The sequence below is a fragment of the Phyllostomus discolor genome, chromosome 8, assembly GCF_004126475.2.
Source record: "Phyllostomus discolor isolate MPI-MPIP mPhyDis1 chromosome 8, mPhyDis1.pri.v3, whole genome shotgun sequence".
In the NCBI taxonomy this organism is placed as follows: Eukaryota; Metazoa; Chordata; class Mammalia; order Chiroptera; family Phyllostomidae; genus Phyllostomus; species Phyllostomus discolor.
Genome location: NC_040910.2, coordinates 109,098,400 through 109,342,217, shown reverse-complemented (window position 1 = coordinate 109,342,217; position 243,818 = coordinate 109,098,400). Strand labels below are relative to the sequence as shown.

The 243,818-nt window shown below is 51.3% G+C and overlaps 9 protein-coding genes, 2 long non-coding RNA genes and 2 other non-coding genes across 22 annotated transcripts; 5 read left to right on the top strand and 8 right to left on the bottom strand.

Annotated features, from left to right (window-relative positions):
- Positions 1 to 3,332: 3,332 nt before the first annotated feature.
- Positions 3,333 to 65,677, bottom strand: RFFL (ring finger and FYVE like domain containing E3 ubiquitin protein ligase). Of its 6 annotated transcripts, none has more exons than XM_028520413.2 (7): positions 65,458 to 65,677; positions 19,117 to 19,304; positions 12,407 to 12,832; positions 8,920 to 9,003; positions 7,815 to 8,025; positions 6,501 to 6,524; positions 3,333 to 4,140 (listed from the first exon to the last, which is right to left on the bottom strand). In XM_028520413.2, exons 2-7 carry the CDS (start codon positions 19,294 to 19,296, stop codon positions 3,959 to 3,961), a joined length of 1,107 nt encoding a protein of 368 aa, XP_028376214.1. In that variant the 5' UTR covers positions 19,297 to 19,304; positions 65,458 to 65,677; the 3' UTR covers positions 3,333 to 3,958. The 6 variants fall into 6 exon arrangements, with proteins under 6 accessions (XP_028376214.1, XP_035889965.1, XP_035889961.1 ...); XM_036034072.1 differs by having other exon boundaries at positions 19,117 to 19,172; XM_036034068.1 differs by lacking the exon at positions 65,458 to 65,677 and adding an exon at positions 44,778 to 44,922.
- Positions 65,678 to 68,274: 2,597 nt separating this feature from the next.
- RAD51D (RAD51 paralog D) lies at positions 68,275 to 85,689 on the bottom strand. The gene is made up of 10 exons (XM_028520799.2): positions 85,440 to 85,689; positions 85,058 to 85,119; positions 84,733 to 84,851; positions 77,715 to 77,796; positions 77,336 to 77,470; positions 76,551 to 76,646; positions 73,332 to 73,422; positions 73,150 to 73,220; positions 71,704 to 71,868; positions 68,275 to 71,271 (listed from the first exon to the last, which is right to left on the bottom strand). Exons 1-10 carry the CDS (start codon positions 85,519 to 85,521, stop codon positions 71,206 to 71,208), a joined length of 969 nt encoding a protein of 322 aa, XP_028376600.1. The 5' UTR covers positions 85,522 to 85,689; the 3' UTR covers positions 68,275 to 71,205.
- Positions 85,690 to 87,014: 1,325 nt separating this feature from the next.
- Positions 87,015 to 93,257, top strand: FNDC8 (fibronectin type III domain containing 8). The gene is made up of 4 exons (XM_028519168.2): positions 87,015 to 87,451; positions 90,124 to 90,490; positions 92,073 to 92,303; positions 92,871 to 93,257. The coding sequence occupies exons 1-4, from the start codon at positions 87,252 to 87,254 to the stop codon at positions 93,021 to 93,023; spliced, it is 951 nt and encodes a 316-aa protein (XP_028374969.1). The 5' UTR covers positions 87,015 to 87,251; the 3' UTR covers positions 93,024 to 93,257.
- Positions 93,258 to 94,630: 1,373 nt separating this feature from the next.
- Positions 94,631 to 104,532, bottom strand: NLE1 (notchless homolog 1). Of its 3 annotated transcripts, none has more exons than XM_028519912.2 (13): positions 104,493 to 104,532; positions 104,212 to 104,355; positions 103,072 to 103,289; positions 102,255 to 102,334; positions 101,199 to 101,275; positions 100,959 to 101,056; positions 100,425 to 100,617; positions 99,816 to 99,951; positions 99,600 to 99,646; positions 98,140 to 98,342; positions 95,788 to 95,947; positions 95,630 to 95,700; positions 94,631 to 94,997 (listed from the first exon to the last, which is right to left on the bottom strand). In XM_028519912.2, exons 1-13 carry the CDS (start codon positions 104,508 to 104,510, stop codon positions 94,985 to 94,987), a joined length of 1,458 nt encoding a protein of 485 aa, XP_028375713.1. In that variant the 5' UTR covers positions 104,511 to 104,532; the 3' UTR covers positions 94,631 to 94,984. The 3 variants fall into 3 exon arrangements, with proteins under 3 accessions (XP_028375713.1, XP_035889960.1, XP_035889958.1); XM_036034067.1 differs by having other exon boundaries at positions 103,155 to 103,289; XM_036034065.1 differs by having other exon boundaries at positions 104,487 to 104,512.
- Positions 98,872 to 99,007, bottom strand: LOC114504407. Its single transcript, XR_003685180.1, has one exon. It is a non-coding gene; the product is annotated as a small nucleolar RNA SNORA42/SNORA80 family (small nucleolar RNA).
- A 3,346-nt stretch (positions 104,533 to 107,878) lies between the features above and the next one.
- On the top strand, positions 107,879 to 134,697 carry UNC45B (unc-45 myosin chaperone B). 2 transcript variants are annotated; one of them, XM_036034064.1, is made up of 20 exons: positions 107,879 to 108,033; positions 108,623 to 108,796; positions 109,362 to 109,398; positions 110,505 to 110,680; positions 111,962 to 112,051; positions 113,894 to 114,061; positions 114,571 to 114,739; positions 118,153 to 118,323; positions 120,939 to 121,110; positions 122,000 to 122,300; positions 123,413 to 123,507; positions 123,644 to 123,785; positions 124,731 to 124,871; positions 126,718 to 126,845; positions 127,647 to 127,713; positions 128,542 to 128,655; positions 129,072 to 129,187; positions 130,050 to 130,167; positions 132,476 to 132,631; positions 133,779 to 134,697. In XM_036034064.1, exons 2-20 carry the CDS (start codon positions 108,623 to 108,625, stop codon positions 134,037 to 134,039), a joined length of 2,796 nt encoding a protein of 931 aa, XP_035889957.1. In that variant the 5' UTR covers positions 107,879 to 108,033; the 3' UTR covers positions 134,040 to 134,697. The 2 variants fall into 2 exon arrangements, with proteins under 2 accessions (XP_035889957.1, XP_028376187.1); XM_028520386.2 differs by lacking the exon at positions 107,879 to 108,033 and adding an exon at positions 108,182 to 108,269.
- A 12,243-nt stretch (positions 134,698 to 146,940) lies between these two features.
- LOC114503985 (schlafen family member 5) lies at positions 146,941 to 161,933 on the top strand. 2 transcript variants are annotated; one of them, XR_004904951.1, is made up of 6 exons: positions 146,941 to 147,097; positions 153,243 to 154,288; positions 155,489 to 155,614; positions 158,156 to 158,876; positions 159,042 to 160,141; positions 160,172 to 161,933. XR_004904951.1 is itself a non-coding variant. In XM_036034063.1 (5 exons), exons 2-5 carry the CDS (start codon positions 153,283 to 153,285, stop codon positions 159,853 to 159,855), a joined length of 2,667 nt encoding a protein of 888 aa, XP_035889956.1. In that variant the 5' UTR covers positions 146,941 to 147,097; positions 153,243 to 153,282; the 3' UTR covers positions 159,856 to 161,933. The 2 variants fall into 2 exon arrangements, 1 of the variants encoding a protein (XP_035889956.1); XM_036034063.1 differs by having other exon boundaries at positions 159,042 to 161,933.
- Positions 161,934 to 173,724: 11,791 nt separating this feature from the next.
- Positions 173,725 to 206,015, bottom strand: LOC114504243. The gene is made up of 10 exons (XM_028521992.2): positions 204,524 to 206,015; positions 203,314 to 203,442; positions 200,755 to 201,478; positions 199,706 to 200,507; positions 194,105 to 194,273; positions 179,352 to 180,428; positions 178,135 to 178,263; positions 175,565 to 176,288; positions 174,453 to 175,311; positions 173,725 to 173,899 (listed from the first exon to the last, which is right to left on the bottom strand). The coding sequence occupies exons 1-9, from the start codon at positions 205,611 to 205,613 to the stop codon at positions 174,504 to 174,506; spliced, it is 5,652 nt and encodes a 1,883-aa protein (XP_028377793.2). The 5' UTR covers positions 205,614 to 206,015; the 3' UTR covers positions 173,725 to 173,899; positions 174,453 to 174,503.
- LOC118502241 lies at positions 186,314 to 188,647 on the bottom strand. The gene is made up of 3 exons (XR_004904950.1): positions 188,239 to 188,647; positions 187,148 to 187,296; positions 186,314 to 186,685 (listed from the first exon to the last, which is right to left on the bottom strand). It is a non-coding gene; the product is annotated as an uncharacterized LOC118502241 (long non-coding RNA).
- A 12,794-nt stretch (positions 206,016 to 218,809) lies between the features above and the next one.
- LOC114504228 (protein SLFN14-like) lies at positions 218,810 to 227,545 on the bottom strand. Its single transcript, XM_028521963.2, has 4 exons — positions 226,471 to 227,545; positions 224,617 to 224,745; positions 222,998 to 223,718; positions 218,810 to 220,465 (listed from the first exon to the last, which is right to left on the bottom strand). The coding sequence occupies exons 1-4, from the start codon at positions 227,528 to 227,530 to the stop codon at positions 219,631 to 219,633; spliced, it is 2,745 nt and encodes a 914-aa protein (XP_028377764.1). The 5' UTR covers positions 227,531 to 227,545; the 3' UTR covers positions 218,810 to 219,630.
- Positions 227,546 to 235,473: 7,928 nt separating this feature from the next.
- LOC118502240 lies at positions 235,474 to 238,020 on the top strand. The gene is made up of 2 exons (XR_004904949.1): positions 235,474 to 235,889; positions 237,480 to 238,020. It is a non-coding gene; the product is annotated as an uncharacterized LOC118502240 (long non-coding RNA).
- Positions 237,263 to 237,357, top strand: LOC114504395. Its single transcript, XR_003685170.1, has one exon. It is a non-coding gene; the product is annotated as a Z30 small nucleolar RNA (small nucleolar RNA).
- Positions 238,021 to 238,347: 327 nt separating the features above from the next.
- On the bottom strand, positions 238,348 to 242,623 carry PEX12 (peroxisomal biogenesis factor 12). The gene is made up of 3 exons (XM_028520255.2): positions 241,235 to 242,623; positions 240,387 to 240,940; positions 238,348 to 239,576 (listed from the first exon to the last, which is right to left on the bottom strand). The coding sequence occupies exons 1-3, from the start codon at positions 241,358 to 241,360 to the stop codon at positions 239,177 to 239,179; spliced, it is 1,080 nt and encodes a 359-aa protein (XP_028376056.1). The 5' UTR covers positions 241,361 to 242,623; the 3' UTR covers positions 238,348 to 239,176.
- Positions 242,624 to 243,818: the final 1,195 nt, after the last annotated feature.

The window sequence follows — 243,818 nt, the reverse complement described above, 5'->3', positions numbered from 1 at the left end:
AGTTCTGTTTCCCTAACGCACTGGCAGGCTGGGGGTCAGGTGAAGGTGACTTGGGGTCTGGGCCTCTAGGACCCAGGACCACTGCCTCCCGCCAGCCCTCCCCTGGCGTGCTCGACCCAGGCAGTCGGCTCCACCCGGAGGCTGCTCCCGGTGAACTGGAGGCCAGCTTCAGCCTGCCTGACCTGGGCTTCCACCTGCAGGCTCCAATGTGTGGGGGGGAAGGGGGGCGGGGGAGGTGCAGGGGGAGGAGCTGCCCCGTGCCTAGCTCAGAACACTGGGTGGTTCTGAATGGGCACCGTTCAGTCTGGCTCCAGTATGAGAACAATACACCTTTTCTATCCCGTCGTCAACGGAGACGAGAGCTGCCCCACTGAGCACTGACCTACATAAGGTTCCTCCCTTTCTCCAGCCTCCCCAGGGCATGCAACCGGACAGAGCAGCAGGACACGGCTCCCTCTCGATGCTCTGCCAAAGGACACCGATGCTGTCCCCCCCACCCCACATCCCCTCACAGGGCACGCCCACTCCAGGAGCAGCATCCCAGCACGGGGCGCCCTTTGCCCGGTGGCGCCTCCCACCCCCCCGTTCAAGGTGTTCTGCCTGCTCCCTTCCAGTCTCTGCCTTGAGATTTTCCTGGCTGCTGAGATGGTGCCACCGGCACTACGGTACCCCTCGGTGCACTTCCACCGAGCTCGAGCTTTCATTACGCCGTTGCTCGGCGGCAGACAGAGGTCGTGCTGGGTGCTTGGCGGGTCTGCGGTCCAGAACGGGAAGGACAAAGGCTGGGGCCCGGCCTCGAGCCTGCACGCCCTTCGGACGAGTCTCTCCCCGCAGCCAGAGGGCACACCTGCACGCACTCCAGCTCTCCCAACGGCTGCTCCCGGGGCCCCTCCCCGGGCACTCCACGGGAGGTGCTCGCGGGCTGTGCCCACACAGCAGTCGGCCACGGGCTGGGCTGGCCTCTGAGCCCCACTCTGGCCACTGCAGCTGTACCCAAAGCCACCGCTCCTCTCTCAGGGCCACTGGCTCCCCTCCGGCTCCCCTGCACGCCCATCCTGGAGGCCCGCCCCTCACCGAATCACCCCCAGTGTCCGAACTCCATGCTCCCTCCTACGCGGTCTCCCAGTGAGCCCTCCCACCCGGCTCCCACCCTCACCCAGGCTGCCCCTGGCCTCTCCCGCACACCGGCGGGACCCTAAACGGGCCTCAGCACTCAGCTCCCGCCTCCTCCTGTTGGACACGGCCGTCCCGACTGGAGCCCCACCGGACACGGCCCGAGCGTCCCCCAAAACAACAACATCTCTCCAGAGCACAGCTGCGCGCACACGCCTGGGGCCAGCAGGCGGCGGGACGGCTCCTGTCGGTCTTGACCGCCAAGGCCTCCAGCAGCCTCGCGCTGCACCAGACGGGCGTCTGCACAGAAACTTTATTACAAAATTATAAAGCAGGGCTGTGTGACCAAAAAATACACATCTGGGTTTGTTTCAACACCCACGTCTGAGAATCCGTATAAGCCACTTGTAGTAACACATTCACATCCAAAAAATTTCAGTGGATTTGTACAATATAGATGGAGCCCTAATGCCTGTACAGCTCGTTCTCACTAGTTTGGGCCCACGTAGCCCAACGTCGTGAACCAGTCCGCTCTCCAGCCTTGTTAAAAAAAGGTCTCAGCTGAGGTTTCTGAACAGTCACAGCAAAAGCCAAGGAATACTTGGAGGAATTAGATGCTTCCATGATAATAAAGGCAGGGTCCATGAGGGGCAGGAAGGAGCATTCACGGATAAAAATCAAGTTTTCTACCTAGGCCAGATAGTAACCGAAATGCGATCTTGGAATTTCCAACTTCTTTTTTGGTGTAAAGAAGATACAAAAAAAAAAAAAAAAAAAAAAAAACCCCACAAAAAAACAAAACAAAACAAAACAAAAAACCATGGTTGCTAGACAGCTTTTTTCTTCAATGAAAACCTTCACCAAGAGGTTGGAGGACCTAAAGGCAAGTTCTTTCCCCAACAGGAGTAAACGCTGTTGGCTCTAAGTCCTACCGAGGTTGCTCAGCAGCCATCAGGGTGTGGCTTCTGACTCAGGTCTGTGAGGGACACAGGGGAGCAGGGAGCGCCAAAGCCTCCGCAGAGAAAGTGAATCTAAAGTGGGAAGAGAGCCGGCTTCCGCCCCGACGTTATGGCTGGGCCTTGCCCAGGTGCACACGCACAGGCCTGTTTCCCGGGGGGACCGTGGGGCAGCTGGACCCCCGCTAACCTGGGGGACCCTGTCCACTACGGTGTTTACTGCCCAGCAGGAAAATGTCTTCACGGGGAATCGAGAATCTCCCCGTTCCTACAAACGACTCAGATCCTCCAGGACTGGGCATGGATGGTGTCGAGGGAAGCGGCCCGGCGTTCGGCTGACAACTACCTACCTGATGGAGCTCGGTTCCCCGAAGGGAGACCCGGACCTGGTGCTGGAGGGAAAGGCACGAACACGTCTGTACACACGTCTGTACACACGTCCTCTCGGAGGCTTCCCCACTGCCTCCCAGAGTCATGACGGTCCTCCTGGCTGCACGGGTCGGGGGTGGGGGTCCTGCCAAGGCCGCCTGGTGTGTAGGGCCTGCCTAGTTCGCCCACGGGTATCGGCAGCGCGCACGGCTCCCCGACGGCACGCACGCTTGTGCCTGGTGCCGCAGCAAACTGTCCTCTAGCCCCCGGCTCTCCCGCTGGTGCGAAGGTCCGAACAGGGCTCCGGAACACGCCCTGCTCACGGCCCGGTCCTCCCTGAAGAGCCCGGAGGGTGCGCCCTCCTTGCCGAGCCCCAAATCAGCAGGCCGGGAGAGAGGAGGAGGAGGAATCCCCGCCAACCAGGGGGATTGAGACTTCCAGCCGCCTGCTCACGGGCTGGAACCACCTCCTCATTCACCGCCTCCTGACCCGTCTTAGGTACAGTGTGTCCCTCACACGTCTGGTCTCCGGGAACTCGGGAGTCTGGCTGGAGAAGAGCTGGGTTCTTTGCCTAATTCCTAGGCCCTGAGGGAGACCGTGTCCAAACCCCCACGGGAAAGAGAGGGACTGCACCCCCGGGGGAAAGTGTTTGAGAACTCCTATCTGTCGGGGACGTCAAAGTGACGCAGAGAGCCATCGCTTCCGCCCAGCGCTTCTCCTCTTCCCGGGAACCGGAACCGAGGACGCTCTAAGGCAGGCCCCCGAGGACACGCAGAGAGGGCCCACACAGCGCCTCTCACACGCGGACACGGGGCTTCCCAGCCGCCGGGAGCCGGAGGCTTCGCTGCCTCCCGAGGTCGGGTCAGGAGACGGACAGCCTCTCACCCCAGCGCGGAAGGAAGCAACTTTAATGCCTCTGGAAGCATCTGTGTCTCATTCCTCACCAGAGATAGCTCGGATGGTCCAAACTCTGTCCTAAGGATCGCCACGGGTCTGGCAAGCTAACACCTTTTTGGTCTGAGGAAACAAACGGGTTTTAGGCAATGCAGCAAGAAACTTTAGCGAAGGCCGGTTAACGCACAGAAAGCCCGTGAAACCAGAAATAAATCCAGATGAGCTGGGGAGGAAGAGAACCATGTGTACCGAGACTTCTGATGGGTGAAACACGGGCAGGCAGCTCGGGGGGCTGGGTGGGGTACGGGAGGGAGGGAGGTGTGATCCGAGTTCTGGAAAGTCCTCTCTCCTCATCGGTTACCGCCGTCACCCGAGGTCAGAGAAGCAGGGACTCGCCCAAGCGGCCCGTGCCAGTCCGCCCCGCCTCGGGCCCCGCCAGCCACGGGCTGCGCCTCCGCGGCAAGGCAGGCGTGCCCAGAGGCGCCACAGCATCTCTGCTCGACCCGGTCTCGGGAACACGGCAGACACTCCCGCCGGCCTGCCCCCTGCAGGCCGGCCGGCCGGCCCTGAGCCCGGACGCCGCACGCCGAGTCCCCGTAAGGCACTGAAGAAGCCGGCCGGAGCCCTCAGGACCGGAAGACGTGCACGGCGCGCACCACGTACTGCCGGCAGATGGGGCACTCGCTCATGCGCTTGCCGCACTTGGTGCAGGTGACCATGTGGCCGCACTCCAGCAGGACGCAGTCGATGGGCGAGTCCATGCAGATGCGGCACAGGTTCTCCTCCAGGCCGGGCGGCGCCGCTCCCCCTGCGCACACACACGGGGGGCAGAAGGGGCAGAGTAAGGGCGTGGGGTGGGAGAGCGCCGGGACACGCAGCCCCCCCTCCTCCCCCCGCGCCCCGCGACCCCCCCCCCCCCCCCCCCCCCCCCCGAACCAGCTCCAGGTGCTGCTTTAACCTGCGCCTCTACAGGTCGGGTTACGGACCTGAAGGGTCAAGTGCCTGTAGAACAAACACAGCCCAGAGTACCAGAGCTAAACAAGGGGAAGTCTTCATGCAAAGCTTAAAAGGAGTAATTTTCAGACAATTGATGCTGTAATGTGTTGAGTGAGCGGCACTGAGGGACTCATTATCCCTGGAGGCAGAACACACTGAGAAGATAACAAATGGGTCAGAGAAGGTGAGGTATCAAGGGAACCGCAACGAGTGACTACGGGCTGCCAGGCTCACCTGTGAACCTGACCCCGATTTAACAAGGCCCCGGATCGGGGGCCTCCGCGGCTTCCTCAGAAATGTCCCGGTGGGAGAGCCCACCAGACCCTGTGAGCTCCCTCTTCTGTGCTGACCCCCAAAAAACTGTACCTGTGGCCCACTCCTGCTCACCACACTGGGGGGCACTTTCTGAGTTTGCCTTCTTATCCCCCCACTATACTAGGAGTTCTTTAATTCCACAGACCCATGCCACTTCTACAATGACATACGTGGCGTCCGCTACGTGCCCCGAGGTGAGAGATTCACCGTGGAGCCCCCGGAACACCGGCCATGTGGGGGCTGCTCTCTGACCGTCCAGTGAGCGGGCACCCCACGGGCACGGCGGCAGCTCGCAGACACCCGGCAGGGTCCTCAGAGCCCCCCGTGTTTGCACTCACCAAATCCTCACAAGAACTATGTGTGAATCACCTACTCTCACTACCCATTTTACAGATGAGGCGACCGAGGCCAAAGAGTTGCCTACGGCACACGGCCGCCCCATAGAGAGGCCGGGAGGCGAACCCAGGCAGGGGCTCCCTGGGGACTGCCCGGACGGCGTTTACCGCTCCGAGCACGGAGTTCCTACGGACGGCTCGCCGCCTGGCCGGCGTCCGAGTTCGGCTGCACAAACGGAAACACCTTCGTGTCCAAAAACCCAGCCCCCTGAGCCGGCACGTGCTCAGTGGAAGCCCGAACCAGGTGGCCAGCCGGGGGCCTGGACTGTACCGGCCCCCACGGCCGCCCCACAGGGGAGCTCCCTGCACTCCGCGGCACTTCCTCTTCCTGCGTCCTGGACTCGGGACCATTCGAACGTCGGGAAACACTGCGGGTGGGCCGGCTGCGAAAGGCCCCGAGACCTACTCACCCCCGGAGGGGCTGCCGGCCCCAACCGGGGGGTTCAGGGAGGGCTGGACTATACAAATACCCTGAGTGGGCAGGAATAACGGACAGGACTTCATTAATGATTACTTCTCGCAGGAACAGTCGTCGACTCAGGGGCCGGCATCTCCCGGGGAATGAGAAAAAGGAAGGGTGACACCGAGGGGATCGGTGCGAGCTCGGCACCACGGCGAGGGAGCGGACAGAGAACTCCGGGGGGCTTGGGGGGAGGAGTGAAGACAACTCGACTCCCGATCATCTGTCGGCCAGAAGATTCCATCCCATTCTGAGCAAAAAGGCCAGTTTACTACGTGACAAATTTGGAGTCTTCTCAGAGCTGTGAAATGCTGTGCGGGCCCCTGCACCCCTCTGAAAAGGTTCCCTTTGAGGACGAGCTTGTAACCACGGAGCCTTGACTGAGGCTTTCCCGGAGGTCGGGCCCAGCACCTGGGAACGCGGCCCAGACCCGGCCAGAGTCCTGCAGTGCTTTCTGGGCGTCCCCAAAGGCTCGGCGGTCTTCAACACACAGGGGCAGGCAGCGTGGCAGCTGAGGGGGCTATGCACCTTGCACCTAGAGAGCACCGTGTGGGACACCTGTCCCCATCTGTCCCCAGAGCGGCTCCAGCCAAGGCCCGGCCTTGTACCGACAAGGCCCCCCGCTTCCGGTTGGTACCAGGAGCCCGGAAGGCGCGCACAGCCCGGACTGAAGTGGAAACTGCAGGGGAAGGAGCGCCTGGCACCGGGAGCACGGAAAGGAACCCACAGGCTGGCTCCTGAGCCCGGGTGGCCCGGGGAAGTGAGTGCCCCTCAGTCTGGCCCCGGTGTGCCGCCCCTTCCCTCCCTTCGCAGGCCGGGACGGCGAGACTTTCTAAAGATGCCGAGAGGCCCCGCTCCTCCGGGAATCCCCCCGCTCCCTCTGTGCCGATGCTGATTGACACGCCCCGAAGTCTCAGCCTCTCAGCAGGAACTGGGGCTGAAGGGGGGAGGGACAGAAAGGCCGGGCGCCTAAGCCCCTTCCCAGCAGAGACAACCACGTACCGTTCTGGTCTTCGGCCCCGCACACTGCAAAGGAAGGAGAGAAGAGACGTCTGAATCCGCGAGCAGAGACCCCGGCCACCCCGACTCCGTCGCCAGCCTCCAGCTGTCTCCCTGCTGGGCCCCGGATGGCCGAGCGGCCAGACAAACACCCGCCCTCCTCACTCCCCACCCCCATGCTGCGAACCCACAGAAAGCCCCTGCTGGGGGGTCTGGGGGTGTTGTAGAAAAGGGATCCCACTGGTTTGGACGGCCGAAGCTGCCAAGCGGGAAGGACACCGCGCCCAGCACCCTCGGGCTAGCGCGCCGGCGGAGAAAGAAGGAACAGCGTTCCCGCAGCCGGGGCGTCCGGACGCAGCTCCCGGGTGGGGCGTCTCCTATTCCCCGTGCACCCACAACGCCGGGGACACTGGGGACAACCCCAAAGGGAGAAGTGAGTCTGAGCAGGTGACCGGTCAGAGGTCCCCTATGTGATGAACCTGAGCGGGGAGGGCAGAGCCTGACGCCTGCCGTCAGCACTGGAGGGATCTAAGAGTTGGTCTGCGGGAAGGAAATCAGCCGGGGAGGGGAGAGTGGGGAAGGGAGGGGAAGGGAGGGGAAGGGAGGGGAAGGGAGGGGAAGGGAGGGAAAGGGTGGGGAAGGGTGGGGAAGGGAGGGGAAAGAAGGGGGAGGGAGGGTGAGGGCTCTAAGGGAAATCGTTTCAGGGAACTTGGAGTTCCAAACAGCTAAATGCCCTTCTCTCCTGCAGGGCTCCCCGCCTTCACTAGCGTAGCATCGACCACGGACCAGTTGCAGGGGACACAGCTGACAGTGTTCCTTCCCGGACTCATCTGACCGCGGGCCCAGGTCCCTGGCCGGGCACCACGTGAAAGCGACACCACGGAGGGGGCTGTAGGGAGGGAACGGCGGAGAGGCCCAGGCGCCGGCCCGACAGACGCTCTCCTCACACGGAGCGTGCGAAGGCTCGCTCCCTCACCGCCCCCCCCCCCGACTGTCTAAGCAGTCCTGTCGGGGGCCGTGGCGCCCCGGGCCGTGGCACGGTGGAGGTGACGCACAGTGGGCAAGGCCACGGACTCAGACCCGGAGCCCCTCGGCTCTGGGCTCTGTAACAGAAGGGACGTGAATTGTGCCTACTGCATGGGCCGCTCTGAGGACCCAACAGACGCATGCGCCGCCAAGCCCGGCCCTGGCCCTTGACTCTGAGTGACGCCGTGACCGGGAGGCGCGGAGGCCACAAGGGAGAACGCCACCATCCCTTGGAAGACGCCATCCCGCTGTGGAGCGGTTCCGTGCGGCTGCCCCTCGACGGCCCCTCACCCAGGTGCTGGAGGTCTCTCTGGTCCTTGTACAGCCGCGTCACCCTCTCCATCAGCTCCCACTTCTCACAGCAGCCCTTGTAGTTGACGAAGTTGCGAGCCAGGATCTCCTTCAGCTGCCGCACAGTCAGGCCCTCGATGTCCTCCAGGTCGGTCAGGTCAGACAGAGACGCCCTCCGGCCCGGGACGGAGCTGTCCTCTGAGTCCATGGACTGGGAAGGCAAAGACGAGACCAGGGGTTCAGCCCGGAACCCCCCACGCTCGCTCTCCGAGGACCCCAAAGCGCTCAGCACCCCGTACGTCTGGGGACTGGCCTCGAGGGCAGGGCCAGAGGCGGGGGGTCCCTGGCATGGTGCTCGGCACTGCGAACGGACCCCAGTCTCTTCCCAGCCCGGGTCCTGCGCTCGGGCAGGCACAGCCGGCCACCAGCCCAGCAGCGGTGCAAGGGAAGGAGCGCCCGCTGGAGCCGGATGCCCCCGATCCTGACTCCCAGCTGCTCCGCGGATTAAGGCTCAAGAATGCCAGGCTGGCCCCGCCCCTCTCCAAGCCGTCTGCCCCTCCAAGGAGGAGAGGCAGCAGCCCCGGCACACGGGGCCCCGAGAAGGCTCACGGGGCAGCATGAGGACCCGCAAGCTGCTGCCGGCCTCCCTCTCCCCGGGGCGGAGCTCTGCTTTCCCACAAAGGGGGGGACTTCCGGGCAAGCCCCCCTCTGCAGGCAACGTTGACCACACTGGACTGGCCCCGCCATGACTGAGCCCCAAACCCTCCACCTTTCCTCCCCGACAATGGCTGCCGAGCGCGAGCAGCAGCAGAACTGTGAGACCCGCATGGCGGCACCAGGCGCCTGCGCTCGGGCTGCTCTCAGCAGGTCTAGAGACGGGGCACTACGGGCCACGAGGCGCCCTGGTTGGCACTGGGACCTCCCAACTCCGCACTGATGCACTAACAGCTTCGAAGGAGCTCTAACGCTGAACTCCACCCGGAGGGTCCTCACAGACTGGGCCCCTCTCTCTCTCTCTCCAGAGTCCGTTGGGAGGTTCCTAACAGAAGCCCAAGAACACCAGTGAAAGGGTCAAGGCAAAGGCACAGACCCGAAGAGGCCCCACCTGGGTCTCGTCCTCAGCAGGTGCTCCGGCTGCGCTCTCCGGGTAGACGGGCTCTCCTGGGTCCTGAGACACGTGGCCATTGGCCTGCAGGAAGAGAAAGCGCCATCACGCCCGGAAACGTCCCGGCGATCTGCACAGCGCTGGCCTCTTCCGGGCACGCGCCGCGTCCCCGGTGGACTCCCACGCCCCCCAGCAAGCTGGAGTCGGGCGCAACAGCGGGGCAGAGGCCGGCTCTCCGACACTGACTATCGGGCAGAGGAGCAGGCGGCAGGGGCAGATCTCAGCTCCGCAGCAAGGGTGCATCGGCGCTGCCGCCCTCGGGTGGATCAGCTTGCTCTCATCCGTTCACTCAGTCAGCCCGAACACCCCACAGGACAGGGAGGTCACAGCCCACAGGACAGGGAAGTCACGTGTCCACGGCAGGAGACTCCTCTCCGTCACTGAATTTCCCCCCTGACACTCACCCCAAGCTGCCCTTCCTACAACTTCCGCCCACCGTCCTCCGTCCCGCCCCTTGGACCAACGCCCACTATTTTCCTCCCAACTGCTCGCAGCACGCCCTCCCTGCCTCCACGCCGCACCGGCCCGGCTGAAACGGCGTTGCCAGTCCGTCACTGCCCCATCCCCTCTCTCGGGCCTGTCACTGCTGTCGTCCCAGAGATGTGACCAGCCCAGCACTCTTAGTAAGAGCCGTCTTAAAACCTGGCCCGAAATTTATTTCAGAGCATCTAAGGGTCTACTAGCCTCAGACGACATAAGACAAATAAATAAATGCCTGTGCTCTTTCTGCTTAGAATTCTACCTCCTCAAAAGGTTCCTCCCAGGCACGTACTCCTGCAGGTTTTGCCAAAGAGCACTCAGAACTAGGAGTCTCCTAAACTAGATCCCCTCCACCCACTACTCCTTCAGGGCCAAGGGCCTCCTGTGAGCGCGGGGCAGGGAGCCAGCTGAGCTCACAAGCCTTTGCCAGGAGCATCTGGACGCACCCGTGAAGGGACAGCCTAGGAGACCAGTCGCCCACCAGCCCAGCCCCTGCTCCCAGATGAGGGTGTATATATGGTGCTCATTGAGGAGAGGCAAGCGGCTCCAGTGTGAATGAAACACAGAAACAGCCACCACCCAGAAATGCCAAGAGAGACCAAGATCACACACATGCGGCACAACAGGCACCGGGAGGCACCCAAAATAATGTCTTCAGAAACACCTCCAGGTTCCCCTTAGCCTTATGCAGGTGTGGTGCGGACCGGGAGTCTCAGAGACCTTTCAGGGCCCAACCTGCTGCTTCCAGACAGACGGCTTCCGTACGTCCTTTCTTTCTTAGAAAGAGAAACTGGATCTCATGCAACACAGCATGTTGCCTGGGCCCACCGGCTAAATCAGATTCTACAACTAGAGTCTGCCCACAGTTTTGCTTATTCCGCACAGACCCCCTCCCCCGGCAGCCAGGGCACCGCAGGTGGAGCACAGAGCCCTGGCAGAGCGGGCCCTGCGAGAAGACTCGCATTCTGGGGGCGGCTCGCCCGGGGATCTGGCAGGTGGCCTTGCACGAGCTACTGAATTAACTCCCCCCCATTAACTCTGTCTTTCTGGCCTGCAACACGTAGACCTCACGAGAACAGGGAACGCCAGGGGACGTGAAGGCCCTCTGAGAGCATCGGTGGTCAGAGACGGACCCGACCGGATCCAGTGGGGCTGTGTCCTGCAGGTGCGATCTGAACGCTTCTGGCCCACGACAGGAAGCTTAAAACCTGCTCCTTTCATGGAAACCCACCTGGAGGTTCTTCAGGGAAAAGCACCTTCCTCAAGTTAGCCTCCTAGGTCCCCACCAACAGAGAGGAGCGCCCAACCAAGCAGAGGGAGGAGGTCCCAGCAGGAGGAGGAGGAGGAACCTGTCCGGCAGACAGAGGCGGAGCTCAGGACAGGGTGGCGCTCCGGTGGGGCGAAGGCATGCTCGCGCCCGCACGGGAGGACGCGAGTTTCCTGCAGGAGCGGTGGGCTGCCACACTGGCCCGAGGCCCCGGGGCCCACTAGAGCCCATCGGGGGCCCAGTCCTGGCGAAGGAGTCGACACCGACAAGGGGCAGCTACCGTTCACGTCCATGGGCACTGCCGTGCCCGGCGTGAGCGCTGCGCCAGCCCCAGGTGGCTCGGAGCTCCTCAGGCCTGACGTCACACCTGCCACCCTCCCCACATCCTGGCGAGGACGAGAGTGGCCTGGGCTCCCGAACTCCGCTTCATCAGTGAGGGCTCGCGGTTCCCCCGGGGTGACCAGGAGCCAGTGACGAAGCGAACGTGGAACCTGGGTGCACCTTCCGGGTCCTCGGCCCCCACCGAGGCGCTTCCGTACGCACGTCTACAGGACCCCATCGCCCCTCACGCCCCCCGGCCCCACTCCCACCCCTCGACGGGTGTGCGTGTCTACCCGCCCCCGGGGCTTTCTGAGGGCGGGGCTGTGGCTCCCTCACCCGGCCCTTCCCGTGCCTGGGGCACAGTCCGGTCAGTGCGCTGCTCACGGCTGACCCCTCCAGGCCCCACTGGGACGGCCACAGGCAGCTGACTGTGCAGCGCTGGGCCAACCACTGCCCTGCCCGGGGACTGGCGGGGGGGGGGAGCAGTGTCCGTCCCTGTCCTGGTCACTGTGCTTCCCCACTAGCCCTTCCCGCTGCCTGTTGCTTTTCGCCCTACGTGCCTGGGGGTGTTTACTAGGGAACCGAGTTCTCACGCAGCTGAGACAGACCACAAGGAAGGGGAGCGAGCGAAAGGGCGATGTGAACAGAACTGAATCTGGAGAGTTCACTGAGTTTTCTCTACATATTTCTGGGCCCTGACTGGTGTGACTCAGTTGGGCGTCATCCAGCAGCACAGAAGGTCGCTGGTTCGATTCCCGGTCAGGACACAAGCCTGGGTTGCGGGTTCAGTTCAGGTCGGGCCACTTGCGAGAGACAACCCATCGATGTTTCTCTTTCTCTCTTTCTCCCTCCCTTCCCCTCTCTCCAGAAATAAATAAAATCTTTTAAAAAGATATTTCTGGAACAATGAAATTAAATTTTAAATGCCTGACCGGGATCTGTATGCAGCAAACACAAACAGAGCCGGAGCCGGTGGCCCAGTTACTGGAGCATTGTCCCGGGCACCAGAGAAGAGGGGGTGGGTTCAAACCCCAGTCGGGGCACACGCAGGAGGCAACTGATCCATGTTTCTCTCTCACATCGAGGTCTCTCTCCTTCCCCCGGCCCCTGTCTCCCCATTCCTCTCTCTCTCTCTCTAAAATCAGTAAACATGTCCCGAGGTGAGGATTTTAAAAAGCACACAAAAAAACCCCTGGCACCATGCACTGTCATCTCTGAAACGCTCCCAGACCCCAGGGTGACGTCGGGGAAATAACCGCTTGTGCACAAGCGTAAGACACCGATGCCTGCAACCCACGCCCACAGCGCAGGCTCGGGGAACGAGCCCGCAACCTGGCAGAGACCGCGCGGGGGCCGTACCTGCCGATTCTCCAGAGCCGGGGCTGCGGGAGTGGACGCGGTCTGCATGGGTGGAGAAGGGGAGCCAGCCGAGGTGGCTGAGGTAGTTGGTGCGGTGCTGGAGCAGGGCTGCTGGCCCAGGAAGGCCTGCTGCTCGGGGGAGCCCGAGGGGGGGAAGGCGGGGGCGCGAGTCCTGCCCTCCTGGGGGGCCGCGGGCTGCTGGCCCAGCACCAGGAACACGAGCTCCTCCTTCTCCCGGCACGTCTCCGTCGAGATGTCATGGAGGTCCAGGTAGTCCCTCAGGTCCTTCACCTTCATCTTCATGAGCTCCTCCCGCTGGAAGGCCGTGGCTTGGAACCGCTGGCACAGAAGGCAGAGGCGGGGCCCGTTCCCCACTTGGCTCGAACAGGTAGCGCAGAAGTTCTTCTTGCAGTCCAGGCAGGTCTGCTGCGTGGGGCGAGAGGCAGAGGAAGCACGTGAGACCGCGAGAACACACCGGAGCCAGCCCGCAGACTGCACTCAGAGGGGTGGGCCCTCTGGGGGTCCCTGCTCGGGACACGCCACTTCTCGTCCCACGGGAGGCTGCGTTTCTTCCACCGGCAGAGAAATGGAGGCCATGAACTAAGACTCCCAGGCTTAGAATAAAAAGTCCCCACGTGCCCTGGCTGGCATAGCTCAGTGGATTGAGCGTGGGCTGCGAACCAGGCATCGCAGGTTCGATTCCCAGTCAGGGCACATGCCTGGGTTGCAGGCCACGGCCCCCAACAACCACACATTGATGTTTCTCTCTCTCTCTCCCCCCCTTCCCTCTCTAAAAATAAATAAGTAAAAATCTTTAAAAAAAAAAGTCCCCATGTTTTTATTGTCTCCCTCCTCCATTTCTTGTGTTGTCACCTTGGGGTGTACCCTTAGCCTCCGGTTTCCTCATCTGTACAACGGGGCTGGTAACAGTGTCCACCCTCGCAGGGTTGTCATGAAGGGGAGAGACAGTGCATTCGGCACGTCTGACACAGGAACCCCTCCCCCCCACAGCGAGTGTAAGGGTTCTGGTCCCTGTGGCTGGCAAACGCGAGCTAGTGGGAGAGGCAGGACCCCCGTCCGGGACTGTGGCTCCGCCCTGCGCTGCTGCCGTGAGAAGGCAAACGTGCAGAGGCTGTGGGGGCGGCTGCTGTTAGTGTTAACTAAATTTACCGAGGGGCCGCTGTGGGCTAGAGCGATACCTAGCTTGTCATTTTCTTTTTAAGATTTTATGTATTTGTTTTTAGAGAGAGGAGAAGGGAGGGAGAAAGAGAAAGAAACATCAATGTATAAGAGAAACATGGACCAACTGCCTCTTGCATGCCCCCAGCCGGGGACCTGGCCCACCACCCAGGCACGTGCCCTGACTGGGAATTGAACCAGCGACCTTTCCATTTGCAGGCCAGTGATAGGTCCACTGAGCCACACCACCCAGGGCCTAGCTCGTCATTTAACTCTCGAAGCAACCCGCAACACAGGTACTCACGGGCCTCCCCGCCCCACAGACAAAGCCGCGGAGGCCCAGAGTCCCGAGCACCATGCTCCGGAGTGGGCTGTGAGCAGCAGAGCTGGGACCCACCCTCGGGGTCTGCCTGAGCAGTTCCACGCCCACAAGCATGCTCCTTCCCCCGGGGCATGCTGCCTGACTCGGTCCCGAGCAAGCTGGCAGCGGTGTCCTGAGTAAGAGCCTGGCGCTCCGTCTCCACACACCCAACCTGGTGCCCCGTCCACAGGCTGGTGCCCGCCCCCCACCCCGACCCCAGGAAGGCCCACTCGGAGGGCTGGGGATTCAGGGGTGCGGAAGAGCACATCCAGGGAGAACATTCAGAGAGCTGCAGCAGGCCCCCGAGCATGGCGTCGGGAGCTCCCGTTTGTGGAAGCGCTGAGAGTGTCTCAGAGGGGAGGCACGGGGGCCCAGCCGGCGGCTGGCACCGCCAGGCCCCGGCAACACCCACTTCTGCAGATGACACAGCACATGATGCCGTTTGTCTTCCAAAGACTTTTATTTACTTTTAGGGAGAGGGGAAAGGAGGGAGGAAGAGAGGGAGAGAAACATCGATGTGAGAGAGAAGCTTCTATCGGCTGCCTCTCACACGCCCCCAACTGGGGACACCGGGCCCACAACCCCAGCACGTGCCCTGGCCTGGAGCGAACTGGCAGCCGCCGCCGCCCCACCCACCGAGCCACACGGGTCAGGGCACGACACGCGACGTCTTGCTCAACTCACAGGAAGCAGCCCTCAGCCTCCCGCCGCACGGGCTGAGCGAGCACAGTGACGCCCGGCTGCGCCGGCTGCAGCCAGGGCAGGTCACACTCCCACAGGAGAGGTAACGCCTGGCTGGGGGCACACCGGGATGACCCTGGAGGGCGCGCTCACTAACCGTCTAAAGAGACAGAAAACCCCTCCTCCTACGGTGACTTAGGTGCTGACCTAAACAGCTTTGCTCCCTTGTTTCTGAGCACAGAAGCTGCTCAAGCCAAGGAGACTGCGGGCGAGACTCGGGCCCTGGTGCGGGGCGGAGCGCAAGTCTGCGTTGCCGCGCTGGTTGTGCTCGGTTCCGCCCAAGTGTCACGCACTCACACGGGAAAGGGGCGCGGGCACGGTGCCCCCACCGGACCCCGACGCCGAGCACTCGGAGAGCACCGCGGAGGACGCACACCCAGCCCCTCGCTCCGCACAGCTGCGACCACACAGTGGAACGCTCGGGGCTGCCTCCCAAGCGCACACGGCTGCACCGCGCCGCCACGGGCCTGGGGCCGAGTGCCACTCACCCACTCAGGTAGGAGACGGGTGTTCGGGGCCTGGGGGCTCATTCATACCTGAAGCCTTTCTGTTGGAGAATAAAATCGTTTAGGGGGATTGCTAGTGACATGAGGAGGCACCAGCGTCACGGCAGCGCTGTGGGCCCTGACAGGGACCGACCATCACTTAGCCAGTGTGGTTTGACAAGGCCTCGGCGGGCACAATTAAAAGCCTCTGAGTCGCTCCGTCAGCCGGAGCTCAACAACGCCCTGCTCTTCCTTCCGGCGTGTGTGGTTTGCTGGGTGCAAGACCGGAATGCAGAGACGGCACCCCAGCTCCCACGCCCCCCGCCCCCCGGCAGGGGCTCTGAAGTCAGCCTGCACCTGAACCGCATCTCAAGGAGAAAGGCAGGGCCCGAGGCTCAGCCCCAGCCTGTAGAGGCAGGAGAGAACAAAGGAAACGGAGGACCGCTGCCGACAGCCAGCAAACGTGGGCAGAATGTGCAGAGGAGCCCTGCGCGCACAGACTAGCAATCGGTGCAGACCGGCTGAGCAACAAGCCGGCGTGGACGGCGAGTCAGCGGCCGGCCCGCCTGCAAATGCCGGGAGCGCACACGCGCCCGGCATCACAACAGCTGGCAGCGGCAGCTCTCTCCTCACCTGCCCTTCTCCTGCTCCCAGCCCCTCCCCACCCACACCCCCGGCACAGGTGAGGCCCACTTCCTCACCCTCCGTGCCATCGGCATCCCTTCCTGCAGCCCCCCACGGGGACAGGGGCAGCCAGAGCAGTGACACCGTCAGGATTGCCGTATTCTGCCGTGTATAAGGTGCACTCTTTTGCCCAAATTTTTGAGGGAAAACTAAGGATGCCCATTGCACGTGGGTGTAATGACCACACACCGTGGGGATGATGATGATGGGCATAAAAACCCCGTGTAGAGTGTGCACAGAAACACGGGTGCACGTTATACGCGGCAAGCCCCGGCTGGCCATATCCTAGCTGAGGGAACTTGTGCAAAACAGACAGCCTCCCACAGCCTCGGGGTCCTCACCTGCAAGGGCAGGTGTCAGTCGGTGTGAGGACCACTGGAGGCATCACGTGAGATCACGTCCTCAAAACCTCAGCACAAGCCGGTAGGCTCGCACACGGGTGACACGGTCACCTTTCATTCTCTGTCCCCTCTGTCTCATCTCTGAGCTTCCGCCGGTCCCTAAGAACTGACCCCCGTCTTTCCACTCCAAGACAGGAATTACCTCTTCCGTGCCTCCACACACAAACTCCTCCTCTACTCCTCCTCCTCCAGCTGGTCCCGCTCAGGAGGCCGGACGCCAACCCCCTACACAACAGTCGGGGCTGCTGCTGAGCCACAGGCAGGCGGGCGCCACCCACACGGGGGCTTGCGGCACAAACAGCCTGCCACCTCCCTGTGAGACGGGAAGCTCATGGAGGGCAGGGAACGCGTCTCCCTCACGTCCTCTCCTTGCTCACGTCCGTTCTCCTCCGGAGAGAAACGGGCTCCTGCGAAAGGTCAAGACCTCACTAGGTCCACCCGTTCCCCCACGTTCCCAACACACTCCAGGCGCCTGGCTCACCAGCCCTGTCCTCCCTGCTCCCCCTCCATTTCCGCCCCCACAGAGTGTAACTGACATATTTTAAATGTCACTTACACCTGGTGGGGGGGGGGGCGGGGGTCCACAACCACCTGCGGACACTGGGAAACTGTAGGTAAGTTCCAGGGGCGTCAGCAGCTGCCCATGGATTTACAACTGTGCAGGCGGGGTCCGCTGTGTGTCCACCTCCATCAGCGACGTGGAGGCCACTACCGACCCAAGGGGCTGAAAGCAGCTGCCTCTGACGGCAGCAAAATGAGAGAGGGGGTCCCTCCTGTTGTAACAAACGTTGCTGAACAACCTGACTCTGTGAGCCATATACTTACACAACTGTATTAAGTTTTCAAATTGTACAGTAACAACCAGGAGGTTAAACACAGGAGATTAAAAAAGTAAGGTTCATGCCCTGGCTGGCGTAGCTCAGTGGACTGAACGCAGGCTGCGAACCAAAGCTTCGCAGGTTCGGTGCCCAGTCAGGGTACATGCCTGGGTTGCAGGCCATGACCCCCAGCAACCACACACTGATGTTTCTCTGTCTCTCTTTCTCCCTCCCTTCCCTCTCTAAAAAATAAAATCTTTAAAAAAAGTAAGGTTCCAGTTAGCCCATCCCAGATTCACGCTGCCCGTTTAAACAAGGTGCTCCTTGTTCACGCTGCTGCTCCTTCCTGCCAACGACTTCGCGGCTGCTCCTCCCAGCAGCTGTTCCTGACGTTTGTCTGACCGCGAAAACAGCAAGTTCCCTGGCCACCCGACAGAGTCCTCGCGCGCCTGAGGAGTCCCTGAAACGACTACCGCAGATAAAGGGAACAACTTCTTCATCTGTGAAATGGGAACGCATGAGAGTACAGACGTCACAGGCTGTTGTAGGGACTGAACGCAGGTAAGGCATTTGAAAGGCCACACGCAGAGCGAGGCAGGTGCCGCGTTCCCGGAAGCCCCCTCCCATGCCGCCTCGGACCCTCACTCCCCCGACCGTCTCCGTCACCGAGAAGGCGGAGGCCGTGTGGCACCGAATCCCTGCTGTTCTCCACGTCGGTCCTCATGTACCGACTGCAGACTGAACTTGTCAGCCTCCCTGTGAAGGGAGGGGCACCTCTGCCCTCCAAGCGGCTGTCCCCCGCCCCCGCCCGCCCACAGCAGCCTCGCTGGCCGAGTCCTCCCAGGGCCTGGGGCGGCCGAGCAAATCCCACCCGAGCTCTGCCACGTGCCCACCTCCCCTGCACAGCAGTGCAGTGCAGGCAAAACACGGCCTACGGGGCACGGTGCCCGCCCTCCGTCCCCTTCCAGATGGAAAGGGCGGGCGGCGGCCGACACTCCCAGCCGCAGAAGCTCTGACGTGGGGAACGTCCTGCAGGAGAGGGCCTGGGAGGCAGAGGCCTGGGTCTGAACCCCGGCTCTGCCATTTGGTAGCCCCATGCCCCGGAGGGGCTGCCGGAGGACAGGAGCCAGAGCAAGTGTTTCAGCGCCTCTCGTGCTGTCTGTCAGGAACTTGGCACCTACCGTTTCCTTTTAACTATCACACTCCAAGCCTTCGTTTCCCATAAGATGGGAGAGCAGGAACTCTAAAACCCGCATCCCAGGGTTATTGTGAGGAGCCAAATCTAAACGGCTTACAACAGTCCCTGGCCTATAGCAGATGGTGTAAAATGATTTTTTTTTTTCCTCCCAAATTTCCCACCATCACCACTGTAACGCCACAGGCCGGGCCGCGGACCGCTCCTCCTCCAGGAGAGCACAGGAGGCAGGGGTTCCTCTCCGGGTCACGGTGCCTGGCCGGAGAGCTCGCTGCCTCTGGGAGCTGACTGGGGGGGGACACCCTCCAGCAGCACCCCGCCAGGAAGCTGCCTTCCTGCCCACTAATCGGGGAAGCATGGCCCCCACAGTGCGTGAGCTCCAGTCTGCGGTGCTAGGGTCCTCACGGACCCGAGACGTCCTTGACGCCACCGCTGCCGACAAACGAACCAGGTAATCAATCCCCAGTCGGCCCTCCTGGCTGCAGCGGGCGCAGTCAGTACCACAGAGTGCTGCCCCGGCCCCCCTGCAGCTCGCCTCCTTTCCCATTCTCACCGCGCCGTGAGAGGGGCCCGGCTACCACACCCCGCTTCACAAGTGGGAAGGCCAATGTCAAGAAGAAAGGCTCTGTCACATGGCCAGGAAGTGGCAAAGCCGATGTCTAAACTCAGGTCTAGCCGGCCCCAAACCTGTGCCGAGATGCTCTGACTTCGTGTGGTCAGTCCTTCCTCCACTGCTGCTGGGAAAGGGACGGCCCGGGTTACAGGCGTTGCCGAAGCAGCGGCAGGGCAGGGGGCAGAACAGGAAGGCGAGGGAGGGGCCCGAGGGCCTGCGCTTGCAACACTTACCTTCCTGGCCATGTTTGCGAAGTGGGCCCCACAGGCCTTGCAGCTGGGTTCTGCGCCTGTTGGAGAAGGGAAGGAGCTGTACCCGGGGTTGGAATAGGCCTGCGCCCGGGCCCCCTGGGGCGGCGGGGCCTCCTCAGGCTGTCCGTCCAGGCAGAACCAGTTGCAGCAGGTTGCCCACATGATAAAATCTGGTGAAAGGGAGGAGAGGAAGAAGGGTCAGAGCGAAGACATACCTCTACTGCGCGCCCACTCCTGAGGGCACAGGTGCGCGGGGACACGCAAACCCCTCCCGCCTCCCCCGTTGGGGTGGGGACGTCCAGGTGGGGACGTCCAGGTGGGGACTTGCTGGGCCGCAGCCTTCCCGCCACGTCCTCCACCACCACGGCCGCCTCTGCACACAGGAGGGGGCTGCCGGCGCGCCTCGGCCAGGATGCCCCGGGCTGCCGAGTGGGCGCCCTGCCTTTGAGAGGCTGCTCATCCCTGTCTGGGTTCGATCTGAGGTCTAACTTCAAATACAACCTTTCGCAAGGGGCCTAACCTCCACTTCATTCAGGAACAGGACCTGGTCCCTAGAGCTCAGACACGGAACTGGATCACGTGCACGCATGCACGCACACACACACATGCATGCACACACACACACTGTGTCATTCCACACCCACTCCGACCACACGACATGGTATTCTTATTTCCTGTTCACAGGTGAGGCAATCCTGGCTCAAAGCAAGTCCAGGTCACACAGCTCATACGATACAAAAAAACTGAGATCTGGAAAAAAACTCAGGTCTTCTGAGTCTACACCTAACGCTCTTTCCCCTACACCATGCTGCTGGCCATGCCCCAGCCCGGTGTCCCGCCCACCAGCCAACAGAGCCAGCTGCCCCTGCGTTTGCACCGGCAGCCCCCCGTGACCCCAGTCACAGCGCCTCCAACAGCTGGCCGCGCCGGCGCGCTCACCTGCTGCTTCCCACCACTGACCCGCGAAATCCCCGAGGGCAGCGACCACATCGCACTCACGCCTGCCCCTTACCTAGCGGTGTCCTGCACAGAGCAGATGCCCAACAGGTAACATTCAGCGTCCTTGCTGAATCGGTGCCTCTGTGAGTTTATTACAAAGTTTGGGATCATTGTTCCCATTTTACACACCAAATACAAGTACCGGGGACAAGGGGACTGATGACTTTTTTTTTTTTTAAGATTTTATTTATTTATTTTTAGAGAGGGAAGGGAGAGAGAAAGAGAGAGAAACATCAATGTGCAGTTGCTGGGGGCCGTGGCCTGCAACCCAGGCATGTACCCTGGCTGGGAATCGAATCTGCGATGCCTGGTTTGCAGCCCGGACTTTTTATTTTAAAGATTTTATTTATGAGCCCTGGCTGGCATAGCTCAGTGGACTGAGCGCGGGCTGTGAACCAAAGTGTCGCGGGTTCGATTCCCAGTCAGGGTACATGCCTGGGTTGCAGGCCATGACCCCCAGCAACCGCACATTGATGTTTCTCTCTCTCTCTCCCTCCCTTTTTTTAAAAAAAGATGTTATTTATTTATTTTTAGAGACAGGGAAGGGAAGGAGAGAAACATCAATGTGTGGTTGCCTCTTGCACGCCCCCTACGGGGGACCTGGCCCGCAACCCAGGCATGTGCCCTGACTGGGAGTCGAACCAAGGACCCTTTGGTTTGCAGCCAGGGCTTAATCCACTGAGCTACACCAGCCAGAGCTGACTTTTTAAAATCACAAAACAAAGAGGAGCTAATCTTTCAAGTGTCAGAATAACCTAAAGATCGCAAGACAGCCCACCAAAATGCCAAACACTGCTGTGATAAAGGAGGAGTGTGCTTTTTCAGCACACCGAGGCGGTCAGTGTGGGCACTCTGAGCCTGAACTTTCTGTTCACAGAGATAACAAATGGAACACTCAGTGTTTATTACTCTATAATCAGGTCACACAAAAGAAGGATACTTTCTGCTCTGCCTCCTGACTTGTTGAAAGTGCCTTTGTTAAATCGCAGTTCAAAGACGTGATAAGCTTGAAGAAATGAAGAAGCCAACAGTTTCAACCTTGACCATTTTATAAATGAAAAAAAAAAAAAAAGAGGTCTAGCACAGAGAGGAACTTTCTGGCTCACACAGGTATAACCTAGGGATCCAACTACTCTAGGGCCTTTTTCGCTTCCCAGCACTGCCTCCGTGCACCTGTGACACAACCCATTCGCTTCTGTAGGCAGGTCCAATTAACACCTGCCTCCCCCCGCCCCCGCCCCTGTGCCTGTGACCCCTGGAGAACAGGGAACATGACAGTCATACAGTACCCAGCAGGCAGGTGGCGCAATAAGGACTAGTGAATGAATGAATCACATACAATGTTTAAATCTTAACTAAGCACACATCTGTTCCATTTCCTGCACAAAAACATTTCTTGTTCTGGCTGGTGTGGCTCAGTGGATTAAGTGCCAGCCTGCAAACTGAAAGGTTGCTAGTTCGATTCCCAGTCAGGGCACATGCCTGGGCTGTGGGCCAGGTTCCAGGTTGGGGGCGTGTGAGGGGCAACTGATCAATGTATTGCACAGCAGTATTTCTCTCCCTCTCTTTCTCCTTCACTTCCCCTCTCTCTAAAAATAAATAAAATCTTTTAAAAAATTGCTGACTATCTCTTGACTGAAGACTCTGAGTTTCCAGAAGACAGGGGTATAACCTGCCTTACTTGCGATCAGCAGTTCGCATGCAATGACGAAGGGAAGAGCAGTCAGCTATTAAACGAGTTCTCTCTTGGTGAGAGCAGGGTGACAACAGTGGAGCACGGCCCGCTGAAGGAGCGGTTGGTTCTGCAGTTCTTGAAAGCATCTGCCGACACGAGCATCTGGAACGGTGTGTGACAATACAACGACCACAGGGTCTGGGTAAAACAGCTCCCAGGCCCTGTTTTACTACCTACTGGTCACATTACCCACGTCTACTAAGTACGTAACCTTTCCGCACTTCATCCTCCTCCATGGACCTTCCCTGGCTGTGAGGCAGTGAAGAAACACTAGTTGTTGCTGCCGGCATGATGCCATTACCCTCAGTGCAGTTTCTCTGGGAGTGCACAGGCAAAAAGCAAAACTAGGCATTTCACCACAATTACCATTTGGCTTTCTGCGTTTGTCCCAAGATCCCTGCCAGAATTAGCAGTCTGTGTCGACGAACCGAAGAGGTGGGAGGAAAGGAGGAAGAAAACAGTCTTGGATAAACCCTGGGGTCTCTGGCGTACACCACAAAACAGACCATGGAATCAGTAAGCGGGATGATGCCCCCAGGAGCAGGTGTGTGTGTGTGTGTGTGTGCGCACACGCGCGTGTGTGTGAAGGCGGGGCACGGGCTAAGATGCCCAGCTGAGTTCAGTGCCTGCGGGAGGTGCTGACCGTGCACACGGCACACGGGGGTTTGGTCTCAGCTGGAGACGAAGGCTGGGGAATCTGCTCGGCCTTCTGCAAGTGGGTAAACGCAGAGTGGGGCAGAAGACTGACAGTCGGGTCAGAGGAGAGGCGGGTCCGGGAGACCCCTCGGGAAGACCTGACCTACAGGGCAAGCACAGGAACGCAAACAAGCAGAACATAAAGAAAGATGCTCAAGCCCTGGCTGGCGTAGCTCAGTGGATTGAGCTTGGGCTGCGAACCAAAGTGTCGCAGGTTCGATTCCCAGTCAGGGCACATGCCTGGGTTGCAGGCCATGGCCCCCAGCAACCGCACATTGATGTTTCTCTCTCTCTCTCTTTCTCCCTCCCTTCCCTCTCTAAAAATAAAAAAATTAAATCTTTAAAAAAAAAAACTTCAAAAAAAAAAGAAAAAGATAAAGAAAGATGCTCAGAGGTGGGAAGAGCTGAAAGAGGGTTAGGAGTTTCAGGGAATTATCCACGCTATCCCATGACCCAGAGAGAACACAATACAAAATGGAAAACGCCCCATGGATCGATCTAGTTTTAGGAAAACGTGGGTATGTTCTTTACTTTAGGAAAATAACCATAAGGTGGAAAGTGAGTGAAAAGGGAGGATTTGCCAAGACTCTAAGGATAAAAAGTGTTCCTTCAAGAAACTTGAATGTGAATGGGAGAGAGAAGGCGGGCATAGAAGAGGATCTAGGTCACTAAACTGGAGAATGGGGACGTATTTAAGACTGCGGGGGGAGAGCCCCAAAGACTGAGAGATTGCAGAGGAAGGAAGCCGGCAGTAAAGAACGGAGCGAGGGCCAGGAGTAGGACGACGCAAAGCGACCCAGCAATCAGAATGAGTCCGGGCGGACCACCCCTGGGCGGCAGAAAGGTCCTCCCTCTCACCGGACGGTGGGACGGGGGTGAAGACGACAGATACAACCGCAGACGAGCTTACAGCGTCTGCAGAGAAACGTGAAGGAAGGAAATACAAAGGAAAGGGGGAGGCGTCTAACCACAAGAGAAGAACAAACTTCTCTACACGCTGCCATTGTTTCCGAAGAGGCACGGCCTTTGCCATAACGGGGAGCCCCTCCTGGTGAGGCACAAACGGCAGGAAGACCCTGGGACACTGGCCGGCTGTCTGTCGTTTCAATTCCTGTGCTCGACGCGCACTCGGAGAGCACTGGCCATGCACCGGGCACCAGGGAGACCGAAAGCGGACCTGACGGGGTCCTGGTGCCCAGGGGGCTGTGGCCCAGTGAGGCGCTGCACTGCAGGCCGTCCCCACACGAAAGCAGGGGGTCAAGACGACGTGTCCTCCCAGGCATTGCTTCCAGCCTCTCAGCTGTGTTTCTCAGGGAGCCTGCCCGCCCCCCGCCCCCCAGGGGGAGCTCTGAAGGAAGAGCCCTCGGCCCGTCCCTTCAAGGAGCTGGCTGTTCCAGCCAGGACTGGGCTCTGGGAGAGGACCTGGGTGTGCCCCTCTGCAGAGAGTGTAGGACTCACTCTGCCAAGGTGTGTCCTACTCCACAGGCCCCGTGCTCGGGGGAAGGACACTCGCATCCTGGGGACGCGTGTGCGCGGGGAAGGGGCCACTCTGGAAAGGGCCAGGCGGAAACATGCCCGCTGCCGAAATCCCTCACACCTGCTCACGCTGCACGGTAACCACAGTCCACAGACTCTGCAAGGACATTTAAATACCAAAAGGAAGCATTTCCTAATGTGGTTAGTTAAAAGTACGCTCTGGCCAAACTGGAATGCCCTGGCCCACATCATCACTGTATCGGTGGTTTTCAGGGAGTGAGAGGCACGCATTTGCCACCCTGACATCGCTACACCAACTTCCCACTTTCCTCTCGGGAGCATTTTCACGAGGCAGACTCACGTGCCCGGCATCAGACAGGTCGCCTGCAGGAAGGACAGCGGAACCAGCAGGAAGGCACGACAAATGCTCCCCGTGGTGACAGCTGTGAAAAACCCCCCTCTCTGACCCACGCATTCCCTTCTGCTCTTGGGAGAACACGGTCACATCTTCACGGAGGGCTTGAAGTTCCTTCTCAAGTCCCCTCGCCCTCTTCAGAAAAGAGGGGCTGGAGACTTAACCCTCGAACTCGGTCTCTGCTCTCCTACCAAGTGTGTTTGGACACGGGGGAGGGGGGGGGGGGGCCTCTCCCCCGCTCTGCCTCCAGGGAAGGAGGAGGAGACAGGCGGGGCTGGGTGAGCAGCAGAACTCGCTGCTCCCCGGGGAAGAACCCTGCGCGACGAGGCCAGAGTGGCTGGCTGGCACCTGGGATTTCGTCAGCTTGGCAGGTACGCTGGCGTTCCCTGGGAGACGGCGCGCTGCCGGGCAGGAAAGCGGCGGTGTTAAGGGCCAGGTGAGCCGAGGGACCTGCGCCAGGCAGGGCGGGTGTGGCCCGAGTCGGAGGCAAGAGGGGAGGTAACGTGACTGCTTCCCTTGTCCGCCTGACCACGCCAAACAATTTTACGTGGACCCGTAGCTGTCGGGGGCTTCCCCGAGGAGGAGGGGAGTCTGGCCCGTGGCGCAGAGGGGTCGGAATGTCAGCGTCCTACTAAACTGAGGGCCGGTGTGCACTGCCCCTCCAAAACCGCCTTGCCGACCCCCAGAACTGACAGCAGTAGCATCAAGCCCCCAGGGTCCCCATCCAACCGGCTGTGAGTCTGACTGCCTGGCCTGCATGCCATGGTCCCTCTGCAGGGGCAGGCCCCACGCGGCGCAGAGACGGCAGCGTCTCGGAATTAACACACTGATGGTGACTCCACTGCATAAAAATCCTCTCAAAATACCCCATGAAGGTGCCTCCAGCCCTCCAAGAGGTACCTTCCTGACATGGCGCTCCAGAAAGCGGCTCGACAGCCAGCCTTACAGAATCATCCCCGGCCCAGCGAGACGCTCACCGCTGCATTCCCGGAATTATCAGAAGCATCTGCGCTGCGAGAGCATAGAGAACAGTATCCCAGGCGATGGATCATGAACGCAGCACGGGCTTTGCTTCGTCTCGTATATTATCCCTAAAGAGCAATTCAAGTGCAACTGCAATGGCTTGGGAAAGAAACGCTGCGAAAAGCCTGTCGGCGTGGCCCAGCCAGGCCTCTGAAATAACGGGTACGTAGTGACACATCTGGACAGGGAGAGGAGAAGGTGGCCATTCGTGGAAAGAAGGCTTGTCTGTCTGCCAGGCGCTGAGCTGGGTACTACCTGGTGTCATGTGATCCATGTGATCCTCACGGCAATTCTGCCCCCTCCCCTGAGGGCAGGAACCTCAAGTGCCCCGAGGTTTTTACCCGCACCACGCACACTGCGGCCCCCACGGCAGACACACAGGTACGTCTCGGAACGCACCTACGGAGGCGAAGGGACATTCGGTGTTTTCCCAGCACGGCCGACGCAGCTAGTCATCTCTGCTCAGGGCTCAGAGCATGGCCTCGGGATTTACAGTGACATAAAGTGACTGTGAAGAAGTCCTTTACCAAAAACAAAGGGTAGCCAACCTTGGGCAGGCGACTTTAGCTTTTTAAGTCTGTTTCCTCCTCACGTGCATGAGAGAGACAATGCCTCCAGGCTGGAAGGTAACTCTAGGGATGAGCAGGAACATATATAAAGCGCCCAACCTTCAGTTAAGTGCTCCATAAACGGCGCACTAACATAAATCACCGTGGAACTGTAAGTCAGGACTCTAACCCGGCACCAGCCTGGAGAGACGTTCCACAGTGACGACCGGCCAGGAGGCCCAGTGCCCGTCTCTCCCTGTCCACCCAGAGCTTGAGGAGGTCCCTGCCTGCAAGGGCCTGGGCTGGGCAGGGGCTCTGGCCAGCTGGCCACGTCACCCACACAGTCAAGAGTCACCGTGATTCTGAGAACCCACCTGAATTTTACAATCATCCCTCAACTGGGAAGGCTGCTTCCTTTTAAAAATAAGTCAGTCTGAAAAGAAACCTGAACTCCCTTGAAACGGCTGACTTCAAACCAGAATCTCAGAATTAGTGCTGGGGATTTTCCAGGGAGCCCGCCTGAGGTGTCCCCCTCGGGCGGGGAAGGGTCACGGCGCCAGCGACAACACGGTGAGCATGGAGCAGGACAAACATTTGTGAGTGAGCGACCCACAGAGTAAACTGCACGACAGGCTGGCCTCCCCTGCTGGGGGTGGGGTGGTAGAGCATGTTCCCTGTGATACTGAGACTATTTCGGAGCTGCTTATTTGAGAATAAAGAATATGCAGAACAAGCCCTGGCTGGCATAGCTCAGTGGATTGAGCTCGGGCTGGGAACCAAAGTGTCCCAGGTTCGATTCCCAGCCAGGGTACATGCCTGGGTTGCAGGCCATAACCCCCAGCAACTGCACATTGATGTTTCTCTCTCTCTCTCTCTCTCCCTCTCTCTTTCTCTCTCTCTCCCTCCCTAAAAATAAATAAATAAATAATCCTAAAAAAAAAAAAACTTGAATAAAAAAAAAAAAGAATGCAGAACACCTAGTCACAGTGGAGACGAGCGTGAGGTGGAACTTCGGAACCCAAGGCCCAGATGTGATTGATCCCCAGCCCCGCTGAAGGGGCAGGCGGGCTGGACACCTGCCCGGGACGTTTCACCAGGCTGGGGCGCAGCAGGGGGAGACGCGCCCAAAGGCTCGGAACCCTCCCAGGCAGTCCTCTGGGTGTGCGTGATGGATAATGCGTGTTTCCTAGGTAAGAATTTCATTGTAGAGCGAAGTTTTTTAAAAACAGAACAGTAAAAAAAAAAAAAAGATTCCCCGATAAATGTTTTACTCTGGTTTCAGACTTGGTCAGGCCTGAACTTAAACCCTGGCTCTACCCAGAGCAACTGGGTGCGCCGGGGACGCCTGCCTCTCCAGGCGTCTGTGGAACCGAAGGGGCACACGCACGCTTCGCAGGCTGAGACCGAGTGCGAGTCTGTCCGGAAGGTGTCCCGCTGTGTCATATGAAAATCAGAGACATGTACTGAAGATACAAGAAGCACCATGCACAGGACAGTGACCCCTCAGTCCTCTGCAGAGCAGGCACCTTGGGACCTCACGCAGTTCTCCCAGTCGCCATCAGCTGTCCTGTTGTGTTTTCCTGCATCTCATCAATGGTCTGAAATCTCTGCTCTTTCAAAGGTGATTTCGGTTTCAGGAAAAGCCAGATGTTTTGGGGCGCCAAGTCTGGGCTGTTAGCAGGCTGAGTCACCTGAATGATTTGTTGTTTTGCCAAAAAACTCTGCACAAGATGTGGTGCATGAGCGGGCACACTGTCGTGATGAAGCTGCCAGTCACCAGTTGCCCATGGCTGCGGCCTTCTGAATCATCCCGATAGTTCCCGTGGAGGAATATTCAAGCTTAACGCAAAATCTGGTGCAGATTCATTGCTGTGCTCACTCAGTCATTTTGAATGCAACAGCCACACAGTACACATGCTCACTCAGTGGTGCCTACCGCCCCCACTGACTAGTACAGTGTAGTCATCATTGTTCACGCATGTGCATTCCAGTCCGCTCTCCTTGGCTGCCAGGTTACATCAATGTCATGCAAACCATTCTCGTTATGTTAACAATGGCTGGACTATTTCCGAACAGACCTCGCAGGTACTAAGTGTAAAGAGAGAATACACCTTTACTGGCCGAGGTACACGGCAGGTCCTAGGCACGTTCGTTACCAGGCTGTCGGTCCTACAGAAAGAGGACTGTAGGCAGGTGTTATCACAAGGGACTAGTGTTAAACACCCGCCCCTCTCCCAACCAGCTTCCAGGGCCTCTGCTCACACTGACTGGCAAAGATGTCAAAGACGCCAGGTCTCAGGCTCCGCCTCCTCTCTCCACTTCCCAGGTGATACTTTCATAAAAGGGATCAAAGCTTTAGAAGCTTTAGGGGAGAGAGAGGATCTCCGAGCTGTCATTCCAGGTGGCACACAAGAGGAAAAGTGGGGGGGCTACTCATACCACGGGGTCCTGAAGTCCCTTCTCAGGTGATCCTAGAAATGTATACTTTTTAAGGAAAAGCACACTACAAAACACCTAACACGTGCCTAGTGAGTTGTTATGCTTGCATTTGTTGCCTCATTTAATACAACAATCCTGCAGACGTCAGAATTTAAACACTTGTTTCGTAAATGAAGAGGGCTGGGTACCTGGACCAGGGCCACACAGCTAGAGAGCGGACGGATGTTAAATCCCAGTTCCTTAACTAGTTTGTAGTCCTACAGAAAGACGGGGTCTTCTTTCACCATCCGTGCCCCCTGCCCTGAGTGCTGGGAATCCAAAAGCCCGTGCAGTGAGGGAGTGAGGCTGAGGGACTGACTGCAGGAGAGGCCACAGAGATCATACAGAGTGGCCGGCAGGGAGGAAAGGTTTAGCACCAGCTTCCACTCCCTCCCAGAGACACCAAAAAGGGTTACCTACCCACCCACCAGGCCAGCCCTTGAACACCTGAGGACCCTGTAAAAGGTGCGCCAGACAGGAAAACCGCCCCTGGGGACCCAACATTTTAATGTGTACATCCTCTAAGTCATCGGCGCTTCCTACTTACTACAACCTCAGGGCGCTCCTGCTCTAGATAGACCCCACATTGCTAAAAATAAAGCCCTTAATCAACACTTAAGATATGTTTCAGTTTCTATTCTGGCCTAGCTTTGTTCCGGCAGAGTAGGGGGTTGTGGTTTTTTTTTTAAATGTCTTATTTATTTTTAGAGAGAGGGGAAGGGAGGGAGAAACAGAGGGAGAGAAATATCAATGTGAGAGAGAAACCTTGATCAGTTGCCCCTTCGTACACGCCCCGCTCAGCACCAAACCAGCAACCCCGGCAGGTGCCCTGGCCGGGAATCAAACCGGCGACGACCTTTTGGTTCGCCACAACTGAGCCACACCAGTCAAGGCTGAGTAGGGGGGGGGTTTGACTTAACCGTGTCAGCTACAACTAATGCTCTATTACCCTCCTTTTAATAAAATTTCCACTGGTAAGTATTACACAATAACGAAAGCAAATCCTGAGAGCTCAGGACCTCCCTCTCCCTGCTCCCTTCGATTCCTTCGGCCCCTCCAACACCGAGCTCACTTTGCCTTGAGGACCCTCCCCCGCAAGCTGCTTTCTCGGCCCTCACCACTGGCCCCACCCGCACTCTGCACGCTGCACCCACGTCCCCAGGGAAACCTCTCGCCCTGTCCGTGCATCTAGTGCACCGCCCAAAAACTTGAATTCACTCGTCTGATTGTCTGTGTAGCAACACTGTCAGCCAAACCCTCTCCCAGCTGCTGCGGGTTCCCAGAGGACCGAGCACGGGCAAGGTCTCCGTGTCGCACGGTGACTGCATTCTGGGCAGCCGAGCATCCCAGCAGCGCCGCCTTTAACGACTGCCTGACCGTGGCTGGGCTGCAGCCCGTGCGACAGGAAACAAGAGTGAGCCTACCCCCCCCCCCCCAGTGCTGGTCCCAGCCTTAGTGCCAGGCACCTGTGGTCAGCAGGTACTTGCTGAAGCATAACTAATGGTAACAGCATCAGAGTTTTCCTTTTTTTTTTTTTTTTTTTGCGGGGGGGGGGGGGCAGTGGAGGGCAACAAATTCATGATTGATAAACGGCAATCATGATTCCAGGATGATGAGCAAATTAAGGGGTTCAAACCCATACAACCACATAAATACCTGTGAGGAAAAACCTAAATAGTGGTGCCTACCTCATCCATGCTGAAGAGAACTTTTCACTGTCTGCTGAGGTTACTTAGAAGCAAGAACAGTAAGAGACTGTCTTCTAAAAGTAACAGAAAAACATTAAAGCTGACGGTCAGTACAGCATTAGAAAACCAGGACGGGTGAACCTCAAAGATGAGCGAGACCGTCGCCCCCACCCTTTCCTGCAGAAATGCCGCCTGGCCCCCCTTCCCTACGTCGGAACGCTTCTGGAGCCCTCGGTGCCCGCACGGGGCTGGGCCTGGAGAGGCGCGTGACGAGAACGGCAAAGAACACAGACAAAGCTGCACAGAAAACAAATGGGGAAGTAGAGGAACAGAGAGGAGAAATCGGAGAGACAGACCTCAACCACTACACCCGGGTCTCAGCAGAGCTCCGCCCGTTGCTGCTGACACGTGGCACACGCTGACACACACTGACACACACTGACACACACAGCACACGCCGACACACTGAGCACAAGCAAGGCAGAAGGAGAAACGCAACCAAAGGGCATGTAGACCAGAACAGCAGAGGGTCCTGGGGTGGGAAGCATTGAAAACCACCCGGGGAATAAGGGGGAATAAGGGGGAATAAGGGGAGAGGGCGAGATCGCTGCCACTAGTAATAAACGAGCTCCTTCCCCGAAGTGGTAACTGTTGTGCACAAGAACCACAAGTTACCAACGTTCTTGGAAACTCCCTGGTTTCAACTGGCCTCTGACAAGTACCTGCAGAGGGACCGCAGCACCTGCTGGGAGGCTCGGGGAGAAAAGCAACGGTAACCAGTGCAGCTGCGCCAAAACACCGCCCTTGCCCTCGGGGTCCGCCCAGTTGAATGGCTGCTTCTTAGCATCGAGCTCAGGAGAGACCACAGACGGAACTCTGCAGCAGGAAAACCCACACACTTCACTTCAGCACAGGCACCACACCCCAAAGGGCGAGTCCATCAGGGAAGAAAACAGTTCAGAGTCAGATCTCCCAGCAATGCTGAAAAAAGAATCAACGGACCTGCAGGTCTGTTTAATTACCCAGGATCCTTCTTCCATCCAAAGTAGTGACAAAGCCCATCAGGAATAAAAACACTGACCCCGCCACTGCCCCTGCCCTCTCTGGTGTGGGACACGGACCTCACCCAAGCAGCTTTCCTGGACCTTCTAGCTGAAGCAGCTGCTTTCCTCCCAAGATACCACAGCAGGGAGTGAGGAACGGGCAAGCAGGACAGAAAACGTTCACAACGCCAGGGCCCCAGTGAGAGGATTTCTGGCACCCCTGAGCCCCGGGAAAAGGCAGCCCTCAAGACAGGCATTCTGTCTAGGGTGGAAATGAGGCAGTTTAACTTCCCAAAGCAGGACTGCAAAAAGTTACTGTAGCCGATCACACTAGGATGTAGGAAACGAACAAAGACTCTAGAATCTGGTGGTATCTGAAGCCTCGCACATAACAGATGCTCAATAAAAGCTGGCCAAGAATAATTTCAAGAAAATCTTTAAGGTTCTTGAAAGCGACAAAATGTATCTGCTCTATCCCCTATGCACCTTTTTGTCAGACAGGCTGACGGATACATTCAATCACACTCGATCCAGTTTTCCACCGATGTTCCAACACCCGAGCGACTCCAGGCCCCGCCCACCAGCTCTCCCTTTGCTGATCTCCAAAGAGCTCTCAGGCGGTGAGAGTGCTTTGCCCTCCCTTCAGCCCTCGGCTGCCACATTTCTTCCCAATTCCACCCCACTGCTAAGGAGGTTTGTCCCTTTTCCCACAGTCCAGCCAGTTTAAACGTGCCCCCCCGCCCCCCGCCAGCGCCTCAGCCCCTCTTGTCCAAATTCAGAGAACTGAACAAACACGCCTCCCCCTGCCCGGGCTGCCGTCACTGCCGGCACCGAACTGAGGTCAGGTGGCACTTGGTAGCGAGTCCCGGGTACATTCAGCCTACCCACCCCCTTCCTCCCACTGACCTTTGGCTTGGTTTGGTGTCAGCCTGAAACTTACGCTGACTTCCTAAAATGTCTTCCGCTCCTGCCACCACGCGTGAGGGCCAGTACCCATCCCAAGAAGCAGAGATGGAGATTCCTCGTGTGCCTGGTTACCACAAAGAAAGACGCCATGTTCTCACCGCAGTCTCTCCTTGTGAGCACACGTGCTTGATTAACATGGCCTTCGGGTTTTACTCTTTGCCTGTATATCCCACAACAAAGTGCAAACTGGCTCATCTTTTCTACCCCCGTTTCCTGAGAAAAAAAGATACTTGTTTAAAAAAAAAAAAAAAACGAAAGACACCTGTGCTGATACCAGGAAGTAATGCTCTTCTCTTCAACGCTGAGATTTGCAACCACTAGATTTGTTCACCCGTCTGCTCCTGGAACATCAGGGTCGAGGGCCGGCATCCTTTGCGACACGGCAGAGACTCAAGGTGCACGCCACACAGGACCCAGACCTTTACCCGCCCCAGATGCAGAGCTTGCGGTTCGAGACCAGCAGAAAGGACCTGTTCTGAAATGACTCGAGCAGTCAGAACTGCCCACAAACACCCCACGGTTACTCCCACTCCCCACAGATGAGCTAGTTATTCCGCAGCCAACCCAGCCCAACGAACAGAATAAAGCACATTTCTCAGGCGCAAACAATGGGGAATGGGTGGGCTTCAGACGACAAGGGCTCCTTCCTAAGACTGTTTCCCAGCTGCAAGGCCCACAGGCTAACTACTTGTTTAATCTCTCCTTCAACAACCTGCCTCGCCCAGGGGTGAAACAGTTCCGCAGTGAGCAGTCGATCCAGCCTTCAACCCTCGAGGGAATTCCCAACGCCAAGACTAAAACTGGGATGATTTGTAAACCACCTAGCGCTCAGGAACTCGGGAAACGCTCCAAAGATGTGCTAGAAATCTGGGAATCCAACCAAAGGACCCCGTAATTTAAAAGGCTGGTGAATTCTAGGCTAAGATCTTCTATTGTTATTTTTAAAAATAGCCAAGCACAGCCTGGATCCTACAGCTACCGAAAGTAACCAGGTCGGCAGTGAATTCAGTGGCTTCACTTTATAAAACATATGGGCACGGGCACAGTGGAAGCTAAGAAAAACCACCACGCGTCAGGAAGAAGGGAAGACGCATCCCTAGAGAAATGTGTGTGCCCGGACGTAGGCAAGGGCAGACAGGGCTAGTTGCCTCAGCGCCTTTTCAAACCAGAAACTGAGACTTCTCCAGCCACCCTCGAATATTCGGAGTCTTTTTAACCACAGCGGGTTCTGAAACACAGGCACACAAGTTACACTAACAGGCGCATCCTGTTTGCACTTGACTTCCTGCTCTGGGCTGTCTCTTGACACCGCTGCTCCCCAGCCACAAGCAGGTAGGTCGCCTTTCCTGCCTGCCCAGAACTGGTTCACTGGACAGTGTTTCAAGGACAGTAAAGCACACTGTTCTCCGAGCCAGGTAGGAGGGTCACCTAAAAAGCACCGAAAACCAGTCCCGGGGCCCGAAGACAGCTAGCTTCTGGATTTCCCACGCTTCATACCGACATCTGACCTAGAGCAAACAATCAAAACACAAGAAGTGCTGAGATAAGAAAACTAAGCCTGAAAAACAACTTAGAACGTGAGGGCTGGGAAAAAGAGCAAGAAAAATCAAGATATGTTTTTATTATTGAACGTTGGCCTCTTTTCGAATGTAGCAAGAACGGACTTCTGTCGGCCAGTCCCCACTGAGCAGAAGCCCGGAAGGGGGCCACCCAGGAGGACTGTGACGGTTGGAAAGGCTCCTCTGAAGAGCCCTGTCCCCAGTCGCGCCTGCTACCGGCCTGGGTCCACTTTTCAGCGCGGTGAGAGCCTCCGGGCTCAGACACCTGACGCCCCCACTCCCAGGGAGGCTCCCACTGCTTTCGAAAAGCTAATGGTTCTCCCCGAGTCGCATTGGGCCTTGGGATTAAAAGCTACGCAACAAATATCCCCTTTCTTATGGATTTGTCATTTAGCCTCTCTGGGTCTGTTTTCCCAGCTGGAAAATAGGAGGCTTGGACCACACCCATCTCTAATGTTTCTCCCAGCTGCAGGAAAAATCCAGGGATTCGACGCTGACAGCAGAAGCTTCCGTGGCCTCTTGCGCTATGTCTGCGGTCAAACGGGACGCCCCTAACGTGCCACAGCGCGGACACGTGCCCTGACCTGCTACCTCCCAGGTACCCGGGGACGTGTTCCCTTTCCCCTGGAACTCGGACCAGAAAGTTTCCCACTTGCAACCAGTGGATCAGGAAACCGTAAGGACCGCTGTTGACACACATGGTCTTTTCATTAGGATCTTAATGCAGTCACGCTGGTCACATGACTCCCGGAGAGGAGAGAGCCCACAAAAGGATGGAGAGAATCTGACCGGCAAGCATGCGGCTCTCCCACACAGTGGCCGCTGACGAGGCAAGGTAAAATCTGGGCAGGAAAAGGGGGCAGCGGTGACGACAAGCGCCGTGAGCCGGTGCAGCGGCGAGCTCAGCAAGTTTAGAAGAGGAGGAAGACAAGCAAGGAAGGGGGAAGAGATCTAAAGCAACGCGCAGGAAATCAAACCTGAAATGTTGCTCACCCACGCCTTCACCCAGCAGGTATCCAATGCCCAGTTTGTGCAGGCGCTGAACTAGACACAAGAGGAAGTACAGAGGTCAACCAGACAGACCCGCACAACGAGGCAGGGGTCCGGCGTGAGAGATAAAGGCACGCGCACAGACAGCCAAGATGCACGGCAGAAGGTACGCTGAGCCATCAAGAAGGCATAAAAGGCTCCTGTGCTACGAGACCCGGAGGAGAACGCGATCACTCCCAGCGAGGGGATCAGTCACGGCAGCCTCGTAGAAAGGATGACATTCAAAGTCAAAAACACACCAGGACCACGGACACCACAGCAGGAAGTCAAGGACATGAAGGTACGACAGACGAGTAACTGGATTTGACTCCGACACGAGAGGGCACAGAAGGAGGGGTGGTGACGGCACCACCCAGTGACCCGGAGGGCCAAGGTTGCACGGAGTGACTGGACTGCAGCCAGACGGACTATTTCAAAACCAGACTCAGGAGCTGGATTTAAATTCCACGGAAAAGCAGGTGGGGAACGGGTCACGGGTGACAAGTTAGGAGCTGCAGAAATCTCATCATTTAATCCATGAAGTTAAGATAATGAAGTCGCCACAAAAACAATGTGTGCAGACACGTCACGCCCCTCTAAGGAGATACACTGTCCTCCAAACCAGAAGTGAGGAGGGAGGAAGGCAGATGGGCTGGCGTGATGGCGTTAACACGCGGGGGCGGGCACAGACAGCGCCCCTCTTGATCACTAAGCCTTTCATTACCAAACCCTAAGCGTGCCATTCTGTGGCATAACACCATCACACTCAAGCACACCATATGGCATGCTAGGTGAAATGTCCAAATTCAAACTGTAACTGACTACACCCATATGACTACCCCACCGACCACACTCAAGCAGGCGTTATTTCTGCTGGACCCCGGATTTAACCAGAGAATGTGGTCAACGGCAAAGAAAACTGGAAGGAAAAGAAAACAGGAGGAGGAGGATACAGACGAGGCCATTTTCACTCTGGAGTTGCCCCAGGCAGAGAAATACCGGGGCCAGGCAGGTGACACGCCCCCTTCTCTGCAGGGGGGGGGGGGGGGGAGGTAAGGCTCCTCCCATGAGGCTGGAGCGGGATCCGCATGCAGGGGCAGTTGGGGGTGTGCAGGCTCAGCGTCCGAGGGATGGGGTTCCCACCCGAGCTCTTACCAGCTTGGAGACAACCTTGGTTTCCTCATTTGTAAATTAAGGGTAATTGTGCCTACTTTTCAGGAGGCCCACTGGGAGAATTAAATGTCCTACTATGTGCAAGGCACTTTGTACAGGACCTGGCCATACAGTAAGCAATCAATAACCTTAGCTTTCTCTGTAACTGTATCCTTCCCCACGAACCATGCTATCATATTACTCCACGCTCACCAGGCAAGCTTGATATCCTTGCATTGCATTTCTGAGATCTCTTGCTCTTGGAAAAACAATATCCTGGCAAAATCCAGAATCCTATTAACAGCAAAGGAATCCTTCACTCTAAAATAAATTGACACTCCTTTCTGAGCACGAGTCACTCGAGTCTAATAGAATCCTGTCTCCAAAAGACTTATCATTTTCAGGTGCGAAACAAAATACGTTTTGTGGCCTGAGAACCAGACTTAAAGCATAGTGACCCAAATCCCCAGGGTCCTCCTGAGGAGCTGGGGGGCACACGCCAGCCCGCCCCACGTAGTGCCACCCTCGGTCTACAACACGCGGACACGGGTAACACTGCTCAGCCTTCCACCTCTCAGACCTTCAATCGTGCGCTCGGAGGAAGCACTTCCTCTCCTCCTCCTCTAGCCTTTCTGGAGGTCAGAGACCCCGCCTTCGCCCTGGCTGGTGAAGCTCAGTGGATTGAACACGGGCTGAGAACCAAGGGTCTCCAGTTCGATTCCCAGTCAGGACACATGCCTGGGTTGTGGGCCAGGTCCCCAGTGAGGGCCCACGTGAGAAACAACCACACACTGATGTTTCTCTCTCTCTCTTTCTCCCTCCCTTCCTGTATAAAAACAAACAAAATCTTTAAAAAAAAATCCCATCTTATTCATCTTTGCATTCTCTCCTCCATCTCCCAATATACCTCGAATCAAAGAGAACCACCATAAATTTACTGTAAGAATGTATTTAAAACAAATTTTCTTACAAACACAACCCATTGCCATCCTGTGCCCTATGGCCCTTTTCTGGTTTATTTAACTTGGCCTGTGTTTCCTCCCCGCCCTCCCCGCTCCCTCCCCCTGCCCCACCCCCATCCCTCCCCCTGCCCTCCCTGCCCCACCTCTCCACACCTGAGCTGCCAGGTGTTACAGAAGAGTCAGAAGACTTCACTTACTGGGTTCCCAACAGACTCACACACGGAGACTGAGCCATCACTGGGCTTAGAAATCTTTACTCATTCACCTGTAGTTGATGTCCCCACATCAACGCTCCAAAGAGCACTGTCGCCATGCAGGGTCTGGGGACAGGAGACCGGAGTAGGCACTCGGGCTTCCTGTGTGACCGCAGTCACGGAGCTACAGTGACCTGACTCCACTCTCCAAAAACGGCAACTATTACTGTTTTCTGCTTTGTCTAAGTGACCTTGCGACCCTGTCCCCTCTTCCACTTCTTTGTCAGATAACCAGAAACCTTCTCACCTACTTTAATGCCAAAACAATCAAGCTCCATCCCTTTATTCTGAGGCAACCAGCTAGGGCAGAATCCAGCATTTCTGACCATCAGTTTAAATTTTGAAAAATTAGCCCTGGCTGGTGTGGCTCCGTGGACTGAGCGCTGGCCTGCAAGCCAAAAGGTTGCAGGGTTCAATTCCCAGACAGGGCACACGCCTGGGTTGCGGGCCATGCAAGAGGCAACCAATCAATGTTTCTCTCCATCTCTTTCTCCTTCCCTTCTCCTCTCTAAAAAATAAATGCTTTTAAAAAATACACTGTGTTCTATCTAAAACATAACACTAAAAAGAAATTTCAAAGTGTAAAAATACATAAAAAGTTCTACAACCTCCTTCCCACACTCCGAAGGAAGGCCTCGCCTGCCCCCAGAGTGTGGAAGTTCGTCCTGGCGGTCACTGCGCCCCCGGGCAGACTGTTCGAAGACTAAGGTAAACTGAGCGCACTCGGGGCAGCTCCGGGCACGGCGACTGGCACAGGGCAGGTGCCACGTCAACACTGGTTTGGGAAAACCTGCCCTCACACATACTTCTCTGTGCGCCTCCACACGGACCACCTCTCTGCCCCACCTGCCTGTCCCTTCTCTGTGCCCCTCCGCACAGACCACCTGCCTGTCCCTTTAACTCCCGACTTCCCTAGCAGAGAAGCGGGTACTCTGCTTCACTGTCACATCACACACTTGTTCACTCACTCCACTCCACGCCACCGAAAGCCCTTTCTCCAAGGTCACCTATCACAGGCTGATGGCCAAATGCATGGCTTTTTCCTAAGTCCTTAACCTTCCTGACCTCCCGCAAACACCAGTGACCCACCCACGCTCTTCCTCCAGTCCTCCCCACGGGCTCCTCCTTCCCCTCGGCTCCCACTGGGAGAGCAGCAGCCAGCCGTCCTACCTGCCCTTCCCTGGTTGCTCCTTTGCCCCCAGCATCTCCCAGGGCTCGGTACTAACCATCTCCCTTTCCTTCTCTGGTGAATTCCATTGGCTCTGTGTTTTGAGCATATCCTGAACTACCCCATTCTCTCTATGCCCACTGCCAAGCCCTGCCTACATGTCACTTTCTTCCTCAAGAACTGGGGTGAACACGTCCCTAGTGGTCCCCTCTTTGACAGTCTATACACAGTAGTCAGGGTCAACTTTTACTTAAATATATACATGTCCTCGGGTGGTAAAAATCAGGACAGCTGGAAGAGAATAAACAAGAATAAAAATATTTTTAAATACATACTCTGCTTGTCACCCCGCTCCGTTGGAGCCATCAGTGGTCTCCCACCATGCTTTTTTCTGGAGCCAGACCCCCCACATGGCCTGCAGAGGCCCCCTGTGTTGCGGGCCCCGCCTACCTTCCTCCCCCGACCCCACACAGCGCCCCCTCTGGCTGCACCTCACTCAGAGCCCTGGGAGGTCTCCTTTCAGTTCCTCGGAGAACACTAAGGGACCGACTGCCCCAGGCCTACAGGGGGCGGTTCTTTTCCTCCCAGGAACCTTCTCCTCGGCTCTTTCCTTTCCACGAAGCCAGTTCCCTGTCGGTCAGACCTCAGCTCACCCTCCCCACAATGCATTTCTGCCTGGCACGCGATGGCAGCTCAAATAAGTACCTGCGGAACGAACAGATTCCACAGCCTTCCTTCCGACAACCCCAGATCCACACACATCTGGGACCAATCTCGCCCTTCCACTTCAGCGCCTCGTTCCCAAAGGCCTGCTACAGATCCTGACCCCGAACCCAGCGTGCCAAGCGCACTCAAAACAGCTATTCATCCCTTCCCGAACCAGTTCCTCCAATCTCGTGAAATCGTACGAGCAATGGAATCCACGCAGTCTGCCTCAGGACTGTGATTTTCCCATTCATTTGCCCCACCTGCCCAAAATTCTTCAATCACCCTTCACAACGGACTCAACTATGGCTTCAATCACGCAGGCACGCAATCAACCGCTTATTCACTCAACAAATACTCCCTGAGCACCTCGTACGAGGCAGGTCCTACATTAGATCCTGGAAAGCTGAGCAGACATACTTTGTCTATTACACATCAGTCAAATAGCCATACAAATATTTAATCATAAACTAGAAAGTGCTATGAAGGAAAAAGTGCTAGAAACCATGAGAAAAAAGGTAAGTGAAGCAAGCAATGAGACCCCCGCACCAGGCCGCCTGGAGCGCAGGGCGTGCCGGGCAGGGGCTCAGCCAAGCCCCAGGAGGAGGGAGGAGGAGACGGCAGGCCTATCTTAGAGTACCCGCCGTCCCGCCCCGAATATTATCCCTGTCTCGTTTCCTTCCCCCACCCCTACTGTCACGGTGCTGACAGCCACCTGAGAGAAAGGGCACAGGTCTCTTGTGTGCCGACGCCCTCAGGGACCCCAGATTCACCTGTATGGTACCTAAGGAGTCCGTGCTTATAAAAGCTTCCAGGTGACCCTGACATGCGACCAAGTTCATAAATCACATGCTCAAACTATCTACCCAACTAACATGTATTGACTATTCTCATTACAAATCTCCCGGGTCAGTGTGGTAAACGGTTTCCAAAATCGTGGACAACGATCCCAGCCACATGGCACGCCCTCCTGCAGTGTGACTCTGGCACTGGGCTCCTGCCCGTGTCCCCTTCCACCGGATATGGGCCACGCTCGTGACTCGCTATGACCGAAATCCTGGGGCACAGAGATGATGGGGGACTCTCAGGCCTGGGCCTTAAGAGGCCCCCCAGCTCCCACTGTGGGCCCCCGGAAGCCAACCCCCAGGGAAAAGGAGCCCGGTCTACACTGGTGAGTGGTGAGAGGCCGAGAGAGAAATGGACCTCGTGGAGGAGAACCAAGACGCCCCGGCCAGCCGCCAGCACTGAGGCCCCAGCCGTCTGGGCGGCGCCGTGGGGAGCCCTCCGGTCTCATCACTGTCACGCGGGGCACACCAACACGCTGCTCTTCCCTGCATCACCCACGGAGTGACGGGCAATGAGACAGTTGTCATCTGAGGCCACCAAGAGTTTCAGGGTGATTTGTGACTCAGTGATAGATAAGCCGAACGGAAACTCAACACTTTCAGCAGCCGTTCAAATGCTTCTCGAATTTGAAGATCAGGCTCTTCCTCATATTCATTAAAATTACTCCTCCTTCCATTTAAACCCGTTTCCTTTTAAGTCTTTGAAGTACATGAAGAACAATTAATCAGAATCCCCCTGGCAGAAACCGTTCTTGTACTTGAAGATGGTAATCAATCCATCATCCCTTAGCTTTTCCTTCCTCCAGGCTAAAAATCTTCCCTTTGTAAAAAAACGTATGATGACTTATTTTTTTTTTAACTTTTAATCCTCTTTATCCTCTCTGAAGTATGTGGGGACCAAAACTGGATACCAGCATCTAACAGAGGTTATTTCCTAGCCCTTACGGTTCATCTTTCTACAATCAAACCCCACGCCGTCCCAAACATAGCATCTTAGCACCCCCCCAACATGTGAATTACCCTACAAACGTAAGCACTTATTGGAACTACTTTTCTGCTGTCGACACTCAACTTCCTCCATTCTGTGATGACTCCCTTCACTCATCACCTTGGCCTGACACTCCGCCTTTGCACTAGGTTTTAACAGAGTCTACACATCTGAGGCACAAAGGAAAAGCTAGAGAGGTTGGAGTAGGCGCACTAATCTCAGTCAAGGTCTCTTAACGCCGTCGAGGCCCTTCCACAGGTCAGGCAGGCCCTGGGAACCCCCTCCTTCCCCTCCGACATGAAGGGGCCTGGTGAAAGGCAAGGTCTTCAGCACTTACTTGCACACTGAGCAAAGGCACCTTTGCCGGGCAAGTCAATAAGGTCTATTTAACTGCAGGAGACAAACCAACTGCTTAACGCAACGTGAAAGCACATTTTCTCTCTGAGTCTTACCTGAATATAGGTTTCCATGTCAGAAGTAGCTTCATAACCACCAGTAAAATAGGGATAATAAAGCCTACCCAACAAAGGGTACTGCAGGTACTTGTATCAAGTAAAATGACACAAGGGAATAATTTTGTACAGTATTGATGCTATAAAAATGTTAGGTGACACTGTGGAATCCAGTTTGAGCAAGGCCCATAAATCTTCAAACTAACTTTGAATGGTTACCTGACGGTTTCAGACACACACATGGATTAGGCACCATGGGCTCAAGTTCATCAAACAGGAACCAAAAACATGCCATCTCATAAAAGAGCTTATACACGTCCCAATGCTGCTAAGAGCGATAAAGACATCTGAACTAGTGGTTTGACCTTGGAGACCCACGTCAGCCACTGCCTGGTGGAACCAGGTCAGGACCAGGCACAGTCACGGAACTCAGCAGGCTAGTGGAAGGGACACACCGTGCTGAGGAAATCTAAACGAGAAAGAATGAGCCCTGGCCGGGAAAGCTCTGTTGGTCAGAGTGTCTTCCCCGCTGCGCTAAGGTTACGGGTTCGATCCTCAGTCAGGGCGCATACAAGAACCAACCAGTGAATGCCCAAGTGAGTGGAACAACAAATCAAGTCTCTCTCTCTCTCTCTCTCTCTCCTGCTCGAAAATCAACCAATAAGTAGATAAAGAAATACAAGGAGAGAAGAACCCTACGTGAGAAAGGCAGAAGAGGTGTGGCGTATGGACTGAGGCTCGTGGTGGGAGAAGGGGAGGCCGCGAGCACGAGCCGGAGCCGGGAAGGACACCGTCGAATCAGGAACCAGGAACCAGGAAATGAGGAGGTCTGTGAGGTCAGAGAGGGAGAACCGGCCTGGGAAAGGGAGAAGCAGATAAGACAGGTAACAGTAACAGAGATAAGATAGGTAGAGGATGGGGCCCGACTGGGAAGGACTTGACCTAGGGAAGCTCAGCAGGAAATAAGGAACCAACGGGCACTCTGAAAAGCCCAGAATAAAAAGATTAGATTTGGCCTTGGGAAGATAACTGGCAACTGTATGCAGACGGAGCTGAGATAAGGACTGAACTAGAAGTTAGAAACTCCAGCCCCCAGAGGCAAAGGCTTTAGCGTGGGGTAAAGCCTTCAGGGTGTGAGACCGGAGGGAACGGGGCTGCCCCTGACCTTCGAGGAGCACAACGTGGGCCCTAAGAGCAGCCGCACTCGAAAGTTTAAGCCGTGGGGCTCATTAAACAAAACGTCTAGTTTTTGACCTCCGGTGAACTTCAGCAATAACAGTGGGAATTAAGAAAGGACACATCAAACAGTACTCCAGCAGAGTAGTAATCAACAGGGTTTAGCGACGATAGATTTGGCACATTTGGAGGATGTGAAGTCTACAAAGAGTAAACAGGGAGATTTGGTGGATATAATGAACCGAGTTCAAACGCACAGCAACAGACGCAGATGACGGGTACCAGGCAGGGCAGGTATGAGCTGTTCTGCGTGCGTGGAGCCGAAGGGCCTTTGAACACACTGGAAGGTTTGTCGAGCTAGACAAAGTCTGTCAAGGCTTCTGAAGCAGGAAATAAGGATCTGGCCCTGGACAGGTGGCTCAGTTGGTTGGAGCATCGTCCCATATACCAAAAAGTCGTGGGTTCAGTCCCCTGTCGGAGCACATACCTAGTGGCAGGTTCGATCCCCAGTCTGGGCAGGTATGGGAGGCAACCAACGTTTCTCTAGCTCTCTCCCCGCTTCCTCTCTCTCTCTAGTCAATAAACATGTCCTCAGGTGAGGAGGGAGGGAGGGAGGATGGATGGATCTGAAATTTGGGACAAACAGCTGGGCTGGTAAAAAAAAAAAATCCTGAAGACAGTTGAATTTATGGGTGTATTAGAAATCCTTAGAGGAAGGGGCTGGGGAAGAATGAAAACATACTCAAGGCAAAATCTTGTATCGTCAACAGTTACAGGATAATCCAAAGAGAGTAACAGGAGAGCACGCTGGAAACTCAGAAAGGACAAGGAGGCCTCACAGCCCAATGGAGAGAGTTGCCTGGGGAAGAAAAGAACGGTTCAGCAGTGCTAAGTGCTCGGCAGAGATGGAGTAATAAAATAAAGGCTGAAGCCAGGGCAGCGGGTTAGGTGGTCGGGAGCTCACTGGGGAGCTTCAGGAGAACATGAGTAACAGGGTAACAGGGGCGGAAGCCCAAGTGAAGGGTTGTGGAGAGGAGCAGAGTTGTGGGAGTACAGACTCTTCCTCGTTCTATCCTCATTGCGAACCTGCTATGTGCCAAGCACCCCGGATATAATGCTGATAAAAGATTCTGATGTTCAATACACCCATGATCAGAGCAAACCCAGGGTGCGCCCGGGAACCAGCCAGCCCGTCCCGGCGAATCAAGGAGACGCCCAGGCTCAGGCCCGCTCACTAGGGTGGGGCTGGGGCAGGGTGGTTCGGAGAGGGCCTGTCTGTGCAAGGGCCCGAGGCAAAAGAGAGCATGGATACTTGGGGCAACTGCAAGGGGCAGAAGCAAACTTGGGTGGGGGCAGTTACCTAGTGTCGAGGCCGAAGACTTACTAAAAAGTTTGGAGGCGAGGCGGAGGGAGAGAGGGCAGGAGCCTCAACAGAACCAGGGACCAGGGCAGGTTCTTCAGAACACCGCGGACAGGAATTCGGGAACTCACCAGTGAACGGTGAGTGTTCTCTGAAACCCAACACTCACGATAATTAGGCAGATAAGCAAGTATGTTTGCCTCTCTCTTCCTTTATTTAACGCTCGCTCCGTTTCAGCCAGGCCGGCAGCTCAGTGGGTTAGAGCGCCATCCTGATATGCCAAGGTCTGCTCCGCGGTCAGGGCGCACACAAGAACCGGCCAATGAATGAATGCACAACAAGTGGGGCAGCAAACTGATGTTTCTCTCTCTCTCTCTCTCTCTCTCTCTCTCAAATTAATAAATTATTTTTTTTAAAAAACACTAGTTTGCCTAAAGTATTTCTCACAAGACAAAAAAGAACAGAAGACAAGAGCAAAGATAGATAAAGCTGTAAATTGGTTTGACTTCTCTAATGTATAAATAATAAATGGTCTAATTAGGTCTATAACCGTATCCAGAGGCCAAATGAATGAAACTTTCCCAGCCCTGGCTGGTGTAGCTCAGTGGATTGAGTGTGGGCTGCGAACCAAAGCATTGCAGGTTCAATTCCCAGTCAGGGTACATGCCTGGGTTGCAGGCCACGGCTCCCAGCAACCGCACATTGATGTTTCTCTCTCTCTTTCTCCCTCCCTTCCCTCTCTAAAAAATAAGTATATAAAATCTTAAATAAAAAAAAAAAAACTTTCCCCACTTAAGCCCCAAAGAGCTGAAGGATTAACTTGGAGATAGCCAAAGATAGGGCAGTGACTCACTTCTTCGTACTAAGAATTTTCCACTGCAGCTCAAGTCTCACGAATAAAACTAAGAGAAAGAATCTGGGGTTACCTGATTTTTGCCTGTTTCAAAACATTGCCAGGGCAGAAAGCAAGCTGCCTCCAGTTCCAGCCGCTGAAGTCCTTGGAGCAGCATTCGGATGAGATCATCTCAGGAACCAACAGCAGCGGCTTTCAGGCAAAGTGAATGGTGCCGCCTGGGGACGTATCTTTGGTAAGCAGGGTTGCAACAGAGCAGGCGGTTTACCCAGGGCCGTGCTGACTCATGCCGGGCAAACACTTCCCAAACAACTCAGCCGGAGCTGGCCGCTGGCCGACCCCAGCGCACTGCAACCTGGAAGGGGAGAGGTGCCCCACTGTGTTTTTTTTTTTTTAATTGAGTGCTGATTACTGGGGACAGGTAAACCTCACTCCCCTAATGCCGGCCCCTCTGCGGGACTCTGGAACCTTTACCCAGAAAGCTCCGGTGATCACTTTCTGAAATTTCATCTGAGAACAGCTGGGGCTCAGGACAGCAAGATGCCTGGAGGGAGCTGGGCCCCGGCTCTGAAGATCGCCCCCAAGAGGCTGGCAAAGAAATCTCTCTGCCATTTACAAACTACAGCACCTGGGGCCCGAGGACCTGGGGCCCTGACTGTCAACGCAGGCTGTTCCGGCACTAGGGAGAGTTTTTGTGAGCTCGGGCCAGAATCGCTGTTCTTTCCCCACTAGGCCTCCTCTGGCCTCCCGACTTCCTCCGACAATTCAAGTTCTCCGATCAAGACAGAAATACTGGAGGTTCTGTCTCATCAGCTGTCACATTCTCTCCACTCAGGCTCAACTATCCACCGTCCTGCCTGCTAGACGCTGAAGGAATACAGGAGTCTGGGAAAGCTGTGGGAACACTTTTAAAAGAAAAAAAAATCCCTCGGTTTATGTCAGTTCTCATTTACTGGCCAGCTTACTTTTAAAAAATCAATTCTAGAATGACGGGATCATCAAGAGCAACTAATTATTATTGAATTTGCCCTGACAGGCTAGAGCTGGCATTGGTGCTATACAAAGAAAACAAGCCCTGGCTGGCGTAGCTCAGTGGATTGAGCGCGGGCTGCGAACCAAAGTGTCGCAGGTTCGATTCCCAGTCAGGGTACATGCCTGGGTTGCAGGCCATGACCCCCAGCAACCGCACATTGGTGTTTCTCTCTCTCTGCCTCCCTTCCCTCTCTAAAAATAAGTAAATAAAATCTAAAAAAAGAGAGAGAAAATAACAGATTAAGGCCTTGCTTTCTCTGTTTTCATTTGACAAAAAATAAACTCGAGTTCACATGAGATCCTTCTGTTCCCTGCCTGAAGTTCCTCTCGGTCATTACCCATTTCCTGGCCTGCTCATCGGAGGCTGCCACACCCAGCTGCACCCATCCTCCCAGGGAGGCCTCCCAGGTGCAAACCGGACGTAGCTGCCGACTCAACGGTCATTCAGTAAATGTTATTTTATTAGGTCAACGAAAATATGTATGTAGACCATCATAACTTGAGTTTTAAAAACTACGCTACTTAATTTTATTCCTTTTCAACAGGCTAGTTTAAAAAAAAGCTACTTATCCAATCACTTCATTCCCCTTAATTACATTGTTACGGTAGGATAGCCACGCTGGGCCTGTAGAACATGTTCCCGCTCTTATTTATTTTATTTTACTTTTTACGTTCCCTCGTTTACGTCCTCCCCTTCAGTGTTGTCCTTGTCAGAAAAACGGCTGTGTTGGGAAAAAATTTACAATAAATAAAACACTTAATTTAATTTAAACGTGGAAAAAGAAAATGGCTGTTTCAAGTTTTCCTACAGCGTCTGCTAATTAGTCCTTTTGCAATGATAAAAGCACCTCTCCAACAGTTAACCGCCATTATCTCGGGGACCACACATCGTCAAGAAATACTGCTGCGGTGGGTGATAAGTCACAACATTTTCATGCGAAGCAACGCTCGGGGCCCACACAGTACAGACGAATACACCACCTCCAAAGGGGGAAAAAAAGCATCGTGAGAAGCTTCTGACTCATCTGTATTAGTCAATAAGGACGGGAAAACCCGGAGGTGCTGTGCCTGGGAAATACATGTAAATTATACGGACAGCGACGCGAGGGCCAGGAGCTCCGGAACTCCCTACCTCCGCGGAGATGCACACCGCGCACCGCGCAGCAGGTGAGAGAAGCCAGCACAGAGGATCGTTTCCCTGCTTGGGATTCCCCCCAAACACGCTCCCTCCTAGTTACTTCCTTTAAATGGAAAAGGCTGAGGACTACACATTTGGAGCTTTAAAAAGATGCTGAATTCGAAATAATGATTTCAGCCGCTTGAGGTTTTATGAGGTTAAACGAAAACCATGAGAATATAAAAATATGTGTACGGGAAATTTAAAAAATAATGGTGGCCTTGCACTTAAGTTCTTTCACTGCCTTATCTTATCTTACAAGTCACACAAGTAATGCACCGCCCAAAGCTACCTACGTTCACTTTTCCCGGGGGGGTCACAACAGATGCGTTAGGGGTGTGTGTGTATGTGTGTATGTTTTGTGTACATAGGTATGTATATAAAATGTGCACACATCCACACCCATTGTTTTTGCATGAACAGGAGTATGTAATGTCATTGATAACCCACGTTTTGTTCTGCAATATATATTAACATTATAAAGCAGGCGTCAAGAGAATTAAAAATAATTCACTTCTCAGAATTCTGTAGCTTCCCAAATCCGTAGAAAATTACCAAATCCGTAGAGAAAGATATGAAAGGACACACCTGCCAAAGCGGGAACGGCAATCAGAGCAGATCAAGGAGGTATTTTTAGTTTTACAGGCATTTGAATTGTTCTTAACAACAAGCATATATCCAAGTATTACCAAATATGGTAATTTAAAACTCAGTTGAGCCCTGGGTGGTGTGGCTCAGTGGATTGAGCGCTGACCTGTGAACCAAAGGATCACCGGTTCGATTCCCAGTCAGGGCACATGCCTGGGTTGTTGACCAGGTCTCCAGTGGGGGAGGCACATGAGGAGCAACCACACATTGAGGTTTCTCTCTCTTTCTAACCCTAACCCTCCCCTCTGTCTAAAAATAAATAAAACCTTTAAAAAATAAAAACTAAAAAACTAAAATTTAGTTGAACTTTACAATTTTTTTACCATTTATAAACTACTTAATCTTGTCCCCTTCCCACTTTCTCCTCTCAACACCCACCTACTCTCCCATTCACAACATTCTCAATAATACTGTACATTTCTTCTTTTTAACAAAACTAATCTTAAGTATGCCCATGTACTTCTTCCTCCTCACAGGTGGTGAGCTGATAAACCCAGAAAACAGTGGTTGTCTCACCATGTGGAAAACTAGAGACATTGCCAAATTCGAATCTCTGGCATTCTGGGTTCCCTTAACTTCTTTTTTAAACTAGTATATCTCCAAAATATCTGCCATCTAATAAATCACAGAAACCAAACATGAAAAACGAAGGCCACTTGAGGATACTCAAGAGCGACTGAAAGCGCCCTGGAGAACCAACAGGAGCGCTGGCTGAAGGCGGTCCCCGCCCACCCGGCCCCAGGCACTGAACCGCAGACCTGCGGGGAGCCTCCAGGGTCCGCATCTTTAATGAGCATCTTCCTCTCCCACGTGACCGCGATGCCGCTGGGCCCTGGGTCGTGTTTTGACAGGTGAGAACTGTGTTCCCTGAGCGAAACGTGCTCTCTGCAAAGTTGCTGCTCAACCACCACCAAGCTGAACAGCAGTCTCACTAAGCGCGTCTTAGGCGTCAGTCCCCTCCCCCACGAGAAAAGACCAAAAAAACAGAGCAATAGGGCTGAATTTTTGTTGTTCACTGGCCCATTATCTTCTTCAGGCCCCCAGAGACATTTATCCTAACTACTTTTGAGGATTTTATTTTTATGTTTTGATGTTTTTCATCTTTATTGTATTTTTCCACGACCATTTAGTGCCCTTACACCCTCCCCTCCCCGGTAATCACCCCACTGCTGTCCCTGTCCACAAGTCCTTTTCCTTTTTGCTCCCCGTGTGCGATGCCTCCACCCCCCCAACCAGCTGCCACCCTGCTCTCCATCTGTGAGCCTGTCCCCATTTCCCTTGTTTGTTCAGTCTGTCCCTTGGGTCCCCCGTAGGAGTGCGGTCACACGGTGCCTGTCGCTCTCCGACCGGCTCACTTCGCTGGGCGTGATGCGCTGCAGGCCCCTCCCCGCTGCAGGCCCCTCTCCCCGCTGCTGCTAAGGGTCTGAGCGGTCCTGTTGCCCCGAGACGTTTTCACAGCTGGGGTGCGCGCAGCACGGGGGTTTTGCGGGACTTTTTGCGGCTGTTAAGATTCAAGTTCACCTGACTCAACAGAACAGTCAAGTAACACAAAGGAGAAAACCTCCCCAAAGACAGGGGCTGAGCGCGGAGGCTGCTGAATGCCCGGGGCGGCAGTTCTGCCCACACACTCAACCCGGGGAGGCCGTGCAGCTCGTGTGTCCTCGCCGTCCCCCAAGGCCGACTTATCACCGCGGCATCGCCGCCGCGGGCTCGCTGTGCCACTTGGAAGCACAAACCCGCTGTATACAATGGCCTCTCCTGGGAGACGAAGACCGTCGCCACGCAGGAACCGTTCCATCTCGGGACCAGAAGGACCGGGCAGTCCCTTTAATGTTTAACCAGCTACTTGCGCGTTTGGAGGCAGGAGCGGGCCCTGCGTGAGGTGCAGCCGCTGCGCGGCGCTCTGCTGCACAGCCACCCCCGGGCCTGCTTCACGAGGGCGCACGCACCGGGTCCGCTCCCCCACCTCCCCGCCCCCCGGGGGCCGTTACCAGCATCTGCTCTGTAACCTGAGTGTGGGCACTCTGTTGCCCCCTGTGTGCGATGCTTCCGAGTCCAGAAAGGCAGCCACTACTGAGGGCACGGCCGGCCTACCGCAGGCACCACCGCACGCTAGGTCCCCAAACGTCAGGAAGGGAAAGCGCAGGGAGCTGCAGGAGGAGGAGGGGAAACCCGGGCTGCCGGCAGTCTGCGGACCTGACAGCAAGACTGGCAGAGAAGCGGTCGGCGACGTGACCCAACTGCTACCCTGGGCAGCTCCCTCTGGACATCTGGCAACGGAAATCTCGGAACCATTGGATGGGTGTGGTTTTCTAAACAGAGCGATTTCTTCATTTTTTTTCCCCCCTCAGCTGCTAATACAGAAAAAGGGCAGGGAAAAGGCCCTGTCGTCCAACTCCATCACCCACACCTGCAACAGCTTCACAGTGAGGTGACGGGGACGCTCCCGTCCCATTCCTCAGTGACAACCTTCCCAAACAAGGATTCTGCAATTCCACTTAGAGTGGAATTTCCTGAATTCCTAATTCTCCTTCACTGTGTGCCTCTGGGTTCTTCCCCTCCCCAAACACACACACACACACACACACACACACACACTCTTTCTCTCTCCCTCTCCCCCCCACCACCTCTCTCCCCCTCTGTCTCCAATCCCTCACCCCACGCCCACGTCCTGCCTCCAAGTCCAACTGCCTACATTGTCACCCTGGTTCCCACTAAAAAATGCCGCAAGATCATGTTACCCCCACTCAGGCCCTCGCATCTAGGAGGCCTTTGTTGCCGTGGGCTTCACCTTGGCGGGTGACGTCTCGCCAGGCAGGTACGATTACCCGTCCGCCTACAGTTAATCTTCCAACTGGCTTCTGTGGGCTCCGGCAAAAAAGGATAAGGCTGCACAGCTTGAATGTCCCATCAAGGTAATCAAAGTAACGGAAGGGGGAGAGAGGGCAGAGAGGGCGACTTCAGAATAAAGGGCCAACTGTGCACGGCAGCAGCACTTAGGGAAACCCTCCCTGTGACCAGGCGGCTGACGGGCAGACAGACGCCCAGAGGACCTCGCACCCTCCAAAGACGGCTGCGCGCTGGGCTCTCGCGTCCCTCGAGGTTCTGCGAGAGGTCGCATCGTAAAATCGGACTTGTGTTGTTTACTTTTTAAATGGACAGACGTACACTAACATCCAGAACTCTAGTAATTTACTTGCACACAAAGCCGCAACCTTCTTTCAAACCAAACCCCTGTGACAGGAATAAAATACATTTCCGTTAGATCTTTCAAAGGTATCTCTCTCGTCCCTTTTATAAGAAAACAAACAAACAAAAATTGTTAGAGAAAGGAACCCCAAGCTCTGTCCCAGGGATGAAGTGCTTAAAAAAAAAAAATCATAAGGAAAAATACCTGTAAATACATCACCCGCTGGGGGCGAGGGGCGGCACCACGGAACAACAGGTGAATGAATGCACACGCACACACACACACACACACACACACACACAATCACGTACGGAGAACACGTTCCTACAGGAGTGGGCCGAGTCGGTCTACAGCCGTGAGTGCAGGAAACAAAGTTGACTCTTGTATCATCATTTCTCAATGATGATATTATTTTCCATGCAACGAACTGTCACCACCTTTGCCAACCCCAGCTATACACAGAGAGATACAAAACACATATAGTTCAAATGTCTAAAAGCATTCAATACACTTCTGCTTTATATACATACTTTTGTACCATGTTAGCATTTTCTTTAAGATTTTACTGATTTGTATTTAGAGAGAAGGGAAGGGAGGGAGGAAGAAAGAGAGAGAGGCATCAATGTGAGAGGGACCGAACCCCCAACCCAGGCATGTGCCCTGACCAAGAATCGAACCGGCGGCCTTCCACTTTGGGGGACAACACCCAGCCAAGTGAGCCACAAGGGTCAGGGCTACTATCTCAGTGTTTTAAAGCGAGTAGGGTGCAAGCTAACTAATATTGCCAGAAAGAAAGTACGTAAGATCGCTTCACAAATAAAATGAAACAGAACAACTGTAGGAAGTTGTGAAGGCCATCCCAAGCCAAATTTTCAGTGTATTTAAGGCTATATTCACTGAGGCAAATTCCTTAAGAAGTAACCAAAAATTCACAGTTTGGGCCCTGGCCGGGTAGCTCAGTCGGCTGGAACGTCCTCTCGTGCACCGAAAAAGACTGCAGGTTCGAGTCCTGCTCAGGGCACGTAGCTAGGTCGCGGGTTCCATCCCCAGTCGGGGCACCTGCAGGAGGCAACCGAATGATGCCTCTGCCTCCCTCTCTTTCTCTCTCTCTCTTCCTCCCTCCCTCCCTCCCTCCCGCTGTCTTTCTCTCTCTCTCTCTCTCAATAAATATGTCCTCGGGTGAAGATTTCTTCAAAACCCACAGTGCGGGGACAGCAGTCCCATCGCCGGCAGCCCTGTCAGAGGCACGGCTGCGCCGGGCGCTGCCCGAAGAAGGGAGAGCGTCTGGTGCTCACAGTTCCTGCTTCCCCTGGTCGTGCTCCGTCTTCCCTCTCCTAAGGAAACCGCGGCAAAGAAACGACAGAGTCCCCCAGCTGGTGCGGCTCAGTGGACTGAGTGCCGGCCTGCGAACCGCACGATCGATCGTTAGTTTGATTCTCGGTCAGGGCACGGGGCACGTGCCTGGGCTGCCGGCTGGGGGCAGGTGAGAGGCAACTGATTGTTTCTCCCACACACTGACGTTTCTCTCCCTCTCTCCCTCCCTTCCCCTCTTTCTAAAAATAAATAAAGTATTAAAAAAACAAGTCAACAGACCACAAACGCTGCACTCAAAAACCTTCACTCCTTGTCCATCAGGTCAGTGTTACTCAGTGACCTGCTGACCTGAACTTTAAAACCAGATACGCTACCTATCAGAAAAGCCGAAACAAAAGTGGTGACAACATCGAGTGCACACAAGGATGCAGAGAGACTGGATCTCATACACTGCTGGTGGGGCCGGAGACTGGTACAGCCCCTGCAGAAAAGTGTGGCGGTTTCTTTAAAAAATGAAACACACTTACCATAAGATGCAGCAATTGCATTCTGGGGTACTGAACAGAGAGATTAAAACTTGTATGCACACCAATACTACAGACAGCTTTACCCTTAACACCCCAAACTGCAAACAACCAGAATCCCTTCCGGGGGTGAGCGGTGACAGGGGGCCCATCCGCACCACGGAACGAACGCTTCTCAGCAAACGCAGCGGGGGGACTGTGCTGCACGCAACTGCTCGGACGGAGGGCACCGTGACAAGGGGAAAATGCCCATTTCACAGGGTCACAGGCTGTGACGACTCCCATTTCCATTACGTTTCAGAAATGACAAAATTACCGACATAGAGAACAGATCATTGGCTGCCAAGGATTAGGGATGCGCGTGATTATAAAAATGCGATTAGTCACCCAACTGTCCAACCGCTACGGAGAACTGAGGAAGGTGAAAACGTTGTAAAGCAAAGCACATTTCATATTACTCTGCAGTTCCTCCTACGGGGAGGCGGGGTACGGGTCCCTAGGCAGGGACCAGCGGCTGGCCTGACCACCGGAAACACGGTGCAGGCATCACCTGTGCCCTGCCCCTCCAGGTACGTTCCTCCGGGCGACGAGCCACAAGGCAGCAGAGTCACCCTGCAGCATGACCTCTCGCTGACTGGTCAGCTCAGCATCCAGCCCCAAGTGTCCTGCTTGAAACCCAAAGCACCGACAACGGCCCCGATGAGACAATCAAACTGGGAAAGACGTGGTTACCAGGTAGGGCCCCTCACACGTGACAGGCCTCTCACTACAAATGGGTTTTTTTGTTTTTTTTGTTTTGTTTTGTTTTGTTTTACAGAAGTCCCTGTAGTTGTCTTCAGAATGTGAGGGAGAGGTCAGTGGAAAAAATGCAAATGATGTTTCCTCTGTGATCCTCCAGCCCAGCCTCACAGGCCTCTCACACGCCGGAAGCAGGACACGTGCCTCAGGCCCAGATAACCACGCGTTGCCTTCAGTGCCTACGAACCCGGGCTTCTTCCTAAAAGCAGTCGGTCTGCCACCATCGGTCCCACTGTCGCCCCACACAGGGCCCTGCGAGGTGTGTATGTGTATATCCTCTGTAGAAGCCACTGTATGGAGAAGGCCTACTGACATACTGACAAATAGCAAGGCACTCCAAAAAAAAATGAAAGGATAGAAAACAAAAACCACCGATGAATTCTCCTCTAACCCGATGCGATGTTAAGGGTGACTAGTTTATGTAACAGATACGGTGATAATTTCAGAATTAGGGAAACAACTGTACCAGCATCCTCAGTGCTCCCAGAACTAACCCTAGTGAGACAAGTAACGAGCAGAGCTAACATCACCTTAAAATCACATCCCACACACGGAGGCTTATGTACAACAGGGTAATTTTAAGACCACGCTGTACGCATGGAACCCGTTTCCAAAGATCTGCTCCGAAAACCAACCCCGACAGGAGCCGGCGGGCAAGAGGCAGCGGCGGCCTGGCGCTGAGACTGGGCCTCCGCAGCCAGACCCCTGGGGCTCGACCGCCACGGCCTCAGGCCCGCTGCTCAGCCGCCCTGCACTGCATTTTCGCCTCTGTAGAACCCAGGTCACAGCCCTACCCCTCCCAGGGTCGTCGCGAGGAGGCGCTGGGTTCACGCAGTCCCTGGCACACGGCAAGCAGCATGAGCTGCTGGTAATTTCTGTGCAGGTGCGAGAAGTATCACGTGGCAAAATAAAGCGTCGGTCTCTTGATCCTCCTCACACCCATGAGCCTTCCCCTGACTCCCACGGAAGAATACATGCAATTTCATTCTGGAGAAAAGTGCCGTTTTGCGCAACGCGGTGAGCGAGATAAATCCTGGTGAGCACGCCCAGCGCCTCCCGAGCTCTGTTGGCAACATATGATTTCAAGGGGAAAGGGGACTGTTTTGTGAAGATGGTTTTATAACATCCGTCACCAAACGTAATAATGCTCCAAGTGAAAATTCGAGACTTCACAGAGCAAGCGTGGGGACTTCCAAAAACACCCGTGCCCTCACTCGTGTTTCCCATCCTTCTTCCTTAATCAAGGTTCTAAACACCAGAGCGCCCTGCAGGACTCTGGCACACAGCCTGACAACGCGCTCTCCGAGTGAACTGTCACCCAACTAGGGCAGAAAAGGCTCTGGCAGTCAACAGTCCGGTAACAGTCCCCACCCCACCCTGCCCCAATTACACAGAGTTTGTCCTAGCAATGCATACAGAAAAAAAGGCCTGACTTGAATAACCTAGACACATACAACACCTTTCTCCATTTCTAGGTTTCCCAGCTATTTAGGGGGCAACCAAAGACACTTTGGGATATAAGCTGTTTCCGAAAGTGGTAAACAGCGCCTGTCCAGAGCCCCAACAGGCAGCTAGCCACTGAGACGGCCACGCCAAGGGCGGCCACGCCGCAGCTCCTAACCACTGTTCCTTCTGAACAACCGAGCACGCCCCGGTGCAAAGTCCAGGCGCAGGGAGCGGTGTTCCCTGCGAACACCCAAACAGCCTCATTCTTGTTTAACTACCAAATAATAGCTCCAATAATCCATCAAGTTTGACATTTCGACCCACTCAGTAATGAAACCAGGATGCGAAGCATGCACGGAGAGATTTCTCTCCCCCGCTCCAAATTAAAATTCATTTTGACATTACGGCCACACAAACTAATTAAGGCTTATTCCTAAACTACTCAAAAAGGCTTCTAAAAAGCAAGCGCACACTTGCTTGCTCGTTGCTTGCTTGCTGAAGCACCTCGAAGACACCACACACCCCCACGGTTTATTTTCTATTGCCCACCTTTAAGCACCTTGATGAACTATGAGTAAAATTATAGGACAAGGAATGTGGCTAAAAAGAGGTCCATCTCCCTCCCGATTCAGGCATCACGTGCAAGTTTTATCAATTCCTTCTTAAGTATATTAAAGGTAAGTGTCCCTCACCTAATCCCCGAATATCAAAACTATGGTTCTGACCCAGCAAACCACCAGGTGACGGCACCTCTCTCCCCAAGGAGGAACGGGAATTCTCCATTGGCTGCTTCAGTTACAGGCAGCGCAAGGAAGAAAATGACCAAGGACCGCTGGTATCAGGATGAGCCGCCTAGGACGACACTATCCAAACTGTGCAGCCGCAGACCCTCCAGGGAGGTCCACGCTAAGATACACACCCCTAAAATCACATCAAGCATGTAGAAACTTTTACGGCACTTTGACATTGCCTTGAGCTCCAAAGCATGATTTCTCTGGTAACTTATTTTTCTTGTACTTTACATTGTTGGCAACAGATGGGGGCGGGGGTGGGGGGGGGGACTTCACAAAGCGGATCCTTCCACAGGTAGTTTGAGAAGCACTGACTTTTCACACTATCAAGGGCCGATTCCGTCATTTATTGCCCTGAAGCTATCAAAGCACCCTTGCCCTCACTGTTCTACGGCTTCGGAGTTGAAGGATATTACAGAAACCAGTGCGGAGAAACCCACAGGTTTCCGTGGCGTAACCTAACGGAAAGAGCACTAAGTTAGGAGCCAGAAGACCTCACTGCTGGTCTGCAAGAGCCAACTACCCAGCTGGAAACCCTGGGGGAGCCTGAGCCTCTACTCCTGTCTGCAAAATAAAGGCGGCCACTCCCATCCATGCTTTCCAGCCTTACCGCCGGGTCGGCCAGTAAGTTCGTTTGGTTTTCACATGAGATGGCTCTAGTAGCACTCAGCTGGCTTTAACTTCATTCAAAACAACTTTGTTAGACTGTGTTTTGACAGTTGTCATATCAGCGTGCATTCTTTTTAAATTATCAAAATTGGTGAATTTTTGTGTAGCCATTTTAATATGGAAGATGGAAGAAAATACACATTTTTGGCATATGATGCTTCATTATTTCAAGAAAGGTATGAACACAACTGAAATGCGAAAAGAGATCTGTGCAGTGTATGGAGAAGGTGCCGTGACTGACTGACTGTGTCAAAAGTGGTTTGCGCCTGGCTGGCGTAGCTCAGTGGATTGAGCACGGGCTGCAAACCAAAGTGTCGCAGGTTCGATTCCCAGCCAGGGTACATGCCTGGGTTGCAGGCCACGGCCCCCAGCAACCACACATTGATGTTTCTCTCTCTCTCTCTTTCTCCCTCCCCTCCCTCTCTAAAAATAAATAAATAAAATCTTTAAAAAAAAAAGTGGTTTTCAAAGTTTTGTGCTGGAGATTTCTCGCCTGACGATGCTCCACAGTCGGGTGGACCAGCCGAAGTCAACGGCGATCAAATCGAGATATTGAGAACAATCAACGTTATACCACGTGGTATAGCTATCCCCAGCTGACATATTCAAAATATGCAAATCAATCAAGTTATTAGTGAAAATGAAAAAATGTCTTCTATTTTACAGGAAGAACTAAACAGCCTTTTGGGCCAACCCGATGTTATTATTGTTTTTAGTATGCGGTTCCTTCTTATAGCACTACTTTCCCCAAGTACGGTCTGCAGAAAAGCTACATCAAAACCCCAGCTTCCTTCCCAGACACTGATTCCACAAGTCTTGGCTAGGAACCAGGAACCTTTTCTCTAAACACCCAGGAGACTCCCACACACACTAAAATCTGACATCTATTGCAGCAAAATGTAATCTTGTTTATGCCTCTAGGAATAAAGAAAAGGTCACAATTTGTATGCAATCCCTGATAAAGAAATTCTTTTAGGTAAAAAAAAATTTTTAAGATTTTATTTATATTTAGAGAGAGGGGAAGGGAGGGAGAAAGAGAGGGAGAGAAGTATCGATGTGTGAGAGATATATTGATCCGTTGCCTCCTGCACACACACCCCCAACTGGGGACCTGGCCCGAAACCCAGGCATGTGCCCTGACTAGGAATTGAACCGGCGACCCTTTGGTTCTCGGGCTGGCAAGTAATCCACTGAGCCACACCAGCCAGGGCAAACTTTTTTTAAATAAATGAGATTTAGGACTCTGAGGAGGATCACCTGGAGGTGACACTGCAGGGCTCCCGTTTTGGCGTCCCCCTTTAATCAGCTGACTCACCGCCACTCCTCAGCTGCTGGGCTGCCGCTGTGCCAACAGCCGGGGCTGGGAAACACAGAGCCGGATCGACGGGTGCTGGCGCGATGATTCAGAGCCACCGTGGGCGCTGCGCCCAACCGCGCAGTGGGGGCAGCCGGGAAGGTGGCGCGCCTGTTCTGCAAGTTCTCCGGGAACACGCGGATAGGCCCCGCCCCGCCCAGGCCCCTCCCCGCCCGCTCTGCGGCCAACACTGGCCAGGGTCAGCTTCAGCTCTGACACAGAAGGGTTCCAGAGACTCTCCCATCGGTACCTGGGAGGATGAGTATGAATGGTACCTGACTGCAGCAGACAGAGATCAGAGATCAGCAAAGGGGAGAGAAGCTGAAGGACTAGGAATTTTCCGCTGTGGGCTGGGATGCTCTTCCTCATCTTGGTTCTCCCTTCCTTCCCACCCTGTGCCCCTCGCACAGAATCTTAGCCCCTAACTCTTCCTCTCCATCTCCCGCTATCATTGTCTGGGCAATTTGGATTTTACAATCTGCGAGAACAGTCCCCAAACAATTTCTCCCTCTTCCAGCACCATCCTTGACTAAGGATGCTTCAAAGTAACTGAACTGCAGCTGACCTACTCCCGCTAAAGCCCCAGATTAGAGCACTCCTTTTGTCCAGCATTTTCAAACACAGCCTTATGCGCTAGTGAATCTACTTCCGCGCCGCCATGTAAAATAATAATTTAGCCTGGTCACAAAGGGTAGAATTAATTGGCTATGGGCCCACTCACTCAAGACCTGGGAAAAAGTTGGTAGTTGATAGAGGAGGAGGCTTGGTTATTTTTCAAGCAGACATCTTAATCATTATGAAAGTCTAAAAAAAATAGTTAGATTCAAAGAAAATGCTGGGGGGGGGAATAACACGCTCTCCTGTCTAATTAAGGATCAAGTATATTGATTCACGAGCCGTAAGTCTGTGTGTGTGTGTGTGTGTGTGTGTGTGTGTGATCGGGGCTGAGACTAGAAAGATTTTCCCCGAGCAAATGAAAGGAGTGAAACAGGCAGAGGACGGGGTGGGAAGGGACCATCCGTTTATTTAAGCTCCCTCCCCCACCCCACCCCCGCCTCCAGTTCTCAACAGGATCCAGCAGTTACTGATTGGAATGGTGCTGATTACTTAATGGCATTTAACCACTCACAGGCCAGCAGAGGCCCCCGTTGGCCAAACTTCCTGTTAAGTTTCAGGATGACTAGGCAGCATTTCTTTCCAGAGGATCAAGGCAGTTAAAATGTTTCAGAGCAAGTCACTCTGGCTCCAAACCGTTCCAATAGGTTGGGCTTCCCCTATTCTTGGAGCCGGCCTGGTGGAAACAAAGCGCCCTCCCAGGGAGCCTGGACCACACCACCTCCCGGAGATAATGCAACCGTACTTTCACACGCGGTTCTGGAAAAGGCATGTGAATGCCACGCTAGGAGACACACGCTAACCTGTAGCATGGGAAAGGAACGGACTTGGTAAGTCACCCTTGCTCAACGGAATTTTCTTTAAATCCAAATTCAGCACATGAGGGGCAGCCACTGAAAAAGGCTGCTGAGAGAACAAGGTTCCGCTTTATCTTTTTGTGAGAGAGGACACTAGAGAAATTACCAGACCAAGGTCACTTTCCATTAAAGGGGGGGGAAAAAAAAGTTAGCAGCTTCAACAGATGAAAACCTGTGTAGGTCGTAACTCCGTGAAATCGGCAGCCTGGTGAGAACCTCTCCAAAACCCTGTAGGAAATTAAGTGCGGATTAGCGTAATTAAATGTAAAGTCTCCTTGAGAGCAACTTCTGTTCCTGAAGACCAGAGCCCTTTCTGTGAAATGTATCACAGAAAAATCGCAAACCAGATTTGCCAGGCATCACTTGCATGTCAGGTCTGCCAGCGCTATGATCTACACGGCAGAGAGCGGGGCGACTCGGGGAGGGACTTAAATAGCACAGCTTATCTCAGAAAACCACTCCGTTTTCCAGTCTCTGCAAAAGTTCATGTGCTCGTGTAGCTGTGAGATACTTAGGGGTTCCCCCAAAGTACATACACTTCCTCAAGAGCTGTAGGAAAAAATATAATCACGGGGTAAAGGCCAGACACTGTCTCTTTTGAATGCTTAAATAGCCAATTATGTGTCCTAATACATTAATTCTATACAGAGAAAGTCTATTATAGGAAAGTGGAATAAGACATCTTTAAAAATGTACCCCGGGGCCTACATCCCTTCAACTGACAGTAAAATCACCCTCAAAAAAAGCAGTTTTATGCAACATATCGTATTTTAACTTCCCAGCTGCCAACAAAAAAATATATATAAGGAGCGGAAATTAAACTAATTATGTCAGCAGCACAGAGAACAAAACTTTAATTGTATTACACAATAGTTAGACATTTGGGGGAATAAAGCAAGGGCCCTAAGGGCAGAACTTCTTCAGAATACAAATGATTCCCAGTGGATAGGACAGAAATCAGTTTGGGCAATAAACAGATTTGCGGTTTGGATGTAAAAATTCAACCAACATCGTAAGTCAACACAGAAATAGAGTCTCAGAAACGAACCTCTGAAATGGCTTTAAGTCACCCTCCCTCGTGATTCACACGCGCCGTGTCATTCATGGGGCCTTCCAACCAGTAGCCTACTCATCAGCTTTTTTAACGTCCCGCCTACAAAAGCCCCCATTCATGTGGCTGGGAGACAGGTGCTAGCCACGAGTGACCTCTCAGCCTGGAGTTCCAGGGGCCTGGCCTTCCCTCCATAATTGTAGCCCGACTGGCAGGTTGAAAGGAGGGCAATCTGAAAGAGGGAAAGGGAGGAGAGAGGGGAAAAGTAACACCAGGGAAAAAGGGAGAAAGGAAGAGGAAGAAAGAAATGGACGTCAGGTGCTGCCTCACAGGGCCGCCCTCGCCACCTCCCGGCCTGCGCTGCACACTCCCGGGCTGCACCCGGACACGTCAGGGAGATCGCGGGCAGTGCCATGAAGCTATTCCCGCAGACAGCCACAGCCACTCTGGATACAAGCCTGCACGCCACACCTTTAAAAAAAAATTTTTTTAAGTGTAAAACTCATTCTTCTTACCCATATTCTCTACTGAACTCTAGTCCTCACTCTTTCATACTGTCTTCTGAAAGAGCTGGTCGAAGGACAGACACCGAATGATTTCACCTGCATGTGAAATCGAAAGAACAAAATAAACGAACGAAATTGAAACAGACTCAGATATAGAGACCAGCCTGACGGTTGCCGGAGGGGAGGGCCGGGGAGGGCCAGGGAGGGGAGGTGGGAGGACCGGGTGAAAAAAGGTGATGGGATTAAGACGCCCAAATTGAAAGTTACAAAACTGTCATGGGGCTGTCAAGTACAGCCGTAGGGGATATAGACAATAACATTGTAATCACGGATGGTGTCAGGTGGGCACTGGAAACACGGAGGCGGGAGGGGACGCTCTGTGAGGTCCAAGCATGTCTAATCACTATGTGGTATGCCTGAAATTAATACAAAGTCATACTGAATGCAAATTTTAACTGAAAAAGTTTTTCAAGTTAAAAAAAAAGAGCTGAGTAGATATTCCTATAAAGATCTAGAGGAGGCTGGATTTAGAAAGACACCTTAAGCCTACAGAATAAAAATCTTCTAAGAAAGGGGGAGAGAAGAACAATCGCTGAGTTCCTGGCAATGTACAAAGAACGTATTTTTCTCTTTTTATCCGGGTAACAGCCCTACCAGGCGTTATTTTCACCTTGCAGGCGAAGAAAACGAAGCTCACCGGGGCTAAGCCACCTCGGTCTACAGGAGCGCGGCCAGCAGAGGCAGGAGCTGGATTCCAGGTCACAGCTGTCTGAGTCCTGCATTGTGAGGCTTTTCCCCAAGTTTACTTTCCTAACATAGTCAGTTCCCCAATTCTGCTTTAACTCAGATGGCTCTGTATCTCAGCAATTTCTCTTCTTTCCATGAACTTGGCAAAGAACCCATGATGAACTTTGATCGACTATTAAGGTCTTACTGTTTTCCATAAGCACTTCCACTATGTAGACATGAAATACAGGCCAAGTTGCCTGTATGTTTAAACCCTGCACACGGAGAATTCCCAGGCATCTCTCCTGCCCAACACGCATTATTGTAACTAGATGGACTTCCAGTCCTTTCCACATTATCATTCATTCGTCCACTCAGGAAATAAAGGAAGCCACTCTCACCAACCCTCCCTCGTGACCTCAGAGAGATAATGGAGCAAAGGCGGGGCCCTCTCGGTGAAGTAATTTACATAAAAGTTATAAAAGCTCCTTGTTATCTCTCATGACCGGGAAATGGACTACTCTAGAAGAATCAAACATCCTGAATAATATGATGCTTTTAAAGGGACTGCCAATGTATCAAGAATTTCAAAGCAACAGAACAGTCACAGTGGAGGCTCCCAGACCTGCTACAAATCAGAATCACCTGGGGAGCTTTTGAGAAAGATCCAGAGAGGTTTTTTTTAAATGTAGATGATGGTCCTGGCTTCCCTGCTCAATCAAAATCTCCAGGAGGTGGGACTAGACTAGAAAATCTGTGTATTTAAGGAGACCCTCGATGACTCAGCTGCCAACTGCTGGGAACCAAATCTTTCAAGGAACACTGACTTTTGGGAATTCCTCGCAGTAAAAGCTGCTAAAAAGGCTAAAGCCACAATGAACACGATGTGAGCTTCTTTCGAGGCTTAGAAGACTTCGGGCTCTGCCAGTGCCTCCAATTCCCCCCCACGCACCCCCCCAAACGCTGACCAAACCAGAAGGAAAGGGAAAGTTAAGGTTTCATATTGGTAGAAAGCTGGAAAAAAACAGCTTTTGTTTTTCTATGAAATCCAAAGAGCTAGTTTTCCCCCAGAGGAAATGCAGACTTTAGGCTTGCTTCAAAAAAGGAAAATACTTAAAAATATACAGGACTCTTAATCAACTGTTTAGCTCAAATTCAGAACGTCGGCAGGCCCCAAAGCAGCAAGAAAAGGGTATATTCAACCTACGTGAGAGACACCAGAGAAATTTCAAGACCCTCCTAACTGCCAGAGAGGAGGACAAGGAGTTTAAATGCAGAATGGCATTCCAGGGTGAGGGAAAACCACTGTCCTGAACTGGCAAAACCTGGAAACCGGACGGCTGAGGTCTTTGAACACATGAAGATGAGGGTCCCTACCTACCCGGAGGGCTTTCCTGTGAAATACACCGTAATAGGATATCCTATTAAGGGCCCAACAGGTTTTAGGGTTTCAAAACTCCAGGGATAACAAAGTCAAAACACGAAAGTGACCAGACCAATAAAATGGGAGTTTGTGGGTTTGGATATTTAAATGCCGGCCTTAACAATTACCAAAATCTTTCTTACATAAACAGAAACAACTACTACCAATAGCCAGTAACCAAACAAAACTAATAATCAGTCAGCGTTCCACGCAGTAATAATGATCGTGAAGCAGCTCAACAGCAATTTAAACCATGTATTCTCATCAAACTCTACATTGTATCTCAGCTCTGTATTGCAGGGGTTTCACGATTCCAAGGTGCAGAGGTTAACCTTTCCTCCCAAAACATACACTATGCCTAGTACAAGTCTGATGTCCCTAATGGCCCACTAGAACAATAGCAGTATTATTAAAGATACTATTACGGGTAAAAAAAAAATCAAGCTGGAATTCATTAGTCCCTCTAACACACCCCAGGGTTATGTGGGTACTCTCCGACACTCCCAGCACAACCCTCTTCCGTATGGGTTTGGCTGGGTCAAACATCACACTGCACATGTAATTAGAGGGGGAATTGTCCTTTTTTCTTTTTTTTTTGATACTGTTGCTAGTGTGTCTTCCTTAATGCTGGCAACTGAAAATGCCTTTTCCACTGCTATTTTAAAAACCCTTAAAGAGGCATTCCTACTAGATGGTGCTAAGCAGAGTTACTGTTAACTGGCTTGGGCTGTGGGAAAGTTAGAAAAACAACTCAATTTGGGGGAGGGGTTTCCAGGAGCATGCATAAAGGACACGTGGACAACACCAAGGGGTTTAGGATGGAGGGTGGGAGGTGGCAATGGCTGGGGTGGGAGGGAGTGGGGGAGGGAAAATGGAGACAACCGTACTTGAACAACAATAAAACGTGTAAAAAAAAAAAAGAAGAAAACAAGTTAATTTTAAGCATTCTGAGAAGGGCTCTCTCATTTTGTTTGTATCATTTTAGCAACTGGTTAAATTAAGTCCACGTGGAGAATGGACAGCCGCTGATCGCAGAGTACACAGTCGGGACAGCAGCTACCTACCCGCCTGATTGGTGGGGCAGCTCCCGGTGAGCTGGCCTGCAGTCAGATACAACACATTAAACAGGGAGTGTCCTAGATTACACGGCGTCGTCTTCAGACGCAATCACGTGCTCAGTGAACCCCGCCACAGCAATCTGCAAGTGCCGTGCACACTTTTCAAACATTTTAACACCGCCCAATAAGCTGTAATTTTTGAATTGTACTCTGACGTCCAGATTAGGAGAGTTGACAGAATTTCTCCAACGCACATCATTATAGATTTCCTTGAGTATGAAAGAGAATGCAATCAGGAAAAAAAGAGTAAAGTGCCCAACCCGAGACACCCCAACAGGAAAGAGGTCGTTACTGCCAGCTCCCAGCCCTAGGACTCTGTATACAGACTCAGCCCAGCACCCGTGTCTCCTGCCTACTTCTGTTCCTAGAAAAGTGGTTCGATACACGGACCGCCCTGGCCACATTTCAGTCCCTGGAACTGTCCCTGGGAAAACCACCAGGCTCCTCCGAACAGATGTGGCAGCCACAGGGGTGACAGAAGTCTCTGTCCCCCCCAGCCACCTGTAACATGGATGAACACAGTGCTGACTGCTTTCCGGGACGGCCACACGCACCTGCGATGTTTGCTCACTCCGTCACTGGCCTCCTGCCAGGGTGCAAAGTGACAGTCGTGGGCAAAGCCCGAGTTCCAAGCTAACGCTAGTGCCTCCCTGGGACGGGCTGGGAGGAGCGCGGTCCCCTCTTCCCTGATCACCCGAGCAGCGAGTCCTTCCTGGAACGAACGGCAGACCCACGAAGAGGGGGAGAGAGACGCGGTTTTCATCTCAGGCCGGCCTGAAATCCAGCTCCGAGCGGCCGGACGTCTGCGGCTCCGGTTCCCCGGTCCGTCGGGCCCGGCCTCCCCACGCCCGGTCAAATGTCTCCGGGTCAGCCGGCGACGAGCGCCCCCCTCCCCTCTCCGGCTCCGTCTCAGCCCCTGGCGACCTCCCACACACCGTCATCTCAAACCCAGGGCAACTCCCAAAACAGAGACCCGGGGACCCCGAGGGCAGAGCCGCACTCCCAAACTTCTCCATCAAGCCTCCAACTCCGGCCGCCGTCCCCTTCTCCCCGGGAGCCCGCGGGGCTCCTGCAGCGGGACAAGCCGGGCCGGCTGCGGTCCTCTCCGAAGGGGGAGGCCGGCCGCCGCCGCCGCGCACCTGGGTCAGTTTACTCTGGGCAAAGCAGGGGCTTCCCCGCACCAACTCACCGGACCCGCCGTCTGCGGGGCGTTTGGGGATGTCTGCGGTTACGCAGCCCCGGTTACCGCGCCCACGGGGGAGGGGGATGCTTTCTTCGAGGGGACTTGGATGGGACAGGTGCAGATTACAGTGGGGACTTCCAGCGACGCGGGGGCTCCCATCCCGTGGGGGGCGCTGAGAGTCAGTCCCAGGCCGCGCCCGGCACCGAGGGGGCGCCCGCAGACCACACAGCCGCGCGAGCCCGAGGCGGAGCAGCGCCCCCACCCCGGCCTCCCCCCGGACCCCACCACAGGCCAGGCGCCCCGCGGGCCGCCCCCGCCGCCGCCTCCTCACCTGCCGCGGCCGCCTGTCCGGCCCGCACCTGGGAGGGGAGGAGAGGGGCCGGATTCAGGCTGCGGACGCCTCAGGCGGGGGGGCTCCAGGCTCCGCCGCCGCAGCGTCTCCGGGGCTGAGGGGTACCGGGGGGCGGACGCGACATCCTCACCGCCTGCCCCAGGAAGTGGGCCCCCCCTCTCCATCCCCGGCCGGCCGGCCCGGCCGCTCCCGCCCCTCGCGTGGCCCCGCCCCCAGCGGGCCCCGCCCCCTTTCGGGAGCGCGCCTCCGCTCCCGCCGCGCTCGAGCCACCATAGAGAGAGGCGAGGCGGCGGCGGGCTCCTGCGCTGCCTGCGCGCGCGCGCCCCCTGGCGGAGCCCCGGCGGCCGGCGGAGGGGCGGGCCGAGCCTGAAACCGGGGCCGGGGCGCGGGCTGCGGGTATCAGAGGGTCCGCTCTCCTCCCAGCCTTCGTTACCGAACTCCGCGCGAGGAGGTGGAGGGTCCAGGTCTGAGTCTCAGCTAGGCCATGGGCCAGCTCGGTGACCGTGGGCGAGACCCTTAGCGTCGCTGACCTCGCTTCGTAACAAAAAGTTTGAAAGTTGCCTCACCTGCCTATCCCCTCCTTCCTCACCCTGCTGGACGCAGGTGAGGGTCCCCAAATTACGATGAAGGAAGCTGAGGCCCATGAGGGCTCACTGGCCTATTCAATGTCCTGTAGCCGGGAGGTATTATTAGCCAACTTCACTACCGTGGCTGAAAGCCTTTTTAAAAGAAAGGGTTTATTCAGCCCTGCAGGACCAGGTCCCGGGGAGTGAAATCTAAACCATCAGCAGCAGCGCTGGGTGGAAAAGGCAACATGTCCCCGCTGTCCTGGAGCTGACAGAGCTCTTCTCCATATGACACGCAGGGGGAAGAAAAATGCAAGTTGTTTGGAAAGAATTTACATTGGCTGCAGAGAAGGGGAATGGGATAAGGCGGAGCGACGGGGCTAGTTCTATGAAGGTACAGTCTATAGGAAAGAAATATTTACTGCTTTTCACTGGTTTCAGGCAATAGTCCTGAAAGTCGCACACTTGCAAGATCCGATGGCTCATCTTAATGGGCTAGGAGCCACCTGGGTGGATGTTGATTCAAAGCTGCAACATACATTCAGGAATGTGAGCAGTCTGTCACCTGGCCTCCAGCCATTAACAGGCTAACAGCTCTGTCCTACTCTCCAGCCCACTGTAATTTAATTTAAAACATTTCAGAATTTTTGTTCTCAATATCAAAACCCATGCTTGTCCCACTGGCTCTACAGCACCTCCCACACCTAGCATTTCCCAGGACTGGCTAGTTTCACAGTAGGAGGGTGAGGATCCCCGCAGGGGTGTCCAGCCTTTCGGCATCTCTGGGCCACACTGGAAGAAGAGTTGTCTCAGGCCACACATCAAATACACCGTGACATGTAATACCAAAAAAAACCCCCTGAAAATGTTTTTTGGTAAATTTACAATTTTGTGTTGGGCTGCATGTGACCTGCAGGCCGCAGGTTGGACACCGCAGGCAGAGGAAGGCTGTGGAAGAACGAAAATAGCTGGGTGATGAGGAGGTGCTGATGAAACCACTCACCAGCTGGGTGCCTTCCTGCACTTGTCTCCTCGCCCCTGAAATGCAGGTTGGAACGAGGACGTAAACAACCTAACGAGCTAACACTCTAGGTTTAGTCAACTGTAAAGCACCAGGGTTGTATGGGGAATCCTTAGCCACCGTGGGCTGAGCAAATGCCTAGTCATGAAAATAATGTAAATCCTAATGCTTTTGACGGGCGTCTGCTGACACTTAATTTTCTTATGCTTTAGGTTCCCACGGAGACCTCTCAGAGTTCTTCTGAGCAATTTGTTTTGTTTTGCATTTTAAAATAAGGAATATCGCAAGGAAAAGTAAAAAGTTTTATGTGCAGACTCTCACCTTACAAGTATGATGTCTCATGTTCCCAACAACCCAGCAGGCTGAGCAGTATTATACCCACAAAGATCTGCAGATTAAGTATGGACCCAAAGCCTCACAGAAGACCGAGCTAGAATTTGAAACTGGATCTTTCTACTGCCAGGAAGTCAAGGGGGCCTGCTAGAGGCCTCCTGCACCTGGAATAAATGTGCCCACCTTTCTCCTACCTGGCTCTCTTGGTAACTTTCCTTGATGCAATTCCCTGTCCTCTCTGCTCCTCTTCAGGGTTTTATTTTCCACGTGAAGGCACTTATTGTCTCCTTTTCTCCCCTCTCTGGTTCCTTGTCTCTTGAGACGCCTGGACCTTGAGCATCCTCTCTTATTTCTAAAAAAGATTTGTGATCTGCGACGAAGGCACAGCGTTCTCCACCCAGCCTCTCCACGTGATCGTCCCAGAAGGTTCATAGATCCAAAACAAGGATGAAGTGGGGCCAAAGAGAGATGTCCTTTTGTAAACCGAAGGTCACAAGACGAGCGCTCCCTTCCTGAAGGGAGTGCACGTAATCCGCTGTGCAACCCAGTAACTGAAGTCTGGACTCACGACGTCCTGTGGAAATCATTTTTCCTGAGCCCCCTGGCCCGTGTGACAGCCAGAGCATCGGAATGCTGCTCAACAATACGCACATCACCGAGGCAGGCGATCTCAGGGCCGCATTCACCCACACTCCTCCTTTCCCCGCCTTTCGCATGATCGCCGTCACTATTTTTCATCTTTATCGTGCCCTCGCACAGAGGCAGTCAATAACGCACCCATTGTGCTGGTGATCTGAAATCCTTTTCTGCGAGCAATAGTATTTAGTAGTAATAAAACACTAATTTGTCTACCGGGTGACATATTTATAGGAGCTGTTTTCTGGGACATATTTTTATTATTTCTCCTCATTTGCTAAGTACTTTCCAATACATATTTATGAAGCCCGTGCCTTCCCCCAAGCAGTAGTGAAAAAAATAAATCACATTCTCTCTTTTATTAGCAGCAGCATGGCTTAGAAGTCCTGGTGCCCTGATATTTGTTTGTTCTGGCAAAGAGCCAGAAGAATCACCAGTGACCAAGCACCTACTATGTGCCTGTGAAAGGTGCTTTACATTAATCATCTGTTGAATTTCCCTGAGACATGTTTTACCAATAAGGAAAATGTAATTCCCCTGCAACATAGATTTTAACCACTAAGACAGACATTACCTTAATTGGCTCGGCCAGAAAGGGCCCAGAAGGGTTTTGAACCTGGATCTTTCATGCCAAGATCCTGAATCATCTGGACCGCCGTTGAGGCATAAAAAAGGGAGGAGGTGAGGGTGGGTGCACCAGCTGCAATGGGCAGTGGGGGTGGACAGAGGCAGCGCCTAAGGGAGTCGAGGCCACTGGGGTAGAAGAGCCGGCCTGGGGAACCGTCCAGAGTGGCGTGACCAGAGCAGCGTGCGGTGGCGGCACGCTGGGCGCTAACGCCCTGGTCTAAGAACAAGGCCCCAGGAGGAAGCAAGTGTGAGGGGCCAGGTCCTGCAGGCATGTCACTGGGTGGTCTGGCAGAGCAGTGATGGGGGGGCCTTCCCATGGCCAGAGAAGCCACTTAGATGAGGGCTGTGGCACATTCAGCTGGAGGAAGTGCCCCAGTGGGAACAGAGCCGTGCAGATAGGAAGTTAAAGGCAACGTGGGACAGAGAGCCCTGGCCTAGGAATCAGGAGTTCTGGGTCCCAGCCTGGTTCTGCCACCGGGACTGCAATTCCTCCTCTTGGGGCCTCAGCTCCTTTTCTTTTCTCATTGATTTTGTAGAGACAGAGAAGGGGAAGAGAGAGCAAGAAATGTCAATGTGTCGTTTCACTCATTCACGCACTCACTGGTTCTTTCTTATATGTGCCCTGCCCGGAGATGGCGCACACAACCTTAGTGTATTGGGACGATGCTCTCACCAACTGAGCTCCCCAGCCAGACCAGGGCTTCAGTCCCCTTCTCTGTAAATGGCAAGATGGGCCAGAGGATCTTCACAGGCCTCTCAAATCGCACTGTGCTAGGTCCTCAGTCAGGGACGCAGCACCTGGAACCTCGGCAGAGCCCTCCGCAGGCCAGAGACGGCCACCAGCTCCACGCTGGATGCCAAGCCCGACTGACTGGAGTGCCGCGTGGAGAAAGATTACAGAAGACTTCGAGCTCCACAAAAAAAGAGCGCTTGATTGGCTGGCGGGGTCTTCATGGGCTCAGGCTGCCAAATGGTAAGAGGCACAGGGATATGCCCTTCCCAGCTTAACGTACAACAGTTCGCTGCCATGGTTGCGGAGATGTGCCAACATGCCACCGCTCACAGCGTGAGGATACTGAAGGTTAATTTCCGCCGGGGTGTTCCCTGGGGGTAGCAGCACCCCCAGGCTCCCCGATCCCGCCCCCACCCAGGCAGACGCCCTCGCGCCAGTGCGCCGTGCACTTCCAAAGCTCCACGCTTCTTACCTCTAGCCCTGCTGCGTGTACCACCTTTAAATGTCATATCATCCATCTATGCCTCTGCCTCCCCCCTTTCCTGCGGCCAACACACAACTAATTAATTACACAACAGGCTCTCCAACCGAGACAGGCAACCTTCCTTTAAAAAAAACAAATGTGTTCAGTAAGCCCGATCATTTCTCTGCGTGGCCTTTTCTTTTCCCTTCCCTGGTGTCCTCCTCTCCTCCCAGCCGGGCTTACAGCTCGCAGACGGATGGCCACAGTCCTGCTAACAGACAAGGGGGTCGTTGCATCCACTGGGCACGAGGCTGTGGTGCAGCTGGCAGGAAGAAAAGGGTAATTACATCGCCTCTCGGAGCCACCGGCAACGCATTTCTGCATGAAGACTAGATTTGCCATGTATTATTTATGCCAGCATCAATTTTCCCAGCTGGCTCTATTTACTGAGCAAATCCTCCTCTGTCTGTTTATGGGCACAGCCATGGTTCAGCACCTCTGGTTACTCTGTCCCGGGGAGAGGCCCCACAGGGCACCATGCATATTAAATGAGCGGCTGGATTTTCCAGGAGCAGGTCACACCGTCCCTCCTCTAGATTACCTCCCTGGGCCTGCAGGGAGCTCCCTGACTCACCCAGCCCTGGTGATGCATGCAGGTGTGTGAAACCCAATCAGCAAGGGAAAGAGAAATAACTGTTCTCTGGGGCCCCACTGGGGGAAACTGGAAAAAAAAAAACAACAAACAACCTTCTGGGGTAAATTAGGTGGATCTGGGGCTCAGGGAATTTCCTTCTGACGTTTTTAAGAGCAGGACATAGGTGGGAGAAGAGTTTTACATTTACAAGGTTACTTCAACTCAGGAACTCAAAGACAGAGCTAAGGGGAAGAGAGCCTCCTTTTATGGAGGCAAAAAAAAAAGAGAGAGAGGGAAGCAAAGGCACGCTTCGTGGTTCAGCCCCGCGTCAGGACGGAGGGCGGGTGGGATGGTGACGTGCAGGGTTATCCGTCCTGTCACCAGTGCGCTCCTTCAGGGAGTCCCCAGGCCGGGTGCATGGGGCTCCCACCGGAAACATACGTGGTAGAAACGGGGGAAGAGAACTTGGCTCCAGCAGGGATTCCTGGGTCTTCCCGCCACGGCGTCCTCTCTCGCCAGTAGCTCCGTGTGTTCCCACGGACAGAGGAGCTGAGGGAACTGAGGTGTGTCTCCTCTGCCTGGCCCGAGAGCCTCCCCGGCAGTCCCCACGCAGCAGCAGCAGCAGCGGACAGGAACATTCCTGCACGGGACCGCTGGGGGCCTCGAGGTCTCTCTCCCTGCCAACCCGCAGCACAGTCCTAGCTGCTCTCCCTGTCATGCTGGACTCCGCTCCAGGGTCCCCCAGGTCCCAAAGTCCACCGTCTCCTGGAAACCTGTTGGCTGGGAAAAGGCAGGAGGGAAGGGTAAGTTTTTGAGTTAAGCAGCCCAAGTGGGGAGTGTCTTCGGTTGCAAGGTCTCAGCACCAAAGACTTTCTCTGCAAGATAATCTATGGGCATAGAAACCACCCTCAAGGACCCCCGCCATTTTTTTAGTTTTATTATAATTTTAATTTATTGATTTTTAGCAATTACAGAGGAGAGTGAGAGAGCGAGAGAAAGAGAAACACTGATTTGTTGTTCCACCTATCTAGTCACTGGTGGCTTCTTGTACGTGCCCTGACCAGGGCTAGAACCCATAACCTTGGAGTATCGGGACGACGCTCTAACCAACTGAACTCCCCTGCCAGGGCTTAGTTTTATCATTATCAGTTTTATTGTTACTTATCAGTATTACTATTATGAGTTCTATGCGCCCCCGGGGGGCTGGCTCACCAGACGGGGAGATTTGGTCAGACACACGGTGCGCTGGCTGCCTGGTGCCCCCGCTCCTTCGCCGCTGGCCAGGACCACCCGGGTGCTGGGCACGAAGCTCCAGGAGCGGCCCAGCGCAGGCCTGAGCTTCCCGCTGTCCCGGTCGCGGGTCATGTGGTTGGTCACCTGCGGCAGAAAGAGTCAAGGGCTCACAGATGCAACGTGCGCGCAGAGAGGACACGTGATCCTACTGCTTCATTTTACGGATGGGATCGCGAGGCCCGCGAGGAGAAAAGCCCCGCCCCTCGAGGCTCCGGTCACTCATCCCCAGCCTGCCTCGACCTTGAACCCTGGGCTCCAGGACCTGGGAAAGGACCCGTGCACAGTTTTTCCCGCCAAACCACGCTGCCTCGGGCTTGACGCCAGCAAAGCTGACGGGCGCGTGTCTGGGAGCGAGCAGACGTGCTGTCGGCGCTTCCTAAGGGGAGGCCACACCCCCAGCCCCACAGATGGGCATCCCGAGACCATGTCCGTCCATGTGTCAGGGGGGCCACCGGTGTACATGGGGGTGGGGGGCGTTCTGGAAAGGGGCTCCTGATCCAGTTGGTCAGCTCTACTCTGCCCCAGGCTGGTCATGGGTAAGAAAACCCTGCCACACGGGTTTAAACAAGATAATATGTAACTGCTAAAAATGGCATTCTGGAAGAATCTTTAAAGACATGAGAAACAGAATGAGACGGTAAGTTGTTGTTTTTTTTAAACACAGTTCCGGGCTTTTTGGAAAGTTGGTTGAAAGCACGTGTACATACGCAGAGGAAGAAGATTCTACGGACCTACGTAAAAATACGGTTTCTGCAGAGGTGGCGACTGAGTACCAACTTGACTCATATTTATTTTTGCCCTCCCTACGAGAAGCATGCATGCAGACTTGTAAGAAATTGCTCCATAAGCAGAAAAATCTAATTTTAAAACCAAAAAGATCCCTTTCTAGGAAGCTTCTGAAAAAAAAGGCAAAGCTGGGGGAGACGGAAGCCAGACGAGAGGCTGTCTGGGGCGGGGGTTCGGGGCTGAGAGACAGGAACACTCCGTGAGGGGACTGCCGTGGGTGACGAGACAGGACACAACGTGCTTCCAACAGGAAGCACGCACGCCGTGTGAGCTCGCCTGCGCTACAGAAAATGAGAAGAGAAACAAGACCGCCCCTGATTGCCTGGGCTGCTTGTGGACCGAACCCCTCCTGGTCCAGAGCTCTGCATGGCCCAGGGAAGCTGGGCTGTGACCCTTTCCTAAAGGGCCACTTGTGTGGGGGGAGGTTCGGAAGCTGCCGTTTAAGGGAAATAAAGAAGCTTCTATTTAAGGAAAAAAAAAATTTCTAGCTATAGCTAGAAGTCATGTTCCTCTTCCCCCTGGGGAAAGCCTAGCAACGAGGGCTGAGCCAAGCACGGCCGGCCAAGCACACTTCCTCACCAGCACCGCCACGCCGAGGTCCCGGGCCAGCGTCTTCAGCTCTCGGGCCAGCTGCATCATTAAGGCCAAGCCTGGAGGGGGAGAAGCGGAGGAGGAGGAGGGCAGGGGGCAGTGGGGGCCCGGCCGGCGGGAGGCGGGACCACATCCCTGACTCCCTGGGCTCTGCCACACACAGCACTCACCTTCCCTCTGCTGACCTCCCAGGAGTGGGGACACCACAGCGGTGACCGAGTCCACAATCACCACCTTCACAGTCCCTGCAGAATCGCTCACCTAAAGGGTTGAGGGGAAGCAGGGACGGCGATGAGCCACTCGGCCTCTAGAGGGCTCCCTAGAGGAGTCCCCTTAGAGGGCCAGCTTGCTCCTCCCACAAACTGGTAAGAACCTTCCCTGACCGCACACCCACGCCCAGGGGTCCCCAAATTCCAGTAAATGTCTTTTCTCTAACCCCATTTGCACGTCTAACAGATTTTACTGAATACCTGGGTGGACAGAGAGGGTTTAAGTCACAGGACATCCCAGACAGCCTGAGCTAATGAAATGTGAGAGTTCCCTGTGCGGAGGCTTGTGGCCCCTGGTCAGGGATTTTCCCAGCGGCCGTCTTACTCCTCATGGCCGGCCCCCACCATCTCGTCAGGCCGCTCTTCCCTCTCTCCTGCTTACCCCCCAAATTCCCAACCTCCTGGGACTTGAGTTTTCTCTCTACTTCACTGTCTCCTTCTAGCTCTGCCTCTAGGGCTCATCCTCCTTATCGAAAATGGTTCCAAATATAGGCTTATCTAGACAGCCATCTGTTGAAACCACACTTCTCCGTCTCTACACAGCCATTAGCACCCTCCCGGCTGCCTGGACCTAAACTGTCTTTGATGCTTCCCTTCTCCCTTGCCTCTTCTTTTTATTTTTTTTTTCAAGATTTTATTTATTTATTTTTAGAGGTGGGGGGAGGGAGGGAGAAAGAGAGGGAGAGCAACAGCAGTGTGGGAGAGACGCATGGATCAGTTGCCTCCCGCATGCCCCCAAGGGGGGGACCTGGCCCGCAACCCGGGCTTGTGCCCCCCTGACTGGGAATCGAACTGCTGACCTTTCGGTTCACAGGTTGGTGCTCAGTCCACTGAGCCACACCGGCCAGGGCCCCCTTACTTCTTATGCCCAAGTCATTTGCTGGTTCTGTTAACTCAACTTTTTTTTTCGCTTCATGTCAGCCGAATTTGGGACAGCCAGCACCCTCCGCTCTTTCTCTGGAGTGTCTCCCTTCACCGCCCACTGACCAACTCTGGGCCTGTCAGCAGCTTATCTAAGAGAGGACGGCCCCAAGGACAGGAGGTAAAACTGAACCTGGCTTAGCCCGCCTCACTTTTGGGGAGAGGCAGGGTGAAATCTCCGGCTAACATGGGACGGCAAGCCTTTCCCCGCCTGTAGCTGTGGGGCTGTCAGGTCATCTGTGGCGGGGACACCCTAAGGTGGCCCCCGGTGTGCCCCACCTTTAGGTCCTCAAGCCCTTGGATAAGCAACCCCCGCTCCCGCCCTTGACCGTGGATGAGTCCCATGGCTTTCTCTGACTAATAAAATGTCAAAGGTCTTGGAGAGTCACTGTCTTAATCAGGCGGTGCTATATGGCGAAGGGAACGAGACATCACTCCCGTGACCATGTTATGTTATATAAGATTGCATGTTGCCCTGGCTGGTGTAGCTCAGTGGATTGAGCACAGGTCTGCGAACCAAAGGGTCACCGGTTCAATTCCCAGTCAGGGCACATGCCTGGGTTGCAGGCCAGGTCCCCAGTAGGGGGCGCATGAGAGGCAGCCACATACTGATTGATGTTTCTCTCCCTCTCTTTCTCCCTCTCTTCCCCTCTCTAAAAGTAAATAAATAAAACCTTTAATTTAAAAAAAAGACTATAACAAAAGACAATGAAGGACCCAGCAACTCCACTTCTACATATTTACCTGAAGAAACCCAAAACATTAAATTGAAAAGACATATGCATAATATATTCATTGCAGCATTACTTACAATGGCTAAGATATGGCAGCGATCTAAATGTCCATCAACAGGTGAATGGATAAAGAAGTTGTGCATATATACAATAAAATATGACTCAGGTAGTAAAGAATGAAACCTTGCCACCTGCAACCACATGGAAGGCCCTAGAAGGCACTGTGCTGAGTGGAATAAGTCAGAGGAAGAGAAATGTCACATGATGTCACCTATATGTGGAATCTAAAACACAAAATAAACACACACACAGACCAAAATCAGGCTCACAGATACAGAGAACATTTTGACAGTTACTAGATGGGAGGGGGCTTGTGGGGAAGGGTTGAAGAAGTGAAGGGATTACAAAGTATTGGGTTGGCCAATAAGTTCGCCAAGTTTTTTTTCTGTACAATGGCTCTAGTAGCACTTAGTTGTCCTTAATTTAATTCAAAACAATTCTGTTAGACAGCACTGTGACAGCTGTCATACCCACAGGCATTAAAAAACTCCATCAAAATGGGTGAGTTTCTGTGCAGCCATTTTAATATTGAAGATGGAAGAAAATATGCAACATTTTTTATGTATTATGGTTTATCATCTTAAGAAAGGTAAAAACGCAACTGAAACGCAAAAAAAGATTTGTGCAGTGAATGGAGGAGGTGCTGTGACAGGCTGAACATGTCAATGTGGTTTGCGAAGTTTCTTGGTGCTACTGACATTTCGGCCAAACAATTCCTTGCTGTGGGGCTGCCTCATGCACTGGAAGATGGTTAGCAGCACCCTGTTCTCTCCCCACTAGGAGCCAATAGCAGGAGATAGACGACGTACCCAAAGCATCCAAATCAATAAAGTTATTGGTGAAAATGAAAAACACCAAACAGACTTTTGGTGAAAACAGACTTTGGTGACAAAGTTATTGGTGAAAAACACTAAACAGACTTTTTGGCCAACGCAACACCTATTCTCCCCACCCTGAACGTGGACATGGACATGTGAAAACACAAGGCCAGAGTGACAGCGAGAGCAGCCACTCTGCGGTCACAAGAGCAAAGAGCGCGAGAATCAGACGCACCAACCCAGAGCCCTAACAGTGTGGCCCTGCCGGCCCCCAGACGCATCGGAGGCCATCAGATGCCCTCCGAGTGTGTGCGTGTCTGTCAGCCACACTCTATTATCTGCAGCTGAGCACTGGTCCCGTGGGGGCTGCAGAGACGAATGCGACACGGTCCTTGCACTCACGGGGTTACTGTCTAGTGGGCGAGAGGAGCACGTAAACGAGGAGGCACTCGGAACCCCATCCTGGGAGCCACAAGCACAGCTGGGGTCGCCAGATGGCACCTCTGCATCCCCAGAGAGTCTCTAAGAGAACACCTGCCCACGAACAGCGAGCACCAGGGCAGGGCGGGGCCGGACAGCAGGCTCACCTGCTGGGCTACAGCACCTCGGAGGTCCTGCAGCACGTCCAACACCTGGAAGACGTCAAAGGCACGCGCCACCTGGATTCTCTGGAGAGCTCCTGCCTGAGAGAAGAGGGGGCGATGGGTAAGAGGGAGCAGGGCCGAGCAAGGTGAAGGGGGACTTTGAGGCTGAGGAGCAGGACTCAGGTCCGGGAAGGCAAGCGGGCTTTGTCTCACGGGCCGGCTGTCACTGTGGTGGCCGCCTGGGTGCTGAGCTGCGAAGCCAAGGCAGGGCACAGAGGGAAAGAGCGAATGGACTAACTAGTGGTGTCTGCTATGGGCAAGAAACGGGGGAGAGCCCTGGCTGGCGTGGCTCAGTGGATTGAGTGTGGGCTGCGACCCAGGCATTGCAGGTTCGATTCCCAGTCAGGGCACATGCCTAGGTTGCAGGCCATGACCCCCAGCAACCGCACATTGATTTCTCTCTCCCTCCCTCCCTCTCAAAATAAATAAATAAAAACCTTAAAAAAAAAAAAAAGAAACAGGGAAGACCCAGTGATGCCAAGTGTTTGCCAGGCCTGGACTGAGGGATGCAAGGAGCTGGGTTTCCCAGGAGGATGGCGTGGGCAGAATCCAAGCTGGGATGGTGCCGTAACAGGGAGGCTTGAAGGATACAGGAAGTATTGGCGGAGCAGCAAGTTGCAAACCCAGAAAAGGCTGTTCATCTAAATGGCCGACATTCTTACAATGTAAGGGTAATGGGGGGTCTTTGTGTCCGAGCTTCGGGGGAACCCAGCCCCCCTGCCCCTTACCTGCTCTCCCTCATCTGCGGTTCTCGCCTGAAGTAGCTGCAGGATGCGGGAGGCAGTCAGCCCTCCGTTGGAATCGACGTACAGGACGTTCTGCTGCAGGCCATGGGCCACGTTTGCAGCCACACAAAGACATACCTGAGTCAGAGACAAGGCACTGGGTGAATCTGACCCCTCAAACACTGCCCAGAATGGGAGCTCCCCACCAACTCTAGTTCAGATCCCAGGGATGAGAACGGGCCAAGTTCAAAACCCACTTCTCACCACTCACCTTCTCTCTTCCAAGCTCTGAGTCACATGCTGCTGGCCGAAGCTTCCCCAGGGGCCCAGGACCACACACCGACCTCCCCCAATCCTCCTGGCTGCAGGCTGCCGGTGTTACCTGGGTTTTGCCGCTACCCGGGACTCCTGCGATTTCGGTCACCTCTCCAGTGTAGAGACCAGCATCGAGCAGTTTGTCCAGGCTGAGGGCAGAAGAGGAAGCAGGAGAATCAACCCAGGGAACCGGAGAGCAGGGAGGGAAGCAGTAGCCAGGAAGAAAAACACGACATCCCTTGCAAGCACTGGCCCTGTCCTGAGACAGTGGCTTAAACAACCATCTCTCCACAGAGGTCCCTGCCGCCCCATCGGGTCTGCCTTGCATTCTCCATCTCAGCCCCCGTGGGTTTCCTCAATAATATTGATCATTTTTCTAACTTTGAAATAATTATAGATTCACAGGAAGTTGCACAAAAAAAAAATGCACAGGATGGTCCCATGTACCCTTCACCTAGGTTTCCCCTGCATGATGCGATGAACTGTACTTCCGTACAATACCATAAACTGACACTGGCGGAGTCCGCAGAGCTTACTCCGGTTTCACCAATGTTACTTTCACGTGTGTCTGTGTGTACGGTTCTACGCCATTTGATCACGTGTCTCCACGTATGCTTATGCAAACACCACAGTCAAGACACGGAACATTTCCAGCCCTACAAGGCTCCCCTGTGCTACCCTTTTATAACCATGTCCCTCCCCCGACGCCTAGCCTCCCACCCCTGGCAACCACTACCCTGTTCTCCACCTCTATCGTTATTTCAAGAATGTCACCTACGTAGAATCATCATAAGGCATGTAACCGCTGTGACTGGCTTCTTCACTCAGCACCATTCCTCGGAGACCCACCCAGGCTGTCATGTGTGCTGCGAGTTTGCTCCTTGCTGTCACAGAGCGACACTCCATGGTACGTCCATACCCCGTCCTCCCGCTGGGGGGCACTGCAGCTGTTTCCAGTTTGGGACCATTACAAATACAGCTGCTATGAACATTTGTGTGCAGATTTTGCGTGAACCTACGTTTTTATTGCTCTGGAATAAATGCCCAAGAATACGTGGCTGGGATGTAAAAGTAAGTGCATATTAATTTTATGTGAAACCACTATTTCCCAGAGTGGCTTTGCCATGTGACTTTTCCTCCAGCAATGTACGAATGATCCAGTTTCTCCGCATCCTTACCAGCAGTATTCGGTGTTATCATCATCGCTTATTTTAGCCATTCTGATAGGAGTGCAGTACTGTCGCACTGGGGTTTTAATTTGCATTTCCCTAATGAACGATGATGCTGAACACCCTTTTATGTGATTCTTTGCCACCTGTGTGCCCCCTCCGGTGAAATGTCTGTTCATGCCTTTTGCCCATTTGCTAATTAGATTGCACTACTGCTGAGGCTGAAGAATTTTTTAGATATTCTAGACGCAAGTCCTTTGTTGACTATGTGGCTTTAAGATATTTTTCCTACTTCAGCCCTGGTTGGCATAGCTCAGTGGATTGAGCACAGGCTGCGAACCAAAGCATCACAGGTTTGATTCCCAGTCAGGGCACATGCCTGGGTTGCAGGCCACAGCCCCCAGCAACCGCACATTGGTGTTTCTTTTTCTCCCTCCCTTCCCTTTCTAAAAATAAATAAATAAAATCTTTTTTAAAAAAGATATTTTCCCTACTCCATAGCTTGTTTTTGCATCCTCTTTTGCAGAGTAAAAGTTTTTCGTTTCAACTAACTAGTGTTTCATTTTGACTTTCTTATGTAAAAAATTACGGATTTTGCTGCTCCTACTTTCATTTCAAATCTAAGAACTCCTGGCCTTGTCCCAGTTCCCAAAGATTGTCTCCTGTTTTGTTCTAAAAGATTAACAGTTTAAAGTGTTACATTGAAGTCCATGATCCATGTCCAATTTCAGGTTCATCGGTTTATTACCCGTGATGTTCAACAGCTCCGGCACCCTCAGTTCAGAAGGCTGTATCGCTCCTCCACCCAAGTGCTTGTGCGCCTTTGTCCGAAACCAGCTGGACGTGTCTGGGGTCTATTTCTGGGTCCTCCATTCCACTCCATCGATCTGTAGAGCCGGCTCTTCGCAATGCCACATTCGTCTTGATTACTGCGGCTGTACAGTAAGCTTTACTGTTTGGGGGAGTGATTCCTGCACCTTTATTCTTCTTTTTCAAAATTGTTTTAGCTGTTCTAGGCCATTGGCTCTTCCATACAATTATTCGAATAAGCCTATTTCTGCAAATAGCCTTGCTGGGGTTTTCGGTAGGAACCGCGTTCAAGTTATCCATCGTTTTCGGGAGAACTGGTGTCTCTGGGGTGCTCAGTGTCCCGGTCCACAGATGTCCCTCCGCTTACCCGGGTCCTCTTTGATTTCCCTCATCAGCGATTGTTCGTGTTGGGCATGCAGATCCGATCCCTGTCTGGTCAGAGGGAGACCTATGTGTTTCATTTTCTTGGAAGCAATGTTAAATGGTATTGTGTTTCTAACTTTCATTTCCACATGTTCATTTTGAGTGTATAGAAACGCAATTATTTTTTACACGTTACTCTTACCTCCAGCCACCTTGCTGAGTTCACTCGGTACTGGTGGTTCCAGGATTTGGAATTATTTTGTTTGCTTATTTTTGTCTGCCTTCCCCATGCAGCCCAGAGTCCCCTGGGGCAAGAGCTGGGCCTTGCTCACTATCACAACCCAACGTTGGCTGGGTGCCTTAAACCAGGAGCCGTGCAGTGACTGTGCCCGGAGCAGTGAGCGATGGGGTGGTGCTGTTTAGACCCTATTATTAACAGCGCTCCGGCCGTGGAAGCCTTGGGATGAGACTCAAGACACAGCCAATCCCCAATCCAAGTTCTATCCTTGAACTCCCACGACGCAGACAACCAACCGGCCTGCACGCGCTGCCCACCCCACAGGCTGAAGACCCTCCTCCCCCACAGAGCCTGCACCAGCGCCGCCACGCCCTGACCGCAAGCATCCTCCTCCTACGCCCGCACTCACCTTCGCAGGCGCCAGCCCCCAGAACAGTTCTGAGGACCTCCCATGACCACTCTGCATAGGCCAAGAAGCACCTTAGTAAGCACCCAATCGATTCCAGTCCCGGGGACCCTGTGATTATAACCACGGGCCCCCACCAGTCGCAGGTAACCGCGAGGGCTGGTCCCCACGGCAGCCCTGTATCTCCTTGGGACAACTGTGCTCACCCTGTCTGTCCAATAGGCACCTGTTTGAAAGGCACCCGGCCTCTACCGCTCCGGGACCCCCTTCCCCCCACTGTGATCAGCGAACCCCAGTCCCATTACAGCAGTGCTTCCCCCAGCATGGCCCCCAGACCGGCACGCCCCTCTCCCATGCCCCCACCCCGGGACCTGGTGAGAAATGCACACTCTCAGGCCCTTCCTGGGGGCGGAGACAGCACCTGAGTCCCAGCAAAGCTTCCGGGTCATTTGGATGCACGCTCAGCTCGAAAACCATTAGGCCAGAGAGTCTCCACCTTGCCTGCCTAATGACAATCGCCAAAGGAGGTTTCAAAAGAGGTGGGGACCAGCTGCGCCTGCGCCGTGATGTCACCGGCATCACCCGTCACCGGGGAACTTCAGGAAAAAAAAAACTAATGCCTGGGTCCCGCCCCTAGAGAGAGCGATTCCATTGTTGGTGGCGGCTTGGGCTTTGGTCTGTTTCAAGTAAGCGCTTAATAAGTGTTCCTAAAAAAATGAAATAAATAAATATTCTTGAAAGAATGAATTATAGGACAAAAGCTGGAAATTTCCACATTGGCAACTGGTTGGATAATTATGGGTAAATTGCGATTTACACATATTACATAATATTCTATGACCATTAAAATGACCTGAAGACTTGTTAAAGACACTGGGGAAGTGTCAAGACATGGGAGACAAGAGGTAGCCGTGTGCGTGTGCTACCCGACGTGAATCTTACAAAGCAAATGTCTGCATGAACACCAAGAAGCTGAAATCACCGAGACGGTTTTTATTTTTCCTTTGTGTTTCTGCGTGTTGCACATGATCTATTATGAGTATGTATTACTTTTATAATCAGAAAAACACTAAATGTTATTGAAACAATTTTTATAATGCTCTGCTAACAATTTTTATAATGCTCTGCTAACAGTGGGGGAATTTGTAATAAAAATCCATCCATTCAAAAAAAAAGTTCCTGGGCGATGGTAACGTGAGGGCGAGTTGGGGATCCCCTGGCTTAGGGCAGCTGAGTCAGGTGGGACCCAGGGGTAAACGTGTCTTAAGCTGCCCAGGTGATTCAAATGTGCAGGTTCTAAACCGCTGGTCATGACTCTCCAGCCAAAAATCAAGCTCATTCCCAGCAGTGAGGACCACTCTGCCTAAGACATCCCCAAACCCACCTCCCAGCCCCTTCTCACCAGTGTTTCTTCCACATCTCCCACCGCCTAGAGGCCTTTCCTGCCAATCAGCTCTGGCTGGGCAGGTGTGCACGGAGACAGACCCCAGCTGGCCTCGGGGAGCAGAACTCCTGAGATTCACCGCTTGGTCCGAATACGAATGACTTCTGGGGCTTACCCTCCACCTCTCCCTCTGATTTGGCTGTTAGGCATTCTATCGGCCATTCATTCAAACATTGCCTGAGTCCCCCCCAGTTTCCTGAAGGCCTTATTCTAAGACGAGGGAGATACAGAGACAGACAAGCCATTGCTCTGGCCTTCAAAGAACCACCCACCTCCCCCAACCCACAGAGCGTCTTCCGAGCCCCGAGCTCCACAGGTGTTTCACGTCCCTGACAAAGATCCCCGCAGCATGTCGGCACCAAAGGCTCTGAGGAGGCCCACGGCAAAGAAACCTCTTTCATTGGAGCTAATGCAGCATTTCCCAAATTTCTGGCTAAAGAACTTCCCTCCCCCTTCCCTTTTAAAAGTCACATCCGGCCCTGGCTGGTGTGGCTCAGTGGATTGAGCACCGGCCTATGAACGGAAAGGCTGCTGGTTCGATTCCCAGTCAGGGCACATGCCTGGGTTGGGGGGCCAAGTCCCCAATTGGGGGAGTGTGTGAAAGGCAGCTGTGTATCTCTCACACATTGATGTTTCTTTCCTTCTCTTTCTCCCTCCCTTCCCCTCTCCCTCAAAAAGTAAATAAATAAAATCTTTAAACAATAAAAGTCATATCCAGCCCTGGCTGGGGTAGCTCTGTTAGTTCGAGTGTTGTCCTAAAACGCCAAGGTTGCAGGTTCAATCCCCCCATCAGGGCGCACACAAGAATCAACCAATGAATGCATCAATAAGTAGAACAACACATCTCTCCCTCCCCCCCTTCCTCTGTCTCTCTAAAAATTAATTTAAAAAAATTTTCAAGTCACATCCATGAACGGCCCACAGACTGGCACGAGGAAGGCAGAAACCCGGGCGGTCACTTCTGATTCCTCACACCCATACCCCGCCTGGCAAGAAGGCCTGTTGCAACTCCTCATCAACGCACGTCACCTGCCTTAGATCTGACGCCCGCTCTCCAGCTCCGCCAGGCCTCCCCGAGGCCTGTCTCCTGCCAGCCTCCCTGGCCCCGCCCACCTTGCACACCTCCCGCCACATGGCCTGCAGCTCTGCTTCCCCAATACAGCCAGTTGCCTCGAGGGAGGAAACAGGGCAGACAAGTTATAGTCAGGTTTTTAGACCTAGGCGCGTGACAGCGATGATGACAAGTGTCTGCTCTGCCACTTACTGGCTGCGTGACCTGGAGCAAGCCACTGGACCTGAGTCCCCGCGGCCTCGCCTGCTGACGAGTGGTTTTCACTATAATGCACTCAGGAGTGGTTGTGAAGATCACATGAAAAAACACCCTATGAAGTGCACACACGGTGCCCGGTTCTCGGTGAGCGCCCAGAGAAATCCAGCCCCCCCTTCCTCAACACCCAAGGCCTGCCTCCTCCACAGAACCTTCCTGAACCACCCTGCTCTCCCCAGCAGTGGCCCACGGCAGCTGCAGCCCTGCCAGGGCACCAGCTGAACGCTTCCTCTGAGTGTGTTGGTTTTCTAAGCTCCCGGGGCCCAAAGGCCACACCTGCTTCCTGTTAATCATCACTCCCTCCTGCACCTGTCTGTCGGGCCCACGCTCTTGTCTCCGCCCCACACTCCTTTAAGTGCAGGAGCCTGCAGGTGGCCGGCAACCAGGAGGCCCTCCGCCGGTGCTTGACGGGTAACAGACTCAGCCCCCCGACCAGGAGGCGCAGGCACCACGCTAGGTGGACCCTGCCGAGTGGGCCACGTCGTGAAAGCAGCAAGGGCCAAACCACCCCGAAGACCTTTGCGGTTGCGGAGTTCTTCACCCAATTCCGCCCCGGCAGGCGGGAAGGGGTCAGACCCCCCCCACCCCCGTCACAAAGTGGCTCCCCTCTCCAAACGGCACAGCGGCATGTGACTGCTCCTTCGTAGTCTCGTCCCCTTCTGCTGCAGAGTGTGGGGCGAGAATTGAGCACCCCAGGGCTGCCCCCCCAAATCCACCCCTCGCTCCCCCTGGGCTCAACTCAAGGGGCTAATAATCACTAACGCACACTGTGAGGAGACTGTATAACCTGCCCTCAGTGGCTGGGAGACACGAGGCACTCAGTAAATGCAAGCCCTGCATGTTCCTTCTCGTCCCCTCCTTAAGTGAAATAGGACAGGGAGCCCGAGAAGAGGTGCTCTGATCTGCTGAGTAACAACAAAATCCCGACATCTCGTGTTTCAGAGCAGCGGTTCTTAACCAGGGGCAATTCTGCCCCTCGGGGTCATCTGGCAAAGACTGGAGACATGCCTGAGTGTTGCAACTTGGGGAGGAGGGAGGCACTACCGGCGTCTAGGGGAGAGAGGCGAAGGAATCCTGCAGCCCACAGGACATCCCCCAGCCCCCTCCACTGCCCCACCAGCGAATGATGACGCGCCCCAGAATGTTGGGAGTGTGAGGTCCCAAACCCTGCAGGAAGGTAAGAGCTCAGAAGCCCTGTCCGTAGGTCCATGCTGGCCTCTCCCCTGCTTGAGAAGCCCTGCTCTGTCTAGACTCAAGCACCAAAAGCCAAGTCGGAAGCATCCACGTCCTCCTGCCTCTCCCCTTCTTCCCAAAATACACACACAAACCTTCCGATGCCGGTAGACAGGATGGCAGTGGAGGTCTTCAGTTCCTCGTAGAGATCCGCGCCATTGAAGGGGAAAGCTGAGAACTGAGCCAGCAGCACCCGCCTCAGGGCAACCAGGGCCTGCCGAAGGGGTGGGGGCAGCTCAGGACGCAGCCAGGGGCACTTCCACCCGCGGAGCGGAGAGCTCAGGAATGAGCAACGACCAGACAAGGGAGGGGCAACCCGGAGTCCCATATGCCCCTCCCCACTCATGGATCTCTGGGATCCCTTTGCTCGGGGACAGATATTTACAGACGCCCAGGTGTGGGACGAGACCATCAGCTCACCTTGTAAGACAAGCCACATTTCTGAGCTACCTCCTCCAGGTCTGCGGAAACCAGGTCCGCCACTGAAAACAAAACGAGTGGTTGATTGACAGGGAAGGCGGGGCTTCCCATGCTTGGCTTTCCCCGTCTGTAAAATGGGGTGACAATTCTACCTTGGGGCAGGCCCCCTTAGGAAGCCTGCCAGAACTAACAGAGCCGCAGGGCCAGGCGTGGTGCCAGGCACACAGTAGGGGCTCTGCCCTGCTTGGGGCTGGGCTCGACCACGCCCACCACCCCAGCCTCTCCACAAGGGTGGGGAGCAGGCGGACCCCCCCGGGTGTGCCAGGGCCGTGGGGCCGGCCTCCCTGGTGTGCTCAGCTGTGTGGCACGCGCACGCGGTCACCTGTTTTGATTCCGTGGCTCCTTAGAAGCTGGACCATGTCCTGGGTGAGGCCTGGGCAAAGGCCGGCCCTGAGCACGCCCATGTTCCCTGGGGCCCCGGGCCTCCAGTCCAGTGGACACCCGCAATGCCCTCTGCAGACGCCCCTCGGCGCCCCTTTCTGGATCGGGGGCCGGCGGCGCGGAGAGTACGGCCCCACGTGGGGTCCCCGGCGCCCAGGGCCCGCCGGTCCGGCCCGGCTGCCGCTTCCGGCTTCCAGGCCTCAAAGCCGGGCCGGCAGCGCCATCTGCTGGCCGCAAGGGGTGGGTGCGCGGCCTCCCGCGACAGGTTGTTTGGAGCGGAAACAAGCCCCACGCACTCGGGCTCATTTCCACCCGGACCTACGTCGCCTGTAGGCGCCACGTGCGCTCCGAGTCCGCGCCAAACACGCACGCACACCGACCTGTGACTCTCTGTTCTAAATGCCGGGCCAGAAAGTTCCGGAAGACTGACTGTCCCCATGCTCAAGGGACCTACCTATTGGTGAGGGCAAGGCAATGAGGAGTTCAATCAGCCAGATAGGATATTACAGATTACATAATGGGTGCTGAGAACACACAGAGGGCACCTGCTTCTCTGATGTGTCCGTTTTCAATAAATAACATTTTAAGTGATTGATTTCAGAGAGAGAGAGAGAGAGAGAGAGGAACAGGGGAGGGAGAGATTGATTTTTGTTGTTCCACTCATTTGTGCATTCACTGGTTGATTCTTACACGTGCCCTGGCCCGGGATCTAATCTGCAACCCTGGGGCGTGGGGAGAACAGCCGGCTGAGATGTGGGGTCAGGACCAATAACATTTAAACAAACAAACAAACAAGCTGAGTATATAGGACACAAAGTATAAGATTGGGTGTTTTTAACCGTCCTATCCTTTGCCTCGTCCTCTGGAAGAAACATAAGAACCTTACAGGGGTGTCTCCTCGTAATCCAGTGAGGTGGGCGCTGTCTGTATGGCTGTTTCACAGACGGGGAAGCTGGGGCCCCAGGAGGTCACGGTGCCACAGAGGACAGGGCCCGTGAGGACGGAGCTGGGCTTAAATCAGACAAATGCCCGCCTAAGGGCAAAGCCGGTACAGCTTTAACAGCCTCTCTTCCCACCCCGGAGGTTGTGCGTGTGTTTTTCTACAGTGGAGTGGTTTCCCTGAGAATAGAAATCATGTCTGGTCCCTCTCTACCCCTTTGGAGTGCCCTCCTTTGTCACTCAACACACGGGGACACGTGGGGTCAGAGGGTGGCACGTTTAGAATTCTACAGTAAAACCTGGGTACATGTGCGCCCCAAACCCCGTATACCTGCCATGCTCTCGCTGTGCCCGCAGACCGGACATAGTGGGGGCTTGCTGCACGCAGTTTCTGGACAAGGCGCCTCAGCCCCCCACTGTCTCCCACCCCCAGAGACCCATGCCCAGGCGCCTTTGTCCCACCTTCCTTCCCCTCCCTCCTTCCCGGAGCGGCGCCCAAGGGCTCCGCAGGTGGTAAGGGTTTTGATCTTCAGAGAAGGGCCGCGCTGTGCTGCCTGCCTAACGGCAGAGCGCGTTAGAGCGGGAAGGGCGACGGGATCTGCTTCTTGGCTCCGCCCCACTCCGCACCCCCTGGCCCTGGCCCTGAGCAACAGCAGCCCCTAATTGTTACACTCGGCGACGGCGATTGTGAAGTCAGCTCATTGCACCCGCATCCCAGCTGAACTCAGGGCGGGCCTGCTGCCTCCCGTTTCTCTCTGCTTCCTGTCTGCTTGGTTGCCCTGCGGGGTGACCGCTGCGGTCCCAGACAAGCGAGATGGCGTCGGAGCTGTTCTGGAAAGTGGGGGATGGGGAGGAGGCCATGATGAAAAAGGAAACCCTCAACGTGTCGAATCCAATGTCGGAGCCCTTTCCGAACCCCAAGTCTATGAACAGGACGGTGGCCACCAAAGGATTCCCACTTTCCTCAAGGGGCAGTTTGTTTAACTTCACGGAGGAAGACATCAGCAATCTACCGTAAGTCTGGTCCTCTCCACCTTTCCAAGCCTGGAGCTGGGGGGCGGGGCTTGACGAAGAGGTGCTTCCTGGACCTGGTGCAACCTGGGCCTTGGACTTCCTAGGAAGGGCCTGTAGGCTAGTCGCGTCATAGTGTCCTGACCTCGAGTCAGTTCCTGGAGGCATGTAGGCCTCCCACTGCAGGAAGCCTTCCAGGATTGGTCAGAGATTTGTTGTTGTTTACTTTTTATTGTTCAAGTACAGTTTTCTGCCCTTTCCCTCACCTTTCCCCCCACCCCAGCCATCCCCCCTCCCTCCCCTGATTCCACCCCTGCTTGGTTTTGTCCATGTGTCCTTTATAGTTGTTTGGAGATCTGTTGACTGTGCATCCCTGGTGTAGTTGGTCCTCACCCCCTCCCCCAGACACCCCTGCCCCCTTTCTCTCCCCCATGGCTCCTCTCGCAGTCCTCCTTTTGGTGCTGTCCCCTTCCTGGGTCCCCCCAGTAGCCTGTCTGTGTGCAGGCTGAGGCTTACCACTCCTCCTCAGAGATTCTGGGTCCCCTTTACTTCATTCCACAAAACTCTTAAAGCTCGCACAAGGTGTCTGGCCCAGGGATAAGTTCTGGAATGTACAGCTGAAAACCACGGTGACATAGCTCCCCATCTGGTGCGTGTGTGTCAAGAATCAAGAATAATACAGCATGGTCTGTGCTACGATAGGACACCTGGAGAAGATGGAAGAGGCTTAATGTAGCCTGGGAGAGGGTGCAGTCACAGGAGGCTTCTTGGAGGAGGTGATCTGTGAGCTGAATGTCCTAGGAGTGGAAGGAGTGAGCCAGTGAAGGGGGGTGGTTGATGTAGGCTGAAGGAATGATCTGTGAGGCACCTTCATGGTGTGTGACCTTTACCGTCAGAAGGACCCTGTACTTACTTTCATGCTCACTGTCACTCTCTTGAAATTCTCAATAACTTTTGAAGGGGACTCACAAATTGCCTTATTTTGCCATGTATAATGTGCTCTCAAATTTTTGACCCAAACTTCCAGGGGAAAAAATCTTTCATTTTAATTTTTAATTCAATTCTTTATTTATATACTTGGGGTTTTTTTGTATTATAAAGGAATTTTTGAATTTCTTTTTGAACATATGGATATTGTTATTGCTTTCTAGAGTTACACTTTAAAAAAATTTTTTTTAAGATTTTATATATTTCTTTTTAGAGAGGGGGGAGGGAGGGAGAAAGAGAGGAAAGAAATGTCAATGTGTGATTGCCTCTCGCGTGTCCCAACTGGGGACCTGGCCTGCAACCCAGGCATGTGCCCTGACTGGGAATCGAACCAGCGACGCTTTGGTTTGCAGGCCCGTGCTCAATCCACTGAGCCACAGCAGCCAGGGCAAAATTCTAGATAATTTTTGAAGGGGACCCACAATGTTGCTGGACCTAATTAAATGAAAGGGATATAGTACCCGTTTCCTAAGGGACCTGCAAGTGGCAGGTATGGCGGAAGTGATAAACGCTTACAGGAAACTTCACGCTATACTGGGGAAAGTCTAGGATTATGAGTCCAACTTCTACCCCTTACTATATGGCTGTAGATGAGTTAATTAAGGTCAGGGACTCCTTAGTCTCGAGTGTGGAAACTCGGGCTACCGTCCACCCAGCTGGACGGCTGTAAACCTCATAAAAGAATGTGTCCAGCACACAGCTGGGGCCTGGTGCCTGGCTGCCTTCTATACCCACTTTAGCCCTGGCGTTTTGAAGAAGTAAATCTAAAACAGAGATTCGTGAGGACAACTTGAAGTATAAATGGCATCAACACTCAGACTCTTCAGCCTACAAGTGACCTTGGTGGGGGAGTCATCTCTTCTAAATCCCCACCAGCTCGGCTGGCGTTGGAGGCATGGGCTGGTCAGGGTTTCCCAAAGGTGTTTGAGCATTCACCCCAACATATGTACATGCATCTGTTAATTTTACATGCTATGTATATTAATACTGTTCAATGTTATAAGTTGTAAGTAAATAAATTACTAATCACATTAAATACTAAATAGTGAAGCCCTGGCTGGTGTGGCTCAGTGGATTGAGAGCACCAGCCTGAGAACCAAAGGGTCGCTGGTTTGATTCCCAGTCAGGGCACATGCCTGGGTTGCAGGCCAGGTCCCCAGTAGGGGGCGCATGTGAGAGGCAACCACATGATGTTTCTCTCCTCCCCACCTCTCTCTTTTCCCTTCTCTAAAAACAAATAAAATCTTTAAACACAGATACTAAATAGTGCATACATATTAGTAAAGCTTCTTTTTCCTTTAAACATGTGTCCACCCTGCAGTAGGTCATTGGGGTCATTCCCTGGGGCCTTTGCACCCCACTTTAGAGGGAGGACTTAGTTTTAGCAGCATTTCTCAAATTGCGGTTCTCAGAATCAGCTGCATCAGAATCGCCTGAGGATCCTAGGAACTGTAGCAGCTTCCCCAGTTCCACCCCAGCTGGGGACCGGGGACCAGGAATCTGCATTTTCCACGAGTACGTGCCCTGGGGGGTGGACGCGCTGCTGCCCAGCAGTGAGGATGTTCGGAAGCTGCTGGGGACCTGCGTGAGTCAGGCCCAGTGCCCGGCGTCCCGGAGCTTCCGGGCTGCTCCGGCCGGCTGGCGTGGCCCCTCCCCCGTGGGGTCACCGGTCCCCCCTCGCACTCCAGGAGGCCGATGCCGGAGGAGGAGTCCGAGTGCAGCTCCGACGACAGCAGCACCTCCCCCGTCTCGTCCCCCCTGCTGAACCCCATCAAACTGGCCGTGACCCAGCCCAACAGCAGCTTCTTTGCGGGGCTGCTGGAGGGCGAGCTGAACAAGCTCAGCCCCTCCCCAGCGGCCAAGGCTGACAAGGAGGACCTGGCCCTGTGCCTCCACCAGCCGAAGTCCCAAACAGCCCCCGGGGGCCTGCTGGACCTCGACAACCCCGCGGTGGACATGGACACCACCTCCACGTCCTCGAAGTCCTCCGTGGTCACGGACGTGCCCGAGGCGCCCTTCATCTGCGAACACACGGTCAGCGACTACACGGCCGTGGTGCGTGCCCTGTCCCCCTCGTGCGTCTGCCACAGGCTGAGCGGCCACCCCCCGTGGGCCAGGCACTGAGCTGAGCTCTGTGGGCCTGGGAAGGAGCCCCCCACCTACATCCCGGCCTCAAGTTCATGGGTTAGGAGAGAAGGCATGTGCGTAAGAAACTCCCGTGCAAGCTAGGAAGGGCTCCTTGCTGTAGGGAGAGTTCGGACCAAGTGCCACCAGGACGCCAGAGGGGAGGGAACATTACTTCCGGGCACAGGGATTAGCTTGGTGGCTCTTGGTGATGTTTGAGCTGGGGCACAGAGGTAGGATTTAAGTATCGGGAGCTGGGTTGTGGGGGAAGGTATCCCCTGGAGGGGCTGATACTAGCAAAGGTGCAGAGGTGGGGACATGGGGGAGGAAACACCTAGGCCCCAGCCCGGGGCTTTTCACACATCCCTGTCTCTCTGTTAAAAACAAACAAGAGTCCTGGCCCCATCTCTAGAGGGTCTGATTCAGTTGGTCTGGGGATGGGGCCTGAGACTTTGTACCGTTAGCAAATGCCCAGGTGGTGCTGTTGGCCCCCTGGACCACGTGCTGAGCAGCTCCGTCCCGGAGTGATGTTAGTGGGGCACAGGGGGGAGTTCGTCCGGGGTCATTTTCCGGAAGCCCTCCCATGTTAGGCTCCTTGATAGATTTTCCTGTAAGCAGTAGGGAACTGCTCTTTGCAGAGCTTTTTGTATGGTGATGGACGCAATCCGAGCTGAGCTTCAGGAAGATGAATCTGGAAGCCCGATTGCTGGAAGGCCTGGGACCCTGTTTCTTCCCAGTCCACCAGCACTGCGGGCATCCTGCAGCAACCTGGGAGAAATTTAAGTTTTTATTCCCCCTCTCACCCCACCCCCGACTTAGGCCTCTGGCATCAGGCCAGCAGCCTGTGTTTTAACGAGTCCCCCAGGGTGTTCCGATGCACATGCATCTGAGAGCCTCTGGCCTGGGGAAAGGAGTCGGCCGTCCAGGAATCTGCAGCGTTACTAAAACCCCCTCAGATCTGTAGCCAGTGTCTCTTGGTGACCCGTTGTGGCGCACGGGCTCTGGGGCTGTCGGTTTGATCCCCGACTGTCACTTGATTGCTGTGTGACCGAGGGCCAGCCACTTACCCTCTCTGAACCGTTAACCCCACCGGCAATGAAAGAGGCGGGCAAGATAACCTCCCAGGTCCCTCTCAACGGACATAGTCTGGAACGGCGCTTTCCACTGGTGTGCTGCAAGAACGTTTAGGACACGCGGGTGCTGTGGCACAACCGGTTGGCTAGTTACTATCAACTATTGCATGTTTTAAAAACTCGCAAGATACACCAGTTGAAAATCGCCGGTTCTGGAAGAAACAGAAGGAAGGCGCCCTGCACGGTGGGTGGGGCTGTGCAGGAAGGCAGTGCAGGCAGCAGGCACTGGGGTGGCAGTGGGGGTGGGTGGGGGACGAGGCACAGGGGGCAGGGGGAGGAAGTGGGCATTCCCACCCGTGTGGGGTGGCGCCAGGGGCCGGGGTGAGGGGAGGACAGGCTGGGCTGAGTCTGAGGAGGCCTCCGGGGCTGTCTGCCCCCAGATCTCCTGGACCTACGCCCTGAGCAAGCAGCCGGTCAGTTTCTACCAGGTCCTGCTGCAGGAGGTCGTCAGGAACGACAGCAACCTGAAGACAAAGAGCCGCCCGTGGATCTTCCACAAGATCCTGGGCACCACCGTCAAGCTGATGGAGCTGAAGCCAAACACCACCTACTGCCTCATCGTCCGGGCCGCCAACACGGCCGGGGTGGGGAAGTGGTGCGAGCCCTACAAGGTGAGCCGTGGGGGCGGGGCACCCAGGGATCAGGGAGAGAAGTCTACCCTGGGGGCTTTGAGGGTTGGGCCCCCTCCACCCCCACAACTTGTCTCCCTGCTCGCTTGCTTTCCACCCACGCAAATACACATCAGTTTCAGGCTGCTGTCTCCTGGGAGGTTTATGTACTAAGCCACTCTGGCGCCCACTGGGAAGGCAAAGTAATATGCTGGTCAGCATCACTATAACGGTCGCCTTCCTTAACACTCAGTGCCAGTGATTGTGAATGGCTCAGGAAGTGCAGGGCACTGACGGAAACGGGGAAGAGGCTGAAGGGGACAAAGAAGGGAGCGGCCTGGGGGTAGGGAGGGGCACAGGGTAGGGGAGAGGCCTGCGTACACAGCTCCGTGGTTGGAAACATCACAGGCTTGAATCGTACCTCTTCGTACCTGCTTCTTCTGGTGTGGCCAGGCAGGCTGGCCAGGCCACGCAGCTAAGATCCCATGTAGCGAACAAACCAGGGCTGGCAGCGACAGAGAGGCCAGGCCCGGGAAGGAAGTCCCAAGGGGTTTTCTCGTGTGATTCCAGTTTGCAACCGTCGCCAATGACCTCAGCAGCTTCCCCGAGAACAACCCCATCCAGGTCACGGTACGGCGCAGGGAGCCCCAGCGCAAGACGGTGGCCATCAGGCCGGAGGAGATGCGGAGGCTGGAAGATCTGGAATACCTGCTTCCTTACTGAGGGGGGTGGGGTCCCACACCCTGCCGGCCAGGTCAGCCACGCACGGCCCACAGCTGCTGGGCACCCCCTCCCCAGATCTGGGCTGGGTCCAAGTCCCTCATTAAAGAACTGCAGGCCACTCGGCACCCCTACATTCCGCTTCATGCTGCGCACAGCCTCAGCTGGGCTGCCGGCGCCTACCTTCCTGGCTCCTGCCAGAACCCAGAGTCTGGGTGGGTGGGGAGGACGGAAGGGCAATGCCACGGGAAGGGCAATGCCACGCTGCCGCCGCCTACTGCCCGGCTCTGCTGCATCGCCCTGTCTTCCCCCGGGGAGGAGGAGACTGGCACTCGGCCGAAACACACACACCAGGAGAACCAGCAACGTGGGACACAGGTGGTGGCCCCCACCCTCGGTCAGCCGCAGACTTGAGCTCTGGTGGGATATGGTGCCAATTACTCGAGCTTTGGGGCATCTGTTTCATTTTGGCTCTTCTTGGATGTGAGGGCACAAACCACTTAAGCTTTCTGGGCTGTTTCGTCATCAAACGTATGGGGACGTGAGACCATTCCAGGCACGGCTGTCGGGTCACCGTGAGGGTCACGTGAGAGCACACTCGGAAAAAGTGCCCGCAGATGGGGGCTCAGCAACAGCCACCTCCCTTTGCCCCCGCCCCCACTCCCAGCATCACTGGCAGAGACGTGCAAGGTGGAAGCTGGGGGCCGCAGCCAGGGACGTGTAAAACCGTAGAAGCACAGGTGGAGGTGGGGGAGGGTGTCCCACGAGATTGGACATGCTGTGGCCCTGAGCAGTCTGTACAAGTGAGGTTTAGGAGTTCAACCTGACCCTGGCCGGCTAGCTGAGCAGAGAGCTGGTTAGAGCATCATCCCGATACGCCAAGGTTCTGGGTTCGATCCCGGGTGAGGGCGCACACAAGCAACCAATGAGTGCATAAGCAAGTGAAACTACAAATCGATGCTTCCTCTTTCCTTTCCTCTAAAATCAATTAAAAAAAAAAAACCATTCGACCTCAGCCATCTGCCTTAGCACTGGAAGAGGAGAAAGCAGGGGCAGGATGCATGGAGGGCTAGGTCTTGGTGGGAGTCTCTTCACGACACGAAGTCCTGGGGTTGGGGGGAGGACAGAGAACCATCCTCTGGTGTCACGCCACACCCCCTTCTGCTGGAGCTCTCGTCACCGCGTGCCCCATCAGAGCGGTCCGGGGCAGCCGCCACCTTCCTGAGTCCTGAGCGCCTGGCTCTGAGCTCGGGGCACACGGCACGGCCTCGAGAAGTGTGTTGAGTGGGGGCCGAGGGAGGCACCCAGCAGCACTCCCTGTGCCCACAACCGTGTTGTGGGTGGTGCCCTCTGATACCACGAGTAGCCTGGAGCCGGTGTGACCGAGGACGGCACTCGGAACTGCACGGAGCGCTCGTTCACGCAAACAGCCCCATCAGACAGCACGGCCTCCGCCCGGGCCTCAGCTGGCCTCCCCCTCGCGGGCACAGGGCGGAGGGAGGCCAGGCGACGCCCAGGCCCGTGTGGCCTGGGGGTAGCCCAGTGCAGAGGGGGCTAAACATAGGACTTGGCACAGACCTTGGCTGAGCCTGGATTCTAGACAAGGGATGATCACCCAGACACACAAAATATAAGTTATTTATTTGGTCACAGAATCTGGGGTCTGCCCCTACATGGGGCTGACATCAGGGACAGGAGGCAGGGGCGGCGGCAGCGGCCCAGTCACTGCCTGGCCTCCCACCGACCCTGGTGGCACCAGGAAGGCCCAGAGGGAGGGCCGAGGGCTGAGCTCCGCGGGAACCTCCTGTGACCCTCGAACTCCAGTGCTGGGGAGGAGCCCCGCTGGGGTCCGAGCACAGCCAGCAGGCCACCCGTTCTCCGGGTCACCACCTGGCCGCTGGGCTGCTGGGCAGGCAGCTGCCACAGGCCGGGTCCAGCTGGGGGTCGGAGCGCTGTGGGGTGTCTCATCTCCTCCATCTGTGCAGAAGGGGAGGGGACAGGATGGGGGTCCTCCGCGGGAAAAGGAGGCTGCCATGTGGCCCCAGGGGCCCCCTACGGGCCTGTGGTTTCCCTCAGCCAACCAGGGCCTGGCTACTGCCTCACCACGGCCTCAGGCTGGGGCCCAGCCCCCTGGGGAGCCCGCCAAGGCTGTCCCATGACAGACGGTGACAGTCCCGTACAGGTGCACAGTGCCTCAGGTCCCAAGGTGCGTCACCTCCTAGCTTTGAGCTTCCTGCCTACTGAAGTGTAACGACCCCCGAGACAGGTTAACCGGGCTGTCCCAGACGGCACAGTGAAGGCAGAACCCGGATCTGTACTGGGTCTTGGGACCTCCGGGTGCAGCACTAACAACAAACTCCCGCCTGGCACGGCAGCAACCCTGGGCCCGCCCTCGGGAGAGGGCCCTCAGCACTGGCGGGGGCTGCCACAGCGCCTGCCATTGCCACCGCCCTCCCACAGCCTGCTGAGAACCTGGCTCCGCACACCCTCCCGGGGCAGTCTGGGGCCCTGGCGAGCCCCCGGAATTCTACACAGGGCAAGTCACCAGGAGCGGCCCCTGCAAAGGGCAGCAGAGCCAAGCACACCAACCGCCACTTTCCCCAACTCACATCCGGAGGCACTTGTCCTTCCCCCCGCTTGCCACGCGCTGGCCATCTGGGCTCCAGTCGACAGCGTACACCTGAACCGGGGCAACAAGGAGGGTGAGGGAGAAGGGCCCGGCTTCGGCCCCACGCCCACCCCAGGGCCCCACGGGCGGCGGCCATACCTCATCCGCGTGGCCGGGCAAGTCGGCGGCCAGCTTCTGGGCCTTCACGTCCCACACCTTCAGGGTGCTGTCGCTGCTGCCGCTGACCAGCAGCCGGCTGTCGGCCGACCACGCAATCTGGTACACGGCAGCCACGTGGCCGCGCAGGGAAGCCAGGTACCTGGGCGGAGGGAGGAGGTGACGATGAAGATCCTCCGACACATCCGAAGGGTCCCTCCGCGCCCACAGCAGCGGTCTCCGACCCTGGCTGCGGGTCAGAATCACCTGGGAACTTGTACAAAATGCCCCTGCCTGGCCCCAGCCCAGGACAACGGAATCATCACTGCCCGGTATGCGTCTGCAAAACTTCTCTGAGTTGTTTTTAAGGTGCCTCTTGCCAGGACTCCACGCCAATTCTGCTTTGCACGCCCGAGAATCCCACCTGCTCAGCAGCCCACCTGCCCGACATCCCCCCCATATGAGGTGGCTTGCCGACAGGAGGCACGGAGCAGCACGTGGCCAGACCACCTGATCCGTGCGGACTGGCCGTGACTACTGGGACAAGTCATCGGGCATCTGTGACATGCAGCCGCCGGACCTTAGAAAGAAACTGAATGGACACGCGGTGCCAGGGCTGCCCTTGCTCCTCCGTGCCCCCGCCTCCCTCCAACCTGACCCCCGCCGAGGGCGCTGGGACTCAGCACACCAGGGCTTCTCAGACCGAGTGCCCAGCAGAGCCACCTGGCCATCTTATTAAACTGCAGACTCTGTGGTTACCCTCCATAAATTGACAATAAGTGTCGGTGAGGATGCGGAGAAGGGGGAACCCTTGTGCACGGTCGGTGGGAATGTGAATTGGCGTAGACACTGTGGAAAGTAATATGGGCGTTCCTCCAAAAAAAAAAAAAAAAAAAAAAAAAACAACTAAAAAATAAAACTACCAGATGACCCAGCATTTCCACTTCTGGATATTTATCCCAAGAGATCCAAAACACTAATTCGAAAAGAATACGCATCTCCGTGTTCACTGCAGCGTTAGTTACGGCAGCCAGACTATGGAAGTGACCCAGGCGTCCGCCAACAGGCAAATGGGTAAAGAAAATGCAGCACAAGACACAGCGGAATATTCCTCAGCCACGCGAAAGAAGGTCACAGACCTTGCCACCTGTGACCGCACAGAGGGGCCTCGAGGGCGTGGTGCTAAGTGAACTGAGTCACCCAGAGAAAGATAAACCATCTGATTTCACTTACATGTGGAATCTAAAAATCAAAACAAATGCACAAACGCAATAAACACAAACTCCTCTATCCAGAGACTAAGTTGATGGTCGCCAAACTGAAGGCAGGTTGGAGGGAAGGGTGAAGGGATTAAGAAGTTCAAATCAGCCCTGGCTGGTATAGCTCAGTGGATTGAGCGCGGGCCTGTGAATCAGAAGGTTGCTGGTTCGAATCCCAGTCAGGGCACATGCCCAGGTTGTGGGCCAGGTCCCCCAGTAGGGGGCGTGTGAGACACAGCCACACACTGATGTTTCTCTTCCTCTATCCTTCCCTTCCCCTCTCTATAAAAGTAAAAATAAATAGGATTAAAACAAAAGTTCAGATCGGTCATCACCGAACAGTCACGGGGAGGTCAAGTACAGTCCTGGGAACAGAGTCACCGCCACTGTGATCACCACGTGCGGGGCCAGCCTGGCGCCAGCCTCACCGGGCGGTCACTTCGTCAGGTGTCTAAATGTCCAGTCACTCTGCTGGGCACCTGAAACTAATACTGCAGGTCGACTGTGATTGGGAAATAATTAAAAAAAATTCCTAAGGGTGGATTGTGATTCACAAGCTCTGGGTAGGTCCCAGGGTTCTGATTTCTATCAAACCCCCAGGTGCTGCTGCCGCCGCCCGCCTGCAAACCACACTTGGAGGAAGGCCAGCGTTAAGGTGGCCTCTGCTTAGATGTGAGATGAACTAGCGTTCTCAGTGCCCACTCAGCGCTGCTGCTAAATATACCCTCTCGCCCCGGCTGGTGTGGCTCAGTGCATTGAGTACTGTCTATGAACCAAAGGGTCGCCAGTTCAATTCCCAGTCACGGCACATGCCTGGGTTATGGGCCAGGTCCCCAGTAGGGGGCGCACAAGAGGCAACCACACATTGATGTTTCTCTCCCTCTCTTATTCTCTTCCCCTCTGTCTAAAAATAAAATAAAATCTTTAAAATAAGTAAATAAATATACCACCTCATTCAAGGTTTCTTATTGCCAAAGAGGAAACAGAGGCTCAGGAAACCCAATACTCGCCAAGGCCACACAGCTAGTAAACGGCAGAGCCATGCTCCTTCCAGAGCGACAGTGGCCTCTTCTCCCCGCCCCATGCGCCCACTCACTTGCCCGTCCGGCCATCCCACAGCTTGATGGACTTGTCGAAGGAGGCGCTGGCGACCACGCGCGAGTCCGGGGAGAAGAGCACCTGGTTGATGAGGGCCTGGTGTCCCGTCATCCGAGCGAGGGGCTTCTTGTCCTCTGCTGGGGACCACAGGAATAAGGTGAAGTCGTCCGAGCCAGACACCAGCCTCTCTGGGCCCTGGCCCTGGGGGAGGCAGAGAGCGCACGGCGTTGGGTTTGGTCTCGGGCGGGCGAGTCCGGCCTCGGCTGCCAACTCCAGCGACGAGGCTGGGCCAGCTGCTCACACACACGAGTTACTCACACGGACCGTGTGAACGCAGGACAACTTCTAAGACGAGTGATCACATGGAACAGCAGGGGCCAGGATGGTGCACCACGAAGGGGAAGGGTTTCTCAGCCCGGGGTCTGGGCTACTCAGTGATAGGGGCCCGTTCTGAGAAACTCAGCATTTGGCGACAGTGGCGCTGTGTGCACGTCAGTCACAGAGGGCACCCCCAGGACCTGGGTGGCACAGCCTCCCACACGGCAAGGTCGTGTGGCACAGCCTATGGCTCCGAGGCGAGAGGCCTGCACGGCGTGTCACCGCACAAAGCCACCCGAGAGTGAATCAAGCACTCGAGAAAACGGTGCACAGACACGCAACACACGTGAGGCCACTGCACGGGGCACACTGTTCACAGCGAGCTTTTTTTTCTTTTTCTTTTTTTCCCTCATACTGTACAACCCCCTTCAGTGCTCACAGCCCACGGATAAGGAGGCTGGGCAATGGTTCGAGGTTGTGATTTACTCTGGCATGGGCACACTATGAGAGGCCCACGGGGAGGGCCCGCCATAAATCCACTACCATGCTCCGCAGCGAGCTTTCTGTCAGTGTCAGGAGTGCCCCCGGAGAACAATGATGCATCGTGACGGGGCGTCAGGCCGGCTACATGCCTGGTCGACGGGCATTTTTCATCATCGTCCTAGGGGGTCACTGCTAGGTGTGTGGCCCACCGCTGACCGAAACGTCACCACGTAGCACAGCGTACACAGCATACACACACATGCAAGCATGTATACATATGAGGAAGGAGAAACAAGACACTCGTGGCACCAGATGCCTCCAGAGGGAACGATCAGACATGTGATGGAGGTGAGAGGTCATCCACTATCCACCCTTTGGTGTTCTCTGAACCTCAGACCACATGAATGTGTTACTTAAACAAGATCAAAGAGAGGTACCTTGGGAACCAGATATAGAGAAGCAATAAAACCAAAATGAAATACAGCGACCCCCGGCACGTTAGAATCTCAGGAGTATAAACCAGGGTTTGCAAGAACAACTGTCCAGAAAAGGCACTTTCTGAGGCGGGGCTGGAGGCAGAGCGGGCTGAGCGCCCGCAGGGCCGGGGGACGGGGAGACCGTGAGAGGGCAGGGCAGGAGGAGCCGGCGCGTACTCACCCGCACCAGGTTGTACCGGCTCAGGGCCCTCTCCTTCAACTCCTGCACTGTGGCCGCGCACCGAAGGGGGAGAGAAGGAGACGAGAAACAAGGCTGGTCAGAACATCCGACACGAACAGCAGACAGACACCCTGGCCCAGGTCCGACTCTCACGTGTTAAGCCAGAGCACTGGCTCTTCACCAAGCAACTCCCTCCCCTCCCCCCCGTTCACTCACAGGACCCCTGGACGTCCTGGGGGTTCACCGAGGCCTCGGCTGGCTCAAAGGCCCCTGTGCGCAGGGCGTAGTCCGTGCTGAGGGCCATGGTGTTCACCCAGTGGCCGTGGCCCTGCAGCGTCCGGCACAGCACGCCCTAGGGCAGAAGGAGACGCGTCAGATGCACACACACCACTCTCGACCCTGGGGAACCCGCGCCCTGAGATCGGTCCCAGGAGACTCAGGACCAGGACTCTCATTCAGTGTGATCCTCATCACACCACCCTCGTGGCCTCGTGTCTCGCCTCATTTGTAAAAACAGGGCACGCGCTCAGAGCAATGTTTCCGAAGATCTGTTTTCCGGACGGAAGTACATCCCAAAACCAAGGCTGCAGGCAGGTGAGTTTGGGGTGTGGCAGGCTCAGCAAAGGGAGCTAAAGAGGCTGCTGCAGCAGGGACTTCCAGAGCCCACCAACGCTAATGGACAGCGGAGCCTCCCCAAAGAGCAGCACCCCCGTTCCCCATGTGCCTCCCGGACCTGACTCCCCGACCACGCCCCGGAAACACGGATCAATGCGCCCTCTAGCGCCGGCCTCCCCAGACCGGCCTCCCGACACCCCCAGCACTTACGTCGCGAGCCCTCCAGACTTTGAGGGTACGGTCCTGCGAGGCGGAGTAGAGCAGCCCGTCTCCTCCCCACCGGAGACAGGTGACCGACTGGGTGTGCCCCGTGAGGATGCGCTCACAGCGGCCCAAGGTTGTATCCCAGACCCGCACGCTGCCGTCCTTGGAGCTGCTGGCCACGTAGCGGCACTCGGGGTTCCTGGGGTGGGGGAGGGAGAACGTGACCTCGCTTCCGGCCCGGCAATGCCTGTCTTCCCGTGGCACCCCCCCCCGCCCCCGCCATCGCCACTTCAGGAGTCAGGGACGATGTCTAGGTAGCTTCCTGACCTCAAGATCCAGCTGCACCTCCAGGCGGCTCTCGGGCCCTGTGATGAACAGCGGCCCCAGCCCCAGCAGCGACGCAGGTGCGGAAGACCACCCCGCTTCCTGCCTCACGGTCACTGTCAGACCGCCCACCGTGTCCCCGCGGTATTAAGTGGTGTGGGGGACGGCCCTGAACCCCTTGTTCCTCATCTCCCCACAGCTGTCTGTGTCTCTTACGTGTGGAGCGGCTCCCAGCTCAGGCCCGTGACCCACTTGCTGTGGCCCGTGAGGGTCCTGCCCACCTGCTTCCCTGTGCTCGGGTCCCACAGGAGAACCTGGAAGACAGATGTGCAGGGAGTAACCCTCCCCAACCTTCCCCTGCCCCGCCCACCCTCCCGAAGACCCAGAACCTGGCTCTGACCCGGCTCCACGAAGGCAACCCCGGAGTCCCTGTCCATCACCCGGCCCGCCACCTACCTGGCCGTTCTTGCAGCCCGAAGCCAGCTTCTTGCCGTCCGGAGACCAGGCTATGCTGAGGACCCAGTGTCTGTGTCCTGAGAAGAAAGGGGAGGGAGAAAGGAGGAATGTCTGTTTGTTTAAGATTTATTTATGTTTAGAGAGGGAAGGGAGGGAGAAAGAGAGAGAGAGAGAAACATCAATGTGCGGTTGCTGGGGGCCGTGGCCTGCAACCCAGGCATGTGCCCTGGCTGGGAATCGAACCTGCGATGCTTTGGTTTGCAGCCCGCGCTCAATCCACTGAGCCACACCAGCCAGGGGTGGAACGTCTGTTTTTATCTGATTCCTAGCAGTGCCTGGCTCACCGAGAGCAGCCCTAAACCAGCGGCTGAGCAAACGAACAATCGAACAAAAGGAGAGATGAGGCTTCCGAGGCAGAGGGAGCCCACGTGCCAAAGCCACGCATCTTGCTGCGCCGCTAACACCGCCTCTTTCTAACAATCCCTCACCTGGCACGTGGCACAAAGTGTTTTCTGTCAGTCCTTGAAATCTCACAGCAGCTCTAAGAAGCCGAGCAAGAATTATCGCCTCCAATTTCGAGAGGAGAAAGCAGAATCTGAGAAAGGGAGGAGGCACCCTCCACACAAGGTCCCTGCCCAGTGAATGCGTGGTCTCCAGGCCAGGCACCCTCTAGGGACCCCAAAAGCAAGTCCTCGGGCCACACCCCAGACCAAGAGACGGGACCCGGCAGTCTGGGCAGGTTAACAAGCCCCCCAGGTGATCCTGATGCACGTGTAAATGTGAGAGCCACTATGGCAGAGGCTGCATTTAAGCCAGGCTCTCCTTGCGACTAGCCAGTCAGTCCCTTCCCACAACCCCGAGCTCCCGCTTGGGTCCGGTCTGCTTGTTCACAAGTGGCTGGCCGGGCTCAGGAGGACGGTCTCTGCCTAGGGACAGGCAGTGAGAACACAGGTGGGAAGGAGTCAGAACCTGCTCCGGGCCTCCCCACGCATTAAAGCACCGAGTGAATCCCCTGCCCACCATTAAGACTCCCTAAGCGGCTAACTGCACACTGACCCTGGCACGTGAAATGCGGCGTCTCCGTGCTGAGGTCCCAGAAGCGCACCGTGGTGTCTCCAGAGCCGCTGGCCAGGTACCTGTGGAGGAAGAGACGCTGCCTGACCTCTGCAGTGGGGACACGGGGTGGGGCTCACCCCAAAACACTGCCTGCTGTCTTTCAACTGTCTTCTGAGAATAGAATCTGGGACTGAACTATTCTCTCTCCCCTGAAAAGGAGAAGCGTAACATGGATGCGATCTGGGAGAACACCTAGGAAGCAGTGTCTCTTTTCTTCCTTCCTAAAAGGAGTGGCCACAGCTGTAACCAGAGGTAAAGCTTCTCATCATCCCCAGAGGGCTGTGAAAAGCAGAGGAACCCCGTTTCTGCCCTGACTGGTGTAGCTCGCTGGTTTGGGTATCACCCCACAAACCGAAAGGCTGCTGGATTGATTCCTGATCAGGGCACATGCTTGGGTTGGGGGGGCCAGGTCCCCTGTTTGAGGGCGTGAGAAAGGCAGCCAATAAATGCTTCTCTCCCTCCCTTCCCCTTTCTCTAAAAATACATAAAGAAAATCTAAAAACAACAAAACAAAACAACCACCCAGTTGGGTGGCTTGCCCAGGACACACGGCTTGAAGGGGCAGAGCTGAACTTGCAGCTCAGATCTCCTGAGATCAAGTGCAGGAAGGACTCTTGCAAGGCAGGCACCCTTGGCCTTCGAGGACTGAACCTCACTGGGGAAGTCCCTTACTTGCCACCTGAGCCAAGGGCCTGGGTCCCACGGATCATAATTTGGACCCCCACACTCCCCTCCACGATCCCGCAGATGTTCTTACTTTCCCGTGGGGCTGAAGGCCACAGAGATGACCGCCTCGCTGTGACCTTCCAAGGAGCTGGTGCAGCGGGTCACCGCGCGGACCTTGAAGATAGCCTGTGGCTGGTAAATGATGTCCAGAACCTTTTCTGTCTCCACCGCCTGCAACTCCAGCGTCCTCCCCAACGAGGAGACAATCTCGGCATCGTGGACGTAGAAAGCCAGTGGCAGGGGATCCTCCTGGAGGGCAAGGGCAAAGGGCAACGCCCCCATCAGAGGCTGGGCAGGGGCGGCCCACACCAGGGAGGCTCCGCCCACTGAGCTGCGGGGAGGTCAAGCTTCCCTCTTTTCAGCCACACTGCTTGAGGTATGGGCCCCCCATCATTCCCCATGGAGGTAGACCTTTTTAATCCTCGAAGAGCAACTGTAAGATGCTTGCGCAGCACTTTAAAATCCTGTATCTGCAGCCTACCACAGCCCTGGGAGGCGGTCACTCATATTGATAGATGAAAAAAACCCTGAGGCTCTGAGCAACTAAGTAGCTCAACACCCTACCCTAACGACTAGTTCAGCTTCTTTGGCGTTCTTTAAAAAGAGCGGAGTCCAGGACTAGTATAGACCATTAGGCAGTGTTTTCCAACCCCCCACACCATGCTGTATAACGTGGTAAAAAGCATCCAAAAAACTGTTCGGAAACGCAGACTCCCCGCTTCACCCCGGGGGTCTGGTGTCAAAGTTTGGGGCGGAGTCCAAGTACAGCATTTTTAAGCACCTCCCACCCCTACTGAGGGCAACACTTTGAAACCATTGGCTTGGAAGTTAAAAGAGCAGGGCTTTGAGTTTGACACTTTTGGGTTCCGATTCCAAATCCAACATCGACTGCGTAGCACCGTGCGAATAACTTCATGCCGCCGGGCACGCTGTAACACGGGGATGATTAATCAGGGGCTGTGGCGAGGCGTCATTTGACAACGCTTGTGGACCGTGCCGGTCCGCGTGTAAAGCGCTCTCACATCGATGCATCATTCTGGCCCTCCCCCGGGGAAGTGGCACTCCAGGGACTCGCCCCGGGTGTAATGCCGGCTGCCGGCGAATGGTGGGGGCCCCTTCGGTCTCCTGATCCCCCGTGGGCCCGACCCGGGCGGCACCGGCCACCACTCACCTGGGCCAGCAGCGCGTTGCATATGAGCTGCAGCTTGTCCGGGGTGATGTCCACCGGCACGTCGAACGGGGATCCCAGCAGCTGCCCGCCCTCATCCTGGAACTGCACCAGCAGCCGCTGCACGTCGCGCGCCGCCGCCTCGTCCTGCGCCAACAAGCGCAGCAGGCGTCAGCCACTCGGCTGGGACGGAAGGGTCCCCGCTCCCGCCTCCCTCCCGCATCCTGGGCTCAGGGCCCCACAGCCCGGCCACCACGGCCCCGCCCGCACTCACGCACACCCACCGCCACCGCCGCCGCCATCCCGCGTCCCCACGTGGAGGAGAAAGACTCTGGGGGACAGAGCGCCGCCCCCGTGGTCGGGCGGTGCCCCACCCGGCGACATCGCCCTCTGCTGTTGCGGAGGGAAAGTGTCGCGCCGTGCCAGGCCTCCGACCTGGAAACCGACTCACCTAGGACCCACCTCCCGTGGGACAGCTCGCTGGCGCCGCGGGCGCGCTCTCCCAGAGCCTTGCGAGATGCAGACAGCCTCTTGTCTCTTCGGCGCGGGGATGCTCGCCCCACTTTACGGATGGGGAAATCGAGGTTCTGAGCGGTTGACTTCCGCGGAAATCACAGAAACGGCAGAAGACTGAACAGGCTCCAGGCAGCAGCGCTCTGTGGGGGATGACTTACAGAGCCCAGGGCTACTGGGCGGAAGGCAGAAATGATTTTTTTTTATTTGAAAAAGTGACTTTATTGTATTCGTATTACACATTTATTTAGAAACATTAGAATACATGAATAAAAAATAAAATAGAATAAAAAACCCTGTAATTGTACCCGCCTGGAAATGTCACTGTTTAAAAAAAAAGTAAATTTATTGGGGTGACATTGGTTACTAAGATTACGTAAGTTTCTAGTGTCCGTACGTTGCACTGTGCGCTCATCACCCAGAGTTCAGTTCCTTCCGTCTCCGTCACCGTATAGTTGACCTCCTTCACCCTCTTCAGCCTCCCCCACCCTCTTCCCCTTATCTGCCTTTTTAAAATGGATTAAATCGATTAAAAACATCGGATGACTACAAAAGCAGAAAATGCCTACGGTTCTGGACACCGTAAAGCAATAGCAAATAGTGACAATGATGGCGACGCGTGGAGCATGGTTCTCTGTGCTTTACACACGCCCCCTAGTGCTCCCAGCAGCCCCAGCCCCCCACATCACCAAGGGGGCGCCCCAAGCCGAGAGCGGAGAACAGGAGCGTTGTCCCCAGAAACCTGGGTGTTCCCTGTCTGCCCTCCTCTCCCCCGCCCCTCAGCCGCTCAGCCCCTCAGTCCGGGCAACTGCAGGCTCCGTTCTCTTGCTTCGCCACAGCCGAACTCGGCCCCGCGTCCCCGCGGTTTCCCACGCCCCCTCTTCACTTGCCTCCCCCATGCATTCTCCACACAGCATCCAGACTGTTGATTTCAAACCAAAAATCCGGTCTGATTCTCTCCCCACTAAACCCCTGCAGTGGTTCCCATGAAATCCAGGGAAAAATTCAAACCCCTTATGAGGGTCCATTCAGCCTTAATTATGACCCCTTCAGCCATTCCTCTCTTTACGATAAAATCTTCTGGCTTTCTCTTAGCTCTTCCAAGGCATGCATGGCCCTTCCTGCCTCAGTTCTTCCGCACATGCGGTTTTCTCTGTCTGGAGATGTTCTGTTCTGAACTGCGTCCCCCCAAACTCCCAATGCATATGCGGAAGCCCTGCCCTCCAGTGCGACTGTGTTTGGAGACAGGGCCCGTAAGAAAGTCCTGAAGGTTAAGGGAGGTCATAAGGACGGGGCCCTGATCCCGTAGGACTGGTGTCCCTTCGGGAAGAGGAAGAGACACCAGAGCTCACGCGCTCTGCACTCGCGCGGAGAAGCGGCCAGGTCAATGCACAGACAGAAGCCAGCTGTCTGCAAGCCGGGAAGAGGAGTCTCATCAGAAACCAACCCCGATGGCACCTTGGTCTTACACTTTTAGCTCCCAGAGCTGTGAGAAAGTAATTTCCCGATGTGTAAGCCACCCAGTCTGGTGTGTTACGGCAGCTCTAGTAAACTGATACAAGTTTCTCACTCTGCAGGCCGCTCCTTAAATAGTCATTCATTCATTCATTCACTCATTCAGCAAGTGCACTGAGCCTCACTGTCCAGCGGGCATCGCCCTAGGGGCTCCACGTCCATTAACTCCTTTAATGACTCAGGGAAACCTCCTCGAAAACGGTGCCGTGTCCCCTCTTACATGTCTTCAAAACACCCAGTTTTCCTCACATTTAAAGTGGCAGATTTGTGGCATTATTTTATTCGTTTATTCCACAAATACTGTTGAGCGCCTGCTACAGACCACACGCTATTAGAGGCGCTCCCTTGGGGGGTGTGAGCGAACGGAACAGACACAGGTCCTTGTCCTCACGAGTGTCCTTCACCGTTTTTGTGACGGTTCACAGTTCCTGGCGGGCAGCAGATGCTTCAGAAAGGCTTGTGGAGTGAACGATGGAGTCGGGCTTTGTATCTGGGACTCACTGGACCTAAAGCCACAGGAGTGGCAGAATCCTTTGTCATTATTACCTCTTTGCTACAGAGACCTGGCCCCACAAAGGGGCCCAGGATTGGGGACACCGTGAGCTCAGGGAACACATCCAACCATCCTTTCTTTTACAACTGACACTGGACGAACACGCATCAGGGATGGACCTTGTGTCCAGCAGGGCAGCAGAACTCGTCCAAAGTCATAGCTGGGTGTTCAAGGTCACGGAGCCAGGAGCAGGACCTAGTGCGGATAATCCTCCTTTGCCTTTCCTTCAGCGTCCTTCTCAGCCCGGGTCGGCTAAGTCTGAAGGTGCACAGGCAGGGGGCGCAATGGTGGTAAGTGAACCAAAGCCTCCGCATGCGGACACCGGTCATTCATCTGTGTGTCCAGTCAGGAAGCCCGCACTGGGCACCGACCTCGCCGGGATCTGCCCAGGGGAAGTCCAACCGCATGAGATGCTACGCTCGCCCTCGGAGAGGAGACTCAGAGCCCAGGCTTGGAGGCACTGAAGTTCGAGAGAGTTCTGAGTCCAGCTGGGAACAACCCCTCACATTAGCACTCAGCCCCCAGTCGGATGGGGAGCAACAAGTCCTGCCCCACCCCGGGGGGTCCTCCCCAGGGGTGGGCACACAGTTCTTCTCCCAGGAAGACCCCTTTCTGATGTGGGAGACTCAGCTTGTCCCAGGAGAGTTCCCGGGCGGATAGGGGGTGCGGGCCTTGGTCCCCGGGGATTGCCAGGCTGACCCAGCTCTTGGAGAGGAGAAGACTTCGGTCTGGGGCGGGGGGGGGGGGGCAGTTCCCAGCCAGACAGGAGGGGCAGGCTGAACGGGGAGGAACAGGAGAAGACGTGCAGACCAAAACCGAACCCGCTTACGCTGAACTGAGTTCACAAGTCTGCTGGTGTTTCTGGAAAGTGAGGGCATTTCAACGAGTGAATGCCAGAGGGACAGGTACGTTGCGGACAAAGCAGAAGAGGGAAAGAATGTCCCTCCTCTTCTTCCCTCCTCCCTCCGGAAGGGCCTTTCTGGAAGCCTCCAGCCCCTCCGGGACCTGGGCAGCTGCTCCGTGCCTGCACGCCTGTCAGCCCCTCAGCTGTCACTCTGCTCCCAAAATAGCTGTGGCTGGGGGAGGGACAGGAGGCTGTTTACCCCGGATGGAGGGCACTATAGCTGTGCCTAGGGAAGGAGGTCTGCTGGGGGTTCCCTGTACCTTCTGGACCTTTCTCTCACTCTTCGTGGCGTGAGGGCCTGAGCCCCGGCACTGCCCCTGAGCAGGGTGTTGGGGCAGAGGTTAGTCCCATGGCCACGTGGCACTGACCGTCCAGTCTGGGGAGGGGGAGGGCCCTGAGTATCAATGACAGACTCCAGGGGCACCTGCCCCTGTGGCCAAATATGGTCTGGGGCCACTGGCAGGGGTGATAAAGTCTCCTGGGTTGGGGCGGGTAGAGGCCGCGGGCTGGGGGTTCGCGCTGGAGCCTCTTGTCACGGGAGAACAGACCAAGAGCATTGTTGTCTGTGGAGAGGAGGTGAGCGTGTCAGACGGCCCCGGGGACGGGACAGGAGAAGGGACGCCCACAAGCACGCGTAAGGCCTGTCGGGAGAGTTCAGGCCCCTGGCGCGGTGGCTTCCTCTGCCCAGCTGGGGGGGACACAGAGGGAGGCACAGGGACTCCGAGGCCTCTCTCAGCTCAGGCCATCCTCCAAGCAAATGCTGTAATGTTCTTTTGGGTAACGCATTGGGCGGGGAGGGGGGTGCTGGGCGTAGGGCCCTTCCAGGGGGAGTCCTCCCCTTCACCCTGGAGCCCCAGAGCGCACGCCAGCAGCCTGGCCCCGGGGCTGGAGTGAGCGGCTGGCCAGCCCCAGCTGCCCTGTCCCGGCAGATGGCGGAGGCGGAAGCCGGAGCCGTGCAGCTGAAGGAGGAGGGGAACCGGCACTTCCAGCTCCAGGACTACAAGGCCGCAGCCAGGAGCTACGGCCAGGCCCTGAAGCTGACCAAGGATAAGGCCCTGAAGGCCACGCTCTACCGGAACCGGGCGGCCTGCGGCCTGAAAACGGTGTGGGGCGGGGCAGGGGGCGGGGCTGTGAGCCGGGCTGGGGTGCGGCGGGTGTGGGGGCATGGAGGCAGGCAGCCTCCCCATCCTGATAGACTTTGCCCATCTTCTGGCATCCCAGCCGCCCACCTGGACCCCTCAGGTGGACAAGGGTGCCTCTCACCGCTTTCCGGGACCCAGTCCCCTGGGAGACAGAAGTCCCCCCACAGGGAGCAGGCATAACGGGGACCGGCATCCAGCCAGGGGCTGGTCATGGGTTATGTCGTGGTGCTTTTTAATAACCGCCCGCCGAGGCAGCCGCGGGTGCGCTCATACCGCAGATAAGAATCTCAGGGCTCAGAGCGCTCAATAACTCGTCCAAGGTCTCCCAGGGGGTTAGCAGCAGGGCCCCGATTCAAATTCAAACCTCGCCCACTTTTCCGCAACTGGCCAGGGGCCCTTCCCTGGCCCCTGACAGCCAGCAGTTCCCAGCAGGCACCTTCCCCTTCCCGTGGGGGCCCTCCCAGGCTGTCTCTGCCATGGGCCCACATGAACTAAGTTTCCTCCTCCTCCTCCTTCTCTTTCTCAGGAGAGCTATGCTCAGGCGGCTTCAGACGCCTCCAGAGGTGAGCCACCCCCCTCCTCCCTGGCCCCACCCCCTCTGCATCCCTGTTCTGTCGGAGAGGCTCTTGGCACCTGGATGAGTTACAAACTGTGTCAGGGTCAACCTAGGCATCATAGGCGGGGCTTCAGATGTGCCATCCATCCCTAAGTCACATCTTTGCAAATGGAGTTACATGTTAAGCACGTGGAAGCGGTTTCTTCTCTTAAAAGATTGCTTCTGAAGACCTTTGTCACAGTCATGACGCCCCACCCCCTTTGTTGTAAATTCGGATGTTCTCATGGGGGATCCCCAGGGCCCGGTCCATCAGCCCAGTGGGCTCCGTGGGGGCCAGGCTCCTTCTGGGGAAGGGGAGGCGCTAGCCTGGCCCACGGACATGAGAAGAAATAAACATAAAAAATAAATGTAAGTCAACGTGGACTTAAGTGCATGATTAAAATGGAAAGACTGCCCTTGGCTGCAGGCCCGTGTTGGGTTTTGCTCTGGCTGCCACTCTTTCTGGAGAAGCAGGGAGCCTGGGATGAGCTCAGAGGGCGGGAGCCCGCTGGAGGGGGCCTGGAAACTCGCCCTGTGAGGGGTGGTGCAGGGACGTGGCAGTAATGAACACAGAGAAGGCAACTCCCAGGTGGGACGGAGGGACACCTCCTTCAGATCCCTAAAAAGCAAAAACCGTCAGGAGGAAGAAAGATCGGATTTCATCGTGGGGCTTCCAGGGCTGGGCTTGGGATAAAAGGGCAGAGAGATATGTTTCAGGGAGGGAAAGGGAAGGAAGGGCTTTATGAGGGAGCTGCCCGGCTGCCTGAGAAGGAGCGAGCTCCCCACTGCTTGAGGTATGCGAGTGCCAGTTGGATGCACGCTCGGCGGGGATCATCATGCTGCAGACTCTAGGGCATCTGCGATTGGCCAAGACGACCCTTAAACTCCCTTCCAACCTTGAGAGAAAGATTTTTAGCTTTATCCTAACAAAGGGGAGCCTTAGGCCAGATAGTCCACATGGGGTGGGGGGAAGGTTCATCTCGCAGGAAAAGATTGGGAGCAGTGGCAAGGGAGGAGGGACGGTGGGTGGTCTGCAGCCCGGCTCCCTAAGGCCCTGCCTGTCGCCCTCGCTAGCCATTGACATCAACTCCTCGGACATCAAGGCCCTGTATCGGCGATGCCAGGCCCTGGAGCACCTGGGAAAGCTGGACCAGGCCTTCAAGGACGTGCAGCGCTGTGCCACCCTCCAGCCACAGAACCAGAGCTTCCAGGAGACGCTGTGGAGGCTCAATACCAGCATCCAGGAGAAGGTGAGCCAGACCCCTTCCCACAAGCCTCGGCTACCTCCCCCGATTCCCGGCAAGGGCATGTCGGAGGTGCAGGGCCTTAGGGCGAGGCTAGTCCTGTCTCCGTACCCTTGGATGGAGCGAACACGCGGCCCCGGCAGGTACCACGGAGCAGCTGAACAGGTCACCACCCATCCGTGAGCGGTCAGGGATGCTGCCGAGCTGGGTTAAGTGTTGGAGCCAGCCAGATTGGAGCTTGGGTCTTTTACGTTCCGGATGGAGGGTTGTGGGTTTTTTTTAATTGCAACTTAATACATCTGCAACTCTTCCTCTCTTTCTAGGAGCATAAAGGAGCATGAGATACCTAGGAATGGGCATGGTGGGGGGGGGGTGTATTGGTGGGGTGGTGGACACAGGAGAGTCAGGAGCAAGGGGGAAGAGGAAATCTTTCCTAGGGAAATGGAGTGAAGTGGGGAGCACTTGGCCCAGAAGGGAGGAATTCTGCACCCTCGTCCTGCCTTAGCTGCCAGTTTTCTGAGGGGCCCCCTGGGGTGTCAGTTTCCTCTCTGTTGGAGCAGGAGGGGTGCCTGTCCCCTCAGTTCCAAGGCTCAGTAATTCCTCTGTGCCGGGGCAGCCCCATGCTGGGGCCTCTGTCCCCAGGAGAGACTCAGGGCTGAGGAAACACAAACTAAGGGGGGGCGGAGGAGGGGTGGTGCATGAGAGACCCCTCCCTTCCCTGAAGGCCAGGAAGGATGGAGGAGGGAGTGTGGACTCGCAATAGGAAGTAGTGGGAGGTGCAGAAGGAGCTGGTGAGGTGGGGGATGTGATCAGTTTGGTCATTTTATGAAAGTTTAGGAGCCCAGAGGCTGGGATGGGACTGTCAGGGATGAGACATCTAAAATAGTCATTTTAATTGCTTAAGGAGCTGCTTTAAAACTGCTTCCGGTGTCTGATCCTGGATGCCTATTTCTGTTTCAGCCCACATTTAAATGTCTCATAGCTAACTGTTTACTAGATTCCCAAACTGGGGTGATGATTCCTCACCTTCCAGGATTTGCAGTGAGCAAATTGTAAGCTTTGTGGGGCAAGGACTTGATTTTGTTCGACGATCTAGCCCCAGCATCTAAACATCTGCAACAGTGTCTGGCACCTAGTAGCTGTTCAGTAAACTTTCATTGAATGAATGAATGAGTGAAGGAGTGAATGAATGAATGACAGTGCAGGGGCCAAGTAGAACTTCACCACGAGCTGACTGGAACGTGGACCTCTGCCTGCTTCCCTCCCCACTCCCTCCTCCTCCCTCAGCTCCGTGTGCAGTTCTCCACCGACTCGAGGGTACAGAAGATGTTTGAGATCCTCCTGGACGAACACAGTGAAGCTGATAGACTGGAGAAGGTGAGTGCTGGACGAGCAGCCGACCAGCAGGGGGCGCTGTCGGACCCACGGAGTAACTACCTGCAATTCAGGCCCAGCTCCACTCTCTGCACAGTTTAGGGCACAGGACTGGGGTGGTGGGGGCGTCTTCTTGGAGAATGTGGACAAACATAGGCCAAGGGTTAAGTGCTTTAGAAAACAATGTGAACTATAAGGTGGGCGGGGTTTAGGGTGAGGCCAATGAGGAGAGTCATGTAGCCAGGGTGGATTGTGTATATTTACATTTTTGATGTTTTGTTCATCAGATTTTCTTTTCCATCACATTGATTTCGATATTTTGAGTGTCTCTCTTGCCTCACCCTGACAAAAATGATGTAATGTTTTATTTTATTACAAAACGTTGCAAAAATTCATTCTGAAATATGAAAATACTTACCCATAATACTAATTCTCCTAGCCAAATTTGTTTATATTTTTTCCCCTTTTCCCTTCTAGCCCTTTTTCAGAGAGCAAAACAAATGAACCTCTGAATGTTTTCCATTTGTAAGGACTTGGCAAACAATGCCTGGGGAATTTTTGTTAGCGTTATAGTCAGTAAGGCCACATAATATGCAAATATCTTTCATAACCAACTCTTGTGAAGACTGGATGAGTTGTTACAGATGAAAGCACTTGGTAAAATTCAAAGCCAGTGACCGGCAGAGTGATGATGGTTCTGGTCTCGCCTTCCTGGGATTCTCTAGTCAGCCCCCTCCCAACCACCCGCTCCCCATCTCTTTGCTCCCCTCCTCCTCCTTCTCCTTCATGAGTTTGTCCCCCAGCCCGAGGCTCTCTGGTCCCCGCCAATGCCTTCTCTTCTGATCTAGGCCTTGTAAGGTTCTATATCCTCAAGTTGGAAGGCTTTGGGGTGGGAGGACACTTGGGAACCTTCCAGCTCAACTGCCTAATTTTACGTACTGGAATCTAGGGCCCAGAGAGGTTCTATGACTTGCCCGAGGTCACACAGCTAGCCTGTAGCAGAATCAAAACTCAAGCCTAGGGCTTTTGAGACTCGTCTCGTGCTCTCTCTGCTCACCACCTTCCATTTCCACCTTCCTGAGCGGGAAGTCTTGCAACTCCAGATCACCCCGAACAAGTAAACGAACCAACAAACAAAATGCCAAAACCATATGCAAGGAAAATAATTCTCCACATAAAAACTCTTCTCTTCTGTTAAAAGGTGAGCTGAGGCATGTCGAACATTTTAAGAGTTTACTTGGGCGAAATCAATTTGAATCAGGCAGTGTCAAAACAGGAAGTGGCCCGGAGCACGACTGGAGCCGGGGGAAGGACTTCCAGGAAACCGGTGGGAGCAAAGCAAGGAAATTATCTGATTGGCTGTAGCCTTAAGCTGTTCACTATTTGGGAAGCCTCATTGGCTGTGATTCATTGTTCTTGAGTTTGGACTTCTTAACCTTGAGGCCTTACAGGCTTAGCTGGGTCTTGGTTTGCTTAGGTTAGCTGCCAAGGCATTAAAGCCACCTCGGTCTCATGGCCTCTTTATTTAATTAATTTAACACTTTCTGCCTTTTTTAAGTCCGTATCCATAAGCGTGTATATACACCCAGCTTTATGTTAACGGAAGTTCAGAGTTGAACCTATGATTCTGATTGTGTTTTCATGAAGCTGGTCTTGATGCAAGTTATGGTGTCTTTCTGTTGAGTTATATCCTTGGGCTGTGTTTCCAGGAGTAAGATCGTAGGTCGAAAGAATATGAAGAGGTTTTGAAGACCCAGTTCTTGAACCGGACCCTGCCCTCAGCCCAGGACCAAGGCCTCAGCCGCCACACTTCCCCTCACCCTCACTGTCTCTCCTCCCTCCCAGGCTGCCAACAACCTCATTGTCCTGGGCCGCGAAGAAGCAGGGGCAGAGAGGATCTTCCAGAACAATGGAGTGGCCCTGCTCCTGCAGCTGATGGACACCAAGCGTCCGGAGCTGGTGCTGGCTGCCGTGCGCACCCTGTCGGGCATGTGCAGTGGCCACCGAGCCAGGGTGAGGGCCTGGGTGTGAGGCGCTGGGCCTGAAGGGCTGCTCGTGGGAGGACCTGGAGGTGACAGGCAGGTAGGGTGTGGCCGGCAGCAACAGACCCTGATACCAAGTGTAGAGTGTCCCCTCCAACTCTGGTGGTGTAGTCCCGGATCGCTCCTGTGTTTGAACTCCGAGCTGGAGATGGGTCTACGCAAAGATGAGGCCACGGAAGGTTGTTTATGAGGAAGAGCCGAATGCAAAGGCTTTGACAGTCTACCCCTTTCCACACTAAGTCTCCAAAATCCAGTGTGTGTTTCACACGTACAGCACATCTCAGTGTGAACTCGCCACGTGGCAGGTGCTGGATGACTCCACGTGGCCAGTGGCTCCAGAGCTCTGGAAAGGGGCGTGGCTTGTGTCAAGGGCGCCCCCGGGCCCTGGTCCTGGAGACGCTGGCTGCCTGCTGCGTGGGGTGGTGATCTCCCACTCCCCACCCTGCGCGCACGGCTGACTGTGGCTTGCTGGGGCTCCAGGCCACGGCGATTCTCCACGCAGTCCGGATAGACCGAATCTGCAGCCTCATGGCGGTGGAGAGTGAGGAGATGTCCCTGGCCGTCTGCAACCTGCTCCAGGCCGTCATCGACTCTCTGTCCGGGGAGGACAAGCGGGAGCATCGAGGGAAGGAGGAGGCCCTGGTTCTGGGTAGGAGGCGGTCTTCAGGGTCGGTTCGGGGGGCTGAGGGCAGGGGAGGGTCAGGTGCCACCTCAGACTGGGGATTCCCTCTATGTGGAGGTGGTCTGGTCTTATTTTCATACTTATTTTCTTAAAAAAAAAGATCTTATTTGTTTATTTTTCCAGAGAGGGCAAGGGAGGGAGAAAGAGAGAGAAACACCAATGTGTGAGAGAGACATCGGTTGCCTCTCGCATGCCCCTGGCAGGGGACCTGGCCCACAGCCCAGGCCTGTGCCCCGAGCAGGAGTCCAGCTGGTGACTGTTTGGTTTGTGGGGTGACACCCAACCCACTGAGCCACACCAGTCAGGGGTCATACTTATTTTAGGATTATACAAGTAACAGACGCATAGCAGCATTTCGTACAGTAATTTAAAGGTAGGAGCAAATCGAATGTCCATCGATGGGTGAATGGATAAGCAAAGTGTCTCACACACACATGGAAACACCGTGGAATATTTACTCCGCTTTAACAAGGAAGGAATTCAGACACAGGATGCAACGTGGGCGAACCTTGAGGAGGTCGTGCTAAGTGAAATAAGCCAGTCACAACCAGGCAGACACAGTGCGACTCCACGGACGTGACTCCACAGACGTGCAGTCTCTGAAGCTGTCAGACTCATAGAAACGGAGTGGAATGGCAGTTGCCAGGGGTGGGGTCGGGGGACATGAAGAATTATTTAATGGGTAAGAGTTTTCAGTCTGGAAGATAAAAAAGTTTTGGAGATGGGTGGTGGTGGTGATGGTTGAACATTAGGCATGAAGGCATGCCACTGGGCTATATGCTTAAAAACAGTTAAAAAGATAAGTTCGTTTTACATATATTTTACCACAATTTAAGAAAGTATCAGAGGCTTGTTGGAGAAATTTGGAAAAGTTTAGAAACATGTCACAATGAAAAAAAATACCTTGTAATTACCCTTCCAGATAACGTTTTTCCCCTATCCATCCATATAAATATCTATTTAACAAAATTGGTATTTAACTATGGATAGTTTTGTTTTTCTCTTCACTGAGCATTAGGTTAGTATGACACATCACTTAATATTCTTCAAAAGCATTCCTTTTGACTTTAATAGTGATTAATTTCACACTTGTTTCCTTCCCACGCACGCGCACACAGGCTCCTGCTTCTTCCTGCACATCCGGGTATCATTTTAGGAGCTCCTGCTCTTCCTGGGAGGGTCACAGAAGCAGCTTCCCCCAAAGGAAACTTGATTTTAAATGATTTTATTAAGTTTCAGCCCTGGCCGGTGTGGCTCAGTGGATTGAGTACTGGCCTGCGAACCAAAGGGTTTGCCGGTTCAATTCCCAGTCAAGGCACATGCCTGGGTTGTGGGCCAGGTCCCCAGTGGGGGTGGGGGTGTGAGAAGCAACTGCACATTGACGTTTCTTTCCCTCTTTCTCCCTCCTTTCCCTTCTGTCTAAAAAAATAAATTTTAAAAATTTAAATTAATAGATAAATTATTTTATTATGTTTCATTGTATGGTTGTATCATCATTCACCAGCCAGCTTTATATAACTAGAGATTTACATCGTTTCTAAGTGTATGCTGTACAACACTGCAGTAACCATTCTTTAGATGAATCTCTGTTTGCATTTGTCATCACTTTCTTGGAATGAATTCTGGGAAATGGGAGTACTAGGTCGACAGCTGTGACGTAACTAACGTTCTCTCTCCTCCTCACTCTCCAATTCCTTTCTGAGATGGTGCTTGAGTTTTCACTCTCACCAAGTGAAGATAAGAGTTCAGATCTCAAATCATTCTCACCAGCCTCAGACACGATCATTCTTTTTTTTTCTTTAAGATTTTATTTATTTATTTTTAGAGAGGGAAGGGAGGGAGAAAGAGACAGAGAGAGAAACATCAATGTGCGGTTGCTGGGGACCATGGCCTGCAACCCAGGCATGTGCCCTGACTAGGAATCGAACCTGCGATGCTTTGGTTCACAGCCTGTGCTCAATCCACTGAGCTATGCCAGCCAGGGCACGATCATTCTTAAAGACATATTTTCCTCGTCAGAAAAATGATCTTGTGTGAATTTTAAAAAACTATTATTGAGATGAATCTTTTTCCTTTACCTGTATCAGCCATTCGGACTTCTTTGTCTTCGAGTGTCTTGCTTGCTCACAGGGGTGCCTATTTTTCCAGTGCTTTCTCACTGATCCACGAGAGCTCTTTGTGCATTAGTAATGTGAACCTCCGGGGACTCCTGGGCTCGCCCTGACATGGTTCTGACTTACCAGGGGAGTGGTCAGCAGGTCCCCTGCCTTCCCTGCACTAGAACCACGGGAGGGTCTGAACTGGCCTCACACGTGTGGCTGGTGGCTAACCGGAGATGCTGCCCGGAGCACCTCGGTTTCCCTCCTTGTGGCCTCTCTAGCAGGCACCCGGGCTTTCTATGTAACCGATTCTCTGTGGACAGGCCCCGGTGTGCAAGTGCCGTTCAAGCCCCTGGGTGTGTTGTGGGTCACAGGACCCACGAGGCCCAGGCGGCGGGGGCCTGCCCCGGAGCATGGATTTTGCTGGGATCCGGGACTTCCTGCGAGGCGGTGAGCTGTCACAAACCTCCGCTCAGAGGTTCTGAATGTTGATTTCCGATCTAGCTCCCGGTGGCCTCTGCCCACCTCTGGCCCCAGTTCTGGCCCCTGCAGCCTCACAGAGTGGGTCTGTCACCTCACCCTCGGGACATCTTTACCTGCGAACGAGCAGTCCTGCCCCGCCTCTGTCCCCCCTTCTCCGCGGAGGCAGCCTGGGCCCTTCATCATTGATTTCTGTGTTGTGCTTGGAAAGCCTTCCTCTCTGCCTCCCTGTCTGCCTGCCTTGGCTGCCTCGGCTCCGACCTAGAAGGAGAAGAGCGCCTCCGAGTCTCAGAGAGGCCAGACGGGGCAAAGCAGGAGAGAGCCTTTGCTCATCAAGATTTCCGGTGGGCGGGGAGGACCTGGCAGTCTCGGACAAAGGCTTGCCTGCAGCCAGCCTGAAGTGGTGAGGGGTAATATGCCTGTAAGCAGTGTAAATTTCCTTTCTGGAGAAGATTTGATCAAAGCAGTTTATTAAAAATGACCCAAAGTGTCCCTGGACCCCTGCCAATCATTGCCTGAAATGGAGAACCTTCCAGGACCCCGAGCTGTGCAAGGCTGGAGAAGGCTGTCGTGGAGGTCCGTGCTCAGAGGGCAGGAGGACCCCTGAAAGTGTTGGCTAGGGATGCCCCCCCAACTTTTGGGGGGCGGGATGGACAGTATTATGCTCTCCTGGGAAAGCCCAGCATCCCGCAGCGGTGGATGGGATATTTCCAGAACCCTAGAAGCCCCTTCCGCTCCTAGCCCCGAAACACCCGAGGCTGCCGAGTCCTCCCCACTCACACACGTCCTCTCCCTCCTCAGACACCAAGAAGGACCTGAAGCAGATCACCAACCACCTGCTCGACATGCTGGTCAGCAAGAAGGTGTCCGGCCAGGGCAGGGACCAGGCCCTGAACCTGCTCAATAAGAACGTGCCCAGGAAGGACCTGTCGGTCCATGACAACTCGCGCACCATCTACGTGGTGGATAACGGTGAGGCGGCGGGTGTACAGGGGGCTCCCTCCAGGGGGCGCCCGGGTGCGTTGCCCGGAGCACAAAGTGGAAGGGGCGTGGCTCTTGTCTTCAGTCCCAGCGGAAAAGGCTGGGAAAAGCATTAGCATGTTAGGGTCCCCCAGCGGGCTGGGGAAGGTGTAGGTTGAGTCTGAATTAAGGGTCTGACCGTACCCAGAAATGCCCAAGCACCCCAAAAACATCTGGGCGGCGTCTCCTAACAAATGGGGGTGAGTGTCAAAGAACAGACAAGACTCCACCCACCGTAGGGTCACGTTCCTGAAGTCCCGTGGTTGGCACAGCGCTTCCTAGGCCTTCTAGAAGGGAGCAGTGGCCTCAAGGGTGCTGTACGTGAGGCACTGCAGCGCCACTCCACGGAATCTGTTAGCTCCACGGTGTGACCCTCCTCCGGACCCGACTCCTCTCACTGGTCCGGCATCACACCTGTGGCTTTACAGCTGGCTACGATGAATCTCTCACGAGGTTAATGGTGTTGAGACCACTCATTGTTCTAAAAGGTTCGAGTCGGCTTTAGCAGCTTGAAATCCGTTCTCTATTGATATCGCACGTAACCTCGTCCAGTGTTCGCAGGTCTCAGCACAGTGCCCGTTAGCAAATGACTCCAGAGCTCACGACTCGCCCCGGCGCCATTGCCCCAGCTGTGGCCCCTGCATGCGCTGCAAGGGCTGAGCGCCCGCAGCAGACCTCTCTGCACGAGGGTCTAGGCCCCGCCACACGGCTCACGGTAGAGGGAGCTGCGGAGCCGTATTTATCGTTCCAGGCGTCCAAATGAAGAGCGCTTGGGTGAAAACACTATGGACTCAGAATCCTGTAGTAATGAAAAGCTGCTGCGTGGAGGTTGTGTGTTTTGCAAACTGGGCTGGGCGACCTGGGATTCGGGGAGGGGCAGAGGTGGACCGAGGGAAGGTGCAGGGTGTTCTAGCAGAACGTAAATGAGATAGGTGCTCTGGGTGAGGGCAGGCACCGAAGGGGATGATGGGAGACGAGGTCGGGAAGGCAGTGGGAGGTGGAGCAGGTGCATCCAAGACCGTGGTCTTGCAGAGCTGGGCTGGGGGGGGGGGGGTTGCTTCATGAGGCCCCTCCCTCCCTGTGCCTCCCCAGCCCTGCCAGTGCTTTTGTGTATGTAGTAAAACGCACACAGCATGAAATGTACTGTCAAGTGCGTTAATTCACTCTTACCTCTCAGTGTCATGCCTTCCGACATTGGAATGCTCCTCCTCCCACCTCTGGGTGCCACCTAAGCTCTGGCCGACTCCTAGCCACCTCTAGAGCCACCCGGCTCTGGAGCCAAGCTGTCTGTGGCCCCAGAGACAGCGCGGCATCACAGCCAACATTATGGGCTGTGAAGCCAGACGTTGCTGGGGAAGTGTCCTCACCGTGTCCCTTGCCAGCTGCGTGGTCTCGGGCAACTCCCCTGATTTCTCCAAGTCCTGGCTTTCTGCTGGGAAAGAGGGGAACCGGGATCCCAAACCAGCTGCATTGTTGTTGGCACTGAGTGAGGTCACATGATTACGGCTCTTGGAGTAAGTGCTCAAAATAACTCGAAACTCTTGCCTTGTTGGAGCGAATCGCCCCGGCCTCGGGGCTACCATTGTGTGCTTATCACATCTCGCTGCGATCTTTGCACGTCCGTCTTCCCCGTGATATTGCCAGCTTTTCGAGGTGAGAGTTCTTCCTTTTTTTTTTAAAGATTTTATTTCTTTATTTTTTTAGAGAGGGAAGAGAGGGAGAAAGAGAGAGAGAGAAACATCAATGTGTGGTTGCTGGGGGCCGTGGCCTGCAACCCAGGCATGTGCCCTGACTAGGAATCGAACCTGCAACACTTTGGTCCGCAGCCTGCACTCAATCCACTGAGCTAAGCCAGCCAGGGCGGTTCTTCCTTTCATTTCAGTGCCTAGAAGGCAGTCATTTATCCCTTCACTCACTCACTCATTCATCCCTTCACTCACTCATTCATCCAACAAGTACATGAGGGTTAAACTAGCCTGCTGTGTAGTAGGAAGCCGGGGAAGAGTCTTCAACAGAAGAGGAGGGAAAATAGCAATCAGTAGTAAATACAGTATTCTGAATGAGTAATACGTGTTTACTGAGTGACTATGATGTGTCTGGACCGGCGGTAGGCAGTTTCCCTAGATTTTCTCATTGAGTCCTCGTACTCTCTGAGGGAGACAGTATTGTTCCCATTTTCCAAGGAAAGAAACTGAGGCCGGGAGAAGAGAGAATATGAAAACATCTTTGAGGACGGTGATACATCAGCCTATAGAATGCGAGCAATGACAGAGTCCTCCAAGATCAGCTCCTCTGGATTTTGTGAACGGGAACAGACAGGCCCATGGTGGGGAGGCAGATACTGCTCGGGGAGGAGCAGGGTCAGGGGCAGATCCTGGGTCTCCGCCGCACCCCAGTGCCCTCCGCCCTGGGTCGGCCACGTGCTCCCAAAGGCAGGCTGGAGAGGAACTGGGGAACGTGACTCCTTTTGGGCACGTGACTGAGTGGGGGAGGGCCCGCATTGGTGAGCACAGAGTCGGGCACAGGGGTCTCAACGCTCACCGCCGCCGCCGCCCTCCGTCCCCTAGGCCTGCGGAAGGTCCTGAAGGTGGTGGGGCAGGTTCCAGACCTGCCGTCCTGCCTGCCCCTGACCGACAACACCCGCATGCTGGCCTCCATCCTCATCAACAAGCTCTACGATGACCTGCGCTGTGACCCGGAGCGCGATCACTTCCGCAAGATCTGCGAGGAGTACATCACGTGAGTTCCCCGGAGGCCCCGGGGTCGGCCTCGGTGATGATTAATTATCAGTGATCGGCAACCAATCACCCGCAAGCACAGCAGCTCAAAACGGCAAGGATCATTCGTTATAACAGGACAGCCATTTGGGTGGGAGTGGCTCGGCCCGGTGGTCCTGGCTCTGGCGTTCTCCTGCAGTTGCAGGTCCCCGCTGGCCTGGGCCGCAGCCGCCTGAAGGCGTGACCGAGGCAGGTAGACCCGCTTCCACGAGGGGGCGCTCACACGGCTGGCGCGCGGGCGCTGGCTGTAGGCGGGAGGCCTCTCCTCGCGGCGGCTGGCTTCCCCCAGAGTGGGTGCTCCGAGCGAGCAAGGCTCCAGTGGCGGGGTCTCCCCTAACCTAGCTTCGGAAGGCATGCCATCCCTTCCGCCACAACCTGTTCACTGGACGCGATTGAGTCATTAGGTCGGGTCTGTGTTTAGGAGGAAAGAACTAGGCTCCACCTTTCGTAGGGCTTTGTCGTGATTGTGTGCAGCCCAGCGTCTCCCTCTGTCCCGTCCTGCTCGCTTCCTCTCCCCAAAAGGCGTTGACCCCAAGAGCTCCCCCTAATGAACTCCCTGCGTGTCAGTCACGGTCTCAGAGTGTGCTTCTAGAGGAACACAACCCCTGGCACCTCGGTGGTGTCACTTGTCCTCATCGTTACTCTTCCAAGCAGCAGTGCTGTTCTTAGTTTCCCGATCAAGAAGCTGAGACTCAGAGAGGTGCAGTGAATTGCCCAAGGTCACACAGCACACGGGTGGTGAACCCAGGATGCAAATGCCAATGTGTCTGCCCCCAAATCTCACACTCTTTCTAAGCACTGCCCCTCCACCCCAGGCCAGTTCTCTTGACTGCCCCTGCCTTCTCTTTTAGGGGCAAGTTTGACCCCCAGGACATGGACAAGAACGTGATTGCCATCCAGACGGTGTCGGGGATCCTGCAGGGCCCCTTTGACCTGGGCAATCAGCTGCTGGGGCTGAAAGGGGTCATGGAGATGATGGTGGCGCTGTGCGGCTCGGACCGGGAGGCAGACCAGCTGGTGGCCGTGGAGGCCCTCATCCACGCCTCCACCAAGCTCAGCCGGGCCACGTTCATCATCACCAACGGCGTGGCGCTGCTCAAGCAGATCTACAAGACCACCAAAAACGAGAAGATCAAGATCCGCACGCTGGTGGTGAGTGGGCTCGGGACCAGACACCAGGCCAGGCAGCGGGGACATCAGGGTGAGGGAGATGGTCACCCCCTGAGGGCCCCGCAGGCCCCCCGAAGAGCAGGCTGGTACGGTGGAGGGTCTGGGACCTGGACTCAGAATGGTGGGCCCCATGTGTTACCTGCAGCACCTGCACGCCTGTGCCTTTAACCCTTCCCTGCCGCCCCCCACCCACCGTTCCCTCTGGTGATCACCACACTGTTGTCTGCCTATGAGGTTTCTCCTCCTCCTCCTCTTCTTCTCCTTCCCCTCCTCCTCCTCCTCTTCTTCTTCTTCTCCTCCTCCTCTTCTTCTTCTTCTCCTTCTCCTTCCCTTCCTCCTCCTCCTCCTTCTTCTTCTTAATTCTTTCACCTTTTTCACCTCCTCCATGCTTTTGGATGGCACTAACCCCAATGAGCTTTACCCAGCAAGTATTTTTTAGAGCAAACTCCAAAGTCAGTTTGTTTCGTTAATCAGTTTCTGCATGGCACAGTCAAACCTGCTTCATTTTTTCCATCTTCGTTTCACAGAAATTATTTTCATTCACCTTTTCCTTGTAAACAATTCTGGTGAGGCTTTGAGTCATTTTTGTTTGTTTGTATCCATTTTTCACAAATGAATTTCGGCTTCTGCTGCTGTGAGTTGTCTCTTAGGGAAGACGGTTTTCCTGCCGAGTGTCCAAAGCTCCTGGGTAAAGTTCCCCCTAAAGTTCTGTGCCCACCCGCAAGACAGGATTTCCTGCCGGTCTCTGTGCCCCGACAGCTTCAGCTTTGCCGTTTCAGACACGATTACTATGATCTCGTGCTGATGTTTCAAAGGGGCGGCACAACCTGTCTGTGGGGTCAGATGGTTGGGAAAGGGGTCAGAGTAGGCGCCTCCAGCTTTGGGGGCATCTGTCTGCCCCCGGAGGCCTCGGGGAAGGCATCTTGGAAGAGGTGGCGCCGGAGGGAGCTGAGTGTTGTAGTACGCATAGAGGTTCATCCAGGCAAAGACAAAGGGGCTCAGTGTTCCCGCCCCAGGGACAGGTGTGAGCAAGCATTGTCCCCAAGCCCGATGCCTCTGACCCTCCAGACGCCCACGGTCCCCCTCCCTCACAGGGACTCTGCAAGCTGGGCTCCGCGGGTGGCACAGACTACGGCCTCAGGCAGTTCGCCGAAGGGTCAACGGAGAAGCTGGCCAAACAGTGTCGCAAGTAAGGGGTCCTGTTTCCCTGGGCATGCCCCCCTACCTCTTCCAGCTGGTGGGAGGCCCCACGGCCCAGCGATGGCCTCACCATCCCCACCTGAGCCCTGAGCCCTCCCCCAGCGCCTCTCCCTCCCCACTTGCAGGTGGCTGTGCAATCCCTCCATAGACACCCGGACCCGGCGATGGGCCGTGGAGGGCATGGCCTACCTCACGCTGGATGCCGACGTGAAGGACGACTTTGTGCAGGACCTCCCTGCCCTGCAGGCCATGTTTGAGCTGGCCAAGGCGAGTGTGGCCCTGACCCGCCTGCGGCCTCGGGGGAGGGAGATCTCCCAGGGTCAGGCTCCCCGGGCCTTGCGCGGAGCCTGGGAAATCGGACCCCTGGGTCCTCCTCCTGGGCTGTGCCCTCTGCTCCCTGTGGGAACCCGGGTCCCTCTCTCTCGCCCTCAGTTTACCTGACTACAAACTGGGCTCCCAACGCTCCGTGCCTTCCGGGCAGCGGGAGGATGAGCAAGGGGACGGTGGTTTTGCCCCGGGATCCCCAGGAAGTGAGACCCCAGGAACTGGGATGCAGCGCCAGGCCTCCCGGGGGCCCCTCTCTCCTTCCGGGCGCCTCTCCTCTTGTTTGCCACTAAAGGGAGGAAGTATGGGAGATTCCCCCCAGGGCCAGACCAGAGGGTGTCCAGCGCCCACCCTGCCCCCATCCTGTCCCATCCCCACCCCAGGGGAGGTAGGCAGGTATGTGGAAGTGTGTCAGCCTAGACTTCTTTCTTTCTTTTCTTTTTTATTCATTTTTTTTTTGAGAGAGAGAGAAGGAAACATCTATTTGTTGTTCCACTCATCCATGCATTCATTGGTTGATTCTTGTATGTGTCCTGACTGGATATCAAACTTGCAACCTTGGCGTATGGGGATGACAGTCTAACCAACTGAGCTACCTGGCCAGGGCCGTCCTGACCTTGCCAAAGAGGCACAAAGCAGGGGGTGTCCTCAGAGGACTCCCCCCCGTGCTGTCAGGGGTGCTGTTGAGGGTGCACCCCGTGGCGGCAGAGCCCGCTCCTGGCCCTCCGTGCGGCTTGTACGTGCCCTGAGCTCAGCCGCGTCGGCCACACGCTCCGCCCGAACCAAGGTGGGGGCGGAGCGAGGGAGCCATCTCGGAAGCAGAAATTGCTCTAACGTTTCATTTCTGCCCTTTCCCTGCTACCCCCCTACCCTGTGCCCACCCCCCAGACCTCTGACAAGACCATCCTGTACTCGGTGGCCACCACCCTGGTGAACTGCACCAACAGCTATGACGTCAAGGAGGTCGTCCCCGAGCTTGTGCAGCTGGCCAAGTTCTCCAAGCAGCATGTGCCCGAGGAGCACCCCAAGGTGGGGACAGGGACAGCCCGGGAGGGGGCCGGTCGGTGCCACCAGACCTCCAGAGAGGCGGCAGGAAAGATAGTGAGGTCAGGGTGCTGTGTGGGTGTGTGGGGGAGAATTCGGCACACGGGGAACTAAAGGTGATCATGGCAGACCTTCCCCACTAGGTGGCGCTCTGGTTTTTCTTAGTTTTAACGTTCTACTGTCTGGCGAGGTCGGGGTTCAGGGGAGGTAAGGACGCCAACAATTCGGCGTCGGAGAAAACAGGGCCGTGGTGACGGCTTTGCCATTTATGTTGTTGATGTCATGGGCATCAGACAGCTGCATTTTATGTTCCCAGCACATAAACATTGTATTTTCTGGGATGTCTGGTTTGGGGATACGTGTGCTAAGGAGGAAAAATGAGGGAAGGGACATGGGTCAGCAGTGGCCGAGATGTCACAGATCCCTGGGGGCCCTCCGGCAGTGACGCCCCGCACACACAGGCACACTCTGTACGTGGTTTGCATGCGGATATACGGCATATGCATCGCATTTCCAGCCAGTAGGCCACGGAGGCTTTTGAAACGACCAAAGCGATAGAACCGTGTTGCAACACAAACAGAAAGGTGGAGAGCAGAGAAGCTGACCGCTCACAATGACATGCTCTCCCGCTGCCGCCCTCAGCACCTCGTATGTTACTGTACCTGCCACAGAGGTTTTTTTTCTCCTGTGCACCTTTTTTTCTTTACATAGTTACACTCAGACGCACTTATCACTTTGAACCCAGTTTGGGAGAATACTTTATTATGTGTTTCCTCACGGCCATGTCATTCTCCGAATTAGTTTCCAAAGCTGCATAGTGTCTCACGCAGGCAAGAGCGTACAGTGCAAGCTGCTGTTGTCAAGTTCAAACGTGGCTTCTCCAGACGGCCCGTGACTGGCGGTCTGCACCAGCTGCTCTGAGGATTGTCACCCGTAAAGACTAGTCAACCCTGGGGCCGACTTTGGGTTTCCAGCAAAACCCAGTCCGTTGTTGCGTGAGCTTTATCTGCTCCCTCTCCCCCTTCACTCTGCCTGTACCCGCTACATACCCTAGTGGAAAGTCAACCATTGGCAAAGAAAAAACAAAACCCTAAAAACTAACATATGGGTCATCTAGTGTTTGGGATTAGTATTCTTTCATTCCACTCCTCTGTGAATGAAGAGTCTTTGGGAGTGATTTCCTGGCCATGCCAGCTACTCCGGCTGCGTGCTGGGGGCGGGGCCAGGAGGAGGCGGAGTTGCTCCGACCGCAATCACAGAATGAGCCGTAACCCCCTTGGCTGTGGTTTGGACAATGGGAATCCAGAGGAGTGTATCAGTTTCCTATTACTGTCATGGCAAACCGCCACAAATATAATTGCCCCCAATAACACAGACTTATTATCTTCCAGTTCTGGAGGTCAGACACCTCAAGTAGCCTCACTGGGTCAAAGTCAAGTTTCAGTAGGGCAGGTTCCTTCTGGAGGCTGTGAGGGCACAATCTTTTCTTGTCTTGTTCAACTTCTGAAAGCCACCAGCCCTTGCCTGTGACCTTGAGTCCCTCAACCTTTGCTCCTGCTGTCACCTGCCCTACTTCTACCTCTGACCTCCTGCCTCCCTCTGCTAAAGCCCCTGGTTACCCTGGTAACCCAGGCTTACCTCCCCAGCCCAAGGCCCTTAACTTAATCATGTCTGGGAAGTCCCGTGTGCCAGGTAAGGTAACGAATTCACAGGTTCTGTGGATTAGCACGTGGACGCCTTTGGGGAATATTATTCCGGGTACCACAAGATGTCAGAAATGCACCGTCTTCGTTCCAGTACAGATTGGCCTGGTGCCCTTTTGTGTCCCCAGGACAAGAAAGACTTCATAGAAATGCGGGTGAAGCGGCTCCTGAAGGCCGGCGTCATCTCCGCGCTGGCCTGCATGGTGAAAGCCGATAGCGCCATCCTCACCGACCAGACCAAAGAGCTGCTGGCCAGGTGCGGCCGCAGTGGGCCCAGGCTGGGGTCTGCGGGGACGGGAGGCAGGAGGCTGGGCAGCGAGGGAGACGGGGCAGGGAGTAAATGAGGCAATGAGAGGAGCCTAAAGGGGACCGACACGGAAAAGTGACATGGGGCACTGGGGATCACAAGTGGAAGTTTGCATCAGGAGGAAAGAGGTCACTCTCTGACTGGCTGCCTGGTTCCCAGGCTTTGTGTGGGACCTCCTGGTATTTCGGAGATGAGAGGCACCCGGTGTGTGCAGCCTGGGCGGGGGGAGGCGGACAGGCTCACAGTTACAACGCAGTGGAACAAGGGTGGGCGGCCAGGAAGGTCTCCTGGCGGGTGTGACAGCTCCAGGGAGCCCTGAAGGAACAGAAGGAGCCACTTAGCTGCGGGGGAGGGAAGGCTTCCAAGTGGAGGGAACAGCGCGTGCAAAAACACCAAAGACGGAGGGAGAATGAGTGAACTCGGGGTTCACCTGCAGGATGCATGGAGTGCGTGGGAGGGAGCAGTGCTAGGAAAGACCAGAGAGGGAGACGGGGCCAGGTCACAGAGGTCCTGGGGTGCCTCTCGGTTTACGTGCTTCTCATAGTTGGTGGGTAGTGAGGAGCCATCCATCGTCTCCCTCAATAAGAACCAGGTGGCTCTTTGCAGCCTCGCTTGGCTCACTTCCTCCCCAGCCACTGACGCTCTTGGTAGCATCTTCCTACGATGCACAGGGGTAGCGCCTTCCCGGGCTGCCCTGGCTCCGACCGGCTGGCGGCTGGTGCATGACATGCCCTGCGTCCTACTCCACAGGGTATTCCTGGCGCTGTGTGACAACCCAAAGGACCGAGGCACCATCGTGGCTCAAGGGGGTGGCAAGGTAAGTGGGCGGGATGAGGTTCTTGCCATCCTAGAAGGAGCCATGCTGGGGAGGAGCACACTTGGTGTGTGTGTGTGCACACGCATGCACACAGGCACACAAGCACGCACACTGTTGGCCTGGCTCAAGACTCATGGACCCTCTGCCCCAACCCCACCTCCTGGAATACGGCCATTCGGGTAACTGTGTTGTCTGTGCGCATGGCCCCAGTCCAGCCTCCGCCTGGTTCTGTGACGTGTCCTGGGGCCCGCTGTGGAGGCCCACCTGTCCCCGTGGCCACTGGAAGGGAGCACAGAAACCAAGACCGTGGACTTGGCTGCGGAAGGCTGGCCACTGAGTCTTCGCTCGTCCCCTTGTTAGTGGCCCAGTCTTGGGCGAATTACTTCATCTCCCTGATGCAGTTTCCTTGTCTGCAAAATGGGGGTGGGGGTGGGAATCACGCCCTCACTTTGCAGAGTGTCGCAAAGGTTAGAGGGATTACCCTGAAAGTGTTGGCTCCCAGCAGGTACTCGAGAAACGGCGGTGGCTGTGATTAGGTTTGACTTAGGCAGCAAGTAAAAAATCCGTGTATCGGTCTATTTGCTTTTCCCAAAGCCGATGAGTGTATGGACGGTGGGGAGCGTGGGGATGAGTCCCCGATGGGCGCTGGGACCCGGGGAGTGAATCTGGGACTAAGGGGCTCATTGTTCTCTGTGATGCCCAGGAGTTGACTGTATGGCGGAGTCCTCCTGAACTTCCGATGGAGCGGACGGGCGGCAGCAGCTGGAGGGCGGGGAGAGGGGCCCCTGGGTGGCTGTGGCCCGGCAGTGACCGTGCCCTTTCCTGCAGGCCCTGGTCCCGCTGGCTCTGGAGGGCACCGGCGTGGGCAAGGTGAAGGCAGCCCACGCCCTCGCGAAGATCGCTGCCGTCTCCAACCCGGACATGGCCTTCCCCGGGGAGCGGGTGGGTGCCCGGGTGGGTGGCGTGGGGCGACGGGAGGAGATTCCTCTGCCCTGAGTCGGGGGGGGGGGGGCCTTTCTTCTTGTCCCCCTGCTTCTGGCCTGGGAGGGGGCATGGTGCTGGCACAGAGCGGGCAGTGAGTTGGAGGCTCCCAGACTCCGGAGTTAGCTCTGCCAGTGACGAACGGGGCTGTCCTCTCGGAGCCCATCTCGTCTGCAAAGTCAATGAAATGTCCCTGACTTTCAGGGTCCTTGTCAAGGTCGAATCAGACAGTGGGTGGACTAGTGCTTTGGACATTCTAAAGCTGGACACCTGTAAACGTCAGAAACGGGGATCCTGGTCTCCACCTGACCCCATGCTCAATGACCCCATTGACTCAATGACTCCACCTGACCCACTGCCCAACCCTGCCCCCACAGGTGTACGAGGTGGTGCGGCCCCTCGTGAGCCTCCTGGACACGCAGAGGGACGGGCTGCAGAACTACGAGGCCCTCCTGGGCCTCACCAACCTGTCGGGGCGGAGCGAGAAGCTGCGGTGAGCGGGGCGTGGAGGGGGCGGGGGTGCACACCAGGGGCATCCCACGGAGGGTTCGGTTGACTTTCACGCCTACGCTGTGGGGAGGCCACTCTGCCCCAAGGCCAGGGTCCAAGGCAGCGGGAAGGACCCAGCGGGAGGGATTTGAGGGCGCACTTGGAAGCCCCACGAGGTGAATGCACACTCCACGGGAGGCTGTGAAAAGACTCCCTTCGGAAGCTGTAAAGAGATCCCGGGAGGGACGGGTGGGAAGAAGGTGTGTCCCTTCCCAGGAGCAGGGGCGCGGGGTGTGTCGGGTTGAGATGCTTTTGGTGCCAAGTGGCAGGAAACTCAACTCGGGCCAGTTTCAGCATCGAGGGAATTTAGTGGCTCACGGAAACAGGAAGTTTCCTGGGGTGCGCCAGACCCGGGTGCGGCTTCGTGCAGGGGGTGGGGGGGCTGCTGAGCCGGCCTGGGGCCTGGCTCTCTGCTCTCCGTGGTGGGGGAGGGGCGGACTCCAGCTCCCTCACAGTCACGAGGCTTCACCTCCACATCCAGCAGGAAACGGCTTCATCTTCTTCTCGGCTTCATACCCGGCAGGCAAGGGGGAGGAAGACAATGTCTCTTCCCCAGCAGTAACAGGAAAAAAACCTCCAGCGGGGTGACACTGTCATCCTGGAACCCGTCACTGCGGCCAGGAAGCCGTGCCATGCCATTTAGTTGATGCCCACGGGCGCCCCTCCCGGGGCTGGGGGCAGGCCGGCCGAGGACGCGGGAGGGACGCCACTAGGGCGGGGAAGGGGCGCCCGGGTGCCCCCAAACCCAGAGAACTGTTCACGATGGGAGAACTCAGCGGCCGCTCTTCCTCCACCGCCCGCCCCAGGCAGAAGATCTTCAAGGAGAGGGCCCTGCCGGACATCGAGAACTACATGTTCGAGAACCACGACCAGCTGCGGCAGGCGGCCACCGAGTGCATGTGCAACATGGTGTTGCACAAGGAGGTGCGGGGCCGGCGCGGGGGAGGGGCGGTCAAGGCGGGGGGGGGGGGGGGGGCCAGGCCGGGCCTGGCACGAGGCTGGGGCTGTCCTCACAGCATTCAGGTGGCAATTTTTTAAAAAGATTTTTTATTATTCACTTTTAGAGAGGGAAGGGAGGGAAACATCAATGTGCGGTTGCTGGGGGTCATGGCCTGCAACCCAGGCATGTACCCTGACTGGGAATCGAACCTGTGACACTTTGGTTTGCAGCCCCAGCTCAGTCCACTGAGCTACGCCAGCCAGGGCCCTCGGGTGGCAATTCTGCCAGAGAACCAGGAACCCCCGGATCTTTCCTGGGTGACGGCCCCCGAGGGGCCCTGAGGGGAATCCGGGGACGAAGGAGGCAGAAGGAGCAGACAAAGGGGGATCACCCCCAGCCGGGGCTTCGACCCCAGAGCCCGCGCTGGAGGAGGTGGAAGTGACCATTTGCCCAAGTTATTCAGGTCTGAATGGCCTCACAGCAAAGCAGGATCTGAGACCAGGGCTCTCCGAGGTCAGGAGAGGCTCGGCCGCTTGCATTCACTGAGGCTCCATATATATAATCCTGTGTGTTGTTCCACGTACACTCTGTGTACAGAAGAAATGCCAGAGCAGTTACAATTTTAGCATGCGTGCTGCCGAAGCGCGCGCAACCGTTTTAGAGCGTTTTAAATGTTAACAGGAACCAACCGTCGCTGTTGCCGTAGAAACCAACTCGCACTGTAACTGCGCTGTTCACAGAGTAACCGCGGGCCTTGTAGCAATACAGTGAATTGGGAACCTGTGGGCGGCCTCAGGGTCCCGTGACAGGACCGGCTGCAGCCGTGCGTGCATGCACGGCCTCCCCTCCCCCTCCCGCTGCAGGAGTTCCCTCTGTATGCTTGTATAGCCTCCTGGGAGGTGACAGCAGGGGGTCCGGCCGAGGCTCCTTCCTCTGGGACGTGGGGCCAGGCCGAGGGGCCCAGTGTGAGGCACACCCTGTCCTCTTCACGTTAAGCCCTGGACCTGCTCATTGTTGCAGGAGGAAAACTTGACCCGTGAGAGCCCGTTACAGTCCCACGGTAGAAAGCTCCCCGGGCCCACCAGGGAGCTGCCTGGGGCTGGGCTGGGGGCCTGGCAGCTGTTAATGTGGGAAGAGAGCGTGCGTCCCAGTGCAGGGGAGGGGACACATTGGGAAGGGGCGGCAGCCTTCCTGGTGGGAGCACCAGCTGCTGCGACACGCAAAACCTAACTATGCTGTAGCCCAGCTCGACGGGAGGGCTCCCTTCTCACGTGTGTTTGGACCAGGCAGCTCACTTCCAAGCAGTGGCTCACGGGTCCAGGCTCCTCTCGTCACCGAGCACTCTGCCTCCCTCTGCCTCTTGGGAGCGGCCTCTGTTCAGAGGGTGCACCGGGAGAGGGAGCCTGGGGCAGGGGGGGCACCTGCGGGGCTCCCCCTGGTGGCCTGGGAGTGACGTGCATCGCTCCCACTGGAGACCCGTTGCTGAGACCGGTCATGACACATGTAGGTGCGAGGCGTGGGGGGACGCACTCCTGTGGGGGCAGCTGCTTCCCGCCCACAGCCGTGCCCCACGCGGAGCGACCGCACTGACCTTCCCTGCCACGCTCTCACTTCTGGGGACCTGGTCCAGCTCCAGGGAGACACAGGGTTAGGGCTGTAACCTGGGCAGCCGTGATCTTTGACTCCTTTTAGAGCTCCACCTCTAGGACACCAGACCCTATGAAATGCCCTTAAACTTGACCAAGCACATGTCATTGTAGAGCAGGGGGATAGAGGGCTCAGCGGGCTCTGTCAGGGCCCTGGGCCCCAGGGGAGTCCTCTCCTGCTTTGGGACCCTTGGAAAGCCTCGTCTCTTTAATACCAGAGAAACTCCCCACCATCCCCTGCTCTCGCCACACCCCTGTGCCTGCTGGGGCTTCAGTCACTTTAGGGCAGACCCTGAAGGCCCAGCTGCTGGGAGAGAAACACTCCAGGCTTCCGCAAAGGGAAGGGAGCCATGAGTTTCAGCCCGCATCTGCCCTTGAAGAGTCGGCGTCTGAATGCCAACAGAGATGGGGGCACGTACTAGCTGGGGAATCCCTTGTGTTCTCCGACCTTTTAGTTGGACGATATTATAGCCCCTTCACCCAGCCAATCAGGGAAGACTTCCTGGGGAAGGTGGCGTGGGTGAGTTTGTCTAAGGAAAGCTCCGAGAGATCCTGGGTCAGAAAACGTGGCCTCAGGTGCGTCTTTCCCGCCCCAGGCTAGCAGGTGAGGGCCCTTTCCTCTGAGCCGTGTGCCTCCCTCCCCCAGGTGCAGGAGCGGTTCCTGGCCGACGGGAACGACCGGCTGAAGCTGCTGGTGCTGCTCTGCGGGGAGGACGACGAGAAGGTGCAGAACGCAGCCGCGGGGGCCCTGGCCATGCTGACGGCGGCCCAGCAGAAACTGTGCCTCAAGATGACCCAAGTGGTGAGAGGGGGCCCCGGGGGCCGCAAGGAAAGGGGAGGAGGATCCTGGGAATCTGCCCGCCCAGACCACATGCTCTGTGTGGTCCTTCCCTGGGGGAGGGGGAACTGCTCCCAGCCCCCCTGTTCCTACCACCTACTCTCCGGAGGGTCTACACCCTGTGGCCCGTGGTGTGCATTATTTGAACTTTCCGAGTTTTCCAGTTCAAGCTCCTTCCACTGTGGTTTCACCCCCTGCCTTTGGTGGTGCTTATGGCTCGTTGTTTCAAAGTAGCAGCGTTAACAGCCACAGCACGAAGCACTGCTGTGGAGCCCCCAGCTCCCCAGGAGAAGCACGGGCGTGGTTGGGGTCCCAGGGGGAGCTCTCCGAAGTGGACACAGTGACCCGTCCCTTTGGTGGCGCTGTGGCCCTCGCAGCAGGGTGCAATGAAAGGGATATTTACAGTCACGTACATGGGGGTTGCAAAATGAAACTTTATTTCTCCACACTGAACTGAGTTCACCGCCGTCACCTCTGCTGGTGGAGAAAAATGTAGACACCTCGATCCAAATGTACTCAGGTCACGTCTGCTTTAAAGGCAGGCAGGCCCTTCCGGAGACTCAGGTTGATGTAGGGGTGTGAGGGGCGGGGAGTGTTCTCTGAGGTGCACAGAGCTGGTGCTGTCCTGGGCCCCGGGGAGGGGCACCCCTGCCAGACCTGGCTCGTCCTGCTCGGTCCTTGGGCGTCAGCACTTTCCCTGAGGCAAGCGTCTCAACGCTGGAGGGTGTGCAAGAGTCACGGAAGGGTGGGGGCTGGTTAAAATACTTTCCCCAGATATTCTGATTCAGAATTGGGGTGTGGGGGGTGCTGATGCTGCTCCCCTAAGCAGCCTCTGCTGCAGCAACTGGTCACACACTCCCACCCCCAGTCCCCCGCAGGGCGCTCTGTGACTCTCCCATTTCCTGGGCTCCAGGGACCCCAGGGGCCCACGTAGGGTCATGCTGAGTCCCGGACACACACACAGGACCAGGCGTGTGCTCGCCCTTTCAGAGCCCAGAATCTGGGCCTGGCCGGTGCCTTCTGTTTGCCTCGTCCGAAATCTCCTCTCTCTGTGCCTGCCCTGATTCCTCCGACCCTTCCTTCCCCGCCTTCCCTGCCTCCCCTGCTCCAGACGACTCAGTGGTTGGAGATCCTGCAGAGGCTTTGCCTGCACGACCAGCTGTGCATCCAGCACCGGGGCCTGGTCATTGCCTACAACCTGCTGGCGGCCGACGCGGAGCTGGCCAAGACGCTGGTGGAGAGTGAGCTGCTGGAGATCCTGACCGTGGTGGGCAAGCAGGAGCCGGACGAGAAGAAGGCCGCGGTGATCCAGACGGCCCGGGAGTGTCTCGTCAAGTGCATGGACTACGGCTTCATTAAACCGGCGTCTTAGACAGGGGCCCACGGGCATGTGGGGCTGACCCGGCGCTGGGCAGGGTCCTGGGCCGGGAACTCCTGCAGTGCCAGTCCACCTGGGGGTCACAGCGGTGACAATGGAGTGTCCATAAAATTAGGGAAAAAAACATTGTTTTTTCTTGAGTTGTGAATCTTTTCCTTTGCCCAAAGTTTGTTTCATTGGCTCTCCTGCTCCCTGTCTCCCCACACCTGTCATGTTCTAGAAACTCCTAGAATAATGTTTACCTGCAATCTAGAGGACGGGTTGGGTAATTCTGTACCCATTCCAAAGGCCAGGGTAAAGGGCTGACGGTCTTTACATTTGGGGAAATGACTCGTGTGGTGAGGCAGGAGCTTGCAGGTGCATGGATTTCAAGGTCAGTGTCTTTGTGCCCGGATGTGGGTCTGTGTGGGTCTCCATGCTCTCTCTCTCGCACTGTCTGGCTAAGGCTGCTTAGAACTGCATGCCTCCACCCCGTGCCCGGTCCCAGCCCCGTATCCCGTCCCCTCACTCTGCTGGGATGGACATGTGGCTCCTGTTCCACCATGAGACATGATTCTTGCAACTTGCTTGGGAAAACCTTTTAAGAAAGATGGGCATGCTGAATAGAAATGAAATCAACGCAAAGGACTGTAATTTAAAAAAAAATGTCATTGGTTCATAGATCTTGTCTATCCAGGGAAAGTTCAGATATTGCTAGATCAGGGTTCACAGGTTGTCACCAATGTGATTTTCAAGGTGGGTGTCTTCATCTCTCTCTCATCCCCCCCTTCCCATGTCTTGGCTTTGGTTTCCTCTGGGTGGCCCTGACTCTCTGGCGGGTGCTGTCCCTGTGGCAGGAAGGAAGCTCCGGCCTCGCACAGTTACTATGTGGCTCGTGGCAGGAAAGGGAAGAGAGAAAACCGTGCTCAGCCCAGCACAGTTCTCAGTGACGGCTCTGAAGTGTCAAGTTTCCATCACATTTCAGTGTGTCGCACTAACAGAATAAAGAAGAAAAAGCAATGTGAATATACCAAGAGATGCAGGAAAACATTTGGTAAAATTAGACAACTCGTGATAAAATTTTTCAGGACACTAAAAATAGGAGACATCCTTGGTTTGTTAAACATTGTATTAAAATCTGTAGTCAGCCCTGGCTGGTGTAGCTCAGTGGATTGAGCGCGGGCTGCGGACCAAAGCATCACAGGTTTGATTCCCAGTCAGGGCACATGCCTGGGTTGCAGGCCACAGCCCCCAGCAACCACACATTGATGTTTCCCTCTCTCTCTTTCTCCCTCCCTTCGCCTCTCTAAAAATAAATAAAATCTTTAAAAAAGGTTAAAAAATAAAATAAAATCTATAGTCAATACCATGTTTAATGATCCCCCTGAGATTAAGAATGAAACAATACTTGCTATTATCAATTCTATTTGGCCCAGGGTGCCAGCTAGTGCAATAATGTAAGAAAAGGAGATGAAAAGTGTGAAGATTGAAAAACAAGAACTAGCCCTGGCTGGCGTAGCTCAGTGGATTGAGCATGGGCTGCAAACCAAAGTGTCGCAGGTTCGATTCCAAGCCCGGGTACATGCTTGGGTTGCAGGCCATAACCCCCAGCAACCACACACTGATGTTTCTCTCTCTCTTCTCTCTCTCTCTCTTTCCCTCCCTCCCGCCCTCCCTCCCTCCCTCCCTCCCTCTCCCTCCCTCCCTTCCCTCTCTAAAAGTGAATAAATTAAAAAAAAAATGGCAGTGATGTGTTTAAAAAAAAGAAAGAAAAACAAGAACTAAAACTCAAATTAGTCACAACACAGGATTGCCCATCCATGTATGAAATCTGAAAAAAAATCTGCAGATGAACTGTTAGAAACAGTAAATGAATTTAGATAAAAAGTCAATTTATAAAAATCAACTGTTTCTATATTCCCATAACAAGCAGTTAGGAAATTAAAATTTAATTGCCGTTTATAATAACAACACATCCAAGGACTGCGGATAAGTCATGTGAAAGATTTTGAAGGGCTTTACATAGAAAACTACAAAATGTTGTGGAGAGGCCCTGGCTGGTGTGGTTCAGTGGACTGAGTGCCGGACTGCAAAGCAAAGGGTTGCTGGTTTGATTCCCAGTCAGGGCACATGCCTGGGTTGTGGGCCAGGTCCCCAGTAGGGGGCACACGAGAGGCAACCATACATGGATGTTTCTCTCCCTCTCTTTCTCCTTCCCTTCCCCTTTCTCTAAAAATACATAAAATCTTAAAAAACAACAAAAAATATGGAGAGATATAAAAGGAAGCACACACACATGAGAGATAGTGCCATGCCCGTGGGCTGGATGACTCAGCACTATAGAGATGTAAATTCTCCCCAGGTTGATGTACAGACTCCATAAAACAGCAATCAAACTTTGAGACTTTTGGTGAACAGAGGCTAAGTTGTTTCTGACATGTATCTGAAAATAAAAGACTCAAGAATAGTAATGGCTGTTGCTTTTTTTATTGATTTTAGAGGGAGGAAGGGAGAGAGAAACATTGCTTTGTTGTTCCACTTATTTATGCATTTATTGGTTGCCTCTTGTATGTGCCATGACCGGGGATTGAACTTGAAACCTTAGAGTATCAGAATGACACTCTAGCCAACGGAGCTACCCAGCCAGGGCCTAGTACTGACTGAATTGAAAAATGAAATTGGAGCCAACTACTTGAAAAGATGCTTTATGAAAGAGGACCTAAGTATATAAAAGAGTCTCAACCTTACTGGTCACCAGGAAAATGGAAAATTAAATTATTCTGAGAAGCCACGATAGACTCATCAGAACAACAGATATGAAAAACACGGAGAAACACCAAGAGTTGGTGAGTGTGCAGAGTAGCTGAGACTCTCATCCGTTGCCCGTGGAAATGTGAATTGCTATAGCCACTCGGGAAAATGTATGTGGAAGTGTCCCTTAAAAGTGTTCGGCAGCATGCACTAAAATTGAACATCAGCATCTCCTAGGTACACAGCCAGTGGAAACACATACTTCCATGCACCCAAAAACACAGACGACAAACTTTTCATCCATAACCCCGATGTCCATAGAAAACAAACCACTTCTGCACACACTGTGAAGGCAACTTACCAGCATAACATTCAGTGAAAGAAGCTGGACCTAACAGATTATAGCTTAGCACAAATGATTCCATGCATAGAGGTTCAAAACCAGACAACACGTAGCCTATGCTGTTGCCAGTGAGCACACTGTTTGCTGGTAGGAAGCAGGGCGGGGGTGGTGGTGGGCGGGGGTGGTGATGGGCAGGGGCGCAAAGAGCTGCTGGTTCGGGGCCCGGCTGTGTTCGCCGCCGTCAAGCTTATGATTTGTGTGTTTCCACTCCGTTTCCCTCTCCCCTAATGGAGCTATTCCTCAGCCCTTGTTCTCAACAGGATGTTCCCGTCTCATTTTTCTTTTGTCAAAGATTTTATTTATTTAGATTTTTAGAGAGAAGGGAAGGGAAGGAGAAAGAGAGGGAGAGAAACATCAATGTGCGGTTGCCTCTCGAGTGCCCCCGCACTGGGGACCTGGCCTGCAACCCGGGCATGTGCCCCAACTGGGAATCGAACCGGTGACCCCTTGGTTCACAGCCTGCACTCAATCCGCTGAGCTACACCAGCCAGGGCTCTTCTCATTTTCCCACAGTCTCCCTGGGTGAACTCTTCCATTCTCATTCTTCCAGGCTGATTATGTCCGCGTCCCCATCCTAGGTCTTTTTCTTGAACTCTTGCCGCATGCGATCGATGTCTCCCTGCCCCTCTTTGACCACATCCCGTCAACCAGTATCTTGTTCATTTTTTTTATTGTAAAAATGCATAACATGAACTTTACCATTTTAAGTGTACAGTTTTGTGGTGTTCAGTATATGCACATGCACACATGAAACAGACCACAGCTTTTTTTTATCTCGCAGAACTAAAAGTTCATGCCCGTCACATGGTGACTCCTCACTCTTCCTGCCCCTGGCCCCTGGAAACCACCTCTCTACTTCCTGCTTCTGCTAATTCGAACCGTGCTAGGCACCTCATATAAGTGGAATCATCATACATTATTTGTTTTTTTTTGTTAGTGACTTATTTCACTTAGCATGATGTCCGCAAGGTCCGTGCATGTAGCAGGATGTGATGGGATTTTCTTCCATTTTCAGGCTCAATAATATTCCATGTTTTGTTTATCTACTCATTCACTGATGGGCAGTTGGGTTGCTTCCACCTCTTGGCTCTGGCACATAGCACTGCTATGAACACAAGAAAATGAGCATTCATTCCTGAGATTATTGGCATTGAGCCAACAAGCATTTATTAAATCACTATGTGCTGGGTCCCAGGCAGGGTTCTCCAAGGGAGACAAAGTTCCTCTTCTGGAGAATCTTACAATGCATTCATTTATTCAACAAACCTTGTGCCAGATAATGCGGCAATGATGGAGACACAGTGTCGTACAGCATAGACATGATACCTGGCCTCCTGGAGGTGTTGATTTAGTGGGAGAGACACTCATATCAGCAATGATAAAAATAATTATTTAATTTGAGTTGTTATAAGAGTCCATAATGAAAAGTGCAGGACTCCATGAGAACTTTCTTGAAATCTACATATTTGTTTTCAGCTCTAAAAAAATCTTACATATGTATATTTGTTGTTGTTGTTGTTGTTGTTGTTTTTAAGACAGAGAGGGGCTCCGTGGACTGAGTGCCGGCCTGTGAACCAAGGGGTCACTGATTGGATTCCCAGTCAGGGCACATGCCTGGGTTGCGGTCCAGGTTGCCACAGGGGGTATGTGAGAGGCAACCACACACTGATGTTTCTCTCCCTCTCTTTCTCCCTCCCTTCCCCTCTCTAAAAATCAATATTTTTTTAAAAAAAGGAAAGATGCAGAATCTCAGTCCTAACTTCCAAACAACTGAATCAAAACCTGAATTTTTAAAAATATTTTATTTATTTATTTTTAGACAGAGAGGAAAGGAGGAAGAAAGAGATGGAGAGAAACATCGATGCATGGTTTCCTCTTGTGTGCCCTGCACTGGGGATCTGGCCTACAACCCAGGCATGTGTCCTGACTGGGGATTGAACCAGTGACCCTTTGGTTTGCAGGCTGGTGCTCAATCCACTGAGCTACACCAGCCAGGGTGGAACCTGCATTTTTTAATAAAACACCCAGGTGATTCATACAGACCCCGCGGATACCAAAATAAAGGCATTGTGTCCGACCGCTGTGATAGATTTTGCATCGCCACCAACACGAGCAAATGCCGCGGTTACACATGGTCCCGCCAAGGCCAGTCTAGGCCTTCAATGAGGAGGCAGAAAAGAAAGTGCATTGGTTAGGCGAAGTCAGTTTCCTGTTGTTATTTTAAATATGTGCCTCACATTAGTTAAGTAACCTTATTTTTTAGAGCTGCTTGAAGTTCCCAGCAAAACTGAGTAGAAAACAGAGTTATCATACACCTCCTATCCCTACCCCACACAAGAGTGCACCACTCTGCACCAGAGTGTCACATTTGTGACGAGGTGCAAACCCACACCGTCACATCAGTGTAGCCCAAAGCTCGGCGTTTCCATTCGGGTCCACTCTTGGTGTCGCACGGCCTACAGGTGCGGACAGAAGTTTAATGATATGTGTCCACCATTATGATGTCATACAGGGCAGCCCCAACTATCCTCGGAGGTTGTTTGTGGATCTTCAATAGGTATAGGAAGTCACGGGTTAGGAAAAGTCAGTTTCCTTTTCAGGAAGAATTCAAAAGCCCCTTTAGCTGTTGCAGAGACCGACCACATTTTGTTTTGTTTCCGAACCTCAGAATAAAAGGAATTCTGCGCGGTCCCAGCGGAAAGGACCTGGGAAGGGTGGGTCCGTGTCAAATCAGACTTCTTGTTCCCCCTCACAGGCTCGGTCCCTTTTGGTCACAGACTCCCAGCCATTGCCGTTGCAAATTCGATACCACCTCGGAATTATTTTCTTCTTCCCGAAGCACTTAATACATTAAAGCTTCAGTCACCCTTGGTCTGATCATATATTTAATCAAGTTCATTTGATTTCGCTTTTTGAAAGTCATTTAAAAATGAGTACTTCAGCTCCGGCTGGTGTGGCCCAGCAGATTGAGCGCCAGCCTGTGAACCAAAGGGTCTGTATTGTTTATGTCAAAGAAAGTTAAGCTTGAAGTCACATGACTTCCCCACGGCTTCCCAGTGCCACAGCCGACTCCAAGGATGGTGATCTTTCTACTGACCAAGCTCTTACAAATCCCATTTGAACGAGCTTCCAGTAAACCTGGAAATTTTGTATTAACCAAGTCACTTCCTGCTGGAATGGTATTCCTTGTCTTTGCAAGGAGAGGCCTGTCATGGTCGACCAGTTGGCCCCAAATGCTACCTAGTCATTCTGGGACAAAACAATGGTGATGGTTTGTAACAAAGTAGATTTAAGAAGAATGCAAATGATGCACAACTCAAGGTCTCAAAAAAAAGCCCCCACTAATATCCATTGTTTCTGTGGATTCATAATATTCTGAACCAGTTTTCCAGTAAACTTCTGTTCTAACATACCACTACATTTCACTTACAAAGTTTCCAAAGCATTTTAAACTAATCCCAAAGCAACCTTATTTTTAAAGTTGTAATATGGTGAGTTCACAAAATGCCAAAAACTCATCAAGTTTATACTTGAATGAGTATAAGTTGTGTTGCAAGGGCCTTGGATCCTGAGACTGCATTATGAGAACTATTTTTCTGTTTATTTTCACCAGCCAAAAACAGGCTTATTCAGGAATAGCAGAGAATTGTCATTTGGGCCAAGCACACCATAGTAAAACCTGTAGGCGAGCCCACTCAACGGCAGAGAGGAAGTTTACTCCGTGGAGGAAAGGATGAGGTTGGGTGGGTGCTCTGGAGGAAAGACTTGTGGTGGAAAGTGAAAGCTCAGGGCAGCGATGGCTTCTCATTGGCTGAGTTGCAACAGTTCCTATTGGTGGGCTTGTTGCTGGGTGAGAAGTCTTCCACTCTTTCGACTTAGTGTTTTGGGTACCTTTGGATATTTCCCAGAAGTGGGGTGGCTGGATCAAAAGACAGATCCATTTTTACATTTCTGAGGTATCTCCATACTGCTTTCCACAGTGGCTGCACCAATCTGCACCCCGTCAACAGTGCAAAAGCATCCCTCTCTTTCCACACCCTCACTAGACTTCTTGTCTGTTGATTTATTAATGATGGCCATTCTGACAGGTGTGAGGTGGTATCTCATTGTGGCTTTAATTTGCATGTCTCTGATGACTAGTGATGCTGAACATCTTTTCATATGTCTGTGGGCCATCTGTGTGTTCTCTTCCCAGAAGTGTCTATTCAGGTCCTTTGTCCATTTTTAAATTGAATTGCTTGTTTTTTTTTGGTGTTGAATTTTGTAAGTTCTTTATAAATTGTGGATAGTAACCCCTTATCAGATTTATTGGTGAATATGTTTTCCTATTCTGTGGGTTGCCTTTTTAATCTTGTTGATGTTTTCCTTTACTGTTCAAAAACTTTTCAGTTTGAAGTAGTCCCATTTGTTTATTTTTTCTTTTGTTTCCCTTGTCTGGGGAGATATATCTGATAAAATATTGCCACCAGGTATGTCCGAGATTTTGCTGCCTATATTTTCTTTTAGGATTTTTATGGTTTGGGGTCTAACATTTAAGTCTAATTCTAAAGAACAAAAGCACCCCTATGTTCACTGCAGTATTAACTACAATTGCCAAGATACAGAAGCAGCCCAAATGTCCATCAGTAGAGGAGTAGTTAAAACAACTATGGGACATTTACACAATGGAATACTATTCAGCTACTAAAAAAAAAAAAAAAGACAATTTTACCTGGAGAATATTATACGAAGTGAAATAAGCCAGTCAGAGAAAGACAAATACCATATGGTTTCACTTGTATGTGGAACCTAGTGAACACAATGAACTAACAAGCAAAATAGAGACAGACTGACAGCTGGGACTGGGGGGTGGGGACAGGTTGGGGGTGGGGCAGGTTGGGGGTGGGGGCAGGTTAGGGGTGCAGGGACTGAGCAAAAAGGAAAAAGAACTCATGGGCATGGACAACATTGTGGTGATTGCAGGGGGCAGAGGGGGACTAAATGGTAATGGAAAAATGCAATAAAAAAAGTAAAACTGAAAAAGGTATATTCAAAAAAAAAAGAGAAAAAGAAAAGAAAAAGTCTTCCGTCTTCCTGCTTATATAAGTCATCTGGAACAGAGTTTGTGTATGGTGTGCAGTAGGGGTCAGAATTCATTTTTCCCCCTACAGTTATCTGGGTGACCCTGACATAGCCCCTTAGGCACATGCTTAATGGTCGGGCTTTTGTTGGCTAGATGTCAGGCCGTTGTCAACGATGATCGTTCCGTAGTTCAGTTGTAATTTGAATGTGGTCTCGGGAGGAGGCAAGCACGCACCCTGCCATGTTCATAGGGGCCCCCATGAACCCTTTTTAGATATTCTAATTCTCCCACAAGGTGTTGTGGCCGCTCTGTGGTTCTTTGCTGAGGGGGAGCTGGTGGGCGGACGACTGCCACACTGTGGTCTGAGTCGCTCAGACAACGAATGATCACAGACGCAGTGGCCTAACGCCAGGCAGACTTATTACTGCACAGTCTGGCAACCGGAAGTCCCAACCGGAAGTCCCAGACGGGTCTCCCCGCGCTGGAACCAAGGCGCTGGCAGCACCGCGTTGCTCTCCGGAGGCTCTAGGGGAGAACCAGCTTCCCGGCTTTCCCAGCTCCTCGCAGCTGCCGGCATCTCCTGGCTCCCCACTCCCTTCCACCTTCAAGCAAGCTATGGCTGGCCAAGCCTTCTCACCCGGCGTCTCTCCGACACTCACTGGCTCTTCTGTCTCCTTCCACATTTAAAGGACACTCACGATGACGTGAAGCCCACTCAGATAATTCAGGACCACCTCCTTATTTTAAGCTCAGCTAATTAGCAACTTTAATTCTGTCTGCAATCTTTTTACAAATATTTTATTTATTTATTTTTAGAGAGGGAAGGGAGGGAGAAAGAGAAAGAGAGAGAGAAAGAAACATCAATGTGTGGTTGCTGGGGGCCGTGGCCTGCAACCCAGGCATGTACCCTGGCTGGGAATCGAACCTGCGACGCTTTGGTTCGCAACCCGTGCTCAATCCACTGAGCTACGCCAGCCAGGATAAAAAATTATTTTTAAAATTTGTTGTTACCGACAAAAGTAAAAAAAGAAGACAATGGAAGATATGTTTTCGCCTGAGAAGTGAGGACTGTAAACAATAAAGTCTGTGGAGACGCTGATAACGCTCCAAGCGGAAACCCCCAGCTGCCGTAACCCATAGTGTTCTCGCGAAAGTGTTGGTGTAAAAGCCAGACCGGGCTCCCCGTCACGGAGCAGGGGGCCTCAGCCCCAGTCTCCCCCTGTCTCTCACTGAGAACGCCCATCAGGCTTTCTATGGGCCAAGACATACAGACCGAGGCATGCACCCCGACCTTACTGCGACCTCCACCCCAGGTGCTGGCAGGGTCACTGACACGGGGCTGGCCTAGGCGGCGATTCTCCCTCCGGAGAGACTGCTTGAACCTTGGGGGCCACACGTCCCTTTAACCCACCTCCCTTCCTGTTCGCTTGCTCCCTGCTGAGCGTGTTGAGAAAAACTGCACAAAGCTGCATCGACTGAGAGTGTGTGCGCGTGCACACCCGAGTGACCCGAGGTGGCTCTTGGCATGTCCTACTCTCGGACAGACCAGACCTGAGCGTTTTACTTTTAATGTCGAGGAAATGCTAAGAATGAATCACATTTTGCCTTCACGTCCCTCTACCACAAATAACCGGTGAATACAGGGGACTTCAAATGACCATTGTCTCTGTACTTTCCGTACCCCTTAGCTGTCTGAGAATACTTCTAAAAATTAAGGGGTCATCCCCTGTGGTGCACTCCGGCCAGCAGAGTCCACCTGTTGTGACTGAAGACGAGAATAAATGCACAGGCGACAGCTGTCCTGTGGAGAAAAAGGGGGACGGCACAGCCACTCTCTCAAGGGGAGAGCGAGCGCCCCAACCCTTGCCTAGACAGGCTTTTATTGTTTTTCTCAGGTCTGACATCAAAAAAGGATTTATTATCTATTACACAGACTAGTGTTGTTTACATTTTAGGTACAATCAAGGAAATGAAAATAATGTGCAGAGGGGAATGGTGGCGAGCTGATTAGCTCTGCCCTTGGGAGAATTCACACAGGCTTTGGGAATTACCTGGAAGATAGACAATTCACATTTGTTGTTTTAGACCAAGGTGAGGGAGTTTTAGCAAGAGCAAGCCCTAACAGCCAGTATGCATTTTCTAGGCCTGATTCCCACGGGAAAACTCGGTTTGAGGGTCTGGCTCCTGCTCACCACTTTGCTTCTGTAGGTTTTCCACACAGAGCTGAGTCACATTTGCAGGACTGAAACAGACTGGACCCCTAAAATCCCCTATAACCCCAGCCCCCGGAGATGACCACAGGCGGTCTCTTGGACACGTTCCCGGGCTTGGGTTTTCTGGTCACTGGCCAGCACCCTGGTCTGTCCCCACCTCCCCAGCTCAGCAGAGTCCCCTGGTGGGAGGGACCAGTCCTTTAGGAGCAGGAATTTGGGCGGCAGGGTAGACTCACCACAGAGACCCTGTGGTCTTACAGTGACCTCTCCCAGCCTTTTTCCCATTGGCCCAACGGGTCCGTCCAGTGGGGCCTGATCCCCGACCTTGTCCTGAGAAGTGACCTAGACCCTTGAGCCGCCCCCCCCCCCCCATCCAGATTGCAGCAGCTGGGTCCCCACCTGTCCGGGGCTCCATGGGTGGCCCGTTCACTGGGAACTCCAGCTCTTGGGGAGACGGTGGGAGACAGTTTGCTGGGTGGGCTGTAGCGGTGCTCCGGCCGTGGGTGCGGGGGCCGGAGGCAGTGAGATGGAGACACACTGTTCCCCAGGTTGTCCTGAGGGCCAGGAAGGAAGAAGGAGGGCGCCCCACCAGAGGAGCAGTTGCAGCCAGCAATGGACTGAATGCCCCAGGGCTCCCTAAATGCTACTTAATGCCCCTGGGGGCGCCGGCTGGGGTCGGTCGCCACGCCGCTGGCTCCTGGCCCCTTTCGCCCCTCGGGGCTGCCTCTCGGGTTCCTGACTCCCCACCGCCCAGGAGCAGCGCGGACCCGGCGCGGGGCCAGATCCTTCTGTGGCGCTCAGAAGACGCTTGGTAATAACCTTGGGGCGAACAAAGTGAAAACTGTGGTCTTGGACAAGACCTGGGTGTGAGGCAGTGAATCGAGGGGACATTCTCCTTTTTCTCGCACCAAAACGCCGTCCCCTGATCCTGCCAAGTTCTAGCAAGCTGGGGGCGGGGCCCTCCCGGCAGCTGTTGGTTAGCAGCGGGCATCGGCTTCCACAAATCAAAGCGCTCTCGAAAGAGAGGGGGCAGAGCCCATTTTATCCAGTTTCGGGGTGGGGATGGGCGAAAGTGGAGGACTCATCCTCTGCTCCCAGCTCCTCCCGAGCGAGCGAGCGAGAGATGGGGCGGCAGAGCCCGCAATTCCAGCCGCCAGCCAGGGGCTGGAGGCGATGGGGCGAGAGACGCGCGCGCGTGCGGGAGCCTGGGGTCGGGCCAGGGCTAGGGCGCGCGGGGCGGGGGCGGGGGCGGGGAGGGGGGGTTGCACCAGGAAATCCCTTCCCGGGTCGGGGGCGAGTACTCTCAGAAGGAAAACTAATCAGAAAACAAAGAAAGAACAAAGAAGGAAGCCGCCTCCATCGCGTGGGGCCCGGGTGACAACTCTCCTTTTCAATGCCTGAGGTGGGAGCTTTCTTCTTCCTGTAGGCCCCTTCTGGTACTTAACAGGTCCCTCGAAAATTAACCTCAAACTTCGATCTTGCACAAGTTGGCCGTGGGCCTCACAGACGGTTTCTGCTCGGGCCAGCCCACCTGAACCCGCGCGACCCAGCCTTTCCCGGACGGGGCTCACGCGCGCGCGCTGCTTTCGGAGACGCTCCAACTTGTTTCGCTGCTGCTGTCTCATTTCACGAATGTAGCACCCAGCGGACGCACATACAGATATCGGAGCCTTTAGGGTATCAAAGATGTTACTTTATTGGCCAAGTTTAACCTGCGCAGGGGCGAACTCTCAAAGTGTCAAGTGGCACAGTGCCCACAAAGAGCTGCAAAAGAGAGGGGCGCGCCAATATTCACATCCAGGTCCTTATATAGGGGTTTTGGCGCGAAAAACCAAGCATCCCATAAAAAAAAAAAAAAAAAAAACCTGACGCCGTGGTCAGCTATTTGCTTACAGAGACCGCGCGGGGGAATTTCAAACCAAACATTCTTACAGTAGGCGGGAAGGCAGGTTGTTTGTTCAGTAACCTAGTAATCTCCTGGCTCTAACTAGCTAGGTTCCATTTCCTCATGGTCTAAGTTTATCCCTACTCCTTACAACGAACGAGCGAGCGAACCAGAACCAGAGTGGAGGAAAGAAAGAGCGAACTGACAGTGACCAGAGGGGAGCAGGCAGGGGGGTAACGGGGGAAGGACGGGGGAGAAGGGGCAAGTCAAGGAACTGCTATACGAAGGAACATTCCCAAGGGCAAGGGCCACGGGGTGGGGGTGGGGGGGTGAGGATTGAATCTGGGAGGAGTGGTGGGCGGAGAAGGGGAGAGCGAGGGCGGGAAAATGGGAACAACTGTAATTGGACAACAGTGAAAAAATTTTAAAAAGCACAAAAAATCAAGAAACGCAAAAGGAAAAAAAAAAAAGAGTTAAGTCTCTCTCGGGCTGGTTGTAACCGAGGCTGCCGTCCGGGCAGGGGAAACGAAACTGTCGACCCATCCGTCTGTCTCCGCCCCCACCCCTTGTCCCCCAGCCCCCGCGGGCGCAGAGCCCCGCCTCGCGAGCTGTCACCCAGATCAGCTGATAAAAGGACTCGACCCTGCAGGGCCGAAGCCATTGCTCCGGACTCGGGAGACGCCGTCGCTTTCTCCGCTCTATCCTCTTTCTCCGCTTTCTCCAGGAGGCAGGCGCGCCGCTGAGCAGAAGCCTTGACCGGTAATGAGTCCCCGCGCCACTTTACCCGGGTCCTCCAAAAGCTGGGTTTTCCGTCTCCCCGGGTCCGCGCGCGCGTCTCCGACCCCGCAGGGACGGAGGCGGGGTGCAGCGGCCGCAGCCCGCGGGCCAGGTCGCTGCCCCGGGAGCCTGGGTCTGTGGAGTCCACTCAGGAGCAGCAGCAGCTGCCCACAGATGGGCAGTGGAGGACGCGGAGCGGGGAGGTTTGCCGCGCCCGGGCAGCCGGGGAGGAAGGAGAGGCGCGCAGCCTCGCAGCCCAGATCTCCCCAACCCGAGCCCGTAAGATTTCCCCACCGTCCGGGAGCTGGAAGAAGTTGAAAGGAAACGGCTACGTCGGGTACCGAGGCTCCCCCGGGGGGCGGACGGGGTCGGGGTCCAGGTCATTGAGCGAGGCTGTGCTCCGTGGAAAGCCTGGGCGCTCCGCGCGCCATCCTCACACAGAACAGCTCCCGCTGGAGCCGGGGAGGGGGGAGGGGGCGTGCGGCCGGGCCGCCAGCACAGGCCCCCGAACCCGCACCCTCCCCGCCCATCGAGTGGGTCGAGAGGGCTCTTGTGGACTCTGGCCGCAGAGGCCGGGCCGCGGGGCGTGACTTTGGTCCACTTCTCTGCACGTGGCTCTCTAGAAACCAGAAAGGATCCTCGTGGACCAGTGCGGTGGGCAGGGGGCGCTGGCCTGCGGGGCTTTTGCGGGGCTCCTGCGGGTTCACCCACACGCACGGCGGCCTCGGCGCGGACTCTCCGGGAGGAAATGGGCGGGGTCGCTACCTAATATTTGCTTGGTTTTGCCGCTCCGGAAACGGGAGAGGAGCCTGTCTTGGCGGGGAAAGAGAAACTAGACTCAGTTTGACTCTGTCGAAGGTGGAGGACGTGAGAGTTCCTGTGACCGCAGGAACGGCGAAGTTGGGGCGCCGCAAGGGCCTCCTGGGTCGGAAATGCTCTTTCGAAGGGCACAAGACCCCAACTCTTCCGATTAAATGAGGACGTGAGCAACCCCGAGTTTTAGTGCTTTCTTGCAAGTGGAGGACTGGCCTGGCTGTGAAAACTGACAGGTGTCAATTTCAAGACGATTGTTGCAACCGGACGTTAAGTAAACAACCACCCCCAGCGCTCGCTCGTCCAGGCTAACAGGCGCGTCCCCGGCCAGGGAGGCAGTTTCTGAAGACCCAGGTGACTTGGAGGATTCTTTTGCTAGAGCAACTTTATGAAATGGAATACTTTTTTTTTTTTTTTTTTGCTTTTATGCACCTGTAAGGAAGAGAGAGCGTGTTCTCTGATTTTGCTGATGTAATTTTTCACTGGCCATTACAGTGGCTTGCTGTCTTTTCACAATGAGAAGTGTGCATTTGAGACGCGCGAGGGAAGGGGCGGGGGGGGGCGTGGTTATTACCCAATGAACCGGGAGGCGCACAAGAGCCTCCGTAAGACGAACCCTATGATAAATTTACTTTCTATGCAAAAAACTCAGTCATAGCAGGCGCATCAATTTACACTCCTGGCAGGTGATTGAGTTCATTGTATTATAGTGAAATGCCTTTTACTTATTTTTTAAATTAATTAACTTATTTTTAGAGAAAGGGGAAGGGAGGGAGGAAGAGAGGGAGGGAAACATCAATGTGTGGTTGCCTCTCGTGCGCCCCCTACTGGGGACCTGCAGCCCGGTCATGTGTCCTGATTGGGAATCTAACTGGCAACCCTTTGATTCGAAGACTGGCGCTCCATTCACTGAGTCACATCAGCCAGGGCACCTTTTACTTATTTTTAAAAAGATTTTATTTATTTATTTTTAGAGAGGGAAGGGAGGGAGAAACAGAGAGAGAGAGAAATATCAATGTGCGGTTGCTGGGGGCTGAGGCCTGCAACCCAGGCATGTACCCTGACTGGGAATTGAACCTGCAACACTTTGGTTCGCAGCCCGCGCTCAATCCACTGAGCTACACCAGCCAGGGCTTCCTTTTACTTATTTTTAATAATTATTCATCTATGTAGTTCTTAATAGCCTTGTGGGGTATTTTTGACAGGCAATAAACTGCACATACTTAAAGTGTACAATTTGATACATTTTGAAATATGAAGTCATCATTCCCACCCAGATAGTGAACATATATGTCACTCCCAAGAGCCCTTTTGTAACCCCTCCCTCTCTCACTCCTCCGCCCCCCACTCCCACCCCCAAACAACACAGGACTGGCTTTCAGTCACTATAGACTAGTTTTCATTTACTAACATTTTATACAGATGGAATTGTAACCGGAAAAGACACCAGCGTTTGGGCTGCCTGTCACTACCAAATCCAATAAGCAATGACAGCGATTGATTGAATCTTTTATGGGCACTTTATTCAGATGGCTGGTGATCCGAGAAGATGGCGGGTTCATACCCTAACAAACCATCTTCCCCTTTCTTTCCTGGCCAGATCTTTTATAAGGGGGTCATAGGGGAAGACAAAAGGAGTGAGTCAGAATCCTTGAAGTTTGCAGCCGCAGCACTTCTATCCTGGGCAGTTAGCTGTCTCCAAGTGGGAGGAGTAGTCACCTGCTCTTCCAGATAGGGATGTTTCCAGGCAGTCATCTCTAGCCAGCACCCCAGGAGGCCAGCCGCTTTTTCTCAGGCGCCAGATGGGCCTTCTCTGTAGTTTCTGAAACAAAGAGCTTAACATCCACATTACTTGCTAGATTTACGGCTACTTACCTTAAGCTAAAATTTTCTAAGTCTTAAGCCCCCTATCAGAATCATGCTGTATGTACTCTTTCTTTTTTTTTTTTAAAGAATACAGATCATTTTTAAAAAAGATTTTATTTATTTGTTTTTAGAGAGGGGAAGGGAGGGAGAAAGAGAGAGAGAAACATCAATGTGTGGTTGCCTCTCACATGGCCCCCACTGGGGATCTGGCCTGCAACCCAGGCATGTGCCCTGACTGGGAATCGAACCTGCGATGCTTTGGTTCGCAGCCTGCACTCAATTCACTGAGCTACACCAGCCAGGGCGTAGTATGTCCTCTTTCTTGTCTGGCTTCTTTCACTCAGAATAATTATTCTAAGATTCATTCATGTTGTGGGTACCAATAGTTCTTCCTTTTTTATCGCTGAGTACTGTTCCATTGTGTGGATAGCCAAAATGTGTTTCTGTTGATGAGCGCTTAGTTTGTTTTCAGTCTGTGGCTTTTACAAATGAAAGTGGTATGAACGTTCACATACAAGTCTTTGTATGAACATATGTTTTCATTTCTCATGAGTTCTTAGAGGTAGGATGTCTGGGTCATGTGGGAAGTGTATGAAACTAGAAAACACTTTCCCAAAATGGCTGCTCTTTATGTTTCTGCTAAGAATGTATGAGAGTTCTCCTCCCTCCACATCCTCACCAGCACCTGGTGGGCTTGCCATTTCATTCGTTCTGACAGGTGTGCAGCGCCATCTCATCGCAGTTTTAATTGGCACTTCCCCAGCGACTAATGATGATGAACATCACTTTATGTACCTATTTGCTGTCTATATACCTTCTTCGGTGAAATACCTGTTCAAATCTCGTATCCATTTTTCAGTTGGTTGTTGGTTTTCTTATTATTGCCTCTCAAGCATTCTGTTTAGAAGATAGAAAGAAAAAGAAGTTAGATACCAGTTGTTTTTTCTTAATCAGATATGTCATTTGCAAATTTTCCTTCTAGCCAAGAGCTTGTATTTCCATTCCCTTAACTGTGTCTTTCAGTAAAAAGACTTTCTCGAAGTCTAATGTATTGACTTTTAATGTATTTTGGTGTCTCTTTCTGTAAGGGCACTAGTCCTATCCTAAGGGCTCCACCCTTGTGACCTAATTACTCCCTAAAAGCTCTACCTCCTGATGCCACCCCAACGGAGACGAGAGTTTCAGCATGGACGCCCCGGGGGACAGAAGCACCCAGTGCGTAACAGTGAACTTCTGTGTCCGGCTCTTGCACTTACCACAGTGTTCATCCCTGTGGAAGCGTGTGTCAGTATTTTATTCCTTTCCACGGCTGAATAATGTTCTGTTGGGTGGATGCGGCACAAATGTGTTTACCTGTGCGTCTGCGGATAGACATTTGAGCCGTTTCCACCTTCTGGCTGCTGCGAACATTCACGAGCCATTGGCATTTCACCGATTCGTTCCATTGGCTTTTTCCAGTTCTGTTTGGTATATACTTACAAGTGGCGTTGCTGGGTCATAGGGTCATTCTATGTTTAGCTTTTGGAAGAACTTCCAAACAGTTTCCCACAATGGCGGCAGCGTTTCGTATTCCCCTCAGCAATGTATAGGGACTCCATTTCTCTGTATCCCACCAACACTCACTATTTCCCTTTTACTGTTATTGTTGCTATCCAAGTACATGCAGAGGGGTGTCTCCCTGCACTTTGGATTCACATGCCCCTAAGCACCAATGATGTTGAGCGTTTTTTCACATGCTTATTGGCCCTTTATGCGTCTTTTTCAGAGAAATGTCTGTTTAAGTCCTTTGTCCATTTTAAAAATGGGATCGCTTGTCTCTTCGTTGCCGAGTTAACCAAATTGTGAAAGGTGTTCTCACTGGGCGTCAGGCTCCAGGTTGACTGTGTTTTTCTTCTTTCAGTGATTTAAAGACGTTGCTTTGTTTCTGACAAAAAAAAAATCCAGTCTCACTTTTTGTTCCTCTATATATTATATACCTTTTTCCTCTGATTACTTTTAAGATTTTTCTCTTGATCACTAGTTTTGAGCAAATTAATGGTGATGTGCTTGGTGTAGCATTCTTCCTGTTTCTTGTGCTTGTTGAATATCTTGGATCTTCATCTTGATTTTGCATAATGTACACCAACTGTGGGCATTTTCTGGCCATTATTTCTTCAAAAATGTTTGAGCTGTTTCAGGCAGGAGAGTAACCCAGTCCCTGGTACTCTCCTCTGACTGGAAGCAGGAGTCTCATGGATCCAGTTTTTGAAAGTCATGGTTCTGTAACAGACAAGAAGAAATCCCACGGCCCATACCCTCATCCGCTCTTCCCGTTCTTGCCTTGTTGGCTTTTCCTTCTGGCATTTGACTGCGTATTCCTAGCCGTGCCTGTGCTCTCCCCAGCACCCTCCCCCCACAGTTTCAGACATCGCCTGTTTCTGGAGATAGAGGAATCGATGTCACACACTTCTTCCCCTGCGCTCTCTCCCCCCACATCCTGACAGCACAACTCTATCGTCATTCCTGATCAGGGCGGTATTCAGAGTTTATATTATCACGACTGTCATTTTACTTATACTTGTGCCATATTATATTTTTATTTTCCATACTACTTTTAATTTTCATCTTAGTTACTGTCACGTATTGTGTCTGCATTTGCATATTTTCCTAAATCCCTATCACTGATGTGTTCTCAAAGTCTCCACCTCCTCAGTTGGCCGACTCATTAAATTCCATCCCGTGGACAGTCCCAGGTGCCGCTCCCTGGAGCCGGCCACCATCTCGCTCCAGCGTTGGCGGGTGATCCTTTAGGCCCGCCCCACAGCCGCCACCCTGGGCTCTGTCTTCATGCCCATCCAGGGGGGTGTTTGCTTCTCTCTTGGGCTCCATTGCTTGGTCCGTGCACCCAGGTATTTGAGGAAGGACATATGTGTGTGTGGAGTCGGGGGGAGCATGACAGAGCTAGGACACTGTCCAGATAGCGTGACATCTTCCTGGTTCACAGTGAAGGCTCTCATGCTAGAGGGTTTCTTGATTCTGTGGGAAGTCGTTTAATGGCTCCTTCTTCTTGCTCGGCTGCCGCCAACTGGCCAAAGATTGGCAGCTGCGGGGGGTGTGTGCCATCACCTCCCCGTTCAGTCTGGCGGAGTGGTGGGAAGATGTAATACTTCCTGTTCTCCGCAGGGATCTTCAGAGAGCTTGTCATTGAGAGAACCTGGCAGAAACAGTGACTAAAATCAGCATGAAAATAGCCTCCTGGTCACCTCTGTGGTGGCAGTGGGCTCCTGGCGGGCGCGGCTCCTCAGCCCGTGGTGTGCCCTTCCTTCGGGACTGAATCTGGTCTCGAGTGCCGTGGCAATACATGACGCGACCCACTTGACTCAGAAGGGGGACCTGGGCCTCTCCATTTCCTGCCTCCCCTATGCTTGTCCTGTTCTAATGGTTCTATCTTCCTGTGTTTTTTTTTCAGGAGGATATTTCAGGGTAAGACTAGGAAGAGTGCTGAGAAGATGAGTCTCAAGGTTGACTTGGACCCAAACTTCGCTGAGTATGTCATCAACGTGGGAGCAGTTGTCCTCGGCAGGAGGGAGAGGGAGGAGATGGACCCTCACCTGCAGAAGGCGCAGGACGAGGCCGTCTCGCAAGCAATCTGCGCTCTGCTGAACTCCGGCGGGGGAGTGGTCAAGATCGAGGCCAGCGAAGGCTACAATTACGCCATTCACGGAGTAGGACTGAATGAGCATCCGATTTTCAAAGGTTACTTAGATGAGATGCAAGACAGAGACCTCTTTCTTATTTTTGTGAAGTCCTGGAACGCCAAGGCCTCCCGCATACGGCTTGCTACTCTGTGCTCCAATTTGTACCACCGACATAAGACGTCGACCGATGTCATGACCTCTCAGGAGGCAGTGGAGTTCCTCAAGGGCAAGATTCAGGCTCCTCCGAATTTTCACGGGCCCCGCCTGTCAAGTGCACGGAATGTTCAGGGCGGCGTGCAAAACGAAAGTAACATAAAGGCCTCCGCCGCGGCCTTATTTGACAGGCCTCACCTTCGGTACCTGGAAAACCTCAACTTTACCAAGTCCACCCATGTCGAATTTAAAATGTTCCCAGCGGAAGTGTCAGAGTGCTTCAGGGACAGCCTCCGCAGTTGTGTGTCTGCATTTGCCAACGCTGAAGGAGGGTACATATTTTGGGGGGTGCATGAGGATACCCTTCAAGTCATTGGATGTGGAAGAGTAGATCTTTCGACCCTGAAGGACTGCATTAGTAGCTGTATTAGGAAGTTACCTGTCCATCACTTCTGTAGCAAGAAGCATGAGATAAAATTTAAAATCAAATTCCTTGAAGTCCGCGATCGGGGGGCCCTCCATGGACACGTCTGCGCGGTCAAGGTGGAACCGTTCTGCTGTGCAGTGTTTGCCAAACAGCCTAGTTCCTGGCAGGTGAAGGACAACTGTGTGACCCAGCTGACCATCAAGGAATGGGTTGCTTGGATGACAGAGGAAGACCCAGGTCAGGGAGCAGAACCCACCAGCACTGTAGTGTTGCTGGGGGTGGCGGGGAGGAGGGAGGAGAGGGAGGTGTTGTTTCCGAATCCTGGGAAAGAGAGGCACTCTCTGAGTTGCAGCCGTCTGATTCATGAATCCCCATAGATGCAGCTGCTGGGTACGGCCCTTCTGTCCCTCTGCCCACCTTAAATACCCTGAGTGCAGCAGATGCCCGAGGCCCACCGGCCCACTAGAGGGTGGTACGGTGGGCTGTACAATAGACTTAATCATTCCTATCTTCACATCCTTTCTTGGGTTCATATTCAAGTTTCTTCTTTCTTTTTTTGATTATAAGTGCAACATTTAATTATTTAGAAAATTCTTTTTCACGTCCCCCTGACTTCCCATTTTGTATGGTTTCCTGGATTAAATAGTCTCCCTTTCTTTTTTTTTTTTTTAAAGATTGTATTTATTTATTTTTAGGGAGAGGGGAAAGGAAGGAGAAAGAGAGGGAGTGAAACATCAATGTGTGGTTGCCTCTCTCATGCCCCCTGCTGGGGACCTGGCCCACAACCCAGGCATGTGCCCTGACTGGGAATCGAACTGGTGATCCTTTGGTTCATAGGCAGGTACTCAATCCACTGAGCCACACCAGCTGGGGCAATATTCTCCCTTTCTTATTAGCCCATTTTCATTTTTGAGTTAAAAGATGCCCAAGCCATGCCTGTCTCTCTCCTTTCCCACTCTTCCTTCCGAGAGCCAACCTCTGATACTCACCATGACTGATAAGCCGAAGAATCAAGTCATTGACATGCGTCCACTTTGGAAAAGGAAAGCCTGAGAGCAATTAGACAAAAGAAAACCAATGGTCCCTTCTTCAGAAGTCTAGATAAACAAAGTTCATTTCAGAACCCGCTCAGGAGCACAGCTTCTAAATCTATTTTTTCAATATGAGCATTCAACAAATGTAAAAATAGTTTGTTTCCATGGGATAAACTTAAAAACGTAAAGGCTAAAAACTTGCTCCACACCAGTTTCACTCCCTGAGACATCAGCAGGCTTTTGTGAGTGGACTTGGGCTGTCAATCAAAAATCTCTGCGGGCCAATACTTGAGTTCTAAGACTAAGTGCGAGGCTGCAACACGGCGCAGCTATCAGGTGTGTGTGGGGGGGGGGCGGTGGGTCAGCTTTTTGCGTATTGAACCCTTCATTCCTGTGTCCTAAGATCTTTCCAGATTTTCTGAGATGTTACTGGAGCTGAGTCTGTCGTCCACGACACCCCGCAGCAGAGCCGTGTGCACCCATAAGAATTTGGAATGCTTGAAAGAACAGCAGAGGTGTTATTTCCCAGGTAATTCATCCTCGGTGGTTGCTTTGCAAACAGGTGGGCTGCTCATCCATGTGGGGAAAAAAGTAGAAGCGGACTCCCGTTTCATGCTGTAGAAAAAAAAAAAATCAATCCCAGAAGGTTTTCGGACATCAATATCAGAAAAGAACCTTTTCGATTTTTATTGGAAAATGTGCACAAATAATTGTGTGTCGTTGAGGTCCGAAAGGACTTCCTAAACCAGACACAAATGAATTAAACTTAAAAACCGAGAGGTTTCACTATATTAAAATGAAGAACTGCTGCTCCTCAAAAGGGGATAAGATTTAACTACATCCTTGAAAGATATTTACAATCCATGTAGCTAATGAAGGTTTGGTATCAAGAAGATATAAAGAACTTACATAAATTGTTTTCAAGATTTTATTTATTTATTTTTAGAGAGGGAAGGTAGGGAGAAAGAGAGAGAGAGAGAACCATCAATGTGCGGTTGCTGGGGGCCGTGGCCTGCAACCCAGGCATGTGCCCTGACTGGGAATCGAACCTGCGACACTTTGGTTCACAGCCCGTGCTCAATGCACTGAGCTACACCAGCCAGGGCTTAATGAGATCTTTATATGATCATTTTTTATTGTGAATTGCTGGCAGGTAGGAAAGCTCAGAGTTTTAAGTTATGCCATTTCCGAACATTCTCCTTAATGCTTTTATTAATGCAAAAGCAAAGGTAATTTCAAACTAACTTTTCCTATATTTATATACATTATTTCCTTTACAGTTTCAGTTTACGGGCCCATAGTCCTAGAATGATGTTAAATGGAAACAGTAATAGGAGGCACCCTCACCTCAGCCCCCTTCTCTAGAAAATAGTACTTCTCTGAACCCAGGCAGACTTTACTGGTGTGTCCAGCTGCTTGCTGGACAGCTCGGTGCACCACAGGAGTCCCAGGCTGAGCCTTTCCAAAATCTGTCTCTCGCTCCCACAATCTTCTATTTCTTCTTTGTAGTCTGGCTAAGTATTCTTTTCACGTTAAGTCTCCTTTTCACGTTATCTTTACCAGTTGAAGAGCCCATCCTCCATCCAGCCCAGCACAGAGATCTGGATTCATTCCTGTCTCTTCGCTCTGTGTGGAATTAAAAATTCACATTTTGTGTGTATTGTATTTTTTTCCTAAGGAGAGGGCTCCTAGTTTCAGTGAGATTCCAAATTTGGGCTTGTGACCCCAAAAGGTGAACTTTGTGTGTGTGTGTGTGTGTGTGTGTGCACGCACACGCACGTGTGTATGAAAAGCCAAACTGGTTTTTAAAAAGCGCTTTTAAGAATTAATTTTGAAAAATTACAAGTGTAAAATGGGCTTTTATTTCTACGCAGATGAAAGGGTTTTCAAACGTGTAGATTTGCCCTGGCTGGCGTAGCTCAGTGGATTGAGCACGGGCTGTGAACCAAAGTGTCCCAGGTTCGATTCCCAGCCAGGGTACATGCCTGGGTTGCACGCCATGACCCCCAGCAACCGCACATTGATGTTTCTCTCTCTCTTTCCCCCCTCCCTTCCCTCTCTAAAAATAAATAAATTAAATCTTAAAAAAAAAAGTGTAGATTTGCCTGCCGCCATGACAGTCAAGAGACACAACAATCCCATCCCCCAAAACGGCTCTGTCCTGCTGCCCCTTCGGAGCCAAAGGCTCCTCCCACCCCTGACCCCTAGGAGCCACGATCTGTTCCTCGTCCCTGCAGCCTGCCTTTCACAGAGCACCGTGTGAACGGCAGGCTGCACCCACCCTCGTGTGGGCGAGGTCCCAGGCATGTCACCTCTGCCAGGGATCCCCCCAGCTTTAAGGAGCTATGGCGGACACACCACCCTGGGGACAGCGTATCATGTGGTGATTTCATACACGTATATACTGTGACATGGTTACCGCGGTGAGACCAGGTAACCTACCCATCCCTTTGTGCGAGCGTGCGCTGAGAACAACCGAGGTCTCTCTCAGCGGCTCGCAGGCACCTCCCATCCGGTGCAGCGTTGCTAACCGCGGTCAGCACCGCCCGGCGTGAACACGCGCGCGGCAGCGCCTGCCTCCCCATCTCCACTTTTTTGCCTCTCGCTTTAGACGTCAGCCACCCAGGCTGCCCGCAGCTGCCTGAATGCACCTTGCTGTTTCTCGCCCCCGTGCCTTCTTCCTGTGCCAGTTTGCCGGTCCCTCTACCTCCCACCCCTGTCCTGGCTAACTCCCAATCTAACTCCCGAAGAAGCGGCTCAGGTGTTTCCTTCTCCACAAAGACCTTCATGCCCTCTCCTAAGTGGCGCCTCTCCTTGGAGTGCGGGTAACGCTTCGTGCGCTTCTTTCCCATTAATTCACCGCGTTGTGTGGCAATGACCGTCTGTCTCTGTTGGTGGCTGTCGCGTATTCTCTCCATTGGCCCGGAATCGCTTTATCTTGTTGTTCCTGATGCACAACCTGGTACTAGCACACGGGAGATGCAAAGGTGGATTGAATCTGTTACGTATAATGATGGCTGCTAGCGTGTTGGCGAGTTATCTGATCGAGTCCCATTCTTCCCCCGCCTAGTTCCCTCCGACGGTATTTTGTACAGACCGGAGAGCCTCTACAAAGAACTGTTCTCGCAACATAAAGGACTCAGAAATTTAATACATAAGCAACTGCGTAATATCACCCAAGGAATATTGGTTTTCTCTCGAAGCTGGGCCGTGGATGTGGGGCTGCCGGAGGAGCAGGGTGTCATCTGCGATGCGCTCCTACTTTCCCAGTACACAAAGCCAGTCCTCATCACCGTCTTCAGAGAGCACAGCCCGCGCTGGAAGGACTATTGTGTAAGAGTCGCTCACGCCTTAAAGCTGAAGCTGGTGAACACAGGCGGCTACACTGAGAAATTGTGCATCATTCCCTTTGCCTTCCTGCTGAGTTCTGATGCTGCGCCCACGGGCCTTTGTTATTCTGAGCCACAGAGATACCCTGAGTCCTATAGACTGATGACCATGCGGCAGATGGAAGCTCTGTTACAGTCTCTGGTGATAGTTGTGCGTGGGTTCAGATCTCTCTTAAGTGAAGAGCTGGGCTCTGAGGTTTTGAACCTGCTCACAGATAAACAGTACGAGTTGCTTTCAAAGAACCTTCGCAAGACCCGAGAGCTGTTTGTGCACGGCTTGCCTGGGTCAGGGAAGACCATCCTGGCTCTGAAGATCATGGAAAAGATCAGTAATGTGTTTCACTGTCAACCGAGTGAAATTCTTTACATCTGTGAGAACAAGCCCCTGCAGGAGTACGTGAGGTATGACTATGTTCGCTTTCCTTTTCTTAACGTAAGTTTGACTGCGGTGGCTTTAAGTTTACGTTAAGGGTCATATTATATTTATTACGCCCAAAGGAAATTCAGACTAGCGTGGACTCCCTTTGTTTTACTGGGGAAACGTAACCGTGTTTCTTACATTTTCAGCCACAGAAACATCTGCCGGGCAATGACTCGAAAAGCCTTCATGAGAAACAGCGCAGACGTTGAAAAGATTAAACACATCATCATCGATGAAGCTCAGAATTTCCGCCTTGAAAATGGGAGCTGGTATAAGAAGGCAAAAGCCATCATTCGGAAAGAAAAGGAGTGCCCCGGAATTCTCTGGATCTTTCTGGACTACTTTCAGACTAGCCACCTGGAGCACAGTGGCCTCCCCTATCTCAGAAACCAGTATCCAAGAGAAGCGCTCACTAGAGTGGTGCGCAATGCAGATCCGATAGCCAACTACCTACAGGAAATAATGCACGAGGTCAGAGAAAATCCACCACCTAACATCCCCACTGGGTCCCTGCAGATGCTGCCTGAAGCTGAATGGGCTCAGGGTGTCCCAGGCCACTTGGAGACAATGGAGTACTCCAGCTTGGAGGAGATAGTCGCTTGTATCGCAGAGAAATGCCAGCTTCTCTTGAGGGAAGGTTATTCCTGCAAGGATATTGCTGTGCTGTGCAGCACAGCAAATGAGGCAGAAATATATAGGTCTCTACTTCAAAGAGCAATGAGGAAGAGAAAAAGTTCTGAGTCCAATGAGGAATCTAATTTAATACGGCTCAGAAATGCGTCAGATGTCACGGGCAATCACATGGTGTTGGACAGTGTCCGTCGATTTTCAGGCCTGGAAAGAAACATCGTGTTTGGGATCGACCCACAGGCAGCAGAGCCAGCCGTTTTTCACAACTTTCTGCTCTGTCTGGCTTCCAGGGCCAGGAAACACCTGTATATTCTGAAGATTTCCAACTGACAGGAGGATCCTCCTCTAAGAAACCCTTCTGGTTCTGTGAAACTTTGATCTAAACGTTTAATCATCAAATAGGTAATGACTCACTCACTGTGAACCATACACTCTTCCCGGTGCTGGGGGTTGGGGATGGGTTAGCAAACCAGGCAGATGAAGAGTCCTTCTTTTTGGCAAAGGCAAAGCACAGAGAGCAAGCCAATACAAGTACAAGAAATGTCCGGGAATAATAGGGACACCAGAGTAGGCATTGGAGGGGCCTGAGATGCAGGGTGTGTGTGTGTGTGTGTGTGTGTGTGTGTGTGTGTGTGTGTGTGTGAAGGCAGGAGGGTAGCTAGGAGGAAGGACTGGTTATTTAGCGTGGTCAGAGAAGTGAGGGGAGAAGTCACGAGAGGACCTTTCAGCAGTAAGTGCCAGGCAGACTCGTATCTTTTCGTTGCTTTTAACACAGCCCCGGCGTAGGGATGCTCGCGCATGACGCGCCGGGAGAGCGTGGAGGACGGACAGGGGCGCCGTGCCTGGGCTTCCGTTGCCAAGGAACGGTTGTGGCGTGTTTCCAAATGTACAACCAGAAGGCACACGTCATACCTTTTTGTACTACCGCATCACGACGCTTTATCAGTTTCCTTTGAATGCTGTTCGTATTTCTGATCACCGTTTTAAAAAAAATGTATGTACGCTTTTCAGTTATTTGAACTCCAGCTCTTTCGCTCTGCTTCTGTGGTGTTCCCCCCGGGGAGAATCTTAGGTTACTCCTCACCGGGAAGATTGCCTCAGTTGCCCAGGCAGACGTCTTGTGTTTTTTTTAAATTCGTTTCAAAATGAAAGGGTACCCAAGAGGGGGGATGTACTGAACGCAAAGGTCACACTTCGTTTTTCATTTAATAACCAACGAGACGATCAAGTAAATCTAGGATCCGTGTTCTGCTGAGTCTTCAGGAGTTCGGCTAACCTCTCCAAGGTCAAATTCCTCGTGTGCCACAGGTCTCTCAGGAATCCTCACGATATTTGAAGTCAAACAAATCTTCGTTTCCTGAGAAACTTACACTAAAAATTTCAGAGTTAATTCTCAATGAAATAAAGACCCCACTATTTCTCCCACATTAAGATACTGAAATCCCACTGTAAAAAGTGTGAACTTGAAGCAAGCATTGGTTATTTCTGGGAGCAGGGTAAAATATGAAGAACTCAAAAAACTTGAGACATGTCTATGGCAAAGCATGGAATTAATTTTTGTGTGAAATGTATCGCAGTTAACTTGGGAAAAAATGGCAAATCACTTAGGATAGTATAAAGAAATATTTTTTAAATAAAATGATCAATATAAAAATTGGCAATTCTCAATCAAAAGCTGGATGAGTTCAGTTTATAGATTCTCCCATTACCCATCCCCAAAAGAATAAACAAAATTAGTAAAACTACAGCTAAAACTTTAGCAGCAAGAGAGAAGCAAAGGACAGAACTCAACCTCATGCCATAAACATCCAATAAGTGTGTATGGACATAAAAAACAGAATTAAAAAGATTTCTATAAAGGCATGGCTACTCTCTCACATGCCCCCAGTAGTACTGGAGTACACAGGGTTCATGAGAAGAAAGAAAACCAGAATGCTTGCTAATATGATCTGTTTCAAGAGTGCCATCTGGGACACCGAAAGGCAGCTCGGGAAATCGCCAAGAGACCTTCAGGCATAGACACTCCCCGTTGTTCCTGAGGACTCTGGAGAGACAGGAAGTAATGTTTAGGGTTTCCTGTGAATTCAGTGAAGAAGTCAGAGCCCATGGGGATGAGATACAGCTCCTAGTCCAGTGGAGTTCATAGGGATTCATAGGCAATGATCAAGCGCACACACCAGGTCAACAGTGAGGCCTCACATGACCCCACATCAGAGCAGGCTGCCGATGGGAGGCACTGTCCAGGCCTCCTAGTATATGCCCTGGAGAGGTTCTACTTTAGAAAGAATGTTGTCAAAGAGAGTCTTTTTATGCCTTCTTAAAATACATGGGAAAACTATACTGAGCTACTCTTGTTAAACATCACAAAGATTAATGGCAGGAGAAGCAGGCAGAAAGACTATAGGGAGGAAATGGACCGAGAGAACATGGGATGAGCCAGAGGAAGACCCTGTCCTGAAAGGAAGTATAACTCGAGGGACGAAAGTAGACTCCCTGCCATGTGCCTCAGGCTACAGAGGAACTCGAGAAACCTACCATTCCATAAAACAGGAGTTGAAAGACAAAATGACAAAGTGGCCAAAAGAGGGGATGAGGGGTGTTGCTGAGGAAACAGACTGTGAAGCATTACAGAAGAAAAAGAAGAAGCAACAAGACATCGAGAACAATTCTTGGCTTACAGGAAGCCTTGAGATAATCACAGAAATAGAGAAAGACAAGACAAATATTAAGGTAGTATAAAGAAAATATGTCAGGAATACAGGGACTTACCAAGAGTGGGTATGAAGTAGAAAACTCAATAAATAGAATAGTAAAATATCCTAAAATGTGACATGGGAAATATGTCTAAAACAATCCTCAGATTGAGACAAATTCTTAACAATCCAAGCAGGAAAATATTATTTGTAAGTGTGGCTTACAAATAATCATTGTGAATGATCATTGAATCAGTGCATGATCATGGTGGCCACGGACTTCTCTGGAACAATACGCAATACAGGAAGACAATGGGTATACTGTATTTTTGTTTTCACTCACTTGCTTTTCAATCCAATCTGACCATCTTTACCTTGTAGTTGAGGTGCTTAAACGATCTGATCTTTTTAACACTTTATTTTGAAATATTTAGAGACTCGTAGGAAGTGGCAAAAGCTGTGCTGAGTAGTATGGAAGGGTCCCTGCATCTTTCACCCACTTTCTAGACCATTTATTTTTCATGTGATTTTTGCTGTGTTTGGGATTTCACTTACCCTGTTATTTTTTCTATTTTTCCATTTCTTCTTTGTTCCTTTGTTTCTCTTTTTTTGTGTGTGTGTCCTTTGACTTAACTGTGCATTTTTAAACAATTGCATTTTGTTTCTTTATTGGCTTATTAGTTATAACTTTTTTGTTTGTTATTTTAGCTGTAGCCATAAGGTCCATGGTATATACCTTTCATCTTATCATAGCCTACCTTCAATAGATGTTACACCACTTTATATATTGTATAAGAACTTTACGATGGTATGCTTCCATTTTTTTCTTTCCAAGCCTTTGTGATGTTGTTGAGATATATTTTACTTCTATATGTGTTATAAAACCCATATGTTGATATTAGTTTTACTTTAAGCAGCCACTTATCCTTTAAAGATATTTAAATACTATGAAACAAGTTTTTTATTCTGATCAATGCAATACCGTTTCTGGTGGTTTCATTCCTTTGTATAAATCTAGATTTCCATCTTGCATGATTTTCCTTCTGCTTAAAGAAGTTTCTTTAACATTTCTAATACTGCGGGTCTGCTGATGATGAATTCATTTAGATTTTGTATGTATAAAAATCTTTACTTCACCTTTGTTTTTGAAAGACCTTTGCTGGGTGTAGGTCTAGGTTGACAGTTTTATTTTTCAGTAAGTTAAATATGTTGCTCCAATGTCTTCTATCTTGTATCATTTCCAAAGATAAATCTGCTGTCCTCCTCATCTTTTGTTCCTCTGCACATAACGTCATCTTTCTCTGAGAGCTTTTAAGATTTTCTCTTTATGATTGATGTAAGAAAAATAATTATGGTGGTCTTTGGCAATTGAGAAAAATTCTTGTGGTTGAGGTTTTTGAGAGCTTCGTGCATATCTGTGGATCAATAGTTTCTCCCCTTTGGGTTTGGAGACTTGGAACCTCGTCTTCTCCCCCCAGTCAAACTATCATTCAAAGCTGAGGGCAAAATAAATAAATTTTCAGACTTGCAACAACTTGGGATTTTCTTTTAATCATTCGCAGCCTATCCCTGAAAGTATTACTGAATAATGTACTTCTGTAAGAAAAAAATGAACTGAGAAGAAAGTAGTGGTTTCAAGAAAGAAGGTCGAACAAATAAACCAGTAGAATATAAGGTGAACCTATAGGTATTATTTGCTAATTGCCAAAGAGTCCCATTGCCTTCCCATATGCAAACTACATTTAGTTAGAGGATATAATGAAAGAAAAAGTCCAATAGTAATTCCAACAAAAAAGACAAGATGATTAAGAATAACTGTAACAGGAAAGGCACAAGCTCTTTATGAACAAAACTACACAGTGAAACGGAAGAACACAGAAGGGAGCTGGAACAGATCAAAGCTCCATGTGTTTTTGGATGAGAAGACTCAGAATCATAAATATATCCATTTCCACTAAGTTAATCTTTAAATTCAATGGCCTCCCATAAAAACACAACAGATCTTTCCCCAAGGCATCCAAATGATTTTAAAGTTCATTGAAAAATCTAAAGCAAAAATATCCAGGAAAAAAATCTAAGGATGGAAAAACCCGAGACTAATCAGCATTACCACATCTTAAAACATGAAGCTACGATAATTAAAACAATGCAGTTATGTTGTGTGGTGGGAATTGAGCAGACGAGGATGTTCAAAAATAAATTCCACTATGTGTGGGAAGGAAGCATATGTGAAAGGTGCATTCACATTCATTGGGGAAACGTGGATTATTTGCTAAATGACGTGGGTACCCAGCTGCAAAAAATTAGGCTGGAGCCATAAATCACACCTGACACCAAAATAAATTCCAGGTGGATTCAACACTTAAATGTAAAAATACGGAATTATGGAAGTACACGGAACAAAAATAGGGCATTTTTATAATCTCAGTATAAGGAAGGCCTAAGTATGGCCCCCAATCAGAAGCCATGAAAGAAAATATTGACTGCTTTAAACAAAGTTATCTTTGCAGCAAAACCAGTATGAAAACAGGTCAAGAAACAAACAGAACATTGGAAAGATATTTGCAACAAAAATCATAGACAAATCATGTACTCCTTATGTTTAAAGCACTTTCTACAACTCAAAGAGAAAAATGTTAAGATTCCAAAAGAAAAATGGACAAAGGATGTAAACAGGCAGGAGAACCCAGAAAAGGAATTTAAAATTGTTCTTTAACCATGACATAGCAGTGTCAATTAAAAATGACAACAACAGCCCTGGCTGGTGTGGCTCAGTGGATTGAGTGCCGGCCTGCAAACCAAAAGGTTGCTGGTTCAGTTCCCAGTCAGGGCACATGCCTGGGATGTGGGCCAGGTCCCCGGTTGAAGGCGTGCAAAAGGTAACCAATCGATGTATCTCATATGTGTCTCACACATCGATGTGTTTCTCTCCCTCCTCTCCCTTCTCTCTAAAAATAAAATCTTTTTTTTAAAAATTACAACAACATATCACTCTTTCTCATTTATTAGGTTGGCAAAATCACTAAGTTGCAACCGAGTGATTTTACTGTTCGGCAGGGGAAAAGCACTTGTATACACTGCTATAAAGTAGGACAACTTCTAGCAAGAACAATCGGGCGGTAGCCACCAAAATTTTAAATGCCCGTATTCCTTTAGCTAGCAAGTCTTCTTTTAGGAATTCGCTCTCCACGTGCTCAAACACGTGCAGCGACGTCTGCACAGTTCCTTGAACTTCCCCTTATTGTTAATAGCATAGACTGTGAAGCAGTCAGTGTCCCCCTCAATGGGTTGAATTGATTGACTCAAACCAACACGCTGCGACACTGTGAAGTACTGATGTGCCAGCATCTTTGAGACGTATGGCATGGTGAATGGAGCGGTGTTCTTAAAGTGGTTCTTTGACTTACAGAATTGATACAGAGGTGTGTGTTTTATTTTATTTTTTAAGATTTTATTTATTTATTTTTAGAGAGGGAAGGAAGGGAGATAGAGAGAGAAACATCAATGTGCAGTTGCTGGGGGCCGTGGCCTGCAACCCAGGCATGTACCCTGGCTAGGAATCGAACCTGCAACACTTTGGCTCGCAGCCCGCGCTCAATCCATTGAGCTACGCCAGCCAGGGCTCAGAGATGTGTGTTTTAAATACCTGGGCAAGCGTACGAAAAAACGGGTGATCGTTTTTGCCTCTACAGAAGGGCGCCTGAATGCCAGGGAACGCAGGTGAGAAAAAGACAGCCTTTGCTTTTTATGGCTTTGGGATTTAGTGCGGTGGAATAATTTGGGGTATTTACTGATGGGAGTTGGCCGTGCATGTGTTTTTACCTGTTGGCGCAATGGTTTTATGAATTACGTTCTGAGTTTTCTGCGCACCTGAACCCTGGGATAAGCCCCTCGTTATTGTAACGAATAGCGATGCATGGTGAGGGAGGGAGGAGGGGTGTGATTTAAACAATACAAAAAGTAAAAAGCTTATGTATACTAAATCTTTGCTATCTAGGATTTATAAGTGCTATCATGTTTTCACATTTGCTTCAAACTCTTTCTTAAAAAAATAAAAGGACCGCCCTGGCTGGCATAGCTCAGTGGATTGAGTGTGGGCTGTGAACCAAAGCATCACAGGTTCGATTCCCAGTCAGGGCACATGCCTGGGTTGCAGGCCATGGCCCCCAGCAACCGCACATTCATGTTTCTCTCTCTCTCTCTCTTTCTCCCTCCCTTCCCTCTCTAAAAATAAATAAATAAAATCTTTAAAAAAATAAAAAATAAAAGAACCGAAATAGATTAGGGAAATTCGAATTCACTTTTCTTCTCTTTCCTAATTTCTCTCCCCCTTTCCGCAGCAGCAAAAACCACCGTGGCGTTGGTGGGTATAGTTCCAGGCTCCCTGATAGTGGTTACACACCCATGCACACGCCTGGTGGCAGCTGTTTATCAGAAAGTAGCACAGGCTGAAGTGAAGGGGGAGGGCAAGGCACTGGGAAACCATTTGTGGCATTTAGTTTCTGTGCCAGCAATAGTTATTATAAAGATTTGTGGAGTAAACTCCCTTTCTGGTTGCTCTGGGAAGTATAAACAGTGGGGGGGGGGGAATAAAAGAGATTGTGGGCAAAACTATGCAGCTGGGAGGACCCATGGAAAACCCCCTTGGCAGGTCGGGAAGGGTCCCTCTAGCCTGGCAGCCGCAGGGCAACCGTGGTCGAGCACCACGGTTGTGAGGGTTGCTGAGTTCAGGACTCTCCAACCACAGCAGATCTGCACTAAGAGAAGGGAGTTGGTGTGGAAGCAATGACAGACACCCTGAGACACAAAATAAGGACGTTTGGGTGGGTGCTGAGAACTCTGGACCCCCAAACACCTCTAGGGAGGGAGGTATGCCATGCCTAAGGGAAGCCACTTTCCCAGGCAAAAAAGCTCTTTGGCGGCTGAATTTCCGTTGCACTTGGGCCAGGTGCCTCGCCAGCTGATGCCGATGTTCCTCACGACTCTAGCCCAGACCCACCCCATAACAGGGGTTAGACCCCAACATGGCCCAGAGGGGATGTCTTGTCCCGGAGGAGACAGCCTGTAGGGGGAAGTTTCAGCACCTCATCACTGTTTACTGGCAGAGCCTGCGGAGCAGCTGTGGCAATGCTTTAACAATGTTCCACGAAGGAGGGTGGAATCCAAGGCCTGCTCTGCCTGAAATCCCGGACACTCAGCTGGGATTGAACGTGTTGATCCTGCGAGGTGCTCATACCGTGTTGGCTTTGGCTAATTGACACCAGGACTCAGCAGGGGTCAATAGTCAATGCGTTTGAAATGCCTGTACTTCCTTGGCATCTGCTAGAGCCTCGGGACTCAAAATGTGGCCTGTGGACCAGCAGCTTTAGCGCCGCCGGGAGCTACTGGAAAAGGCAGAATATCAGGCTCCACCCCAGACCTTGGGAATCAACATTTTAGCAGGATCTCCATGGGATTCACATGCACGTAACGCAGCTCAGTTTGAGCAGCACCGTTTTGCAGACGGGGCCCCAAGGTTCTGAGAGATGGAGCTGCTCTGGGCAACATGGGTCAACACCACCACCGGCCCATAAACCAGCTGCGAGTCAGAAAGGGGTCCCTGAAAATCCAAAGAATACTCCTGGGCAATCCTTTCTCCTTTGAATGAGTTTTCCCCCTCATAGCAGTCCCTGTCGTCGCTGTGGGCATTCTCAGCTTTGCCAATGACCACATGTTGCCTCTTCTCAAAGTTGCTTTTTTGTGAAGGTTTCCTGGGCTATTGCCTGGAAGATGTCTTCCTTGCTGTTAAAAATGTAAAGCACAGGCCTAGCTGGTGTGGCCCAGTGGAGTGAGCGGGGGCCTGGGAACCAAAGGGTCGCCAGTTCGATTCCCAGTCAGGGCACATACCTGGGTTGCAGGCCAGGTCCCCAGTAGGGGGTGCACTAGAGGCAACCACAAGTTGGTGTTTCTTTACCTCTCTTTCTCCCTCCCTTCCCCTCGCTCTAAAAATAAATAAATAAATTTTTTAAAAAAATATAAGGCACCTGGCTGGCATAGCTCAGTGGATTGAGCGCGGGCTGGGAACCAAATCATCGCAGGTTCGATTCCCAGTCAGGATACATGCCTGGGTTGCAGGCCACAGCCCCCAGCAACCACAGATTGATGTCTCTCTCTCTCTCTCTCTCTCTCTCTCTCTCTCTCTTTCTCTCTCTCTCTCTCCCTCCCTCCCTTCCCTCTCTAAAAATAAATAAATAAATAATCTAAAAACAAACAAACAAACAAACAAAAACTAAAAAAAAATGTAAAGCACCAGGGCAGGTTTTTCTAATAGAATAAAGAAAGCAGATTCAACCATCAAACTGCCCTGCACATAGACGCTGTAGCATCGCCCCGCCCCGCCGGCACCGGGCCCAGGACCCGCATCACCCACTTCTGCAGAGGCCCTTCCTCACGGAGGGAGAAGCCCTCCCCCGACTCTCTCCCCGGGGAACGCTCCTGATGGTCTCCCTGTTTCAGGCAGGTTGCAAACACGTTCTGCTGTCACCACGGTTCTTTAAAATCAGCTGACGTTGTTACCTGAGTAGGCTCGCGCTTCAGACCTCAGCTGTTCACATCAGAATACACCAGGCCAAAAAGAAAAAAAGTTAATATAGAGACCGCAACAAAGCTTCGCTTTCCGGGTGTTTGTAACGCTTTCCGTCTGGGGATACCTCCTTGGCGAGCCTGCGTGCTCACGGACTGTGCGGCCCTGTCATTGCTGGGGGGGAGGGGCAGACCACGCCGACGGACTGGACGTGTGCAGCCCCGGCTCCCGCTGCACCAGCTCCTGCTGTGACGGAAGGGCGGCGCTCGCGGGGTGGCCCGTGCGCCCGGCGGACTGTGGGTCAGGGGCCCGCACACATTTTCACCGAGAGGCCAGAGCGTGACCGTGGCGGACTCTGTCAGGCGGGGTCTCTGCTGTGAGTGCGCAGCTCTGCCCGCGCAGCACAAAACCAGCCACAGGACAGTGCACAAATGCACCACGTGGCTGCCTTCCAAAAGACTCCGCAGGGAGGACAACGAAATGTAAATATTATCTGATTTTCCGTGTCACAACACATCACTCTGCTTCAGATTTTTTCAACTGAATTGAAACGGGGAGTGGGCTGGGTTTGCCCCAAGGTCTGTAATTTGTCAACTGCTTGTGGAGAGAACTGGGAGGGTGTTCTGAGAAGCTGGGCAAGGGTCACACATGACGCCTTGACTTCCTCTATGGAGGACAGCATTGGGTCACTAGGAGCTCATCACTGACCACCATACTCAGAGACAAGAGGACAATTGTGATTCTGTGAAGTGAAAGGAAAGGACAATGCAGGGACCCAGGGCACCAAGGAGACGCACAGGCTGGGGCCAGGGGAGGTGAGATTTATCCCTGAATGAGGTGATGCCTGAACCGAGTCTTATTAGTTACTTAATTTTTAAATAATTTCAACCTTCTGAAAAGGTAAGTATGTGGGTGAGTATTAATGCCTGTTGCTGTATAAAACAAAAAGGGCTCTTAGCGATTAACAGTATGTTTGTTCAATTATTAAATAAGTAACAACAACAGCAAAAAAAAAAAAAAAGGCAGAAAGGGGCAAAGGAATGTAAATCCCTAGCATACCTGGGGACGTGGTAAAGGTAATAAACCACATTAGAATGCAGTAGGCCAAAAATGCATGTCCTAACTCCTAATGTAACCCTTATACGACTGGCAAAAAATGAACTAACATGCAAGTGAGGGAATGGCACATTTATCAAGACTTGACTAGTGCAGAAGGAGGAGGGAAAGTGGAACACAAAATACACATACACAGGCCAACTGGAAAACAAAAATCAAAGGATACGTCTTATATGAGCATAAACCCAACCACCTCAGTAATCACACCAGACGGAAATGGACTCCGCGCCCCAGTTAAAAGACTGGGCGGACACCCAATGACGGAAAAGAACAAACCGATGTTAGAACTGGAACGACCCCGACTGGTGAGGCTCCGGGGGTGTGGCAGCATCACCGGTTCTATTCCCAGTCAGGGCACCGGCCTGGGTTGCCCGCCAGCTCCCTGGTCGCGGGCCTGCAAAAGGCACCTGACTGATGTTTCCCTCCCTCTCTTTCTCCCTCCCTTCACCTCTCTCTATAAATAAATAAATGGCATCTGAACACATTGTATGCGGGAACGTATTTATACGTTTTACCTTGACTGGCAGTAGAGCACGGGACACGTATTAAAAACCTCAAATGGATTCCATTTAAAGGGAATGCACATTAAATATATGGACACAAAAAACGAAAGGAAAGTTATAAAGACACACTATGTAAATGTTAACGCCCCCCTAATGAATCCCATGCAATTGCAGTAATAACAGATGGACGCCCCCTGCCCAGGACTCACCCAAACATTTGTACTGATTGTACAGCCCCTGCTTTAGACGCCCTTGAACTCTGCTCTGGCTCCTGGTGCCCTGCTCAGCGCTCTCTGGCCCCAGGCAGGGGGAGACTTCTGCCCCAACCCACCAATCAGTACACAGCCCCGCTCTGCTCCCCGCCCCCCCGAGACCCCACAGTCTGTAGTTTCGATATAAGTTGCTCTTCAACCTCCAGCTGAAAGGCCCGGATTCCCCTGCGGGAGAAGGTCGCTCAGGAAGCGCAGAGCTGCTGGAGGATGCGCTCTCTTCCTCCCACTCCCCTCGGGAGGATGGGATCGGACGAGTTCACGGTGGCTGGAGAGAAGCTGAGGCCCTGTGCAGCCTGGCGTAGGGGCCAACTCGCCCGGACCTCCAGTTTGGAGCCGCGGGAACGGTCCCTATATTCCCCCGCGCCCAAGAGACACTCCGGGGTGGGGTGGTGCCCCTGGCACTGGCTCCCTGCACTGAGCAGGGTGGGGGGGTGTCTCCCTGAATCAGGGAGGACAGACATCCCTGGTTACCTCTGGGTGCCTAGCATTGCTTTGACTTTTTTTTTTTTCTTTTACCAGCAGTTGAGCAAAATGAGTCAAGAGTGTTAGAAAAAAAACGTGTTCAGAGTTTAGCAGGGCCCCGAGGTCTGGGGGCCGGCCGCAGGAGGACCCCCAGACCTTTCCCACCTGGACCACCAGCCTCACGGGCTGTGGGGTCCTGTCAGGTGGCCACCCCCTCCCCAGGACGAAGCCAGGCCGCCCCGAAATGAGGGAAAGGAGAATTCCACCACCGCTCTTTGGCGGCTGCGGCTCTGACTTCCACAACACGCCCGGAGAGAAGACTGGATTCGAACTTAGACTCCGCCCACGGTGCGGCCTGCTTGGGTGAACCCGGAGGGGGTCAGGACTTGGGGCTTGAGTCTGCCCCATGGCCCCGTTTGGCCATGTGGCTTAGGCAGCAAGAGAGACATTGCACTAAGAAAAGGGGAGAAAGGACTTTTGCTGGTGGGTCAGGAGAAGGTGCCAGATGGCTCTGGATTAACTGGAGATGGCGGTAGCGACACAGTGGATGGTGCTGGAACCAAAGGGCTGCCTGAACCACAGACTTCTACTCCTTCTCCTGAGATACGGTACCTCGGAGTGGGCAAAGGGGAGAAGGAAGGACTGTGTGCATTTGTGGGTATTCTAAAGGACTTTAGTATTTTAATGAAGACATTAAGTCATTACTCTAAGTCTGTATAACTTTTTTAAAATATATTTTATTGACCATGCAATTACAGTTGTCCCCTTTCCCCCCTTCACTTCTTTCCCCCTTGCACACTCCCCCACCCACATTCCGCCCCTTTAGTTCATGTCCTTGTGTCATAAGTTCTTTAGCTTCTACATTTCTCATACTGTTCTTACCCTCCCCCTGTCTATTTTCTACCTACCATCTATGCTACTTATTCTCTGTACCTTTTCCCCCTCTCTCCTCCTCCCATTCCCCTGTTGCTAACCCTCCATGTGATCTCCATTTCTGTGGTTCTGTTCCTGTTCTAGTTGTTTGCTTAGTTTCTTTTTGTTTTTGTTTTAGGTATGGTTGTTAATAATTGTGAGTTTGCTGTCATTTTACTGTACATGTTTTTTATCTTCTTTTTCTTAGGTGAGTCCCTTTAATATTTTATATAATAATGGCTCAGTGATGATGAACTCCTTTAACTTGACCTTATCTGAGAAGTATTTTATCTGCCCTTCCATTCTAAATGATAGCTTTGCTGGATAGAGCAATCTGGGATGTAGGTCCTTGCCTTTCATGACTTGGAATACTTCTTTCCAGCCCCTTCTTGCCTGTAAGATGTCTTTTGAGAAATCAGCTGACAGTCTGATGGGAACTCCTTTGTAGGTAACTGTCTCCTTATTTCTTGCTGCTTCTAGGATTCTCTCCTTTTCTTTTCTTTTTTTAATGTTAATCATTGTTCAAGTACAGTTTTCTCCGTTTCTCTCCTTCATTTTAATCTTGGAGAATGTAATTATGATGTGCCTTGGTGTGTCCTCCTTGAGCCCGAGTTCTTTGGGACTCTCTGAGCTTCCTGGACTTCCTGGAAGTCTATTTCCTTTGCCAGATTAGGAAGTTCTCCTTTATGATTTGTTCAAATACGTTTTCCACTTGTTGCTCCTCCTCTTCTCCTTCTGGTACCCCTATAATTCAGATGTTGGAATGTTTAAAGATGTCCTGGAAGTTCCTAAGCCTCTCCTCACTTTTTTGAATTCTTGTTTCTTCGTTTTTTTCTGTTGGATGTTTCTTTCTTCCACCTGGTACAGCACTCCATTGTTTGAGTCCCAGCTTCCTTCCCGTCACTATTGGTTCCCTGTACATTTTCCTTTATTTCACTTAGCATAGCCTTCATTTCTTCATCTAATTTGTGACAAAATTCAAGCAATTCTGTGAAATCCTGATTACCAGTGCTTTGACCTATGCATCTGATAGGTTGGCTATCTCTTTGTCACTTAGTTGTATTTTTTCTGGAGCTTTGATCTGTTCTTTTGTTTGGGCCATTTTTTGTTTTTGTCTTGTTGTGCCTGGTACCTATGAGGGGTGGAGCAACCCAGTCCCTGGGTTGTGACATTGTCTGTGGGGGCGGTGTCTGAGAGGGAACTCTGGTGCTTGCTCTGCTCTCTCTCTCATTTCAGTCCCTGTCGCTGCTTCCCCCAAGCAAACTGGGCCCTTCTGGTGCTGGTTCCAAGGTGGGTGGGTTTGTGCATGTTCTATGACCCTGTGGGTCTTTCTAACAAACTCTTCTGTGAGGCTGGGAGTCTCTCCCGGCACCTCAATCTCCTCAGGTGTTTTCAACTGGTGTTTGAAGCTTTATTTCCCCGAGCTGGGGCCCCGGGTTGCGCAGTCCATTCCACTCCCCAGTTTTGCCTGGTTTATCTGTGCGCGAATGTGGGACCACCTAGTCTGCCAGCCACCTTGTGCACTGGGCCCCTCCACTATCCGCCGCCTCACCCGGTCTGCCTGCTGCCGCCTTGCTGGGAGCCCTCTCTGCCCGGCTGCCTGTCTCCACCCCTCCTACCGGTCTGGTTGAATGTTTCTTCTTTAACTCCTTAGTTGTCGGGCTTCCATACAGTTCGATTTTCTGTCAGTACCGACTATTTTTTGTTTTTAAATTGCCGTTGTCCTTCTTTTGGTTGTGCGGGGAGGCACAGTGTGTCTACCTACGTCCTGATCTTGGCCGGAAGTCTGAGGCCAATTTTTGTACAAGGGTCAATTGTTACAAATAATGCTTGTATGATGCAGATGGGTCATTCTGTCTTGGACCCCAACTCGTGGGGTTCACAGCATTGTAGCTGAGACAAAAAAAATTCACATGGACTGCCGAATCCTGTGGAGGAAAAGGGTGGGCAGCTTCGCTGTCAAGAGGAGCCAAAAGCCTTGGCCCCTCCTTCCATGAGCTTTTATTGTCTTTCTGGGCACATCACATGAAGGTCCTCATTAACTATGCACAGGTTCCCTTTTGGTGGCTACCATTTACAGAAGACAAAGGAGAGGATGCCCGTAATGACATCACTGCAGACGGATATTTGCAGATATTTGCAAATGCAAAGGGAAAAGTGGTTGAACTGGTTACACTCGTCCTTGGAAGGTTTGGCATGGATTTTAGGAAGTTACTTTGCAGTAGATGTTTGCTGCAATTCAGGGTGAGGGAGTTTTAGCAAAAGCAAGTCTCAAAGGGGCCTAGGTACACTGCACTCCTGATTCCGCATGGGAGAACCTATCCGTGGGCATGGGTCCTGTGCATCCGACCTTGCTTTCCACTGGGAGCTGGGTCCACACCACACAGAATGGTCCCCTACATCATTCCTTTTCTGAAACTATGACAGAGGGTATATTTTTTTTCACCACCAACTCTTCTTAGTTTAGCATCAGAATATAGAGATGTTTCCTGGCCCTGGAAGCCAGGCAGAGCAGAAGATTGTTGAAAACAGCTGGCTCAGCTGCCCGTGGATTGACCCCAAACACAATGTTTCTTTCCAGGCCTGAAAATCGACGGACACTGTCCAACACGATGTGATTGCCTGTGACATCTGATGCATTTTCGAACTGTTCAAACAGATGAGATCCCTCATTGGACTCAGAACTTTCTCTCTTACTCATTGCTGTTTGAAGCTTAGATTTATATTTTTCTATATCACTTGCTGTGCTGCAAAGCACAGCAATATCTTTGCAGGAATAACCTTGCTTCAAGAAAAACTGGCATTTCTTGGTTATATAAGCCACCACTTGATCCAAGTTCAAGTACGTTGTAATCTTACACTCGCCTGGAACACCTTGAGCCCATTCAGCTTCATGGAGTATCTTTAGGGACTTAGGAGGGATGTTAGGTGGTGGATTTTCTCTGACCTTGTGCATTCTTTCCTGTAAGTAGTTGACTATTTGATCTGCATTGCGGACCATTCTAGTGAGCTCTTCTTTTGTATCCTGGTGTTTGAGACGGGGGAGGCCACTGTCAACCATGTGACTGGTCTGAAAGTAGTCTAGAAAGATCCAGAGAATTCCTGGATGACCCTTTCCTTTCTCAGTGATGGTTTCTGCCTTCTTATACCAGTCCCCATCTTCAGCTCGGAAATTCTGAGCTTCATCCATGATGATGTGTTTAATCTTTTTGAAGTCAGTACTCATGAAGGTTTTCCGGGTCACTGGGTGGCAGATCTTTTTATTACTGTAAAAATTAAAATTGAAAAAATAAAAAATCATATATGAACAGTTAAAAAATTAAAATGACACACTCAGATTTTCTTCAAGTATATAAAGGAGGAAAGTTACTCTATCATACTCCTGTGTACACAGGAGTGTGGTTATATATCATCACTTTACCATCCTACTCTCAAGGAGCAACATGATTTGACTAGAGGGAGGTAAGGAATGAATTCAGACTGAACCTCATTTGCTGACAACAAGATCCAACTGCTTACCAGATAAAGTCCCTCAAAGGCTGGTTCTCACAGACATAGAGAATTTCATCTTCCTCACAACCAAACACATTCTTGATCTTCTCCATAATCTTCATGGCTATGATGGTCTTCCCCGTGCCGGGTAAACCATGGATAAAGAATTTTGTGGTATTGTGAAGGTTTTTCGAAATGATCTCATACTGTTGGGCTGTGAGCAGATTTAAGATCTCACAGCCGACCTGGTCACTCAGGAAAGACTTGAAGCCCAGTAAGACAATCACCAGGGAGTGCAGCAAGGTTTCCATTTGCTGGGTGTCTGCAAGGTTATAGGACTCCGGGTAGTCAGTCAGAGAGCCTGACCCTTCACAGGGCTCTGCATCGCTGTCAGGACTCAGCTGGAGGACCCTGGGCATGACACACAGCTTCCCGGTGTAGCCGCCTGTGTTCACCAGCTTCTGCTTCAAAGTAGAGGCTGTGTGGTTGCAGTACCGCTGCCCGCCTGCATCCTGCTGCCTGAGAACGGTATAGAGAATGGGGGCGCTGTTCTGTGTTACCAGCAGAGCGTCACAGATGACTCCTGGCTTCTCTGGCAAGTTCAGGTCCACAGCCCAGCTTCTAGAAAGGATCAAAATGCCCGGGGAGAAAGGATGCATTTCCTCGTTTATTAACTCCTCCAGACCTTCATGCTCTGAGGATAGTTCCTGCCACAGGGATTCAGGTTTATATTGCAAACCTTCTGATGGCACTAGATATGGAGGGAATTATAAATTTGAGGTCAATATCATATTTATTTTATGATTCATTATAATTAATAAAAAAGAATTCTTATACTTACACTCAATTGTAATTAATCTTATGATAAATTAACACTTTTTCATATATGTTCTTTTGTAAATATTCTTTTATAATAAAGGGAAAGAAGTTTTGAAAACCTGGCACACTGTCTCTAAACCTATGAGCTCATTATGTTTATGACCTTGGGAAATTCCTTTGTTTGTCTAAGAGTCTGTTCCCTCATCTGTAAAACAAACAAACAAACAAACAAATACCATATTTCCTATGGTGAAGAATAAAGAAGATAGCATAAAATACCTGGCTCATTGTAGCTGCTTGGAAAATGTTTACTTCTGTTCCCCTTCCTACTCTCAAAATATTTGAATATCAAATTTTCTCTGGACAGTTTCCATTGATGGAGGTAGAGGGAACCCTCCCAGGAAGAAGGTGCTCATTGAATACTTGCAGAGAGGGTGGAGCCACGTTAAACCATTTGTTACCACAGAATCTCCTGTAGTCCCCGACTGGGAGGCCCTGAGGTTGGTTAGGCCCTGAGCTACCTCTCTAGAAGCAAAACCCTGGCATCACTCACAGATCAAGGTGAGACTGCACCCATCCCAAGAGTGTCCCTCTGTCACTCGGGAGCAAGGAACAATCATGTGACACAGGAATAAACTCACACTGGAGGGGTCTAAACAGGCACTGTCCCTGGTTCTGAAACAGAAGTTCGTGCTGTCAGACACCATTGTTTTTACTAAGCCCGAAATGAGTTCATTTTATTTAGTGTTACATCTTGATATAAATCTTTATTCTTTTTAGTATTTATAACAGGCACTCCTCTGGAGAATATGGCAGAGGCGGGGAATTTTTTTGCTCTTGCTGCAGAGTATTCCTCTAGTTCAACTATAGTATCCAATCTGGATGAACATCAAAATCATGTGAGTAAGCTTGATAAAAATGCACATAATGAGATACTCTTCCATATTCTAATTTATTAAGTCTGGAATGAGTAATCAGGTGTATGTGCATTTTAAAAATATATTTCAGCCTTTGTTTTGCTTAAAGACTTTATTTATTATTTTTAGAGAGAGAGGAAGAGAGAGAGAGAGAGAAACATCAATGTGTGAGAGATACATGGATTGGCTGTCTCTCACACGCCCCCAAATGGGGACCTGGCCCACAACCCAGGCATGTGCCCTGATGGGGAATCCAGCTGGGGACCTTTGGGGTCCCAGGCCGGCACTCAATCTATTGAGTCACACCACCCAGGGCAGGTATATGTACATTTTAAAATAACCAGAAATATCTATGATCAGTGTATTTTGAGAATTCGAAGACCAAAGTCTTTGAGGGCATTAATAGTCCTGGATTCTATATGTGGTACTGCCTCAGCCACTGGGGTCAGTGAGGGATCACTTCTTAGTTATTCATCACCACTGTACTGGTAGCATTGTTATCTGGTACACACAGGTTTGCAGGGTATACTTTCAGGATTTTTTTTAAAGATTTTAAAATTTAGTTTTAAACAGAAGGGAGAAAAGGGAAAAGGAGAGGGAGAGAAACATCAATGTGTGAGAGAAACATCAATTGGCTGCCTCTCACACGCCCCCCACCAGGGACCTGCCCATCAATCCAGACATGTGCCCTGACTGGGAATCAAACTGGCCACTTTTCAAAACTCAGGACAATGCCCAACCCACTGAGTCACACCAGTAAGAGTCATTTTCTGGATTTTCAAACACAAGCATCACCATTTACCTCCCCTTACCCCGGCATAGAAACTGGCTGGTGTCAAGTAGGCAAACCATAATTGCTACCTGGAAATAAAAGTCGCTGGAGATCCTCCTTATGTTCCAGGCCTTTCTTGGAGTACACTGGTCTGCTGAGGGGAGGCCCGCTAGACAGACTCAGCTGAGATTCAAAGTCTTTGGCCAAGCGTACAAGATCTCAAGAAAAGAGAGAAAACATGTTATCCTGGCATGTTAGTTCATCTTTTCATGACTGAAAGACCTCAGCAGGAGGTGTGTTCTATGGCTGTCTGGGTGGTGTGACTTGAGAGATGACGGGAAGGCAACGCCCCATTCACCTTGTGGAGACAAGTGTGTTTACTGCAGATGGGGGTTGCCAAAACCCAACAATGAGGAGACATCATTTGGAAGTTTGAATGCACTTCCCATTCAATATAATTCTTCACTCTCTACGTCTAGATAGCATTTTGTTTCTACTTCTTTTTTTGGTATGTAGCACATTCTTTTAGTAAACACGCATGTACATGTAGTTAATTTCTGTGGTGCAAATATTCCCGCCATGGACAATTTCAAGCTACCGATGTGATATTGCTAAATGTGGAGTTGGGAAGAAATGCACAGTAGCACAGCATTTTATAGTATTTCCCCCAGACAGATAAAACAGATGCAAATAACCTCACAAGCAAAGAGAGTATTAAAATGTAGTAAAAAATTAGGCAGTAGTGAGTTTGTATTTATTACACTTGTTTTTAATATAATTGTGAGTTTATATAACAATTTTTGATAAGGACCATGTTTAACAACTGGCTCGTATAATTTCTGAAATTTTATTTTAAAATTTTATTTATTGATGCTTAGAGATTTGTGGTTTCGCTTATTTATGCATTCATTCGTTGATTCTTGTATGTACCGTGAGCAGGGATCGTACCTGGAGCCTCGGTGGGCTGGGACCCCACTCTAACCAACTGAGCTCCTCAGTTTGGGCGAAATTTTACTAAATGACTCCCGAAGCAGTAAGAGCTACTACAAGGCAACCATTCCCCCAAATTTTTCTTTTCGTCTTCTGATGTGAAAAAATAATTACCTATTATAAGACACTGATTTGGGCTTCTAATGACCCAACAAAACTTTATTGTGTATGGAAAGCAGGATTCTTGGAGATTCAAAAAACACAGAATTCAGTGGGTGTGAGAAGTTCAAAGTCACAGGAAACAAAGAACGACCTGTCTGATCTGAAGGTACTAGAGGTAGGAAAAGGACAGGAGGGAGTTACTTTGTCCTCTTACCTGGGTCTGCGTCCATCACCATGTGTACCCACTCCTCAGTGGTCAGTCTGCAGACTTGCCCGCCTTTCACCAGCCATGATTTCGGAGCTTCCGAGAACACTGCACAACAGAACGGCTGCACTCTGATGGCACACACATAGCCGTATAACTGTCCTTTCCGAAACACATCCAAGAATTTGAGTGTGAAAGGTATCTGGCGTTGGGATTGGCAAAAATGGACACAAGGTAATTTGCTTATTGCATCCTCTATTTCCTTTCTCAAAGAGTTACAGTCAAAGTTTTCTTCAGCACATCCCAGAACTTGCTTGCTCTTATCATCCACTCCAATAAAAAGATAGCCACCTCCAGTGTTTGCAAATGCAGGGATGTACTCCGGAATTATGTTTTTAATGTATTCTTGGATGTGTTTTGTAGAGAACTGTTTGAACTCTACATAGTGAGACTCGGGAAAAGGCAGGATTTCATGATGTTGAAGCTGGTCTCTTTGGAAGGTTTGTTCAGCAGGATTCAAGTTATGGAAGTTTTGCTTTGACTCCCTGAGAATTTTGTTAGAAGGTTCATACCTCAAAAGTTTTGCATTTCTTTTCTTGTTTTTTAGGAAATTAAACGCCTCTCCTGGTTCCATGGAAAGCCTAGAGGTGCCAGATCTACAGTATAATGAAGTAGCCAGGCTGCAAATGCGGGGCTTGATGGAGTCCTCTTCAGAGGAAGGGCCAGGTCTCCAAGATTTAACAAAAAGGTAAAAGCGCCTCCCTTCTTGCTTGGTCTCAAAGAAAGCCTGCAAATCTGAAGACTGAATAAGTGTTCTCAAAGCCTTTTCTAAATCCAGCCCCAGCTCCACAGGATGTTCATCGCTGTTTGCCATTTCCATCAGAACCACTCCCCCTCCCGAATTTAATAAAGCACAGGCAGCCTGTGACACTTTCTCCTTCTCCTGGTCTCTCTGAGATTTCTGCAGCTTGTTTCTGTTCCCTTCACCAAAAGTTACTTTTCCTGCGTTGATGACCAGATCTGCGTAAGATGGTTCCACCACCAAAGATGAATTATGTTTCTCCATGTTCATTCTGCAACAGAACCATTAAACCACATCTATCATGTTGACAAAGAAGTAAATTATGTAGCACGTAAAATGGCATTCATTAATTCATTCGAAAACATTTACTGAATTCTGCTAAGTGCTGGGGCTGGAGGCTAAGTGGCAGATCCAGGATCAGCACAGCCCTGCCTCTCAGAGCCTCCTGTCTGAGGGGAAGCGTGGTTGGACGAAGCAGTTGTGGTGGGAAGGGTTCTGCAACACACCCTGTGAGACAGGATGGAGCCCTGGGCCTCAGCAGTGGCAGTGGGGGTGAAGGGGATCTGGGCACATGTGAGAGGCATTTGGGGAGTAAAATTATGTAACATGACCTGCATTGACCGGAGAGAAGTCAGGAGAAAGGATTAAAATTTAGTAACTGGGTTTTGGCATAGGCAACTGAGTAGTGATATTGCTTACTGGTATAATAAAGTTTTTTTTAACTGGCATCATCTATTAAATTTGGGTGGTGGACACATTTGTGTTAATTTTATTGTGGGCTTTTTTTTGTATTTTTTAAGTGTGAAATTATTTATAACATAAAAACAAAAATCTTTACCTCTAAAAACTTTAAAAGGAGAGTAGGAGATGTAAACTTAGAGCATTGGTAAGACAGTGGCTGAACTCTGGACTGTACACATTCCTAGGACGGGGTGGGAACTGAAGATGGATAGGGCAGGGGGCGGAGCTGATAAGTGGGAGAAAGAAGGATCAGTGGGTTCCAGGTCTCCTCAGAGGACTTGCATTTGGAAGCGGTTCAGCAAATCAGTAAAACTCAACATACCACGGTGAGGAGAGGCTTATGGTTGTGTTGCCACCTGCAGTCACTTTTCTCCTTTGCTTCATTATAGGCTAAAGAATTCGATCAAAACATTTTATGCTTCGATTTATTAACACACAAAATGCTCAGGGAGTGTCCATCGTGAGCACACTAAGTGCCGCGAGAGACGCGAAGAGGCTGCCGGTTGGAGATTTTTGGTTCAGGTCATGATGTGGTGTAAACAGTACACAGAGGAAAACCCGTAGCACTAAATTCCCACATTGGTAAGAGAGAAAAATAAAAATAGTGGTTTTCTTCAAAAGTTAAGGAACTTAACAAAGAACTAGCTCACAAAGGAACAGAGAATAACAGGAATAAAAATGTAAGGGCAGAAGGAAGTCAGAAAATTAAGAAACAATTATTTGATTAATTAACAAGATTAAGAGTTTTATTTTTGTTTGTGCTTGTTTGGTGTCTACTTTTAGACAAGACATTAGTGTCCTTATTATTTAAAAAGAGCTTTGAACAAATAAAAGGGTAGTTGATGCAGGTGTGTCAAGGGAACAGAATTCTGAGCAGTGAACTATTTGGAAGGCCAGGTCATTCACAATCTTACTCATTTGTCTGATATGCTCCTTGTGATAAAATTCACAGTTACAACGATCTTGTTCTATATTTTATCACATTTGAAGTCTTCTTGTCAAATTGTTTGTGCAAGAGCCATTTGAGAGACATCTGAACTTCAGTTTTAATGTTTATTCATTCGGACCTTTGCTCTCAAGTGCTGCATGTTCATTCATTTCCTTGGATAAATATTTTCATATTGGCAACTCCTCTCTGTATCTATGAAGCCTGATGTATCTTGGCCCTGGTCAGGTGGCTCAACTGGTTAGAGCTTCACCCTGACACGCCAAGGTTGCAGGTTTGATCCCTGTCAGGGCACGTGCAAGGAGCAACCAATGAATGCATGGGAGGGTGGACAACAAGATAATGTTTCTTTCTAAAATCATCAATAAAAATTTTTTAAAAGTCTGGGTCATTTTGTTTGGCATACAGACTCTGAGAGTTCCCAATCTGTTCTTTTAAGATTTGAAAGATAATCAATAGATGGGAAACTCTGGTAGACTTTTTCTTCTAAAACACTAAGAAGATTTTGTTCTACTGAAATACATGGTAAGAGTTTTAAAAACACACATGAATTGTTTTTAAAATACAGGCAAAAAAGCAAAGTGGTTTAATTAAAACATTAAGAACTCAAATAAATCAATTCCAGAGTAAAACAACTAGACAATTATCAGAGAAAATTTTACAAAGTACATGGCTCTGCTGGGCTCACTGGAGAAAACTTAAAGGCACATGGCTAAGTGAAAGGAGCCAATCTAATAAGGCTACATACTGTACGATTCCAACTGTATGACATTCTGGAGAAGATAAAACTATGGAGACAGTATAAAAAAAATCAGTGGTTGCCAAGGGTTGGGGCAGGGAGGGGTTAATAGGCAGAGTACAGAAGATATTTAGCCGATTGTATCATCATGGATGCATGTCATTATACATTTGCCCAGACCCATCGAATGTGCAACACCCGGAATGAACCACATGTAAACTGTGGGCTTTGGATGATCACAACACACCAATGCAGGTTCATGAATTGTAACAAACTCGCCCCTCATTTGGCAGGGGATGTTGGTTACAGGAGCAGCAAGAACAGATCTCTGTACCTTCCTCTCAATTTTGCTGTGAGCCTAAAACTTCTGTTAAAAAATAGTATTTTAAAAAACAAGATAAGCCAAACGTAAAAGAGAGAAATAAGACTTAACTGTGGGGTGAGAACCAGTATATATATACATGCCAAAGCATGCATGGCCACAGGCAGAAATCCCTATCAAGATCTGGGGTCAAAAGTTTTGATACAAGAAGGCTAGATAAGGTAAGTCCAGGTAAAAACTGGGAGGATGGTAGGAAGGATGTGTTTGTGCCTTTCCGTAGGGCTGAAATAACTTACATTACGGAGCTAAGCACTGTCCCAAAAAGTGTACATACATTATCTCACTACCTCCCCACAACAAACACGATTATCTTCGTGTTACCAAGGAGCAAACTGAGGCTGGTGAACGTGCTTAGGATCACGTGGATGATGCTTTGCAGTCAGTGAGATCCAGTTCTAAAGTGTAAAGTTGCTTATCAGCCTGGCTGGTGTGGCTCAGTGGATTGAGTTCCGGCTGCTAATCAAAGGGTCGCCAGTTTGATTCCCAGTCTGGGTACATGCCTGGGTTGCAGGCCAGGTCCTTAGCAGGGGATGTACAAGAGGCAACCACACCTTGATGGATCTCTCCTTCTCTTCCCCCCTCCCTTTCTCTCTCTCTAAAAATAAATAAATAAAATCTTTAAAGTTCCTTATCAAAACCTAGGTTCTTAATCATCATGCAAACTAGTTTCTTCAATTACTAAGATTCTTAGGAGTAGAGGTCAGAAGACACAAACATTTTCTGGACTTTTTGATAGTATAAAGCACAATTCTAGCACAATCTTCCTGACATTGGTTATGGCATTCATTTTACACAACGCATTTGACAACAAAAGCCAAAAAAAAAAAAAAATGGATGGGTCAATTTCTAAGAGCACATATGCAAATGTCATATATAAAATGTTGCCAGACCTTAACACATCAAAAACATCTTGAAATCCAGGAAAGATAAAAAACTTTCTATCTTGAACAAGATGGAAAATTATCAACCATAGCCCTGGCTGGGGTAGCTCAGTAGATTGAGCACTGGCCTGTGAGCTGAAGGGTCACCAGTTCTGCTCCTGGTCAGGGCACATTCCTGGGTTGCGGGCCAGGTCCCTAGATGGGGTCCTCCACCAATCAATGGTGTCTTCCTCTCTTTCTCCCTTTCTTCCCTTCTCTCTAAAAATAAATAAAATCTTAAAAATATATATCATCCATAATGAAAACAGAGGTTACCTCGATAAAAATTTTTTAATTCCTATATGACAAAAGAGACCATAACATATTAGAAAGACAACACAAAGGGAAAATGAAACTGTCCCTATTTACAGATGATATAATGGTAAACCTAGAAAATTCCAAGGATTCCTTGGACTAATGAATGAGTTAGTGGAGTCTCAGGATACAAAATCAACATACAAAAATCAATGGTACTTCTTTTTTAAAAAAATATTTATTTTTAGAGAGAAGGGAAGGGAGGGAGAAATAGAGGGAGAGAAATATAGATGTGTGGTTGCCTCTAGTGCGCCCCCTACTGGAGACCTGGTCTGCAACCAGGCATGTGCCGTGACTGGGAAGCCAAACAGCGACCCTTTGCTTCATAGGCCGGCACTCAGTCCACTGAGCCACACCAGCCAGGATGACAGTTATCAGTTTCTTACAAAATTAAACACGTTGTAACAACATAATCCAGTAACTGTGCTTTTTGGATTTACTTAAATTAGTTGAATACTTACGTCCACACAAAAAACTGCACATGAATTGTTTCTAGTAGTTTCGCTCGTCATCACCAAGACTTGCAAGCAAACAACACGGTGTTCGACAGATGGAAGACAGAACTAATGTGTACAGGAGAATTTCAGCACTGTTCGCAACACCGAGTTTTGGGAATAGCCCAACTGTCCATCAATGAAGCAGTGGGGGGAAAAGTTGTACCATTTATTAAAAGGAATATTATAAACCAATGTAAGGGAATAAACTAACACACATAGTGACAGATATCAGAAGCAAAACGTAGAATTAAAAAGTCAAGATGTGGAAGTGTACATATAGATTTATACTAGTTAAATAAGCTAAGTATGCACACACACCCGAGGTACACATTATTCCTGGGGATGCATACGTAAAACTGTATATGCAAAAAATACTGTAAAGATATACAATAAACTTAGTATTTTGGGTGTTTGTGAGAAAAAAATGGAACCGTAGATGGAAGATAAAGAAAACTTCAAATTTATCTACAATATTTTATTTATTGAATTTTAAAAGGGCTTTAAGTATGACAAAATGCCAGCAGTTGTCAATTTGAGGTAATGGGGGGAAAAAGAAGTGTTTGTCATATTATTTTTGTACTTAAGATTTTTATTATTGCTGCTATTAAACACACACGTGCGCCGCTCACACACACACACACCACAAATCCAAACTGGGTTTATCCCAGAATAAAAGATTATGCATACAAGAAAAACCATGACTAATACAAAATAGGACACGAGCGATTAACAGGAAGTCAAATTATCTCAATAAATTCACAAACGTGGTTGATGATGTTTACAAATTATTCCAGAGAGGCGTAATTTAAGACTAGTAACAGGAAGATGTTTTCACTTGAGAAAGCCTTGCAGCAACAACAGTCTCAACGCGCAGGCCCTGCTCCCTTCTCCCACCGCGCGGCTCCTCTGACGTCGCGCCTGCGCACTGCACTGCGGCCCTGACAGGTCTGCGCCTGCGCTCTGCGCCTTCTGCGCCCAGTGCTGCAGCTCCGCGACTTCCAGCGGCTCGCTGCGGGTCTTGGCCGTACGCCCTCCGCCCCGTCGCCCCGTCGCCCCGTCCCGGGGATCTTGGGGCTCGTCGTTCCCCACCAGCAACCGAGACTTCCCCGACGTCTTCCAACGTCGGCAACGCTCGGCTCCGCACAGCCTTGGCCAGCAAGGCTCCCGCAGAACAGCGTCGGAGCCACAGGACTGGCGTGGGCACCTGGGGCCGAGCCTGTGTGTGTCTGTGTCTGCAGGGGCGCGTGCACTGCTTTGGGGATGGGGCGCGGAGCGGTCCGGGGCATGGGGAGCAGAGCCTCTGCGTGTGGGCCCAAGGGAAGGGACAGAGTAGGGAGATGGGGTTTTGATCCCCCAGACCTCTGAGAAAGTTACGATCCACAAACAAACAACAGACGCATCCTTGAACCTGGCTCCGCCTGCCCCACGCATTATGCTGTCCTGTGTTGCACACAGATGAAGTTATGGCGCCCTCAGAATTAGAATTGGGGCTAGATGACCTCCTCTGATTTGTTTCTTCCTCACCCCACCTCATTGCTGTAATTATGGTCTGTAATAGGTCGTTGCTCACACATAATATGGAAATAGTTTATTTAATTTGGGGCTAAATAATAATCTTACATTTATGGCTGAAGTAATACAAACATTCATGTTGTAAACGTGAGTACACCACTTGATGTCTATGGAAAATATCCCGGATGCATGTAGGTGCTGCCTGTGTCTAGTGAAATAAATATTTGTTGTTACATAGGATTGATTTCCTGGTCTAGAATGGCAGGTATTTCCCAGCTCTGCACCTGTGGAAGTATTATTCATAGTTATCTATTCATCGGTGCCCTATTGCCAAAAGGATTTGAAGAAGCAATTTGTTTAAAAGCACTTTGCAGTGCTTTTAATTAATGTTGGTACAAAATAACCACATGTACTTTTGACACTTTACAAAAATAATATGGGAAATGCACCTGGGTCAGAGCTTCCCAATCAATATATCTTAAATTTCTCCTGAAAATGAAATTACTTGTGAAATAAATATTTATGAAAGTGAAATATACTATGAAAAGCAAACCGACGAAATACTCAAACAGTCATCTCTTCCCGCCAAAACCCTAGCTCCTCCCTGTCCCATTTGAAAGTGTATTCCCCAGAGCTTTGATAAGTCTCCCCTGCAACCCCAGCACACCATATCTGTCTCAGAACTCGGCCAGGTCTCCTGGGCTGGAGTCTCGAGTTGCTGGCCTGAGCGAGAAGGTGAGTCCCATCTACAGAACAGTTCTGTCTCTTTCACTTAAGAAACGGGTGGCCATTTGCATCCACCTCCACCTCCTGACAAACATACAGACAAGATATATCTGCAAGGGTCACAGGGTGGATTTCCATCTTAGAGGTTTTTTTAATCTCGTTCTCAAACCATCTTTTCTGTTGAACAGGCAAGGCTTGGCGTCTTTCTGGACAGCCTGTACTCACCTTGGGCGTTAGAAGATTTTTCAGGGTTGGGATGTTAAAACTCCTGGAGTCAAGTTCTGTCCCGGGGTCAGCAGCTTTGATGGAAGGATGTGGTGACCTTCCGAAGGAAGAACCGGCTCTGAAACCTGAGCCCCCTGGAGAAAAGTGAGCTGCAAGGAATGCCAGGTTTCGGTTTGCCTGAAAAGCAGACCTACACTGTTTACCTTTTTAAGTTGGTTTCTGTGAAAACTGAGATATGTTCCTGTCTGTAGGTTTGATTTCCCAGAAGAATAAATTAAAATGCTCTTGCCTCTTAATGTCTCCCCTTCTGGCCTCAAGAAGAAAAAGAAGAGAAAAAACGGTTTCCTGTCTATCAATAAAAACTTGGCATTTTAATAAGTAGGCAAAAGGCTAGTTAATTTTGGTTTGACTCTAAAGAAACTGTATTTCACAGGGGGTACGTTCAAATCCTTGGAGAACAAGGCTACAGAAAAGCTGATCTAGATAAGCACCAAATTAGGATCACTTTCTGGGGAGTGGAACTGGAAAGGAAGGAGGTGAACTGGGAGGAAGGAATTTATTTTGCACCGTAAGCCTGAATTACTCAAGAAATATGTAATGCAGTGAGAGGGGGGGAGGGAATGCGAGCCAGATAGAGAATTAAGCTGTACAGCTCACTGACTTCCTTATTTTTTCTAGTAGCCTCTGTAATCCCGACAGTTATAGCTGAAATTTCTACGGGGTCTCCTGTCGTTGACTTGGTGGCTAATGTTGTTGCTGTTCTAAGTTTCTTCTGTTTACCACTTTGATCTGCAACTTCCCTTCAGAACCCACACCAGCCACAGGCCCTTGAGCTCCTGTGTGGTTTCTTCCACGTGCCCATCCTTGTACACCTCAAGAATTATTGCAGTACGGCTTTAGCAATTATTCTTAACTCTGAGGACAGATGTGCACTGGAGGGAATTGAGCTTCAGATGCCACGAACCAGCATTTTATCTTGTCCATAAGCGATGTTGTGGTTGGGCCTGCCACTTGTGGTTCTTATTATGACTGTAAGACACCCTTAGGAATGCTCATCACGTAACTGAAAAACATAAAGGTTTATTACTTACAGGAACTGGAAGTTACACAGCACACTTCAGATTACACAGTGAGGTTGTGGCGAGGGAGAAAAAGAAAGTGCGCCTGCCAGGGCTCCTGCTTTTGTCCAGGCTGAGGGTGGAGCCTAGGGTTTCGCGGGCTTACTCTTCATTGGTGAATTTAAAATACAAGAGTGAGAATTTAAAGGGCAAGGACAAACAATTTTAAAACAGTGGCCCAAATGGTCAATGATGGAATCAACAAAGATGTGTAAAACAAAGAAGTTGCAGTAAGGGGCGGTGGCCGGCAAAGTGTTTATTCAGGACAGTCATCTTTGAAGTGGATGCCTGGCAATCAAAGCTTTTTGCATTATGAAAAGAAAAAAGTCACTGGAACCAAGGTCTCAATCTTTCAGCATGCTTTTAAAAACATGCAGCTGGCCAGGATGGAGGTGTAGGTACATACCTTTTGCCTCCTCACACAAGAAAATAAGGACCACCACAATTTAAAAACAAAAAACAACCAGAACTGCCAGATAATCAAACTGTATGGAAGTCCAGCAATCAAGGAGTTAAAGAAGAAACATTTATCCAGACCAGTAGGAGGGGCAGAGACAGGCAGCTGGGTGGAGAGGCTGAGCGGCAAGGCAGAGGCGTGGCTTGGCGTGGCTGGTGTGGCGGGAGGACCGGTCAGCCAAGATGGCTCGCTAAGCAGGCAGTCCCACGTGTGCGGGCAGATAAATCCACAGGAACAACAGGGGAGGGAGACAGACCATGCAACCCAGGGTTCCAGCACAGGAAAAGAAACTCTCAAAATCTCTAAAAAAAACCTGGGTGATTTCCTGTGGCAAGAGAAACTCCTAGCCTCACAGGACTGTTTGTTGGAGAGACCTAGAGGGTTCTAGAGTGTACACAAACCCGCCCACCCCAGATCAACACCAGAAGGGCAAAATTTGCTTGTGGGTAGTGGCGGAAATGACTGAAAGCAGGACCAGAGCCAAGCAAGTGGCACTGTTCCCTTTCTGCCACTCCCCTGTACAAAGAGCCACAACACAGTGACATGGTTGCCTTGCCTGGGTGAATCCTAAGGATTCTGCCCCTTACAACATAACAGGAATGCCAAGATGAAGAAATACAGCCAAATGAAAGAACAGATCGAAGCTCAAAAAAAAAACAACCCAGCAAAAAACCTAAGCAATGAAGAGGTACCCGACCTATCAGATGCAGAGTTCAAAACACTGGTAATCAGAATGCTCACAAAAATGGTTGAGTATGGTCACAAAACAGGAAAAAGTGAAGACTATGCAAAGTGAAATAAAGGAAAATGTACAGGGAACCAACAATGAAGGGAAGGAAACTAGGACTCAAATCAATGACTTGGAGCAGAAAGAAGAAATAAACATTCAATTAGAACAGAATGAAGAAACTAGAATTCAGAAAAAATGAGGAGAGCCTTAGGAACCCTTGGGACAACTTTAAATGTTCCAACAACCAAATCATAGGAGTTCCAGAAGGAGAAGAGGAAGAGCAAGAAATTAAAAACTTACCTGAAAAAATACTGGGGAACTTGCCCAATCTGGCAAAGGACATACACTTCCAGGAAGTCCAGGAAGCTCAGAGAGTCCCAAAGAAGTTGGACCCAAGGAAGCACACACCAAGGCACATCATAGTTACATTACCCAAGATGAAAGATAAGGAGAGAACCTTAAGAGCAGGAAGAGAAAAGGAGATGGTTACCTACAAAGGAGTTGCACAAGACTATCAGCTGATTTCTCAAGAGAGACCTTACAGGCAAGAAGGGGCTGAAAAGAAGTATTCCAAGTCAGGAAAGGCCAGGACCTACTTCCAAGATGACTCTCTCCAGCAAAGCTTTCATTTAGAATGGAAGGGCAGATAAAGTGCTTCCCAGATAAGGTCAAGTTAAAGGAGTTCATCATCACGAAGTCCTTATTCTATGAAATGTTAAAGGGACTTAGGAAAAGAAGACCACAAATATGAACAGTAAAATGACAACAAACTCACTACTATCAACAACTGAACTTTTTTTTAAAGATTTTATTTATTTATTTTTTTAGAGAGGGAAGGGAGGGAGAGAGAGTGAGAGAGAGAGAGAGAGCGAGAGAGAGAGAGAACCATCAATGTGCGGTTGCTGGGGGTTATGGCCTGCAACCCAGGAATGTACCCTGGCTGGGAATCGAACCTGGGACACTTTGGTTCCCAGCCCGCGCTCAATCCACTGAGCTACGCCAGCCAGGGCCAACAACTGAACTTAAACAAAAACAAAAACAAACTAAGCCAACAACTAGAACAGGAACAGAATCCCAGAAATGGCGAGCACATCGAGGGATATTGGTGCGGAGGGAGAGCTAGGGAGAATGGGAGGAAAGGTACAGGGAATAAGAAGCCTAAATGGTAGGTACAAAGTAGACAGGGGCAGGGTAAGAATAGTACGGGAAATGGAAAAGCCAAAGAACTTGTATGTACGAGCCATGGACATGAACTAAGGGGGAAAGCCATAATGCTGGTGGGAAGGGGGATGCAGGGAGAAGGGGAGGAAAGGGGAGGAAAAATGGCACAACTGTAATAACATAATCAATAAACTATACTTAAATAATGCAGATGCTAGGGCTCCTCCCCAGGTGTGCAGGATCAAACCATGAATGTATCTTTTGAAGACCCCAGGTGGTTCTACGCTCAGCCAGGCTGGGGAACCACTGAACACCCATTTCCTGTGTCCCCTCGTCACAGCCTCTAGGCTCGCTCTTCACGGTGGACTGTCACAGAAATTACTGGCATTACGGACTGCCGCCCACATCCGATTTGTGCCAACTCTTGTTTCCCATCTGGCCAGCGATGTCGCTTCATGAGGTCGCCTACGTGTGTCAAACAGAGCGGGTAATTGTCCAATTGCAGAAAAGTATGGTAACCTACAAATTACCCCCAAGAGACACAGCATTTCTTTTTTTTAAGCACACTAGAAAAGTGTCCAGTGAGACACACCCAGCGGGGACCAGAGGGCATCTGGATAACGACGTCCACACAGGACTCAGCGTTGTGGCAGCACAAGCCTGGAGCTGAGCCGTTCCTGGTGCCGTGGTTGCCTCGAGGCGGAAACCAAGCTTCAGAAAGGTTAAGTGATGATGATGATGATGTCCAAGTGACTTCTCCCAAACTGAGTCTTGGACCATGTACACGCCAGGCATGGAGATCTTGGGTTAGGAACTACTGCTTGTGGACACTGGTTTGTGCCAAGCACACGAAATAAAGCTCTTAATCTGCACAACCACCACCTGAGGGAGAGAGTTTTTTTCCATTTTACATAAGATCAGTTGACTTGCCCAAGTCACATTGGGCGCTTGAGCCCATATTTGAAGCTTCTCGCATCTGACTTGAAACCCACACGAGTACAGGGGAGCCCCAAGGCTCAGGGAGCTTGACATTCCTGGGTAGCATCCAAAGTGGTGGGGGGTGTTCTTCCTGTAGCCCAGTTATGGGTTCCACCCCTTTCAACGTTCAATGTGGTATCTCCCACACCATCTCCAAATTAGTTGCAGGCACGTGTCTTAGAGTTGAGGACGATACAGGGATCTGGAAGTTTAACCATCACGCCAGGCGATTCTTATCTGGCAAATACAGAGAAGTCCACTGAGGTAGCTTTGCATGAGCAAAGGTTTGTCCCACAGACCACCTGAGCTGGGCGCCTGGCAACGGCCACTCCTCAGGGCGGGCACAGCCGCAAGGCCAGGGGAGAAGCAGCTTCTGTCCTAAGTGTGACCCTCTCTTGCCACGTTCCCTAAAACTTCGTCCCCCCCATCCCCGCTTCTCGGGGGTTTGGTGAAGAGCTTTAGCATCCTTTGCTTGCCCATCACTGTCTTCCTCTCTGTGGGTGCAAATTCAGGAGGACTGGCCCAAGACACCACATGGAATCTGAGAGGCCATTTGAACTGGGAGTTGTCCCCCGCCCCCGAGGCTACAGCGTGAGAAATGTCTCACATGCTGTGTAGCAGACTGAAGAGTGGGAATGGCTTCCAGAAGAACCACCCCAAGCAGGAGACAACATGGACTGTACCCCATGATTACAGCTCTGCTCAAGTACATCTGCCCCAGGACCGGCGCTGGGAACGAGTGAGCAGGAAGGACGGCTGTGAGAGGTGGTGGGAATGATGGGGAGGAAGGGCTTCTGGCCTGTTCTCTGGTCTCTCTGTGACGTCAGTGTGCGGGGCGGTGGCAAAGGCAGGTGTCCAGGTGTGAGTACCTGAAACACAGATCTTATTCTTGCATTATGATTTATGAATGGTTGTAGAATTCCTCATACGAATAGCTGTCAACCTCCTTTGCCCCACCCTGCACGGGGAGCCGCTGTGGCAATGCACGGACCATGTTCCTGTTCCACGAAGGAGGGTGGAATCCAAGGCCTGCTCTGCCTGAAATCCGGGACACTCAGCTGGGATTGAACGTGTTGATCCTGGGAGGTGCTCATACCATGTTGGCTTTGGCTAATTGCCGCCTGGACTCAGCAGGGGTCAATAGTCAATGCGTTTGAAATGCCTGTACTTCCTTGGCATCTGCTAGAGCCTCTGGACTCAAAATGTGGCCTGTGGACCAGCAGCTTTAGCGCCACCAGGAGCTACTGGAAAAGGCAGAATATCAGGCTCCACCCCAGACCTTGGGAATCTACATTTTAGCAGGATCTCCATGGGATTCACATGCACGTAACCCAGCTCAGTTTGAGCAGCACCGTTTTGCAGACGGGGCCCCAAGGTTCTCAGAGATGGAGCTGCTCTGGGCAACATGGGTCAACACCACCACCGGCCCACAATCCAGCTGCGAGTCAGAAAGGGGTCCCTGAAAATCCAAAGAATACTCCTGGGCAATCCTTTCTCCTTTGAATGAGTTTCCCCCCTCATAGCAGTCCCTGTCGTCTGTGGACATTCTCAGCTTTGCCAATGACGACATGTTGCCTCTTCTCAAAGTTGCTTTTTTGTGAAGGTTTCCTGGGCTACTGCCTGGAAGATGTCTTCCTTGCTGTTAAAAATGTAAAGCACAGGCCTAGCTGGTGTGGCCCAGTGGAGTGAGTGGGAGCCTGGGAACCAAAAGGTTACCAGTTCAATTCCCAGTCAGGGCACACTGCTGGGTTGCAGGCCAGGTCCCCAGTAGGGGGTGTGTGAGGCAACCACACACTGATGTTTCTCTCCCTCTCTTTCTCCCTCCCTTCCCCTCTCTCTAAAAATAAATAAATAAAATCTTTTTTTAAAAAAATGTAAAGCCCCTGGCTGGCGTAGCTCAGTGGATTGAGCGCGGGCTGCGAACCAAATCATCGCAGGTTCGATTCCCAGTCAGGATACATGCCTGGGTTTCAGGCCACAGCCCCCAGCAACCGCAGATTGATGTTTCTCTCTCTCTCTCTCCCTCCCTTCCCTCTCTAAAAATAAATAAATAAATAATCTAAAAACAAACAAACAAAAACTAAAAAAAAAAATGTAAAGCACCAGGGCAGGTTTTTCTAATAGAATAAAGAAAGCAGATTCACCCATCAAACTGCCGTGCTCATAGACGCTGTAGCATCGCCCCGCCCCGCCCCGCCGGCACCGGGCCCAGGACCCGCATCACCCACTTCTGCAGAGGAGGCTCTTCCTCACGGAGGGAGAAGCCCTCCCCCGACTCTCTCCCCGGGAAACGCTCCTGATCGTCTCCCTGTCTCAGGCAGGTTGCAAACACGTTCTGCTCTCACCACGGTTCTTTAAAATCAGCTGACGTTGTTACCTGGGTAGGCTCGCGCTTCAGACCTCAGCTGTTCACATCAGAATACACCAGGCCAAAAAAGAGAAAAAAGTTAATATAGAGACTGCAACAAAGCTTCGCTTTCCGGGTGTTTGTAAGGCTTTCCGTCTGGGGATACATCCTTGGCGAGCCTGCGCGCTCTCGGACTGTGCGGCCCTGTCATTGCTGGGGGGGGGAGGGGCAGATCCCGACGACGGACTGGACGTGTGCAGCCCCGGCTCCCGCTGCGCCAGCTCCTGCTGTGACGGAAGGGCGGCGCTCGCGGGGTGGCCCGTGCGCCCGGTGGACTGTGGGTCAGGGGCCCGCACACATTTTCACCGAGAGGCCAGAGCGTGACCGTGGCGGACTCTGTCAGGCGGGGTCTCTGCTGTGAGTGCGCAGCTCTGCCCGCACAGCACAAAACCAGCCACAGGACAGTGCACAAATGCACCACGTGGCTGCCTTCCAAAAGACTCCGCAGGGAGGACAATGAAATGTAAATATTATCTGGTTTTCCGTGTCACAACACATCACTCTGCTTCAGATTTTTTCAACTGAATTGAAACGGGGAGTGGGCTGGGTTTGCCCCAAGGTCTGTAATTTGTCAACTGCTTGTGGAGAGAACTGGGAGGGTGTTCTGAGAAGCTGGGCAAGTGTCACACATGACGCCTTGACTTCCTCTATGGAGGACAGCATTGGGTCACTAGGAGCTCATCACTGACCACCATACTCAGAGACAAGAGGACAATTGTGATTCTGTGAAGTGAAAGGAAAGGACAATGCAGGGACCCAGGGCACCAAGGAGACGCACAGCTGGGGCCAGGGGAGGTGAGATTTATCCCTGAATGAGGTGATGCCTGAACCGAGTCTTATTAGTTACTTAATTTTTAAATAATTTCAACCTTCTGAAAAGGTAAGTATGTGGGTGAGTATTAATGCCTGTTGCTGTATAAAACAAAAAGGGCTCTTAGCGATTAACAGTATGTTTGTTCTATTATTAAATAAGTAACAACAACAGCAAAAAAAAAAAAAAGGCAGAAAGGGGCAAAGGAATGTAAATCCCTAGCATACCTGGGGACGTGGTAAAGGTAATAAACCACATTAGAATGCTGTAGGCCAAAAATGCATGTCCTAACTCCTAAAGTAACCCTTATACGACTGGCAAAAAATGAACTAACGTGCAAGTGAGGGAATGGCACATTTATCAAGACTCGACTAGTGCAGAAGGAGGAGGGAAAGTGGAACATAAAATACACATACACAGGCCAACTGGAAAACAAATAGCGAAGGATACGTCCTATATGAGCATGAACCCAACCACCTCAGTAATCACACCAGACGGAAGTGGACTCTGTGCCCCAATTAAAAAATGGGACGGACACCCGATGACGGAAAAGAACAAACCGATGTTAGAACTGGAACGACCCAGACTGGTGTGGCTCCGGGGGTGTGGCAGCATCACCGGTTCCATTCCCAGTCAGGGCACCGGCCTGGGTTGCCGGCCAGCTCCCTGGTTGCGGGCCTGCAAAAGGCACCTGACTGATGTTTCCTTCCCTCTCTTTCTCCCTCCCTTCACCTCTCTCTATAAATAAATAAATGGCATCTGAACACATTGTATGCGGGAAACGTATTTATACGTTTTACCTTGACTGGCAGTAGAGCACGGGACACGTATTAAAAACCTCAAATGGATTCCATTTACAGGGAATGCACATTAAATATATGGACACAAAAAACGAAAGGAAAGTTATAAAGACACACTATGTAAATGGTAACGCCCCCCTAATGAATCCCATGCAATTGCAGTAATAACAGATGGACGCCCCCTGCCCAGGACTCACCCAAACATTTGTACTGATTGTACAGCCCCTGCTTTAGACGCCCTTGAACTCTGCTCTGGCTCCTGGTGCCCTGCTGAGCGCTCTCTGGCCCAGGCAGGGGGAGACTTCTGCCCCAACCCACCAATCAGTACACAGCCCCGCTCTGCTCCCCGCCCCCCGGAGACCCCACAGTCTGTAGTTTCGATATAAGTTGCTCTTCAACCTCCAGCTGAAAGGCCCGGATTCCCCTGCCGGAGAAGGTCGCTCAGGAAGCGCAGAGCTGCTGAAGGATGCGCTCTCTTCCTCCCACTCCCCTCGGGAGGATGGGATCGGGCGAGTTCACGGTGGCTGGAGAGAAGCTGAGGCCCTGTGCAGCCTGGCGTAGGGGCCAACTCGCCCGGACCTCCAGTTGGGAGCCGCGGGAACGGTCCCAATATTCCCCCGCGCCCAAGAGACGCGCAGGGGTGGGGTGGTGCCCCTGGCTCTCGCTCCCCCCACTGAGCAGGGTTGCGGGGGGATCTCCCTGAGTGGGCAAGGGCAGACATCCCTGGTTACCTCTGGGTGCCTAGCATTGCTTTGACTTTTTTTTTTTCTTTTACCAGCAGTTGAGCAAAATGAGTCAAGAGTGTTAGAAACAAAACGTGTTCAGAGTTTAACAGGGCCCCGAGCTCTGGGGGCCGGCCGCAGGAGGACCCCCAGACCTTTCCCACCTGGACCACCAGCCTCACGGGCTGTGGGGTCCTGTCAGGTGGCCACCCCCTCCCCAGGACGAAGCCAGGCCGCCCCGAAATGAGGGAAAGGAGAATTCCACCACCGCTCTTTGGCGGCTGTGGCTCTGACTTCCACAACACGCCCGGAGAGAAGACTGGATTCGCACTTAGACTCCGCCCACGGTGGGGCCTGCTTGGGTGAACCCGGAGGGGGTCAGGACTTGGGGCTTGCGTCTGCCCCATGGCCCCGTTTGGCCATGTGGCTTAGGCAGCAAGAGAGACATTGCACTAAGAAAAGGGGAGAAAGGACTTTTGCTGGTGGGTCAGGAGAAGGTGCCAGATGGCTCTGGATTAGCTGGAGATCGCAGTAGCGACACAGTGGATGGTGCTGGAACCAAAGGGCTGCCTGAACCACAGACTTCTACTCCTTCTCCTGAGATACGGTACCTCGGAGTGGGCAAAGGGGAGAAGGAAGGACTGTGTGCATTTGTGGGTATTCTAAAGGACTTTAGTGTTTTAATGAAGACATTAAGTCATTACTCTAAGTCTGTATAACTTTTTTAAAATATATTTTATTGACCATGCAATTACAGTTGTCCCCTTTCCCCCCTTCACTTCTTTCCCCCTTGTACACTCCCCCACCCACATTCCGCCCCTTTAGTTCATGTTCTTGTGTCATAAGTTCTTTAGCTTCTACATTTCTCATACTGTTCTTACCCTCCCCCTGTCTATTTTCTACCTACCATCTATGCTACTTATTCTCTGTACCTTTTCCCCCTCTCTCCTCCTCCCATTCCCCTGTTGCTAACCCTCCATGTGTTCTCCATTTCTGTGGTTCTGTTCCTGTTCTAGTTGTTTGCTTAGTTTCTTTTTGTTTTTGTTTTCGGTGTGGTTGTTAATAATTGTGAGTTTGCTGTCATTTTACTGTACATGTTTTTTATCTTCTTTTTCTTAGGTGAGTCCCTTTAATATTTTATATAATAATGGCTCAGTGATGATGAACTCCTTTAACTTGACCTTATCTGAGAAGTATTTTATCTGCCCTTCCATTCTAAATGATAGCTTTGCTGAATAGAGCAATCTTGGATGTAGGTCCTTGCCTTTCATGACTTGGAATACTTCTTTCCAGTCCCTTCTTGCCTGTAAGATGTCTTTTGAGAAATCAGCTGACAGTCTGATGGGAACTCCTTTGTAGGTAACTGTCTCCTTATTTCTTGCTGCTTCTAGGATTCTCTCCTTTTCTTTTCTTTTTTTAATGTTAATCATTGTTCAAGTACAGTTTTCTCCATTTCTCTCCTTCATTTTAATCTTGGAGAATGTAATTATGATGTGCGTTGGTGTGTCCTCCTTGAGCCCGAGTTCTTTGGGACTCTCTGAGCTTCCTGGACTTCCTGGAAGTCTATTTCCTTTGCCAGATTAGGAAGTTCTCCTTTATGATTTGTTCAAATAAGTTTTCCACTTGTTGCTCCTCCTCTTCTCCTTCTGGTACCCCTGTAATTCAGATGTTGGAATGTTTAAAGATGTCCTGGAAGTTCCTAAGCCTCTCCTCACTTTTTTGAATTCTTGTTTCTTCGTTCTTTTCTGTTGGATGTTTCTTTCTTCCGCCTGGTACAGCACTCCATTGTTTGAGTCCCAGCTTCCTTCCTGTCACTATTGGTTCCCTGTACATTTTCCTTTATTTCACTTAGCATAGCCTTCATTTCTTCATCTAATTTGTGACGAAATTCAAGCAATTCTGTGAACATCCTGATTACCAGTGCTTTGACCTATGCATCTGATAGGTTGGCTATCTCTTTGTCACTTAGTTGTATTTTTTCTGGAGCTTTGATCTGTTCTTTTGTTTGGGCCATTTTTTGTTTTTGTCTTGTTGCGCCTGGTACCTATGAGGGGTGGAGCAACCCAGTCCCTGGGTTGTGACGTTGTCTGGGGGGGCGGGGTCTGAGAGGGAACTCTGGTGCTTGCTCTGCTCTCTCTCTCATTTCAGTCCCTTCCGCTGCTTCCCCCAAGCAAACTGGGCCCTTCTGGTGCTGGTTCCAAGGTGGGTGGGTTTGTGCATGTTCTATGACCCTGTGGGTCTTTCCAACAAACTCTTCTGTGAGGCTGGGAGTCTCTCCGGGCACCTCAATCTCCACAGGTGTTTTCAACTGGTGTTTGAAGCTTTATTTCCCCGAGCTGGGGCCCTGGGTTGCGCAGTCCATTCCACTCCCCAGTTTTGCCTGGTTTATCTGTGCGCGAATGTGGGACCACCTAGTCTGCCAGCCACCTTGTACACTGGGCCCCTCCACTATCCGCCGCCTCACCCGGTCTGCCTGCTGCCGCCTTGCTGGGAGTCCTCTCCGCCCGGCTGCCTGTCTCCACCCCTCCTACCGGTCTGGATGAATGTTTCTTCTTTAACTCCTTAGTTGTCGGGCTTCCATACAGTTCGATTTTCTGTCAGTACCGACTATTTTTTGTTTTTAAATTGCCGTTGTCCTTCTTTTGGTTGTGCGGGGAGGCACAGTGTGTCTACCTACGTCCTGATCTTGGCCGGAAGTCTGAGGCCAATTTTTGTACAAGGGTCAATTGTTACAAATAATGCTTGTATGATGCAGATGGGTCATTCTGTCTTGGACCCCAACTCGTGGGGTTCACAGCATTGTAGCTGAGACAAAAGAAATCACATGGACTACCGAATCCTGTGGAGGAAAAGGGTGGGCAGCTTTGCTGCCAAGAGGAGCCAAAAGCCTGGCCCCTCCTTCCATGAGCTTTTGTTGTCTTTCTGGGCACATCACATGAAGGTCCTCATTAACTATGCACAGGTTCCCTTTCGGTGGCTACCATTTACAGAACACAAAGGAGAGGATGCCCGTAATGACATCACTGCAGACGGATATTTGTGGATATTTGCAAATGCAATGGGAAAAGTGGTTGAACTGGTTACACTCGTCCTTGGAAGGTTTGGCATGGATTTTAGGAAGTTACTTTGCAGTAGATGTTTGCTGCAATTCAGGGTGAGGGAGTTTTAGCAAAAGCAAGTCTCAAAGGGGCCTAGGTACACTGCATGCCTGATTCCGCATGGGAGAACCTATCCGTGGGCATGGGTCCTGTGCATCCGACCTTGCTTTCCACTGGGAGCTGGGTCCACACCACACAGAATGGTCCCCTACATCATTCCTTTTCTGAAACTATGACAGAGGGTATATTTTTTTTCACCACCAACTCTTCTTAGTTTAGCATCAGAATATAGAGATGTTTCCTGGCCCTGGAAGCCAGGCAGAGCAGAAGATTGTTGAAAACAGCTGGCTCAGCTGCCCGTGGATTGACCCCAAACACAATGTTTCTTTCCAGGCCTGAAAATCGACGGACACTGTCCAACACGATGTGATTGCCTGTGACATCTGATGCATTTTCGAACTGTTCAAACAGATGAGATCCCTCATTGGACTCAGAACTTTCTCTCTTACTCATTGCTGTTTGAAGCTTAGATTTATATTTTTCTATATCACTTGCTGTGCTGCAAAGCACAGCAATATCTTTGCAGGAATAACCTTGCTTCAAGAAAAACTGGCATTTCTTGGTTATATAAGCCACCACTTGATCCAAGTTCAAGTACGTTGTAATCTTACACTCGCCTGGAACACCTTGAGCCCATTCAGCTTCATGGAGTATCTTTAGGGACTTAGGAGGGATGTTAGGTGGTGGATTTTCTCTGACCTTGTGCATTCTTTCCTGTAAGTAGTTGACTATTTGATCTGCATTGCGGACCATTCTAGTGAGCTCTTCTTTTGTATCCTGGTGTTCGAGACGGGGGAGGCCACTGTCAACCATGTGACTGGTCTGAAAGTAGTCTAGAAAGATCCAGAGAATTCCTGGATGACCCTTTCCTTTCTCAGTGATGGTTTCTGCCTTCTTATACCAGTCCCCATCTTCAGCGCGGAAATTCTGAGCTTCATCCATGATGATGTGTTTAATCTTTTTGAAGTCAGTACTCATGAAGGTTTTCCGGGTCACTGCGCAGCAGATATTTTTATTACTGTAAACATTAAAAGAAAAAAACAACATATATGAACAGTTAAAAAATTTAAATGACACACTCAGGTGTTCTCTAAGTATAGGAAGGAGAAAAGTTACTCTATCATACTCCTGTGTACACAGGACTGTGGTTATATATCATCACTTTACCCTCCTACTCTCAAGGAGCAACATGATTTGACTAGAGGGAGGTAAGGAATGAATTCAGACTGAACCTCATTTGCTGACAACAAGATCCAGCTGCTTACCGGATAAAGTCCCTCAAAGGCTGGTTCTCACAGACATAGAGAATTTCATTTATCTCACAACCAAACACATTCTTGATCTTCTCCATAATCTTCATGGCTATGATGGTCTTCCCCGTGCCGGGTAAGCCATGGATAAATGATTTTCTGGTCTTGCGAAGGTTTTTTGAGATGATCTCATACTGCTGGGCTGTGAGCAGATTTAAGATCTCACAGCCGACCTGGTCACTCAGGAAAGACTTGAAGCCCAGTAAGACAATCACCAGGGAGTGCAGCAAGGTTTCCATTTGCTGGGTGTCTGCAAGGTTATAGGACTCCGGGTAGTCAGTCAGAGAGCCTGACTCTTCACAGGGCTCTGCATCACTGTCAGGACTCAGCTGGAGGACCCTGGGCGTGACACACAGCTTCCCGGTGTAGCCGCCTGTGTTCACCAGCTTCTGCTTCAAAGTGGAGGCTGTGCGGGTGCAGTACCGCTGCCCGCCTGCATCCTGCTGCCTGAGAACGGTATAGAGAATGGGGGCGCTGTTCTGTGTTACCAGCAGAGCATCACAGATGACTCCTGGCTTCTCTGGCAAGTTCAGGTCCACAGCCCAGCTTCTAGAAAGGATCAAAATTCCCGGGGAGAAAGGATGCATTTCCTCGTTTATTAACTCCTCCAGACCTTCATGCTCTGAGGATAGTTCCTGCCACAGGGATTCAGGTTTATATTGCAAACCTTCAGATGGCACTAGATATGGAGGGAATTATAAGTTTGAGGTCAATATCATATTTATTTTATGATTCATTATAATTAATAAAAAAGAATTCTTATACTTACACTCAATTGTAATTAATCTTATGATAAATTAACACTTTTTCATATATGTTCTTTTGTAAATATTCTTTTATAATAAAGGGAAAGAAATTTTGAAAACCTGGCACACTTTTTCTAAACCTATGAGCTCATTATGTTTATGACCTTGGGAAATTCCTTTGTTTTCTAAGAGTCTGTTCCCTTATCTGTAAAACAAACAAACAAACAAACAAACAAATACCATATTTCCTATGGTGAAGAATAAAGAAGATAGCATAAAATACCTGGCTCATTGTAGCTGCTTGGAAAATGTTACTTCTGTTCCCCTTCCTACTCTCAAAATATTTGAATATCAAATTTTCTCTGGACAGTTCCCATTGATGGAGGTAGAAGGAACCCTCCCAGGAAGAAGGTGCTCATTGAATACTTGCAGAGAGGGTGGAGCCACATTAAACCATTTGTTACCACAGAATCTCCTGTAGTCCCCGACTGGGAGGCCCTGAGGTTGGTTAGGCCCTGAGCTACCTCTCTAGAAGCAAAACCCTGGCATCACTCACAGATCAAGGTGAGACTGCACCCATCCCAAGAGTGTCCCTCTGTCACTCGGGAGCAAGGAACAATCATGTGACACAGGAATAAACTCACACTGGAGGCATCTAAACAGGCACTGTCCCTGGTTCTGAAACAGAAGTTCGTGCTGTCAGACACCATTGTTTTTCCTAAGCCCGAAATGAGTTCATTTTATTTAGTGTTACATCTTGATATAAATCTTTATTCTTTTTAGTATTTATAACAGGCACTCCTCTGGAGAATATGGCAGAGGCGGGGAATTTTTTTGCTCTTGCTGCAGAGTATTCCTCTAGTTCAACTATAGTATCCAATCTGGATGAACATCAAAATCATGTGAGTAAGCTTGATAAAAATGCACATAATGAGATACTACCCCATATTCTAACTTATTAAGTCTAGAATGAGTAATCAGGTGTATGTACTTTTAAAAAATACATTTCAGCCTTTTTTTTTTGCTTAAAGACTTTATTTACTTTTAGAGAGAGAGGAAGAGAGAGAGAGAGAGAGAGAGAGAAACATCAATGTGTGAGAGATACATGGATTGGCTGTCTCTCACACGCCCCCAACTGGGGACCTGGCCCACAACCCAGGCATGTGCCCTGACGGGGAATCCAGCTGGGGACCTTTGGGGTCCCAGGCCGGCACTCAATCTATTGAGTCACACCACCCAGGGCAGGTATATGTACATTTTAAAATAACCAGAAATATCTATGATCAGTGTATTTTGAGAATTCGAAGACCAAAAGTCTTTGAGGGCATTAATAGTCCTGGATTCTATATGTGGTACTGCCTCAGCCACTGGGGTCAGTGAGGGATCACTTCTAAATTATTCATCACCACTGTACTGGTAGCATTGTCATCTGGTACACATAGGTTTGCAGAGTATACTTTCCAAACTTTTTTTAAAAGATTTTATTTATTCTTAAAGAGAGGAGAAGGGAGGGAGAAGGAGAGGGAGAGAAACATCAATCGGTTGATTCTCACACGCCCCCAACCAGGGAGCTGCCCATCACTCCAGACATGTGCCCTGACTGGGAATCAAACTGGCCACTTTTCAAATCTCAGGATAATGCCAAACCCACTGAGTCACACCAGTAAGGGTTCCTTTCTGGATTTTCAAACACAAGCATCACCATTTACCTCCCCTTATCCCAGCACAGAAACTGGCTGGTGTCAAGTAGGCAGACCATAATTGCTACCTGGAAATAAACGTCGCTGGAGATCCTCCTTATGTTCCAGGCCTTTCTTGGAGTACACTGGTCTGCTGAGAGGAGGTCCGCTAGACAGACTCAGCTGAGATTCAAAGTCTTTGGCCAAGCGTACAAGATCTCAAGAAAGAGAGAAAACATGTTATCCTGGCATGTTACTTCATCTTTTCATGACTGAAAGACCTCAGCAGGAGGTGTATTCTATGGCTGTCTGGGTGGTGTGACTTGAGAGATGACGGCAAGGCAACGCCCCATTCACCTTGTGGAGACAAGTGTGTTTACTGCAGATGGGGGTTGCCAGAACCCAACAATGAAGAGACATCAGTTGGAAGTTTGAATGCGCTTCTCATTCAATATAATTCTTCACTCTCTATGTCTAGATAGCAATTTGTTTCTACTTCTTTTTTGGTATGTAGCACATTCTTTTAGTAGACATGTGTGTACATGTAGTTAATTTCTGTGGTGCAAATATTCCCACCGTGGACAATTTCAAGCTACCAGTGTGATATTGCTAAGTGCGGAGTTGGGAAGAAATGCACAGTAGCACACGTTTTATAGTATTTCCCGCAGACAAATAAAGCAGATGCAAATAACCTCACAAGCAAAGAGAGTATTAAAATGTAGTAAATAATGAGGCAGTAGTGAGTTTGTATTTATTACACTTGTTTTTAATATAATTGTGAGTTTATATAACAATTTTTGATAAGGACCATGTTTAACAACTGGCTCATATAATTTCTGAAATTTTATTTTAAAATTTTATTTATTGATGCTTAGAGATTTGTTGTTTCGCTTATTTATGCATTCATTCGTTGATTCTTGTATGTACCGTGAGTAGGGATCGAACCTGGAACCTCGGTGGGCTGGGACACCATTCTAACCAACTGACCTCCTCAGCTTGGGCGAAATTTTACTAAATGACTCCTGAAGCAGTAAGAGCTACTACAAGGCAACCATTCCTCTAAATTTTTCTTTTTGTCTTCAGATGTGAAAAAATAATTACCTATTATAAGACACTGATTTGGGCTTCTAATGACCCAACAAAACTTTATTTTGTATGGAAAGCAGGATTCTTGGACATTCAAAAAACACAGAATTTAGTGGGTATGAAAAGTTCAAAGTCACAGGAAACAAAGACCTGTCTGATCTGAAGGTACTAGAGGTAGGAAAAGGACAGGAGGGAGTTACTTTGTCCTCTTACCTGGGTCTGCGTCCATCACCATGTGTACCCACTCCTCAGTGGTCAGTCTGCAGACTTGCCCGCCTTTCACCAGCCATGATTTCGGAGCTTCCGAGAACACTGCACAACAGAACGGCTGCACTCTGATGGCACACACGTAGCCGTATAACTGTCCTTTCCGAAACACATCCAAGAATTTGAGTGTGAAAGTTATCTGGCGTTGGGATTGGCAAAAATGGACACAAGGTAATTTGCTTATTGCATCCTCTATTTCCTTTCTCAAAGAGTTACAGTCAAAGTTTTCTTCAGCACATCCCAGAACTTTCTTGCTCTTATCATCCACTCCAATAAAAAGATAGCCACCTCCAGTGTTTGCAAATGCAGGGATGTACTCTGGAATTATGTTTTTAACGTATCGTTGGATGCGGTCTGTAGAGAACTGTTTGAACTCTACATAGTGAGACTCGGGAAAAGGCAGGATTTCATGATGTTGAAGCTGGTGTCTTTGGAAGGTTTGTTCAGCAGGATTCAAGTTATGGAAGTTTTGCTTTGACTCCCTGAGAATTTTGTTAGAAGGTTCATTCCCCCAAATTTTTGCATTTTTTTCCTTGTCTTTCAGGAAATTAAACGCCTCTCCTGGTTTCATGGAAAGCCTAGAGGTGCCAGATCTACGGTATAACGAAGTAGCCAGGCTGCAAATGCGGGGCTTGATGGAGTCCTCTTCAGAGGAAGGGCCAGGTCTCCAAGATTTAACAAAAAGGTAAAAGCGCCGCCCTTCTTGCTTGGTCTCAAAGAAAGCCTGCAAATCTGAAGACTGAATAAGTGTTCTCAAAGACTCTTCCAAATCCAGCCCCAGCTCCACAGGATGCTCATCGCTGTTTGCCATTTCCATCAGAACCACTCCTCCTCCAGAATTTAATAAAGCACAGGCAGCCTGTGACACTTTCTCCTTCTCCTGGTCTCTCTGAGATTTCTGCAGCTTGTTTCTGTTCCCTTCACCAAAAGTTACTTTTCCTGCGTTGATGACCAGATCTGCGTAAGATGGTTCCACCACCAAAGATGAATTCTGTTTCTCCATGTTCATTCTGCAACAGAAACCATTAAACCACATCTATCATGTTGACAAAGAAGTAAATTATGTAGCACGTAAAATGGCATTCATTAATTCATTTGAAAACATTTACTGAGTTCCTGCGAAGTGCTGGGGCTGGAGGTTAAGTGGCAGATGCAGGGTCAGCACAGCCCTGCCTCTCAGAGCCTCCTGTCTGAGGGGAAGCGTGGTTGGACGAAGCAGTTGTGGTGGGAAGGGTTCTGCAACACACCCTGTGAGACAGGATGGAGCCCTGGGCCTCAGCAGTGGCAGTGGGGGTGAAGGGGATCTGGGCACATGTGAGAGGAGTTTGGGAAGTAAAATTATGTAACATGACCTGCATTGACCGGAGAGAAGTCAGGAGAAAGGATTAAAATTTAGTAACTGGGTTTTGGCGTAGACAACTGGGTAGATAGTGATACTGCTTACTGGCATAATAAAAAGTTTTTTTAATTGGCATCTTCTATTAAATTTGGGTGGTGGAGACATTTGTGTTCATTATTTTGTTCTTTGGAGGTTGTTTTTTGTACATTTGAAATTATAAGCTAATTTTGTGTTATGACATTTATAACATAAAACCAAAAATCTTTACCTCCGAAAAATTAAAAGGAGAGTAGGAGATGTAAACTTAGAGCATTGGTAAGACAGTGGTTGAACTCTGGACTATACACATTCCTAGGACGGGGTGGGAACTGAAGATGGATAGGGCAGGGGGCGGAGCTGATAAGTGGGAGAAAGAAGGATCAGTGGGTTCCAGGTGTCCTCAGAGGACTTGCATTTGGAAGCGGTTCAGCAAATCAGTAAAACTCAACATACCACGGTGAGGAGAGGCTTATGGTTGTGTTGCCGCCTGCAGTCACTTTTCTCCTTTGCTTCATTATAGGCTAAAGAATTCGATCAAAACATTTTATGCTTCGATTTATTAACACACAAAATGCTCAGGGAGTGTCCATCGTGAGCACACTAAGTGCTGCGAGAGACGTGAAGAGGCTGCCGGTTGGAGATTTTTGGTTCGGCTCGTGATGTGGTGTAAACAGTACACGGAGAAAAACCCGTAGCACTAAATTCCCACATTGGTAAGAGAGAAAAATAAAAATAGTGGTTTTCTTCAAAAGTTAAGGAACTTAAGAAAGAACTAGCTCACAGAGGAACACAGAATAACAGAAATAAATAAATGGAAGGGCAGAAGGAAGTCAGAAAACTAAGAAACAATTATTTCATTAATTAACAAGATTAAGAGTTTTATTTTTGTTTGTGCCTGTTTGGTGCTTACTTTTAGACAAGACACTAGTGTCCTTATTATTTAAAAAGAGCTTTAAACAAATAAGAGGGTGGTTGATGCAGGTGTGTCAAGGAAACAGAATTCTGAGCAGTCATTCACAATCTTACTCATTTGTCTGATATTCTCCTTGTGATAAAATTCACAGTTATAACTATCTTGTTCTATATTTTATCACATTTGAAGTCTTCTTGTCAGATTGTCTGTGCAAAGAGCCATTTGAGAGACATCCAAACTTCAGTTTTAATGTTTATTCATTTGGGCCTTTGCTCTCAAGTGCTGCATGTTCATTCATTTCCTGGGATAAATGTTTTCATATTGGCAACTCCTTTCTGTATCTATGAAGCCTGATGTATCTTGGCCCTGGCCAGGTGGCTCAGCTGGTTAGAGCTTCATCCTGATACGCCAAGGTTGCAGGTTTGATCCCTGGTCAGGGCACGTGCAAGGAGCAACCAATGAATGCATGGGAGGGTGAACAACAAGATGATGTATCTTTCTCTCTAAAATCACGCAATAAAAATTTTTTTAAAATATGGGTTATTTTGTTTGGCATAGAAACAAATCTGAGAGTTCCCGATCTCTTTTAATATTTGAAGGATAATCAATAAATGGGAAAGTCTGGTAGACTTTTTCCTCTAAAATACTAAGTAAGAAGATTTTGTTCCACTGAAATATATGTTAAGAATTTTAAAAACATAGATGAATTGTTCTTAAAATATAGGCAAAAAAGCAAACTGGTTTAATTAAAATATTGAGAACTCAGATAAATCAATTCCAGAGTAAAACATCTAGACAGTTATCAGAGAAAATTTTACAAAGTACATGGCTCTGCTGGGCTCACTGGAGAAAACTCAAAGGCACATGGCTAAGTAAAGGAGCCAATCTAATAAGGCTACATACTGTACGATTCCAACTGTATGACATTCTGGAGAAGATAAAACTATGGAGACAGTAAAAAAATCAATGGCTGTCAAGGGTTGGGGAAGGGAAGGGTTAATAGGCAGAGTACAGAAGGTTTTTAGCCGATTGTATCATCATGGATACATGTCATTATACATTTGCCCAAACCCATCGAATGTGCAACACCCGGAATGAACCACATGTAAACTGTGGCCTTTGGATGATCACAACGCGCCAATGCAGGTTCATGGATTGTAACAAACGTGCCACCCCTCATTTGGCAGGGGATGTTGGTCACAGGAGCTGCAAGAACAGATCTCTGTACCTTCCTCTCAATTTTGCTGTGAGCCAAAAACTTCTGTTAAAAAATAGTATTTTTAAAAACAAGATAGATAAGCCAAGCATAAAAGAGAGAAATAAGACCTAACTGTGGGGTGAGAACCAGTATATATATACATGCCAAAGCATGTGTGGCCACAGGCAGAAATCCCTATCAAGATCTGGGGTCAAAAGTTTTGATACAAGAAAGCTAGATAAGGCAAGTCCAGGTAAAAACAGGGAGGGTGGTAGGAAGGATGTGTTTGTGCCTTTCCTCATGGGTTGAAATAACTTACATTATGGAGCTAAGCACTGTTCCAAAAAGTGTACATACATTATCTCACTACCTCCCCACAACAAACACAATTATCTTCGTGTTACCAAGGAGCAAACTGAGGCTGGTGAATGTGCTTAGGATCACGTGGATGATGCTTTGCAGTCAGAGATCCAGTTCTAAAGTGTAAAGTTGCTTATCAGCCTGGCTGGTGTGGCTCAGTGGATTGAATTCCAGCTGTGAATCAAAGGGTCTCAGGTTTGATTCCCAGTCAGGGCATATGGGTGGGTTGCGGACCAGGTCCCCAGTAGGGGGCGCTCAAGAGGCAATCACACATTGAGGTTTCTCTCCCTCTCTCCCTCCCTTCCCCTCAGTCTAAAAAAAATAAAATGAAATATTAAAAAAAAAGACAGTGTGATGTTGGTAAAATAGACAAATAGGTCAGTGGAACAGATGAGAATCCAGAATAGACCCAGGGAAATATAGTCAATTGATCTTTGACAAAGCAGCAAAGGGAGTTCAACAAGTAAAGGATAGTCTTTTTTTTTTTAATTTAGTCCTAGGAGTATTTTTTTAAGATTTTATTTATTTATCTTTAGAGAGGGAAGGGAGGGAGAGAGAGAGAGAAACATCAATGTACGGTTGCTGGGGGCCATGGCCTGCAACCCAGGCATGTACCCTGACTGGGAATTGAACCTGCAACACTTTGGTTCACAGCCCGCGCTCAATCCACTGAGCTACGCCAGCCAGGGCAAGGATAGTCAAACGGTGCTGAAGAAACTGGACATCCACGTGCAGAAATATGAACCTAGAAACAGACATATATCTTTCACAAAAATTAATTCAAAATTAATAATGAACCCAATCTAAAATGCAAAACCATAAAATTCCTAGAAAATAACACAGGAGATGATCTGGGTGAACTTGTGCTTGCTAATGACATTTTAGATGCATGATTCATGGGAAAAAATTGGTATGTTGGACTTCATTAAAATTAAACACTTCTGCTCTGCGTAAGTTTTTAAATAAAATGTGGTAATATTTATTAAAAGGACTGTTATAAACCAATGTAAGAGAATAAACACACACAGTGACAGATCAGAAACAAAACGTAGCATTAAAAAGTCCAGATGTGCAAGTGCACATACAGATTTATACTACTTAAATAAGCTAAGTGTGCACACACACCCAAGGTGCACATTGTTCCTGGGGAAGTGTACTGAAACCTGTGTGTGCTAAGAATACTGTAAAGATAGACAATAAACTGAGAATACTGGGTGTGTGTGAGAAAAGGAGAGAAAAAATGCAACTGGAGGTGGAAAGCAAAGAGAACTTCAAATTTCTCTACACTATGTTATTTATTGAACTTTAAAAAGGCTTTAAGTAACTATGATGAAATGCCAATAGCTGTCAATTTGAGGTAATGGGGTAACAAAAATTCATTGTAACAAAAGAAGTGTTTGTCACATTATCTTTGTACTTACAGTTCTTATTGATGCTATAAAACACACACACAGCCCTGGTGTAGCTCAGTGGTTGAGCTCAGGCTTGCAACCAAGAGGTTGCTGGTTCGATTCCCAGTCAGGGCACATGCCCGGGTTGTGGGCCAAGTCCCCAGTAAGGGATGTGTGAGACACAATCACACATTGATGTTTTTCTCCCTCTCTCCTTCCCTTCCCCTCTCTACAAAAAAAATAAAAATTATTTTTTTTAGAAAAGAAGAAAACACACACACACACACTACAAATCCAAATTGGGTTTGTCCCAGAATAAAAGATTGTGCATGCAAGCAGTACCATGACTAATAATATAAAATATGACATGAACTATTAACAGAGTCAAATTATCTCAACAAATTCAAAATTTTCTTGATATTCTAGGGAAGCATAATTTAAAAATAGTAACAGAGCCCTGGCTGGTGTGGCTCAGTGGATCCAGCACCAGCCTGCAAAGCAAAGGGTCGCAAGTTCCATTCCCAGTCAGGGCACATGGCTGGGTTGCAGGCTAGGTAGGTCCCCAGAAGGGGGCGGCAAGAGACAACCACACATTCATGTTTCTCTCCCTCCCTTTCCCTCTCTCTAAAAATAAAATATTTTTGTTAAACAGGAAGATGTTTTAACTTGAGAAAGCCTTGCAGTAACATCAGTTTCAACACACACACCCCCTCCCTTCCGCCTCCTCCCCTCACCCTTCACACTCGGCTGCACACCGCCCTGAGGCCCTGTCTGCCCTGCGGCCCTGTCTGCCCTGCGGCTCCACCCGGTACTGCAGCTCAGCGATGTCTGGCGGCTTGCTGCGCAGGGGGGGGCCCCCACCTCCACCCCAGCATGGGGGCTTCCCCACCGCCACCCGAGTAGCTTCCGCCACCGCCACTGCGTCCAGCGTCCACAACACTCTCCCAGAGCCCTGGCCAGCAAGGCTCCCGCAGGACAGCTTCGTAGCCACAGGACTGGCGTGGGCTCCCGGGGCCGAGCCTGTGTGTGTCTGCAGGGGCGCATGCACTGCTTTGGAAATGGGGCGTGGAGCGGCCCGGGTCATGGGGAGCAGAGCCTCTGCGTGTGGGCCCAAGGGAAGGGACAGAGCAGGGAGATGGGGTTTTGATCCCCCGGACCTCTGAGAAAGTTACGATCCACAAACAAACAACAGACACATCCTTGAACCTGGCTCCGCCTGCCCCACGCATTATGCTGTCCTGTATTGCACACAGATGAAGTTATGGCGCCCTCAGAATTAGAATCGGGGCTAGATGACCTCCTCTGATTTGTTTCTTCCCCACCCCCACCCCCACCTCAGTGCTGCAATTATGGTCTGTAATAGGTCGTTGCTCACACATATATGGAAATAGTTTATTTAATTTGGGGCTAAATAATAATCTTACATTTATGGCTGAAGTAATACAAACATTCATGTTGTAAACGTGAGTACACCACTTGATGTCTATGGAAAATATCCCAGATGCATGTAGGTGCTGCCTGTGTGTAGTGAACTAAATATTGGCTGTTACAGACAATTGATTTCCTGGTCTAGAATGACAGGTATTTCCCAGCTCTGCACCTGTGGAAGTATTATTCATAGTTATCTATTCATCGGTGCCCTATTGCCAAAAGGATTTGAAGAAGCGATTTGTTTAAAAGCACTTCGCAGTGCTTTTAATTAATGTTGCTAAACAAAATAACCACATGTACTTCAGGCACAAAAATAACCTGGAAAATCCAATTAGAACAGAGCTTCCCAATCAATATATCTTCACTTTCTCCTGAAAGCAAAATTATTTATGAAACAAATATTTATGAAAGTGAAATATGAAAAGCAGACCAACAAAACCGACAGAATGTTCGAACAGTCATCTCTTCCCGCCAAAGCCCTAGCTCCTCCCTGTCCCATTTGAAAATTTATTCCCCAGAGCTTTGATAAGTCTCCCCTGCAACCCCGGCACACCGTAGCTGTCTCAGAACTCGGCCAGGTCCTCTGCGCTGGAGTCTCGCGTGGCTGGCCTGAGCGGGAAGGTGGTTCCCATCCACAGAACAGTTCTGTCTCTTTCACTTAAGAAACGGGTGGCCATTTGCATCCACCTCCGCCTCCTGCCAAACATACAGACTAGATATATCTGCAAGGGTCACAGGGTGGATTTCCATCTTAGAGGGTTTTTTTTCTTGGTTTTTTTTTTCATCTCTTTTTTCAGACCATCTTTTCTGTTGAACAGGCAAGGCTTGGCGTCTTTCTGGACAGACCTTGGGCGTTACCTGTACTCACCTTGGGCGTTAGTTAGAAGATTTTTCAGGATTGGGATGTTAAAACTCCTGGAGTTGTGTTCTGTCCCGGCGTCAGCAACTTTGACGGAGGGCTGTGGTGACCTTCCGAAGGAAGAACCGGCTCTAAAATCTGAGCCCCCTGGAGAAATGCCAGCAGGGGTGAGTGCCAGCTCTCAGGTTCCTGAAAAGCAGAACCACACTGTTCACTTTTTAAAGTTGGTGTCTCTGGAAAGTGAGATAAGCTTCTGTCTGATTTCCCAAGAGACTAGATTAGAATGCTCTCGCCTCTTAATGTCCGCCCTTCTGGCCTCGAGGAGAAGAAAAAGAACTGTTTCCTGTCTCTCAGTAAAAACTGGGCATTTTAGTAAGTAGGGGAAAGGCTAGTTCGTTCAGGCTTGACTCTAAAGGAACTGTGTATCCCAGGGGGTACTTTCAAATCCTTGGAGAACAAGGCTACAGAAAAGCCGATCTGGATAATGGGGGGTGAAGGGTTTTCAGGAACAGCTATAAAGGACACGTGGACAAAACCAAGGGGGATGGAATCAGGGGAGGGAGGTGGGGATGGCTGGGCTTAGGGGGACAAGTGGAGGGCAAAGGCAGACAACTGTACCTGAACAACAATAAAATTAAAAAGTGAAGGAAAAAATAAAAAAGAAAAGCCGATCTGGATACGCACCTAAGTATTATGAAGGATCACTTCCTGGGGAGTGGAACTGGAAAGGAAGGAGGTGAACTGGGAGGGAGGAATTGTTATTTTGCACCGTAAGCCTGAATTACGCAAGAAATATTTAATGCAATGAGAGAGGGGAAGGGGTTGCTAGAGCCAGATAGAGAATTAAGCTGTATAGCTCCTGACTTTCTAAATTTTTCTAGTAGCTTCTGTAATCCCGACAGTTATAGTTGAAATTTCTACAGGGTCTCCTGTCATTGACTTGGTGGCTAATGTTGTTGCTGTTATTCTAATTTTCTTCTGTAACTGCAACTTCCCTTCAGAACCCACACCAGCCACAGGCCCTTGAGCTCCTGTGTGGTTTCTTCCACGTGCCCATCCTTATAGACCTCGAGAATTATTGCAGTACGGCTTTAGCAATTATTCTTAACTCTGAGGACAGATGTGCACTGGAGGGAATTGAGCTTCAGATGCCACGAACCAGCATTTCATCCTGCCCATAAGCGATGTTGTGGTTGGGCCTGCCCTTGTGGTTCTTATCGTGATTGCAAGACACCCTTCAGCGACAATCATCAGGTAGTTGAAAAGCATAAAGACTTATTACTTACAGGACCCGGACGCTGGACAGCACACTCTGGGGTTTGCTGAGGTTGCAGGTAGAGAGAGAAAGAAAGTGCACTGGCCTGGGGTTTGGCTCTTTTTGGGGCTGAGGGTGGAGCCTTAGGGTTTCCTGGTCTTAATCTTCATTGGTGAGTTTAAAAGATAAGAGCGGGCATTTAGAGCACAGGAAAGAAAAATATTTTTAAACAGTGGCCCAAATGGTCAGTTACAGAACGAACCGAGAGCTATAAAACAAAGAAGCCTCAGCAGGCCGAGCTGGCTGGCAACCTGTTTATCCAAGATAGTCATCTGTGCAGTGGCTGCCTGGCAATCAAAGCAGAAGTCGTTGGCTTTGAGTCATTCGCCTTGCAAAAGGAGAGCAGACAACAACCAACTTCCCAATCGTTTAGCACACCTTAAAAACACGCAGATGCTAGGGCTCCTCCCCAGGTGTGCAGGATCAAACCATGAATGTATCCTTTGAAGACCCCAGGCGGTTCTACGCTCAGCCAGGCTGGGGAACCACTGAACGCCCATTTCCTGTGTCCCCTTGTCACAGCCTCTAGGCTCGCTCTTCACGGTGGACTGTCACAGAAATTACTGGCATTACAGACTGCCACCCTCATCCGATTTGTGCCAACTCTTGTTTCCCGTCTGGCCAGCGATGTCCCTTCATGAGGTCGCCTACGTGTGTCAAACAGAGTGGGTAATTGTCCAATTGCAGAAAAGTATGGTAACCTACAAATTACCCCCAAGAGACACAGCATTTCTTTTTTTTTTTTTTTAGATTTTTATTTATTTATTTTGAGAGAGAGAGAGAGAGAGAGAGAGACATCAATGTGCGGTTGCTGGGGGTTCTGGCCTGCAACCCAGGAATGTACCCTGGCTGAGAATCGAACCTGGGACACTGCATTTCTTTTTTTTAAGCACACTAGAAAAGTGTCCAGTGAGACACACCCAGCGGGGACCAGAGGGCATCTGGATAACGACGTCCACACAGGACTCAGCGTTGTGGCAGCACAAGCCCGGAGCTGAGCCGTTCCTGGTGCCGCGGTTGCCTCGAGGCAGAAACCAAGCTTCAGAAAGTGATGATGATGATGTCCAAGTGACTTCTCCCAAACTGAGTCTTGGACCATGTACACGCCAGGCACTGAGATCTTGGGTTAGGAACTACTGCTTGTGGACACTGGTTTGTGCCAAGCACACGAAATAAAGCTCTTAATCTGCACAACCACCACCTGAGGGAGAGAATTTTTTTCCATTTTACACAAGATCAGTTGACTTGCCCAAGTCACATTGGGTGCTTGAGCCCGTATTTGGAGCTTGTTGCATCTGACTTGAAACCCACACGAGTACAGGGGAGCCCCAAGGCTCAGGGAGCTTGTGGTTCCCGGGTAGCACCCGAAGTGGTGGGGGGTGTTCTTCCTGTAGCCCAGTTATGGGTTCCACCCCTTTCAACGTTCAATGTGGTATCTCCCACACCATCTCCAAATTAGTTGCAGGCACGTGTCTTAGAGTTGAGGACGGTACAGGGATCTGGAAGTTTAACCATCACGCCAGGCGATTCTTATCGGGCAAATACAGAGAAGTCCACTGAGGTAGCTTTGCACGAGCAAAGGTTTGTCCCACAGACCACCTGAGCTGGGCCCCTGGCAACGGCCGCTCCTCAGGGCGGGCACAGCCGCAAGGCCAGGGGAGAAGCAGCTTCTGTCCTAAGTGTGACCCTCTGTTGCTGCGTTCCCTAAAACTTCGTCCCCCCCATCCCCGCATCTCGTGGGGTTTGGTGAAGAGCTTTAGCGTCCCTTGCTTGCCCATCACCGTCTTCCTCTCTGTGGGTGCAAATTCAGGCGGACTGGCCCAAGACACCACATGGAATCTGAGAGGCCATTTGAACTGGGAGTTGCCCCTCCCCCTCCCCGAGGCTGCAGCGTGAGAAATGTCTCACATGCTGTGTAGCAGACTGAAGAGTGGGAATGGCTTCCAGAAGAACCACCCCAAGCAGGAGACAACATGGACTGTACCCCATGATAACAGCTCTGCTCAAGTACATCTTCCCCAGGAACGAGTGAGCAGGAAGGACGGCTGTGAGAGGTGGTGGGAATGATGGGGAGGAAGGGCTTCTGGCCTGTTCTCTGGTCTCTCTGTGACGTCAGTGTGCGGGGCGATGGCAAAGGGAGGTGTCCAGGTGTGAGCACATGAAACACAGATCTTATTCCTGCATTATGATTTATGAATGGTTGTAGTATTCCTCATATGGATAGCTGTAAACCTCCTTTGCCCCACCCTGTATAGACCTAGACATGAAAAGTATATTTTTTAAGTTTCTTAGTGTAGAAAATGCTTTTCTCTACATTTATGTAAGTCATTTTCGTTATCATATTGGCTTTGGAGGAAGATCTTAGAAACTAAGAATAACCGTGTTGCTTGATATCAAATGTTCTAAGTATACTCAATCCGGGTCTCAACAGCGACGCCCAGATCGTGGGACCTCCCGCCGCGGACGCTGCCGTCCATGCAGGCAGGAGAGCAGAGAGGCTAACACGGACTTCGGCGTCAGGAAGACGTGGGTTCGGCTCTTGGGTTCAGAACTTTCTAGTTCTCTGATCCTCGGCCAGGCATTGACCTTGAAGCCGCCGCTTCCTCGAGTGCAAATTAAAGCTAATCAGGGCCGAAATGTATGCTTCTACGTGTCAGGCTTTATTTAAATGGACTGTTTATTTTCAACCCTCATTTTTATCTGAAGGCAGAGGTATGAATTTTATCTCTGTTTGACAGCTGAGAAACCTGAGTTTTAAATGGGAGAGTTAACTTGCCTGAGGTCATTCAGCTAATCAGGTATAGAGTTCAAGTTCAAAGGCAGGGAGGGTTTGACCCTAGGACCCATGTTCTTTTTTTTTTTAAGTTTTTATTTATTTATTTTTAGAGAGAGAAGGGAGGGGGAGAGAGAGAGAGAGAGAGAGAAACATCAGTGTGTGGTTGCTGGGGGTTATGGCCTGCAACCCAGGCATGTACCCTGACTGGGAATCGAACCTGCGATGATTTGGTTCGCAGCCCGCGCTCAATCCACTGAGCTACGCCAGCCAGGGCTAGGACCCATGTTCTTAGCACAACCTTATCCTAACTTCCATGGGGCCGGGAAACATAACCCAAAGGTTGCTCGGAAGATAAAAGTTATAATGCATTTAAAACATTTCGCACGGCGTCTGGCCATAGGAAGCATTTACTGTCTGTTAGCTCTAATCTCATCCTGTGTGTCAGAGGGTACAGGATTGGAGCTGTGGAGGAACTTTGATGCATGAGCCATTGACTGGTGGGTTATATCTGGCTGTCTTCCAAGGGAGCCCCTGCTTGCCGCCCTGCCCGCCTCCAACACATGTCTCTTCCAAGCTGTGTCATTGGGCAAAGAAGACAGCCCTCCTCATTGAAGGAGGGGTGAAGGTGGGCTTTCACTGCCAATGGCCTGAGATCATTCTGAAGCAGTAAACAATAAGGAGAGAAAGTACACAGTAGCCATGTCCTAATTCCTTCTTCTTTATTTCCATTTTAGGCTGAAAATGAAAGAAGAAACAAAATGGAAAACTGATCCCATTTGTTTCAAAATCACGTTGCCTCTGTCAGCGGAAGCTATCGACCCAAGCAGCCAGCAGCCTTGGATGGGGTCTGGCAGAAGGGCCTGACCTTGGAAGGGTCAGGAATGTGACCCGAGTCTGATTCTGAGCTTCGCAGAAGGAGAAATTCAGATTCTTCTGGAGTAGCCAGGAGGGGCAGGGAGAGCTCGCAGAGGTGAAGCGCAGGGAACAGGATAGCCGCTGTTTTCACTCACCGTGAAGGCCGCTGCTTTCCAGGGATGAGACCTTGACAGAGGACCCTGAGAGCGAGCACGAGCATTCTCGCCTCTGCAGAGCATTTTCAGAGCATTCACGCATTCTCAAAGTTGAGATCGCCACGTCGAGGATTCCGTGTACATGCTGTACTTGCTCAGCTGGGACGCTCAGCAGACCCGCACCTTTCAGAAAGTTAATGTCTCTGTACCTCAGTTTTCTCACCTATAAAACTGAGATAATGTTTTCTCACCTATAAAACTGAGATAATGTGTATAGACCTCACGGAGTTGGGAGAATGTATGCAAAGCATTAGCAAATAGTAATATCTCCCCTGGCTGGCGTAGCTCAGTGGATTGAGCACGGGCTGCAAACCAAAGCGTCGCAGGTTCGATTCCCAGTCAGGGCACATGCCTGGGTTGCAGGCCATGGCCCCCAGCAACCGTACATTGGTGTTTCTCCCTCTCTCTCCATCCCTTCCCTCTCTAAAAAGAAATTTGTTATAAAAAGTAATATCTCAATTAATAGTAACACAGGGTTATTTTAAGTTTTATACCTATTTCAAGTTGAAGCCTCTTGAAAATAATTTCATGTGTGGCCTCTCCAAAATCTTGGGGAAACTGAGGCGGCTCAGCTTCATAGAAAATCTAGTTTATCTCTATACTCCCTCCTCTTTTCTTTTTTTTAAAGTGTATTTTATTGATTATGCTATTACAGCTGTCCCAATTTCTCCCTTCCCTTCTCTTTTCTTCAGTGGGTTTCTCCATGCCACAGTTTTTCTTAAAAAAAAAAAAAGTCCTGGTCAGGTAGCTCAGCTGGTTGGAGTGGTTGTGGGTTCAATCCCCAACCAGGGCACAGACAAGAAACAAGCAATGAATGTAAGAAAAAGCAGAACAACAAATCAATGTCTGTCTGTCTGTCTGTCTCTCAAATTAAAAAAAAAAGTCCTGTTGATGGTCAGAGGCATCCTGTTTTTGTTCTGAGATAGCACCCTGTATCAGTTTCAAGTAACCAGCATTTTTCCCCTACATAACACTAAGGTGAGATAATTCATGCTTCCATCTGTAATTCTCCAAGTCAGGCTCGTCTTCTGCCGCCCTGGGGTAGGGTGATGGACCTCGGTCCCGCCCTCCATGCAGAGGCAGCGCGTTCCAAGCCGCCTGTCTCTGAGATGCCAGTGCCTCTTTTTCTCACCATCAGAACCCGATGTCAGCATTTTACTCTCCTATTTAAGGCAACAAAATCTATATGTTGTCAGGTACCGTGATTAGGGTTTTTCTATGTACTTCCCATCAGAACCAATGTGATTAGGGTGAGTCTTTGGTTTGGCTACCCTTTCAATCCAGTAGTCTCATCCCTGGGAATTTATAAATATACCAGAGAAAGAAAAGGTTGTATGCCTGAGTATGGACTGGGTTTAATTTCCATAGTGTCCAATCGCTAGTGATGCAAATGAATAGGGGGTGATTATTACAATTTTGTATAATCTAGCTGGGACATTGCACAACCATTAAAAACGATCATTTGAAGACCATTCTACAACACGAGGAAATGCCTGCATCAGTCAGCTACTGCTGCGGAACAAACACTCCTGAAATCTCAGTCATACAGCAATGAGCGTTTATTTCTCTCCTATGCATTGCAAACCAGTTGGGTTTTGGCTAATCTAGTTGGGATCAATCACGCTTGGCTCCAGGTCACGAGTGGAGTCGAAAACTGCTTCCCATCTCTCGTGTGTCTGTGACCGGTGGGCTGCCCAAGGCACACTCTTCACATGGCAGTGGCAGAAGCCCAAGAGAGCAGCCCTAATGCTGAAATGTGTAGAGCCTCTTGCACACATCATGACTAATACATTCCCGCTTCTAGAGGAAATCAAGTTCCGAGCCCACAAAGCTTGAGACCCATAGCCAGGACGACGTGCCAGCCCAGGTGGTGCCCTGGGACACCCAGTCCAAGTAAGCAGCCCTGAAGGCACATTACCTCCCAGCCCCAAATAGACCCGCAAGCCTGGCTGCGTTAGAAGCACTGGGAGACGGAGGTGTAACAAAAGCTGCGTTAGGAGCGTGAGTCAGGGTGCCCCATGGAAAAAAGCCTTGAAAACTGGGTTGGTTTAAACACTGCAGGGACTCACTGAGGACACATGAGCAGGGAATGTCATAACATCAGTTCCCTCTCTGAGGAGAACTTCTCTGGTTGACATGATGGAACCAGAGGCAGGGGACCAATCAGACGTCTGCTGTAACTGTCCATGGAGGAGGACATGAGGTGGACTGGGAAGAGGACAGTGAGAGACATTTCTGTGGCCCTCTGCCATCCTGACTGTGCCTCGAGCTCCTCGTTGGTAATACGTGAAAAGCAGTAACTGCCACCCACCCGGGAAAAGGGACTGCTCCTTCGGGCTTCCTGCATCGTCTGAAATACTTTTCAGAAAGCGGCCCTCTTTTCGTAAAGCAGGTAGAGCTGTGTGATGGCTCTCGAGGCGAAGCAGAGCCTGTGAGCTTCCTCCGACAGGGTGTACTCTGGACAGAGCCCAAACACGATGTTCCTCTCCAGGCCTGAAAACTGCTGAACGCTGTCTAAAATGATGCGATCGCCCCGAGCGCCAGCGGCCTGGCTGAACACAGCTGCCGTGGCTCCGTGGGTCTCAGTTAACGCCATTGCTTTGAGCAGCGCAAGCTCATAGCGTCCTCTGTCCTCCTCTCTCCGGCACAGGATCGCTATGTCCTTGGGCAGGTAGCCACCCTGGAGCAGGCTGTGGCATCTGTCTGCCACGTACGTTGCGATTTGTTCCACGGTCAGGCTGGTCTCCGTCTCACACACCCCAGGCAGGGCCTGAGCTCGCACCGCGTCCTCGTAGGCGGCTTCTCTGAACAACGCCACTGTGTCCGGACACACGGCGGAGAGGGGATTTTCTTGGATCTTCTTCATCTCCTGCTTCATGACCCTCGCTATTTCCAGAGAACGGTGGATCCCGTCGGTGATGGCTTTGCGAGGAAACCGGGCAGACGGAGGGGGAAGGCCACTGACATCGGCACGGTGGACCTGGAAAGGGTCCAGAAAGATCCAGAGGACCCCGTGGTGAGGGTTTTCACTTCGAGCTCCCCTCGCCTTTGGGTGGGTGATGCTCTTAGCCTTCATGTACCAATCACCGTACTTGCTGCAGAAATTCTCCGTCTCGTCCATCACTATGTGTTTCACCTTTAGGAACTCCCCTCCCATGAAGGTTTTCCGGGTCACGGCTTGGCAGGTGGTGTGTTGGCTGTACGGGTGGAACAGAGATAAACAGAGTTTGAGGAAACGCATTGCACTCATTACTCTCTGGATTGCCATCAGAGGCCAGTGCTCGTCTGCAGCCTGGTGCATTGGTTCAGTCGTGTGCTGAATGCTACCAAGCTGCTCTACTACAAGTCACCGGACAGAAAGAATATGAGATTGCAAACCCGGCTCTCCAAGATTATCTACCTAAACGTGCATGTGAAAGTTTTGAAATAAACCCAGGTAGCACCTGGCTGGTGTGGCTCAGTTGGTTGGAGCATCACCCCATAGGCCAAAATGTGGCAGGTTCGATTCCTGGTCAGGGCACATACCTGGGTTGCAGTTTCAATCCCCAGTCAGGGCATGTGCTAGAAGGCAACTGATGGATATTTCTCTCTCGCTTGGATGTTTCTCTCCCCGTCTCCCTCCCTTCCCTTCTCTCTAAAATTAATAAGCATGTCCTCGGGGGAGGATTGAAGAAAAACTTAACCCATAGCACAGTTCACAACACCCTTCATGACACGGCATCTGCCTCCTTTCCAACTTCATCGCCCACTACGTTCCCATTCCCCTCCCCCACCGCTCCGGTGAGACTTGCCCTTCTGATTCTCACGTGTCTCCACGTCTTTGCACCTGCTGTGCCCTTTGGTGAAAAGCCCTCATTTTACTACTGACTTCGTAAGAGCGGCCCCAAGGGTCTTCTTCGCTGGGGCGTATGTGCTGACCAACCTCCAGCCCAAGTTCAGATAAGCACATCTTCATTAAGAAGATATTAATTTAGCCCTGGCTGGTGTAGCTCAGTGGATTGAGCGCGGGCTGGGAACCAAAGTGTCACAGGTTCGATTCCCAGCCAGGGTACATTCCTGGGTTGCAGGCCATAACCCCCAGCAACCGCACATTGATGTTTGTTTCTCTCTCTCTCTCTCTCTGTCTCTCCCCTCCTTCCCTCCCTAAAAAAAATAAATAAATAAAATCTTTAAAAAAAAAAAGAAGATATTAATTTTCCTGGCTGGCATTGCTCAGTGGATTGAGTGCGGGCTGTGAACCAAAGTGTCGCAGGTTCGACTCCCAGCCAGGGCACATGCCTGGGTTGCAGGCCACGGCCCCCAGCAACCTCACATTGATGTTTCTCTCTCTCTCTCTTTCTCCCTCCCTTCCCTCTCTAAAAAAAATAAATAAATAAATCTTTTTTTTAAAAAGAGGCTTAAAGATTAAAAAAAGAGAAGATATTAATTTCTTCATTAATCATACTAATTATACAATATCCATATTGCTTATTTTATTTTTTGTCCCCCTTACTGGGCTTTACAGCCCAGTGTTCGGTATGTTTTCCCCACTAACACTAAATATACATAGCATATACACAGTGCTCAAAAAGATTTGTTGAGTAAAATAAGTAAACCAAACAAAAAATTAAACTGAGTTTGCCCTCATTTGCTGGATTATAAACCAACCAATCTCTCTTACTAAATTCAAAGCTAAAACTTTTTATCAGAAGCAAATCTGCGTGTTTTCTAAAATTACTGATTCAGAACGAGTCAAACAAATGAAAATACTTTATAAACAAAATCTAATGGTATTTAAATTCAAGTTTCTATTAGGCAGAATGTCTAATTAACTGAAATACCCTCTGACTACAAAGTGTTAAGTATCAAACACAGCGTTTATTTAAAGCAAGATAGGTTCATTTCTACTTTTCTTAAATTTAAGGTCACAGATGATTGTGAACGGTGTTTCTGGCTATATAAATTTAAAGTTGTGCACACTTGGCTAATTTACGAGGAGATGTTGAAGCCTGAAAATTGCAAAGTATCCATTTACAGCTCAACCACCCGATCACTTGGTAATGTTTGGCTCTTGCATTTATGTAGTTAAGGCATTGCAAAATCTTTTTTTAAAGATTGTATTTATTTAAAAAAAAAAGAAGAAGAAAAAGAAGAATGGCCCTGGCTGGTGTAGCTCAGTGGATTGAGCTCAGGCTGTGAACCAAAGGGTTGCTGGTTCAATTCCTAGTCAGGGCACATGCCTGGGTTGCAGGCCGGGTCCCCACTAGGGGGCGTGCAAGAGCCAACCACACATCCATGTTTCTCTCCCTCTCTTTCTCCTTTCCTTCCCACTCTCTAAAAAGAAATAAATACAATCTTTTAAAAAAGAAAGTGTGCTTTACTTTTCTTTTAACTTTTTATTTTTGTTCAATTACAGTTGTCCCATTCCCCCCCACCCCCACACTGCTCTCCCCGGCCCTGCCTACCCCCCTGTTTATTTACTTTTTAGATAGAGGGGAAAGGAGAAGGAGAGGGAGAGAAACATCAATGTGCCCCTCACACACCCTCAACTGTGGACCTGGCCTGCAACCCAGGCATGTGCCCTGACTGGGAATCGAACCAGTAATCTTTCAATTCACAAGCCAGCCCTCCATCCACTGACCCACCCCAGCCAGGGTGCAAAACCTTAAATAACACAAATTCTCTTCTCCAATACTGTTGAAAAAACTGACTTACATACATTTATTGTGTTTAGCCAGGAACACACTTACGCCACGTAATCCCTTAGGGAGTCATGTTCACAGACATAGAGGATCTCCTTGGGTTTGCACTGGAACACGCCCTTCACCTTCTCCACGATCTTGATGGCCAGGGCCGTCTTCCTCGTTCCCGGCAGGCAGTGGACGAACAGCTCCCGCGTCTCCTGCAGGCTCTCCGAAAGCAGCTTGCACTGCTCCGCTACGAGCAAGTTGAAAAACTCGCCGCCCAGCCGGTCACTCAGGAGAGAGCTCGAGCCCAGCAAGAGCACGACGAGGGCCTGTAACAAGGCTTCCACGTCCTCCTCATCGGCCAGCTGGTAGGACTGGGGGTAGCGCACGGGCAAGTCGCCGGGCCTGGGCCTCAGCGCGCCGGGCAGGTGCACCAGCCTCGGGATGACACACACTTTCCCCGCGTAGCCGCCCGCCGTTCCCAGTTTCTGCTTTAGCTGCCGGGCAGTGCTTCGGGCGTACTCAGGCTCGTTGTCCGTCCCCCCGGGGCGCGCTAAGACGGTGTAGAGCACCAGGGGGCTGTCCGCCGCTATCAGGAGAGCATCGCACAGCACGTTCTGCTCCTTCCTGAGGCCGAGGTCACCAGCCCAGCTCCTGGAAAACAGCACAATCCCCCGAGAGTAAGGGCGTATCTGCGTCTTCATGAATTCCTCCAGTTCTGGATGGTCTGAGAAGAGCTTCTCACAGAGGGATTCGGGTTTAAAGCGTATCTCCTCCTGTGTCACTGAGAATTCAAGGGACGGAAGTTACTCAAATGTGAGAAAGCCCGTTGTGAGTATTCCTGCCACATCCTAGCAAGAAGTGAGTCGAGGCGTGGAACTCGAGCACCGCCCTCCCGGCTCCACAGGCCAGGGCCGTGAAGCTCCCAGTGCTGGCAGCTGGCAGCTGGCACACAGGGGTGGGGGGGGCAGCCAGACAGGACACTGCACAGAACAGCCTCCTGCACGGTCTGCTCAACCACAAATGGCCCACCATGGCTAGGAAGTCATCGCTTCCTGTTACTTGTGTGTGCACCTGATGCTTTGGGGGAACTAAAAACTTCCTTTAAAACAATGATTCTTAACATGTGCCAATGTCGACAACCCCCCCACTGGGGGGGGCATTTAGTAACATCTAGAAATGTTTGATTGTCACAGCTGGAGCGGTGCTGCTGAAATCTAGAGGACAGAGGCCACAGGTGGTGCTAAACATGCTACAATTCCCAGGGCAGCCCCCCCCCCCCCCGCCCAACATCAAAGGACCTGACCCAAGTCTCCGTGGGGCCAAGGCTGAGAAACTGTACTAGAACCCCAAGGCTCACTGCCTCCCCATTGGAAAGCCGGGGCGCGGTTCTCTCGTGGTGCAAGACCCAAGGGATTTAGGACAATTCCTAAATTCTCACAGATTTAGGAAAGAAAAGCCACGGGCGACCAGAAGCCCCAAAGCACACAGAGCTATTGCGTGAGTCTGATGGCTGGGAAACAGGCGTTAGCCGTACGTATTATTTCGGGCCCATCGTGGCTGGTAAGTCCTGTGTTTGACCTTCTCTCTAAGGAGAACAGTTTGGAGGAATTGCTGTCAGTTCCTCCCAGTGCAATTTTAGAACTAAGCCGTTCCCTTAGCTGAAATGAGGAAGGAAATACCTGGAAACAGACGTTGCTGGAGAGCACCCTTAAATTCCAGGACTTTGGTGGGAGGGCGGGGGCCTCCCAGTGCAGGCGAAGCTGGCGAGGCCAGGGGCAGGCTGTAGTCTGTGGTGGAGCTGCCCGGAGCTAAACAAATACATACATGGAGAGTTGTTTCAGGCAAAAAAGAAAACGAACTTTTTTAGTTGTTCCTCCCGAGATGCCGTTTGCATCGGGCAGAGCTGCCCTCACACTTTCTATGACTCAAACAGCTCGCATCTGCCAGGAAACGAGGCCTGGGCACCCCTGCGGGGCTCTGGTCCTCTAAGTCACCGTGTGCCTCATGCAGGGCAAGTCTGTTTCACTTCTCTCTCTCTCACACCAGGGTGAGGTAATCCCTGATTCCTTCCAGCTCTTAATATGCTGATTCCAGGTCATTCTATGAGGAAGACACTTCTAGAAGGGGCGGAGTCAGAAAAAGGTAAGCACAGCATATATATATATTTATATTGTTATGGTTGTTTTAATTCCCAATCCAAGGTTCAGATGGAACAGAAGGTGGGAGGATCTCTTAGTCTGGGGTGTCTCTGTGTGTGTGTAGGCTAAAACAAATTTAGAAGAGAAGGAATAATCTAATAAAATCACTCAAGTCTTGATCCAAGCTTCTTTTTTAAAAAAAAATATTTTTAAAAAAATGACTTTGTTTCCCAAAGTTTTTTTAAAAAGATTTTATTTATTTACTCCTAGAGAGGGAAGGCAGGGAGAAAGAGAGAGAGAAACATCAATGTGCGGCTGCTGGGGGTCACGGCCCGCAACCCAGGCAAGTGCCCTGACTGGGAATCGAACCTGCGACACTTTGGTTCGCAGCCCGAGCTCAATTCACTGAGCTACACCAGCCAGGATAAAAATTATTTTTAAAATTTGTTGTTATCGACAAAAGTAAAAAAGCTTCTTTTGTCAGCTTTGGAGCACATTAACCGTGGCAGTAAACTGATTACGTTTCATTCAGGCTATAAGTCCTCTACTAATTGCTTAGAAATCACCAGAGCTGATTCTGAGCAAAACTGTAGGGGAAGTGAAAACACCTGGACTCCTCCGCCACGCCCCACCCCCCTAACCCCGTCCCCTGACTTTTTTTGTATCAGCCTTTCCCCACTAGGTGGTGCCCCAAGCCCAGAGATTGAAGGCATTAGCTCTTGGCGTTAACGGAAACAATTCAAAATGGTCAACGAGCTTCCCTTGAATGAATTAGCGGAGAGTCCGTCTTAAACAATGTTTCTCCCAAATATCTTTAGGGTAAGACTGCTGAACTATGTTTCTGACTAGGAATATCAGCCTGCAACAGTTTTCAACAGGCCACAGCACAAAAAGTTACAGTCACTAATTCGTGGCTGATGGCACACTGTTACTTTCCCAAAGTAGAAATTTCCCAAAATCCAAGCCTCTCTTGACCACAAACAGTTCATTTCACATTGCCTCTCTCTCTCCGTGGAATCAAAAATATTAGAAAAAGAACCATGTAATGGGGGAATTTTTTTAAAAGATTTTATTTATTTATTTTTAGAGAGGGAAAGGAGGGAGAGAGAGGGAGAGAGAGAGAGGGAGAGAGAGAGAGAAACATCAATGTGCGGTTGCTGGGGGTTCTGGCCTGCAACCCAGGCATGTGCCCTGACTGGGAATCGAACCTGCAACACTTTGGTTCACAGCCCTTGCTCAATCCACTGAGCTACGCCAGCCAGGGTGTAATGGGGGAATTTTAAAGCAAAACATCTTTCTGTTCTCTAAGCAAAATATCTGACCCAACAACAGCCTTGGAAGGCAGAGAAGGGCGTCCCTCCCTACAAACTGAATATGACCCCTGTTCTGCTTTACCTGGCTGAATATCCAGCATCATGGCCACCCAGGTCTCCACCGTCAGCCTGGTGACCAAATTGTCCTTTATGATCCAGGAGTCCGGGGCTTCCGTGAACACCACGCAGCAGAAGGGCTCTACCTGAACCACACAGACGTAGCCATACGGGACATCTTTCTGGTACACGTCCAGGATTTTGGTAGTGAAATTCACCTCCGGCTTTTCCCGGCAGAAGTGGAACACAGGCAACTTTTTAATGCAGTTTTCTATTTCTTTTTTTAACGAGTCAGGGTTCACTTTTTCTCTCTTGCACCCAAACACTTCTTTGCTCTTATCGTCCACCCCGATGATGAGGTAGCCCCCCTGGGTGTTGGCAAACGCAGAAACGTAATGAGCAAGCATTTCTTTAATCCTAGGGATGATCTTTTTGGTGGTGAACCTTTTAAACTCCACATGTGCCGACTCCGTAAAGTCGAGTTTCTCTTTATAGAGGAGTCTGTCCTTTTGAAGAAACCTCGAGGCAGACGTCCTCATGTCTTCCTCTTCCTGGACGTTCAGGTCGAGAGCTCTCTGGGGATGCGGTGCCCTCACCCTCGGTCTCCCTCTCAGGGCTTGAGACTGCTTGTGTCTGAGCAGCGCCAGGGCGGCGCTGGCGCTCAGGTTTATGGCGCAGGTCACATCTCTCTGATATAAATTGGAGCGCAAGCTGCAAATCCTCAGGGGGGAGCTGAACACATCCGGACTCCACGACTTCACAAAAATCAGGAGATTGTGCCCTTGTTGCATGCAGTCGAGGTATTTCTGTGAACCAGAAGGAAGGAGCTTCTGAAAAGAGGTTTCCAGGTCCTGCCCCAGCCCATGGCATCGGTAACTGTAGTTTTTATCGTCAATCTTCGCTTTGATCACGCCCCCTCCGGAATTCAGCAGGGCACATGTGGCTTGGATGATCTTGGAGTTCTCGGTTCTTTTCAAATAGGTATTGGTCATCTTCTTCCTGTTCTCTTCTCCAAAAGTCACTGTGCCCACTTCTACAATGACCTCAGGATAGGACATGTCCATCCTGGGCTCCAGGCTTTCCATCTCAGCAGCCCGTCTGTGCTGGGAACAATAACAGAAAGGGGTTCCAATAAATAAGTGGGACAGACATGTTGTTTCTACGTTAACAAGAATTCCAGAGATTGCAATGCTTTCTTCACAACTATACATTATTATTGCCCTGGCTGGTGTAGCTCAGTGGATTGAGTGTGGGCTGCAAACCAAAGGGTCGCCAGTTTGATTCCCAGTCAGGGCACATGCCTGGGTTGCAGGCCAGGTCCCCAGGGGGGCGTGTGAGAGGCAACCACACATTGATGTTTCTCCCTCTCTGTCTCCCTCCCTTCTCCTCTCTCTAAAAATAAATAAATAAGCCCTGGCTGGCGTAGCTCAGTGGATTGAGCGCGGGCTGCAAACCAGTGTCGCAGGTTCAATTCCCAGTCAGGGTACATGCCTGGGTTGCAGGCCATGACCCCCAACAACCACACATTGATGTTTCTCTCTCTCTCTCTTTCCCTCTCTCTTTCTCTCCCTCCCTCCCTCCCTTCCCTCTCTATAAATAAATAAAAAAATATTTAAAAATAAATAAAATCTTTAAAAACCTATAAATTGCCCTGGCTGGCGTAGCTCAGTGGATTGAGCGTGGGCTGAGAACCAAAGTGTCGCAGGTTCGATTCCCAGTCAGGGCACATGCCTGGGTTGCAGGCCACAGCCCCCAGCAACCGCACATTGATGTTTCTCTCTCTCTCTTTCTCCCTCCCTTCCCTCTCTAAAAAAATAAATAACTTTGGGGGAAAAAAACTATAAATTATTGTATATACATTGATTTTAACATGGAAATGATCTTTGATATCACTGTTTTCTAACAACTTCGTCAAGATCCTTAGCCTTTACAGCATGAATGGGCATCATTAAAGGTAAATGCTTAATATTTTGCCATAATGGAAACCTTAGAGTGCTGAAATTTTTAGCCATTTTTTAAAATGTAAAATCAGGAAGTGCCATTAGTGATCCCAGATCTTATAAAAGTCATAATTTGAAAAGAAAAGTCATGGGTTGGAACAGAAGTCAAGGTAAGCTATTAGAGAACATGCAGAAATAGAAATCGAAGTCAAGAAGACTCCGATTTGTCATTCAAAGGGGAAGGAAAGGGGGTGATAGGGAACTAAGGGAGTTCAGTTTGATCGTATGTGTGATGTAGATATCTTACTATAAAAACAAGCGTAAAACATGGTATTCTTTGTGTGTTATTTTGTACATTTCTAAAAGTTTTATTCACCTGGCTGGCATTGCTCAGTGGATTGAGCGCGGGCTGCGAACCAAAGTGTCGCAGGTTCGATTCCCAGCCAGGGCACATGCCTGGGTTGCGGGCCACGGCCCCCAGCAACCACACATCGATGTTTCTCTCTCTCTCTCTCTTTCTCCCTCCCTTCCCTCTCTAAAAATAAATAAATAAAATCTTTAAAAGCAAAGTTTTATTCTACTCCTGAAAGACAGTCCATGGACACCAAATGCGGAATTCTTTTTATCTCTTCAAACATTCTTCTAAAAGCACATTTCTCCATACACAGTGTGGTGCAGGGGCAAGCGTTTTCCCGCCCTACGCTGCGAGACCCTCTGAGGCCGGGAAGGAACATGGGCCTGGGGTGCAGTTATTAAACTGTGGTGGAGCTCCCTGTGCGTCAAGAGCAGAGGATAGCCACCTAAATTGAAACTAGGGCTCTGGAGCAAATAACTCAGACACACCCCCCCTTAGCTTTCGTTAACTGCAAAAATAACATGTGTACTAGCCCAACCCAAAACTCTTCCTCTAGAAGAACTCAGTTCTTCCGTGTAATCTTTGCAAAGTAGAGGTCACGTGGGGGTTGTTGATACCCACCGAGAGGAAAAAAAAACAGACATCCAACGGGACCCTCGCCTGCCAGAGTTTGCTCTTGGTTGCCTTCTCACGTCTACCAAGAAAACCGGAATCAATAGGATTGATTTTTTTTCGTATGTGAGTATCTCCTGAGGGTAAATGTAAATGTCTGGCTCTTTAGAGAAGCTTCTGATAAGTTTCCATTCATATCATAGACTCACAGAAGTGTTGGAAGGAACTTCAAAGATTTTCGGGTCCAACCATCCATCTGACTGATTCTTAAATCCTCTGTGTAATATTCCCAGCTCCCAACAAACTGCTTTCTAGCAAAGGCTTGAACACCTCCAGCGATGAGCAACTCATTACCTATCAAATTAGTCCCTTCCACTTTCTGACAGCTCTGCTAGAAATGGCTTTCTCATTTGCAAGTATAATTTGGCTCCCTAAAATTCCCACCTGCTGAGAGTCACAGGACAAATCGAACCACTTTTGAGATGGTAGAACCATACTCTAACAACTGTGAAGACAACTGTGACAAAGACAGTTGAGACTCTTGCTCCATGTGAATGAACACCCCTTCCACTTTTCCCAAAAGTTCTCACTCATGTCCCTCTCCCAGTTCCTCCTCAGCAACTATTCTACCAAGCCCTCCGTGCCTCAGACACACTGCATCTAAGATGAGACGGATGAGGTTGTTAAAAAGTTGAAAACAATTTTTATTTTTTACCTGATGCTCTTGTGTCTCCGCTTGCTGTTTCAGCTCCACATCCGGCTGGGGTCTGAGTGTTTGCTTTCTGTGTGTATCCCTGCGGCCCTTTGATATCAGCCTGGGAGGAGCAGGAGCTCTGCGGGCTGCCCCAGTGCTGGCGACGCGGACCCACTGAGGAAGGCTGATAAGGGCCCGGGAGGAGCCCATGACCAGGCAGATTAGCGGGCGGGTTCTGACATGTGGGAGTGAATTAGGGAGTAGTGGGGAGATTCGGACATTCTCGAGTGAGGTGCTAAAGCGAAATTTCTCACTTCTAAGGGGCTGGCATTGTTTCCATACATCATACAGCACCTCCTGTCCTGGCTAATTTTCTTTCAAAGCCCTACGTTTATTTTGAATTAAGCTGCTCAGTGTATATCCATTGTGAGCAATATTAATCTATTCCATTACCTTCCAAGTTTCTTTTCCTATTCTATTTACTTTTATTCTCTTTTTCCATTTTTTTTGTTTTTTTTTTTTTAGGGACAAGACCCAGCCTAAAAAAATGCTCATTGATGAAGCTGGCTGTCTCTGGATGAGAGGATTACAGACGGTTTTCATTTAATTTCTTTTCCTTAAAAAAAACAACAACAAACTTTTCTGTATGTTCTAAATGGTCTACAATGAACATAAATGGTTTTATAATTGAAAAATAAATAAATAAACAGATGAGTTACCTCATCTGGAAATGCTGGTTAAACTGGATAAAGCTTCTTGAAGTAGCCCAGATAATAATTATTATTATTTTAATTATGTTAATAATTAAAAGTATTACTATTATTAATTATTACTATTTTACTATTTTTATTAACCTGTAAATATTACCTTATAAGGAAAAGGGGTTTTGGTGATGTGATTAAGTAAGAATCTTGGGATGGGGAGATTATCCTGGATTATCTGGGTGGGCCCTGAATCCAATTACAACTGTTCTCCCAAGAGACAGGCAGAGAGAGATTTGATACACACACGAGAGGGGGAGGCGGCGTGTGACCCGCAGAGACAGAGACTGGGGTGCTGTGGCCACAACTCCTCCCAAGATGTAACTGGGGGGCAGGTCCCCCGAGTTACAGTGCCTGCGTGAGAGCTTGGAGACGATTGACTCCATGACATGGGGCCACACCTGCCCGGACTCACGTGGCTGTGAATAGTTAGGTTATCACACCCGGGCGGATCTCACATCTGGTTCTGATACCTCAAAACCATTGCCTGTGATACAAAGTAATTCGAAATCACTAGCTTAGACAGTGCCTCTTCCTAGGTCTTGGGAATGCAGTCTGGCCACCCTGTTGGCAATTGGCTAAGAAAGAGCCGGAGCCCCCAATGTACGTAAGATATATTTATTCACTAAGAATTCCAGTCTATCAGCAGACATACTTATGCTTCACCCAGCCTGGGTGCACACTAGACACACACCTCCAACCTCCATCTCTCCCTCACTTCACTCCCAGAGAACATAGCGACCCAGGGCGCCAGAGCCGGCTCTGCCTCGCCACGCCGCCTGACTCTGGGCGCGTCTGCTACCTTTCACTCATTGATTCACTGGGGCACCTGGGCTGTTGAAATCTTGGCTCTGGCACTTCCTAGGGTTGAGGCTTTAGATAAACTAATCTAGGCCTCAGATTCCTTCTGTGTCCGCTGGAGGTGGTAATAGTGACTTCTCCATACAGTTCTTGGAGAATAAAGTGAGATGATGTACGTGAAGAGCTTAGGATGGTGCCTGGCATATAATGTCAGCTTTTCACTCACTCCTTGGTTACTAAGCACTTAACTGTGCTCCAAACACGTGCCACAATCTGGGGCCACACACACGTCAAAACAAAAACTTTATTTAGAATGGCAAAAAAAAAAAAGGAAGGAAAGAAGGAAGGAAGAAACAACCCACATGTCCATCAACATAAGAATGAGTAAACAAATAGTGGTATTCCATAAGATAAAAAAAAAAAAAAGCAGCAGCCACGGTGATAATCAGCAACATGTTGCTAGGGGCTCCCTTAGCTATTTGTAAACTTCACACCAGATTTGCAAGTGGGAAGAGAAGCAACTTACAAAAACCTAATTTTAGGTCATTTCTGAATGTCCACACGGAGGCCTGCAGCTTGCCTAATTCATGGTACCTGCTTTTTTTTTAATAAAAAAATTATTTTTCACAGTTTACATTCAATATTATTTTGTATTAGTTTCAGGTGTACAGCATCGTGGTTAGACAATCATATACTTTAAAAACTGATCCCCCCACCCCCGGTATTTCAAGTACCCATCTGGCACCATGCGGTTATCACACTATTGTTATTGGCTGTGTTTTCTGTGCTGTTTTTTATATCCCCGTGACTATTCTGTGACTGCCGGTCTGGACTTCTCAGCCCCTTCACCGTCTTCACCCAGTGTCTGATCCCCCTTCCCTCTGCCAGTCATCGGTCTGTTCCCTGTATCTATGAGTCTGTTACGGTTTTGTTTATTCATTTCTGTTGTTCTTTAGATTCCACATATTAGTGAAATCATATGGTATTTGTCTTTCTCTGATGGACTTAATTCACTTAGCATAATACCCCCTGAGTGCTAGTATAATACTCTCTAGGTCCACCCACACTGTCACAAATGGTAAGATTCCATTCTTTTTTATGGCTATTTATTGTTCATATTTTTTAATCTTTCCTTCTTTGAAATATTTTATTTATTTATTTTTAGGGAGACAGAGAGGGAGAGAGACACCGATGTGTGAGAGAAACACTGGTTGGTTGCCTCTTGCACACCCCCAGCTGGGACCCGGACCCAGCCCACAAACACCTTGCCCACAACCCAAGCGATGTGCTCTGACTGGGAATCAAGCCAGCAACATTCTTGGTTTGCAGGCCAGCGTTCAATCCACTGAGCCACGCCACCCAGGACTTCTTGTTCATCTTAAAGACCCTTGAACATTTCTTGCAATGCTGTTTTGGTGATGATGAGCTCCTTTAGCTTTCCTTGTCTGGGAAGCTATTCATCTGTCCTTTGATTCTAACTGACAGCTTTGCTGGGTAGAGCACTCTTGGTTGTACTGGATATGCTACTTTGATGATCTCAAACTATCCTTATAAGAAGTTGTAAGACATGTATTATTTTTACTGTCTTATAAATAAACTGAGTTCAGGGGAGTAAAGATCAAGGTTACACACCTAGTAAGTAGCAGAGCTTGGATTTGAACCCCTGTCTATCCGATTCCAAAACCCATTTACTATCATTCCGTCATGCATCCTTTCTGTTAGCCAGGAGAAGGATACATGTCCTAGTCACAATCTAGAGAGGGAAAACATGTATTAACAATTCACTGTAATGTAACACATACATTCTATGTACTAGGCATTGTTCTCATTCATCTAGCAGCTCTGTGAAGAAGGTGCTGTTACTATTATTCACTTTTTCTATGTGGGGTGCTTGCAAATATCATCCATGGGAATGACCACTGCACTCAAGTGCCACTCTGGAGAGTTAGAAATGTATGAACAGTGCACCCTGGGTGTTTTGAGGAGTGACAATAACTATGCTCATGAGCATAAGATTCCGTAAGTGAGATAGTCTCTGAACTGGAATCTGCAGGTGGGACCACGCCTGGCTGAGAAAGGGACATGGAAACGCAGAGGCGACAGCACAGGCAGAGGCACAGTCTCTTCACTGTCTGACCCCCCGTCCTCAAAGCACAGTGGATGTCCTCGTGGGTGTGGAACAAGAGACCCTCCATTTTCCTCCATGCTTCCTTTTTATTTTTTCATGTCCTGCTATCCATCCCTGACATTCATCACAATCCTCATGCTTTTTGTCCTATGCTACTTCTCCATTTCCTCTGCCACAGTCCTAATTTAGGCTCTTATTAGCTCTCCCCTGGACCGTTGTAATCCCTTACCATAGCTCCCCTCTGCCTTCCTTCAAGCTATTTAGAAACACAGTTGCATGTTGAATTTTTCTAAAGCACATCTCTGATCTCCTATCATCTTGGGCTCTGTATCTTTAAAACTCTCTCTCACCCCCTGGCTGGTGTAGCCCAGTGGATTGAGCGCGGGCTGCGAACCAAAGTGTCGAAGGTTCGATTCCCAGTCAGGGTACATGCCTGGGTTGCAGGCCATGGCCCCCAGCAACTGCACATTGATGTTTCTCTCTCTCTCTTTCTCTCTCCCTTCCCTCTCTAAAAATAAATAAACAAAATCTTTTAAAAAATCTCTCACTTTCTCCAGAGTAGTCTGAACTACGCTGCCAGCAAGCACTGTTCTTAATCAAGTGCTGACCTGTCTTTTGAATCTCCTGCTATCCCTTTTCTTGAACACCATCCCTGGCCCTCACACTTTGGTGTGACTTAGGATCACCCATAGGACTAATATTAAAAATATGCATGCCCGGGCTCCAGCCCCAGAATATCTGATTCAGTAAGTCTGTTTTTTTTTTTTCCTCCAGGTATTTCGTGTGTGTGGTTTGTTTTTGATGCTGGTGTTTCTAATTCATCCATTTTTTTTAAAGATTTTATTTATTTATTTTTAGAGAGGGAAGGGAGGGAGAAAGAGAGAGAGAGAGAAACATCAATGGGTGGTTGCTGGGGGCTGTGGCCTGCAACCCAGGCATGTGCCCTGACTGGGAATCGAACCTGCAATGATTTGGTTCGCAGTCCACACTCAATCCACTGCGCTACGCCAGCCAGGGCTTTAACTCATCCATTTTTGAGAAACACTACACATTTCAACTTTACCTAAATTTGGTCAGCTCCCTAATGCTTTCTCATTTAATTCAGGAATGAAATAATTCCTTCTTCCAGAATCTCATTCCCAAACCCCATCCATCCCTCAAGGCCCAGATCAAGTGCCACCTCTTCCAGGAAGTCTTTCCTGCTCTCCCTCACACTTCTTTAATATTTAGCTGCGCTTTTCTTGCAGCACCTCTTGCTTATTCAGGAAGCGTCCGAGAGCCCGACCAGCCAGGAAGTTCCCCCTGGACGAAGACGGTCACGTTCGTCTAAGTCCACCCCAACCCCTGGCCGTCACGCGGGAACCCGCACAAGTGGCAATAAACAATGTTGGATCACTCAATCGATAGTTCTTCCCGGAAACCCAGGGCACAACCGCCTCAGACACCCCTTCCCAGCTGTGAAGAAGGCGCGGGCAAAACCGCCCGGGATGACAGTCATCCTGAGGTCCGAGTGCGGGAAGGCACTGCTCTGAGGCTGCAAGGTGACTACCCTACACCTGAAGATGGAGCTAGCGCGCAATGCAGCCGCGGAATATAGGCCTTTCCGACCTCCCGCCCGCCCCGCCCCTGACGTTCGTATCGCCCTCTGATTGGCTGTTTCCTGCGCCAGCCCACTGCCTGCGATGTCCCACGTGACGCGCTGGCCACCGCGGGATTGGTTGTCTGGCTAAGGCCGCACTGGGTGGTGGGAAGGCTGCGGGCCCCCCGGCCAGTGGGGAGACCGGTACAGCGGAGGAGCAGAAACCTGGGCGTCCGCTCCATCATTCCTCGCAGGTCCGGGCCAGCCTTTTAAAAGTCTAGGTCGCGGGAGTTTTAGGAGTTCCGGAAGAGGGTTTAGGACTCCTGCCTGCGTCTCTGGCGTGAGCCCTGGCTCCGGCCTTACTCGTGTTTCCCCGCGAGGACGGCTTTTCTCAGTCATTCTTGAAGTTGGTAGGGTTTGGACCTTTTATTTTATTTTCGATGGTCCAGTGTGTGTAAGCATTGGTTGTCCTGCGCAGGGCGCCGTGCAGAGCGCCACGAGGGAGAAGCTGGGGGAAGGAACGAGGGTTTAGAGATGCTTGAGGTATGGGCCTTACCTACGTAAAGCGTGGGAGGTAAGTCGTCTTTATAAATTGTGCTGATGCTTTTATAATTTAGGATTTCGTAGGGAGGGTCGTGCGCTGACTGAGTCAAACGCTCACTTAGTGGGCCTCCTCCTATACGCCGTTCTGAGTATAATGGATGCAGAGGCCAGTAAGACACAGCCCTGGTTCTTCAGGGACTCTGCTGGGGCAGACCGGGAGGTGGGGGCACCTGAGTAACTGGCGTGTGGTGCGTGCTGTGGGAGTCCGGCGGGGGGGTAGTGACTGATAGAGTTTGGAACCACCTAACAGAGAAGGTGACGTTTGAGTAAGGTTTTACAACTGCTATTAGGCGTTCTCCGGATTGAAGGGGGGTGGAGAAAGCATTCCAGATGGAGCGAAGTGTATTAAAGAAGAAAGTTAGGAAAGTGTGCTTGTGTAGAGGATGATGCGATTAAGGCTCAGGCATAGCACCTGTAGAACAGGCACTTGGTTATACTTCCCCGCCCGCTCCGCCCCCTCCCATGGAATTTAGCTGCTAAATGGCAAACGCAGACCAACAGTTGTCAGTTTCACGGAATATCGGCCTACTGGCATCTAGAGGTGGCTGAAGGAAGCATGTGGTGTTTCCAAAATTGTTATGTAGATACTGACAATACCATGCCGAAAGGCTGGGAAGGGTGACGTGTGATCCTAGTACTTTTCCATGTCAGCTATTGTAGATCACCAGGTGCCATTTAAAATAAATGAAATGCAACCAGCTTTTTCAGAAATTAATTATCCAGGTTGTGAATTACCCAGGCTTTACATTGCTTCTTTTAGCGCATGCCTCCATGGAGAAAAATAAAATTATATTTAGCTGATTGTGGAGAAATGTAAATCTGGTCATCAGACCTCAGTTCTCTTTCTAGCTCTGCTGTTAATTTGCTATGGACCTTTGGCAAATCATAGCCTCTCTGGGTCTTGGACTCTTAAGATAGAAGATTCTGGTGTTAAAAAATTGGCCTACCTTTTATCTTTGTGTGCAGAATTGTAAATTATATATATATATAAAATGAACTGGAGTTTATAAAGGAATTTAGTCAAAAAGCTTTTCTAAAATTTTGCTTTAGAACTAGACCATAAATCCCTTCACAGGCATCCCTGAGATTTTTCTAATGCATGTTGTAGGTTTTAAAACTGTAAATGCTTATCCATTTTTGCCTCGGTATTTCAAAAACAAAAAAAAAACTCCCCCAAAACTTGCTCAGCAGAGTTAAACCAAAGGATGGTAGAAGATATTTATTGGAAGCCCATGGTTGCAAGCTAAACTCACCTAAAAAGAAAGCTTTACCTTTTTTCATAGGTAAACCTAAGTGTTTCTGGAAGGGAAAAGACTCTTAGACAACACGAGGTGAAACGCAGTGATGCAATGATGAGCGAAGTATCGCCTGACCTGGTATGGCCGTCCCTCCTGTCGGCTTTGACCAGGGCGTGATCACTCAATCTTCTCTCTGAGCTAATTCTGGTGTTCCCATGCTGGCGTGCTCGCGCCTGCCTGGATGCTGATTTTATTACCTATGTGAGTGTTTCTTTGATACGCTTTTGAATCTTACTGATAACTTTCATGCTTTCTTTTCTTAGGTGGAGGTGACAAACCTGGCTTCGATACCTTCATGGAGTGCTGCGTTACTTCAGCCCTGAGTCTGGTTCAGTTCCCTTATTGACTTATTCAAAATGTTTGTTTGTTTTTTAGTTAACTATGTATTTGCTTTGGTAAAACCTTGCTGTTTATCAAGAAGTTTTGCAAATATCTAATATACTCTTCTTATGATACATAAAAGCATTAATGTTTTAAAATCCAGAGGATGTTCCATTTCGGAATGTGCTTTATCACCCTTGTGCTGGGAGGGAATGTGCGTACTTTGAGCTGCTAACATGCACTGAGGTATTGGAAACGTCTGTCTCAGCAGAGATGCCTACAGATGACGTTGGTCCCTCCTCTCCCAGTCATGCTGACTTTCCTTTCCAAACCCGTGTTTCTTCACCCACCTGCCAATCCAGGCATGAATTTTCCTACGTAGGGAGGTTGGTTTTTGTAGCATTTCTCATACAAGATGTGTCAAACAAGGCTGACTTCTTGTTGCTGGAGTAGAGGGTCCCCCCCCACCAGTATTTGGAATAGCAAAAAACCCCAAACTGCCAATTCAGAAATGCCCCCAAAGTCAAGGTGGTCTGAATGAGAAATTTACGTGAAACACCTCGAGTAATCTTTTTTTTAAATTTACTTACTTATTTTTAGAGAGGGAAGGGAGGGAGAGAGAGAGAGAGAGAGAAACATCAATGTGCAGTTGCTGGGGGTCATGGCCTGCAACCCAGGCACGTGCCGTGACTGGGAATCGAACCTGTGACACCTTGGTTCGCAGCCCGCGCTCAATCCACTGAGCTACGCCAGCCAGGGCTCGAGTAATCTTTTAAGTTTCCACATAATCATGACAACATGGGACAGCGCTTTGCCAAAATCATTTATTCTTAAAATTTATTTTAAGTGTTTCACAGAAACTTTAGTAAATAGCCAGAATAATTCATGCCAGTGTAGCAAACTGTTAACAGCAAGCAGAAAGAGCTTATGAACAGATCCTTCCTTTACACAGTTGGATCGGTATTGTACTCCATCTTTTCATTGCCTATCAGCACTTGGGTGTCACACCGAAACCCTAAGGTTGCTCTGTACATACCCTCAACCCCTTTGTCCTTTAACCAGTTTCCCAGGAAAGACGTGTGGGTAACAAAGGAATCTTTAAAAGTTGATAAACTACAGCAGATGTTATTTAACCAGTGGTCACAGTATGTAGAAGGAGCTATTCCTGTTTTCCAGAAGTGCCTGACATAAAGAACAAGCCCACGTTTCACACTGTTTGCCAAGGGACACAACCAGCCTCCTCCTCACAGGCAGATCAACACTCTTTTCTGAAGAAAAGGCCTGCTTCCCCCTCGCCACCCACTTTCTGAGGTCTAACTTGGTTTTTTTCCCCCCAAGAGCTTCTGTGCCTCTTTGTTCTTTAAGGAAAAGCTTCTGTGCTGATTATCCTCTTTTACCCACTTCCTCTACACTGTCCCCTGCCACCCCGACTCTCTCATTCTAACCAGCTCGGTCAGCTCTAAGTTGAGGTCCAGACAGCAGGCTAGAAGGTTAACATCAATGGGTAGATTCTTTTAAAGAAATCCATGTAGTAGTTTAAAATTCATATAATTATGAATTGAGCCTAAGGAGTATCCAACAGTGCCATGGACCATGCTGAAGACTCCGGCCCCGCGGCCTCACCACCGTGCCAACCCTTTCAGTTGTCGGGGGAGTACAGTTTAATCAGATGCTGCACTTCTGTCGGGTAACCCGTGACGGGGCAGGCTTGGTGACTCCTCACATAAATCAACACGCAGCGGTAACAAAACACGTAGCCAGAGGTGGCGAGGACAGTGTCGTTCACCCGGGTTTTGCGACACAGCGGGCACACAGTCTTCAGTTTGGGTAACAGCGGGGAGTCAGGGTTGTAGTCCAGGTGGACAGGCGGCGGGGGCGTAGGCAGGGCCGTGAGGGATTTGATGGTTTCCTGGTTTTCAGACGAGTACCACCACTCAAGGAACTGCAGGAAGAACACGCCCACGGACAGGCCCGTGGACAGCGATAAGGCGGCACCCCCCACCGCTTTTTTCACAGCCCACTTGATCTTCTCAGCAACACTGTTGGAGAGCAGAACAGGGAGGCAAAAGGAGAAGCTTTATTTAGGTATAATCACAGAGTGACGGACGTGAACGTAATTCCTACACTTCCATCACAATCCCTAGTTCAGTTTGGGGATTTAACGGTTGCTAGATCGGCTTATCTCCTTAAGGTTGTATTCTAAATGATCCCCTCTTTCTGACTTACGGTATTTAAGAGTATAGAGCCTAAGTTTTGTTTTTAATGACTAGGGTTTTTTTTTTTTATGTGTTTTGAGAAATTAGTGAGACATTCATTATATAGACCTTCCTGTGTGTATGTGAGTATATCCAGAAAAAGAAACAACTCACTTAACACAAATTAACTTAGCGCAGTATTGAGGAATATACATTTGAACTTGTAGGAGAACACGAACACTAAGTAGAAGTAACAGCATTGTGGTTGAGAGCAGTCTTGAGAATTGTTGATCTGGCTTGAATCTCAGCTCTGCCACCTTCTAGCTGTGGCCTTGGCAAAGTATTTAGCTTTTAGGGCTTAGTTTCCTTGACTGTTAAATGGGGCTAACAAGTTTACTTCATTGAGTTGTGATGAGGAGTGAGATAATGTATGTAAAGCAAACACCTAGCTCAGGACCTGGCCATAGCATGCGTACACAAAAATATACTAGTGAGGAGGTGAGTTACCAGGATAGTAATGCTTGTTTTATGAACACAGAGTATTTCTACGGTTTATGAAATAGCTAAAAGTGGACTGAGGGAGGTGATTTCATAAAACTATAAAGTGAGATTTTAGAATTTGCGAAATATTTGGGGAAAGTGTTAAGGCCTTACCTCCTGGCTGGTTGGTGCATCATGGCGGCTTCAGCAGGCCTGTGCTCCAGAGCTTGTATGTCCTGAATCGTGAGTCGACCTAGCCGGACTCCAGCCAGACTTAGCAGCGGTGAGTGATGCTGAGCTTTCCCCAGGATGTATCGGAGTTGCTGTACAAGGAACCAGCCTTCCCAGGCCATGTTAACAAACGGATAGGCTGCCAGGAAGGCTCTGTAAAATCGTTTCCAGCAGGAAGAAGGGGGATGGATGGAATATTCATCCTCTTCTCTCAGGCTAGCAACCAGCTTCTCCAGCTTCACTTTCAGATACGGAAGGAGGACCAGGAACATGACTGACTTCCAAAGCTGCTTCTTGGGGAGCCCAGCGCTGGCCAGTCTCTGAAGCTTGCCTGTGTCCCCCGTAACAATCCGCTTTAAGCCATAAAAGTTTTCAGAAAACGAGGCACTGGTTTTAGACAAATAATGCTGCTGGAGCAGAAGATCTAGCAGGGCAAAGATTTCGTCAAACCACCTCCAAAAGAAGCCATAGCGGGCAGGATTTGATTCTGCAAGAACCTAAATTAAAGTAAATTAATAAATGAAATTCGTTCCATTTCACAGCTACTATGCCTTATATTCACACTTGCTTTTTTCCCCTCTAAAGTCTACACTTTGAGATTCTTTTGGGGTCAGCCCTGTCCTTCCTGAAATGCTGGGTATTCATTACCAGACTCTACACATAACATGGACTCAATAACCCTTCAAGCACAGAATATATGCTAATTGGTCACTTACAAGGCTACCAAATAAATTATTGGTTTGGTTTTTAGCCAGTCGTCCCTAAAACCGTTTAAAGAAATAATACCTTACCTTGACCACATGCTGAAGAGCGGGTCTCACTGCCGTCATTAAGCTGTCCTGCGCTACCACCTCAAAGATGGATGGCTGGTCGTCCTGCACGGAAGCAGCGGCGATGTGCGCCCCGTGCTCAGCCATCGTTTTCCGTGTGCACTGGGTTTCCCTTTGCCCACAAGCTCTCTAGCAAGCATGAACTTGTTCGGGCGATCGAATGGATGCTCAGTCTTAGAAGTAATCTTTGCAGGATATCCAAAACTTAACTCCCAATGTTTACGGGAACTGGGGGAAAAGACCACTTCTGGAGGCAGAGGGGACGGAGTTTCAAGGAGGTTAAGGACGAAGTTGAACGCAGACGTGGGTGGAAGCGGTACAGGGGGACTTGGGAAACGCTGCACCTCACAGGGCAGAGTGTGACTGTGGGGTACAGGTACGGGCCAGGGAGTGCTGTCCTCTCCAAATGCAGTCCCGGAGGCTGCGAATCAGGTAGTTCCAATCGTGAGGGCTCGGGGGCGCCAGTACGCGGACTGGCTGCGCCTGTTGAGTGTTAAGTACCCTGCCCGCGCCCGTCCTTGCACGCTGACCCCCGGCGAGGCGCGAAGGACCCACGACGCCACGTTTGAAGGGAGGTCTCAGCTTTATGACAGACGCTGCACCCGGAAAGAGAAGCCGCCGGTGCTGGGGAACCACAGCAGAAGAGAGGCGCTCTATCTCCAAAAGCAGTCCAGAAACCGGAACTAGGAAACTCTATGACCCCAGTAGCATTTCCGCTTCCGCTTCCGCCTCCACTGAAAGGCGGGCTCTCGAGGGTTCCCTGGGAGAGGGATTTTTCCGCTCGTTTGCTTTACCTAGTAGTTGATGCATCGCTGTCTCGGTAGGGAAACCAGAGTTCTGAGTCCCTGCAGAGGTCTTTTTGAGAAGATTTGGAGCGCAGACATCGGGCGCCAGAACTCGGTCCCGGGAGCGATTGAGTTAGGGGCGGAGGGAGAAAGGGAATGAGGGGGTGGAAAGCTCTCGGTCTACACGCGGCAGGGTGGAGGTGAACTTAAATTTTGTGATCCCCGAGAAAGATCTGAAGCGACGTGGCTGGAGATAGAGGCCTTAGCTGTATGCTGCCAGTGATAAATAAAGAGGATTAGAATGAGAAAGCTTCCTGCGGTTCCTCAAAACTTGGGACGACTGCATTTCGTCCAAGCTGGTAGCTTACCCGCCTTCTAGTTTGGTTGCATTCAAGCACTACTCTAGGCACGCTACAGTAGATGTAAGCGGTTCCTATCTTTGTACACGGGAGAGTGTGTCCCATTAGCTTTATGAGTACAGTACTAAGATGAGGGGATCCTGATGAATTCCATCTAGCGTTAACTGGGGAGGCTTGGGACAAAAGGCACTACTTTACATTGTATATCAAAGTTAGTGTAATTTGCCTTACGGTTTACGAAGTGCTTTTACATCATATGCAACTTTGCCTCGTTTGAACTGTACAGGTTTATCGACCTTGGATTAGAGCGCAAGTTCAACCTGTCTTCTTTCTCCAGAACTCCTGCCTCACCCCTGGGCTAAATAGCTAGAAATAGAAGGTATTGTTCACTGCTCAGAGGGCCTTACGGTATGAAGACAGATCATTGGTTTCTATAGCGAAAACCGTCAAAAACAAGGTTTGGGTTTAGTTATATGAATAGGAAAGAAATATCTTGCAAGTTAACCTTACAGTTTTGAAAGGCAATTTTTTTTTTTTTTTTTTTTTTTTCTCCAAAATACCCGCTAGAGATAGTCCCCTTGATAAACATTTTTTACCTTTCAGAGTTTAAGGACTGGACATCATGTTTCTGTCAAGTACCTGGTACATGTTAGGTGCTTGATCAATGGTAGCCGCTCTATACAGGCTTTCCTTAAGTGAACAGCAAAAAGAAGTTGAGAAAAAACATCAACTAAAATAAGTGCAAAATTAAACATTTGGACCAATTGTGGTTCTTTGGTTAAAAGCAAGAGAAACAGGCTAATTTAGAGAAACTTATTAGAAGTATATGGAGTAGCTAGCAAAATGAGGAAATCCAGCTCTGAAGGAACAGAAACTACACAATCCTATCGGATGTCTCTGGCAAGAATTAGCCAAGCCTCATTCAGGCAACATTGTTGAATGAATGAGCAACAGATTTCTGTCACTGTATTTATTCAAATTCCTATTGACTTACCTTGGTTTGGAGTTCCTCTCCAGTCTCACCCAGGCAGAAGAGGGCAAACATCTCTATTGATAGTCCTTTAAGGATACGCCAAAAGTAAACCAGTTGTTACAGAAGAAAAAAGGAAAGGTAGTCAATCATTAATAAACACCTTATCACAAATCCCACTCTCAGGTTTATATTTTAATAGATAAGACATAAAAAGTGATTGTTCTTATATTAAAATGTATTAAGAGCCATTAGACAGGTTAATGTGGTATGAGATTAGTGGAAGGGGTAACTACCAGCAGTTCACACTAGCCTAAACAGAAATCCTATCTAACCAAAGGTAGTAATATTTCTAACCTCATACAGGATGGGACAAAAGTAGGTTTACAGTTGTGAGTATGCAAAACATTTTATTCATGTATTATTAATTA

Bases quoted from the DNA above. Each gene is read 5' to 3' on its own strand.
- LOC114504228 (XM_028521963.2), bottom strand. From the start codon at position 227,530: ATGGAAAGCCTGGAGCCCAGGATGGACATGTCCTATCCTGAGGTCATT. The intron at 224,746-226,470 runs GTAAAGCAGAAC...GTATTTGTTTAG, and splicing joins GATGCTGGATATTCAGCCAG to CTCCGGGCAGCTCCACCACA. The intron at 223,719-224,616 runs GTATTTCCTTCC...TTGAATTCTCAG, and splicing joins CCAGCAACGTCTGTTTCCAG to TGACACAGGAGGAGATACGC.
- LOC114503985 (XM_036034063.1), top strand. From the start codon at position 153,283: ATGAGTCTCAAGGTTGACTTGGACCCAAACTTCGCTGAGTATGTCATC. The intron at 155,615-158,155 runs GTAATTCATCCT...TCCCCCGCCTAG, and splicing joins GCAGAGGTGTTATTTCCCAG to TTCCCTCCGACGGTATTTTG. The intron at 158,877-159,041 runs GTATGACTATGT...TTACATTTTCAG, and splicing joins CCCCTGCAGGAGTACGTGAG to CCACAGAAACATCTGCCGGG.
- PEX12 (XM_028520255.2), bottom strand. From the start codon at position 241,360: ATGGCTGAGCACGGGGCGCACATCGCCGCTGCTTCCGTGCAGGACGAC. The intron at 240,941-241,234 runs GTAAGGTATTAT...ACTTTAATTTAG, and splicing joins CTCTTCAGCATGTGGTCAAG to GTTCTTGCAGAATCAAATCC. The intron at 239,577-240,386 runs GTAAGGCCTTAA...GCTCTCCAACAG, and splicing joins ATGCACCAACCAGCCAGGAG to TGTTGCTGAGAAGATCAAGT.
- RAD51D (XM_028520799.2), bottom strand. From the start codon at position 85,521: ATGGGCGTGCTCAGGGCCGGCCTTTGCCCAGGCCTCACCCAGGACATG. The intron at 85,120-85,439 runs GTGACCGCGTGC...TTTTGTTTTCAG, and splicing joins GAGCCACGGAATCAAAACAG to TGGCGGACCTGGTTTCCGCA. The intron at 77,797-84,732 runs GTTTGTGTGTGT...TTCTGCCCTCAG, and splicing joins CTGTCTACCGGCATCGGAAG to CCTGGACAAACTGCTCGATG.
- LOC114504243 (XM_028521992.2), bottom strand. From the start codon at position 205,613: ATGTGGTTTAATGGTTTCTGTTGCAGAATGAACATGGAGAAACAGAAT. The intron at 178,264-179,351 runs GTAAGAGGACAA...TCTTTTCTTGAG, and splicing joins GGTGATGGACGCAGACCCAG to ATCTTGTACGCTTGGCCAAA. The intron at 175,312-175,564 runs GTAAGCAGTTGG...TAATTTTTACAG, and splicing joins CCTTTGAGGGACTTTATCTG to TAATAAAAAGATCTGCCACC.
- RFFL (XM_028520413.2), bottom strand. From the start codon at position 19,296: ATGTGGGCAACCTGCTGCAACTGGTTCTGCCTGGACGGACAGCCTGAG. The intron at 12,833-19,116 runs GTAAGTGTTGCA...CGCCCCACGCAG, and splicing joins TCGCAAACATGGCCAGGAAG to CAGACCTGCCTGGACTGCAA. The intron at 4,141-6,500 runs GTACGTGGTTGT...GTGTGTGCGCAG, and splicing joins CGGGGCCGAAGACCAGAACG to GGGGAGCGGCGCCGCCCGGC.
- NLE1 (XM_036034065.1), bottom strand. From the start codon at position 104,510: ATGGCGGCGGCGGTGGCGGTGGGT. The intron at 101,057-101,198 runs GTAGGTGGCGGG...TCTGTCTTCCAG, and splicing joins CGGGCTGCAAGAACGGCCAG to GTTCTCCTGTGGGACCCGAG. The intron at 99,952-100,424 runs GTAAGTGCTGGG...CTTCTGCCCTAG, and splicing joins AAGTCTGGAGGGCTCGCGAC to GGCGTGCTGTGCCGGACGCT.
- UNC45B (XM_036034064.1), top strand. From the start codon at position 108,623: ATGGCGGAGGCGGAAGCCGGAGCCGTGCAGCTGAAGGAGGAGGGGAAC. The intron at 118,324-120,938 runs GTGAGGCGGCGG...TCCGTCCCCTAG, and splicing joins CATCTACGTGGTGGATAACG to GCCTGCGGAAGGTCCTGAAG. The intron at 132,632-133,778 runs GTGAGAGGGGGC...CCCCTGCTCCAG, and splicing joins GCCTCAAGATGACCCAAGTG to ACGACTCAGTGGTTGGAGAT.
- FNDC8 (XM_028519168.2), top strand. From the start codon at position 87,252: ATGGCGTCGGAGCTGTTCTGGAAAGTGGGGGATGGGGAGGAGGCCATG. The intron at 87,452-90,123 runs GTAAGTCTGGTC...CTCGCACTCCAG, and splicing joins GAAGACATCAGCAATCTACC to GAGGCCGATGCCGGAGGAGG. The intron at 92,304-92,870 runs GTGAGCCGTGGG...GTGTGATTCCAG, and splicing joins AGTGGTGCGAGCCCTACAAG to TTTGCAACCGTCGCCAATGA.